Genomic DNA, 288,358 nt, shown 5'->3' with positions numbered 1-288,358 from the left:
ACTAAGTTAACCTAGAAGCTATTAATTTTGAAAACATGTTAACATCACAGTTCAAAAGAGAAATAGGTCTATCGTTCTCCAGTAACCCCAGGTATTTTCCTGGTTTCAAAAGAGTTATAATTTTAGCCTCAAGATTTTCTGGAGCTATAGATTCTGTGCTCTGCCAATAATTAAAAGTGCTAAGCAAATAGAGGGATAAATTCTCAATAAATTGATGATAGTATTCATTTGATTGCCCATCTGAACCAGGCTATGAATTATTTTTAGAAGTTTTTATAATATTTTGGATTTACTGTATGGAAAAAGGTGCATTAAGATACCCTAATTGTTCTGCAGAGATTTGAGGAATATTCAATTTCCCAAGATATGACTATATACTCTCCTTATTTGGTTGTATAGTAACAAGATCTTCTTTTGAATTGTAGCGTTTATAATAATAATCAGCAAATGTCTCCGCTATTTCAATCGGATTCTATATAACTAATTTATTTGGGCCTTCTAGAAACTCTATTTTAGTTTTAGCTTCTTTCTTTTTTATTCTTTTAGCCAATAAAGCTCCTGCCCTATCCCCCAAGTCATAAAATCTAGATTCAGATTTCCTTAAATCATTCTAATTTAAAAAGAATAACCTAGATCAAAGTTGGAATCTGAGTTTTGATAATCTATCCAGAATTAGTTTTGAAGGAGAGACTTTATTTTTTCCAGTTGTTGAATTTTGGAAATTAAACCCTTTAAAGCTTTTTCCAAACCTTTTTTTATGAAAGAGGCACGTTTGATAAAAATTCCCCTAATGACCGTCTTATGTGCCAACCATATACTTTCATCTAACACCATTCCATTATCATTATTAGCAAAATATTCCATCAAATTTTTCTTTACTTCTTTAATAAAATCTGCATCCATCAGTAAATGAGTATTTAAGCTCCATGTGGGGAATCTAGCTGCAGCATACTGATTTTGCACTGTTAGGGCTCATACTCATCTGCATGAATAACGGACGAGTGCAATCCGATAAAAAATTGAGGCTCATCTCATTTGCGATTTTTTTACTCAACTGAAATCGGACTGAGAGAAAAATTGCAGCATGCTGCGATTTGCCGCGTATATTGAACGAGATTCGACAATGCAAGTCAATGGGTGCGAGAAACATGCAAGTGCTGTCCATTTTTTTTCTTTAAAAAACGCACATAAGTATCCAAATTCAACCAATTTGTTAAGGACAACCCAGGAGAGTTCATTAATTCCCACAAGTGATGTAATAAATAGGAAGTTAAGAACAAGTCACGCCTCCATGGAAGCAGAAAGATGCCACACAGTATGAATGTGCAGAGTCTTATTTTGTTGCTGCAGCAGCGGCCACAGTTATGGGACAGTAGACATGTGGAATATCAGGATCTCACCAAGTGGCATGCATCATGGTGCTAGATCTGTGGGGACCTTTTCCCGAATGTTCCACATATGTCATAAAAAGAACAGGATGCCATAAGTAAGTATGCCACACATTTTTTGCTCTTTCTAACTTAGTTACCATAATTATCAATGACCTTAATATGTTATTTTATTTTAAGTGCTTACAGTGACAAAACGCTGGCGAAGCTGCCGGGACCAGATTCAGCGGGAGAGGCAGATGCGGTCCCAGAGTGGTGTTGGAGTATTTAAGAAGCGTGAATATATATATTTTGAGCTGCTTCAATTTTTGGTCCCAGTGATTGATTTGCAACCTTGTTTTGTGTTTTTTTTCTTTTTAAATCATGTTGCCTACCCTTTTTTTTAACATTTCATTTTTAAATGCAGATCAAAAAAGGGAAGTTCCTTGTCGTCTGAGGTTGGAGTCGCAGGTGACCCTTCCCACAAGAATGTGGAAAGTTGTCCGGAGGCTGTGGAAGAGGAACTTGGGCCTACCAGTCCAAGTGTTTCCCACTACAGTTCCCCCCAAGCACCCAACAGCCATCGGGATGCAAACCGGCGAAGGAGGGTCCCTAAGAACCCAAAACCAAGCAACCACGAGGATGTTGTGGCTGAGGTAGGTGAGGAGGAATTCTGTAGACGTCTGGTCCAATATTTGGAGAAGGTTCCCTTCAACTTGAGGCTGAGGACCAGGGCAGCTATGTAAATTGTGATTAGTGCTGCCTCTCCCTCCCTGCCCAAATAAAAAAAAACGTGCCAATGGTTGCATTTGATTTCCTGGAAAGGTGGCAGCTTTCTAGTGGAAATCAAATACAACCATTGGACACAACACAAGGGCAGTCAGCCCTGCAACCTACCCTACCTCAGCCTCTTGCTCCTAGATGCCAGACTTTATAGGCCCAGCCTTGTCACATGCACCTTCCTCATTCTGCTCCAGCCCAGTCTCCTTAAAGGCCGACACCATATTGTGCTCTGGCCCAGTCTCCTCCAAGTCCTGGACCATATTGTGCTCCGGCCCAGCCTCCTCCAAGTCCAGGACCATATTGTGCTCTGTACCCAGAATCCGAGGCCAATAGAAAAACAAATACATAATACCAACATCATCTCAAACACCTGTCCAAAATTTGATTCAGCAATGTTATAATAATGACATAACACCTCTCCCTTCCACTCCGGACCCTTCTTTATTACCACCTTTTACTCTCCCACCATCTGGAACCTCCCATGTCTCTACACGCATATGTGCTCCGCCACGTTTTCCAACCCCCAGTCCAGGTAAGCATCTTTTGTCACCCCCAAAATATCATAATTTATAATGTTTGAAAATTATATTTGTGTTATGTTCAATGTTTGGTTTTCCCCTTTGCCATATGTAAATATGTTTGTATTGTTGAAAAATACAATGACACATTAAATTGTATTTAATAAATGTTTCTTCTTTTCCAAATTTGTATTTTTTTGCCTGTTTTTTTTTTATATTGGGAATTCTTTGTTTTTTTAAAAAAAGGCATGGGGCCCCCTGTAATTTTACACACCAGCAGAGAGTAATCGGACAGCTGTGGGCAGATGTTTATAGCCTGGGTAGGTTTGAATACCGATGGAGCTTCCCAGGCTATTAGTATCAGCCCCCAGCTGTATACTCAGCCTTTACTGGCTGTATTGTTTGTATAAGTCTCCCCTAAAATTGTAAAGTGCTGCGGAATATATTGGCGCTATAAAAATAAAAATTATTATTATTATTATATATCATGCAGATAGTATTCCATAATTAATGGACCAAGCTCTTTCCTAGTAGCTCTTAATGAAGAGCAATCCATAGTCCTTGATACAGGAATATTAAAATCATTGCATATAATTTGAAAACCCTGTTCAAACTCTTTAAAATTTTGTAAAAATGTACGAAAAAATTATATTTGAGAGGTATTTGGGGCATATAAAGTAGCAATCGTGTATATTGCATTATCTATACAACATACTAAAATAATAAATGTATCCTCAGGGTCACTAAATACCTCAATTTGTTTAAACACCATGGAGTCTTTGATAAAAATACAAACTCTCGCCTTTCCCCCACCCTAGACGTATTTGCAAAAAGCATATAGGGAATTATTTTATGTTTCATCCTTGAGTTATCATTCTCTAATAACTGCGATTCCTGTATACATGCTATATCGCATTAATATCTCATAATTTCTTTCCAAGCCATAGATCTTTTAGCCGGTGAAATCAACCCCTTTACATTAATGGATAACAACTGCAAACTCGTGATTCAAATAGAGACATCTATACTCCCTGAAATTTATGCTGAGACTTATGACATAACAAACAGACATATAACATAAAAAACATCTAAAAAAAAGACCCAGCTAAAAACTTTGCAATTAGGCCAAGGCCCCACTATCAGTATTTGGTCAGTATTCGGTCTGTATTTTTTCTCAGGAGCGGGTGCCAAAACAAAGAGTGGGTGATAAATTGGTGACTTGTTTCTATTATACCTATATCTATTATTGTGCCTCACCTGGTTTTAGCTCCCACTGCTGAGAAAAATACTGACCGAACACTGACCAAATACTGATAGTGGGGCAATGGCCTCAGGCAGACAAACTGTCTCTTGGGGAAATGGAACAATACATGCTTAAAAATGCATGTGAAATGTACAATATTAACAGTCAGATCCATTATAGCCTGAAAGTCCAGCAGGACTCCTGTGTCTCCTTCCACTTAAAAAAAAATAGGTTAGTGCAACCACTTTAGTTCTTTCACCATTCTGAGTCTATTTTCTTCTGATTGCCATTAATTGAAGACAAGATTGCAAAGCTAGAGGCAAGCAAATTCCATTTTTGTAGCAAGTTTTCTGCTTGTAATGGTGTTTTGCAGACATATGTTGATCCTGAATAAAAAAAATCATAATTTTAACAGGAAATCCCCATCTACATATAATATTATTGTCTCTCAGGATTTTAGCCACTTTCATAAATTCTTTCCTTCTAGAGAGTGTTGAGATAGGAAAATCAGGAAAAATCAATATATTTTGAAAATTGTCTGGTAAAATTGTTTTTTTCCCCTTAAATTCTGCAGGAAAATGTCCTTCGTTTTATAAAAATGAAATCTAGCCAGAATGTTTTGTGGCAGCGCAAGATTAAGATTATTAGGTTTTGGGATTCTATGAATCCTATCTATCATCAAGTCCTGGAGTTCTAATTCAGGAAGAACCAACTGCAGCAATTTACAAAAGATTAGCCAGATCTGTATCCTAAATAGATTCAGAGATTCCCCTCACCCATACATTGTTCTGACTGGATCTATCTTCCAGATCACAAATCTTGCCTTTAAGATAATGAACTCCTTCTTCTAATGCTGCATTAACATCTATCAAATCATTATGTGATGAATACTGTTGAGCATTCCGATACTGAAATATCGGGTATCGGCCGATATTCACGGTATCGGAATTCCGATACTTAATTCCGATACTTTTACAATATCGAATACCGGAATCGGAAGTTCCCATAATGCCTGCGCTCTGCAGTGTCTCTGAAGGATGACAAGCTGGATGGCAGCGCTCAGCTGCGATCCAGCCTGTCATCAGAATGCCATCCCAGCGTGGGAGAATTCTCCTGATTGTTTAAAAGCCGGCGCGCGGTAAAAAGCCGCCGGCTTTTAAACAATCACACAGCCCCATACTGCTTCCCCGCAGCCTCCCACCCCGATCCTCCGCTCCCCTCGCCACCTCCCATCCCGATCGTAAGTTAGGACCGGGCGGGGAGCACAGCACCAAGGAGCGGGGAGCGAAGGACCCGGGCGGGGAAGCCGGCAGTGAAAAGACTTCACCGCCGGCTTTCCCGTTCTGTGCTGCGCTCTCCCGCCGGTTATTTCAAATGAACAGCTGAGGTATCAGGTGATGCTGATCAGCTGTTCATTTGAAGTCGCCGCGGTGCCCTCGGAGGGTTCATGTGAGTTCATGCTTGACTGCATTGCATGAACTCACATGAACTTTCCCACGGTCGCACAGGTCAGCCTCACCTCCCAGACCGGTCATGATTGGTGTGTGTGTGGGTGTCTGTGCGGGTGTGCGCGGTGTGTGGGGTGTCTGTGCGGTGTCTGCGGGTGTGTGCGATGTCTGTGGGTGTGTGCGGTGTCTGTGCGGTGTCTGCGGGTGTGTGCGATGTCTGCGGGTGTGCGCGGTGTCTGTGCGATGTCTGTGCGATGTCTGCGGGTGTGTGCGGTGTCTGCGCGATGTGTGCGGGTGTGTGCGTGCAGGCAGACATAGGCCGATGTGACACTACTACTCCCATCGGCCTATGTCTGTCCCCCGTCCACTCGTGTCAGCAGGATCAGCTCGATGGGAGCAGTAGTTCCCATCAGCCTGACCCTGCTATTTAAATTGCCCTACTGTGTCCCCAATAAATTTTAAATACATGTCATTGGTGGCCAGTGGTTACCTACAATAAATTAGTTCATACGTTACCTGTCCCCGCCGATCGCCACCTAAAATAAAGTAAAAAATAAAAAACTACACCTATACTCACCTAGACACTTAATTCCCCGAAGCCATCGATCTCCTGTAATAAAATATAAAATAATAAGCCACAACCTTATCCTTACCCCTCCGTAGTAGTCCACGAGTGTCCCACGATGATCTCCAGTTTAGAGCAGCCACATAGAATGTGACCGCTCTGAACCGCTGCCGCCGCTAGAATGATGGGGCCGTAAAGCAGCCCAGTCATTGCATAAGCGGGTTCGCCGGAGTTCAGGCAGCGCTGCTCCGGTCAGCTCCTTTACGGCCCTGCTGTATCGTGGGAAATTCCCACGGTACAGCAGTGCCGTAAAGGAGGTCTCCGGAGCTGCGCTGCCTGAATGCACTCCGGTGACCTCAGTCAGGGGCTCCAGCTGCCGGGAGCGGACGTGTTCCCGGCAGCGTGAGCTTACAGCAGCCATGCACAGCTGTCACCATCTCCAGATGTGACAGCTGTGCATGGGAGATCAGCGCAGGAACATGGACAGGTAACTATTTTTTTTTAGTAAACTAAGAATTAAATAAAATGGTGTGTTTTATTTCAAATAAATTATTTTTTTCTGGGTGTAGTGTGTTTTTTATTTTTAACACTTTGTAGGTTAGTAATGGGGGTGTCTTATAGACGCCCATCATTACTAACCTGGACTTCATGGCAGCTGGCGCTGACATGAACCCCAGCCCCATTATCCCCTGCCACCGCACCAGGGCAGCGTGGAAGAGCGAGGCTAAGTGCCAGAGTTGGCGCATCCTATGGATGCGCCATTTCTGGGGCGGCTGACGGCTGGTGTTTCTAGCCTGGGAGGGGGCCAATATTCATGGCACCCTTCCTGGGCTATTAATATCAGCCCCCAGCTGTCTGCCTAGCCTTTGCTAGCTATTAAAATAGGGGGGACCCCACGTCATTTTTTTGGGGGGGTCCCCCATTTTAATAGCTAGTAAAGGCTAGGTATTCAGCTGGGGGCTGATATTAGTAGTCTGGGAAGCTCCGTGGGTATTACCCCCTTCCCAGGCTTCAAACATCTGCCCCAGCCGTCTGCTTAACCTCCGCTAGAGACTAAAATTATGGGGCATCCCACGCCAATTTTTTTTTTAAATAAATCCTTTATTTTAACACTAAATGACATTTGAGGAGTTAATAAAGATGCAGTCCCTAAATTATTATTTATTTTTTAATTAATTTTTCCCAAAAATTTTGACGTGGGCTTTGCCATATTTTTGTATGCCAGCCAGGTACAGCATCCAGCTTCTATGAACGCGCCATTTTCTGGGGTGGCTACGGACTGCAATTTGCAGTGGGGGGGAGGCCCAGAAAGCTTGGGTCTCCCTGCGCTGCAGATTCCATCCACCAGCTGCCTAGTTGTACCTGGCTGGACACAAAAATAGGGAGAAGCCCCACGTATTTTTTTTTTAAATTATTTCATGAAATATTTTTTTTAAAAAAGGGCTTCCCGATATTGTTGTGTCCGGCCAGGTACAAATAGGCAGCTCGTGGTTGGGGGCAGCCCGTTCCTGCCTGCTGTACCTGGCTGGACACAAATATAGTGCGAAGCCCCACGTCAATTTTTTTTTAATTATTTCAGGAAATTCATGAAATAATTAAAAAAAAATTGACGTGGGGCTTCGCACTATATTTGTGTCCAGCCAGGTACAGCAGGCAGGAACGGACTGCCCCCAACCACCAGCTGCCTATTTGTACCTGGCCGGACACAACAATATAGGGAAGCCCTTTTTTGATTAATTATTTCATGAATTTCATGAAATAATTTAAAAAAAAAATACGTGGAGCTTCGCCCTATTTTTGTGTCCAGCCAGGTACAACTAGGCAGCTGGGGGCTGGAATCTGCAGCGCAGGGAGGCCCAAGCTTTCTGGGCCCCACCCACTGCAAATTGCAGTCCGCAGCCGCCCCGGAAAATGGCGCGTTCATAGAAGCGCCATCTTCTGGCACTGTACCCAACTCATCCAGGGCCCTGGTGCGGTGGCTCACTGGGTAATGAAGGGGTTAAGGCCAGCTTGGCATTATCAGCTGGCCCTAAGCCCGAAATTCATGGGGTCACGCCAATATTAGACATGACCACCATGAATTTCTAGTAAAGTATTTAAAAAAAACACAACACCCAGAATAAAGTCCTTTAATTGAAATAAACACACAATTCTTTATTGTTCTAAATTAAACCATACTTACCGTCACGCCCATTCCAGCTGAAGCCAACGATCTCCTGCAATAAAAGTAAAATAATAAAGTAACATCATCCTTACCTTTCCATGGTTCCCACGACAGCTTCAGCTCTGCTACATCGAGATGACAGGCTGGACCACAGCAGAACGCTGCCATCCAGCCTGTCATCCCGCAGACACTGAGAAGCGCAGGCATGCTTGCGCTCCTCAGTGTCTCTCTGTGACGTCATCCAGATGAGCCGAGTTCATGTCCAATGAACTCAGCTCACCTCATGCACGTCACTGACAGCGTGGGAAAATTCTCACGCTGAAGCGCTGAGTGCAGGAGAATTTTCCCACGCTGTCAGTGACGTGCATGAGGTGAGGTCATGTCCAATGAACTCGGCTCACCTCATGCACGTCACTGACAGCGTGGGAAAATTCTCCTGCACTCAGCGCTTCAGCGTGAGAATTTTCCCATGCTGTCAGTGACGTGCATGAGGTGAGCTGAGTTCATTGGACATGACCTCACCTCATGCACGTCATTGACAGCGTGGGAAAATTCTCACGCTGAAGCGCTGAGTGCAGGAGAATTCTCCCACGCTGTCAGTGACGTGCATGAGGTGAGCTGAGTTCATTGTCGGCTCATCTGGATGCCGTCACAGAGAGACACTGAAGAGCCCAAGCATGCCTGCACTTCTCAGTGTCTGCGGGATGACAGGCTGGATGGCAGCTTTCTCCTGCGGTCCAGCCTGTCATCTCGATGTAGCAGAGCTGAAGCTGTCGTGGGAACCATGGAAAGGTAAGGATGAGGTTGCTTTGTTATTTTTCTTTTATTGCAGGAGATCATTGGCTTCAGCTGGAATGGGCGTGACGGTAAGTATGGTTTAATTTAGAACAATAAAGAATTGTGTGTTTATTTCAATTAAAGGACTTTTTTCTGGGTGTTGTGTTTTTTTTTTTAACTTTGACTATGGGGTTAGTAATGGGGGTGTCTTATAGATGCCTCTCCATTACTAACCTGGGCTTGATGTCAGCTGGCATTATAAGCTGACATCAACCCCAACCCTATTACCCCACTGCCACCGCTACAGGGCAGTGGGAAGAGCGAGGCTAAGTGCCAGAATTGGCGCATCAAGATCTGTCTTTCCCACACATAAGCAGACGGAGGTCTCTTAGAGAGGTATTCACATTGGTAGGTCCTGACATCGAGAAACGCCTTACCGCGGCTGTCAGGTACACATGAATTGGCCAATTTATGCGCTAAGATTTCTCATTTATTTACAGCAGTAATGCTATTCATTTTCCATACTTCATATTTCATGCGCTAAAAAATTTTTTAAAAAAAAATTTCATTTATTTCTATTTTTTACAGCAGTTATGCTATTCATATTTCATATTTCACATCTATATACTCAGTGTTACAGTGTGCTACTTTATTTGTTCATTATATATGGAGGTAGCTGCTCTTAGTAAGCACCTGTTCACACCTAGTTTTTGTAGTGGAAGTGCCGTCATTCTCTTTGTTACTAGATTTAGCGTTGACTGAGCACTCCACCCCCACCCCCATGCCGCAGGTGGTTTTAAATGCATCAGGATCTGTCTTTCCCACACATAAGCAGACGGAGGTCTCTTAGAGAGGTATTCACATTGGTAGGTCCTGACATCGAGAAACGCCTTACCGCGGCTGTCAGGTACACATGAATTGGCCAATTTATGCGCTAAGATTTCTCATTTATTTACAGCAGTAATGCTATTCATTTTCCATACTTCATATTTCATGCGCTAAAAAAAATTTTCAAAAAATTTTTCATTTATTTCTATTTTTTACAGCAGTTATGCTATTCATATTTCACATCTATATACTCAGTGTTACAGTGTGCTACTTTATTTGTTCATTATATATGGAGGTAGCTGCTCTTAGTAAGCACCTGTTCACACCTAGTTTTTGTAGTGGAAGTGCCGTCATTCTCTTTGTTACTAGATTTAGCGTTGACTGAGCACTCCACCCCCACCCCCATGCCGCAGGTGGTTTTAAATGCATCAGGATCTCTCTTTCCCACACATAAGCAGACGGAGGTCTCTTAGAGAGGTATTCACATTGGTAGGTCCTGACATCGAGAAACGCCTTACCGCGGCTGTCAGGTACACATGAATTGGCCAATTTATGCGCTAAGATTTCTCATTTATTTACAGCAGTAATGCTATTCATTTTCCATACTTCATATTTCATGCGCTAAAAAAAAATTTCAAAAAATTTTTCATTTATTTCTATTTTTTACAGCAGTTATGCTATTCATATTTCATATTTCACATCTATATACTCAGTGTTACAGTGTGCTACTTTATTTGTTCATTATATATGGAGGTAGCTGCTCTTAGTAAGCACCTGTTCACACCTAGTTTTTGTAGTGGAAGTGCCGTCATTCTCTTTGTTACTAGATTTAGCGTTGACTGAGCACTCCACCCCCACCCCCATGCCGCAGGTGGTTTTAAATGCATCAGGATCTGTCTTTCCCACACATAAGCAGACGGAGGTCTCTTAGAGAGGTATTCACATTGGTAGGTCCTGACATCGAGAAACGCCTTACCGCGGCTGTCAGGTACACATGAATTGGCCAATTTATGCGCTAAGATTTCTCATTTATTTACAGCAGTAATGCTATTCATTTTCCATACTTCATATTTCATGCGCTAAAAAATTTTTCAAAAAATTTTTCATTTATTTCTATTTTTTACAGCAGTTATGCTATTCATATTTCATATTTCACATCTATATACTCAGTGTTACAGTGTGCTACTTTATTTGTTCATTATATATGGAGGTAGCTGCTCTTAGTAAGCACCTGTTCACACCTAGTTTTTGTAGTGGAAGTGCCGTCATTCTCTTTGCTACTAGATTTAGCGTTGACTGAGCACTCCACCCCCACCCCCATGCCGCAGGTGGTTTTAAATGCATCAGCATCTGTCTTTCCCACACATAAGCAGACGGAGGTCTCTTAGAGAGGTATTCACATTGGTAGGTCCTGACATCGAGAAACGCCTTACCGCGGCTGTCAGGTACACATGAATTGGCCAATTTATGCGCTAAGATTTCTCATTTATTTACAGCAGTAATGCTATTCATTTTCCATACTTCATATTTCATGCGCTAAAAAAATTTTTCAAAAAATTTTTCATTTATTTCTATTTTTTACAGCAGTTATGCTATTCATATATCATATTTCACATCTATATACTCAGTGTTACAGTGTGCTACTTTATTTGTTCATTATATATGGAGGTAGCTGCTCTTAGTAAGCACCTGTTCACACCTAGTTTTTGTAGTGGAAGTGCCGTCATTCTCTTTGTTACTAGATTTAGCGTTGACTGAGCACTCCACCCCCACCCCCATGCCGCAGGTGGTTTTAAATGCATCAGGATCTGTCTTTCCCACACATAAGCAGACGGAGGTCTCTTAGAGAGGTATTCACATTGGTAGGTCCTGACATCGAGAAACGCCTTACCGTGGCTGTCAGGTACACATGAATTGGCCAATTTATGCGCTAAGATTTCTCATTTATTTACAGCAGTAATGCTATTCATTTTCCATACTTCATATTTCATGCGCTAAAAAAATTTTTCAAAAATTTTTTCATTTATTTCTATTTTTTACAGCAGCTATGCTATTCATATTTCATATTTCACATCTATATACTCAGTGTTACAGTGTGCTACTTTATTTGTTCATTATATATGGAGGTAGCTGCTCTTAGTAAGCACCTGTTCACACCTAGTTTTTGTAGTGGAAGTGCCGTCATTCTCTTTGTTACTAGATTTAGCGTTGACTGAGCACTCCACCCCCACCCCCATGCCGCAGGTGGTTTTAAATGCATCAGGATCTGTCTTTCCCACACATAAGCAGACGGAGGTCTCTTAGAGAGGTATTCACATTGGTAGGTCCTGACATCGAGAAACGCCTTACCGCGGCTGTCAGGTACACATGAATTGGCCAATTTATGCGCTAAGATTTCTCATTTATTTACAGCAGTAATGCTATTCATTTTCCATACTTCATATTTCATGCGCTAAAAAAATTTTTCAAAAAATTTTTCATTTATTTCTATTTTTTACAGCAGTTATGCTATTCATATATCATATTTCACATCTATATACTCAGTGTTACAGTGTGCTACTTTATTTGCTCATTATATATGGAGGTAGCTGCTCTTAGTAAGCACCTGTTCACACCTAGTTTTTGTAGTGGAAGTGCCGTCATTCTCTTTGTTACTAGATTTAGCGTTGACTGAGCACTCCACCCCCACCCCCATGCCGCAGGTGGTTTTAAATACATCAGGATCTCTCTTTCCCACACATAAGCAGACGGAGGTCTCTTAGAGAGGTATTCACATTGGTAGGTCCTCACATCGAGAAACGCCTTACCGCGGCTGTCAGGTACACATGAATTGGCCAATTTATGCGCTAAGATTTCTCATTTATTTACAGCAGTAATGCTATTCATTTTCCATACTTCATATTTCATGCGCTAAAAAAAATTTTCAAAAAATTTTTCATTTATTTCTATTTTTTACAGCAGTTATGCTATTCATATTTCATATTTCACATCTATATACTCAGTGTTACAGTGTGCTACTTTATTTGTTCATTATATATGGAGGTAGCTGCTCTTAGTAAGCACCTGTTCACACCTAGTTTTTGTAGTGGAAGTGCCGTCATTCTCTTTGTTACTAGATTTAGCGTTGACTGAGCACTCCACCCCCACCCCCATGCCGCAGGTGGTTTTAAATGCATCAGGATCTGTCTTTCCCACACATAAGCAGACGGAGGTCTCTTAGAGAGGTATTCACATTGGTAGGTCCTGACATCGAGAAACGCCTTACCGCGGCTGTCAGGTACACATGAATTGGCCAATTTATGCGCTAAGATTTCTCATTTATTTACAGCAGTAATGCTATTCATTTTCCATACTTCATATTTCATGCGCTAAAAAAATTTTTCAAAAAATTTTTCATTTATTTCTATTTTTTACAGCAGTTATGCTATTCATATATCATATTTCACATCTATATACTCAGTGTTACAGTGTGCTACTTTATTTGTTCATTATATATGGAGGTAGCTGCTCTTAGTAAGCACCTGTTCACACCTAGTTTTTGTAGTGGAAGTGCCGTCATTCTCTTTGTTACTAGATTTAGCGTTGACTGAGCACTCCACCCCCACCCCCATGCCGCAGGTGGTTTTAAATGCATCAGGATCTGTCTTTCCCACACATAAGCAGACGGAGGTCTCTTAGAGAGGTATTCACATTGGTAGGTCCTGACATCGAGAAACGCCTTACCGCAGCTGTCAGGTACACATGAATTGGCCAATTTATGCGCTAAGATTTCTCATTTATTTACAGCAGTAATGCTATTCATTTTCCATACTTCATATTTCATGCGCTAAAAAAAATTTTCAAAAATTTTTTCATTTATTTCTATTTTTTACAGCAGTTATGCTATTCATATTTCATATTTCACATCTATATACTCAGTGTTACAGTGTGCTACTTTATTTGTTCATTATATATGGAGGTAGCTGCTCTTAGTAAGCACCTGTTCACACCTAGTTTTTGTAGTGGAAGTGCCGTCATTCTCTTTGTTACTAGATTTAGCGTTGACTGAGCACTCCACCCCCACCCCCATGCCGCAGGTGGTTTTAAATGCATCAGGATCTCTCTTTCCCACACATAAGCAGACGGAGGTCTCTTAGAGAGGTATTCACATTGGTAGGTCCTGACATCGAGAAACGCCTTACCGCGGCTGTCAGGTACACATGAATTGGCCAGTTTATGCGCTAAGATTTCTCATTTATTTACAGCAGTAATGCTATTCATTTTCCATACTTCATATTTCATGCGCTAAAAAAAAATTTCAAAAAATTTTTCATTTATTTCTATTTTTTACAGCAGTTATGCTATTCATATTTCATATTTCACATCTATATACTCAGTGTTACAGTGTGCTACTTTATTTGTTCATTATATATGGAGGTAGCTGCTCTTAGTAAGCACCTGTTCACACCTAGTTTTTGTAGTGGAAGTGCCGTCATTCTCTTTGTTACTAGATTTAGCGTTGACTGAGCACTCCACCCCCACCCCCATGCCGCAGGTGGTTTTAAATGCATCAGGATCTATCTTTACCACACATAAGCAGACGGAGGTCTCTTAGAGAGGTATTCACATTGGTAGGTCCTGACATCGAGAAACGCCTTACCGCAGCTGTCAGGTACACATGAATTGGCCAATTTATGCGCTAAGATTTCTCATTTATTTACAGCAGTAATGCTATTCATTTTCCATACTTCATATTTCATGCGCTAAAAAAAAATTTCAAAAATTTTTTCATTTATTTCTATTTTTTACAGCAGTTATGCTATTCATATTTCATATTTCACATCTATATACTCAGTGTTACAGTGTGCTACTTTATTTGTTCATTATATATGGAGGTAGCTGCTCTTAGTAAGCACCTGTTCACACCTAGTTTTTGTAGTGGAAGTGCCGTCATTCTCTTTGTTACTAGATTTAGCGTTGACTGAGCACTCCACCCCCACCCCCATGCCGCAGGTGGTTTTAAATGCATCAGGATCTGTCTTTCCCACACATAAGCAGACGGAGGTCTCTTAGAGAGGTATTCACATTGGTAGGTCCTGACATCGAGAAACGCCTTACCGTGGCTGTCAGGTACACATGAATTGGCCAATTTATGCGCTAAGATTTCTCATTTATTTACAGCAGTAATGCTATTCATTTTCCATACTTCATATTTCATGCGCTAAAAAAATTTTTCAAAAATTTTTTCATTTATTTCTATTTTTTACAGCAGCTATGCTATTCATATTTCATATTTCACATCTATATACTCAGTGTTACAGTGTGCTACTTTATTTGTTCATTATATATGGAGGTAGCTGCTCTTAGTAAGCACCTGTTCACACCTAGTTTTTGTAGTGGAAGTGCCGTCATTCTCTTTGTTACTAGATTTAGCGTTGACTGAGCACTCCACCCCCACCCCCATGCCGCAGGTGGTTTTAAATGCATCAGGATCTGTCTTTCCCACACATAAGCAGACGGAGGTCTCTTAGAGAGGTATTCACATTGGTAGGTCCTGACATCGAGAAACGCCTTACCGCGGCTGTCAGGTACACATGAATTGGCCAATTTATGCGCTAAGATTTCTCATTTATTTACAGCAGTAATGCTATTCATTTTCCATACTTCATATTTCATGCGCTAAAAAAATTTTTCAAAAAATTTTTCATTTATTTCTATTTTTTACAGCAGTTATGCTATTCATATATCATATTTCACATCTATATACTCAGTGTTACAGTGTGCTACTTTATTTGCTCATTATATATGGAGGTAGCTGCTCTTAGTAAGCACCTGTTCACACCTAGTTTTTGTAGTGGAAGTGCCGTCATTCTCTTTGTTACTAGATTTAGCGTTGACTGAGCACTCCACCCCCACCCCCATGCCGCAGGTGGTTTTAAATACATCAGGATCTCTCTTTCCCACACATAAGCAGACGGAGGTCTCTTAGAGAGGTATTCACATTGGTAGGTCCTGACATCGAGAAACGCCTTACCGCGGCTGTCAGGTACACATGAATTGGCCAATTTATGCGCTAAGATTTCTCATTTATTTACAGCAGTAATGCTATTCATTTTCCATACTTCATATTTCATGCGCTAAAAAAAATTTTCAAAAAATTTTTCATTTATTTCTATTTTTTACAGCAGTTATGCTATTCATATTTCATATTTCACATCTATATACTCAGTGTTACAGTGTGCTACTTTATTTGTTCATTATATATGGAGGTAGCTGCTCTTAGTAAGCACCTGTTCACACCTAGTTTTTGTAGTGGAAGTGCCGTCATTCTCTTTGTTACTAGATTTAGCGTTGACTGAGCACTCCACCCCCACCCCCATGCCGCAGGTGGTTTTAAATGCATCAGGATCTGTCTTTCCCACACATAAGCAGACGGAGGTCTCTTAGAGAGGTATTCACATTGGTAGGTCCTGACATCGAGAAACGCCTTACCGCGGCTGTCAGGTACACATGAATTGGCCAATTTATGCGCTAAGATTTCTCATTTATTTACAGCAGTAATGCTATTCATTTTCCATACTTCATATTTCATGCGCTAAAAAAATTTTTCAAAAATGTTTTCATTTATTTCTATTTTTTACAGCAGTTATGCTATTCATATTTCATATTTCACATCTATATACTCAGTGTTACAGTGTGCTACTTTATTTGTTCATTATATATGGAGGTAGCTGCTCTTAGTAAGCACCTGTTCACACCTAGTTTTTGTAGTGGAAGTGCCGTCATTCTCTTTGTTACTAGATTTAGCGTTGACTGAGCACTCCACCCCCACCCCCATGCCGCAGGTGGTTTTAAATGCATCAGGATCTGTCTTTCCCACACATAAGCAGACGGAGGTCTCTTAGAGAGGTATTCACATTGGTAGGTCCTGACATCGAGAAACGCCTTACCGCGGCTGTCAGGTACACATGAATTGGCCAATTTATGCGCTAAGATTTCTCATTTATTTACAGCAGTAATGCTATTCATTTTCCATACTTCATATTTCATGCGCTAAAAAAATTTTTCAAAAAATTTTTCATTTATTTCTATTTTTTACAGCAGTTATGCTATTCATATATCATATTTCACATCTATATACTCAGTGTTACAGTGTGCTACTTTATTTGTTCATTATATATGGAGGTAGCTGCTCTTAGTAAGCACCTGTTCACACCTAGTTTTTGTAGTGGAAGTGCCGTCATTCTCTTTGTTACTAGATTTAGCGTTGACTGAGCACTCCACCCCCACCCCCATGCCGCAGGTGGTTTTAAATGCATCAGGATCTGTCTTTCCCACACATAAGCAGACGGAGGTCTCTTAGAGAGGTATTCACATTGGTAGGTCCTGACATCGAGAAACGCCTTACCGCAGCTGTCAGGTACACATGAATTGGCCAATTTATGCGCTAAGATTTCTCATTTATTTACAGCAGTAATGCTATTCATTTTCCATACTTCATATTTCATGCGCTAAAAAAAATTTTCAAAAATTTTTTCATTTATTTCTATTTTTTACAGCAGTTATGCTATTCATATTTCATATTTCACATCTATATACTCAGTGTTACAGTGTGCTACTTTATTTGTTCATTATATATGGAGGTAGCTGCTCTTAGTAAGCACCTGTTCACACCTAGTTTTTGTAGTGGAAGTGCCGTCATTCTCTTTGTTACTAGATTTAGCGTTGACTGAGCACTCCACCCCCACCCCCATGCCGCAGGTGGTTTTAAATGCATCAGGATCTCTCTTTCCCACACATAAGCAGACGGAGGTCTCTTAGAGAGGTATTCACATTGGTAGGTCCTGACATCGAGAAACGCCTTACCGCGGCTGTCAGGTACACATGAATTGGCCAGTTTATGCGCTAAGATTTCTCATTTATTTACAGCAGTAATGCTATTCATTTTCCATACTTCATATTTCATGCGCTAAAAAAAAATTTCAAAAAATTTTTCATTTATTTCTATTTTTTACAGCAGTTATGCTATTCATATTTCATATTTCACATCTATATACTCAGTGTTACAGTGTGCTACTTTATTTGTTCATTATATATGGAGGTAGCTGCTCTTAGTAAGCACCTGTTCACACCTAGTTTTTGTAGTGGAAGTGCCGTCATTCTCTTTGTTACTAGATTTAGCGTTGACTGAGCACTCCACCCCCACCCCCATGCCGCAGGTGGTTTTAAATGCATCAGGATCTATCTTTACCACACATAAGCAGACGGAGGTCTCTTAGAGAGGTATTCACATTGGTAGGTCCTGACATCGAGAAACGCCTTACCGCAGCTGTCAGGTACACATGAATTGGCCAATTTATGCGCTAAGATTTCTCATTTATTTACAGCAGTAATGCTATTCATTTTCCATACTTCATATTTCATGCGCTAAAAAAAAATTTCAAAAATTTTTTCATTTATTTCTATTTTTTACAGCAGTTATGCTATTCATATTTCATATTTCACATCTATATACTCAGTGTTACAGTGTGCTACTTTATTTGTTCATTATATATGGAGGTAGCTGCTCTTAGTAAGCACCTGTTCACACCTAGTTTTTGTAGTGGAAGTGCCGTCATTCTCTTTGTTACTAGATTTAGCGTTGACTGAGCACTCCACCCCCACCCCCATGCCGCAGGTGGTTTTAAATGCATCAGGATCTGTCTTTCCCACACATAAGCAGACGGAGGTCTCTTAGAGAGGTATTCACATTGGTAGGTCCTGACATCGAGAAACGCCTTACCGCGGCTGTCAGGTACACATGAATTGGCCAATTTATGCGCTAAGATTTCTCATTTATTTGCAGCAGTAATGCTATTCATTTTCCATACTTCATATTTCATGCGCTAAAAAAATTTTTCAAAAAATTTTTCATTTATTTCTATTTTTTACAGCAGTTATGCTATTCATATATCATATTTCACATCTATATACTCAGTGTTACAGTGTGCTACTTTATTTGTTCATTATATATGGAGGTAGCTGCTCTTAGTAAGCACCTGTTCACACCTAGTTTTTGTAGTGGAAGTGCCGTCATTCTCTTTGTTACTAGATTTAGCGTTGACTGAGCACTCCACCCCCACCCCCATGCCGCAGGTGGTTTTAAATGCATCAGGATCTCTCTTTCCCACACATAAGCAGACGGAGGTCTCTTAGAGAGGTATTCACATTGGTAGGTCCTGACATCGAGAAACGCCTTACCGCGGCTGTCAGGTACACATGAATTGGCCAATTTATGCGCTAAGATTTCTCATTTATTTACAGCAGTAATGCTATTCATTTTCCATACTTCATATTTCATGCGCTAAAAAAAAATTTCAAAAATTTTTTCATTTATTTCTATTTTTTACAGCAGTTATGCTATTCATATTTCATATTTCACATCTATATACTCAGTGTTACAGTGTGCTACTTTATTTGTTCATTATATATGGAGGTAGCTGCTCTTAGTAAGCACCTGTTCACACCTAGTTTTTGTAGTGGAAGTGCCGTCATTCTCTTTGTTACTAGATTTAGCGTTGACTGAGCACTCCACCCCCACCCCCATGCCGCAGGTGGTTTTAAATGCATCAGGATCTGTCTTTCCCACACATAAGCAGACGGAGGTCTCTTAGAGAGGTATTCACATTGGTAGGTCCTGACATCGAGAAACGCCTTACCGCGGCTGTCAGGTACACATGAATTGGCCAATTTATGCGCTAAGATTTCTCATTTATTTACAGCAGTAATGCTATTCATTTTCCATACTTCATATTTCATGCGCTAAAAAAATTTTTCAAAAAATTTTTCATTTATTTCTATTTTTTACAGCAGTTATGCTATTCATATTTCATATTTCACATCTATATACTCAGTGTTACAGTGTGCTACTTTATTTGTTCATTATATATGGAGGTAGGTGCTCTTAGTAAGCACCTGTTCACACCTAGTTTTTGTAGTGGAAGTGCCGTCATTCTCTTTGTTACTAGATTTAGCGTTGACTGAGCACTCCACCCCCACCCCCATGCCGCAGGTGGTTTTAAATGCATCAGGATCTGTCTTTCCCACACATAAGCAGACGGAGGTCTCTTAGAGAGGTATTCACATTGGTAGGTCCTGACATCGAGAAACGCCTTACCGCGGCTGTCAGGTACACATGAATTGGCCAATTTATGCGCTAAGATTTCTCATTTATTTACAGCAGTAATGCTATTCATTTTCCATACTTCATATTTCATGCGCTAAAAAAATTTTTCAAAAAGATTTTCATTTATTTCTATTTTTTACAGCAGTTATGCTATTCATATTTCATATTTCACATCTATATACTCAGTGTTACAGTGTGCTACTTTATTTGTTCATTATATATGGAGGTAGCTGCTCTTAGTAAGCACCTGTTCACACCTAGTTTTTGTAGTGGAAGTGCCGTCATTCTCTTTGTTACTAGATTTAGCATTGACTGAGCACTCCACCCCCACCCCCTTGCCGCAGGTGGTTTTAAATGCATCAGGATCTGTCTCTCCCACACATAAGCAGACAGAGGTCTCTTAGAGAGGTATTCACATTGGTAGGTCCTGACATCGAGAAACGCCTTACCGCGGCTGTCAGGTACACATGAATTGGCCAATTTATGCGCTAAGATTTCTCATTTATTTACAGCAGTAATGCTATTCATTTTCCATACTTCATATTTCATGCGCTAAAAAAATTTTTCAAAAAATTTTTCATTTATTTCTATTTTTTACAGCAGTTATGCTATTCATATTTCATATTTCACATCTATATACTCAGTGTTACAGTGTGCTACTTTATTTGTTCATTATATATGGAGGTAGGTGCTCTTAGTAAGCACCTGTTCACACCTAGTTTTTGTAGTGGAAGTGCCGTCATTCTCTTTGTTACTAGATTTAGCGTTGACTGAGCACTCCACCCCCACCCCCATGCCGCAGGTGGTTTTAAATGCATCAGGATCTGTCTTTCCCACACATAAGCAGACGGAGGTCTCTTAGAGAGGTATTCACATTGGTAGGTCCTGACATCGAGAAACGCCTTACCGCAGCTGTCAGGTACACATGAATTGGCCAATTTATGCGCTAAGATTTCTCATTTATTTACAGCAGTAATGCTATTCATTTTCCATACTTCATATTTCATGCGCTAAAAAAAAATTTCAAAAATTTTTTCATTTATTTCTATTTTTTACAGCAGTTATGCTATTCATATTTCATATTTCACATCTATATACTCAGTGTTACAGTGTGCTACTTTATTTGTTCATTATATATGGAGGTAGCTGCTCTTAGTAAGCACCTGTTCACACCTAGTTTTTGTAGTGGAAGTGCCGTCATTCTCTTTGTTACTAGATTTAGCGTTGACTGAGCACTCCACCCCCACCCCCATGCCGCAGGTGGTTTTAAATGCATCAGGATCTGTCTTTCCCACACATAAGCAGACGGAGGTCTCTTAGAGAGGTATTCACATTGGTAGGTCCTGACATCGAGAAACGCCTTACCGCGGCTGTCAGGTACACATGAATTGGCCAATTTATGCGCTACGATTTCTCATTTATTTACAGCAGTAATGCTATTCATTTTCCATACTTCATATTTCATGCGCTAAAAAAATTTTTCAAAAAATTTTTCATTTATTTCTATTTTTTACAGCAGTTATGCTATTCATATATCATATTTCACATCTATATACTCAGTGTTACAGTGTGCTACTTTATTTGTTCATTATATATGGAGGTAGCTGCTCTTAGTAAGCACCTGTTCACACCTAGTTTTTGTAGTGGAAGTGCCGTCATTCTCTTTGTTACTAGATTTAGCGTTGACTGAGCACTCCACCCCCACCCCCATGCCGCAGGTGGTTTTAAATGCATCAGGATCTCTCTTTCCCACACATAAGCAGACGGAGGTCTCTTAGAGAGGTATTCACATTGGTAGGTCCTGACATCGAGAAACGCCTTACCGCGGCTGTCAGGTACACATGAATTGGCCAATTTATGCGCTAAGATTTCTCATTCATTTACAGCAGTAATGCTATTCATTTTCCATACTTCATATTTCATGCGCTAAAAAAAAATTTCAAAAAATTTTTCATTTATTTCTATTTTTTACAGCAGTTATGCTATTCATATTTCATATTTCACATCTATATACTCAGTGTTACAGTGTGCTACTTTATTTGTTCATTATATATGGAGGTAGCTGCTCTTAGTAAGCACCTGTTCACACCTAGTTTTTGTAGTGGAAGTGCCGTCATTCTCTTTGTTACTAGATTTAGCGTTGACTGAGCACTCCACCCCCACCCCCATGCCGCAGGTGGTTTTAAATGCATCAGGATCTCTCTTTCCCACACATAAGCAGACGGAGGTCTCTTAGAGAGGTATTCACATTGGTAGGTCCTGACATCGAGAAACGCCTTACCGCAGCTGTCAGGTACACATGAATTGGCCAATTTATGCGCTAAGATTTCTCATTTATTTACAGCAGTAATGCTATTCATTTTCCATACTTCATATTTCATGCGCTAAAAAAAATTTTCAAAAATTTTTTCATTTATTTCTATTTTTTACAGCAGTTATGCTATTCATATTTCATATTTCACATCTATATACTCAGTGTTACAGTGTGCTACTTTATTTGTTCATTATATATGGAGGTAGCTGCTCTTAGTAAGCACCTGTTCACACCTAGTTTTTGTAGTGGAAGTGCCGTCATTCTCTTTGTTACTAGATTTAGCGTTGACTGAGCACTCCACCCCCACCCCCATGCCGCAGGTGGTTTTAAATGCATCAGGATCTCTCTTTCCCACACATAAGCAGACGGAGGTCTCTTAGAGAGGTATTCACATTGGTAGGTCCTGACATCGAGAAACGCCTTACCGCGGCTGTCAGGTACACATGAATTGGCCAATTTATGCGCTAAGATTTCTCATTCATTTACAGCAGTAATGCTATTCATTTTCCATACTTCATATTTCATGCGCTAAAAAAAAATTTCAAAAAATTTTTCATTTATTTCTATTTTTTACAGCAGTTATGCTATTCATATTTCATATTTCACATCTATATACTCAGTGTTACAGTGTGCTACTTTATTTGTTCATTATATATGGAGGTAGCTGCTCTTAGTAAGCACCTGTTCACACCTAGTTTTTGTAGTGGAAGTGCCGTCATTCTCTTTGTTACTAGATTTAGCGTTGACTGAGCACTCCACCCCCACCCCCATGCCGCAGGTGGTTTTAAATGCATCAGGATCTCTCTTTCCCACACATAAGCAGACGGAGGTCTCTTAGAGAGGTATTCACATTGGTAGGTCCTGACATCGAGAAACGCCTTACCGCAGCTGTCAGGTACACATGAATTGGCCAATTTATGCGCTAAGATTTCTCATTTATTTACAGCAGTAATGCTATTCATTTTCCATACTTCATATTTCATGCGCTAAAAAAAATTTTCAAAAATTTTTTCATTTATTTCTATTTTTTACAGCAGTTATGCTATTCATATTTCATATTTCACATCTATATACTCAGTGTTACAGTGTGCTACTTTATTTGTTCATTATATATGGAGGTAGCTGCTCTTAGTAAGCACCTGTTCACACCTAGTTTTTGTAGTGGAAGTGCCGTCATTCTCTTTGTTACTAGATTTAGCGTTGACTGAGCACTCCACCCCCACCCCCATGCCGCAGGTGGTTTTAAATGCATCAGGATCTGTCTTTCCCACACATAAGCAGACGGAGGTCTCTTAGAGAGGTATTCACATTGGTAGGTCCTGACATCGAGAAACGCCTTACCGCGGCTGTCAGGTACACATGAATTGGCCAATTTATGCGCTAAGATTTCTCATTTATTTACAGCAGTAATGCTATTCATTTTCCATACTTCATATTTCATGCGCTAAAAAAATTTTTCAAAAAATTTTTCATTTATTTCTATTTTTTACAGCAGTTATGCTATTCATATTTCATATTTCACATCTATATACTCAGTGTTACAGTGTGCTACTTTATTTGTTCATTATATATGGAGGTAGGTGCTCTTAGTAAGCACCTGTTCACACCTAGTTTTTGTAGTGGAAGTGCCGTCATTCTCTTTGTTACTAGATTTAGCGTTGACTGAGCACTCCACCCCCACCCCCATGCCGCAGGTGGTTTTAAATGCATCAGGATCTGTCTTTCCCACACATAAGCAGACGGAGGTCTCTTAGAGAGGTATTCACATTGGTAGGTCCTGACATCGAGAAACGCCTTACCGCGGCTGTCAGGTACACATGAATTGGCCAATTTATGCGCTAAGATTTCTAATTTATTTACAGCAGTAATGCTATTCATTTTCCATACTTCATATTTCATGCGCTAAAAAAAATTTTCAAAAATTTTTTCATTTATTTCTATTTTTTACAGCAGTTATGCTATTCATATTTCATATTTCACATCTATATACTCAGTGTTACAGTGTGCTACTTTATTTGTTCATTATATATGGAGGTAGCTGCTCTTAGTAAGCACCTGTTCACACCTAGTTTTTGTAGTGGAAGTGCCGTCATTCTCTTTGTTACTAGATTTAGCGTTGACTGAGCACTCCACCCCCACCCCCATGCCGCAGGTGGTTTTAAATGCATCAGGATCTGTCTTTCCCACACATAAGCAGACGGAGGTCTCATAGAGAGGTATTCACATTGGTAGGTCCTGACATCGAGAAACGCCTTACCGCGGCTGTCAGGTACACATGAATTGGCCAATTTATGCGCTAAGATTTCTCATTTATTTACAGCAGTAATGCTATTCATTTTCCATACTTCATATTTCATGCGCTAAAAAATTTTTTCAAAAAGATTTTCATTTATTTCTATTTTTTACAGCAGTTATGCTATTCATATTTCATATTTCACATCTATATACTCAGTGTTACAGTGTGCTACTTTATTTGTTCATTATATATGGAGGTAGCTGCTCTTAGTAAGCACCTGTTCACACCTAGTTTTTGTAGTGGAAGTGCCGTCATTCTCTTTGTTACTAGATTTAGCATTGACTGAGCACTCCACCCCCACCCCCTTGCCGCAGGTGGTTTTAAATGCATCAGGATCTGTCTCTCCCACACATAAGCAGACAGAGGTCTCTTAGAGAGGTATTCACATTGGTAGGTCCTGACATCGAGAAACGCCTTACCGCGGCTGTCAGGTACACATGAATTGGCCAATTTATGCGCTAAGATTTCTCATTTATTTACAGCAGTAATGCTATTCATTTTCCATACTTCATATTTCATGCGCTTAAAAAATTTTTCAAAAAATTTTTCATTTATTTCTATTTTTTACAGCAGTTATGCTATTCATATTTCATATTTCACATCTATATACTCAGTGTTACAGTGTGCTACTTTATTTGTTCATTATATATGGAGGTAGCTGCTCTTAGTAAGCACCTGTTCACACCTAGTTTTTGTAGTGGAAGTGCCGTCATTCTCTTTGTTACTAGATTTAGCGTTGACTGAGCACTCCACCCCCACCCCCATGCCGCAGGTGGTTTTAAATGCATCAGGATCTGTCTTTCCCACACATAAGCAGACGGAGGTCTCTTAGAGAGTTATTCACATTGGTAGGTCCTGACATCGAGAAACGCCTTACCGCGGCTGTCAGGTACACATGAATTGGCCAATTTATGCGCTAAGATTTCTCATTTATTTACAGCAGTAATGCTATTCATTTTCCATACTTCATATTTCATGCGCTAAAAAAATTTTTCAAAAAAATTTTCATTTATTTCTATTTTTTACAGCAGTTATGCTATTCATATTTCATATTTCACATCTATATACTCAGTGTTACAGTGTGCTACTTTATTTGTTCATTATATATGGAGGTAGCTGCTCTTAGTAAGCACCTGTTCACACCTAGTTTTTGTAGTGGAAGTGCCGTCATTCTCTTTGTTACTAGATTTAGCGTTGACTGAGCACTCCACCCCCACCCCCATGCCGCAGGTGGTTTTAAATGCATCAGGATCTCTCTTTCCCACACATAAGCAGACGGAGGTCTCTTAGAGAGGTATTCACATTGGTAGGTCCTGACATCGAGAAACGCCTTACCGCAGCTGTCAGGTACACATGAATTGGCCAATTTGTGCGCTAAGATTTCTCATTTATTTACAGCAGTAATGCTATTCATTTTCCATACTTCATATTTCATGCGCTAAAAAAAATTTTCAAAAATTTTTTCATTTATTTCTATTTTTTACAGCAGTTATGCTATTCATATTTCATATTTCACATCTATATACTCAGTGTTACAGTGTGCTACTTTATTTGTTCATTATATATGGAGGTAGCTGCTCTTAGTAAGCACCTGTTCACACCTAGTTTTTGTAGTGGAAGTGCCGTCATTCTCTTTGTTACTAGATTTAGCGTTGACTGAGCACTCCACCCCCACCCCCATGCCGCAGGTGGTTTTAAATGCATCAGGATCTGTCTTTCCCACACATAAGCAGACGGAGGTCTCTTAGAGAGGTATTCACATTGGTAGGTCCTGACATCGAGAAACGCCTTACCGCGGCTGTCAGGTACACATGAATTGGCCAATTTATGCGCTAAGATTTCTAATTTATTTACAGCAGTAATGCTATTCATTTTCCATACTTCATATTTCATGCGCTAAAAAAAATTTTCAAAAATTTTTTCATTTATTTCTATTTTTTACAGCAGTTATGCTATTCATATTTCATATTTCACATCTATATACTCAGTGTTACAGTGTGCTACTTTATTTGTTCATTATATATGGAGGTAGCTGCTCTTAGTAAGCACCTGTTCACACCTAGTTTTTGTAGTGGAAGTGCCGTCATTCTCTTTGTTACTAGATTTAGCGTTGACTGAGCACTCCACCCCCACCCCCATGCCGCAGGTGGTTTTAAATGCATCAGGATCTGTCTTTCCCACACATAAGCAGACGGAGGTCTCATAGAGAGGTATTCACATTGGTAGGTCCTGACATCGAGAAACGCCTTACCGCGGCTGTCAGGTACACATGAATTGGCCAATTTATGCGCTAAGATTTCTCATTTATTTACAGCAGTAATGCTATTCATTTTCCATACTTCATATTTCATGCGCTAAAAAATTTTTTCAAAAAGATTTTCATTTATTTCTATTTTTTACAGCAGTTATGCTATTCATATTTCATATTTCACATCTATATACTCAGTGTTACAGTGTGCTACTTTATTTGTTCATTATATATGGAGGTAGCTGCTCTTAGTAAGCACCTGTTCACACCTAGTTTTTGTAGTGGAAGTGCCGTCATTCTCTTTGTTACTAGATTTAGCATTGACTGAGCACTCCACCCCCACCCCCTTGCCGCAGGTGGTTTTAAATGCATCAGGATCTGTCTCTCCCACACATAAGCAGACAGAGGTCTCTTAGAGAGGTATTCACATTGGTAGGTCCTGACATCGAGAAACGCCTTACCGCGGCTGTCAGGTACACATGAATTGGCCAATTTATGCGCTAAGATTTCTCATTTATTTACAGCAGTAATGCTATTCATTTTCCATACTTCATATTTCATGCGCTTAAAAAATTTTTCAAAAAATTTTTCATTTATTTCTATTTTTTACAGCAGTTATGCTATTCATATTTCATATTTCACATCTATATACTCAGTGTTACAGTGTGCTACTTTATTTGTTCATTATATATGGAGGTAGCTGCTCTTAGTAAGCACCTGTTCACACCTAGTTTTTGTAGTGGAAGTGCCGTCATTCTCTTTGTTACTAGATTTAGCGTTGACTGAGCACTCCACCCCCACCCCCATGCCGCAGGTGGTTTTAAATGCATCAGGATCTGTCTTTCCCACACATAAGCAGACGGAGGTCTCTTAGAGAGGTATTCACATTGGTAGGTCCTGACATCGAGAAACGCCTTACCGCGGCTGTCAGGTACACATGAATTGGCCAATTTATGCGCTAAGATTTCTCATTTATTTACAGCAGTAATGCTATTCATTTTCCATACTTCATATTTCATGCGCTAAAAAAATTTTTCAAAAAAATTTTCATTTATTTCTATTTTTTACAGCAGTTATGCTATTCATATTTCATATTTCACATCTATATACTCAGTGTTACAGTGTGCTACTTTATTTGTTCATTATATATGGAGGTAGCTGCTCTTAGTAAGCACCTGTTCACACCTAGTTTTTGTAGTGGAAGTGCCGTCATTCTCTTTGTTACTAGATTTAGCGTTGACTGAGCACTCCACCCCCACCCCCGTGCCGCAGGTGGTTTTAAATGCATCAGGATCTGTCTTTCCCACACATAAGCAGACGGAGGTCTCTTAGAGAGGTATTCACATTGGTAGGTCCTGACATCGAGAAACGCCTTACCGCGGCTGTCAGGTACACATGAATTGGCCAATTTATGCGCTAAGATTTCTCATTTATTTACAGCAGTAATGCTATTCATTTTCCATACTTCATATTTCATGCGCTAAAAAAATTTTTCAAAAATTTTTTAATTTATTTCTATTTTTTACAGCAGTTATGCTATTCATATTTCATATTTCACATCTATATACTCAGTGTTACAGTGTGCTACTTTATTTGTTCATTATATATGGAGGTAGCTGCTCTTAGTAAGCACCTGTTCACACCTAGTTTTTGTAGTGGAAGTGCCGTCATTCTCTTTGTTACTAGATTTAGCGTTGACTGAGCACTCCACCCCCACCCCCATGCCGCAGGTGGTTTTAAATGCATCAGGATCTGTCTTTCCCACACATAAGCAGACGGAGGTCTCTTAGAGAGGTATTCACATTGGTAGGTCCTGACATCGAGAAACGCCTTACCGCGGCTGTCAGGTACACATGAATTGGCCAATTTATGCGCTAAGATTTCTCATTTATTTACAGCAGTAATGCTATTCATTTTCCATACTTCATATTTCATGCGCTAAAAAAAATTTTCAAAAAATTTTTCATTTATTTCTATTTTTTACAGCAGTTATGCTATTCATATTTCATATTTCACATCTATATACTCAGTGTTACAGTGTGCTACTTTATTTGTTCATTATATATGGAGGTAGCTGCTCTTAGTAAGCACCTGTTCACACCTAGTTTTTGTAGTGGAAGTGCCGTCATTCTCTTTGTTACTAGATTTAGCGTTGACTGAGCACTCCACCCCCACCCCCATGCCGCAGGTGGTTTTAAATAGTGTTGAGCCACCCCCGTAGTGTTCGGGTTCGGTTCGGTTCGTCGAACACCGGGATGTTCGAGGAACTGTTCGTCGAACTGTTCGTCGAACACCTTAGAACACCGTCGAACACCGTTAAAACCAATGGCAGGCAAACAAAAACACATAGAAACACATAGAAAACACCTGCAAAGGTGTCCAAAAGCTGACAAACTGCTCAGAAGACACTCTCTTTAAAAAAGCCGGCCGGCAAATTCAACAGCGGCATACACAGGTACCCGACAATTTAGACAAGAAGGAATAGAGCATCACACATAGATTAGATAGATAGAAACATGTCAGTCACACATATAAGAAGCACAGTGACAGTGTTGGTTACTGCACTTGTCATTTAGTGTAAAGGATTTATTAAAAAAAATATTAGTGTTTTCATGCACCGTCTCTTTAAAAAAGCCGTCCGGCAATTCAGCATCTGTACCCGACAATTTAGAACAGAAAGAATAGAGCTTCACACATAGATTAGATAGATAGAAACATGTCAGTCACATATATAATAAGTACAGTGTGAGTGTTGCTTACTGTACTTGTCATTTAGTGTAAAGGATTTATTTAAAAAAATAATAGTGTTTTCATGCACTGTCTCTTTAAAAAAGCCGGCCGGCAATTCAGCAGCGGTACCCGACAATTTAGAACAGAAAGATAGAGCATCACACATAGATTAGATAGATAGAAACATGTCAGTCACATATATATGAAGTACAGTGATAGTGTTGGTTACTGTACTTGTCATTTAGTATTAAAATAAAGGATTTATTATTAAAAAAATTGGCGTGGGGTTCCCCTTAATTTTAGGCTCTAGCGGAGGTTAAGCAGACGGCTGGGGCAGATGTTTGAAGCCTGGGAAGGGGGTAATACCCACGGAGCTTCCCAGGCTACTAATATCAGCCCCCAGCTGAATACATAGCCTTTACTAGCTATTAAAATGGGGGACCCCCCAAAAAAAATGACGTGGGGTCCCCCCTAATTTAATAGCTAGCAAAGGCTAGGCAGACAGCTGGGGGCTGATATTAATAGCCCAGGAAGGGAGCCATGAATATTGGCCCCCTCCCAGGCTAGAAACACCAGCCGTCAGCCGCCCCAGAAATGGCGCATTCATAGGATGCGCCAATTCTGGCACTTAGCCTCGCTCTTCCACGCTGCCCTGGTGCGGTGGCAGGGGGTAATAGGGTTGGGGTTGATGTCAGCTTATAATGCCAGCTGACATCAAGCCCAGGTTAGTAATGGAGAGGCATCTATAAGACACCCCCATTACTAACCCCATAGTCAAAGTCAAAAAAAACACAAACACCCAGAATAAAGTCCTTTAATTGAAATAAAGACACAATCCTTTATTGTTCTAAATTAAACCATACTTACCATCACGCCCATTCCAGCTGAAGCCAACGATCTCCTGCAATAAAAGAAAAATAATAAAGCAACCTCATCCTTACCTTTCCATGGTTCCCACGACAGCTTCAGCTCTGCTACATCGAGATGACAGGCTGGACCGCAGCAGAACGCTGCCATCCAGCCTGTCATCCCGCAGACACTGAGAAGCGCAGGCTTGCTTGCGCTGCTCAGCGTCTCTCTGTGACGACATCCAGATGAGCCGAGTTCATGTCCAATGAACTCGGCTCACCTCATGCACGTCACTGACAGCGTGGGAAAATTCTCACGCTGAAGCGCTGATTGCAGGAGAATTTTCCCACGCTGTCAGTGACGTGCAGGAGGTGAGCTGAGTTCATTGGACATGAGCTCACGTCATGCACATCACTGACAGCGTGGGAGAATTCTCCTGCACTCAGCACTTCAGCGTGAGAATTTTCCCACGCTGTCAGTGACGTGCATGAGGTGAGCCGAGTTCATTGGACATGACCTCGGCTCATCTGGATGCCGTCACAGCGAGACAGTGAGGAGCGCAAGCATGCCTGCGCTTCTCAGTGTCTGCGGGATGACAGACTGGATGGCAACGTTCTGCTGCGGTCCAGCCTGTCATCTCGATGTAGCAGAGCTGAAGCTGTCGTGGGAACCATGGAAAGGTAAGGATGAGGTTGGTTTATTATTTTTCTTTTATTGCAGGAGATCGTTGGCTTCAGCTGGAATGGGTGTGATGGTAAGTATGGTTTAATTTAGAACAATAAAGAATTGTGTCTTTATTTCAATTAAAGGACTTTATTCTGGGTGTTGTGTTTTTTTTAAATACTTTACTAGAAATTCATGGCGGTCATGTCTAATACTGGCGTGACCCCATGAATTTTGGGCTTGGGGCCAGCTGATAATACCAAGCTGGCCCTAACCCCTTTATTACCCAGTGAGCCACCGCACCAGGGCCCTGGATGAGTTGGGTACAGCGCCAGAAGATGGCGCTTCTATGAACGCGCCATTTTCCGGGGTGGCTGCGGACTGCAATTTGTAGCGGGGGGGGGGGGCCAGAAAGCTTGGGCCTCCCTGCGCTGCAGATTCCAGCCCCCAGCTGCCTAGTTGTACCTGGCTGGACACAAAAATAGGGCGAAGCCCCACGTACTTTTTTTTTTAATTATTTCATGAAATTCATGAAATAATTAAGAAAAAAAGGCCTTCCCTATATTGTTGTGTCCGGCCAGGTACAAATAGGCAGCTGGTGGTTGGGGGCAGCCCGTTCCTGCCTGCTGTACCTGGCTGGACACAAATATAGTGCGAAGCCCCACTTCAATTTTTTTTAATTATTTCATGAAATTCATGAAATAATTAAGAAAAAAAGGGCTTCCCTATATTGTTGTGTCCGGCCAGGTACAAATAGGCAGCTGGTGGATGGGGGCAGCCCGTTCCTGCCTGCTGTACCTGGCTGGACACAAATATAGTGCGAAGCCCCACTTCAATTTTTTTTAATTATTTCATGAAATTCATGAAATAATTAAGAAAAAAAGGGCTTCCCTATATTGTTGTGTCCGGCCAGGTACAAATAGGCAGCTGGTGGATGGGGGCAGCCCGTTCCTGCCTGCTGTACATGGCTGGACACAAATATAGTGCGAAGCCCCACTTCAATTTTTTTAAATTATTTCAGGAAATTCATGAAATAATTAAAAAAAAAAAAATTGACGTGGGGCTTCGCACTATATTTGTGTCCAGCCAGGTACAGCAGGCAGGAACGGGCTGCCCCCAACCACCAGCTGCCTATTTGTACCTGGCCGGACACAACAATATAGGGAAGCCCTTTTTTTCTTAATTATTTCATGAAATAATTTAAAGAAAATTGACGTGGGGCTTCGCCCTGTTTTTGTGTCCAGCCAGGTACAACTAGGCAGCTGGGGGCTGGAATCCGCAGCGCAGGGAGGCCCAAGCTTTCTGGGCCACCCCCGCTGCAAATTGCAGTCCGCAGCCACCCCGGAAAATGGCGCGTTCATAGAAGCGCCATCTTCTGGCGCTGTACCCAACTCATCCAGGGCCCTGATGCGGTGGCTCACTGGGTAATAAAGGGGTTAGGGCCAGCTTGGCATTATCAGCTGGCCCTAAGCCCGAAATTCATGGGGTCACGCCAATATTAGACATGACCACCATGAATTTCTAGTAAAGTATTTAAAAAAAACACAACACCCAGAAAAAAGTCCTTTAATTGAAATAAACACACAATTCTTTATTGTTCTAAATTAAACCATACTTACCATCACGCCCATTCCAGCTGAAGCCAACGATCTCGTGAAATAAAAGAAAAATAATAAAGCAACATCATCCTTACCTTTCCATGGTTCCCAAGACAGCTTCAGCTCTGCTACATCGAGATGACAGGCTGGACCGCAGCAGAACGCTGCCATCCAGCCTGTCATCCCGCAGACACTGAGAAGCGCAGGCATGCTTGCGCTCCTCAGTGTCTCTCTGTGAGGGCATCCAGATGAGCCGAGTTCATGTCCAATGAACTCGGCTCACCTCATGCACGTCACTGACAGCGTGGGAAAATTCTCCTGCACTCAGCGCTTCAGCGTGGGAGAATTCTCACACTGAAGCGCTGAGTGCAGGAGAATTCTCCCACGCTGTCAGTGACGTGCAGGAGGTGAGCTGAGTTCATTGGACATGAGCTCACCTTATGCACGTCACTGACAGCGTGGGAGAATTCTCCTGCACTCACCGCTTCAGCGAGAGAATTTTCCCACGCTGTCAGTGACGTGCATGAGGTGAGCCGAGTTCATTGGACATGAACTCGGCTCATCTGGATGTCGTCACAGAGAGACGCTGAGCAGCGCAAGCAAGCCTGCGCTTCTCAGTGTCTGGGGGATGAGAGGCTGGATGGCAGCGTTCTGCTGCGGTCCAGCCTGTCATCTCGATGTAGCAGAGCTGAAGCTGTTGTGGGAACCATGGAAAGGTAAGGATGAGGTTGCTTTGTTATTTTTCTTTTATTGCAGGAGATCGTTGGCTTCAGCTGGAATGGGCGTGACGGTAAGTATGGTTTAATTTAGAACAATAAAGGATTGTGTCTTTATTTCAATTAAAGGACTTTATTCTGGGTGTTTGTGTTTTTTTTAACTTTGACTATGGGGTTAGTAATGGGGGTGTCTTATAGACGCCTCTCCATTACTAACCTGGGCTTGATGTCAGCTGGCATTATAAGCTGACATCAACCCCAACCCTATTACCCCCTGCCACCGCACCAGGGCAGCGTGGAAGAGCGAGGCTAAGTGCCAGAATTGGCGCATCCTATGAATGCGCCATTTCTGGGGCGGCTGACGGCTGGTGTTTCTAGCCTGGGAGGGGGCCAATATTCATGGCTCCCTTCCTGGGCTATTAATATCAGCCCCCAGCTGTCTGCCTAGCCTTTGCTAGCTATTAAATTAGGGGGGACCCCACGTCATTTTTTTTGGGGGGTCCCCCATTTTAATAGCTAGTAAAGGCTATGTATTCAGCTGGGGGCTGATATTAGTAGCCTGGGAAGCTCCGTGGGTATTACCCCCTTCCCAGGCTTCAAACATCTGCCCCAGCCGTCTGCTTAACCTCCGCTAGAGCCTAAAATTAAGGGGAACCCCACGCCAATTTTTTTAATAATAAATCCTTTATTTTAATACTAAATGACAAGTACAGTAACCAACACTATCACTGTACTTCATATATATGTGACTGACATGTTTCTATCTATCTAATCTATGTGTGAAGCTCTATTCTGTCTGTTATAAATTGTCGGGTACAGATGCTGAATTGCCGGCCGGCTTTTTTAAAGAGACAGTGCATGAAAACACTATTATATTTTTTAATAAATCCTTTACACTAAATGACAAGTACAGTAATCAACACTGTCACTGTACTTCATATATATGTGGCTGACATGTTTCTATCTATCTAATCTATGTGTGAAGCTCTATTCTGTCTGTTATAAATTGTCGGGTACCGCTGCTGAATTGCCGGCCGGCTTTTTTAAAGAGACGGTGCATGAAAACACTATTATTTTTTTTGATAAATCCTTTACGCTAAATGACAAGTACAGTAAGCAGCACTTTCACTGTACTTCGTATATATGTGGCTGACATGTTTATATCTATCTAATCTATGTGTGAAGCTCTATTCTTTCGGTTCTAAATTGTCGGGTACCGGTGTATGCCGCTGCTGAATTGCCGCTTTTCATGTTTCACTGTTGGCACTGTTCCCATCGATTTGGGCAATCACTGTAATGCCACAACCACCATGGCTGTGGCATTACAGTGAGTGGCAGACAATCCCTGCATGATTGGTGCTCTAAATAGCGCCAGACATGCAGGACACGCTTTTGGTGCACGAACAGTTATCGAACATAACCTCGAACAGCCGAATTTTTTGCAAATCGTTCGGGTTCGTCGAACAACTCGAACACCGCCCAAAACAGCTCGAATTTGAGATTGGCGAACAGTTCTAGTCGAACACCGCTCATCTCTAGTTTTAAATGCATCAGGATCTCTCTTTCCCACACATAAGCAGACGGAGGTCTCTTAGAGAGGTATTCACATTGGTAGGTCCTGACATCGAGAAACGCCTTACCGCGGCTGTCAGGTACACATGAATTGGCCAATTTATGCGCTAAGATTTCTCATTTATTTACAGCAGTAATGCTATTCATTTTCCATACTTCATATTTCATGCGCTAAAAAAATTTTTCAAAAAATTTTTCATTTATTTCTATTTTTTACAGCAGTTATGCTATTCATATTTCATATTTCACATCTATATACTCAGTGTTACAGTGTGCTACTTTATTTGTTCATTATATATGGAGGTAGCTGCTCTTAGTAAGCACCTCTTCACACCTAGTTTTTGTAGTGGAAGTGCCGTCATTCTCTTTGTTAATAGATTTAGCGTTGACTGAGCACTCCACCCCCACCCCCATGCCGCAGGTGGTTTTAAATGCATCAGGATCTGTCTTTCCCACACATAAGCAGACGGAGGTCTCTTAGAGAGGTATTCACATTGGTAGGTCCTGACATCGAGAAACGCCTTACTGCGGCTGTCAGGTACACATGAATTGGCCAATTTATGCGCTAAGATTTCTCATTTATTTACAGCAGTAATGCTATTCATTTTCCATACTTCATATTTCATGCGCTAAAAAAATTTTTCAAAAAATTTTTCATTTATTTCTATTTTTTACAGCAGTTATGCTATTCATATTTCATATTTCACATCTATATACTCAGTGTTACAGTGTGCTACTTTATTTGTTCATTATATATGGAGGTAGCTGCTCTTAGTAAGCACCTGTTCACACCTAGTTTTTGTAGTGGAAGTGCCGTCATTCTCTTTGTTAATAGATTTAGCGTTGACTGAGCACTCCACCCCCACCCCCATGCCGCAGGTGGTTTTAAATGCATCAGGATCTGTCTTTCCCACACATAAGCAGACGGAGGTCTCTTAGAGAGGTATTCACATTGGTAGGTCCTGACTAGAGATGAGCGGTGTTCGACTAGAACTGTTCGCCAATCTCAAATTCGAGCTGTTTTGGGCGTTGTTCGACGAACCCGAACGATTTGCAAAAAATTCGGCTGTTCGAGGTTATGTTCGATAACTGTTCGTGCACCAAAAGCGTGTCCTGCATGTCTGGCGCTATTTAGAGCACCAATCATGCAGGGATTGTCTGCCACTCACTGTAATGCCACAGCCATGGTGGTTGTGGCATTACAGTGATTGCCCAAATCGATGGGAACAGTGCCAACAGTGAAACATGAAAAGCCGGCAATTCAGCAGCGGCATACACCTGTACCCGACAATTTAGAACCGAAAGAATAGAGCTTCACACATAGATTAGATAGATATAAACATGTCAGCCACATATATATGAAGTACAGTGACAGTGCTGCTTACTGTACTTGTCATTTAGCGTAAAGGATTTATCAAAAAAAATAATAGTGTTTTCATGCACCGTCTCTTTAAAAAAGCCGGCCGGCAATTCAGCAGCGGTACCCGACAATTTAGAATAGAAAGAATAGAGAATCTCACATAGATTAGATAGATAGAAACATGTCAGTCACATATATATGAAGTACAGTGACAGTGCTGCTTACTGTACTTGTCATTTAGCGTAAAGGATTTATCAAAAAAAATAATAGTGTTTTCATGCACCGTCTCTTTAAAAAAGCCGGCCGGCAATTCAGCAGCGGTACCCGACAATTTAGAACAGACAGAATAGAGCTTCACACATAGATTAGATAGATAGAAACATGTCAGTCACATATATATGAAGTACAGTGATAGTGTTGGTTACTGTACTTGTCATTTAGTATTAAAATAAAGGATTTATTATTAAAAAAATTGGCGTGGGGTTCCCCTTAATTTTAGGCTCTAGCGGAGGTTAAGCAGACGGCTGGGGCAGATGTTTGAAGCCTGGGAAGGGGGTAATACCCACGGAGCTTCCCAGGCTACTAATATCAGCCCCCAGCTGAATACATAGCCTTTACTAGCTATTAAAATGGGGGACCCCCCAAAAAAAATGACGTGGGGTCCCCCCTAATTTAATAGCTAGCAAAGGCTAGGCAGACAGCTGGGGGCTGATATTAATAGCCCAGGAAGGGAGCCATGAATATTGGCCCCCTCCCAGGCTAGAAACACCAGCCGTCAGCCGCCCCAGAAATGGCGCATTCATAGGATGCGCCAATTCTGGCACTTAGCCTCGCTCTTCCACGCTGCCCTGGTGCGGTGGCAGGGGGTAATAGGGTTGGGGTTGATGTCAGCTTATAATGCCAGCTGACATCAAGCCCAGGTTAGTAATGGAGAGGCGTCTATAAGACACCCCCATTACTAACCCCATAGTCAAAGTTAAAAAAAACACAAACACCCAGAATAAAGTCCTTTAATTGAAATAGACACAATCCTTTATTGTTCTAAATTAAACCATACTTACCATCACGCCCATTCCAGCTGAAGCCAACGATCTCCTGCAATAAAAGAAAAATAATAAAGCAACCTCATCCTTACCTTTCCATGGTTCCCACGACAGCTTCAGCTCTGCTACATCGAGATGACAGGCTGGACCGCAGCAGAACGCTGCCATCCAGCCTCTCATCCCGCAGACACTGAGAAGCGCAGGCTTGCTTGCGCTGCTCAGCGTCTCTCTGTGACCATATCCAGATGAGCTGAGTTCATGTCCAATGAACTCGGCTCACCTCATGCACGTCACTGACAGCGTGGAAAAATTCTCACGCTGAAGCGGTGAGTGCAGGAGAATTCTCCCACGCTGTCAGTGACGTGCATAAGGTGAGCTCATGTCCAATGAACTCAGCGCACCTCCTGCACGTCACTGACAGCGTGGGAGAATTCTCCTGCACTCAGCGCTTCAGCGTGAGAATTCTCCCACGCTGAAGCGCTGAGTGCAGGAGAATTTTCCCACGCTGTCAGTGACGTGCATAAGGTGAGCTCATGTCCAATGAACTCAGCTCACCTCCTGCATGTCACTGACAGCGTGGGAGAATTCTCCTGCACTCAGCGCTTCAGTGTGAGAATTCTCCCACGCTGAAGCGCTGAGTGCAGGAGAATTTTCCCACGCTGTCAGTGACGTGCATGAGGTGAGCCGAGTTCATTGGACAATAACTCGGCTCATCTGGATGCCCTCACAGAGAGACACTGTGGAGCGCAAGCAAGCCTGCGCTTCTCAGTGTCTGCGGGATGACAGGCTGGATGGCAGCGTTCTGCTGCGGTCCAGCCTGTCATCTCGATGTAGCAGAGCTGAAGCTGTCATGGGAACCATGGAAAGGTAAGGATGATGTTGCTTTATTATTTTTCTTTTATTTCAGGAGATCGTTGGCTTCAGCTGGAATGGGCGTGATGGTAAGTATGGTTTAATTTAGAACAATAAAGAATTGTGTGTTTATTTCAATTAAAGGACTTTTTTCTGGGTGTTGTGTTTTTTTTAAATACTTTACTAGAAATTCATGGTGGTCATGTCTAATATTGGCGTGACCCCATGAATTTCGGGCTTAGGGCCAGCTGATAATGCCAAGCTGGCCCTAACCCCTTTATTACCCAGTGAGCCACCGCATCAGGGCCCTGGATGAGTTGGGTACAGCGCCAGAAGATGGCGCTTCTATGAACGCGCCATTTTCCGGGGTGGCTGCGGACTGCAATTTGCAGCGGGGGTGGCCCAGAAAGCTTGAGCCTCCCTGCGCTGCGGATTCCAGTCCCCAGCTGCCTAGTTGTACCTGGCTGGACACAAAAACAGGGCGAAGCCCCACGTCAATTTTCTTTAAATTATTTCATGAAATAATTAAGAAAAAAAGGGCTTCCCTATATTGTTGTGTCCGGCCAGGTACAAATAGGCAGCTGGTGGTTGGGGGCAGCCCGTTCCTGCCTGCTGTACCTGGCTGGACACAAACATAGTGCGAAGCCCCACGTCAATTTTTTTTAAATTATTTCATGAATTTCCTGAAATAATTTAAAAAAATTGAAGTGGGGCTTCGCACTATATTAGTGTCCAGCCAGGTACAGCAGGCAGGAACGGGCTGCCCCCAACCACCAGCTGCCTATTTGTACCTGGCCGGACACAACAATATAGGGAAGGCCTTTTTTTCTTAATTATTTCATGAATTTCATGAAATAATTTAAAAAAAAGTACGTGGGGCTTCGCCCTATTTTTGTGTCCAGCCAGGTACAACTAGGCAGCTGGGGGCTGGAATCTGCAGCGCAGGGAGGCCCAAGCTTTCTGGGCCCCCCCCCGCTACAAATTGCAGTCCGCAGCCACCCCGGAAAATGGCGCGTTCATAGAAGCGCCATCTTCTGGCGCTGTACCCAACTCATCCAGGGCCCTGGTGCGGTGGCTCACTGGGTAATAAAGGGGTTAGGGCCAGCTTGGTATTATCAGCTGGCCCCAAGCCCAAAATTCATGGGGTCACGCCAGTATTAGACATGACCGCCATGAATTTCTAGTAAAGTATTTAAAAAAAACACAACACCCAGAATAAAGTCCTTTAATTGAAATAAAGACACAATTCTTTATTGTTCTAAATTAAACCATACTTACCATCACACCCATTCCAGCTGAAGCCAACGATCTCCTGCAATAAAAGAAAAATAATAAACCAACCTCATCCTTACCTTTCCATGGTTCCCACGACAGCTTCAGCTTTGCTACATCGAGATGACTGGCTGGACCGCAGCAGAACGCTGCCATCCAGTCTGTCATCCCGCAGACACTGAGAAGCGCAGGCATGCTTGCGCTCCTCACTGTCTCGCTGTGACGGCATCCAGATGAGCCGAGGTCATGTCCAATGAACTCGGCTCACCTCATGCACGTCACTGACAGCGTGGGAAAATTCTCACGCTGAAGTGCTGAGTGCAGGAGAATTCTCCCACGCTGTCAGTGATGTGCATGAGGTGAGCTCATGTCCAATGAACTCAGCTCACCTCCTGCACGTCACTGACAGCGTGGGAAAATTCTCCTGCACTCAGCGCTTCAGCGTGGGAGAATTCTCACGCTGAAGCGCTGAGTGCAGGAGAATTCTCCCATGCTGTCAGTGACGTGCAGGAGGTGAGCTGAGTTCATTGGACATGAGCTCACCTTATGCACGTCACTGACAGCGTGGGAGAATTCTCCTGCACTCACCGCTTCAGCGTGAGAATTTTCCCACGCTGTCAGTGACATGCATGAGGTGAGCCGAGTTCATTGGACATGAACTCGGCTCATCTGGATGTCGTCACAGAGAGACGCTGAGCAGCGCAAGCAAGCCTGCGCTTCTCAGTGTCTGCGGGATGAGAGGCTGGATGGCAGCGTTCTGCTGCGGTCCAGCCTGTCATCTCGATGTAGCAGAGCTGAAGCTGTCGTGGGAACCATGGAAAGGTAAGGATGAGGTTGCTTTATTATTTTTCTTTTATTGCAGGAGATCGTTGGCTTCAGCTGGAATGGGCGTGATGGTAAGTATGGTTTAATTTAGAACAATAAAGGATTGTGTCTTTATTTCAATTAAAGGACTTTATTCTGGGTGTTTGTGTTTTTTTTAACTTTGACTATGGGGTTAGTAATGGGGGTGTCTTATAGACGCCTCTCCATTACTAACCTGGGCTTGATGTCAGCTGGCATTATAAGCTGACATCAACCCCAACCCTATTACCCCCTGCCACCACACCAGGGCAGCGTGGAAGAGCGAGGCTAAGTGCCAGAATTGGCGCATCCTATGAATGCGCCATTTCTGGGGCGGCTGACGGCTGGTGTTTCTAGCCTGGGAGGGGGCCAATATTCATGGCTCCCTTCCTGGGCTATTAATATCAGCCCCCAGCTGTCTGCCTAGCCTTTGCTAGCTATTAAATTAGGGGGGACCCCACGTCATTTTTTTTGGGGGGTCCCCCATTTTAATAGCTAGTAAAGGCTATGTATTCAGCTGGGGGCTGATATTAGTAGCCTGGGAAGCTCCGTGGGTATTACCCCCTTCCCAGGCTTCAAACATCTGCCCCAGCCGTCTGCTTAACCTCCGCTAGAGCCTAAAATTAAGGGGAACCCCACGCCAATTTTTTTAATAATAAATCCTTTATTTTAATACTAAATGACAAGTACAGTAACCAACACTATCACTGTACTTCATATATATGTGACTGACATGTTTCTATCTATCTAATCTATGTGTGAAGCTCTATTCTTTCTGTTCTAAATTGTCGGGTACAGATGCTGAATTGCCGGCCGGCTTTTTTAAAGAGACGGTGCATGAAAACACTAATATTTTTTTTAATAAATCCTTTACACTAAATGACAAGTGCAGTAACCAACACTGTCACTGTGCTTCTTATATGTGTGACTGACATGTTTCTATCTATCTAATCTATGTGTGATGCTCTATTCCTTCTTGTCTAAATTGTCGGGTACCGGTGTATGCCGCTGCTGAATTTGCCGGCCGGCTTTTTTAAAGAGAGTGTCTTCTGAGCAGTTTGTCAGCTTTTGGACACCTTTGCAGGTGTTTTCTATGTGTTTCTATGTGTTTTTGTTTGCCTGCCATTGGTTTTAACGGTGTTCGACGGTGTTCTAAGGTGTTCGACGAACAGTTCGACGAACAGTTCCTCGAACATCCCGGTGTTCGACGAACCGAACCGAACCCGAACACTACGGGGGTGGCTCAACACTAGTCCTGACATCGAGAAACGCCTTACCGCGGCTGTCAGGTACACATGAATTGGCCAATTTATGCGCTAAGATTTCTCATTTATTTACAGCAGTAATGCTATTCATTTTCCATACTTCATATTTCATGCGCTAAAAAAAATTTTCAAAAAATTTTTCATTTATTTCTATTTTTTACAGCAGTTATGCTATTCATATTTCATATTTCACATCTATATACTCAGTGTTACAGTGTGCTACTTTATTTGTTCATTATATATGGAGGTAGCTGCTCTTAGTAAGCACCTGTTCACACCTAGTTTTTGTAGTGGAAGTGCCGTCATTCTCTTTGTTACTAGATTTAGCGTTGACTGAGCACTCCACCCCCACCCCCATGCCGCAGGTGGTTTTAAATGCATCAGGATCTGTCTTTCCCACACATAAGCAGACGGAGGTCTCTTAGAGAGGTATTCACATTGGTAGGTCCTGACATCGAGAAACGCCTTACCACGGCTGTCAGGTACACATGAATTGGCCAATTTATGCGCTAAGATTTCTCATTTATTTACAGCAGTAATGCTATTCATTTTCCATACTTCATATTTCATGCGCTAAAAAAATTTTTCAAAAAATTTTTCATTTATTTCTATTTTTTACAGCAGTTATGCTATTCATATTTCATATTTCACATCTATATACTCAGTGTTACAGTGTGCTACTTTATTTGTTCATTATATATGGAGGTAGCTGCTCTTAGTAAGCACCTGTTCACACCTAGTTTTTTTAGTGGAAGTGCCGTCATTCTCTTTATTACTGGAGCGGCTGACGGCTGGTGTTTCTAGCCTGGGAGGGGGCCAATATTCATGGCACCCTTCCTGGGCTATTAATATCAGCCCCCAGCTGTCTGCCTAGCCTTTGCTAGCTATTAAATTAGGGGGGACCCCACGTCATTTTTTGGGGGGGGTCCCCCATTTTAATAGCTAATAAAGGCTAAGTATTCCGCTGGGGGCTGATATTAGCAGCCTGGGAAGCTCCGTGGGTATTACCCCCTTCCCAGGCTTCAAACATCTGCCCCAGCCGTCTGCTTAACCTCCGCTAGAGACTAAAATTAAGGGGAACCCCACGCCAATTTTTTTTTAAATAAATCCTTTATTTTAACACTAAATGACAAGTACAGTAAGCAACACTGTCACTGTACTTCATATATATGTGACTGACATGTTTCTATCTATCTAATCTATGTATGATTCTCTATTCCTTCTATTCTAAATTGTCGGGTACAGATGCTGAATTGCCGGCCGTCTTTCTTAAAGAGACGGTGCATTAAAACACTATTATTTTTTTAAATAAATCCTTTACACTAAATGACAAGTACAGTAAGCAACACTGTCACTGTACTTCATATATATGTGACTGACATGTTTCTATCTATCTAATCTATGTGTGAAGCTCTATTCTGTTATAATTTGTCGGGTACCGCTGCTGAATTGCCGGCCGGCTTTTTTAAAGAGACGGTGCATGAAAACACTAATATTTTTTTTAATAAATCCTTTGCACTAAATGACAAGTACATTGAGCAACACTGTCACTGTACTTCATATATATGTGACTGACATGTTTCTATCTATCTAATCTATGTGTGAAGCTCTATTCTTTCTGTTGTAAATTGTCGGGTACCGGTGTATGCGCTGATAAATTGCCGGATTTTCGCATAATACATTCTACATTATTCTTAGTTGTTTTACTTCATGTAGAATTAACCTACAAGGAAAGAAAGGGTTTATTTTCATTCCGATATTTCTGTCCCATTGACTTGCATTGGTTTCCGGTATCGGAATCGGCGATATCCGATACTTTTTGAGTATCGGTCCGATCCAATCCGATACGATATTTCCTGATATTGGAAGGTGTCGCTCAACACTAGTGATGAAGCATATTCTGCCAGTTTTGTTTCAATATGTGCCGAACGATCTCCTAAAGAATCTACCTTATCTCCCCCTTTCAATCTTTCAACATGCCGCGCATATCTTCCTGTAATGAGGCTCACAAGGAACCAAGGAAAGATTGCATCATTTTTTTTGTGAGTGGCAACTCAGAGTCACGACCACTCTCACCATCACCATCTCCCTCTCCTCCATCACCACCATCAGATGCCATCAAAGAAGTCCTCCTCTGTAAGCATGCTGAAAGGACAGGTGCTGTCACAGATGTTATCTGCGTGACAGCGTGGCAAATCAGGGATGTTCATGGGCGGAGCTGATTTTTTGGCACGAACAAGCCGGAACCCCGAACACGAACCCGAATTTGAAATGGCAAACAAATTCGCTCAACACTACTTATGACCATGTGATATTTCAGTTTTTTTTTTTTTTAATAAATTTGCAAAAATTTCTACATTTCTGTTTTTTTCAGTAAAGATGGGGTGTATAGTGTACTTTAATGAGAAAAAAATGAACTTTTTAGAATTTACCAAATGGCTGCAATGAAACAAAAAGTGAAAAATTTAAAGGGGTCTGAATACTTTCCGTACCCACTGTATATCTATATATACATATATATCTTTCTCTCTCTCTCGCACTCTAAATATAGATATAGCATATACAAAGCATTATATATTGTTCTATGCTATTGTTCTATTTTTGTACATAAAGTTATTGCAACATTGAGATTTACTGCAAAAGTTTCCTCATCTCTAGCTGTTTATCTGAGTAAAAAGCTTTTTTTTTATGATAGTGCATCGCTTTAGCCAGGAAAATTGATCAAAACTCTGATATTGATTTTCCAACACAAGTAATTTTGATATTACAGTTCTTTGGCAAAAAGTAATGATCAACAAAATTGCAATGTGGTTTAACTTTAGTAGAAGGGATTTTATTTTCACTGATATTAAATAAATAAGAAAAGCTGCATGGAAAGTTGTGATATGTTCCTGTGTACACAAGCAATTGAACCATTACATTAAATTGACCTGTTTTTATTCTCTTAAGTGACTAATTCTGGCCAAGGTTGCTGTTATCTGAGTGAGAATGGGAGATACTATGCCAAAACTAATGCCCAAATCACTAAGATATGTGTATAGAACAGTGGATGTAAATCAGACTTCTGCAATAACATTGTCCAAGTAATAATCTTTAAGAGGTGCTATAGTGTGTTAGCCGAGATGATGAAGAGTTGGAGTTTTGTCTTCTAATGATCTCAGACGGGCAATTATAGGTCATCAGCAGAAATGCTCTTCATGGTTTTAATGATGAGATAATCAAGGTGGAAATAACCTGTCAAGTAAATATGTTTGTGACTCTGGTGCAACAGAGATAAATAGTAATTTTAGAAATGTTGTGATGACCACTAGTGATGATCGAGCACTAAAATGCTTAAGTGCTCAGTATTCGAATTGAGCAAGTCTGATGCTTGGACGGGCTTGACTCGAGTACCTAGTATAATGGAAGTCAATGGAAAACTCAAGCATTTTTCCAGAAGACTATAACAGAAGAGCTGGGGAGGCAGAAAAGTTGCTAATGTGGATTGAAACAGTGCTCAAATGGAATGGGAACAGCATGGGAAAGATGCCTGGACGCATCTCTGACTCCCTGGTCGCTGCTGGGAACAATGTTGTCAGAGTATTACTCCACTTTTACAAACTGACAAGAAAACATAAAAAAAACAAAGAAAAAATGTATGTTACAGGAAAAAATGTTAGGAATCATTCTTTCCTGTATAATGACTTGTGTATAAGGTAAAATTAAAAAGAGAAGAAAAAACACCTCCTCCACCCATCTCTCACCGTATTTCCCCATCGCCTATGACTATAGTAGATGAAAAAGTAGAGAGGGAAATAAAATTACACTCACGGGTAGTCACCGATAAATGTAATTTTAACATTTTACTACCTTATCTGGGCATGTGGTGTGTGTGACATGGTCAGACCCATCCTGATTAATTTATGAAGGAGGGACGCAGAAACTCACAAAGCCTATGCGGACAATGCAAGAACAGCCAAATATTAGAAGGAAGAGGGACTCTGTATTAGGCTCACAGTGTTTCTAGTGCGTGTGGTGACAGTTTTCACACGCACTTGAGACACTTACACAGGCACACTCATTATAACCTACAGTGGCATGTAAAAGTTTGGGCACCCCTGGTCAAAATTACTGTTGTTGTTAACAGTTAAGCAAGTTGAAGATAAATGATCTCTAAAAGGCCGAAAGTTAAAGATGACACATTTCCTTTGTAAGGCAAAAGATATACAGTATATATATTGTCATTTTTTACATTTTAAAAATTACAAGAACGAAAATGGGCCTATGCAAAAGTTTGGGCACCCTTGGAGATTTATGTGCTCAGATAATTTTGACCAAGGTTTCAGGTCTTAATTAGCCTGTAATGAATATGGCTTGTTCACTATCATCATTAGGAAAGGCCAGGTGTTGTAAATTTCCTTGCTTTATAAAAACCCATCAGTGGACCAGGTGAATGGTAATGCAAAGGAAATAGAGCCACTCTCAGCCATCCAATCTAACACCTTTTCAACATATTGTGGTCTCACCATTAGTGCAGGGGTTTCCGGGCCTACGAAAGGACGCATAATGTCCTGTCTCTTGCGTGCATCAGAGGAAGGTATTGCATTTGGGCACACAGCAGGTACAGAATGACTACATCCTCTCCCTGCAGTAGCTACACCACCACCACCATCAGCAGCTACACCAGCACCACCACGGCCACATCCACATCCCCTATTTCATGCTCTCCTCATTGTTGTAAATTGTTTTTCTGCACATTACTCGCAAACAGATGGCGGAAGAGTAGATTTATATATTTCCCACACTACTAGAAAAGACTAGTGTTGAGCCACCCCCGTAGTGTTCGAGTTCGGTTCGTCGAACACCCGTGTGTTCGCCGAACTGTTCGTCGAACTGTTCGTCGAACACCTTCGAACACCGTTAAAACCAATGGCAGGCAAACAAAAACACATAGAAACACATAGAAAACACCTTCAAAGGTGTCCAAAAGCTGACAAACTGCTCAGAAGACACAACTAACACATGGAAAAGTGACAAGTACATATAGTCATGCGAAAAGAAAAGAGGTGGAGGAGTAAAAGGAGGGGGAGACACAGATATAGGCATGTCATGCCCTTCTAAAATCCAAAAAGTGAGAAGCCGAGACGGCCAGTCCGCTCCTGCCCGTGCCACCTCCGTGTCGCCGGGTTTGTGCCAGAGCCGCGGTGAACCCTGACGGCCAGCCCCCCTCTCCCAATACTGGTGCCTGTCCGCTGGTGGGTCGAGAGAGCCCCCCTGTGGTGGAGGCAGCTCTAAGCTTTTTAATTTAAATTGTCCCTCTAATTTGAATGAATACACTTTAAATCCATTTACAAGGATCTATTGGAGGGCAAGTCTCATGCCAGCAGCCGCGTAATTCCAGCTCCAGTAGCGTCCACTAAAGCTGCTGCAGTTAAAAAGCTTTTATAAGGATCGAGCTCGGCTGTCCACCGCAAGGCATCCTAGTGCCAGTCCCAGCCCCTATGCCTTGGGGTGCCTCCTGATGCTCTTCACTAAGTATCCCGTGGTCCCGAAGCATTTCCTTTGAAAAAATTAAGTGTCCAAACTACAGGTGGTGTAGCTTGCTTAACAGCCGGGATAATCCGCTGACTAGCAGACACTGCTACTAGGCACAAAGTATTTCCTGGGCTAGATGCAGTTAAAAATTTGTAAGTAGATACTCTCGTTGGATGCTGAGAAAGCATTCCATAGAGTCTCCTGGCACGCCATATATGATTCTCTTAAAAAGCTTGGGGTAGGGGTCTAGGGGACCCTTTTATAGCCAAAATCACGGCCCTGTATCACAATACGTCACCTAGGCTGAAGATAAATGGAACTGTAGCACCGAGGGCTCGGTTGCTACAGACGTATTGCACCTCACCCAGAGGTGTGATATCTCACTCTCAGATAAGGATGGAGTGTGGATCAGGACCCGACACCTGCATGCATTACACCACATTGCCGTGGGGCAGGGCGACCAATATGCCCCTGAGATGGGCACGACAGTCCCTGTCCCTGGCTGGAGTGGGGGGAGGGAACACTGAGGAAGGGGAACCCTGCAGTGCAGGAGCAGGGAGGAAGCAGTTCCTGGGTGCATTGAGAAGGGAGTATAAAAGGTGGGCACCATCTTAGTTCAGTGCAGAGAAGTCTGAGCAGAAGTGGCAGGGAGCAGGGGCTCTGCATGAGCTCTGCTCCGGAGGCGGGCCTAGTAACAGAGGCCCAGGCCTGCAAGAGGGAGAAGGAAGGAAGAGGAGCGGAGAAGGCTCCAGGAACGAGGAATGAAGGGATCCCAGGGGTGCGGACGGGCGAGTCGCCACCGCACGCCCGAATCCACCTGCGTGGAGGGGTCAGGCCAAAGGGGGAGACCGGTCCCCGAACTAGTGGAGGCAGGAAACGACCCTCAGCTAGAAACCGGAGGCTCTGACATTTTATGTGGCGCAGCCCCTTGCTCCACCCGCTAGGAAGGCACCACATAGGGTCAGGGAAACTGGCGCCAAGTTTACCAAGAGGAGGCCCGAGGCAACCGGACAGAAGTGTTGGTAAGAAAGGCCAGACAAAGGACACACAAAGGGGGTCCTGTGAAGCGCTCCAAAGTTATCTGGGAGTTGTCTGAGCCCCTCACCTGGTGAGCACAGTACGACGTGGGCAGCCGTTACCTGCAGACGTGGTCTGGATAATAAGAACTGTGAGTAAAGGCCCTGAACTGCATCACTGACTCCGTGTCGTTACTGCTGCTGCCCTGCACCATCACCCCCATCCTCCGCATACACTGCCCTGAGGCTATACTCCTCCCGTGGGGAGTTATGCTACGCTCTGCTGCACCCACAACACCAGCCTTAGCGGTCTGCCCTGTAGCGGCGGTTCACTCTGACCGCAATCCACGGGTGGCGTAGTCGGACATTTAAACATCAAAACCACATAAATAGTTCCGCCACTGGTTTGACCGCCCTGAGCCACGGAACCGGATCGCCGCCACGAAGACTACAACCACCAGCATCCACCAAAAAGGGTCCGGCTCCGGGTGTCCCAAGGCCCAGGGGGTGCGTCAGAACATTTTCATCACCTTTCACAATCACCAATGGGACAAGGCAGGGATGTCCTCTGTCCCCTCTCTTATACATCCTAGTGACGGAGCACCTGCTCTCATCAATTCGCCATAACCCCAATATTAGGTGGATTGAGGTGGGAGGCACCGAGTACAAGTGCTCTCTATTTGCTGATGATGTCCTAGTATATATCACTCAATCACATATATCCATCCCTGCTGTTATGGCTGAAATAGATCACTTTGTTACATGGTAAAATTTTAAAATCAATGCAGCGAAGTCTGAGGCCCTCGATGTCTCCCTCCCTAAATCCATATAGGATTCCATCCAGTCCAACTTTCCCTTTGCCTGGCCCTCACAGGGTATCAAATACTTAGGAATTCCTATTCATAGAGACCTCTCCCATCTATGTTATCTTAATTTTGGGCCCTTTATTGAACAATTCCATACAGACCACGGTTGGCAAGTTAGAACTGTAAGATTCACTACGTGAACCACTGGTGTTTTGTGGAAAAGCACATGTACACCGCGTTCCAAATTATTATGCAAAAAGTGTTTAGGAGTGATAAGGGAAGAATTTGTTTGTTTGTCAGTTAAACTCATTGATGGTGATGTGTGTCAGGGCTCTTTATATTACTGTAAGCAATTGCAGACACCTGTGCTAATTAGTTTGGCAGGTGTGTCCAATGAAAGGCAAGACTACTTAAGAAGGCTCTCTCACATTATTAAGCAGCCTACATTTTCTGCCAAAATGGGAAAGAAAAAGGATGTGTCGGCTGCTGAGAAGCAACAAATTGTGGAGTGTTTAGGTCAAGGCATGACTACAATCAACATTGTGCGATGATCAGGATGAAGTGTCTTGGCAATCAAGAAGTATGTAGCTGATTCACAGTACACACGTGTGCGTGCTGATAAGGGCAAATTGAGGACTCTTTCCTACAGGCAATTACGTCAGGTTGAAACAGCAGCGGCAAAAAAGCCTTGTCATAGCAACAGACAAGTTTTTGAAGCTGCTTGTGCCTCCAACGTCCCCCGAACAACAAGATGCAGGGTCCTTCAGAGGTTTGCAGCTGTGCATATGCCATCCTGTCGACCTCCTCTATCCACTTCACACAAGCAGAAACGGCTCCAGTGGGCCAAACATTACATGAAGACTGATTTCAAAACTGTTTTGTTCACGGATGAGTGCCGTGCAGCGCTCGATGGTCCAGATGAATGGAGTGGAGGATGGCTGGTTGATGGACACCCCACGCAAACACGGCTACAGCGCCAACAAGGAGGAGGTGGAGTAATGTTTTGGGCTGGAATCATGGGGAGAGAGATTGTCGGCCCCTTTAGGATCCCTGAAGGCGCTAAAGATGAACTCCATAATGTATGTGGATTTTCTCAAACAGCACTTCCTGCCATGGTTCAAGAAGAAGAACCGTGTATTTCACAGCAAGATCATTTTTCTGCATGATAATGCACCATCTCATGCTGCACATAAAACATCTGCATCTCTGGCTGATATGGGCATAAAAGGGGACAAACTTATGGTGTGACCCCCATGCTCCCCTGACCTCTACCCCATTCAGAACCTTTGGAACATCATTAAAAGGAGTGTCTATGATGGCGGGAGGCAGTTCACATCTAAGCAACAGCTCTGGGAGGGTATTCTGTCCTCATGCAAAACAATTGAAGCAGAAACCATCCAAAACCTGACAAATTCAATGGACGAGAGAGTTCAGAAGCTCCTTTCGAACAAGGGGTCCTATGTGAAAATGTAACATCACCTAGAATAAAGTTTTGAGTTGAAAACTGTTTGATTTCAGTTTCTAACAACCTGCTAATGCTTATAATTTCAAAAATGACCATTTTTTTGGTCTTTATTAAAATGAAAAGGTTGATCGAAAAGTTTGGGGGATCTAAGAGTGTGGCAACCCAGTAGTCATGATTACTTCGAATTCTGACAATATGAGGGTCATGCTGCAGGTAGTGCAGCAAGAAGGCACTTATGTGTCTTGCGCATCTCGGAGCCCCAAAATTATTTTCCGGGCTAGATGCAGCTAAAAATTATTTTTAATTTTAAATCTGGTGAAGCTTATTATAGATGGCATAATAGGATCAGTGCTGCACACTGCTACAAAGCCCAAATTATTTTCCAGTCAAGATACAGATAAACATGATTAGTAATTTGAAAGCTTAAAACGGTTGGTAGGGTGATTTTAACCAATCATCAAGCTTTTACTCTCCCCAGGATGACACAGGGGTAGAAAAGTCGTTTCGGATCCATGATTTGTTCATCTTTATGAACGTGAGTCTGTCTACATTATCAGTGGAGAGCCGCGTGCGCTTATCTGTCAGCACACCACCAGCAGCGCTGAACACACGTTCAGACAGAACGCTGGCTGCGGGGCATGACAAGATCTCCAAGGCGTAAGTGGCTAGCTCCGGCCATTTATCCAGATTGGAAGCCCAAAAAGAGCAAGGGTCCAGTGACACAGTCGTGGCTTCAATGTTTACTTGGAGATACTCCTGTACCATCGTCTCTAGGCGTTGACTATGTGTCAGACTTCTTGTCTCCTGTGGCCTTGCAAAGGATGGGCTAAAAAAGTGGTGAAATGATTCCGCAAAATTGATGTTACCAGCAGATACTGTGGTTCTGTTACGGTTTGAGTGCTGAACACTTGACGGTCCCACGGTTGGCAAGTTGGAACTGTGAGATTCACTACGTGCACCACTGGTATTTTGTGGAAAAGCACATGTAAGATTCTGCAACAGTCTCTGCTGATACTCCTGCATGCGTGCATCCCTTTCTATGGCAGGAATAATTTCTGCAAATTTACTTTTGTACCGGGGATCTAACAGTGTGGCAACCCAGTAGTCAGGATTATTTCTAATTCTCACAATTCGAGGGTCATGTTGCAGGTAGTGCAGCAAGAAGGCACTCATGTGTGTTGCGCATCCAGGAGCACCAAGTCCCTGTTGTGTTGGTGGCGAGGTAGCAATCATGCTTCCTTCCTCTGTCCTCTCCCCCCAACCTCGCACAACAGAAATGTGATCAAGGTCTCCCTCATCTGATGAGTCTTCCATCAGTTCGTCCTCCACTTCTTCCTGGGCTCCTGCACCTTCCTCACTAGTTTGGCTGCTACCATGCGCCCTGGTAAAATCATCTCCCCCACCCTCACATGCCTGCCGCCTTGGTGCTGCCGACCGTCTGGACCTTGCAGATGTTAGCCCTTCCGCATACAACTCCTCCTCCTCTACTTCCTCCACCTCCTCTTGTGCCACCACCTGACTCCGAATTCTGTTTAACATGTGCTCCAGCATGTAAATCACCGGAATAGTCATGCTGATAATGGCATCGTCAGCACTAAACATCTTCGTCGCCATTTCAAAACTGTGCAGAAGGGTGCATAGGTCCCTGATCTGAGACCACTCCTCCAGCGTGATTTGCCCCACCTCTGAATCTCGTTGGCCCAGGCTATACGTCAGAACGTATTGCACCAGGGCTTGTCGGTGCTGCCACAGTCGCTGCAACATGTGCAGAGTTGAATTCCACCGGGTAGGCACATCGCATTTTAGCCGGTGAAGTGGCAGGCCCAACGACTTCTGTAGAGATGTAAGTCGCTGAGCTGCGGGATGCGAACGGCGGAAGTGAGCACACAGCGACCGTGCCCTCTGCAGAAGGCCATCTAGTCTGGGATAGTGGGCTAAAAATTGCTGGACAACCAGGTTCAACACGTGAGCCATACAAGGCACGTGTGTGACATTGCCCCGGCGAAGGGCCGCACCCAGGTTTGCAGCATTGTCGCACACGGCCTTCCCTGGATTCAGGTCCAGTGGAGACAACCATTCATGAAATTGGTTCTCCAGAGCTGACCACAACTCCTCAGCTGTGTGACTCACATTTCCCAGACATTTCAATGTAAAAACCGCCTGATGACGTTGAGCCCTACTGCCAGCATAGTAAGGAGGTGTGCAGGATCCCTTCTGCGCAGTTAGAAAGCTTGTGGCATGACCAGACAGGCTTTGGGTGCAGGTGGAAGACCGAGAGGAGGTTGAGGAGGCAGAAGCAGTGGAGGAAAAATGACATAAAGAGGATTGACGCACAACTCGTGGGGACGGCAAGACTTGGACAGCAGCCCCTTGTCCTGCTATCACCATAGTTACCCAGTGCCCAGTCAGCGACATGTAACGCCCCTGTCCATGCCTACTCATCCAAGTGTCTGTGGTGAAATGCACCCTGTCACACACAGAGTTTCTCAAAGAAGCGGTGATGTTGTGTGCGACATGCTGGTGGAGCGCAGGCACACCTTTCTTTGAGAAGTAGTGCCGACTGGGCATCTGGTACTGGGGCACTGCGACGGACATAAGGTCTCGAAAATCCTCTGTGTCCACCAGGCGGAAAGGCAGCATTTCTGTAGCCAAGAGCTTGCAGATGGTGAAATTCAACCTCTTAGCTTTCTCATGGCTAGGAGGAAATGGTCTTTTACTTGTCCACATCTGAGGGACCGAGGGCTGGCTATTGTGCTTAGACGGGGTTGATAAGGGTGTCCCCGGCAAACTGCCGGTCTGTGAGGAAGATGCAGGCGGACATGTTAGGTTGCCTTGATCCAAAGGTGGTGCTATCGATGTCGGACAGCGCTCAAGACCAGCTGGTGTTACCACCTCCAAAGAAAATGATGACCTGCCAATCACGCTGGCTGTTGCGGGTAAAGAGGTGGCAGGTCTGCGCCCCAAAACAGGTGTGACTGCTGTCCCCCCAGTCACAGAGGATGAAGAGGCCGCGGATGCACAAGATATGGCAGACGGTGGTTGGCCCGGCCGGCTAGACCGCATTGTAGCACACTGAGCTTCCCACTGCAACTTATGCTTCATGTCCATGTGCCGGTTCATGCATGAAGTACTCAAACTATGTATTTTTTGGCCTCTACTTAGCTTTTGCTGACAAATGTTACAGATAACACGAGTTGGGTCATCTTTATCGATCTGAAAAAATGCCCAGGCTATGCAAGGCTTAGCACCCATGCGACCTAAAGAGCCACCACGACTTGTGGTGAGAGGCAGAGTTGTGTTTGAGGATGCAGTTGTTGACGTGCTTCCAGTACTACGTCTCTGTCCAGGAAGGCGCAACCTGACCTCGTCGTCACTAGCATCTTCCTCCACCTCCTCTGCTGACCTCATCTCTTGGCTGACTGTGGGTTGACAGTAAGTGGGATCTCCGACCTCATCATCATCACCCTGTGCGTTATCACACCCGTCGTCCTCAGAGCCAACCTGTTCCTGCCCTGACAAAAAACTAAAGTTGTCGCTCCAATCAGGTATTTGAGTCTTATCATCGTCTTCCTCATTGTCTCCACCAACAGGAGTTACAGTTTGGGAATGAGGGTCTACATTATGGTCAGAACCTTCTGCGTCTGGTCCTGGATCCGACTCATAAAGATTCTGGGCATCAGTGCAGATCATTTCCTCGTCTGGATTCACAGAAGCGCTGGAGTCGACCTCTGATTCCCAGGCTATAGTATGAGTAAACAGCTCTGCAGACTCAACCATCTGTTCTACCTCATACTCAGACGGGCAGCTGGAGATTTGGGAGCTGTGAGGAAGCAAGTGCGATTTGGGTGACACCTTTGAGGACTGGAGTATTTGTGATGTTGAAGTTGATGTGGAGGAGAGCCCACTTAAAGGAGCACTTGATATCCGTTGAAGCACCTGCTGTTTTTGTGCCTCATCTGGAATTTGTAGCGATTGGCGTGGCCGTAAGAAAGGGATCTTATCACATTGTCCGCTAAAAGAAGTAGACATTTTAGTTTGGCTGGAAGATGGTCTTTCTTCTGCACCTACCCCACGGACACAACCTTTTTTCCCCTTCCCAACACGCCTATTCCCCTTTCCACCAGCAGCAGGCCTTTTTCCACTCATTTTGGTGGTTAACTAATTCACAACTCTGGAGTTGTTTGCACAAAAAAACAATGGATGGTAACCGAGCAGAGCTGAGTGGCCAAACTGTGGTATTAGGCCAAAACTATTGGCTGGGTTAGATGCAGAAAAAAATTATTTTTAATTTGCAACCTGATGGAGGTCAGTATAGATGGACTAATAGACCAAGTCCCACACACCGCTAGAAGCCCAAATATTTTTTCAGAGCTAGATGCAGAAAATTTTTTTATTCAATTTGCAACCTGATGGAGGTCAGTATAGATGGACTAATAGACCAAGTCCCACACACTGCTAGAAGCCCAAATATTTTTTCAGAGCTAGATGCAGAAAAAAATTATTTTTAATTTGCAACCTGATGGAGGTCAGTATAGATGGACTAATAGACCAAGTCCCACACACCGCTAGAAGCCCAAATATTTTTTCAGAGCTAGATGCAGAAAAAAATTATTTTTAATTTGCAACCTGATGGAGGTCAGTATAGATGGACTAATAGACCAAGTCCCACACACCGCTAGAAGCCCAAATATTTTTTCAGAGCTAGATGCAGAAAAAAATTATATTCAATTTGCAACCTGCTGGAGGTCAGTATAGAAGGACTAATAGAACAAGTCCCACACACTGCTAGAAGCCCAAATATTTTTTCAGAGCTAAATGAAGAAAAAAATTATTTTTAATTTGCAACCTGATGGAGGTCAGTATAGATGGACTAATAGACCAAGTCCCACACACTGCTAGAAGCCCAAATATTTTTTCAGAGCTAGATGCAGAAAAAAATTATTTTTAATTTGCAACCTGATGGAGGTCAGTATAGATGGACTAATAGACCAAGTCCCACACACTGCTAGAAGCCCAAATATTTTTTCAGAGCTAGATGCAGAAAAAAATTATTTTTAATTTGCAACCTGATGGAGGTCAGTATAGATGGACTAATAGACCAAGTCCCACACACCGCTAGAAGCCCAAATATTTTTTCAGAGCTAGATGCAGAAAAAAATTATATTCAATTTGCAACCTGCTGGAGGTCAGTATAGAAGGACTAATAGAACAAGTCCCACACACTGCTAGAAGCCCAAATATTTTTTCAGAGCTAAATGAAGAAAAAAATTATTTTTAATTTGCAACCTGATGGAGGTCAGTATAGATGGACTAATAGACCAAGTCCCACACACTGCTAGAAGCCCAAATATTTTTTCAGAGCTAGATGCAGAAAAAAATTATATTCAGTTTGCAACCTGATGGAGGTCAGTATAGATGGACTAATAGAATGATGCTATGCCCAAAAGATTTTACTTCACTAGGTGCAGTAAAAAAATTGGTATTCTATACACAGGTGGTATATCTTGCAACACAGATAGGCTACTCCACTGACTAACACACTCTGCAATAGGCCAAAAAGGATTAGCTTTGCTAGATTCAGCCAAATGCTGTGAAAAAAACTTGCACAGCACTGGCACAGACCTGCCTGGCAAAAACTGATAGGAACTGATGTAACCTAGTCCTGAAAAGGACTCCAATTACAATTAGTCTTTACTCCCACAATCTATCTATTTAAGAGCACAGACCTGCCTGATAAAAGTCGTAGGAAATGCTGTAACCTAGTCCTTAAAAGGACTGCAATCACAACTATTCCCTACTCCCAAGCTATCTGTATATTTGTGCGAAAATTGGCTTGAAATTAACAAGGTATAGCGCACACAGCAACAGCGGTGCCGTCTAACACGCAGCTGCAGCAGTGAGAAAATGGTGGCGACGGGAAAAATGGCTTGGTCTTATAGGGCAAGGACATGTGACATACACTGCCAATCACACATGCCCTTGCTTGTGTGAAAAAAAGCACTTCGCTCCGTGTGTGCGCTGCTGATAGGCTGACAGATTGCACCTCCCCACTGCAAATGCGGGAAAGAGAAAAAAAAATGGAGATCTTCATTGTTCCTGCAGAGATCCATCCCCTGCCCCTCCCCCCGCCCCGCTGTACACTCAAACTGCGTATTAACATTAATTTTCATCATTACTGAGAAAAAATCCAGTTATGATTTTGGTGCACGAACAGTTATCGAACATAACCTCGAACAGCCGAATTTTTCTCAAATTGTTCGTGTTCGCCGACCGGCTCGAACACCGCCCAAAACAGCTCGAATTTGAGATTGGCGAACAGTTCGAGTAGAACAACGCTCATCTCTAGAAAAGACACAGAGGTCCAAAAAAATTATTTGTTTTGCCTTCGAATTTCAACGAGATGGCTGATGGCAATTATTTATTTGTAGCACTACTAGAAAACACACAACGGTCCAGAAAATGATTTGCTTGGCCTACAAATGGCAAAGTGACTGCTTATGTCAATTATTAATTTACCACACAACTAGAAAACACAAAGCAGTCCAAAAAAATGATTTGTTTGGCCTACAAATGGCAACGAGATGGCTGATGCCAATTATTTATTTGCCAGACTACTAGAAAACACATAGGAGCTTAAAAGAACAGCACTCCCACAGGCAGGGTTGCAGAGTACACACAGCGGCTTAAAGGCACAGTACTCTCACAGACGGGGGGTGCAGAGTACACACATTGGCTTAAAAGCACAGCACTCCCACAGGCGGGGGGCGTAGAGTACACATAGCACTTAAAGACACAGCACTCCAACAGACAGGGTTGCAGAGTACACACAGCGGCTTAAAGGCACAGTACTCCTACAGGTGAGGTTGTAGAGTACACACAGCCGCTTAAAGGCACAGTACTCTCACAGGCAAAGTTGGAAAGTACACACTGCAGTTTGAAGACACAGTACTCCCACAGGCAGGGTGTAGAGTACACACAGCAGCTTTTGGCACAGTACTCCCACAGGGGCAGATTCAGAGTACACACAGCGGCTTTTTTCACTGTTCTCCCCCATATATGGGTTGCAGAGTTCACACAGCGGCTTTTGGCACAGTATTCCCACATGCTAGGTTGTAGAGTACACACAACAAGTTTTTTGCAGTGTGCACAGTCAGATTCTGTCCCTCACTCCAGCTGCGTCCTGTCCCTAAGCTAATAAGAGCAAAATAATGACAGTACTCATGATCCGGCCTTTCTACATGCCAGGTCACGTTGGGCGCTGGCAAATCACAGTCATGCCAATATTTGGCATGGCTGTGATGGCTCTGGAAGTGCCCACAGTCTTTCAACAAGCTTTATTTGTATGGAAAACCCAAACAGGAAGCAAAACATACATTAAAAGTATGTTTGGGGTTTGGTACCAGATATTAGGTGTCTGTACGGACCCTGAACTTTACTGATCAAGTTCACTCATCCATATTCTTGACCTCCTGTGGAAGATTCACTATAATGATTCAGATGGAGACACTGTGGACACTGTCTGGCCAGTGATCTGCTGGCATGCATAATTTTAGGAGTGCATAAAAGTGCGGACAGGCAACAGTTTTGTGCACTTCTGAAAAGAAGGACAGAGCTGAACAGAGTCCAGACAGAGTCCATAGTAACTCATCTTCCTCATTATAGTGATTAGATCCATCTCGTGTTTCATCAGAATCACGTAATTTGGAGATTTAGATGGAAATCCCGATGTAAGTGCTCAGCGTAGAGCGCAGGATAAATGTTATGTAAAATGTTCCCAATAAAGCTTCACCTAAATCCACAGAAAAAGCAAATCCCCTCTCAGGTCCGTCATCTGTCAATGGGAATATAGGGGTTTCCATTTTGCTGGTAATACAAAGGTCCTAAAAAAAAGCGAAGGAGCCTTGCCCCCCCAAAGGAAATCCAGAGAATTTTGCACTCCAAAATACAAATGCCCCATTCTCTTCTGAGCCCCAGTGTGGCTAAACCGCATTTAGCATCCACATGTTTGGTATTTCTGTGGCGATGAGAGCTCACTTAATTTACAGGTGCATGTCTCCAGAAGCACGAGCTGGGCATAACGTACTGGGCACTACAACTACCTGGGTACTGCAATGTACAAGCACTACAATGGCAGGTTTGCAATTTTCACTTATCTACATCCATTGCTACTCCTACTCGTTTCTGGAAAACACCCATGGAGTCAAAATCATTACTATACCTGTAGATAAATTCCAAGAGGTCACTGGATGGGGTATTGTGCTCTTCTGGCACTTAGGGACTCTGTATATCGAGTCCGCAAACTATTCTAGGGAAATCTGTGCCCCAAGAGTCAAATAGCACTCCTTCCCTCCCAAGCCCTGCCGTGTGGCTAAGCAGTACTGTAAAGCCATATATGGGGTATTTTCATGGTCATCAGAAATTGTGTGACAAGATTTGGTTCCCCTTTTACCCATTTTCTGGTCTAAAATGTGAAATCTGGGGCTAAAATTTTTTTTTTAGGTAAAAATGTGATTTCTTTTTTTCTTCATTTTCCGGTAAAATTTAGTAAAACCCACAAAGCACTGTAATGGATTCAGGTTCTCGGGATGGTCCCAATCAAGTACAGCACGGATCTTTTCTGGATCCATCCGAAACTCCGATGATGACAGTAGGTACCCCAGAAACTGCACCCCCAGAATGGTGAAAACACATTTCTCTAGTTTGGCATATAGTTTGTTATCTCTTAGTATCTGTAGTACCTGTTTAATATGACCCTGATGTGTCTCAAAATCATGCAGTAAGTGTCTTTTTAATACTTTTTTTTCTAGAGATTTGGGTATTGTTTTCGTTATATTCAGTGTAACCTGTAAAAAGTAAAAAAATAAAATAAAATTAAAAACAAAAAATTGCCAATTGACACCAAAATAATAATAATCTTTTTATTTATATAGCGCCAACATATTCTGCAGCGCTTTACAATTCAGACAGTTTTACAGACATTATTGGTAAAATATTAATTTGAGTTCCCCATTTTTCCTTGATACATGCAGTGGGGAAAAAAGGCATTTAGTCAGCCACCAACTGTGCAAGTTCTCCCACTTAAAAAGATGAGAGAGCCTGTAATTGACATCATAGGTAGACCTCAACTATGAGAGACAAAATGAGAAAACAAATCCTGAAAATCACATTATCTGATTTGGAAAGAAATTAATTTCAAATGTTGGTGGAAAATAATTATTTAGTCAATTACAAACCAGCAAGATTTCTGGCTCTCACAGACCTGTAACTTCTTTAAGAGGCTCCTCTGTCCTCCAATCATTACCTGCAGTACTGGCACCTGTTTGAGCTTGTTATCAGTATAAAAGACACCTGTCCGCAACCTCAAACAGTCACACTCCAAACTCCACTATGGTAAAGACCAAAGAGCTGTCGAATGACACCAGAAAAAAAAATTGTAGCTCTGCACCAGGCTGGGAAGACTGAATGTGCAATAAGCAAGCAGCTTGGTGTGAAGAAATAAACCGTGGGAGCAATAATTTGAAAATGGAAGACATACAAGAACACTGATAATCTCCCTCGATCTGGGACTCCACACAAGATCTCACCCCATGGGGTCAAAATGATCTCAAGAACGCTGAGCAAAAATCCCAAAACCACACGGGGGGACCTAGTGAATGACCTGCAGAGAGCTGGGACCAACGTTACTCAGGCTACCATCAGTAACACACTACGCCGCCAGGGACTCAGATCCTGCAGTGCCAGGCATGTCCCCCTGCTTAAGCCATTACATGTCCGGGCCAGTCTGAAGTTTTCTAGAGGGCATTGGATGATCCAGAAGAGTATTGGGAGAATGTCATATGGTCAGATGAAACCAAAGTAGAACTGTTTGGTAGAAACACAACTCATCGTGTTTGGAGGAGAAAGAATGCTGAGTTGCATCCAAACAACACCATACCTACTGTGAAGCATGGGGGTGGAAACATCATGCTTTGGGGCTGTTTCTCTGCCAAGGGACCAGGATGACTGATCTATGTACATGAAAGAATGAATGGGGCCATGTATAGTGAGATTTTTAGTGCAAACCTCCTTTCATCAGCAAGGGAATTGAAGATGAAATGTGGCTGGGTCTTTCAGCATGACAATGATCCCAAGCACACCACCAGGGTAACGAAGGAGTGGCTTCGTAAGAAGCATTTCGAGGTCCTGGAGTGGTCTCGCCAGTCTCAAGATCTAAACCCTATAGAAAACCTTTGGAGTTAGTTGAAAGTCCGTGTTGCCCAGCGAAAGCCCCAAAACATCACTGCTCTAGAGGAGATCTGCATGGAGGAATGGGCCAATATACCAGCAACAGTGTGTGCCAACCTTGTGAAGACTTACAGAAAACGTTTGACCTCTGTGATTGCCAACAAAGGATATATAACAAAGTATTGAGATGAACTTTTGTAATTGACCAAATACTTATTTTCCACCAAAATTTGAAAAAAAATTCTTTCCAAATCAGACAATGTGATTTTCAGGATTTGTTTTCTCATTTTGTCTCTCATAGTTGAGGTCTACCTATGATGTCAATTACAGGCCCCTCTCATCTTTTTAAGTGGGAGATCTTGCACAATTGGTGGCTGACTAAATACTTTTTTCCTCACTGTATATATGATCTTGGGCTATGGCAACAGTTTTATTGTATTCTAAATTATTCATATATATATATAAATATATTTATATGCTTAGACCTAGCAGCTTTTCTATGCTGGGAAGCCACTCAATAATCAAGTGATTGCTAGGTCCAATAGAGGCAGCAGCATTAAGTAGACTTGACAATAACAGACACAAACCCTTATAAATTGCTTCTATTTTCTGCTCGGTAATCTGACCTGCTCCTTCTAGATTGAAAGTGCAGGAGCTTTATTGCAGCAAAGTCAAAAGACATCACTTTTTAGGCTGGAATCTGCACCATCCACAAGTTATGGGTGGTCATTAAGAGGTTAAAGAAAATCTGTCATTCTGTGTCTGTTTCGTCTTTGCCTTATGCCTCATGTGCGACCTGAAGTCATCCTGGGTCCATGCACCCAACATTGCAATGCACATGGGTCTTTATATGGAGCTGCGTACATTTTTGCTGTTTTTTAATTTTCAGCTAGCGTTAAGAAGTTATGAAATCACAAAACCTGATGACATGATAAATCATCTTAATTGTTAGTTCTGAACTTATTAACAGACATACATAGCTGAGAGAACTCGGGACCCATTGAAGTAAATCAATGCAAATAAATAAACAGACATCAGACTTTCTCTACAAGCAACAGAACAATAAATACAATATGTTGTCATAGAACAAACTTTTATTCCCTAATGCTGTGGTTTTGGTAATTGAAAGCATTCTTAAACCAGAGCAATTGTGTGTGCTTCACATCTGCAGAATTTCCCCCGCAGATCTGGTTCTAACATTAGTTATGGGTATAATTCTGAGAGCGTAGAAATAACGTATACATATTCTATGATACACATTAATCGTGTATCAAGCTTTACAATTCTTATACAATCTGATAGATGTTTAATTTTGCAACTGTTTCATTTTTTTATTCTGACATTAGGTAAGAATTAAGAATTTCTATTTGTAGTACTTTTTTTAGTGATCATTTGAGATATATTTTCTGAATTATTTATTTTCTCTCTATTTTGAAAGGATATGCTATGACTCATATAAATTTTTCTTAGAATTTCTCATAGGATTGTACTATTTGGGATGCATGCTATTATTAAAGGTCACTAATATATCAGAAAAAAATGCCAGATGCAGAGATGAAAAGATTTATTGTGCTTGATTGACTTTCTGTGCTGCTGACTCCTGCTAATCGTGTTGCAGTTTCTGAACGTTTTTGGAAGAAAAAAAACTAGATTTTCAATGTTGCTTTGCATGAAACAATTGTTCAAACCACCAATCAATATTCTGTATTTTGAAAATTTGTTATAAGCAGCTAAGATACAGTACAGACCAAAAGTTTAGACACACCTTCTCATTTAAAGATTTTTCTGTATTTTCATGACTATGAAAATTGTACATTCACACTGAAGGCATCAAAACTATGAATTAACACATGTGGAATTATATACTTAACAAAAAAGTGTGAAACAACTGAAAATATGTCTTATATTCTAGGTTCTTCAAAGTAGCCACCTTTTGCTTTGATGACTGCTTTGCACACTCTTGGCATTCTCTTGATGAGCTTCACGAGGTAGTCACCGGAAATGGTTTTCACTTCACAGGTGTGCCCTGTCAGGTTTAATAAGTGGGATTTCTTGCCTTATAAATGGGGTTGGGACCATCAGTTGTGTTGTGCAGAAGTCTGGTGTATACACAGCTGATAGTCTTACTGAATAGACTGTTAGAATTTGTATTATGGCAAGAAAAAAGCAGCTAAGTAAAGAAAAACGAGTGGCCATCATTACTTTAACCGGTTCCCAACCGCCCACTGTAGATAAACGTCGGCGCTTGCCGGGCTCTGTGCAGTGCCGACGTTTAAAAACGGTGGGTGGTCTCGCAGTGCTCAGGACCCCCAGGGTCCTGCAAGCACTGCGATTCCGGTGCAGAGCGTTAGCTCTGACAGGGTACATCATCGGGACCTGATTAGATCAGGTCCCAGTGATGTTAACCCTTTGCTGTCTTCTATATGCTGTGATCTATAGTGATCGCGGCATATAGGAGACAGCAGGAAGAGAGGGGGTCGTCTTACTTACCTCCGAAGACCTCCGTTTCGTTTGAGGACCTGGGGTTGCTATGGCAGCTGGAGGTCACATATATGGTGTCCTTCCTGTCTGACTTCAGCCTGTATGTAGCTGAAGTCAGACAGGAGACTCTGACTGAAAACAGTCAGTGAAGATCTCATATAATGTAATATATGTGTATTACATTACATGAGATCAGTGATCAGAAAAATAAAAATTAATGTCCCATACAGGGACTAAGTAAAAATGTAAAAAAAAGTAAAAAAAAAGTTTTTAAACTATTAAAAAAAAAAATCACAAAATAAATAAAAATAAATAAATAAAATATTAAACCAATAAATCCGTAAATTATTACAAAACCAAAAAAAGTACACATATTTGGTATCGCCGCGTCCGAAACAACCCGAGCTATAAAACTGTCACACTAATTAACTCCTTCTGTGCACACCGTAATAAAAATAAATAAAAAACGAAGCAAAAAAATATGCTTTTTCATCATATCGCCAAACAAAAAGTGGAAAAAAATGCGATCAAAAAGCAGAATAGAAATAAAAATGGTACCACTGAAAATGTCATCTTGTTCCGCAAAAAAAAGCCGCCATACAGCTCCATCAGCCAAAAAATAAAAAAGTTATAGCGCTCAGAATAAAGCAATGCAAAAAAAATATTTTTTTTTCTATAAAATTGTTTTATTGTGTAAAAGCACCAAAACATGAAAAAAATACAGTAAGTGTAGTATCTCTGTAAATGTACTGACCCGAAGAATAACGCTGCCTGATCACTTTTACCACACGCAGAACGGCATAAAAAAAAACTCAAAAAACAATTCCTGAAGTGTTTGTTTTTGTTAACTTTACCTCCCAAAAAACGGAATAGAAAGCGATCAAAAAATGTCACGTGCCCAAAAATGGTTCCAATAAAAATATCAACTCGTCCCGCAAAAACAAGCCGTCACATGACTCTATCGGCCGAAATACGGAAAAATTATAGCTCTCAAAATATGGTGATGCAAAAACTAGATTTTGCAAAAAAAGCGTATTTTAGTGTGTGACAGCTGTCAGTCATAAAAACCCGATATAAATCTGGTATCTCTGTAATCGCACCGACCCGAAGAATAAAGTAATCTAATCAGTTATATCACACTAGGAACGGCATAAAAAATAAATAAAACAAATATTATTCACCTGCTACTGATTTGTTTATTATGTCTCCCAAAGATCCCAGTAAGGCTCTGCTCACATTTATCCTGTGCTCTGCGCTGAGCACTTACACCAGAGTTTCCGTGTAAATCTCTGAAATGCGTGATTCAGCCAGAACCCATGATGGAAGATTCCCTGTAATGAGGCAGATATAGGCCACTGTGGATGCCGTCTAGCCTGGGATCCCACGGTGTCATTTGTTTTAGGCGTGCATAAAAGTGCGGTTGGCCACAGTTTTGTGCACTTCTGAAAAAAAGGACACCACTAAACAGAGGCCAGACGGAGTCCAGAGTAACTCTGCTGCCTCATTACAGTGAATGGATCCTGCAGGGGTTTCATCTGAATTACATCACTTGGAAAATTAGATGGAAACCCCGATGTAAGTGCTCAGCCTAGAGCGCCGGATAAATGTTACGTAAAATGTTCCCAATAAAAGCTTCAACTCAGTCCTCAAAAAAAGCTAGTCCCCACTCAGGTCCATCATCTGTTAAAAATATAAGGGACTTCCAAGTTACTGGTAGCAGAAAGGCTCTGGAAAAGCAAAATGGTCCTTGCCCCCCAAAAGAAATTCAGAAAATTTTGTGCTCCCAAATCCAAATGCCTATTCTACAATAATTTGTTCTCCAATTGTCAAATAGCGCTCCTTCCCCCTCAAATCTCACCGTATGGCTAAGTGGTACGATACAGCCACATATGGGGTATTGACACTTTTAGAAATTGTGACACATTTCGGCACCATTTTTACCCATTGCCCTGTGTGAAAATGTAAAATCTGAGGGTAAAACATTTTTTTGTGGTAAAAATATAATTATGCTTTTTTCACTGCCCAATGGTATAAATTTAAAAATTAAAAAATGCTCACTACTTCCCAAGATGAATTCCTTGAGAGGTGTAGTTTACAAAATGGGGTCACTTGTGGGGGTTTCTGCTGTTTTGGCATGTCAGCGACTCTTCAAATGTGACATGGTGTCTGCTGCCTATCCCAGCCAACATAGCGCTCCTTTCTCTTCCGAACCCTGCCGTACACCAAAGCAGTGGTTTTCCCCCACATATGGGGTATCGGCGTACTCAGGAGAAATTGTACAACAAATTTCATGGTGCAATTTATCCTGTTACCCTTATGATAATGCAAAATTAGGGAATGAAAAACATTTTTTATGGGAAAAATGTGAAAATTTTATTTTTACGGCTCAATATTATAAACTTCTGTGAAGCAGCTGGGGGTGCAAGGTGCTCACCACACATCTAGATAAGTTCCCTAAGGGGTCTAGTTTCCAAAATGGTGGCACTTGTGGGGGGTTTCCGCTGTTTAGGCACATTAGGGGCTCCCCAAATGTGACATGGCGTCCGCTAATTATTCAAACAAATTTTACATTCAAAAAGTCAAATGGCGTTCCTTCCCTTTCAAACCCTTCCATGTGCCCAAACAGTAATTTGCCTACACATATGGGGTATCGGCGTGTTCAGGAGAAATTGCACAACAAATTTCATGGTGCAATTTATCCTGTTACCCTTATGATAATACAAAATTAGGGAATGAAAAACATTTTTTGAGGGAAAAATGTGAAAATTTTATTTTTATGGCTCAATATTATAAACTTCTGTGAAGCAGCTGGGGGTGCAAGGTGCTCACCACACATCTAGATAAGTTCCCTAAGGGGTCTAGTTTCCAAAATGGTGGCACTTGTGGGGGGTTTCCACTGTTTAGGCACATTAGGGGCTCCCCAAATGTGACATGGCGTCCGCTAATTATTCAAACAAATTTTACATTCAAAAAGTCTAATGGCGCTCCTTCCCTTCCGAACCCTGCCGTGCGCCCAAACAGTGGTTTTCCCTCACATATGGGGTATCAGCACGCTCAAGAGGAATTGCACAAAAAAATTTGGGGTCCATTTTTTCATGTTACCCCTGTGAAAATAAAAAAATTGGGTCTAAAGTAACATTTTTGTGAAAAAAGTTAAATGTTAATTTTTTTCTTCCACATTCCAAAAATTCCTGTGAAGCACCTGAAGGGTTAATAAAGTTCTTGAATGTGGTTTTGAGCACCTTGAGGGGTGCAGTTTTTAGAATGGTGTCACTTTTGGGTATTTTCTGTCATAAAGACCCCTCAAAGTGACTTCAAATATGATGTGGTCCCTAAAAAAATGTTTTTGTAAATTTTGTTGGAAAAATGAGAAATCGCTGGTCAACTTTTAACCCTTATAGCTCCCTAACAAAAAAAAATTTGGGTTCCAAAATTGTGCTGATGTAAAGTAGACATGTGGGAAATGTTATTTATTAACTATTTTGTGTGACATATCTCTCTAATTTAAGGGCATGAAAATTCAAACTTTGAAAATTGCAAAATTTTCAAAATTTTCACCAAATTTCCGATTTTTTCACAAATAAACGCAAGTGATATCAAAGAAATTTTACCACTATCATGAAGTACAATATGTCACGAAAAAACAATCTCAGAATCAGGGGAATACGTTGAAGCGTTCCAGGGTAATTACTTCATAAACTGGCAGTGGTCAGAATTGAAAAAATTGGCCCGGTCACGAAGGCAAAAACAGGCTCTGGCACGAAGTGGTTAAGAAATGAAGGTCAGTCAGTGCGAAAAATTTGGAAAACTTTGAAAGTGTCCCCCAAGTGCAGTTGCAAAAACCATCAAGCGCTACAAAGAAACTGGCTCACATGAGGACCGCCCTAGGAAAGGAAGACCAAGAGTCATCTCTGCTTCTGAGGATAAGTTTAGCTGAGTCACCAGCCTCAGAAATCGCAGGTTAACAGCAGCTCCGATTAGAGACCAGGTCAATGCCACACAGAGTTCTAGCAGCAGACACATCTCTTCAACAACTGTTAAGAGGAGACATTGTGAAGCAGGCCTTCATGGTAAAATAGCTGCCAGGAAACCACTGCTAAGGACAGGCAAGAAGCAGAAGAGTCTTGTTTTGGCTAAAGAACACAAGGAATGGACATTAGACCAATGCAAATCTGTGCTTTGGTCTGATGAGTCCAAATTTGAGATCTTTGGTTCCAACCACCATGTCTTTGTGCAACGCAGAAAAGGTGAACGGATGGACTCTACATGTCTGGTTCCCACCATGAAGCATGGAGGAGGAGGTGTGATGGTGTGGGGGTGCTTTGTTGCTGACACTGTTGGGGATTTATTCAAAATTGAAGGCATACTGAACCAGCATGGCTACCACAGCATCTTGCAGCGGCATGCTATTCCATCCGGTTTGCGTTTAGTTGGACCATCATTTATTTTTCAACAGGACAATGACCCCAAACACACCTCCAGGCTGTGTAAGGGCTATTTGACCAAGAGGGAGAGTGATGGGGTGCTACATCAGATTACCTGACCTCCACAGTCACCAGACCTGAACCCAATCGAGACGATTTGGGGTGAGCTGAACCGCAGAGTGAAGGCAAAAGGGCCAACAAGTACTAAGCATCTCTGGGAACTCCTTCAAGATTGTTGGAAGACCATTTCTGGTGACTACCTCTTGAAGCTCATCAAGAGAATGCCTAGAGTGTGCAAAGCAGTCATCAAAGCAAAAGGTGGCTACTTTGAAGAACCTAGAATATAAGACATATTTTCAGTTGCTTCACACTTTGTTAAGTATATAATTCCACATGTGTTAATTCATAGTTTTGATGCCTTCAATGTCAATGTACAATTTTCATAGTCATGAAAATACAGAAAAATCTTTAAATGAGAAGGTGTGTCCAAACTTTTGGTCTGTACTGTACATATACATATTTCCTATATATTATTATATATATTATGTACCCAATATATGTACAGCACTGGACGGGAAGGGGTAAAATGGCAATGACTCTGTAGCGTCGGCGTCCCTGCCTCCTGCTAGGCAGGGACGCCGTTGCCCTCACCTCTCCGCTCCGTGCCCGGCGTCTTCCTCCCGCTCTGCTGGCAGCGCATGCTGCTTCCCGGCCTCTGTGCTTAGGGCGCGCGCGCGCTCCCCCTCTCTTAAAGGGGCCGCGCGCGCCATCCTAAGGAGTCCCCGGCCAATGGCCGGAGGACCTCACCATATATAAGGCACCTCCTCCAAAATGGAGGTGCCCAAGCAATGTTGTTGCAAAGCCTTTCAACTCTGCTTCAGCCCTCAGGTCCCGTTACCAGTTACCTGCCAGTCACCTGCCAGATTCCTGCTTGATACCTGCCTGATATCTGCTTACCTGCTTGCTATCCTGTGGTCCGACAGTCTGCCTACCAGCACCTGCCAGTCTGTCTATGGATCAGTCCACCTGCAGACCAGGAAGTACCTGCCAGATACCTGCCTGCCTGTCCAGAGACTCTTACTCGCTCACCTGGGAGCGCTCACCTGCTACCTGCCTGCTAGCCTACCTGGAGGCTTAGCCGTCACTTGCTGTGACCACATGCCTGTCCAGAGACTCTTGCCCGCTCACCTGGGAGCGCTCACCTGCTACCTGCCTGCTAGCCTACCTGGAGGCTCTGCCGTCACTTGCTGTGACCACCTGCCTGTCCAGAGACTCTTGCCTGCTCACCTGGGAGCGCTCACCTGCTACCTGCCTGCTAGCCTACCTGGAGGCTCTGCCATCACTTGCCGTGACCACCTGCCAGTCCAGAGACTCTTGCCCGCTCACCTGGGAGCGCTCACCTGCTACCTGCCTGCTAGCCTACCCGGAGGCTCTGCCGTCACTTGCCGTGACCACCTGCCTGTCCAGAGACTCTTGCCAGCTCACCTGGGAGCGCTCACCTGCTACCTGCCTGCTAGCCTGTCTAGAGACTCTTACCATGCTGTCACTTGCCGTGATCACCTGCCCGTCTAGAGACTCTTACCCTGCTGTCACTTGCCGTGACCACCCGCCTGTCAAGAGACTGCCCCCGTCACTTGCCGTGACTTCCTGCCCTTCTACCCAGAGACTGTCCCTGTCACTTGCCATGACTACCTGCCCGCCTTCCCTGGGAGCCACCCGCTTCCTTACAAAGACTGCCCCTTTGTATAGTTGCTCAGAGGTTCCACCTCCCAGACCCGTTACAGTTTGCTCGGGCCATGGAACCCGGCGGCACCCAAACTCCCTCGCTCTCGGACCTATGCCATGAACTGTCCCGTCAGAGGTCCCAACAGGAGTCCATCCTGAGCCACCTGCGTAGTGTTAACTCCCGCCTGAACACACTGACTACATCTTCGAGACCGGCTTCCAGTCGCACGACTCCTACCCCGGCAGCGCCACTGCCCATCAATTCCATTGCATCTCTTACCGCCCCGCCTCGTTTTGGCGGAGATCCCGGTCAGGCACGGGGCTTCATTAAACTGTGCACTCTGCACTTCGAACTGTTGGCACACCAGTTTTCCACCGACCGAGCCAAAGTAGCCTTCATCATGTCCCATCTCACAGGGGAGGCGCTGGCTTGGCTAAATCCTCTATGGGAGAGAGGAGACCCCCTGGTGTCCAATCTGCCAGCCTTTCTCTTGGCTTTCCTGAAGGTCTTCGACGAACCAGGACGGAGGACCTCATCCGCCTCATTTCTGCTACGCCTCCGCCAAGGAAGTCTCACCGTGGGCCAATATGCCATACGGTTCCGTACCCTTGCTTCGGAGCTTGCCTGGGATAACGACGCCCTGGTGTCCATCTTCTTGGAGGGTCTGTCCGGCCGTATTAAAGATGAACTCGCCGGTCGGGACATTCCTACCACTCTCGACGACTTGATTACACTTGCCACCCGGATTGACATCCGGTTCCAGGAGCGCACCAAGGAGGTCACCCGTGAGAGGAGGTTTCCACGCCTTGCCCCTACCTTTCAGAGATCCGTCACTTCCTCCGTTACTCCTCTGGCGCACTCACCCGAGCCTATGCAGGTTGACCAGACCAAGATGGTCAAGACCCGTCAAGAATTACGCCGTGCCGAGGGGAGCTGTTTCTACTGTGGCAGTAAGGAGCACAGGATCCGTTCCTGCCCGGAGAGGTCGGGAAACGCCTGTGTCTAGGATCGCTCAGAGAGGTCACCCTAGACAGAAATAAACCCTCTCCATCTCTAATGTTGTCGGTCTCTATCATCTGCGGGGAGAACCGTTATTTTGATCTGGCTCAACTTGACTCTGGAGCTGCCGGAAATCTAATTTCTCAGTCCCTGGTTGTCACGCTGTCTCTGTATACTGGAGGTAGGGGGCCTAAGCTGACCCTAAGCTGGGGCCCTGACTAGTCCCTCAACCTGGAGGTACTGTTAAAGGTACAGAGGTCCAGGCCGCCAGCGTAACCCCTACCTCCTGAGGATCCCTGCACCTAAGTAATCTAGTCCTGAGAAGGACCCCGATCACAACAAAAGGGGACAAGTAATAATATGCCCACACACAGTACTTAGACGAACGAGACAGTACAAGGGAAAAACCAAAACCACCTTGCATACAACAACTACACAACTACAACAGAGGGAACACCAACGGGAAAGGAGATAAATGATAAAGCGAGGAAGGGAAAAAACACTCCAAATACACTTATCTCAGAAACTCCAAACACCACGATCCGCTCTGTTAGTCTGAATGAAATGCTTTCACCGACACTTCCCAAACAGACCAGCAGGCATTTGAAGGAGTCTCACTACAGCAGTATTGATTGCAGCTGGGCGAGGCTGGACCTCGTCTAGCACAGAGAGAGAGAGAATTAACTCCCTCACTGCCGAAAAACACAAAGCACCAACAAGTCAGCTGCGAGAAGTCAGGCTGTGTACTCGTGACGATCTTCGTGGCGACACACCCGTGACAGTACCCCCCCTTCTACGAGGGGCCTCCGGACCCTCAGGGCCAGGTTTATCCGGGTGAGTCGTGTGGAAGGCCCGAACTAATCGGTCTGCGTTAATATCCGACGCAGGAACCCACATCCTCTCCTCAGGACCATACCCTTTCCAATGAACCAGGTACTGAAGGAACCGGCGATTAAAGCGTGAATCGATGACCCTCGATACCTGGAACTCCAAGTTACCATTGACCACCACTGGAGGGGGAGGTAAAGGTGACGGTACCACCGGCGCCACATACCTCTTAAGCAACGATCTGTGAAACACGTTGTGAATTTTAAACGTAGGGGGGAGGTCAAGACGGAATGCCACCGGATTAATAATAGAACTGATTCTGTACCGCCCGATGAACCTGGGACCCAGTTTCCAGGAGGGAACCTTAAGTTTAATATTCCTGGTAGACAACCATACCCGATCGTTCACACTTAGGTCCGGACCAGACACTCTCCTCCTATCAGCCATACGTTTGTATCGGTTCCCCATAGTATTCAGATTCTTCAGCACCCCTCTCCATACTGAAGCGAGTGATGAGGAAAATCGTTCCTCCTCAGGAACCCCCGAAGAGCCCCCCCTACTGAAAGTACAAAACTGGGGGTGAAAACCATATGCCCCAAAAAACGGGGACTTACCAGTGGACTCGCTCCGCCTATTATTAAGAGCAAACTCTGCCAGAGGTAAGAAAGAAGCCCAGTCCTCCTGGTTCTCTGACACAAAACACCGGAGATATGTCTCCAAGCTCTGGTTCATACGTTCCGTCTGACCATTGGTCTGAGGATGAAAAGCCGATGAGAATGACAAATGCATCCCCCGCCGTGCACAAAATGCCTTCCAGAACTTGGACACAAACTGAGACCCCCGATCAGACACCACCTCGGAGGGTACCCCGTGAAGCCTCACAATCTCCCCAATGAACACCTGCGCAAGAGTTTTAGCATTAGGGAGAGCCGGAAGAGCGATAAAATGTGCCATCTTGCTGAACCTGTCCACTACAACGAGTATGACCGTTTTACCCGAAGACGGAGGGAGGTCCGTAATAAAGTCCATAGACAGATGAGTCCAAGGACGCTCCGGGATCTTCAAAGGTAAGAGGGCCCCAGATGGACGGGTATGTGAGGTCTTAGAGCGCGCACAAACCCCACAGGACGCGACAAAAGTTACCACCTCCTTATGTAAGTTAGGCCACCAAAACCGACGCGAGAGGAGATCCACAGTTGCTTTACTCCCCGGGTGTCCTGCAAAAACTGAGTTATGGTGTGCCTCGATCACCTTTTGTCGCAACTGATCTGGAACAAACAGTCTCCCCGGAGGTCCAACAGGGGCGTCCCCCTGAGCCTCCAATACCTCCTCCTCCAGCTCAGAGCATACTGCCGAAACCACCACCCCCTCCTGAAGGATAGGAATCGGGTCGTCCGTATTCCCGGCCCCAGGGAAACTACGAGATAAGGCATCCGCCTCTCGGACTCCAGATATAGCAGGTTCTTGTGATCGGTGATGACGGTGACCGGATGGACTGCCCCCTCCAAAAAATGGCGCCACTCCTCAAAAGCTAACTTAATGGCCAAGAGCTCCCTATTGCCGACATCGTAATTCCTCTCAGCGGACGACAATTTTTTAGAGAAAAAGGCGCACGGATGCCACTTACCAGGGGACGAACCCTGTGACAATACTGCTCCCACCCCTACCTCGGAAGCGTCTACCTCTACAATGAATGGCTGTGACGCATCAGGTTGAATGAGTATGGGTGCCGATGCAAAACATTTTTTCAAGGAGGAGAATGCTTGACAAGCCTTGTCAGACCACCTAGAAAAATCCGTCCCCTTTTTAGTCATGTCTGTGAGAGGCTTAACCATGGACGAGAAATTACGAATGAACTTCCGGTAATAATTAGCAAACCCCAGGAAACGTTGTAGTGCCTTAAGATTCTCTGGCCGATCCCACTCAAGAACTGCCCGCACTTTCCCAGGGTCCATACGAAAACCGGACGCTGAAACCAGGAAGCCTAAAAACTGGAGTTCCTGTACGGCGAACACACACTTTTCCCATTTGGCATACAGTTTATTATCCCGCAAGATCTGTAACACCTGCCTAACGTGCTCCCGATGAGACACCAGATCCGGCGAGTAAATTAAGATATCATCCAGATATATGACAACAAACTGTCCCACCAGGCGGCGAAAAATGTCATTAACAAAGTGTTGGAACACCGCCGGGGCATTAGTCAGACCGAATGGCATGACAAGGTTCTCATAATGCCCCTCCGGAGTGTTAAACGCCGTCTTCCACTCATCCCCCTCCTTCATCCTAATCAGATTGTACGCCCCCCTGAGATCCAACTTAGAGAACCATTTGGCGCCCACGATCTGATTAAAGAGATCGGGAATAAGTGGGAGCGGATACGGATCTCGGACCGTAATCCGATTAAGTTCACGGAAATCCAGGCAAGGGCGTAGGCCTCCATCTTTCTTCTTAACAAAGAAGAACCCCGCAGCCACCGGTGAAGATGAAGGTCTAATATGCCCCTTAGCCAGACTTTCTGAAATATAATCCTTCATGGCCTGCCTCTCAGGACCAGAAAGGTTATACAACCTAGCTTTAGGTAACTTGGCCTCAGGGAGCAGTTTTACAGAACAGTCATACTCGCGATGAGGAGGTAGTTCCTGACACCCTTTCTCCGAGAATACATCCTCAAAGTCCGCCAGAAATGGAGGTAAGACCCAAGGAGTAACCGCACCGATGACCGTGTTCATGCAGTTTTTATTACAGAATTTACTCCATTGGCTTATCTCTCTGGTTTGCCAATTAATAACCGGGTTATGCTTAGCTAACCAAGGAAGGCCCAACAGTATAGGAGTGGGAAGACCCTCCAACACGTAGCAAGACAACAGTTCTTTATGTATCGCCCCCACTTGAAGTTTTACGTCATGCACAGCTTGCAAAAAACTTCCCTGACCGAGAGGCCTGGCATCGATCGAGAATATGGGGATGGGTTTAGCCAACTCACTCAATCGCATACCTTGAACCCGGGCAAACCGAGCATCAACCAGAATAGCCCCGGCCCCACTATCCAGAAGAACAGATATCCTCTCAGTTCTCGTACCCACCACCACCTCCGCCGGTACGAGAAACTGAGACGAACCTAGGGACGAAATACCTACTCCCAGATTGCCGTCCACCACACAACCTGGGATCAACAGTTTTCCGACGAATCTTCACTCTGCAAGGGACGGGATGGACACCCCCCAATAAAATGTCCCTTTCTCCCGCAGAAGAAACACCTTCCTGTCTTATGGCGCACCACCGGTCCCCTCCCCCGAAATGATGTCCCTCCTAATTGCATAGGCTCCTCTGGACTGACCAGGGGAACCACCATATGAGGGGACCTTGTAGGAGGTGGAGTCATCACAGGGGGTAGAGTTATCCCGCACCTCTCCCGAAGCCGTCTGTCAACGCGAATAGCAAGGGCCATAGCGGCTTCCAGTGACGCGGGAGAGTCATACTGTGCCAACACATCCTGTAATTTGTCGGATAAACCATGACAAAACTGGCTCCTAAGAGCCGGGTCATTCCACTGGGTGTCCGTGGCCCACCTACGGAACTCCGAACAGAATTCCTCCGCCGGACGATCTCCCTGCTGGATCCTACGTAACTTAGACTCAGCAAGGGAGATCCGATCTGGGTCATCATATACGAGTCCCAGAGCAGCGAAAAACCTATCCACTGACTGGAGAGCCGGGGAGCCCGGGGGAAGAGAGAACGCCCAAGATTGTGGGTCCCCTTGTAGGAGCGAGATGACAATTCCCACCCTTTGTTCTTCAATCCCCGATGACCGAGGCCGCAGCCGAAAGTACAACTTGCATGCCTCCCGGAAAACAAAAAACTTGTCCCGCCCCCCAGTGAACCTGTCAGGGAGAGCTACTTTAGGTTCTGGTCCGGCTTGCTCCTGAGGATGCAAAACCTTGGACCTAACGTCCGCCAGCTCCATGGACAAACTCTGCAACTGCCGAGCTAGACCGGCTACTGGATCCATGGTAGCTGGAGAAAAACTAAGTGGGTCGGTGAAAATGTCACGCTGTCTCTGTATACTGGAGGTAGGGGGCCTAAGCTGACCCTAAGCTGGGGCCCTGACTAGTCCCTCAACCTGGAGGTACTGTTAAAGGTACAGAGGTCCAGGCCGCCAGCGTAACCCCTACCTCCTGAGGATCCCTGCACCTAAGTAATCTAGTCCTGAGAAGGACCCCGATCACAACAAAAGGGGACAAGTAATAATATGCCCACACACAGTACTTAGACGAACGAGACAGTACAAGGGAAAAACCAAAACCACCTTGCATACAACAACTACACAACTACAACAGAGGGAACACCAACGGGAAAGGAGATAAATGATAAAGCGAGGAAGGGAAAAAACACTCCAAATACACTTATCTCAGAAACTCCAAACACCACGATCCGCTCTGTTAGTCTGAATGAAATGCTTTCACCGACACTTCCCAAACAGACCAGCAGGCATTTGAAGGAGTCTCACTACAGCAGTATTGATTGCAGCTGGGCGAGGCTGGACCTCGTCTAGCACAGAGAGAGAGAGAATTAACTCCCTCACTGCCGAAAAACACAAAGCACCAACAAGTCAGCTGCGAGAAGTCAGGCTGTGTACTCGTGACGATCTTCGTGGCGACACACCCGTGACACTGGTAGAGAAATACCGCATTCCCACCAAACCTCTGGCTGTACCCTTATCTGTCGCCGCCGTGGATGGGGGCCTCTTACCACATCCCATCCAACTCATCACCGAATCCATAACTCTGCAGGTGGGAATGCTGCACTCTGAGAGCATCTGCTTCCATGTTCTGCCTGGACTCTCTCACGCCCTCTTGCTAGGCCTACCTTGGCTCCAGAGACATGCACCTGTGCTTGATTGGCAGACCGGAGAAGTTCTTCGCTGGGGACAGGACTGCCATAAGACTTGTTTAGTTCCTGTTCACCCTGTTCGTCCTTCTCCTACCCCAGCCAATCTACCCGGCCTACCGGCTCCCTATTGGTCTTTTGTGGACGTCTTTAATAAAAGAGAAGCAGAGACATTACCCCCTCATAGACCTTACGACTGCCCAATTGACCTGATGCCCGGCGCTACTCCTCCCCGTGGGCGTATTTACCCTTTGTCCGCTGCTGAGACCCGGTCCATGTCTGAATATATTGAGGAGAATCTGGCCCGGGGATTTATCTGGAAATCTACCTCCCCGGCGGGATCAGGCTTCTTCTTCGTCAAAAAGAAGGACGGCTCACTCCGTCCCTGTATAGACTATAGAGGCCTTAACCAGATCACAGTGAAGAATAAATACCCCCTTCCGCTCATTCCTGAATTATTTGACCGTCTGAGGGGGGCTAGAATCTTCACCATGCTGGACCTCAGTGGGGCGTATAATCTTGTCCGTATCCGTCAGGGGGATGAATGGAAGACGGCATTCAACACCCGGGACGGCCACTATGAATATCTTATAATGCCCTTCGGTCTCTGTAACGCTCCCGCCGTCTTTCAAGAGTTGGTCAACGACATCTTCCGTGACCTTCTCTACTCCTGCGTGGTGGTGTACCTGGACGACATCATGGTCTTCTCTCCGGATCTTCTCACTCACCGGAGGGACGTTCGTCAGGTCCTGTTCAGGCTCAGGCAGAACCACCTCTACGCTAAATATGAGAAGTGCCTCTTTGAGCAGACCTCGCTTCCGTTTCTGGGCTACATAATCTCTCAGACTGGCCTACAAATGGACCCTGAGAAACTGTCTGCCATCCAGAAGTGGCCCCGACCAGAGGGGTTGAAGGCTATTCATCGGTTCCTGGGCTTCGCCAACTACTACCGCCTCTTCATTCCGCACTTCTCTTCCCGGACTGCCCCTATCTCGGCGCTCACCCGTAAGGGCGCTAATCCCAGAGAATGGCCGCCCGAAGCAGAGGAGGCCTTCCTTTCCTTAAAACGAGCTTTTTCCTCCGCCCCTGTGCTGCATCGTCCGGGCGGCAACAAACAATTCTTTCTAGAAGTCGACGCTTCCTCCTCCGGAGCCGGAGCAGTACTTACCCAAAAGTCGTCTTCCGGAAGAATGGTAACTTGCGGCTTCTTCTCCAAACTCTTCTCCTCTTCTGAGCGCAATTATTCTATAGGAGACTGAGAATTGTTGGCCATTAAGCTGGCACTGGAGGAGTGGCGTTACCTGCTCGAGGGGACTCTTCACCCGGTAATAATTTACACGGACCACAAGAACTTGGCTTACCTCCAGAGTGCCCAGAGACTTAACCCGCGCCAAGCCCAGTGGTCCTTGTTCTTCGCCCGCTTTAATTTCATTCTTCATTTTCGCCCGGCTGACAAAAACATCAAAGCTGATGCCTTATCCCGATCCTTTTTGGTCTCTGATCTTGAAGAGGAGCCTAAACACAACATCGACCCCGCCAAAGTAATGCAGGTGGCCCCCGTGAATCTTAATCGTCTTCCACCCGGTAAGACGTTCGTAACTGTTCCTGATCGTGAGAAGGTTCTACACTGGGGACACTCGTACAAGCTAGCTGGCCACGCTGGCCAGAAAAAGACCCTCCAGCTTATTACCCGGCATTACTGGTGGCCTACCCTGCACAAGGACATAATAGACTTTGTTTCAGCCTGTGTGTCCTGCACCCGCAACAAGGTTCCGAGACATCTGTCAGCCGGCCATCTCCTTCCACTTCCTGTACCTGCTGCCCCGTGGCAGCATATAGCTATGGACTTTATAACGGACCTCCCTGTCTCTGCCGGTTGTACGGTCATATGGGTGGTCGCTGACCGCTTTTCCAAAATGGCTCACTTTATTCCCCTGCCGGGTCTCCCGTCTGCATCAGAGTTAGCTAAACACTTTATCCATCATGTCTTCCGTCTTCATGGTCTTCCTCTCCACATCGTATCCGACCGAGGGGTTCAGATCACCTCTCGTTTTTGGCGAGCCATGTGTAAACTGCTGGGGGTCACCTTGGACTTTTAGTCCGCTTATCACCCACAGTCCAATGGCCAAGTAGAATGGATCAACCAAATTTTAACCAGTTACCTCCGGCACTTTGTTAATGCTCACCATTCTGACTGGGTGGATCTTTTACCGTGGGCCGAATTTTCTTACAATTATCACGAGAGCGAATCTTTCTCCAAATCCCCGTTTTTTGTAGTCTTCGGTCAGCATCCTCGGATCCCGTTTCCCGTCTCCGCCTCGGTGGACAATCCGGCTGCGGAATCTCTCGTTAACGAATTTTCCTCCATTTGGGAAAGTACCAGATCCGCACTTCTTCAGTCATCCGAGCGGATGAAAAAACAGGCTGACAAGAGACGTCTGGATCCACCACAATTCCGTCCTGGAGATAAAGTCTGGCACTCGTCCAAATATGTCCGGCTCAAGATTCCTTCCTACAAGTTAGGGCCTCGGTTCATCGGCCCAATGGAAGTTATCAAACAGATCAACCCGGTGGCCTATAAATTGAAACTCCCGGCCAATTTGCGGATTCCCAACTCCTTCCATGTATCTCTACTCAAACCCGTGATACTTAACTCTTTTTCCAAGTCTACAGGTACGCCTCCTGCTCCGGTTTCCGCTGAAAACGAGTTTGAGGTAGAGAACATTCTGCCCACCAAAAGGGTAGAGGAAGGACCTTTTTTCTAGTGGATTAGAAGGGGTTTGGTCCTGAGGAGAGAACATGGGAGCCCCGGGAGAACATCCATGCCCTGCTCATCCTAGATAAATTTCTGTATGGCCTAAAAAAGGGGGGGCCTAAAGGGGGGGTACTGTAGCGTCGGCGTCCCTGCCTCCTGCTAGGCAGGGACGTCGTTCCCCTCATCTCTCCGCTCCGTGCCCGGCGTCTTCCTCCCGCTCTGCTGGCAGCGCGCGCTGCTTCCCGGCCTCTGTGCTTAGGGCGCGCGCGCATGCTCCCCCTCTCTTAAGGGGGCCGCGCGCGCCATCCTAAGGAGTCCCCGGCCAATGGCCGGAGGACCTCACCATATATAAGGCACCTCCTCCAAAATGGAGGTGCCCGAGCAATGTTGTTGCAAAGCCTTTCAACTCTGCTTCAGCCCTCAGGTCCCGTTACCAGTTACCTGACAGTCACCTGCCAGATTCCTGCTTGATACCTGCCTGATATCTGCTTACCTGCTTGCTATCCTGTGGTCCGACAGTCTGCCTACCAGCACCTGCCAGTCTGTCTATGGATCAGTAAACCTGCGGACCAGGAAATACCTGCCAGATACCTGCCTGTCTGTCCAGAGACTCTAACTCGCTCACCTGGTAGCGCTCACCTGCTACCTGCCTGCTAGCCTACCTGGAGGCTTAGCCGTCACTTGCTGTGACCACCTGCCTGTCCAGAGACTCTTACTCGCTCACCTGGGAGCGCTCACCTGCTACCTGCCTGCTAGCCTACCTGGAGGCTCTGCCGTCACTTGCCGTGACCACCTGCCAGTCCAGAGACTCTTGCCCGCTCATCTGGGAGCGCTCACCTGCTACCTGCCTGCTAGCCTACCTGGAGGCTCTGCCGTCACTTGCCGTGACCACCTGTCTGTCCAGAGACTCTTGCCCGCTCACCTGGGAGCGCTCACCTGCTACCTGCCTGCTAGCCTGTCTAGAGACTCTTACCCTGCGGTCACTTGCCGCGATCACCTGCCCGTCTAGAGACTCTTACCCTGCTGTCATTTGCCGTGACCACCTGCCCATCTAGAGACTCTTACCCTGCTGTCACTTGCCGTGACCACCCGCCTGTCAAGAGACTGCCCCCGTCACTTGCCGTGACTTCCTGCCCTTCTACCTAGAGACTGTCCCTGTCACTTGCCGTGACTACCTGCCCGCCTTCCCTGGGAGCCACCCGCTTCCTTACAAAGACTGCCCCTTTGTATAGTTGCTCAGAGGTTCCACCTCCAAGACCCGTTACAGACTCCTTTACTCCTTTGTGGTAACAGATGTTTTATTGCTAAAATGGATCCAACTATACAAATAGATTTGATTACAAATACAATACAGTTTTGTGTCTTTAGCTCCAAGCTTTAGCGATATGTCTCCATGGTTACAGACTGCAAACAAACCCTGTGTAGTCTGATTCTATAATTGTGTGTTACTCTCTTACATCTCTCCCCTCTTCTACTAGCAGGGGTCCAATGATTTTTACCACCTGTCATCTTATATAAATTTTATCAGAAAAATGCAGTTAAGACTTTTTTCCTACATATTCTTTGCATTACACTTGTAAAAAGTTTCATATTATATTTCCTAAATACCGTATGTCCTCTTGTTGGTGACATTGTAGCTATTCTATTGCTGGGCTAATTTTGGTTCAATGAGTTACACAGTCTATAAATACCAAAAAAGTGAAGAATTTTGCAGTTTATTTTAAGAAGATTTATGTTACTGTTCTGAAAAAGTCAACTTTTTATTGTGCTGGAATACTGGAAAAAATTATGCTGTAGACTATCAGATGTGAGGTTAGAGAACATGTGCTTCTTGTTCCCATGCGTAAAGTTGAGTAAATCTAAACAATTATCACAAACAACTTCCCACATATGATTATAAATTGGTTTATATCTTAAATTACAATGATACCATGTGTTTAGCCGTAAAATGGAGAAATAATGCTTGAAAACAAACATTTTATGCTGTCTAATCTTAAGTAGCAGCACAAGTCTTTACCCTTATTCATGATGTTCTATGATATATAAATCGTATTTCGCTTTTTACTGTTCAGTGATGGGGAAAATATACACTGTGTTCCAAATTATTATGCAAATAATATTTTCTCAGATTTGCCCAAATTACCTATATGAATTGCAGTCATTGTAATTTTCCAGTGAAATAACTATTAGAGTACAATTGAAAGGTTTTTGTACAAACTGCCTATGATAACAGTATATTTTTAAAAAAATAAAAAACTCAAACTGCACTCAAAATGCATGTTCCAAATTATTATTCACAGCAGAGTTTTCAACCTTTTCATTTTAATAAAGAACAAAAAAATGGTCATTTTTGAAATTATAAGCATTAGCAGGTTATTAGAAACTGAAATCAAACAGTTTTCAACTCAAAACTTTATTCTAGGTGATGTTACATTTGCACATAGGACCACTTGTTCGAAAGGAGCTTCTGAGCTCTCTCGTCCATTGAATTTGTCAGGTTTTGGATGGTTTCTGCTTTAATTGTTTTGCATGAGGACAGAATACCCTCCCAGAGCTGTTGCTTAGATGTGAACTGCCTCCCGCCATCATAGACACTCCTTTTGATGATGCTCCAGAGGTTCTCAATGGGGTTGAGGTCAGGGGAGCATGGGTGCCACACCATAAGTTTGTCCCCTTTTATGCCCATAGCAGCCAGAGATGCAGATGTGTTATGTGCAGCATGAGACGGTGCATTATCATGCATGAAAATGATCTTGCTGCGGAATGCACGGTTCTGCTTCTTGAACCATGGAAGGAAGTGCTGTTTGAGAAACTCAACATACATTATGGAGTTCATCTTTACCCCTTCAGGGATCCTAAAGGGGCCGACAATCTCTCTCCCCATGATTCCAGCCCAAAACATTACTCCACCTCCTCCTTGTTAGCGCCGTAGCCGTGTTTGCATGGGGTGTCCATCAACCAGCCATTCTCCACTCCATCCATCTGGACCATCGAGATCATTTCATGCATGATAATGCCCCGTCTCATGCTGCACATAACACATGCTGCTATGGGCATAAAAGGGGGCAAACTTATTGTGTGGAACCCATGCTCCCCTGACCTCAACCCCATTGAGAACCTCTGGAGCATCATCAAAAGGAGTGTCTATGATGGCGGGAGGCAGTTCACATCTAAGCAACAGCTCTGGGAGGTTATTCTGTCCTCATGCAAAACAATTAAAGCAGAAACCATCCAAAACCTGACAAATTCAATGGATGAGAGAGTTCAGAAGCTCCTTTCGAACAAGGGGTCCTATGTGCAAATGTAACATCACTTAGAATAAAGTTTTGAGTTGAAAACTGTTTGATTTCAGTTTGTAATAACCTGCTAATGCTTATAATTTCAAAATGACCATTTTTTTGTTCTTTATTAAAATGAAAAGGTTGAAAACTCTGCTGTGCATAATAATTTGGAACATGCATTTTGAGTGCAGTTTGAGTTTTTTATTTTTTTAAAAATATACTGTTATCATAGGCAGTTTGTACAAAAACCTTTTAATTGTACTCTAATAGTTATTTGACTGGAAAATTACAATGACTGCAATTCATATAGGTAATTTGGGAAAATCTGAGAAAATATTATTTGCATAATAATTCGGAACACAGTGTAGTTAAATATCCTTACTATAGCCATACGTATGTGTCTATATGAATTTATTTGGTTATGCATATGCTAATAATATTACACGTGTCAATCAATAGGCAGTACACTCTTATGTAAGAATCTCCAAATCTCCTCTCTTTTTTATTGCTTCACTGTAGTATTCTGGGTTCTCAGAAACCAGAGGGAGCAGCATAAAGGATCTGACGAGTTTCCTAAAATAAATCCTTGTATAAATAGTTGGTGCCCTGCCAGGTCAGAAAAAGGGGATGGAGAATTTTCAAGTCAGAGGTAGAACAGATTTAATTAAGATCTGTGGCGCAGATATTGATGGTTTGGGTTGCTTTAACTGCTGTCCATACTAACTCCATATTTTTTTAACAGATTTGAAAGGTGGGGTTTATTTTTATCCAATGGCTGCATTTCATTACGTGCGTATTCTACATGATAAATACATAATAATTAAAAATGTAACATTCAATATAAAATTAAACTAATTGACCCATAATATACTGTATGTAAACTGTATGTAAATAAAGAATCTCTCCTTATTAATTCTATGAGGTACTGCGGTTGTTATTGACCACAGCATTTAATTGATTAATTAGCCAAGATTCGAGTTACGTTATGTTCTATTTTGACCATTAATATGGACTGTTAGTAGGGATGAGCGAGTATACTCGTTACTATTCGGTACTCGCCGAATAGTACGGTACTCGGGCTACTCGTTACTCCCCGAGATTCCTTGTGATTACTCACTAGGAGTAACGAGTACAATGTAAGTCAATGGGAAATTCGAGTAAGCCGAGTAAGTGTCTGCTGGAGCCTATACAGCGGTCTGGGGGCTGAGGAAAAGGGTGAAATGGGTGCATGATTGTTTAAAGGCTGGCGGTAAAAAGCCGCCGGCTTTTAAACAATCACTCAGCCCCATACTCGCTTCCCCGCAGCCTCCCATCCTGGTCTTCCGCTCCCCCCGCCGCCTCCCATCCCGATCCTGCTGCGCTCCTCGCTCCCTGATATATGCTCCCCGCTCCCTGGTGCTTCGCTCCCCGCCCGATGCCGCAGACACTGAGAAGCTTCTCAGTGTCTCGCTGTGACGGCATCCAGATGAGCCGAGTTCATGTCCAATGAACTCAGCTCACCTCATGCACGTCACTGACAGCGTGGGAGAATTGCCACGCTAAGTGCCAGAATTGGTGCATCCTTAAAGAGATTCTCTACCAGAAATGTAGCTGAGCTGTGCAGCCGTGGGAAAGTTGATGTGAGTTCATGCAGTCAAACATGAACTCACATGAACCCTCTGAGGGCACCGTGGCTACTTCAAATGAACAGTTGATCAGCATCAGCTGATACCTCAGCTGTTCATTTGAAATAACCGGTGGGAAAGCCGGCAGTGAAAAGACTTCACCGCCGGCTTTCTCGTTTGGTGCTGCGCTCCCCACTCCGTGATGTACGCTCCACGCTCCCCCGCCGCCTCCCATCCCGATCCTAAGTTAGGACTGGGCGGGGAGCGAAGCACCAGGGAGCGGGGAGCGTACATCAGGGAGTGGGGAGCGCAGCACCGAACGGGAAAGCCGGCGGTGAAGTCTTTTCACTGCCGGCTTCCACGCCCAGGTCCTTCGCTCCCCGCTCCCTGGTGCTGCGCTCCCCGCCCGGTCCTAACTTAGGATCGGGATGGGAGGCGGCGGGGGAGCGGAGGATCGGGATGGGAGGCTGCGGGAAAGCGAGTATTGGGCTTTTTACCGCCGGCTTTTAAACAATCATGCACCCATTTCAGCCTTTTCCTCAGCCTCCAGACCGCTTTATAGGCTCCAGCAGACAATTACTCGGCTTACTCGCTTTTCTCATTGACTTACATTGGACTCGCTACTCGTAACGAGTACCCAAGTATTGGGACCTACTCGTTACGAGTATAGCGAGTCCGATTATTTTGCTACTCGCTTATCCCTAACTGTTGGGTCTCAGCAACAGTTAACTCCCATGGGTGACGTGAAAGGTGCAGCTTCTGTGGCACAACATCATTAATCCGTACATATACTTATTGCTTATAGTCTTCATGTATGGTACTGTAAAAGAAGGGTTAAATAGGTAAGAGGCAAAGGAAAACCATTTTGGCTCTGTTAACATGTCCATTCATATTTTCTGCCTGTTCTTCTATCAAATGGAATGAATAAATGGAATTAGCCTCCTGTGCATTTTTGTTTCAAATGGAAGCATAGGGGTCCTATTGACATATATGGGGTCCATCTGGTTTCCGTTTGTTGTTCATTTTTAGAACGAATAAAAAAAACATTCTGCATGAAGAAATTTTTCTCCTGTTCTAAAAATAAACAACAAACAAAAACCAGAAGACCCCATATATGTCAATAAGACCCCTATGCTTCCATTTGAAACAAAAATGCACAGAATGCTAATTCCATTTATTCATTCCATTTGCTAAAAGTTAAACGGACATGTGAACAGCGTCATATCTACAACAGCCTTATTCCTTCTAGATGTAATATGGAAACAGCCTAGATTTCCAGTGACAGTTTGCCCCATGTCTGCATGAATCGCTAGCAGTAAGTGTTCTGAGACTGAGCTTTATACATGACCAAGAAGATGATGTCCGCAATCATATACTCATCATGGTAGTCAAATGCAATCAGCATGATATTAGCTATTGGCCAATATTGCTTTTAGATTGGTGGATAGCAATTTCAGCTTGATGAGATCTCCGTCAGAATAACTAATAAATCATGGATTTGGGTATTCTGAATGGTGCATATTTCTTCTTGGTGCAAATCCCAGTCAGTTATCTGAAACTTTCATTAGTTTCATTATAGTGACAACTTTGAAGCTCCTGTCCTCTTTCTGAATTTTAGATATGATGATAGTCATTATCTGTTCTAGTTATCTGCTTATTATTCTATAATCTTACTATTTTTCTTATTTTGGGCTGACATATCATGCCTTCAAGGAAATCTGCCAGCAGGTTTTTGCTATGTAGTTTGACAGCACCATGAGGTAGGGACAGAGACCCTGATTCCAATGATATTTAATTTAGATTACTGGGTGCAGCAGTTATGATAAAGTTACAGTTTTCTCTGTTACATATATAGCAGAGCTCAGTTATAACTCCACCCACACCACAGCTTTCTGTATACATTGTATAGTAACAGAGAGCTGCCAATCAGTGCTTAGGGCATGGTTGGGCCACTCTACACGTGCCAAATTGTCTGCTAATGATAATCTCCTGCTGATAAAACATTAATTGTATCGAAACAGCAACACACAGGCCAGTTGTAACGATTCCACCCCGCAGTGCTGAGCTGTCTGTGCAGTGATTGACAGCTCAGTTGTCCAGTCTGGTGCAGGGGCGTGCTGAGCTGCCTTTGTTTTGATTGACAGCTCGGCCATTCAATCTGAGACCGGGAGGTGCTGAGTTCTCATCAGGTGCTCTAACTTCCCATAATTGCTCAACTATGTAACTGAGCTGGTAGTCCCAGATAGCTGTCAGATGTAGCCTCAGCTAAGTGTGGTTGGTTTACTCTGTACCATGTATTTTTCTCATTGATCTATCGCTGCCTAACCTTTGACCTCGCTCTGATCATCCGTCTGTTTAACCCCTTTGCTCTGATCCAATATCCTCCTGGTATTTTGACCTTGGATGGACCTGACTTTAATTTTGTCTCTTCCCTCTGTTTATGACATACCATCCTGGCTATTAACTTCGGACTCCTCAACTATCCTGACTCACAGCTTGTCCGTGAGACTCAGCATTTCACCAGTAGTAAGTGACACATCTCTGTATTCAGGATTCTCAGCTCCTTCATCATGATGCCCTCGGATTACATAGCAACAATCTGCTGACGGATTCCCTTAAAAATCAATTAATTAAAAGTTTTCTATAGGATTGACAGAAATGAGAGAGATCCCAGGGGATCTTGGTTATTTTACTATATAGGGTCCACAAATGATTGTAGGTAAACTTTATCTTGCTACAGGGTATGTAAGTAAGAGCAGCACTAGATCTGGAGGAAGGTTAAACTTCTAGACTATTTCCATTCTGGATGACAATGCTGGCTCTTCACTGTCTTGTGCAGTTCCACTGTTGTAACTCGCAGTGTGATGAAGGAAGGAAGGAAGGAAGGTGTTTTGGGGGCACTTATCATAATTTGTGGGTTGTTGAAGGATAATCATTGTTTCTGTACTGTTGGTATTTGTTATATTATTTTATTCACTGAAGTCACTGTTGGGTGTATACAAATGAGTCCAGTGGGTGGTCCTCTTCAGTGACAGCTATCTCAACATGCACAGTCATACAGGCAAGGCTGTCAATCACTAGTAGGACCGCCCACTGGACTCATTTGTATACACAGACCAAAGATTTCAGTGAATAAAGTGTGAGGTTTACTGAGACTTTTTCCACAAAGAAGTACATCAATCTGCTCAGCTCCTCCTGCTCCATAACATCTTGCCTGCAGATCAGATACCAGTTTCACCATGACAGGATTCCTTTAAAAATCCTGTACAACCTTTGAGTTATTGTATTTGTGATACAACACACATAGGTCCTGATTCATTAAAGTTTTTCCATCAGAAACATTTTGCTAATTTTCAGGGTGTGCGGCTACATCTGCCCGTCAAATTCAGTCAGCCACGATCACCGCCGTTACATCCAGCAATGCATGGAACATTAGATGGTACATTATACAGTTTTTCTCCCCTAGAAATATTACTGCTGAGAAAATACGAGAGAATGTCTCTGTAATACAGTATAGTGCTATATGGTGTGACACAATCTTGGTACGCACAGCTTTATGTCTGAATGATTTAATTTAACATTTACAAGCTCTCTGGTTGCTGTCAGTAAAAAGGAACATTCCGAGGCTAAGAAAACTCTTACAGACCAAATATTTCTCATAGTAATTAATCCCCTGCGAGTTAAAAAGGAGATAGATGTGATATTACTTACCTATAGTGCGACATTTTAGAATGGATTCGCTGCAGTGCGATAGTCTAGACACAATTGTAGCAGACCCACAGCTGTGAAAAGTATTTGGTCTATATCACTTTTAAAGGGAATCTGTCAGCAGGTTTTTGCTACCTCATCTGAGAGCAGCCTGATGTAGAAAAAGAGACCCTGATTCCAACGATGTGTCACTTAGTTTACTAGGTGCTGCAGCTGTGACACAATCAGAGATCTTAGATATAGAATGCAATAGGACTGAGAACGCTAACCCCTCCCACACCAGGCTCTGAATGTACATTGTCTATTGACAATGAGATGCTTATCAGAGGAGGAGGCGTGGAGGAGGCGTGGTCGGACTATTTGGCAGAAGGCGGCTAGTCAGGGCAATGATAGTCTCTTGATGATAATACATTCATTGTAAGTAAACAACAGCACATCTTAATAGATAATACACCTCTGAAATTTGTGTCTCAGACACTATCTCCTGCTGTTTTCAGATTACATAGCAAAAACCTACTGAAGGATTCCCTTTAAGCTCCTCCCTGCAAACAAGAATTCTCACATTCACTGACCACAATATGTTATCTTGAAAAAAGTTTGAAATTGAAAATCAAATCATATTGAAAAGTTAATTTAACTTTTTCTTCAAACTTTTTCCAGCTATGCCTTTTGGCACGGTAATACACGGGAGGGTTGGTAGTAATTACAGCTCAGTGGGAAGAAGTTCTAATATTGCACAGCATATTACAGTCTGAGCACTCTGCAGTGAACATCCCTAACATTGTTGCCCAGAGGAAGCTGATCTGATTTAACATTTATCAACTGCTCATGTAAAACAGACTTGCATTACTTAGCGGGAATTCAGAAAATCAGAGAAAGCACATAAATGCCTGTATACCTGCTCCCAATTACCAATCTGTGGGAGCTGGGATCATGCCCATATGTTTATTGGAGCCTGGGTTTTGACTTGCTGTCCATATGGTGCAATATATTTACCATATCACTATTAGACATAATTCTCTATTAGAAACATACAAGCATCAAGCTCCAGTCATCCCATGTGGAATGCTTGTATATGAGGGATGTCTGACATTCAGAGCGACACAAAACGAAGGAAATATTTCCTGTGGAACAGCTGCACAGTAATTGTTTGTGGGGCAGGAAAGACAGAACAATAGGATGTGCCTGAGTGTAATGTGGATCTTCTAATGTCTTCCACATAGCAGGCAAGGAGTGAGAGGTGTGCGCTTAGCCTCTGCACTCCAGGATGCAGTGTTGTAGGAGGCATGGAGATAAACTTGCCAGGAGGGCATCTTTCCTTCTCTCTTCTTTCTCCCAAATGTTAGAAGTAGCTGGGGGATCAGTTTCATGCTTTGTCACTCCTGGATGTGGGCGGGGGAAAGAAACCCATTGTGGAAACCTATAAAAAGAAAGGAGCTGAGGTCATTAAAGACCAAAGAGAAAGGGGAAGCCAGAAAGAGTCAGAAATACATGGAATGTTTGCATGTGTTGTTACACAGTGATCAAGTTCTGTACATCCCTGCTAGCTCAGTGCAGGACTGGCAGCACTCACTGAATGGGACTGAAGAATTACTCCTGCAGCATCCTTGCCATACAGCTGCTCACCTGGATCCCCGTCTAAGGATGCTGCTGGACCCCACTAGGAGGACAATCAACATCTGACCTGGACTCTCTTTTCATGGACAATAAAAAGCTGATACAACTAAATACATAACCAGTGATAAACTCTTAATTCTTCAGATCTTAATTCCACTTTATCGTACTGGAGGTTATTGAATGCCAAGGACTTTCAGTGCATGCATTGCATTTTCCACTCCCATGTATTCAAACGACCAGATGTGCAGTTTCTCCAGTAACTGTTTAAAGTTATTGGGTGTGATTGTAAACTAGAGAGAACAGATCCTGTAGTGCCTTCTGTTTCAGACATTTGGAGAATTGTGTCATAGTTCTTTCCATCTCTTCCACTCAGTGCTGAAGGATGAACATGATTTTCCTGGGGTGGAATGGGGAATGCTGCTGTCTGTTACCTCTACTAGCTGTGGTTCTGATGGTGGAGAGTACCCAACTAGACATCTCCAGATCCAAGGTCAACTCTATCAAGTCCATCGTAGTGGTACAGACTCCTACTCTGGCCACCAACAGGTCTCTAAGCTTCCAGCCTGGAATTTCCCACAAGAAAGGGAAGAACCTTGGCCAGGTAATATTTCTTCCTAGTTTCTTTATTTTATTTGTATACAGCTTCACACATTTATGATCTAACGTGGAGTACACTTGCTTTGCTTTCAGAGAAGCCATTTTACTGTATAACCTATGGCCATTTAATTTTATAGTATAGGTGTTGAAAATATGGGCAATGCCTTTGTATCTGTTTTTGCACATTGTTGTATATAGTATTTTCCAGAATTGACTTGTTATATACTTTATTGAACTGTAATAAACCTGTAAAGTGGAGGATGAAGAAACCTGTATAGTGGTAAATGATTTCTTCAGAGACTGAGGGCTATTTTTGTAAACTTACTCCAGGTATACCAATAATTACTAAACCTGTGGAACATAGATTATGGCTGATTTAATATATATATGTTTTGTAATATGCATCTGTCCCCACTACACTCCTTTTTCATCTTTAAGGACCAAAATCTGTCACATTGATGATTGTTTCTGCATTCAGACCAAATCTTAACTTTTTCAGGTGTAAATTGTTATTTCTCGAATTTTGGGACACCAATATAAACGGTTACAGCTCAAGTAGCAAATACCATAAGATTCACCTCTGAGGGAGGTAAAATCCCAGTATCAATTGTCAGTAAAGGCTTACAAGAAGTTTTAGTTCTTAAGCAGTCACAGAACACATCCTTAATTGGTTGAAGTTGATGGCTGCAAATTTTTCTTGTTTAGCTGTTCCTATTACAACCCAGTGTGTATCACTATATATCATTGTGGTACATACAGGTTCTCCAAAGCTGTGCAATCCTACTAAGGTGCTGCAAATAAGTGACTTTTCTGGTTATTAGATGTTAGTGAAGGTTTATGTTGTGCTCACTAAAATTGAGGATTGCTCATATTGGGGTATGAGAAGTCACCAAATGTCAGTGGACAAGGAGCGCGTCTTCTACTTTCCAGAGCTGGAGCCTTAATGTGTTCTCATTATACTGTACTGAATGTTTGCCTTTACTCATTATAAGTATCAAGATTCTTGACGAGTCCACTCTTTATAACAAGTCCACGGATAGGATTTATTTTAGGAATGTACTTTATTATGTAATATGTAGCTGATTTTTTTTACAATCTGTGATGTGAAAGGGAGATGTAACACTGGAAAATTAAAGAGGATCTTAGGATTCATGAAGATATTATAGATATAATTTCATCTTATTATGCTACAACTCAATAACTATGTGCAGTAAAATAACTCCATAGGATAACCTGCAGTCCTATGTAAAACACTGGCACTGGATAACACATCTCGAAATCATATTGAGTAAAAAAAAAAACCACTTGCTACATCGGTGTGCACAGCAATTTTTGATAGTGATGTCATTCCAGTTAAGGCAATGATACCCGGAATGCTGCGGAGTGACATGAGTTACTGTTGTACTGCCCATTATAGTAAGGTATGGTTAGTTTATTGCAGAGTTTTAGTGCTACACATTAAAGCATGACTTAAAGTCCCATCTGGTGAACAGGTACATTGAGGTTTCAATAAAAAACAGCTTATTCTTTATTCTTCCTTTGTTCATGTATATTCCAGTATCATCAGGGAGGGATGCACTCAGAAAAAGTATCTGAAAAACTATATGACCCCTATATAATTACAGTTACAGCTGTAGCAGAGCTGAAGTTGTCATTTGTGGTGGTTTCTCTTTTTTGCAGAATGATAAACTGGAAGAACTATGGAAAAGTATTTAACAGCTGTCTTTAAATCTGTTGTTATGTTAAATGACAAACTGAGCTCTGCTGCTTCTCTAGAATGTTGCTGCATTTACTTGTGCCATTTCCTTACAAGCCGAGTGTTCCACAGCTGTGCTGGGACTGCGGTCACACTGACCCTAACGTGTGGTTGCTTTCTCTTACTGCACGTCCTATGTGTAGTCTTCTGGTCCTCAATAAGATGTTCAGACAGGGAATTCATCCCTTCAGCTCTGGCCATTCTAGACAGATATTCCCAGCACCCCATCTTATCACACCGGCCATCTGGCTTCTATTAACTTGCCTCTTACACTTTTTTTTTTTATCCTTCAAAATGAGCTAACATGAAGTACACATCATAAGATAAGTGACATATAATATGTCATAGAAAAGAGAACATTATAATTTCAACTGAAATAACACGTTGGACAGGTTACGTGATATGGCAGCCGAAGATAAACATATGTTATTTATCTAAATAAATCAACACTAATTACATGCATGTGTCTGCGAATGGGAAAAGATAGAGATCACAAGATGGCCAGAGTCTTCATCGTTCTATATGGGCACATTAGTGAAACATATGTATGTATACAGTTTGCTATGTGCATCATTAAATGCTAATTTGTAACTTTTACTACCTTTACCACCAGCATTAGATTACAGGACTTTCTCTTCTTCATCCCTAAGGCAAGGATTTCACAAGCAGTAACTCTTTATTTCTAAATAGCTCTGATTACATTTTATAAATTATTTTTGTATATGTAGGCATACATTTTCTATGTTGACTTGCTAGGAAACAGACATATACATATATGAGTGTTTATTTATATATAAATATACATATATTTATGTATGGTTATATACATACAGTATATATGTATACATATATAAATATATACACACACTTTTTATATGATGACATGCTAAGAAACAGGTCTATACATATTTATGTATTTATATATCTATATGTATAAATATATACACATATATGTCTGTGTATATATATATATATATATATATATATATATATATATATATATATACATATACTTGCCACTAAGAAACAGGTATATACATATATGAGTATATATATCTACATATATGTGTATGTATCCATTCCACATATAGATGTGTAGAGTTCATAGATTAATCAATAATTTGGCAAAGAGATTTAAAATGCATAGATTTCAGATCAAATTTATAGGTATTAGATTTATAGCTAGATGAAGCAACAAATGGTAGCTAGAACTAGATCAATGACATATAAAGAATGAAATTGCTAAATTAATAATTGGATAGATGGACGGTTTGCCTTAAACATCATGTAGATATGTGATCAACTGATAAAAAGATGGAGATAAATACATAAGCAATCTATGGACAGGAAAATATACAAATAAATATCTATGTGTCCATGCAATGGATACATAGACAGACAGACAGATAATCCAAACAATGAATTGTGGCAGCACTCCAAAATGGCAAAAAAATAAGGACTTTATTTGCCCATGGACTATTGAATTAGTTGGTTGTAGAGGCCTGTGCCCTCCAATTATCCAGAGTTCTGCTTCATCTAAGCATTATATTTATTGATACATAAATAGACATGTAATTTACACATAGATAATTTAAAAAGTGTCATTTTTAATATTAAATTCTAATCAATATTTGATATATATTTCCGTTTAGAATTATTTGTGTATTGGGCAACATCAGAAGTAATTGTATAAAACAAATCTAAAAATCTTCAGGACAACTTAATTCAAAAATGTCTCACAGATGGAGCCAGTTACATATGCAAAAAAACATCCTGCGTTAATCAGGATTGTGCAAGATTTTAAATGCCAAATTGTGATTTATTTATCTTAAATGTGCACCTCCTGGTTTACTAGTTTCTAGTCAAAGTAAGTATTCTCTAAAAAATCTGTTCCTTTTTATACTCTGGGTCTGTCCTTTTTAACAGAATTTTGTGTAGTTCCTGGAGTCATGCATGAGCTATGATTAAACCCTCACTGTTAATTAATCTAGAGGGTGACTGGTGCAATGTTGTAATGCTTGTAATTTGGAGGATTTTTTTTTTACTTCTGCGTATGTCATACTATATATATTATGTAGGAAGGAAGGCTTCCTTGGACTGGAGCCAAAATTATGGTACTTCAGCTCATTACTGAAAGACTTTAAAAGGAATCTGACAGCAGAATTGTGAGATTGAGTATAATCATATGTAAGCTTAAACAGGACCTTCTGCAACTTTGTTACGTATATATTGTATATGTATCATCCTTGTCAAAGGTAGATATTCATTTACATAACATACAAATCTACAGATGTAGAAGGACTTAATTTATCCTAAATCTGTTCCTTTTGTTCACTTATGTACCATAATATAGAGAGCTTACCTGCAGTCTTCAGGAAAACACATTAGTGTTTAAATGAACATTGTACCAAATTACATATTCAGCCTTGGTGCGCTGACCAACTATCCATCAATATCTCTCCGAAATTCATTTGTGTATGGTAGACTGGTGTTTTTCATTTTCATATACAGAGAGGAAATATCGGAAAAGCTCAGCGCTTTGGCAACATCGGAAACAAAGATGAAGTTTATTGTTACATAATGTCCTACATTTATTAATGAAATCTTATAGCTGGAAAGCGTAATCTTGGACCTGACAGTTATAAGATGCGACAAATTTATTACAGTGGCGCACGATGTGTTAGATTTAGCTCATCTTTTAGAATTCAGATACTTTCACAAATCCCAAATGTTAGTTTAGGTCATTGATTTGCACATTAAAACTGTTGCACATTAACAATAAGCTGGTTAATACTTTATATATTGTTCCTGTGTTTGTATGGGTTTCCTCCGGGTTCTCCGGTTTCCTCCCAAACTCCAAAGACATACTGATAGGGAATTTAGATTTTAAGCCCCAATGGAGACAGTGATTATGGTGTATGCGAAGCGCTGAGTAAATTAATGGCGCTATAAAAACAAGTAAAATAAATAAATACATTTTAATACTCTCCAAAGTTGTATCCCATTTCTACACGCTTCTTAAAAAGCATCTAATGAGCAGCACACATCATTTCTTTTTGGTGCAAATCAATATCAAAATTGTCTAAATTGATTATTGCCCCCCAACAAAGGTGTAATTTACACCAGTGGGTGTTAAAATCATTATGTAAATAGGTAGGTGTTGTCGCAATTATTAGATTAGTAGTGCTAATCAAGATAGCAGTTGAAAAACTATATTATTTAGGATCTGTACAGATCGACAAACTGAGCTTAAACATATGAATTTAACATAGTTATAAAAAAATCCATGTGCACGGACCCTGTATGCTGTTTGTGACTGCAGACTTGTGAATCCTCACGTCTTGCACACTGTGTGCTGTGAGGATTCTCCGGTGCCGGAAGCCGGCATGTGACTGCAAGTATGCGATTTGCATAGCCACATTCCGACTAGACTGTATTCGACCTCGCTCAATACACTTGCATTGAGTGAGCCCGGATACAGTCTAGTCGGTACATCACCGAATCTATACAAACCACATACTTGCTGTCACACCACCTCCTTTTTCAGCGAAGGCACCACAGAATCCTCTCAATGCCTGGTGAGCGCACTGTGAGGATTCACAAGTCTGCAGTCACATACAGTGACTGCAGACTTGTACTTTTAGATTGTACGATCCCTTTAAGTGACCAAAATATATATGTATATTTCAGGATCTTTGTTTGTAATATGATGTATAATAACTTGCTTTTATTAAATATAAACAAAGGAGAGAGGGGACTATATAGGCAAACTTTCTACTAATAGTTCACCTTACTAACATAACCATCATATCTTCCAACTACCCCTTATCTCTTATGGGAGAAAACAGAAAATGCCCCCATATGCATTAGATAAAAGTCACCTGAATCAGCCAATTTCGATCGGCGGACTATTAAATGTCTATGCAATCGAAACGTATATGGGGGCCTCTCTTCTGTCTCCTACAGATGATGTCAGGAGAGAAGTTTCCGACTGTCGGAATTTCAATGGCCTATCCTTTTGTTCTTCAGGGAGATAAGCTGCTGGTAGAGGAGCCTAGCAGCGGCCTTCTCATAGAGGACAAATGAACACTGTGCAGAGACGAGTGCACCTATGTATGGCCCAGTCAAGAGAGATAGCTGTCAGCTCAATGATGCTTCAGCCAACAGCTTTCAAATGTGCACGGAGCCTTTAGACCCATTTTAAACAATATGAACACCCACTTCAAACAGACCCACTGTAATAAGCTGATTGTTGGGGGCAGCCGTCTTTTAGAAAAAACACTCTAAGAAATATTACTCAAAAGAAGTTAAAACTCAAGAAAGATTTAAATAAAAATAGACTGATAAAAAATAACTTACATTGTTGAGGTAAAATTTCATATTTCATAGATGAAGGAAAAACTTCTATTATGAAGAAAAGAAATATAATAAAAAGTCAAATTACAAGTTCTGTCTCTTTCTCGGTATTAGAGCTGCTGCCTATTATGTAAAAAAGAAATACTATATTAACCATTTTACTTCTTGAAATGTCTCTTGAGTTCAGCACATTCCCAGGAGATGCTCCTCCAGTAAACAGTTCGCTGGCCTTCTCCTGGATATAAATATATCAGTGAGAACCAAGCAAAGTGACATTTAAGACTATCAGGATCAGGTACTTTGCTTCAGGGCTAATAGGAAAAAAGAAGGCTTTGGAAAAAAAGGAGGAAATCTAAGAGGTGTCCCAGGTCTAAAACATGATTTTGTCAATGATGAAAGGGCAGAAGGATAGATTACGTTCAGGCAGACATTATTAGCACCTTCAATGCATTCTTCTATTGAGAACTGTGAAAATTGCAAGTGTTTCAATAGGAGACCTTGATTAGCATCCAACAGGCACTGAGAAGGTGCCAGGCATGTTAATGTGCTCACGGGAAAGAAAACAATTAGAAAAAGATGCATCTGTAGCATATTATTATGTATTTTTATTAATACTCTACACATTGTTGTTTGTATGCATGTAAACTACTCTAAAGTATTTAAAATATAGATATAGTTATAGTATTTCATTATTGTTAAAGGTCCAATCTTAGAGTCCACCTGAACAGAAGGGGCGGAGGCATCATCCCAGCATAAAAACCCTCTTTTTGGCCCCCTGAGCAGGGTAAATTGATTAGAGACACATTCTGAAGGTCACTAAATCATTTATACTCAGTTAAAGCTTTACCCCCAATTTTAAAGGGAATCTGTCATGTGAAAAAATGTATTAACCTGCAGATATGGGGTTAATCTGCAAGTCAATAGTGTTCTGAACCTGCCCGGTGCCCACACTTAGAGCCCCGCTGCAGGGAGGAACTGTGTTTTATTCCTCCGGCAGTTTTCGGCTTTCAGTCACAGGGGTGCTGCCGACATGGTTTCATTGTATAGAGAGCGGTGGCTGTAACCGCACCCCTGACACTGACTGACAGCCGGCCCTAATTCTGATCCTGCTGTCAGTCAGTGTTGTGGGCGTGGTTACAGCCACCAATCTCTATACACAGAGAGCTGACTGGCACCATCCCTATGACTGAAAGCTTCCAGGAAGAATAAAGTTAATTTCCTCCCGGCAGCAGGACTCTAAGTGCTGGTGCCGGGCAGGTTCAGAACAATTATAACCTGCAGATTAAATTCATACTTGCAGTTTTTTTCACGTGACAGGTTCCCTTTAAGCTGCAATGACCTCAACTAAAGAAATAGAGATATCAATGGAGACCAATAGCAACACATTGAACGGAGCCCAAGCGTACGTTATCCAACCATAGCAACAAGTGAGTCCATGTCATCAAAAACATAATTTGCCACATCTAGTCCTATTCATTTTTTCCTACTTCTCTTGATCTTCCAATGATTTAAATTAAATTTTTTAGCTGCCCTTTCTTTTTTTACTTCACAATCAATAAATATAGATAATAATAAATGATCCAAAGCAATTTCTTATAGTCTTCACTTTAGCTGGAGGGCCCCCAATAGCTGCCATGTCTGCAATCGCAGCAGTGACGCCCATGCCTTAAAACCAACCCATTGAATGAACATATAGTTGTGAGATCATGTCTTTAAATGGACATGATGTGATATGTGAAGGAAAAAGTTACAAAAATCTTGGCAACTCAGGCCATTACTGGAGTGTCTGGTCAGTATGCAGCTGAACGGTTCCTATTGACCTGAATAGCAGCTGTATACAGCTGTATATGGGCTGGACCCATAGTGGTGCCAAGATTTTATATGTGATGTATAAAATCTTGGCACCACTAAGGGGTCTGACCCATATATAGCTGTGTGCATCTCCAATTAAGGTGACATAATTGTGTTAGGGAACTGAGGATAAGTCCATTGTACTAAAGAAAAGGCGCAGTGACTCCTGATGAAGTATTCTCGAGAATTGCTCCTTTCCCTAGATGTAGAAACAGACACTTTAATTACAAATTAAAAAGGATGTTCTTTCCAATAGATACATTTTTATATAGTGTAAATGTAGTTATTTTTTCTCTTTTCATAATTTGACATTATTCATTTTAGTTATATTAACTGAGTCCTCAACAAGAACTAATGGTGTCCGCCATTGAGGCATGTGCTGTAACAACTGGAGCAGTCTTCTATTGTTGACACACAGATTTTGGGGAAACTCTGAACACCTGTTTGACGTGTGCAGCTGAACTTATGTAAGATTTATTATCCCCTCAATTGCTCATAAGATCATAAAACCAAAATTGTGTAACAATCACACATCTGTTAGGAAGCAAAGGAGGGGACACAGCATCAGGGATTTTAGATACCACACCATAGTCAGAACTGATTCATTGCTTTAGAGAGTGGCTGAAGAAAGTATTTCACTAGTGGACATAGACAATTGGTAAAGTCTGTAGTGAAAACTAAGTCACTACCACCAGATGAGCCACAATTAAAAAGCAAAACTGTGGCGTATGCACCAGTATTAAGATGCAGGATGCATTCCTGTCCATGATATTCTAGTATTTATAAGAATAGAAAGTTAGGAAAGCACTGAAGCCATTTACCATAAAATATATAGCTGATATTCTGGTATTGATGTGAGGCTTTGCTATTTATGTTTCCTATAATCAACGCAAACCTTAATAATGTTTTAAGAAGGCAAATTAAATCTTTGCTTCAACTGGATTATTTAGAGGCTTTAATGTTATATCTGCCTTCATTTCTTTAGCACAATGTTGGACTTGTTCACCAGCTGACTAGTGGATCTTCTTGTGGGTCCAAGCACTGATAATGTTCCTCTGAGATCCAGTAACAGACAACTTGAAAGTGACAATACAGATGTGATCTGCCTTATTTTTTTCTTAGGCTCTACATACCTGAGATGTGTGACACAAGATTACTAGCATAAAAAACCCACATTATTACAAGAGAGTCACAAGATGTCTGTGCGACAGTCCAGGGGGTTGTGATGTGAGTTGCAGCCTTTTATGGGTTTTAGATAGCATGTTTTAATAATGTATTGAATTTGTTTTATCTGTGATTGTAGCCTTTAACCCCTTCACCCCTGGGCCATTTTCCATTTTTGTGTTTCGTTTTTTACTCCCCTTATTCCCAGAGCCACTTTTTTATTTTTCGGTCACTATGGCCACGTGAGGGCTTGTTTTTTGCAGGACGAGTTGTACTTTTGAACAAGACCATTGATTTTACCATATAATGTACTCGGAAAAAATTCCAAGTGCGGTGAAATTGCAAAAAAAAAGTGCAATTCCACAATAGTTTTTTTTTATTACCATGTTCACTAAATGCTAAAACTGACCTATCAGTATGATTCTCCAGGTCATTATGAATTCAGAGATACCAAACATGTGTAGGTTTTTTTTTACTTAAATGGGGAAAAAAAATCCAAAGTTTGTAAAAAAAAAATGGTGCCATTTTCCGAGACCCGTAGCGTCTCCATTTTTCTTGATCTGGGGCTAGGTTAGGGCTTATTTTTTGCATGCTAAGCTAATGTTTTTATTGATACCATGTTGGTGTGGATACAATATATTGATCGCTTGTTATTGCATTTTATTGCAATGTTGTGACGACCAAAAAACTGTAATTCTGTCATTTTGATTTTTTTTTCTCGTTACGCCATTTACCGATTGGATTCATTCTTTTTATATTTTGATAGATCTGGCATTTCGGAACTTGGCAATACCAAATATGTGTATTTTTTTATTTTGAATGAGGCAAAAGGGGGTAGTTTGAACTTTTATGCTTTTTAAAATAAATTGAAAGATTTTTAAAAACTTTTTTTTTACACTTTTTACCTGTTTCAATAGTCTCATTAGAAGACTTGAAGGTGCGATCATCTGATCGCTTGCGTTATACATAGCTTCAGCCCTGCTATGTGTTGCAGAAATGCTCATCTGCTATGAATGCCGACCGCTGGTCGGCGCTCATAGCAGATTGGCTATAAAAACCACAGGGGTCCTCTGCAGACCTCGGGTTTTCATGTCAACCCATTGGCGACCCACGCTCATGTGACGGGCGAGCCGATGGGTGGGTCTAATGACGCGCTTCCGGCGTGGCCATGTTTAATGCCACTGTCGGAGATTGACAGCGGCATTTAACAAGTTAACAGACGTGGGGGGATTGTGATTCCACCAGCGACTGCTAGGGGCACATGACAGCTGATCAGATCAGCTGTCATGTGCCTGAAACGATGTGGGCTCAGCTCCGGAGCCCGCATCAAAGGGAGGTAGGCTACATTTGACATATATATTTATATCATATGTCATGAAAGGGTTAACCAAACTCAAAGGGCAACTAAGCTTTCTTTAATTATTGATAAGTCTTTGCAAAGTTATGAACCTTTGTAATATACTCCATTACCTTTTCTTGCTCCTTTTTTTTCTTAAACTCCTTGCTGAAAAAGCTGTTACAACTGCCTGGTTCATGCACTTAGAATAGCTGTTTTGAAATGCTGGTCTCACAAATATTTGCACTCCTGTGTCAGCTTCTTTGCTCCCTTCCCCCCATGCTTAGACACTATTTATAAACACTGTTCCTAATTTTTTCTTTAAATTTGATGTTAAAATTGTGAAAACTACAAAGAATGTGAAATCTGCCTCTAAGCAGAATCTATCAGCAGGTTTTTGGTATGTAATCTGAGAGCAGCATAATGTAGAGGCAGAGCACCTTATTCTAGGGACGTATCACTTTTTCAGCAGCTTGCTGTAGTTTCAATATAATCAGTATTTTACCAGCAGGAAATTATCACTGCAGGACTAGGTGTTTGGTTCAGGCAGTCCAGCTAATCTGTGTAACCCCATCCCCACCTCTGATTGACAGCTTTCTGCCAATCCATGTCCAAAGGAAGTTGCCACTAAAGTATGTGGGTGGGGTTACACACAGCTCCAAATTTTGAGCACTGCTAGATCTGCAGCAGAGAAAACAGGGATTTTATCAAAGCTGCACAGAGCAGTTCAGTAAGTGATGCATCACTGGAATCAGAAATATATACATATATATATATATAAATATATATATATATACACTGTGTGCAGAATTATTAGGCAAGTTGTATTTTAGAGGATTATTTTTATTATTGATCAACAACTATGTTCTCAATCAACCCAAAAGACTCATAAATATCTAAGCTTAATATTTTTGGAAGTTGGAGTGTTTTTTTTTTAGATTTGGCTATCTTAGGAGGATATCTGTTTGTGCAGGTAACTATTACTGTGCAGAATTATTAGGCAACTTAATAAAAACCAAATATAATCCCATCTCACTTGTTTATTTTCACCAGGTAAACCAATATCAGTGCACAAAATTTATAAATAAACATTTCTGACATGCAAAAACTAAAACCCAAAAAATTAGTGATCAATATAGCCACCTTTCTTTATGATGACACTCAACAGCCTTCCATCCGTAGATTCTGTCAGTTGCTTGATCTATTTTCGATCAATATTGCGTGCAGCAGCCATCACAGCCTCCCAGACACTGCTCCGAGAGGTGTACTGTTTTCCCTCCCTGTAGATCTCACATTTTATGATGGACCACAGGTTCTCTATGGGGTTCAGATCAGGTGAACAAAGGGGCCATGTCATTATTTTTTCTTCTTTTAGACCTTTACTGGCCTGCCACGCTGTGAAGTAGTTGGATGCATGTGATGGAGCATTGTCCTGCATGAAAATCATATTTTTCTTGAAAGATACAGACTTCTTCCTGTACCACTGCTTGAAGAAGTTGTCTTCCAGAAACTGGCAGTAGGTCTGGGAGTTGAGCTTCACTCCATCCCCAACCCGAAAAGGTCCCACAAGTTCATCTTTGATGATACCAGCCCATACCAGTACCCCACCTCCACCTTGCTGGCATCTGAGTTGGAGTGGAGCTCTCTGCCCTTTACTGATCCAGCCTCTGGCCCATCCATCTGGCCCATCAAGAGTCACTCTCATTTCCTTAGTCCATAAACCCTTTGAAAAATCAGTCTTAAGATATTTCTTGGCCCATTCTTGACGTTTTATCTTATGTTTCTTGTTCAAAGGTGGTCGTTTTTCAGCCTTCCTTACCTTGGCCATGTCCCTGAGTATCGCACACCTTGAGCTTTTTGATACTCCAGTAACGTTGCAGCTCTGAAATATGGCAAAACTGGTGGCGAATGGCATCTTGGCAGCTTCACGCTTGATTTTCCTCAATTCATGGGCAGTTATTTTGCGCCTTTTTTGGCCAACATGCTTCTTGCGACCCTGTTGGCTATTTGCCATGAAACGCTTGATTGTTCAGTGATCACGCTTCAAAAGTTTGGAAATTTCAAGACTGCTGCATCCCTCTACAAGACATCTCACAAAGGAAGTTGCCTAATAATTAGGCACACCTTATATAGGGTGTTGATGTCATTAGTCAACACCCCTCCTCATTACAGAGATGCACATCACCAGATTTACTTAATTGGTAGTTGGCTCTCAAGCCTATGTATCTTGGAGTAGGACAACATGTATAGAGAGTATCATGTGATCAAAATTCTCATTTGCCTAATAATTCTGCACACAGTGTATATTTATATATATATATATTTGTATATATATATATATATATATATATACAGTACAGACCAAAAGTTTGGACACACCTTCTCATTTAAAGATTTTTCTGTATTTTCATGACTATGAAAATTGTACATTCACAGTGAAGGCATTAAAACTATGAATTAACACATGTGGAATTATATACTTAACAAAAAAGTGTGAAACAACTGAAAATATGTCTTATATTCTAGGTTCTTCAAAGTAGCCACCTTTTGCTTTGATGACTGCTTTGCACACTCTTGGCATTCTCTTGATGAGCTTTAAGAGGTAGTCACCGGAAATGGTCTTCCAACAATCTTGAAGGAGTTCCCAGAGATGCTTAGCACTTGTTGGCCCTTTTGCCTTCACTCTGTGGTCCAGCTCACCTCAAACCATCTCGATTGGGTTCAGGTCTGGTGACTGTGGAAGCCAGGTCATCTGGCGTAGCACCCCATCACTCTCCCTCTTGGTCAGATAGCCCTTACACAGCCTGGAGGTGTGTTTGGGGTCATTGTCCTGTTGAAAAATAAATGATGGTCCTACTAAACGCAAACCGGATGGAATAGCATGCCGCTGCAAGATGCTGTGGTAGCCATGCTGGTTCAGTATGCCTTCAATTTTGAATAAATCCCCAACAGTGTCACAAGCAAAGCACCCGCACACCATCACACCTCCTCCTCCATGCTTCACGGTGGGTACCAGGCATGTAGAGTCCATCCGTTCATCTTTTCTGCGTCGCACAAAGACATGGTGGTTGGAACCAAAGATCTCAAATTTGGACTCATCAGACCAAAGCACAGATTTCCACTGGTCTAATGTCCATTCCTTGTGTTCTTTAGCCCAAACAAGTCTCTTCTGTTTGTTGTCTGTCCTTAGCAGTGGTTTCCTAGCAGCTATTTTACCATGAAGGCCTGCTGCACAAAGTCTCCTCTTAGCAGTTGTTGAAGAGATGTGTCTGCTGCTAGAACTCTGTGTGGCATTGACCTGGTCACTAATCTGTGCTGCTGTTAACCTGCGATTTCTGAGGCTGGTGACTCGGATAAACTTATCCTCAGAAGCAGAGGTGACTCTTGGTCTTTCTTTCCTGGGGCGGTCCTCATGTGAGCCAGTTTCTTTGTAGCGCTTGATGGTTTTTACAACTGCACTTGGGGACACTTTCAAAGTTTTCCCAATTTTTTGCACTGACTGACCTTCATTTCTTAAAGTAATGATGGCCATTCGTTTTTCTTTACTTAGCTGCTTTTTTCTTGCCATAATACAAATTCTAACAGTCTATTCAGTAGGACTATCAGCTGTGTATCCACCTGACTTCTGCACAACACAACTGATGGTCCCAACCCCATTTATAAGGCAAGAAATCCCACTTATTAAACCTGACAGGGCACACCTGTGAAGTGAAAACCATTTCTGGTGACTACCTCTTGAAGCTCATCAAGAGAATGCCAAGAGTGTGCAAAGCAGTTATCAAAGCAAAAGGTGGCTACTTTGAAGAGCCTAGAATATAAGACATCTTTTCAGTTGTTTCACACTTTTTTGTTAAGTATATAATTCCACATGTGTTAATTCATAGTTTTGATGCCTTCAGTGTGAATGTACAATTTTCATAGTCATGAAAATACAGAAAAATCTTTAAATGAGAAGGTGTGTCCAAACTTTTGGTCTGTACTGTATATATATATATATATATATATGTATATATATATATACACACACATATTTATATTTATATATACTATGTATATAATACTATTTTTTAAAATGATGTATAATGTGGAATTGGCAATGAGAATTATGCTAAATGTGATATAAGGTCAGAGTAAAATGCATGCAGGCAGGGTGCTCATCATTGTGCTTTTCTATAGTTAAACAGTATTAGATACTTTTGTGTCAAAAAGATAAAAATGTTATATCAGTAATATAGTTTTTTGGTAAAATTGCGGTCCCATAATTACAAATCCTCACCTATCCCCAGGATGTCCCTAGCTTGAAGTTCCACCACTAGGAGCTCTACCAATTATGAGGGGTCCCGAGTTCCCCATCGAAATGAGGTGTTGGTCAAGCATGTGCACTTCAATTCAATTCAAAGCCTATGGGATTGTGAAGGAATTGGTAAACGTTTAGGGAGGTAGCTTTGTCATGTGGATTTGAAACAAATAAATAGCAGAAATTAGCTATTGTTCCCGCCTTATTAAGCCATGTACCACCATTTCTTTAACTCCATAACTAAAGGGGAACAACATATTTTTGTGAACATCACCACATCTACTAACCAATAGAATCCCCAAAAAAGGTAGAAAATAGATCTATATTCTGTTACAACAATACTGGTATAACAAGGTGGAATCGATTAAAGTGCTAAAAATAATTTAAACAATGTAATAATGTAAAGATGTAAAAGTTTACAGATAAAGTAGATTGCACCTAAGAATATGTGCTCTCTTGGATATGCCATAAACGTATTAATAGATAGGGATTTAACTCCTCCATAATGAAGTTATCATTAACTATACAGGAACAGCTCCCCCCTATGCCTGGAACTGCAGCTCAGTGCTATTCACTTGGTCACATCTCTTTTGATCCAACATTGATGCAAGGTATAGTTCATCAAAAGTTATGTCCCCATAAACCTTTAAAAAAATTCTCCATAGGACCACATATTTTACAATATTTTATAATATACCTCTGTGTGCCGCTGATTTTAAACCGTAGAATACAGGGGTTTTTCTTTTATAAATTGTGCTGTTTTTTTTTGGGCCATGTTCCTTCTTATTGCATATTATAGAGGAATTCTACCCCAGAAGTTGACAATTCATAGAGTAATTCAATTATATGTTTTATTCTTAGAAATATGATAGATATGCAGACAAAAAGACAAACAAACAGACAGACCGGTAGGTAGACAGATAGATGGAAGACAGATAGATAAACGGAAAGATGCTAACATACTGCCACACATATACTGTAGATAGACCAATACCGATTGTTTCAACTCCTTAATGACCGCCGGTACGCATTAAAACGATGATTGTTAAGGGCCTTTATTCCCTCAAAGCTGTTTTAAAACGGCGATCGGGAATAAGGAAATAGCGCTGCCCGGCGGCGGCAATTCTAACGTGTGTCAGCTGTATGTGACAGCTAACACCATGCAGTATCGGCCCCACTGGTTTTGATGCCAATTTGGGCCGACTAACCTCTTAAATACCGCTGCCAATTGTGGTTCCAAGGGGGTCACAAGATCAAACTTTTCGCCAAATTTCCATTTTTTTTCACAAATAAACACAAATCATATCGAAGAAATTTTACCATTATCATGAAGTACAATATGTCACGATAAAACAATCTCAGAATCAGGGGGATCCGTTGAAGCGTTCCAGAGTTATTACCTCATAAAGTTACAATGGACAGAATTGTAAAATTTGGCTTGGTCATTAATGTAAAAAATTGGGGTTAATTTAGCATCAACAAATGTAAACCTTTCACTTCATGCATTTCATCTAAGGCAAAAAGAATTTGTCTTGTCTGAATACTGCAGATGTGTTTCTTATAGAATACCCCATCAACGTCAAGTGTCAGTGGTAAATGTATATTAGCTGCAGGTGAGGTCACTTAGCTCTTAGATGCACTTGTGGTTGGACATCTTGGTTTATTGGAGGATACTCTATGCTCCTAGTGGTGCAGACCTACAGCGAATGTATACTGTTATTGGCATAATTAATAATGATAATAGAAAGGTGTATTTACACTTAAAGGGGTTTTATGGAACATTAAAAAGTTTGTCCACTACTAGGACAACCCCTTCTCAATCTGAATGTTTGCCCCCGTTAAAATAAAAACACATATACTCACCTCCCATTCTGGCGCACTTTCAGCAATGTTGGCACTTGCGTTCCTGGGGCTCACGTGAGTTTGTTACATCATGTGATCCCTGTGCCCAATCAGCACCGCCGTCACTGTCCCCACCTTCAGATGTATAAGTAATCTCCAGGAAGTGAGAGCTGTGGCTGGTCTCTCACTTTCTATTGATTACTTATATGTCTGGAGGTGGGGACAGTGACGCCAGCACTAATTAGGTGCAGGTCTCATGAGATGTAAAAACCACTCGTGAGCACTGGAAACGTAAGTGTCAACACTGCTGGAATGGCTCTGGCATGGAAGGTGACTAAGTGTTTTTATTTGAATGGGGGGAAACATTCAGATTGAGAAGGGGCTGTCCTGTCCTATCAATGGACAACCACTTTAATATTGATGACCTATCTAATAGATCAGAGCAGTGAGGATCCGACTACAATCTGTCCAGTCAATCAACTGTTTGAACAATCCATAGTGTACTGGAAGTGGCACAACTCCATACATTGCTTAGTGGCAGCAAATTGTATTGCAAGCTCTAACAGTTACTTGACAATGGGAATAGCTAACTGACTTATATGTATGGGGTCTCCGGACTCTCCACTGACAGATTAATCTTGCCGAAAAGAATAATCTTGAATTTCATGTGTAGGGAGAAAGGAGGGGGGACAAGAATAGATGCCAGCTGAATAAGCATTAAGCCAACGGCTATTAAAGGTGGATAGACACCAGTGAATAAACACATAAACACACCATAGAGAGCTAATTCATAGCCATGACTATAGGACTACTCATGATTTGTGCATTTGTGAGAATGAAAATATACTAAATGAACATGCATGTTTTTTCTATCTAGGAGCGCATCCAGGGCCGGCTCCAGGTTTTTCTGGGCCCCGGGCGAAAGAGTCTCAGTGGGCCCCTTTAACACATACCACGATTCATGATGCACAGATACGGCGGAGAAATATATATATATATATATATATAGTACAATGCAAAGATTTCACTTCTTACATTACATGAGTGATATCTATTGTAAATTCCACAATAGCTCAGAAACCGGTGAATCGCTCCACACAGAATACTGGCCTCCATATAAGGCTCCATACGGAATACTGGCCCCCATATAAGGCCCCATACGGAATACTGGCCCCCATGTAAGGCCCCATACGGAATACTGGCCCCCATGTAAGGCTCCATGCGGAATACTGGCCCCCATATAAGGCTCCATGCGGAATACTGACCCCCATATAAGGCTCCATACGGAATACTGGCCCCCATATAAGGCTCCATACGGAATACTGGCCCCCATATAAGGCTCCATACGGAATACTGACCCCCATATAACGCTCCATACAGGATACTGGTCCCCTTATAAAGCTCCATACAGGATACTGGCCCCCATATAACGCTCCATACAGGATACTGGTCCCCTTATAAAACTCCATACAGGATACTGGCCCCCATATAATGCTGCATGCAGGCTGTTACCCCCCACATAATGCCCCATACAGGCTGTCCCCCCCTTATAATGCTCCATGCAGGCTGTTACCCCCCACATAATGCCCCATACAGGCCCCCCCACTTTTAATGCTCCATGCAGGCTGTTACCCCCCACATAATGCTCCATGCAGGCTGTTCCCCCCCCACATAATGCACTATGCAGGCTGCCCCCCCCTTTATAATGGCCCATGCAGGCTGTTCCCCACCTTATAATGCCCCATGCAGGATGTCCCCCCCTCTCTTTATAATGCCCCATGCAGGATGCCCCCCCTCTCTTTATAATGCCCCATGCAGGATGTCACCCCCCCCTCTTTATAATGCCCCATGCAGGATGTCCCCCCCTCTCTTTATAATGCCCATGCAGGATGCCCCCCCTCTCTTTATAATGCCCCATGCAGGATGTCACCCCCCCTCTTTATAATGCCCCATGCAGGATGCCCCCCCCTTCTCTTTATACTGCCCCATGCCTCCATACATTAAAAAAAAAAATCAAATACTCACCTCCCTTCTCCTCACCTGCTACCTGCTGCCCGCTGCCAGCTGCTCGGGTCCGAACTCCAGCGTTGTCGGCGTCTTCCCGCTCAGCGCTCCCTGTGACGGCTCAGGGGAGGGCGCGGTGTAAAGACGTCACCGCGCCCACTGACCTGAGACGTCACAGGGAGCGCAGAGCAGGAAGACAGCTGATCTGCGGAGGCACGGGGAGAGGTAAGTATCCAGCTGCCGGCGCCCTGAGCAAGCGGCGGAGAAGGGCGGGCGCTGACACCGCTCTCCTCCGCCCATAGCCCAGCGGGGTGCGTGACTGCCAGTGGGCCCCTCTGCCAGCTCAGGGCAGACGCCGGCCCTGAGCGCATCCATACATTTACCAATCTCCAAAAGCTTGTTAAATGCTAGCTGTGAAAGGCTTCTGATTTATAATATCAGTTGTAGACATGTATCATCTATATTGACAAATATGATCTTCAAGAAAGTATATACCTGGTCTTATAGTTATAAAATACAGTTCATTATTCTGACTTTTAATTACAATCATAGCAAGGTCTTAGGCATTTTTGCCTGCTTTTTTTTACCCATTGAATGCACTGAAAAAATGCAGGCAAAAAATGCTGCAAAAATGCACCAAAATCGCATTTTTTCTGCAGCATTTTTGCTGCCAAGAGATGCAGAAATTTTCAGAAATTTCTGCTATCAAATACTCAACGTGCGCACATAGCCTTGGGTATGTGCGCATGTTGCAGATTTACTGCTTTTTGTCACGTTTTTTTCTGCGCAGATTTGTGACAAAACCTGAAGCAAAACCAGATCAGCAAAACCAGTCAGCAAAGTAAATGAGAAACCTTAAGTGTTATGCACATGTTGAGTATTTTTTCACTTGCAGATTTGGTGCAGAAAATAATCTTCAGCATGTCAATTCTCAGTGTGTTTTTGCATCGTTTTTACCGCGGTTTTTGCTGCCCGCATTTTTTCCACTGCATTCAATGAGTGAAAAACACAGGCAAAAGCGCAGGGGTTTTTTTCGCAGCATTTTTGCTGCCAAGAGATGCAGAAACCCTGCAGAAAATAATCTTCAGCATGTAAATTCTCAGTGCGTTTTTGCCTGCGTTTTTCACCCATGGAATGCACTGAAAAAACAAAGGCAAAAAATGTGACAAAAACATGGCAAAATTGCGGCAAAAACGCAACCTTTTTGAGGCTGCGTTTTCCTGCTAAGAGATGCAGAAATGGTGCAGAAATTTCTGCACCAAATACTCAATATGCATACATAACCTAAGTTATAACCTAAGTGCTTTTTTGTCGCGTTTTTTTCTGCGCAGATCTGTGACAAAACCTTAAGCAAAACCTGATGCTAGCTAAGTAAATGAGAAACCTGAAGTGTCATGAGCACGTTGAGTATTTTTTTGACTTGCAGATTTGGTGCAGAAAATAATCTTCTTCACGTCAATTGCCTCGTTTTTTGCCTGTGTTTTTTCAGTTTACTCAATTGGTGAAAAAGGCTCAAGACCAGATGGATTCTGAAAGAACTCAGTTTTGTCATTTAATAAAATTCAGAAATTATTTGGTGACTGGCATGTCACCAATGTACTGGTGCAGAAAAAATGTGATACACATTTTCAGAAAGGGCTCTAGGTTTTCCTCTTGCATTATAAGTAGAGATGAGCGGTGTTCGACTAGAACTGTTCGCCAATCTCAAATTCGAGCTGTTTTGGGCGGTGTTCGAGTTGTTCGACGAACCCGAACGATTTGCAAAAAATTCGGCTGTTCGAGGTTATGTTCGATAACTGTTCGTGCACCAAAAGCGTGTCCTGCATGTCTGGCGTTATTTAGAGCACCAATCATGCAGGGATTGTCTGCCACTCACTGTAATGCCACAGCCATGGTGGTTGTGGCATTACAGTGATTGCCCAAATCGATGGGAAAAGTGCTCACAGTGAAACATGAAAAGCCGGCAATTCAGCAGCGGCATACACCGGTACCCGACAATTTAGAACAGAAAGAATAGAGCATCACACATAGATTAGATAGATAGAAACATGTCAGTCACATATATAATAAGTACAGTGACAGTGTTGCTTAATGTACTTGTCATTTAGTGTAAAGGATTTATCAAAAAAAATAATAGTGTTTTCATGCACCGTCTCTTTAAAAAAGCCGGCCGGCAATTCAGCATCTGTACCCGACAATTTAGAATAGAAGGAATAGAGAATCACACATAGATTAGATAGATAGAAACATGTCAGCCACATATATACGAAGTACAGTGACAGTGTTGCTTACTGTACTTGTCATTTAGTGTAAAGGATTTATTAAAAAATATAATAGTGTTTTCGTGCACCGTCTCTTTAAAAAAGCCGGCCGGCAATTCAGCAGCGGTACCCGACAATTTATAACAGACAGAATAGAGCTTCACACATAGATTAGATAGATAGAAACATGTCAGTTACATATATATGAAGTACTGTGACAGTGTTGCTTACTGTACTTGTCATTTACTGCAAAGGATTTATTAAAAAAAATAATAGTGTTTTCATGCACCGTCTCTTTAAAAAAGCCGGCAGGCAATTCAGCATCTGTACCCGACAATTTATAACAGACAGAATAGAGCTTCACACATAGATTAGATAGATAGAAACATGTCAGTCACATATATAATAAGTACAGTGACAGTGTTGGTTACTGTACTTGTCATTTAGTATTAAAATAAAGGATTTATTATTAAAAAAAATTGGCGTGGGGTTCCCCGTAATTTTAGTCTCTAGCGGAGGTTAAGCAGACAGCTGGGGCAGATGTTTGAAGCCGGGGAAGGGGGTAATATCCACGGAGCTTCCCAGACTACTAATATCAGCCCCCAGCTGAATACCTAGCCTTTACTAGCTATTAAAATGGGGGACCCCCCAAAAAAATGACGTGGGGTCCCCCCTAATTTAATAGCTAGCAAAGGCTAGGCAGACAGCTGGGGGCTGATATTAATAGCCCAGGAAGGGAACCATGAATATTGGCCCCCTCCCAGGCTAGAAACACCAGCCGTCAGCCGCCCCAGAAATGGCACATCCATAGGATGCGCCAATTCTGGCACTTAGCCTCGCTCTTCCACGCTGCCCTGGTGCGGTGGCAGGGGGTAATAGGGTTGGGGTTGATGTCAGCTTATAATGCCAGCTGACATCAAGCCCAGGTTAGTAATGGAGAGGCGTCTATAAGACACTCCCATTACTAACCCCATAGTCAAAGTTAAAAGAAAACACAAACACCCAGAATAAAGTCCTTTAATTGAAATAAAGACACATTCCTTTATTGTTCTAAATTAAACCATACTTACCGTCACGCCCATTCCAGCTGAAGCCAACGATCTCCTGCAATAAAAGAAAAATAATAAAGCAACCTCATCCTTACCTTTCCATGGTTCCCACGATAGCTTCAGCTCTGCTACATCGAGATAACAGGCTGGACCGCAGCAGAACGCTGCCATCCAGCCTGTCATCCCGCAGACACTGAGAAGCGCAGGCATGCTTGCGCTCTGCAGTGTCTGGCTGTGACGGCATAAAGATGAGACGAGTTCATGTCCAATGAACTCGGCGCACCTCATGCACGTCACTGACAGCGTGGGAGAATTCTCCTGCACTCAGCACTTCAGCGTGAGAATTCTCCCACGCTGTCAGTGACGTGCATGAGGTCAGCTGAGTTCATTGGACATGAATGAGCTCACCTCATGCACGTCACTGACAGCGTGGGAGAATTCTCACGCTGTAGCGCTGAGTGCAGGAGAATTTTCCCACGCTGTCAGTGACGTGCATGAGGTGAGCTGAGATCATTGGACATGAATGAGCTCACCTCATGCACGTCACTGACAGCGTGGGAAAATTCTCCTGCACTCAGCGCTTCAGAGTGAGAATTTTCCCACGCTGTCAGTGACGTGCATGAGGTGAGCTCATTCATGTCCAATGAACTCAGCTGACCTCATGTACGTCACTGACAGCGTGGGAGAATTTTCACGCTGAAGTGCTGAGTGCAGGAGAATTCTCCCACGCTGTCAGTGACGTGCATGAGGTGCGCCGAGTTCATTGGACATGAGCTTGTCTCATCTTTATGCCGTCACAGCGAGACACTGAGGAGCGCAAGCATGCCTGCGCTTCTGAGTGTCCGCGGGATGACAGGCTGGATGGCAGCGTTCTGCTGCGGTCCAGCCTGTCATCTCGATGTAGCAGAGCTGAAGCTGTCGTGGGAACCATGGAAAGGTAAGGATGAGGTTGCTTTATTATTTTACTTTTATTGCAGAAGACATTGGCTTCAGCTGGAATGGGCGTGACGGTAAGTATGGTTTAATTTAGAACAATAAAGAATTGTGTGTTTATTTCAATTAAAGGACTTTATTCTGGGTGTTGTGTTTTTTTAAATACTTTACTAGAAATTCATGGTGGTCATGTCTAATATTGGCGTGACCCCATGAATTTCGGGCTTAGGGCCAGCTGATAATGCCAAGCTGGCCTTAACCCCTTTATTACCCAGTGAGCCACCGCACCAGGGCCCTGGATGAGTTGGGTACAGCGCCAGAAGATGGCGCTTCTATGAACGCGCCATTTTCCGGGGCGGCTGCGGACTGCAATATGCAGCGGGTGGGGTCCAGAAAGCTTGGGCCTCCCTGCGCTGCAGATTCCAGCCCCCAGCTGCCTAGTTGTACCTGGCTGGGCACAAAAATAGGGCGAAGCCCCACGCATTTTTTTTTTAAATTATTTCATGAAATTCATGGAATAATTAAGAAAAAAAGGGCTTCCCTATATTGTTGTGTCCAACCAGGTACAAATAGGCAGCTGGTGGTTGGGGGCAGCCCGTCCCTGCCTGCTGTACCTGGCTGGACACAAATATAGTGCGAAGCCCCACGTCAATTTTTTTTTAATTATTTCATGAAATAATTTTTTTAAAAAAGGGCTTCCCTATATTGTTGTGTCTGGCCAGGTACAAATAGGCAGCTGGTGGTTGGGGGCAGCCCGTTCCTGCCTGCTGTACCTGACTGGACACAAATATAGGGCGAAGCCCCACGTCAATTTTTTTTAAATTATTTCAGGAAATTCATGAAATTATGAAAAAAAAATTGATGTGGGGCTTCGCCCTATATTTGTGTCCAGTCAGGTACAGCAGGCAGGAACGGGCTGCTCCCAACCACCAGCTGCCTATTTGTACCTAGCCGGACACAACAATATAGGGAAGCCCTTTTTTTCTTAATTATTTCATGAATTTCATGAATTTAAAAAAAAAATACGTGGAGCTTCGCCCTATTTTTGTGTCCAGCCAGGTACAACTAGGCAGCTGGGGGCTGGAATCTGCAGCGCAGGGAGGCCCAAGCTTTCTGGGCCCCACCCGCTGCAAATTGCAGTCCGCAGCCGCCCCGGAAAATGGCGCGTTCATAGAAGCGCCATCTTCTGGCGCTGTACCCAACTCATCCAGGGCCCTGGTGCGGTGGCTCACTGGGTAATAAAGGGGTTAAGGCCAGCTTGGCATTATCAGCTGGCCCTAAGCCCGAAATTCATGGGGTCACGCCAATATTAGACATGACCACCATGAATTTCTAGTAAAGTATTTTAAAAAAACACAAACACCCAGAAAAAAGTCCTTTAATTGAAATAAACACACAATTCTTTATTGTTCTAAATTAAACCATACTTACCGCCACGCCCATTCCAGCTGAAGCCAATGATCTCCTGCAATAAAAGTAAAATAATAAAGCAACATCATCCTTACCTTTCCATGGCTCCCACGACAGCTTCAGCTCTGCTACATCGAGATGACAGGCTGGACCGCAGCAGAACGCTGCCATCCAGCCTGTCATCCCGCAGACACTGAGAAGCGCAGGCATGCTTGCGCTACTCAGTGTCTGGCTGTGACGGCATCCAGATGAGCCGAGGTCATGTCCAATGGACTCGGCTCACCTCATGCACGTCACTGACAGCGTGGGAAAATTCTCACGCTGAAGCGCTGAGTGCAGGAGAATTTTCCCACGCTGTCAGTGACGTACATGAGGTGAGCCGAGTTCATTGTCGGCTCATCTGGATGCCGTCACAGTCAGACACTGAGGAGCGCAAGCATGCCTGCGCTTCTCAGTGTGTGCGGCATGGCAAGCTGGATGGCAGCGTTCTGCTGCGGTCCAGCCTGTCATCTCGATGTAGCAGAGCTGGAGCTGTCCTGGGAACCATGGAAAGGTAAGGATGAGGTTGCTTTATTATTTTTCTTGTATTGCAGGAGATCGTTGGCTTCAGCTGGAATGGGCGTGATGGTACGTATGGTTTAATTTAGAACAATAAAGAATTGTGTCTTTATTTCAATTAAAGGACTTTATTCTGGGTGTTTGTGTTTTTTTTTTAACTTTGACTATGGGGTTAGTAATGGGGGTGTCTTATAGACGCCTCTCCATTACTAACCTGGGCTTGATGTCAGCTGGCATTATAAGCTGACATCAACCCCAACCCTATTACCCCCTGCCACCGCACCAGGGCAGCGTGGAAGAGCGAGGCTAAGTGCCAGAATTGGCGCATCCTATGGATGCGCCATTTCTGGGGTGGCTGAGGGCTGGTGTTTGTAGCCTGGGAGGGGGCCAATATTCATGGCTCCCTTCCTGGGCTATTAATATCAGCCCCCAGCTGTCTGCCTAGCCTTTGCTAGCTATTAAATTAGGGGGGACCCCACGTCATTTTTTTGGGGGGGTCCTCCATTTTAATAGCTAGTAAAGGCTAGGTATTCAGCTGGGGGCTGATATTAGTAGCCTGGGAAGCTCTGTGGGTATTACCCCCTTCCCAGGCTTCAAACATCTGCCCCAGCTGTCTGCTTAACCTCCGCTAGAGACTAAAATTACGGGGAACCCCACGCCAATTTTTTTTAATAATAAATCCTTTATTTTAATACTAAATGACAAGTACAGTAACCAACACTGTCACTGTACTTATTATATATGTGACTGACATGTTTCTATCTATCTAATCTATGTGTGAAGCTCTATTCTGTCTGTTCTAAATTGTCGGGTACAGATGCTGAAATGCCGGCCGGCTTTTTTAAAGAGACGGTGCATGAAAACACTATTATTTTTTTTAATAAATCCTTTGCAGTAAATGACAAGTACAGTAAGCAACACTGTCACAGTACTTCATATATATGTGACTGACATATTTCTATCTATCTAATCTATGTGTGAAGCTCTATTCTGTCTGTTATAAATTGTCGGGTACCGCTGCTGAATTGCCGGCCGGCTTTTTTAAACAGACGGTGCACGAAAACACTATTATATTTTTTAATAAATCCTTTACACTAAATGACAAGTACAGTAAGCAACACTGTCACTGTACTTCGTATATATGTGGCTGACATGTTTCTATCTAATCTATGTGTGATTCTCTATTCCTTCTATTCTAAATTGTCGGGTACAGATGCTGAATTGCCAGCCGGCTTTTTTAAAGAGACGGTGCATGAAAACACTATTATTTTTTTAAATAAATTCTTTGCAGTAAATGACAAGTACAGTAAGCAACACTGTCACAGTACTTCATATATATGTGACTGACATGTTTCTATCTATCTAATCTATGTGTGAAGCTCTATTCTGTCTGTTATAAATTGTCGGGTACCGCTGCTGAATTGCCGGCCGGCTTTTTTAAAGAGACGGTGCATGAAAACACTATTATATTTTTTAATAAATCCTTTACACTAAATGACAAGTACAGTAAGCAACACTGTCACTGTACTTCATATATATGTGACTGACATGTTTCTATCTATCTAATCTATGTGTGATGCTCTATTCCTTCATGTCTAAATTGTCGGGTACCGGTGTATGCCTCTGCTGAATTGCCGGCCGGCTTTTTTAAAGAAAGCGTCTTCTGAGCAGTTTGTCAGCTTTTGGACACCTTTGAAGGTGTTTTCTATGTGTTCCTATGTGTTTTTGTTTGCCTGCCATTGGTTTTAACGGTGTTCGACGGTGTTCTAAGGTGTTCGACGAACAGTTCGACGAACAGTTCCTCGAACATCCCAGTGTTCGACGAACCGAACCGAACCCGAACACTACGGGGGTGGCTCAACACTAATTATAAGTCGACTTGGACAAACTAAGTGTTTGGACATCCACTCTGTAATAATAATCTGAATGAACCATATAGTCATGGCCAAAATTGTTGGCACCCCTGAAACTGTTATAGAAAATGAAGTATTTCTCCCTGAAAATACTTGCAATTAAATGTTTTGTTATACACATGTTTATTTCCTTTGTGTGCATTGGAACAACACAAGACAACAGAGACAAAAAAGGCAAACTGGACACAATTTCACACAAAACCCCCAAAATGGGCCAGACAAAGTTGTTGGCACCCTCAATTAATATTTGGTTGTACACCCTTTGGAATATATAACTGCAGTCAATCGCCTCCTATAACCATCAACAAGTTTCTTACACCTCTCAACTGAAATTTTGGACATTGGACATTGTGACACAAAATCCTTTGGTAATCTTCAGATTCCATGATGCCTTGCACACAGTCAAGGCACCCAGTGCCAGAGGCAGCAAAACAACCACAAAACATCTTTAAACCTCCACTATATTTGATTGTAGGTACTGTGTTCTTTTCTTTGTAGGCCTCATTCCATTTTCAGTTAACAGTAGAATAATATGCTTTACAAAAAAGCTCTATCTTTGTCTCATCTTTTCCACAAGATGCTTTCCCAGAAGGATTTTGGCTTACTCATGTACATTTTGGCAAACTGCAGTCTAGCTTTTTTATGTCTCTGTGTCAGCAGTACAGTCCTCCTAGGTCTACTGCCATAGTGTTTCATTTCATTCATATGTCAACGGATAGTTTGCGCTGACACTGATGCACCCTGAAACTGCAGGACAACTTGAATTTCTTTGGAACTTGATTAGTGCTGCTTATCCACCATCAGGGCTATCCTATGTTGCAACCTTTTATCAATTTTTTTCTGCGTTCATGTCCATGGAGATTAGCTATAGTGCCATGGGTTGTAAATTTCTTGATTATTTTGCACACTGTGGACAAAAGAACATCAAGATCTCTGGAGACCTACTTGTAACCTTGAAATTGTTAATATTGTTCAACAATTTTGGTTCTCAAGTCCTCAGACAGTTCTCTTCTCCTCTTTCTGTTCTTTATGTTTAGTGTGGCCCACACAGACATACAATGCAAAGATTGAGTCAACTTCTCTTTTTATCTGGGTTCAGGTGTGATTTTCATATTGCACACACCCGTTACTTGCCACAGGTGAGTTTAAAAGAGTATTGTGTGCTTGAAACAAAGATGTTTACCCATAATTTTTGAAAGGTGTCAACAATTTTGGGGCAGTTGTAATAAATTATGTCCAATTTGTCTTTTTTCTTTGTTTTTTTGTGTTGTTCCAATACATACAAAGGAAATAAACATGTGTATAACAAATAATTTTATGGGAACAATTTCGATGATGCAAACATTTTCTACCATGACTATATGTATTATGGGGAGTAAAGCTGAGAGAGAAGTATGTGGTTGTATTTAGAGACTAAATAACAGCATGCAATGCTACCTCTAAGGACAATAGGATTCTGCAATGCATACTATTACCGCTTTACAATTGAATAAAGCAGCCTCACCTGGACTATAAAGTTCAGTTTTGGGCATTGGTCCATAAAAAGGATGCCCTGGAGTTCTAAAAGGAAGAAAAAGAGCAACTCTACTGATACAGTAAGTGTTATTTTCAGGAATGATGAAAAGAATTAAGGAGGAGCTGTCAACAGGTCAAAAGTGGCCAGATTTTATACTTATTCTATTCCTGCTACTCCTATGAGTGATATGTTTTTCTATAAATATGCACTTTATACTCAGGGGATAAGCGTGAATGAAATAAAAACAAAAACAGGCCTCTTTATACCCAGTGACAAGTCTTTTTCAAATTTCAAAATATCTAAGGTTGAGACATGATTACCGTGTATAAGGGCAGGTGCGGATGACCTTAGATTTCCACAACCTAGAGAAGCAAGCAGATTACGCGAATGACAATTTGATTAAACTCTGTTTAGTATCAGCATAATGTGATCCGATTCTCTTAGATGAGAGAATTGGAGCACACTGTGAAGAGAAGATGGAAAACAAAATTTCTCCATCTTCTCCATTGTGTTATTGCACTCAGATGTCATGTGAGAGCAGTTCGATGTTTTACACACACTCATTGATTTGCATGGCCAAGTGTGATCTGATTGCAGCGATTTTTTTCCTCAGACAGACTTTGTCCGAAGAAAAAATCAGACCTGTGCACAGTCCCATAGTCCCTTGGTCCAGGTGCGATCCTATGTTTTGTCCGATTGCACTCAGGCCGATAATACGGTTGTCTGCACCTGCCCTAGGTGCATAAATAGCTGGTTTGGTAAATATACTTAAAAACTGTTCCATGTAAAACCCCCTACAAAGACAAGAGAGGACTCTCCATCTGAAGCAATTGGTGGAAGCGGCAAGCACTTTTTACCATGAAAACTGTGAATAGTTGACAATCTTTTAGAAGAAAAAATAACATCACCAAGTAATTATATAGAATTCTTGTTTGAATATCGATCCTGTCTGATTGACAATTGGGATCTGGATATTTTTCCACCTTCGACTTTTTAATCTTTTGCAGGATACAAAACATGAATTATGTAATACACAATCTACTGTATGCTAAACACAGTTTATGGTAAATTCAGTTTATTTTATACTTTTATTGCAAATTAGCAATTTACAATTAAATTATTACAGAATATATTAGTGGGGTTAATTGTGTTTGGAACTAGGCTATTTCTATTGGGAGATATTCAATTTTTTACCACCAATTGTTATTTTTTAATTCCTCGAAATTAAAAAATTAAAAGGTTTATTGAAATCTCCTCTCTTTTAACAATATACTTCATGATCCCACAAGAGGGCGCACAATATTTGACACAAGCATGTGGATCATAATGTGCGTATGTGTGGATTTCTCTGATATATCAGATTTCTAAAGAAGCAATGAGCTGCACTTTGACTTTGGAATAACTGGCATCTAATCCAGAGTTATGCTCTTGTAATTTTCTAATTGATTTTGAATATGATATGAAATTGTTATACGCATATGACAACTTTTTAATGGTATCTCTATAAAAAGGACCATTCATTTATGTTACATAAAGAGAAGATGAAAATAAATAGTTCTGTTACGCTTAGCCTTTTTCTGACAAATTCAATTGATATAGATAAGGAAAAATAACAAAAGATGTTGTCTTGAAAACTAAAAGTAACTTTACACCAAATAGTTTATTTATATATTTGGTTTATGGATTTAAAGAGGACCTGTCACCAGGTCATAAGTGATCTTATTTTATTATTTTCTTAATCTGTCATGCAGTTTCAGAGATATGATCTCTTTTAATTCAGTACTATTTCTTTACCAAGGGCCTGTGCTCACAGGGTAATAATGCAGAGCAGCCTAACACGCCTACAGAGAATCATGTGAGTACTGTTCCCTTGGTAAAGACCATACAAATCAGCACAAAATAAAAAGTTCCATATTAGAGATGAGCAGATTGATTCGCAGGACTCTCTCTGGTCCAAGGTCCAGGTCAGAGTTACCTGGTTGCTAGACAGGAGGCCCACAAATCTTTTACTTTCTAGTGTCCCTGGCGTTTGATTTTTCTGGACTGGTGAAGCACAGATGATTGTTGTGTCACGGGTGTGTCAGAGGTGACAGACAGTCGCCCTACAGTTGGTTGCAGGAGATCTCTACGTTTGGCATTACAGACATCTTCTTAGAGGCTGGCTGTTAGAACCCTCCTGTTTGTTTTTTCCATCTTGTGTTTTGCGGTCACGTGACCATCTGCCTTTTTATTCCAGCTCCGCCCTTTTGGTTGTGCTGGACTTCAGTGTTTGACTGTTTCTCTAGCCAGGTGCTTCTGTGCCTTTCTCTGTCAGTTCGTTTGATCCTTCTGGAACCTCTAGTACTTTTTTGTCTGTTTGTCTTTTTGTGTTCTGCAACAACTTCTCTGTTTAGGAGGTGTCCCATTTTTGTCCCAGTCCTTAGTTCTTTTAGGGACCCCTCCCCTTATGCTATAGGTCTTCGTTCAGACGAGCCGAGGACTAAGGCAGGTCTGTTCGCTAGGAACAGGCAGCCCGCTACATCGTAGGGATTCAGCTTAGTTTTACTGTAGGGACAGTTTTCCCTTATCTTTCCTTAGTTCATGTTGCAGATCATAACACTGGCTGTCTCTAGGACCCAGCGGCTACCTCCCTCTGGCTAATTAGCTCCCTGGCCTGAGTGTATAAATACGTGGTGTTCCTGAGAGGGAGGTGCAGACGATATTCATTACTACTTGTGAGGCTTTAGCAAGAGCAGTACTTCGTCCTCTTGGGAGCTTGAGGCCGTCTGCGTATTTGACTAGAGTCGTCTAAAGCTAAGCAATCCCCCCTGTTTGTCTACCCTTGTTGTCTATAGAGTTTAGTGAAGATTGACTAGTGCTCATCTCATCCCTTCCCTAGCCTTAGCCATAAGCCAGAGAAAGTCAGGGCGAGGCATGCATGCGACAATTGGTGGAGAGCCAATATAGGGAATGTAGTTGAGACAGGGTGACACTAGACCAGACTAGGAGGTCTCTACTCCCCCTCTTGCCTAGTGTCTGGCCTCCTTTTCCCTCTTCCCTCTGTTTTGCACTAAGTCATTCCCACACCCTGTGTGACATTATCGCCGGTCGAGCTTGTTTTTAAAAGAAAAAAAAAACTGATATTTTTGGTTTGTTCTTTTTCTCTGTGTGTTTTTGGGCATGGACCTTTTTTTTCCATTCACCCTTGGTATGGGTTCAGTTGCAGAGCTCGCAGAGCAGCTGCACAGGCTGTCTCTGGAGGTGAATGACCTCCTCGGTGATGTATAGCAGCAGCATCAGAGGCTACAGGTCGCCAATGTGGGGGTCTCTGTAGGTACGCCTGTCCAGCCAGAACCCAAAGTTGACCTCCCAGACAGGTTTTCTGGAGGTATGAACAAATTTTTTGTATTCAAGCAGGCCTGCAAACTGTATTTTAAACTTCGTCCCTATTCCTCCGGAAAAAAAAAAGAGCAACGGGTTGGTATTGTGATCTCTCTATCGCAGGGAAATCCTCAGTCATGGGCATTTTCATTACCGCAGGACTCGGTTTGTCTGCAGTCTGTCGAGGGGTTTTTCGGGGCTCTGGCCCTCATCTATGATGACCCTGACCGAGTCGCCTTGGCTGAGTCTAGGCTATGTCACCTTCAGCAGGGAAATTGGTCAGTGGAAACGTACAGTTCGGAATTCCGTAGATGGGCAACGGATTCCAAATGGAATGACTCAGCCCTTAGAAGTCAATTTTGTGAGGGGCTTACTGAAAGGTTGAAAGATGCCTTGGCAGTATATGAAACCCCTCAGACCTTGGAGGCTGCTATGTCATTGGCCATACATCTTGATAGATGCCATCGGGATAGACGGGTGAGACCACCTTCTCCGGGGCCTTCTTGTTGGGGTTGTGTACCTCTGCCGGGGGAGCGGTCTGGGGTTGAGGCTGTACTGGGGGAGATGGAGGAACCTATGCAGTTAGGGGGTGTCTCTACATCATACATCTCCCCAGAGATTCGCAAGAAAAAAGGCATGTTTTTTTTGTGGGAAAAAGGGACATTTTGTTGGGACCTGTCCTTCAATTCCTAAACAAAAGGAGACACGATTAACTCTTGGTAGTCTGGAGTTGGATAAACAAGGGGTGCATTTTTGGCCAACCTGCAGTTCCCGCTTTGTCCTGACAGCAGAGGTAGTGCTAGAGAGCAAAACTAAGGAAATTTCTGTGTTTGTTGACAGTGGAGCCGGAGCCAGCATGGCTGACACTGAGTTTGTGAAAACTCATGGTCTTGCTTGCTGTGCTTTAGCTAAACCTATTTCCATCTTTGCCATTGACTCGGCGCCACCTTGCACAAAAAGCATTTCCTCAGATTGTACATAATGTAAAACTGAGGGTGGGGTCAGTTCATTGTGAAATAATCCCTTGCTATGTTCTGGACAATCTTCCCACACCGATTGTCTTGGGTATCCCTTGGCTTGTTAAACATAATCCGTTGGTGGATTGGCAAGCCGGGGAGATTATTGAATGGGGAAATTACTACCACGAGAACTGTTTAGAAATTTCCCTTGCTACTGTCTCTACGGAAATATTACCTGCTTTTCTGTATGGTTTTGAGGACGTTTTTTCTGAGAGGGGGTGTCAGGAGTTACCTCCTCTTCATGCTTATGACTGTCCTATTAACCTGACCCCCTGAGCTAAACTACCCAAGTCCAGACTGTATAATCTTTTTGGCCCTGAGAGACAAGCCATGAAGGATTTCATTTCGGAAAGTCTGGATAAGGGACATATCAGACCCTCATCTTCACTCGTTGCGGCAGGGTTCTTCTTTGTGAAGAAAAAAGATGGCGGTCTATGTCTCTGTTTAGATTTCCGGGAATTAAATCAAATTACCATTTGTGAGCCATACCCTCTTCCTCTGATTCCTGATTTGTTCAGCCAGGTTGTGGGAGCTAAGGTATTCTGCAAGTTAGATTTAAGGGGAGCCTACAACCTGGTTAGAATCAGAGACAGGTGACGAATGGAAAACAGCGTTCAATACCCCGGAAGGACATTTCGAGAGTCTGGTTATGCCTTTTGGTTTGACCAATGCACCTGCGATATTCCAGCATTTCATAAATGATATTTTCCATCATTTGGTGGGGAGGTTTGTGGTGGTCTATCTGGGCGATATTTTGGTTTACTCACCTGATTTTGTAACTCATCGGGGGCATGTTTAGCAGGTGCTCCAGATATTAAGAGATAACAAACTTTATGCCAAACTAGAAAAATGTGTTTTCGTTGTTCAGGAGGTGCAGTTTTTGGGGTACTTGTTGTCATCTTCGGTTTTCGGATGGATCCGGACAATATCCGTGCAGTCCTTGACTGGGAAAGTCCCGAGAACCTGAAGTATGTACAACGTTTTCTGGGCTTTACTAATTTTTACCAGAAATTCATCCAAAATTACTCTGTTATAGTGAAACCCCTTACTGACATGACTAAGAAGGATACAAAAACAGGAGGACACTTGAGTATAGTGGCAAACAATTGGTACAATTTTATTTAAATACATCATTCAAGATTCTTGTAGAAATTTTTTTTAAAATAGCAGAAGGGGGTAAGGTGCAAGGTGCTCAAATCTGGGGGGTACCCTGGGGGGATGGGCGGTATAGAATAGTCAATTAGTCCATATAATTAGAGAGTCAGCGGTGAGTACATATAACATAGAGCAAAATCATGTACAGTAGCAATCAAAGTTGATACAATGAAATGTACAAAGAGGTCAAGGCCTCATGCAACGGACGTGGTGCCTGTCATTTGATCTTGGCACCATGTTCTGTTCAGTATGTTATACTTGGCCTATGTTTTTCTCATGACTAAGAAGGAGTCTGATTTTTCCAAATGGTCAGATGCTTCCCTCCAGGCTTTTTCTTCCTTAAAGAATTATTTTGCCAATGCACCCATACTCAGTCAATCCGATGTTTCTCAACCCTTTATTGTGGAGGTTGATGCATCGGATGTCGGTGTTTGGTCTGTGTTGTCTCAGGGTTCGTCCCTTGGTAAATGGCGTCCATGCGCCTTCTTTTCTAAAATATTGTCTTCGGCTGAGAGAAATTATGACGTGGGTAATAGGGAACTTTTGGCGATCAAATTGGCATTCAAGGAATGGCGACATTGGTTGGAGGGTGCTGTCCATCCTATTACTGTTATTACTGACCATATGAACCTGTCATATCTCCAGTCAGCTAAAAGTCTCAACCCTAGAGAAGGCAGATGGTCCCTATTTTTTACCAGGTTCAATTTTGTTGTCACTTTTCGTCCAGGGGTCAATGTCAAGGCTGTTGCTTTGTCCCGGAGCTTCCCTGGTGGTGGTGACAATGAGAACCCTGCCCCGATATTACAGAAAGGGGTAGTCATTTCGGCTCTTTATCCAAAACTGGAGGGTGAGGTGTTGGAGGCACAGGGGGACACCCCTGCCTCCTGCCCTTCAGGAAAGTTATTTATACCATCTAATTTGGTAGCTGCTTGTAGTATTTGCACGCGTTCTAAGATTTTGCTTACCTGTCCGTCTGGTAGTCTTCTTCCGCTACCTATCCCTTGTAGGCCATGGACACACTTGTGAATGGATTTTATTACTGACCTGCCTGTTTCCGCAGGCAAAATGGTGGTTTTGGTGGTAGTAGATAGGTTCAGTAAAATGGTTCATTTTGTCGCATTGCCTGCACTTCCAAATGCCAAGCCACTTGCTCAGATGTTCATAAATGAGATCGTGAAGCTTCACGGGATTCTCTCTGATGTGGTGTCAGATCGGGGGACCCAGTTTGTTTCCAAACTCTGGAAGGAATTCTGTTCTCGACTGGGGGTGCAGCTGTCCTTTTCCTCTGCCTTCCACCCTCAGTCGAATTGGCAGACCGAGCGAATCAGAATTTGGAGACCTACCTCAGGGATTTCGTTTCTGAAAATCAGGAAGATTAGGCATCCTACCTACCGCTGGCAGAATATGCCATTAATAATCATTGTCAAGAATCCACTGGCAGGTCACCGTTCTTCGGTGCATACGGTTATCACCCACAGTTTGGTGGGGGAGGAGCTTCAGGAGTTCCTGAGGAGGAACGGTTTGCTTTGTCGCTCTCCTCGGTATGGCAGGGTGTGCTGAGTAATTTAAAGATCAAGGGAGACAGGTATAAATGTATTGCTGACAGAAAACGCTTGCCAGGACCGGACTTGAACGTGAATGACTTTGTGTGGTTGTTTACCAGGAATATAAGATTTAAAGTTCCTTCTTGGAAGCTGGGACCTAGGTTTATTGGTCCCTATAAAATAACCGCCGTCATTAACTCAGCTGCGTTTCGTCTTGAACTTCCTCAGGCCCTTAAAGTCCACAACGTGTTCTATAGGTCCTTACTTACAAAATATGCAGAACCTCTTGAGTCCTCACCTCTACCACCGCCCTTAGTAATGGTTGATGGTAATCTGGAGTTCCAGATTTTGAGGATTGTAGATTCTCTTCTCCAACATCGTTCTCTACAATACTTGGTGCACTGGAAAGGCTATGGTCCAGAGGAGAGGATGTGGGTTTCAGCGTAAGAGATGAACTCTCCCAGATTGTTTTGCTCATTTCACATGTCTTTCCTGAGAAACCCGGTCCTGAGTGTCTGTAGGCCACTCGCAGAGGGAGGGGGGTTACTGTCATGGGTGTGTCAGAGGTGACAGACAGTTGCCCTGCAGTTGGTTGCAGGAGATCTCTACGTTTTGCATTACAGACATCTTCTTAGAGGCTGGCTGTCTCTAGGACCCAGCGGCTACCTCCCTCTGGCTAATTAGCTCCCTGACCTGAGTGTATAAATACCAGGTGTGCCTGAGAGGGTGGTGCTGGCTATATTCATTACTACTTGTGAGGCTTTAGCAAGAGCAGTACTTCGTCCTCTCTGGAGATTGAGGCCGTGTGCACATTTGACTGGAGTCATCTAAAGCTAAGCAATCCTCCCCCTGTTTGTCTACCCTTGTTGTCTATAGAGTTTAGTGGAGATCGACTAGTTCTCATCTCCTCCCTTCCCTAGCCTTAGCCATATGCCAGGGAAAGTCAGGACGAGGCACGCATGCGGCGATTGGTGAAGAGCCAATATAGGGATGGTAGTTGAGACAGGGTAACACTAGACCAGACTAGGAGGTCTCCACTCCCCCCTTTCCCTAGTGTCTGAGCTCCCTTTCCCTCTTTCCTCTGTGTTGCACTTAGTCTGCAAATTGCACGTTGTGCCAGCCCTGCCAAATCAAAGCCACACTGTTGATTCGCAGGCCTCCTATCTAGCTTCCAGGTACCACTGACCTGGACTCTGGATTGGAGTCCTGCAAGTCAATGCCCATGTCTAGTCCATATCTCTGGAACTGCATGGTGGATTTTAATAAAAATTGAATACTTGGGATCATCAGGAATAAAGCAAGACTAATATCTGGCCACTTTTGACCTGGTCACAGTTCCTTTTTATGTATTTACCAGGCAGGCCATATCCTTGTAAATTTTTCTTGTTTGTGTGATTTCATCCAAGAAGCCAAAAAGATATTGATAAATTAATTGTTTTGCTAAGAAATTTGTTTGTGTGTACTTCCATTTGCAATACTACAAATGTGGTGTTTACTTGCTTATAGATTATGCAATATCATTTTTATTAATTTTTTGATTACCCAATAGTAGTAAGTGACCTTTGCCGTGACTTTCCCCTGGCTTTCTCTCAACAACCTTAATGAGGTGGCCACCATGGATTCCGTTTTGAACGAGTTCCTACGTAAGCAAAGGACTTACTAATTTAGACCACTTCCCTTTTGTACGGAGTAGCTCTTTGATGTTTGTTTTTGATCATTCTCCTGGAAAAAAAGCAAAAAAACAAAATGAAATAGAGACATAAATGTTAAACCAGAATTAAGACTGCTGTATTATTACAGAATGCTGTGGTAGCTATGCTAGTTGGCGTGCCATCAATTCTGTTTAAATGGCCAACATGATCAACAGCAGAGCACCCTCAAACCGTGACATCCTGTCATGAACTTCTTGGTGGGAACCATAGTTCTAAACATCATATGTTCACCTTCTTTCTGTATAATGAACACAAGGGGGTTATAGCTTACAATGAAATCTAAATCATTAGGAATTAACAGACAGTTGTGTGTTTGTACTTTTCGACCAGTACGTTTTATACTAGAAATGTCAAAATGTAGGGCATACTGAGAAAAAAACTCCTTACAAATTTCGAGAACTCACAGTAGTGCTTGGATGCTTAGTGCCTTTGCAAGTCTCTTTAGTGCAACTGTATAGAGCAATAAAGCCTCTGCTCTGCTTGCAGAATCTGAGGGACTCTGTACGGAGTTAGTCTCCCCCTGTTAATATACAAATTTTAACATTTTACACAGAGACAAAAGGTCATAAAAGAGTGAATGTTTGTGAGTAAGTAAATAAATAAAGGAAATATTCTACTTTACCCATTTATTAATTGTAATTATTTGTTATTTTTGGCTTAAGGCCAAAGGTAAAAGGGTAATGGAGAAAGAAGGTTGATAAATCGAACACCTGCTAGATCCCAAATTCCACTATGAAAATATCAACTTCCTCAATAATGCTAATCAAAGTCAGCTGGAAACTTATTATGTTCTTGGGATACCATCTTTCAAGTCCACCTGCTAAAAATGTGAAGGAAGCTATTTAGTAACTGGATATGGGAATTTCCTACAAAGCTTGGGAAGGGTGTTGCTCTAATGTGACCAAACTTCTTTCCTGTAATATTTCCCTGGCCTTCTACAGTCTTTACAACAGTCAGGACACTACAATATAGTAGAATTGGAGCAACCCTATGCTATATTTTTTCTATTTTTCCAAGTTTATTATCTGCCATTCTCTATCGAATACAATTTTAAAAATACAAAAAAAGAGCGCTAACTAATGAAAGTAGATTTCTTTTCACCCCTAGGCTTAAAAGATAAATGTAACAGTTGATATCTGCATATGACTAAATAAACACAAGGAGCTACAACAATGGAGAGAATGATGAATCAAACACCCCAGAGTTTACAGAAACTAGAAAAGTGTCTCAAATGAGAGAAATAAACTACATAAGGGAGTAGAAGTGAGAAAAGTATAAGAAGATAGAAACATGTAACCCGAAAGTTCGTTATGTTAGAGAATTCTCAAAAATGAGCCAAATCACCTCACCTAAGGGAGGAAAGAATAGGTATACTACCCCATAGACCCCTTACTCTAAGATCATTTCTTAGTTAACAGAGAGGCAATGATCAAAGATATGATCTGTTCTTTATTGAAGATATATGAAAGGAGTTGACTTCGGCAGTTTGTTGCTATATTCCTCTTAAAAATTAGCACTGTAAGTAGCACTGCTTCTCTTTATGTCTAGTGAAGGAACTAAGGGTGCTTCTCAGGTGTGTACTAAATATGAAATTGCTAAACTTTTTTTTAAGGAAATTGGCCACTTTCCAGCCAAATTTGTAAAATGCCCTTAACTGTTCTTTTGGGGCATTTTCAGCTGGGGTTTAGTTTACGTGGATAAATTACTAGACCTCAGTCACCTTGCGAACTATAGATGGGACTACTGCCTAAATCCAAGGGCTGCAATAGCCATTGTAATGAAAAACAGAGGTAAACAATAGCGATACTCCATGGTTCTGTGTCAACACAGCAGATGAAGGAACTTTACAAATTTTACTGGAAAGTTGTTATTGCTTTAAAGATAAAGCGCATGTAATTTACTATAGTTTATAATATACACCATCACACTGCCCCCATAGCATTGACAGCCATAGTTGTCAATTAATACTTTTCTATCCCTTTTTTCTCACTGGGTAAAGATGATCGAATAAATTTGAGTAGAATTGAACTGTACTGGAATTTTCCAAAGATCTACATTTGGCAAAATCTGAATTTTTGGTAATTCACTTCCGTACAAATTTAGTAAAATAGTGTCCACTGGCCACCGTTTTTCTGAGCCATTAAGGACAATTGAAAGGTTAAAAAAAAAATCCTTATACTTACCTTACTGCTCACTTCTCCAGCTCCTCCGCTACTCATTGTCACCTGTCTGGTCCTCGCCACATCTTCTGATTCCCATCACTTGTGCTGGAATCTCCGGGCCTCTAACACTTATCTGGCACTTCATGAGAGCCAGAAGGGTTCTGTGCATGAGCGTGGAAGGTTCATATCATGATGTTATGATTCTGTAACCTACTGTGCGCTTGCACAGAATCTTCCCGGGCCTCATCAGAGTCAGAAGTACCAGCTCACAGTGAGAGACCCAGGGATGTTAGCGCGAGCGTTGGGGTTCAGAAGATGCATCGAGGACCAGACTGGTGGCGGTGAGTAACAGAGGGGCCAGAGAGGCAAGGGGTAAGGTGAGTATAAGGATTTTTTAATTTTTTTACGTATTACATTTATCAATTGTCTGGGGTCTGTAGAGACCCCAGAGCATAGCAGGGAACATAAAATTTGTGGGAATAAGTTCTTCACTAATTGCATTTCCCAGGAAAAGAGACAAATTCTAATTTTGCCTGATCTGCTCGTCTCTATCTCAAGGTGATATTCTTTATTTAACCTAACAAAGAATCTCCACTTGAGTAGCCATAAAAAGGACAGGGCAGATAAGAGAGAACAGATCTTCTGCCAAATTATGGTAATCCATTCTATTTTGACTGCAATATTTGCTGTGCTATCAGAACTCAGACAAGCATGTCTCCTTTGTCTCCATAGTTATTGCTCTCACCGAATGGCATTAATTGAGTTGGGCATCCTTAGTAGCTGTAGTCACAGATGTGAGAATGGTTAAAAAGATCATGTAACACAAAAAAGTGTTACATGATCTTTTTAACCGTTCTCACATCTGTGACTACAGCTTCTAAGGATGCTCAACTCAATTCATTGATAAGGATGCCCAATTCATTGATAAGGATGTCACATCTGTGACTACAGCTACTAAGGATGCCCAACTTAATTCATTGATAAGGATGCCCAACTCAATTCATAGATTGCATTTAACATCTATCACTAGTAATAAAGAGGATTCATTTGAAAATCCATGTCCGCTTCAGATTGAATGCTTTGATGCTGAAGGGTGATAATAAACAGTTAAAGCCAGTAATAGAAGTAAATTTAGACTACCTTTTATTTTAATTTTTTTTTAGTTTTAAGCACTAAAATTGTATATAGGTAAGTAATTTTGCAGTCAATCAAATAGCACAATCAACATATATTAGAAGGCATCACACAGACTAGCTCCAAATGCTATGCACTAATATTAGACTTTGATAAAGATCTCATTGATTTAATCTTTCACACTGGTCATCTTCTTTTCCATGATCAAATACATTTTATTTTCATTTGCCAACATTTCCTTACAATGAAGGCGTAGCAAGGAAATTAAAAGTAGTCTTTTCCTTTAGTCACAAACTATACAATTCAAATGGGAGAGGCAGGAAAAGGCAACTTCAATAAGCATGGTTCATGGTCACACATTCATTAGCTTAATATAGTGTAGACTTCAGGATTACATGCCTAATTTAAAATATTAGTTCATCCTAATATGTTTTCAAAGAAATAATATCACCACACCCTTTTATCCTTTGGGAAATGACTGGGGAGAGGGTAAGGAAAACAATTCATGACTTTCCAGCTGGATTTGCTGAGGTGACGGCCTTAGCACTCAACGCCCAATTAAAAAATTAAAAAAACACTCTGATGGAGCAACAAATATATTAAGTTATTCCTTGTTTCTTTCAAGCACCTGCTTATTGTCATTTTATAAGCATTTCCAAGGGTTTTCTTTTTCTTACACCTTGTCAAATATCCCAGAGAACAGCACAGGACCTACTTATTATAAATAAACAAAAAAGCAGCCTCACCGTGTCCTATTTACATGACTCAGTCCGTCTTACAATGTTATGGGTCTCCAACCAGTAGCCGTGACTTACGGCTTCACATAAGAAAATAATTTTGGTGAGTCCCAAAAATAATGAAAATCCTCAGTTTATTACAAAATAATTTAAAAGATCATACAGGTTGGGAATACATCTCAACGCGTTTCTGGCAAAACGCCCTTGTTCACTTGGGACTCACCAAAATTATTGACCTAGTTATTATGTCTTTTCCAGGATTGACAAAAATTTTAACTGAAATGGCCTGAAATAACCAAAAAAAAACAATATCTACCAAATAAATCTCTTGTCACTCCCATGCCACCACTCTCCTAACTGGAATTCCTGCAGTAATCTACCCATGTGATAGCATGATGCCACTGAGGTCAATGATGACTGCAGTGGTCACAAAACTAGTAGTCAAGTGACCACAGCGGAAAAGTAAAAAAAAAGGCAGAGTGGCACTGGAACGGTGATGCTAGATCAATAGGGAATTTGTCAGGTAAGTAATGGCTTTTTTGCTATTTTATGCCATTTATTGTCTTTAGCCATATGTTCATAACTCTCAGAAATTCCTTTTCATAAAGCTCCATGTAATAGGGTATTTGAGTTGCCAATCCAGAAGTTTATTTCACTTCAGTGCTTCATTTACAGCTTAGAATTTGTAGAGTGGATGAGGCAAAAGCATTAACAATGTATAAGACAATATGAAACTCATTGTTAGGCTCACCAGGTGAAGTGGCTCCTCTAAGCCCCAGATCTGGGTGGGCACACAGACCCTGGGCGTTCATGCAGCAAGCTGGAAGGCATGTGGGCAACGAAGACTTGGCACACTCAGGGATCTCAGGAACAACAGGATGGATGAAGTGGAGCTCAGCAGGGTGGAAGCAAGTAAAACACAGTATGCACAGAAGGTGGAGCACACCAAACATGGAGGTTTAGACATTCAATCTCAAGGCACAGGTGTGTGTTTCAATGAACCTTAATTAGCTCTAGGGAGATAAAGTCATTGATTCATGCTGGACAACCTACAAAACCCGACATGGAGCACAACAGAGGGCAGCGAACCCAGGAGAAGGGAGAGAAGCCCAGGATACCCAGGACTGATGTGTAACAGTCATATTGGGATGCAAGTTATATTGTGATATAACAAAATCCTTTATATTTGGGGTAGTTACACCACAATTACTTAAGGGAATGCTATATAGTAATATCTACTTCACATTTTTGCATTAGAACACATGGATTTTAGCAGTAAATATTTATACTAGAAATTACGAGAATATAACTTGACTTATTAGAGCAATTTTTCATATTAATGATCGTCAACTAGCCTGTAAATAATTTACTACATGGCAAAGGATGCCAAATATAGTCAAAGGCAGACGGATCTTCTAATTCAGTATTTAAATGTAGTGAGTAATTAGCATAATTGATGCTTAATGCGTTTTATTGTACTTTCATGGTAACATTTTGAAACGTGAATGACCGCCAGCTTATTTTAATGCCTTGATGACAATGGATTACTCAGCTTTGACTTACACAACACTGTCATTAAGACCTATGTAAAAGAAAACTAACAAGAAATGTCTCTACAGGAGTCAGTAAGTCCTAATATGGAATTTGTGGCTTGGGGAAGCGAAGACATTATATTTGTGTTATTAAAAGTCTACCTACTATTCACTTTACCCCATGTTTTCCATACAGATAACAGTATACATCTAAAACTAAAAAAAAGTATTGGCAGAAATACAGTACAGCATAACTTCTCAATTATTTTTCTTATTGGAGCCTCCCATGCCAAGAGCATGATGACTAGACTTCACTATTGGTCATATTCCAGGTTGAAGTTTTGTAAAATTACCTCAATTTATCTGAAATGAGTAATCCTGCCTGAAAAAATTATGGCTTATTCACAAGATAAGGGGTCTATATAAACACAGTGTTTAGTGTTTAAAGTGGTAAAAAAATCCTTAGGCATAAGTCTGGCAGGTTTATGTCTACATACTGTACTTTTATTGAAAAATAAAACTGCCTGCTTGTTCTGCCTGCCTCCGATCTCAGCCTGCTCAGTGCAGTCACAGACCACTCCTGCCGGTGATTCTGATGATGTCATGTTGACAGAGCAGCTGCTTCTCTTTCGCTCTGCTCTATTGATAGGGCGTGTCTTCCGATGTCATGCTGTCAATCAGTATTACGCCGGCAGTCACGCCGTATTGAAAAGCAGCCTGGAAGAGGTATAGCTGCTCTATTGATGTGAAGCAGCAGAATTAATGGCAGGGGCGGTTTGTGAGCTGGGTGATGGTTAGAAGAGGCAGGTGTAACGTCAATGCCGGCGTCTCTGCATAGTCCCTCTCCCTCCTCCTGTCAGGGACGCTGACATGCTCACCGCCCCGGCAGCGTGGCAATGTCCCCGTTCCCTGCTGTGGCTTCCTGCTTCTCTGAGCCTGCGCACATTGCACAGGTCTCCCGTTGGCGCTCCTAGTGCACACATGTGCTCCCCAATTCTTAAAGGGGCAGCACGCACTTTGGAAATGCCCCCAGTCAATAGCTGGGAGGCATCAGGTATATCAGGCACCCTCCCCACTACAGAGGTGCCTGATATATCCCTGTAGATTCCCTACTTAGTGTGCATGCAACGAGTATGTTGTCATGTCCCTGTCCTTGAGTCCCATGTTGTCTGAATCAGAACCTGTTCCTGAAACATGTGTTGTCTGAACAAGAACCTGTTCTTGAAACCCATGTTGTCTAAACAGGGACCAATGTCCATCCTGTCTGGTGATCCAGAATCCGTACCATCTGTACCAGCTCCTATGTCTGTTATACCAGTATCTGAATCCTGTCCTGCCAATGACTCTGAGTCAGTGTCCATGACTGCGATCCTGACTCTTGGGGTCAGCTGCTACAGTACCGAGGACTGCCCAGGAGTGATACCTGGTGGCTACATGCAGTGCAAGCCTAACTCCATCATCAGGAGCTCTAGCAAAAACCAGGTAGGCGCTTAGTCATGCCCTCTTGGGTAAGCCCGGCTAGTGGTACAGTGGGTCCGCGATCCACATGTGTGACAGCAGATAGTTATTGACTACCTATCTGACAGTTCTTAGGCCCATTGTAAAAAAAAATAAAATTGTCCTGGGAATCCTCTTTTTGAAAAATCAACCATATTGCCATTAAGGGATTTAACATTATTATTAAGTACATATGTTTAAAAGTAAATTTTCATCTTCACAAGTTATCACCTATTCACTGGATTATAACTTGTTAATGGATGCGGGTCTGACTTTTGGGAGTCCCTCTGATCCCAAGAACTGAACTAAAAATGGAGCAATAGATAGAGGTAGCTGAATATAGTGCTTAACTTTCCCCTGCAGTTTCATAGACAATGAGTGAAGGGTGAGGCTCACTTCATGTTACTTCAAGTTACTGCATTTTCCCCGCACTCTGAGCCAATCATAGAATCATAGAATGGTAGAGTTGGAAGGGACCTCCTGGGTCATCTGGTCCAACCCCCTGCTCAAAGCAGGATTCACTAGATCATCTCAGACAGATGTCTGTCCAGCCTCTGTTTGAAGACGTCCATTGAGGGGGAACTCACCACCTCTCGTGGCAGCCTGTTCCACTCATTAATCACCCTAACTGTCAAAAAGTTTTTTCTAATATCTAATCTGTGTCTCCTCCCATTTAGTTTCATCCCATTGCTTCTAGTCTTTCCTTGTGCAAATGAGAATAAAGATGATCCTTCTACAATGTGACAGCCCTTGACATATTTGTAGACAGCTATTAAGTCTCCTCTCAGTCTTCTTTTTTGCAAGCTAAACATTCCCAAATCCTGCAACCGTTCCTCATAGGACATGGTTTGCAGACCAGTCACCATTCTGGTCGCTCTTCTCTGAACTTGCTCCAGTTTGTCTATGTCTTTTTTAAAATGTGGTGCCCAAAACTGTACACAGTATTCCAGATGAGGTCTGACCAAAGAGGAGTAAAGACCGATAATGACTTCACGTGATCTAGACTGTATGCTTCTGTTAATACATCCCAGAATTGTATTTGCCTTTTTTGCTGCTGCATCACACTGTTGACTCATGTTCAGTCTATGATCTATTAGTATACCTAAGTCTTTTTCACATGTACTGTTGCTTAGCTCTATTCCTCCCATTCTGTATATGCTTTTTTCATTTTTATTGCCCAGATGTAGTACTTTGCATTTTTCCCTGTTAAAAACCATTCTGTTGGTTGCTGCCCACTGCTCCAGTTTATTTAGGTCTTTTTGAATCCTCTCTCTCTCTTCTCTAGTATTAGCTATCCCTCCTAGCTTTGTGTCATCAGCAAATTTAATCAGTTTACCCTCAATTCCTTCATCTAAATCATTGATAAAGATGTTGAACAATACAGGTCCCAGGACGGAGCCCTGTGGTACCCCACTTGAGACATTCATCCAGCTGGATGTGAAGCCATTTACAACCACCCTTTGAGTCCGATCACTAAGCCAGTTATGAATCCACCTAACAGTTGCCTGGTCCATTGCATACTTGGTCATTTTTTCAATAAGGATGGTGTGAGATACTTTGTCAAATGCTTTGCTGAAGTCAAGATATACTATATCTACAGCATTTCCCTGATCCACCCAGTCAGTGATTCTGTCATAGAAGGAAATTAAGTTAGTCTGACATGACTTGTTAGTTACAAACCCATGCTGACTCTGCTTAATCACTTCATTCTTATCCATGTACTTACATACATGTTGTTTAATAATTTGTTCAAAGATCTTTCCTGGTATAGAAGTCAGACTCACCGGCCTATAGTTCCCTGGGTCCACCTTCTTCCCCTTTTTGAAGATAGGAACAACATTTGCTCTTCTTCAGTCTTCTGGGACTTCTCCTGTTCTCCAAGAATTTTCAAAGATTATGGAGAGTGGTTCTAAAATTTCTTCTACGATCTCCTTCAGTACTCTGGGGTGTAATTCATCTGGACCTGGAGACTTGAACTCATTTATGTTAGCTAAATATTCCCTCACAATCTTTCTGTTTACAGATAACTTGGATTCCTCTATTCCTTTAAAAGGACAGTGAAGATCAGTTGATGTTACATTTTCTTTCTGAGAGAAAACAGATGCAAAATAGGAATTAAAAAGTTCGGCCTTCTCAACATCCTCTCTTACCATTTCTCCATTTTCATCCTGTAAAAATCCTATAGCATCTTTGACTTTTCTTTTACTTTTGACATACCCCCAAAATCCTTTTTTATTGCTTTTGACATCTCTTGCAAGCCTTAATTCATTGTCAGCTTTAGCTAACCTGATACGTGCCCTGCAGGATCTGCAGACTGCATTATAATCTTCTTTAGATATGCCTCCCTCTTTCCATTTAATAAACATTTCTTTCTTTCTTTTTAGCATGTGTTTAAGTTCTGTGTTCATCCATCCTGGTTTCCTTAAATGCTTCCCATTCTTCCTACTTTTCGGGATTGTTAACGATTGTGCTTTGAGAATCTCATTTTTAAAAATTTCCCATCCTTCCTGGACATTTTTGTCCTTAAGGACATCCAGCCATTGGATCCCTCCTATTCTCTTTCTGAGTCTCTTAAAATCTGCCTTTCTAAAATCTAACCTTGAAGTCTGAGTCTTCACATGTCTTCCTCCTCTAGTTATCCAAAATTCTATAATAGCATGATCGCTGCCTCCTAGGGTCCCGATCATGCTATTATAGAATTTTGGATAACTAGAGGAGGAAGACATGTGAAGACTCAGACTTCAAGGTTAGATTTTAGAAAGGCAGATTTTAAGAGACAATCAAATGCCATTATCCAGCTGCTCCCATTCTTGCCCATGATGTTTCCTGGCAAATCCCTGGGAAAAAAAGAAAATGCAGCTGCAAGTCCCATCTCCCCACTTCTTCTTATTTACTGCTGATGACTTTTTGTGAGATGAAATTGTGAACATGTTCGGAGAACCTGCAGATATAGAAAAGGGAACCATTGTGAGGTCAAAAATATGTCACTTTCCTTTTTTATGCATTTACCGTGGCAACATGTACTATACGTCCAGCAAAGATAAAATGGCAGTAAAAATAAATTGATATAATTGATTACACATACAGTTGATCACTGCTGAGTGAATTTTGGATATTTTTATCAGCTTATATGAAAAAGTTATATTTAACATCTGCTCATTAATCAGCATCATTAGCAGTAGGTTTATCTCTAATTGGTAGAGATGTTCCAAATCAATTCGCAGTATCCAGTTCAGCATAGTCTATGGTCAAAGGATGGAAGTCCTGTGATCTGCCTTCTACCTACAGGCATCCGCGGCTTTTCTTTTGATTAGCTGTCCTGGCGAAACATTATCGCAAAATATTAATGACGTGGCTGCCGAATTGAGTCCTGCAAATCGATTTGTCCAAAGAAATTTGTGAAAAGGAAATATTGTTTGCGTTTGGGAACAACATAAGTGAATTTAATTATAAAGCCATTTATCTCCCCTTTTATAAACTGTCAGTAATGTCTTCATCCAAGACACATTGCAAATGCATTGCTCTCCGTGGGTGTTAATATTTTCTTGTACAAGTTGTCATCGCTGATAATGAGCTTCAGAGATGATCACAATGCCTTGTAAACACGTGTATTCCAGGTGTTATCTGATGAGCGCCATATCTATGACACTAATTTCTTGGCCTAGTAAATTGAGAGCTGAAAAGAAGTTTGTAATTCCATTAACGATAGCTATCCTGCCTCAAATTCCAGGATTTTCCCAGATCGGTTCACCAGTTATTATTTCATTTTGGCTCATTTTATTTCATTTCACATTACCATTTTTATAAAATAATATTACGTAAAGCAGGGTCTATAGAATAAGTGGGAAATTAAAGAGCCCTTTAAAGTCTAACATCTGGTTCTCTTCTTTTCTTTCTCTGGCTGATTCTAATTGCGATTGACAAAAATATATGCATAGTTATAAATTATCCATGAGCAGGTCATGTTTTGTCATTTCTTCTGTATTTTCTTATACATTGTATATCTTATGGAAGAGTTACGATTTTTTTCTTGCTCTCGTCAGGATGAGTGCCACAGGTAAGACGGACTCCACAGCTGACTTGTAAATTGTAGAATGTAACATTAATAAGCGCCTATTACTAAAGATCATACCATATTAGTGTGATGAAATATAGGAGTTGTCCATCAGGAAAAAAGATGGCTGTTTTTCCAGAAATGCAGACCAATACCTGTCTACAGGTTGTGGGTACTATCGTAACTCATCTGGAACAATGACAATAATACTGAGCTACAATACTAGTTACAACACTTGGACTGTTATGGTGCTCTTTCTGGAGAAAAAGACTTGTTATTTTTAGTTTTGGACAACCCTTTTAATAGACAATAATCTTGACATTTGCACCTGTTGTTGGTACATAGTTGCGGATGAGAGCAGAACCAACTGCAACAAGTCAGATCACCAGAGTGTTAAAAGTAGCACAGAGCATTTCATATGAAAAGCTAATCATGTTAAAGGTAGTGACCAGTTTACATATGGATTAGATATAGAATTATTTCCATTGTAAAAATACAATGAAAATAATATTATTATTGGTAGTGTTGCTATTTTTATTACTACAATTTTAATTTTCATCATAATGGAATTGATACTGTTCTTCTGGTGTTCATAACATTTGCTGTTTCGGTGGTTTCATATCCTGATGTTTCTATGGTTACTGAAGAACAATTGTCAATATTTCAGAGGTTTTTATATCTTTATTAACAAATACATCAGGTTTATGCAAAGACTCAATATTTATAGTGTTGACTCTTATTTTTCAAAACTTTTGCAATTTGGCCAGGCAGATGGACATCAGCTTCTGGGCCTGGTACATGACAACCCATTCTTGTCTAGTCACTGCTTGGGGTTTATCACAATTTCTGTGTTTTTGTTTGTCCACCACTTTTGAGGATTGACAGCAGGTTCTTAATGGGATTGACACCTTGGGAGCTTTTTGGCCATGGACCTAAAATGTCAATGTTTTGTTCATGGAGCTACTTAGTTATCACTTTTGCTTTGAGATACAACACACCATCATGCTGGAAAAGCATTGTTCATCACAAATTTGTTCCTGGATTGTTGGGAGAAGTTGCTCTTGGAGGATGTTTAGATGTCATTCTTTATTCATGCTGGTGTTTTCAGGCAAAATTGTAAGAGACCCCACTCCCTTGGATGAAAAGCAACCCCACAAATTAATGGTCTCAGGATGCTTTATTGTTTGTATGACACAGGACTCATGGTCGAACTCACCTTTTCTTCTACAATCATTCTTCCAAATTTGCTAAATAGTCTGAAAGGGTCTTCATCAGAGAAAATAACTTTATCCCAGCTCTCTGCAGTTCAATCCTGTATTTCCTGAAAAAGTTTTTTCTCTGATGAAGCTCCTTCAGTTCCCCTGTGCCACCATATAATAATAGTGCTCCATATGTCTTCATATAATAACAGTGCCCCGCTTATGCCATCATATAACAATATTCCTACCTTATCTCCGGCCACAAAATTGCCAAATAAATGGATTCATTGCCCACTTCACCTCTGTCTGGCCCCAAAATGGCAATATTTACTTTTCTCTTTATCAGCATTTCAGCTGATGACAAGTGTGAATTCAGTTCTGCACAAACTGATTGTAGGATGAAAGGTTCTTGGGGGTAGCAGTAGGCTCTGAGCTAATTGGCACCAGCGGCTTGCATCACTGACAGGAGTACTGGCCAGCACTAGCAGAAAGAGGAGCTACACTGACCACTACCCCATTCTCGGCTGTGTGTGTAAAGCAGCATATGCATTCATGCACTTTGTAGTCTAAGAGTGCTGGCATGGCTGCACTGCTGAGTGGTGCAGTGCAACAGTGGTGTAGCTAAATAATATAAACTTTATTTAAAATTGCAAGGTAAGTATGATTCGGGGCACTGGACTTATGATTAGGGGTGTTGGCCCCGAATCCAAATGTCTAGCAACACCACTTTACATCACTATGGGTGACTTTAAACTGTGTTTCATGCATAATCTAATGTTTTCAATTATAGGTTTGCAAATAGCCTCTTCAAACAAGCAGAGAACAGGGTAACTCAATGAACCCCAAACTATGACCCAAGTATTCATACAAACTTCCCACCACTGATCTATGTTTAATCAGTTGATAAAACACAACTCATTTCTGTTTTAAAGATGTTTTATATTACATTTATTGCAGTGAAAATGTTTTATAAAGAGCTCAACATTACTGAAGGCAATTTTTATGGGGATCAATAAAAATATGAGAATTATGATGAACATTATCATCAGAATATAATATTTCTTCTAAACACTTTCCTTTTAAATTCTGTTCCATTCCTGTGCCAGCTAGTCTTCATGGGTTAGGGAATAACTTTCCAATCACTGGGGGTCTGACCACTATGACCCCCACCTGATCCCAAGAACCAGGGCTCAGTGCCCTGTGTGAATGGAGCTGTGATGGATCATGTGCACAGATGCTACATTCTTTCTTAACCGGTTCAGGACCGCCCACTGTACATAAACGTCAGCGCTGCCTGGGCTCTGTGCAGCGCCGACGTTTAAAAACGGTGGGTGGTCCCGCAGCGCTCAGGACCCCCAGGGTCCTGCTAGCGCTGCGGTACCGGTTCAGAGCGATAGCTCTGACATGTGGCATCATGGGGACCTGATTGGATCAGGTCCCCATGATGTTAACCTGTTCCTATCTTCTAGATGCCGCGATCCATAGCGATCGCGGCATTTAAAAGATAGGGACAGCCGGTGGTCGGCGATCGGGACCCCCCACATACCTGTCAGCGGCGGGGATCCCGGTGCTGTGACCTCTGACATCATCGAGACCTGATTGGCTCAGGTCTCGATGATGTCAGCGTCACACCAGCCAATCAGAGAGATCACCAGGGAAGTTTGTTTTAGCAACAAACTTTCCCGGGCGATCTGCCTGATAAATGCAGTTTCTCCTCCGATCTCAGTGAGAGAGCAGAGGAGAAACAGTGTGACAAGAGCTGTCAGCCTTGCCACTGTGAAAGTAAAAAAAAAATAAAATAAAAAAGAAAGTAAGAGTTAGGGTTAGTGAGTCTGTCAGATCAGTCAGTCCTGTCAGATCAGTCCAGTCAGATCTGTCAGTCAGATCTGTCAGTCAGTCAGTCCTGTCAGATCAGTCCAGTCAGATCTGTCAGTCCTGTCAGATCTGTCAGTCAGTCAGTCCTGTCAGATCTGTCAGTCAGTCAGTCCTGTCAGATCTGTCAGTCAGTCAGTCCTGTCAGATCTGTCAGTCAGTCAGTCCTGTCAGATCTGTCAGTCCTGTCAGATCTGTCAGTCAGTCAGTCCTGTCAGATCTGTCAGTCAGTCAGACCTGTCAGATCTGTCAGTCCTGTCAGATCTGTCAGTCAGTCAGATCTGTCAGTCAGTCAGTCCTGTCAGATCAGTCAGTCAGTCCTGTCAGATCTGTCAGTCAGTCAGTCCTGTCAGATCTGTCAGTCAGTCCTGTCACATCAGTCCAGTCAGTCCTGTCACATCAGTAAGTCAGTCCTGTCACATCAGTAAGTCAGTCCTGTCAGATCAGTCAGTCAGTCCTGTCAGATCAGTCCGGTCAGTCCAGTCCGGTCCCGTCCTTTCAGTCCGGTCCGTTCAGTCCAGTCAAAAAATATAAAAATAAAATGGCCCGTCAGACTTATATCGCAGAGGAGGTGTATGCCCTGCTGTGTTCTGACACTGATGACAGCGCAATGTCAGATGGAGATATGGATTTTGAGGGCTTTAGTAGCGGCGACACTGAGAGCCCAGAAATGAGCAGTGATTCTGTTCCATCCTCAAGCCCAATGACCAGTACAGCAATAGGGGCAAATAGCGCTACTGGAGAAACGTCTCCAAATCAGGGAACACTGTCCCTGCTACTAGTGAATTGGCGCACGCCAGTGTACAAGGGGCGTTGCCACATGATCTAGCATTTCCCAGATGGGAGGCTTCAGATTCGGCTGCTCCATTCAGCCCTGATTTCAACGCCATTCCTGGTATAAATGTGGAGGTGGAAGATTTTGGACCAATTCATTTTTTTAATTTGTTTTTCACAGACAGCTTGCTAGAGCATATTGTCGTGCAAACAAATTTATATGCGTCCCAATTCATAAGCCAGAATCCCCGATCTTACTATGCTAGGGCAAATTTATGGACACCAACTAATGTCCCGGAAATAAAAAAATTTTTAGGACTTACATTTGCCATGGGGCTTGTTAAAAAACCGAGCATTCGATCCTACTGGTCCAACCACCCTGTTCAAGCCACCCCTATGTTTTCAGTCATTCTGCCTAGGACCCGTTATGAAATGCTCATGCGGTTTTGGCATTTTAACGACAATAGTCAATGCCTGCCCAGAAATGCCCCAGAACATGACAGGTTATATAAAATTAGACCCATCATTGAAAATTTGTCAGAAAAATTCTTAAGCCTCTACACCCCAACACAAAATATTTCTATAGACGAGTCCCTTGTAAAATTCAAAGGAAGACTGCACCTCAAGCAATTTATCCCATCTAAAAGGGCAAGGTTTGGAATAAAGCTCTATAAAATGTGCGAAAGTTCAACCGGATACACATCCGCTTTTCGCATATATGAGGGGAAAGATAGCCAACTAAACCCACCAGGATGCCCTACTTATCTGGGGACATCTGGAAAAATTGTTTGGGAGCTGATAAGTCCATTTTTTCAAAAAGGCTACAATCTATATGTGGACAATTATTACACCAGCATACCCCTATTTAAAAGTCTGGTTGAACACAACATCGGGGCTTGTGGGACCATCCGTAAAAACCGTCAGGGGTTTCCACAACCATTGGTCAACCAAAAGTTTCAAAAGGGGCAGTCAGGGGCTGTACGCAACGGAGAGCTGCTTGCCCTGAAATATAGGGATAAGAGGGATATTTTTGTCCTCAGCTCAATCCACACAGATGCCACAAGGGCCACTGTAGAACTAGGATCCACCACTCCGAAGCAAAAACCTGTGTCAGTCATTGACTACAACAAACACATGGGGGGTGTGGACCTTGCAGACCAGGTTCTACAGCCATACCAGGTATCAAGAAAGTCCTATACCTGGTATAAAAAGTTGGTTATTTATTTGTTTCAGGTGGCCACATACAATTCTTTTGTGTTGTACAAAAAAGCAGGAAATTCAGATCCTTTTCTTGATTATCAAGAAAAGGTAATTGAAAATCTTGTCTTTCAAAGTGTTAGCCCCGCTCATCCATTAGAATCTGAGGATGTCAAAAGACTCACTGAGCGACATTTTATTGCACTTATTCCAGCAACGGAAACAAGAAGGAACCCCCAGAAAAGATGTCGTGTATGTACTAAGAGAGGAATGAGGCGTGATACCCGCTACTATTGCCCACAATGCCCATCATTGCCAGCCTTATGCGTCACTGACTGCTTTAAAATCTTCCACACAGAACCACGTTTTTAAACTGTAAAAATGTATCCCAATTTGTCATTCAAACATTTGGTTCATTTAGTGAATGACACATTCGAGTAGAGCTCACTTAATTTCCAGGGGGGGTTCTCCAGAATCTAAACCTTCCATTGCGTGCTTGTTTCTGGAAATCATCCATTGAGTTAAAATGGTCACTAAACCCATAGATGAATTCCCAGAGGGGTTTCATTTCCAAAATGGGGTCACTTCAGGCGGGATTCTTTAGCTCTGGTACTCTGAAAAGTGCCAGAACAGCATAATCCCCCCTGAAGTGACCCCATTATAGAAATGACACCTCTGTGGGAATTCATCTATGGGTTTAGTGACCATTTACCTATCTACTTATTTTCCCACCACTAGATTAATTTATACAGAGGAGTAGATTGTAAAATTCGGTCACTTGTTGTGGGTTTCCTCTGTTTAGGCACCTCAGGGGCTCTCCAAATGCAACATGGCATCCGCTATCCATTCCAGTCAAATTTCCATTCCAAAAGTCAAATGGCGCTCCTTACCTTCCAAGCCATGCCGTGCGCCCAAACAGTGGCTTTGCACCACATATGGGGTATCAGCGTGCTCAGGAGAAATTGCACAACACATTTTGGGGTCCATTTTTTCTGGCTGCCCTTGTGAAAATTAAAAATTTGAGGCTAAAGTAGCAGTTTTGTGTTAAAAATGTGTTTTTTTATTTTCACACTTCAACATTATAAAATTCTGTGAAGCCCCTGGGGGTTCAAGGTGCTCACCACACATCTAGATAAGTTCCTTGAGGGGTCTAGTTTCCAAAATGGGGTCACTTGTTGGGGGTTTCCTCTGTTTAGGCTCCTCAGGGGCTCTCCAAATGCAACATGGCGTCCGCTATCCATTCCAGTCAAATTTCTATTCCAAAAGTCAAATGGCGCTCCTTACCTTCCAAGCCAATGCCGTGCGCCCAAACAGTGGCTTTGCACCACATATGGGGTATCAGCGTGCTCAGGAGAAATTGCACAACACATTTTGGAGTCCATTTTTTCTGGCTGCCCTTGTGAAAATTAAAAATTTGAGGCTAAAGTAGCAGTTTTGTGTTAAAAATGTGTTTTTTTATTTTCACACTTCAACATTATAAAATTCTGTGAAGCCCCTGGGTGTTCAAGGTGCTCACCACACATCTAGATAAGTTCCTTGAGGGGTCTAGTTTCCAAAATGGGGTCACTTGTTGGGGGTTTCCTCTGTTTAGGCACCTCAGGGGCTCTCCAAATGCAACATGGCGTCCGCTATCCATTCCAGTCAAATTTCCATTCCAAAAGTCAAATGGCGCTCCTTACCTTCCAAGCCATGCCGTGCGCCCAAACAGTGGCTTTGCACCACATATGGGGTATCAGCGTGCTCAGGAGAAATTGCACAACACATTTTGGGGTCCATTTTTTCTGGCTGCCCTTGTGAAAATTAAAAATTTGAGGCTAAAGTAGCAGTTTTGTGTTAAAAATTTGTTTTTTTATTTTCACACTTCAACATTATAAAATTTTGTGAAGCCCCTGGGGGTTCAAGGTGCTCACCACACATCTAGATAAGTTCCTTAAGGGGTCTAGTTTCCAAAATGGGGTCACTTGTTGGGGGTTTCCTCTGTTTAGGCACCTCTGGGGCTCTCCAAATGCAACATGGCGTCCGCTATCCATTCCAGTCAAATTTCCATTCCTAAAGTCAAATGGCGCTCCTTACCTTCCAAGCCATGCCGTGCACCCAAACAGTGGCTTTGCACCACATATGGGGTATCAGCGTGCTCAGGATAAATTACACAACACATTTTGGGGTCCATTTTTTCTGGCTGCCCTTGTGAAAATTAAAAATTTGAGGTTAAAGTAGCAGTTTTGTGAAAAAAGTTAAATGTTCATTGTTTTCTTCCACATTCCAAAAATTCCTGTGAAGCACCTGAAGGGTTAATAAACTTCTTGAATGTGGTTTTGAGCACCTTGAGGGGTGCTGTTTTTAGAATGGTATCACTTTTGGGTATTTTCTGTCATAAAGGCTCCTCAAAGTCACTTCAAATAAGATGTGGTCCCTAAAAAAATGTTTTTGTAAATTTTGTTGTAAAAATGAGAAATCGCTGGTCAACTTTTAACCCTTATAGCTTCCTAACAAAAAAAAATTTTGGTTCCAAAATTGTGCTGATGTGAAGTAGACATGTGGGCAATGTTATTTATTAACTATTTTGTGTGATATATCTCTCTGATTAAAGGGCATGAAAATTCAAAGTTTGAAAATTGCAAAATTTTCAAAATTTTCGCCAAATTTCTGATTTTTTCACAATCAAACGCAAGTGATATCAAAGAAATTTTACCACTATCATGAAGTACAATATGTCACAAAAAAACAATCTCAGAATCAGGGGGATCCGTTAAAGCGTTCCAGAGTAATTACCTCATAAAATGACAGTGGTCAGAATTGAAAAAATTGGCCCGGTCACGAAGGCAAAAACAGGCTCTGGCGCGAAGTGGTTAATGGGACCACCAGAGATAGCTGAGTGCTGCGCTCGGCTGGTCTCCAGCACTTCCATAAGAATAAATGAAATGGCAGCTGGCAGCTCACAAGATCGACCGTTTCTGCATTCACATGGGGCTCATGAGAGCCCCAGTTTTCAGGACTGTGGGTGTCCCAGCAGTCAGACCGCAGTGATAGGGAAGTTATCTCCAGTCACATTGATATGGGATAACTTCCAGTCTTGAAAATACCCCTTTAATTAAGCATTTCACTTTCTATTTTTACTACAAAAATTTTCCATTTATTGTGTTACTAGCAGGTGGTATTACAATTATCTGGCAACATTTTGCATCCATGTAGAATACTGTAAATGCAAGAAACCTGATAGACCCCAAAAATATTAATGGGATATGTCATAATTCATTGACATCTATTCAAATCAAATCCATGATTTTGCTGTTATGAATCAAAGCCATGACACTAGTGTGAACAAAGCCTAAATGATTCATTGAGAAAAACTTTGATATTGAGTATGTAGAAAGGATTTGGAAAAGCCAGTTTCTGTTTCAAATAAATTCTTATTATGTTTGACTTAAAAAGACTTGGAAATTTAGCCATTCTTCCAAAAATATGGATTTAAACGTGTGAGAGTGTGAGATTCATTTTTCTTTGAAGAAACATGGGAAAGTCATTAAACTGTGTGAAGAAGAAATTGTACTTGTTGTAACTATCCAAAAAAATTTGAAGTTTCCGAAATCTATAAAACCACTATTGCAGCCTCATACTGCGATATGTCTGGGTAGTAAGCTTTAGAGCAAATGATGTGTTCTTTAATTTTCTCAAAAAAATAATAATAAAAAACTGAGCTTTACATCAATGTAATCATAATTGGAGCACTGTACTTTGGGCTCACTAAAAAAATAATTCTAAGGGTCCACCCATACAGAACATATACTTATTATTATTTCACAGAGAGGATGAGTCATCAATAAGATCTTATAAGTTATTTGTGGTTCAAAACAAGCATTGGCAATACATTATGGGCTTTAAAATCAGCTTCCACTGGGGCTGATTGGCTCTGGTACTATGGGGGGAGGCCGCAAACCTTGTCTGTAACAGATATGCTATATTCAAAGAATAATGTAAAACAATGCTAATCAATTATACAATAAATATTTTAGTAAGTGATTTGTTTGCTATTCAGCAGGAAACTGGAGTATCGATTATTCCTTTCGTAATCCCACACAGAAGAGAAAGGGAATGAAGACAACTTTCCTTACAGGTCTGTCCATTTGTCCAATTTAATTGGTTGGCAGACATATTGTAAATCCCCAAATTCTAATTTTAGCACTAACTTTTTGGGCTATCTCATTGATGCCTCCATTTTACGCTTACCTGTGTCATCCTACTACAGAACATTTAGCGTTATACATATTAGTGTACTGGTGTTATTGGCTGCTTTTCCTGTAGTTATAAGTTTTGCAACTAGTCTCTTGAATCTTTGAACTTTTTACATGAAAATTCTATGTTGAATTATACAAAAACCTACATACAGATGTGTCCACTGTTGTAAACAGTAAACAAGAACTAAAGCTGTCTAGTTATGAAGCAAACTTATTTTATTGCATAATTGGCTTTTGCAGATCAAGTTAAACTGATTTCAATAGGCTGTTTTAGTCTTATCCCTACTTTTGGTCACAGCCTCCTTGTACATTTACAACATGGGGAATTTGAGCTGATATGTCAAGGGAAAAAACATGGCTTTTTCAGGACAAATTCAATACAATATTGTTAAATGCTAGTAAAACCTTCCTTAGTTCGCAGATGTCAATCATTGGATGTCCACACAGACTCAAATAGCATAGACATCTCAGGTTATTACCACCGTTTCTGTATTACACTAGACTCAAATAAGGTAGCGTTCAAGACCTGTCAAGGCTGTTATAATTACTGTTTACTATTAGGTAAAATAAACGAAGAAATGAGGAGAGGTAACACTTCAGTTTGACTTGTAGAAGAGGCTTAAAGAGTAGAGTAACTGATATTTTTATTTTTATTTCATAAATCAATAGTACACATAAAATAAGAAACATTGTACTATGTCTTATGAGAGAAATCTGCTTCTTTCTCTGCTAGGACTGATTATTCATTCTCGAAACTTTCAATTCATTGGTAAAATCTGTATTCAGCAAAGACAGATTTTCCCATTACTGAGATAGGAAATGGCAGTTACTACTGGTAAGATTCTGTGAAGAGGGGAGGATGAAGGCAAAGAGAAGAGCTCTGCCTCTAGCTCCTTTCCTCTTCCCCCTACATAGAATCTTATCAGTAGAAGCTGCCATCTCCTATCTCAGTAATGGGAAAGTCTGTCTTCACTGAATACAGATTTTATCATGGAATTGATAATTTTGAGAATGAATTAGTCCTGGAGAAGAAAGAAGCAGATGCCTCTAATAAGATATACAGTTGTGCTCAAAAGTTTACATACCCCGACAGAATTTTTCCTTTCTTGGCCTTGTTTCAGAGAATATGAATGATAACAAAAAAACTTTTTCTCCACTCATGGTTATTGGTTGGTTGAAGCCATTTATTATCAAACTACTGTGTTTTCTCATTTTAAATCTTAAAGGGGTTGTCCACTACTTTATATTACCCCCCCAATGTATCCCCCCGGGGCCCCTAAGACTTTTTCTAAATACCTTCTGTTGCAGATAATGCCTGTGAGCGGGGCTATCACTGGCCGCTCACAGGCATCACGTGACCTCCGGCTGCAGCCGGCTCTGATATCCGCTGATGTCACAACAAGTGCTGGCAGCAGCCGGGGATCTTTGTCTTCCTGGTTCCATGGTGGATGCCAGGCTGTGGGCGGGGTTACCCCCTCGCGTCAGACCCGGCATCCACTGCGCACTCTGCCTCTCCCCATTCATTGGGAAAGCACGCGGTGGATGCTGGTTGTGACGCGGGGGGTAACCCCACCCACAATCCAGCAGCCATCGCGGGGACCCCAGCGCTGAGTCACGCCTCACTTGTGGTGACGTCAGCGCGGGGTCCCGTGATGCCTGTGAGCGGCCACCGATAGCGCCGCTCACAGGCAGAAACAGCATCGTAAGGTAATTACAAAAAGTCTTAGGGGCTCCAGGGGGGATACATTGGGGGGTATTATAAAGTAGTGTACAACTTCTTTAATGACAACCAAAAACATCCAAATGACCCTGACCAAAAGTTCATATACCCTGGTGATTTTGGCCTGATAACATGCACAGAATTTGACACAAATGGGTTTGTATTGCAAAGTTTCTTATTTTCATGTATATTATTGATTCATGAAATAAACTTAGAATGACAGTTACTCTGCAAGGTCGATTTCTCAGCTGATGGCTGTATCCTTGAGATCTGGCAATGATAGATAATGTGATAGATGTTAATGTCATTAGGTGGGAAGTCAAATTGCAGTGACTGTGGAGGTAGTGGACTAGAAGTCAGAAGACAGAGCTGAGAAGTGGGGTCATCAATTCTAGAGTGCATTTAGATGGGCCGAGAAATGCTGAATGAGTGTTAATAAGAGCTTTAGAGTAAATGTGTTCCTGATTATCAGCCCTTATAAACACACAGGCGATCTCCTGACAAATTTGCAAAATGCTCTTTATTTGGGTTACTGGATTGATTATTTAGAAACAAAGATCACTGTTGTGAGAAGTACACTTCCCATTATAAAAAGGAAATATGTTGACAATAACATGATACTGTATGGGGACAGATTGGCACATCTCAATACACCTTAAGAGTGAGTGGACATAAAACTAGATAGCAGTATGGCTGTTTTTTCTAGAAAATGTGTCATAGACTTAGCAAACTTAGTCATCAGTGGTCGTGTAGGAGTTTGGCCTGCTAGTTTTCTGTTTGGGCTGCAACCTCCCCGATGATGGATAAGGTTTATTGTCAGGCTGCATGGTTTGCTCTGTAGAGTCTAATAAGGCTATGGAAAAATAAGCTTGTGAGGGGCCCAGTGGTGGTTTGGGCTGGTGTGCCAAACCTGGAGAGACTGTAGCTTGGTTTTGCAGAGAGGATCTGCAGGAGGATCTTTGTGGGCTATTAGAATTCAAAGTGAAATCAGTGAGATTGTGATCCTGAAATAGTAGTTCAGACCTGTGCTAAACTGGACTGAATGAAGTAGACGCTGTAACAGTTGGCATAGTGACAGCTCTTGAGATTTAGGTCTACGGCAAGGCTGCATTAGGCAAGATGGCAAGGCTGCTGGTATTTCCCAGTGTGGAGTGGGCTTGAAGTGAGACCTAACTGTTGTATTATGAGATTGCCTGCTGGATGGAATCTAGTAGTGAAAGTATATGTTTGGACAGCACCCTAGTGAGCAGCAATTGGTACAGAGAAACAGTGCCTTTAAGGGTATGTGCCCACGATGCAGATTTGATGCAGAGTGTTTTTACCTCTCCATGGCAGAAACTACGCATGCAGATTTACATATGTTTTTTTCTGCCAGGGAGAAGCGTTTTTTTCAGCGTTTTTTTTTTCAAGCGCTTTTCCAAGCGATTTTGAGTGTCACTTGGAAAAGTGCTTGACAAGTTGGTCACACAATATAGATCCATGCAACTGGCATGGATTTATATTGTGTTATCAACTTAAATGCTTTAAATGCTGCATCTATAGTTAAAAAAAAAGAATTAAAAGGTTAAAAATAAAAAAACCTGTATACTCACCTCTTCGGTCTCCTCCCGGCGGCAGCGATCCTCTCTCCTCAGCTGATGTTCACGCGACCATCACTTGACCACTGACGTCAGTGGTCGCGTGACGATCAGCCGATTAAATAACGTCACCGCAGGTCCTGCCAGTACACCGCGGGACGCCGAGGAGAGACAATCGCTGCCGCCGGGAGGAGACCAGAGAGGTGAGTATACAGGTTTTTTTTATTTTTAACTTTTCTATTTCTTTTATTCACCGCGTGGTAGCCGGGATGAAGAGGAGTTGTAGTCTCCTCTTCATACTGGGTACCACACACACCGCAATTACGCCGCAAATTCGCTGCCATTGAATTTAATTGAAATGCAGCAAATCCATATATACCTGCGGGTTTGCTGCATTTGAAATGTTCCTCAATGGCCGCAAATTTGCGGCGTAATCGCGGTAGAAATGGTCATGCTGCGTTTTGCAATGCAATGCGAATTCGGCACGCTAATTAGTGCATCATGTGCACAGCACATCCGAATTCACATTGCTTTGCATGGCAGATGGTTTTACAAGCGTTTTCGCGGCCGTAAAAACACCGCAAAAACGCTACAAGAACGCTATGTGGGCACATAGGTTGAGACGTAGGCTACTGAGTTAAAGAGACAGAGCCCTTGTGAGTAGGGTCTGTGTGTCACATTGTTGCCTGATATATGGCAGAGTCTGAGAGATTTCAGTAAGATTGGCAACACATTGTTGAGAAGAACCAAGACCTTAACTGGGAGATTATATGATTTGTTCTGTATTCTGTCAGTTTGGTTTGTTGTGTCACATTCAAGAATTATCCGATATAAGATTGTCAAAACCACTAAATGATGATCTCCTAAATGTCAAAAGTTCCACTGTATCTGCACTTGTGTGCAGTCTAGTTATAATGTTCTACTTTAACTGGTCTGCTATATTCTTATGTACTTTAGTGGAACCACTCAAGAACCTGACCCTACAGACTGTAAATCTAAATTCGCTAGATGTTTAGGGTATCTAAGCTTGAAGGAATGCTTAGGAAAGATAGAAACTACAACCATATGCAGTAGTTACTACTAAAAAAAAATCTATAGTTTATGAACGTAGGCTATTCTTCATCTGGGGAAAAGATTCAATTCAATATCTTAGCCCTGTACCTTAATATGCTTGCTAAATCAAAGTGGCTTGTTGGTGACCTCCCTGGTATCAACAACCCAAAACACATGGGCCCACCAGCTACCCCTATGATTTGAAGAAACTATGGGGAATGTACATTTATAATGGTGTCTGATAAAAATAAGCGAAAACATTTGAGTATGATTGAATTATTTTAGAATATTATAAACATCCGCAAATGTCATTATGTCAAAAAGGGAAATTTTGTCATTTGCTTTCATGCACTGTTGGCCACCATTTTTCTGAACTGTATAGGCTTTTTTCTGTCACTAAATTATCTATATCCAAGGGGTAACATTTCTCCTTGCGGAAAGTGACATGTTAAGCATGTCACGGTGAGGAGATTTTTAAAGCCGCAATGCTCCTCTGGGAAATATGCAAATTGTCTCTTCAGAGAGGAAGAGGACTAGAACTCTAGTACCACCTACAGGAAGTAGCACTGGAAATTATCTATAACACAATGTTATGTGTACTGAGGAAATCATCCAGCCCTGCTTAAAAGGAATATGTCAGCAGGTTTTTGCTATGTAATCTGAACACTGTATGACGTAGGGGTTAAAACATAGATTTCAGTGATGCCAGTACTTTGTATTGAACACACATATATTTATACATATAAATGAGATCTTCTCTGAAATGTCTTTTTTCTAAGCTAAACAAACCCAACTTTTCCAGCCTCTCATCGTATGGCCTTTCATCCCTTGTAATAATCTAGTTGCCCGCCATTGAACTGACTAACTTCTGAATATCCTTTTTAAAATGTGGAACCCAAAACTGGATCCAATATTCTTGATGTGGCCTTAAAAGTGATTTATAAAGGGGTAGCTATACATTGGGATTATGACATTTTATCTCTCTTTTTCTACATCCAAAAATCTTGTTTGCTTTTGCAGCTGCTGCTTGACATTGAGTATTGGTGCTCAATTTTATTGTAACCAGAATACCACAGTCCTTCTCCTTTTCTGTAGTCCCGAGTATTTTCCCATTTAATAAACTGTATATGCAGCAATAGGATTACTTTGTCACAGGTGCATTACTCTACATTTATCTACATTAAACCTCATTTGGCAAGTGTTTGCCCATTCAGACATCTTATCCAGATCGTTTTGTAATATTGTACTGTCAAGGTCAGTTTTTAATATTTTACATAGTTTGGTGTCATCAGCAAAGACTGACACTTTACTCTTAATCCTATCCACATGGTCATTAATAAAGAAATTAAAAAGAATAGATCCTAGCACAGAGCTTTGCGGTACCCTACTGCTAAGTATATCCAAATAGGTCCTAGCACAGAGCCTTGCGGTACCCTACTGCTGAGTATTTCCCATTTAGAGAATGTACCATTTAAGATGACTCTTTGTTTCCTGTCTTTTACCAATTCCTTACCCATCTGCATATAGTTTCCCTTAGTCCCTGCTACTTGAGCTTCAGTATAAGGCTGTTATGTGGTACAGTGTCAAATTACTTTGCAAAGTCCAGATAAATCACATCAGCTGCATTACCAACATCCAGATTTGCACTTACTTCATCATAGGAACCCAACATGTTGGTTAGACATGATTTATCTTTCATGAATCCATGCTGGTTGTCAGTTATTGTATTATTCTCTGTAATATATTTCTGCAAGTCATCTCTTATAATGACCTCAAAAACTTTGCACACCACTGATGTCAGACTTTTGTTAGTTCTTACCTTTCTTAAATATTGGTACCACATTAGCCATCCTCCAATCTGGTGGTACAAACCCTGTTGCAAGAGAGTCTAAGACGATGAGATACAATGGTCTGTTAATTACTGAGCTCAATTCCCTCAATATCCGTGGATGAATGGCAAGTGGCCCGGGGGATTTTTCTATGTTTAATTTGCTCAGGCGTACTTCTTCTTGTGTTAAACTAGTTATATCAAGTGGTGAACTTTGATTTTTGCCTTGTTGAATGATCCTTGGAACAGTCAGTTCATTGGTGAACATGGATGAAAGTGCCAGTTTAATAGCTCAGCCTTTGCTTTGTCCTCTATAATTATCTTGTTATCAGCTTTTAAGGGGCCGACACCATCCGTTTTTTTCTTATTGACATTGATGTATTTATAAAATTTATTGGGATTTATTTTAATGTTGCTGGTGATTTGTTTTCTGTAGATAACTTTGCTAGCTTGATTTCTTTTTTACATTTCTTATTGAGCTTTAGAGACTCCTAAAACGCTATTTCTGTATTCTCGGCCTTTAAGACTTTGAATGCTCTTTGTTTTTGTCTTATTTAACTTTGTATTGTCTTATTTATCCATAATGGTTTCTTTTTATTCCTGTGCTTTTTATTACCAGAGGGTATAAGTTTTCTACATGATTCTAGCAGTATATCCATAACCATGCCCCATTTATGTTCGGTATCCCTAGATATTACGACATGATCCCAGTCTACACGATTAAGCTCTTCCCTTAATTTGTTGAAATCAGCTTTCCTAAAGTTACAGTTTTTTTTCATTTCCTCTTTGAAATGTTTTATTAAATATTACATTCAAACTTACCATAGTATGGACATTGCATCCCAAATTCTCCTGAACCTGATCTGAAATTGTATCTGGTCTATTTGAGCCGTAGATAAGAACTTGCAGCTTTTAGCACAACCAGAAGATTTTATGTTCCATTGAATGTCTGGATAGCTAAAATCCCCCATAATAAGGACCCTATTATTATTTGCTGCCTTTTTAATTTGTTGCAGCATTTCATCCTCTACCTATTAAGCTATATTAGGAGGCTTGCAGCAAACTCCAATTAGCAGCATTCCGTTATTTCCATCCCCATATACATTTATGCATACTGACTCTACATTGTCGTAGCTCCCCCTAATTTCATCATTGAGCAGAGGTCTTAAGTTGTATTTAATGAAAATATACACCCCTCCACCTTTTTTGCATTTCCTATCCTTTCTGAATGTAGTGCAACCCTCTACATTTGTCATCCAGTCATGGCTTTTGTTGAGCCAGGTTTCTGTAATGCCCACCATATTGTAATCTGTGACTAACATAAGAGTCTCCAATTCATTCATTCATTTTGTTTGCAAGACTTTTAATACCATTAGCATATTTATTTCTCATATTTAGCTACCTACTTTCCTTGCATGTCCCAGCTCCCCAAATCCACTTTGACCCCTACTGTCTCACTCGTTCTGTCTACTGTATCTATCCCCTTATTTACACAACTACCCTCCCGCCCACCAGATCCTAGTTTAAAAGCTCCTCTGTTCATGTGACCATTTTTCCCCCAGCACAGCTGCAACCTCTTATTGAGGTGTAGCTTGTCCTTACAGTAGAGCATGTAGCAGACAGAGAAGTCAGTCCAATTCTCCATGAACCCAAACCTTTCCTTCCTACACCAATTTCTAAGCCACTTATTTATCTCCCTAAGATCCCGATGTCTTTCTAGTGATTCTTGTGGCACCAGCAGTATTTCTGAAAACATCACCTTGGAGGTCCTGGCCTTCAGCTTCTCTCTTAGCTCCCAGTAATCAATTTTAAGGACCTTCCACCTCCTCCTAAATTTGCCATTGGTGCCAATGTGTACCATGACCACTGGGTTTTACCCAGCCCCACCCAGCAATTTTTCTATCTGATCTGCAATATGCCGAACTCGAGCCCCTGGCAGACAAACAAAGTGTTTGGCTTTCATGGTTAGTGTTGAGCGAATTTGTTCGGTATTTCAAATTCGGGTTCGTGTTCGGGGTTCTGGCTTGTTTGCGCCAAAAAATAGGCTCCGCCCATGAACATCCCTGATTTGCCACGTCTCAGCGGCAGATGACCCTGTCTGTCTAATTATAGAGTCCTCTACCACCAACATCTGTATGGCCTTTGATGCACTCCTATTTCCCTCTTTCCTACAGCAGTTGTTTTCCTGGTTGCTAGGAGCAATGTCCTGCTGTAGTAATCCTAGTCCTGGGCCTGCATTCCTAATATCAGCCAAACAGGCATATTTACTAAGTAGTGCCAGATCAGTACTGGGCTCCCTGATACTTTTCCATCTACCCCTACCTAACTGTTACCCTGCTATCTACTACTGGGTCCTAATCTTCCCCACATCCTCCCTCCTCCATATCACTGGCCCAAGTCGGAGCATGCTCAGTGCGCTCTAAACTCTTCTCCAGGTTTGCAATACAGGCTAAAAATTAAAAAAAATACTTACACTTTACCGCTCACCGTCCCTCTTGACCTTCACATCTTCTTATCACCGCCTGAGCGCTGAAATCTCTAGGCCTCTCAGACAGTGGACCAGAGAAGTGAGCAGTAAGCTGAGTCTAAGTATTATTCTTATTGTTTACCTCTTAAGTTTATTATGCTCTAGGATTTGGAAAGACCACAGACCATAATAAGTGACATTCAATTTGAGGAGAACAACTGTTCAGCAAATTGAATTTCTCAGGAAAATCCATGCAAACAGGCAAATTCGAATTTTGCCTGATCCGTTCATCTTTCATGTATGAACCAGTAAGTGTATAGAGTATAATTTTCATAATAACATTGAGTTATGGATTCCAGCAGTATAAAATAATTCTCAGCACTCACCTTTTTGTTTTTAATCTATAAAAGACCTCTTTATTGTGTGCATGTATAAGAATGGAATAACAAACAGCACAGACAGCCTATGATCACATCTCACCATGGGGTGCTTTCCCAAAGCATTATATCATGGAACTGTTTTTTGAGTAATTGCTGAATAACTGTTTGAATCAATATGCAAATGTAGATCTTTGCTTTATCTTAGGTTATATAATTTATGTGAACTTGGGAAGGTTTCTAAACTAATCTTTCCACAAATCTGCAATTAATTTGCTGAAAGGGAACCTGTAAGCTACCCTGGTCCCCTAAACCAAGACCATATATGTTTAGCAACCTTTTCCTATATTCCAATAAGTCTCTGTTTGTGTCTTAGTGATTGGTGAATAACTATAAAATTAACTTTAAATCTGCGTTTGTACTATGCAAATCAGTGGTTGACTAGTCAACGCGACGTTTATGTCCCCAAACTAAACTTTCCTGTAATCATTTAAGCACACTCCTGTGGACGTGAGGGATATTATTTACAAGTGCAATGTCACTGCTGGCTCTCTGCAAATGTTGCATGCACTGCTTCCCTAGACATATACAGGGATCCGAAGGAGCCGATGAAGCCGGGGGCGGGGGGCATGCAACTGGCTTCATTGCGCAGTCCCAGGGAGGCATATGCAAGATTTTCAGAGAGCTAGTGGAGAAGTTGAACTTGCAAATTATGTCACTTATGCCCATGATTAGAGGGAGGATTAATCTGGGGAATTCAGTGCTGCCATGAGTAGTCACCCACTGATTTGCATAATGTGAGAGGAGGTATGAAGTTAATTTTACTGTTATTCACCAATCTTTATGCCACAGAAAGGGGCTTATTAGAATGTTTGAAAAGGTTAGCAAAGAAGAAATTAAGGATTATCCATCTTTACGGACATAAAATCTTCATTTATTAGTGACTGTATAACATCTTACATGGAAAGCTTCATGTTAGAAACATCAACGTGTTTCTGGTGCATAAAACATCCTTGATCATGATTCAAGATTTTACAAAGTCACCAATAAATGAAGATTTCATGTCTGTGAAGCTGGAAAATCCTTCATTTCTTACTGTGGCATCCTGGCAGAGACGCCTTCTATGCTATGGCCTGGATTGGAGCTAAACGTGGTGAGCGGGATTTCCTTTCTCCTCCTCTCCCTTCCTCCCTTCTACATAGAATCTAATCAGTTGCAACTGTCATGTCCTTTGGAGTGGGGATAGAAGTGGAGGGAGAAGCTAAATGCAAAGTTCCTCCACCGTCCTTCTCAATCCCCTCTATATAGACTCTTATCAGTTGCAACTGTCATCTCATGTCTCAGTAATGTAATATTTTGTCTTCATTGAATACAAATTTTAACCTGCCAGAGGAAAAAGAGGATTTCACTTATAAGAAATATTACAAAATTTCTTATTTTAATGTGTACTATTGATTAATGAAATAAAAATTAAAATGATGGTTACTCTTTAAATCTCCAAATTAAATTAAAATGGCAAATTTTCCTTGAAAAAATGAAATAAACTCTTGATCCATGTTTCATTCCATTAAGCCAGAAAAACATTGTACTTATTTAGTTTCCATTTTTGCAGAATATTTTGAGTCAAGAGTGTAAAGACAAATGGAATCTTCTGTTTCAAGTGATAAGAAGCAATCATTTAACAGAGGCCTGTTGTTTGCATTGGAAGAGCAAGAGTATATTGGTTTTCTGAGATCTGTCCAAGTAGGATGCTTTGAAGTGGTTTGATAGCTACAGTCTTTTGTGATGATGGGTTAAAGTGCATTCTGATCAGCAGTAGACCATTTCCTGTAAGAAGTTTAGCACAATCAAGATTCCAAGCCCGTTTCAATGGAAAAGCTTAAGTTTGAAGTGATATTTATTAGGAAATATCATACTGCTTGGTCACAGCCATTATTAACACCTACTCACATGTTAAAGAGTGTTTTATATTGTATGCCTTTAATGGATTCTGAATGCTGTGCATCACACCTACTCTTTCACACTTCTAAAACCATCAGAACATTTCTTCTGTTTCCCAGATGACTAGTATTCAGTAGATAGATTGCTGGCACTGCACATGGTCTATGTTATCTGAAAGGTTTTGGACTATATTATTAATCCATAAAATACATTTTCCACCAGGTTGCCAATAGGGCAAGTATGTTGTAGATTATAGTCGCTTTAACCTGTTAAAGTAGTGGTTATACACATGAAAGGTGATAGAGACGCTGATAGGTTTATATAAAGTTTAATACATTTTGGTAACTTGGTACTAATGCACATTGCAGTGCTATGATTAGAAATGTTGTCTGAAATGTGTTAGCTAGCCTTGTTTTGCTATCTTTGATGCCAAATATATGAATATGGTAGAAAAGTAAAGGTCAAGTTTTACTGTATATATCAAGTGGGTTCTTTTTGCTGGATCAATCACCAATCTTTTAAAGCAAATACACAGTGGTTTGCTCATGTAGTCCTGCATAGTGCCTATGCAGTATAAAAATCAATGTAGCGTTATGGAATCCAAGGCAACAGTAGCACACACTCATGGCACACATCAGTAATGGGTCATAGGTCATACATACAGGGGCTTCTCACAAAATTAGAATATCATCAAAAAGTTAATTTATTTCAGTTCTTCAATACAAAAAGTGAAACTCATATATTATATAGAGTCATTAAGTCATTACAAACAGAGTGATCTATTTCAAGTGTTTATGTTAATGTTGATAATTAAGGCTTGCAGCCAATGATTGTGGAGCCTACTGAAACAGACTAAGGGACCTTTCTAAACACTTCAGAAGCCTTTGCATGTGTTTTTGTTAATTATTCTAATTTACTGAGATAATGACTTTTGTGTTTTCATTGTCTGTAAGCCATAATCATCAACATTAACAGAAATAAACACTTGAAATAGATCTCTCTTTTGTAATGACTCTATATAATACAAGAGTTTCACTTTTTGAATTGAAGAACTGAAATAAATTAACTTTTTGATGATATTCTAATTTTGTGAGAAGCACCTGTATACGCCCCTGTCTTCAAGAGTACAGTTGATTAAAGGCTTATTTCCCCAAAAACGTATCCTCTGTCCTTAAAATAGGGGACACCTGGCTAATTGCTAGGGTTCCAACTGCTGGGAACCACAATGATCCAGAGATTGAGGCTCTGGAACCATGATAATGGGGCTCTGTAGCCCTGTCCTGAATTAAGCAGAGGAGCACATGCTTGTGCTCCACTGCATTCATTGTTAGTGGAATGGCTGGAGAAAGCTAAGTTCAGTATTCGGTTTTCTCTAGTAGTCCCATAGACAATGAGTGGAGCAGAGATCAAGCATGCACACCTCCACTCCATTCAAGATGAACTGCAGAGTCCTGATCTTGGGGTTCCAGAGCCGTGAACTTGGGATTGCTGAGGGTCCCAGCGGATGGACCCCAAACAATCAGTAGGTTATCCCTTATCCTAGAGCTTTTTGCGAACTGTTTAAGTAAAGCATAAAACATGTTAACACTGCCTTACTCATGCACTAGAGAGAGAGACAATCTTGCCAATCACCATATGGAAATGACCTACGAATAGCCCAGCAGGGTTTTGCTTCTCCAAACTAGCCTGACCTCAGTGCCTGCAATCAAGCGGCTCCAAGTCATTGATGTCCTTCCTTGCTACTCAAGTAATTTCCGCACAGTTGCAAATCTTGCACATCCTTGCAGTATCCTCTCTGAGCATCCTTTCCTGAGCATCACTAAGATTTCCTGAGCATGAAGTCAGGGAGAGTACACCCTGCTCCATTATGAAAGTTCAGTAAGAGACACTCATAGGGGATGTCACACTCATTTGTGGGATATGCAGTGGTGCTACAATGAGGCTGGACTAGTCTGGGGAAAGCGACGTTCCACTGGCACTGGACTAATCTATGGACATTTGCATATGGTGAATAGTGAGATAAAAGTTGTTTTGACACACATAATTGGTTGACCAAGGACAAGAACATTATTAAAATGCAGGAAGAATGTTATGTGGGGTTAAGGTGGTAGTTCTGAAGGAATAGGGTTTGGCTGCTATTTATAAGTCATAAAAATGGATGCATATACTTTAAGAACTTGCTGCGGCAAATTTATGGAATACACGGGGTTGGCACCCTTGAAATTTTTCCAGAAAATTAAGTATTTCTCCTAGAAAATTATTGCAATTACACATGTTTTCGTATACACATGTTTATTTCCTTTGTGTGTACTGGAACAACATAAAAGCAGAGAAAAAAAGGCAAATTGCATGTAATTTCACACAAAAATCCAAAAAATGGGTCGGATAAAATTGTTGGCACCCTCAACTTAATATTTGGTTAATACATATATATATATATATATATGTATATATATATATATATATATATATATATATATATATATATATATATATATTGGTTGCACACATTTTGGACTAGCGCCACCCTGGTCCTTTTCTCACTTACGTGACTGAAATTCTGACTTACTGTATCACACTGGGATTTATGTGTGAGCCAGAAGTCACTTTTACAAGGTAAGTCTATTGAGCCTTGTTCTAGTATATTTAAACAAGTTTAGCTAATAAAAATGTGTTATTGGGAGTGCTTCTTTAGTGCAGAGATGTGAGCATTTCCATCTTTTGGCCTTGCCTTCAGAATGCTTGCAGGAGTGAATCACAAAAAAAACAGGCTTCATTTTCTTATTATTGCTGCTGATAAGACAGTAGAGTAAGGTCTCATTTGATTTTTACATCCATATTCAATGTTTTTCGTGGATAGAACATGAAATCATTATAGTCAATGGTGCCTTTTACACATCCAATTTTTTTGCCAGTAGTCAACAAAAAAAAAAGACAGGCATCCATTTTACATGCGTGTCCCGGATCAAACTCACCAACACTTATGGTAAAAACGCAATCACTGACCAAACGCTGATTAAAATTTGCTCCAAAACACTGATGAAAATTGGGCATTTTTTGCGTATGAGAAAAATCACTGATGTCTGAATGGGTCCTGAATACATCTATATAAATTTAGCACTGTCAGTAGTATTATTCGCTCATATCTGATGGTAGACTTCCTTTAAGAGGTTGACGCCATAAATTGAACATTCCCTTTCAATATATGGAAATTCCACTTGAAGACCCAGTAAAACTTAATCCTTTTGCACATATCTGTTGATATTCATGGTACATTTATGTAGAATGTCCAGAGAAAGCCGAGCAATTAGAAGTTTCTTATTCTGTTTAGTCTGTATTTAAAATAAGTCAACATGAAACTGCTGAGCGAGCCACTAAAAGCCTTGATTACAGCACTTACAGCCAGACACAAGATTTATGAGCAGAAATTTGGGAGAATCAGCATGAAAATCTGATATGGCTGTACATGAAAGAAGTAGATGATTTTGTGGAAGAGTAAAAAAGTTAAACTAGATGAGAAAGAGAACTAGAAGAATATATTGCATGATATATAAAACATGTATTCATGAATTACTACAATTTCATTTTTTTTATCCCAGAAGATAACACCATGTTCCTTTTCAAATTTTGAAGATTTTATTAACATCAGAAAAAACAGAAAGGGGTTGCCCTTCCTCAGGATGGGGGATAACTTGTTGATCATGAGTGTCCAATGAGTGTCCAACCTGACGCTCTGTTTGTTAACACATTTTTATAATATCTTTTTTAAACAATTTTTTGTAACATATAATTTCTCTATTCTGCTGATCAGTGCAGGTCCCAATGGAGGGACACCACCAATCAGCAAGTTCTCACCTATCCTGCAGATAAATGATAATTTTTTTTCACTGGACAACCCTTTTAATTTCACAGAATTGCAATGCTTAATAGTATATTATTTTATTTTGAAATGCATGCACTTTCCATACATTGAATAATTCCTCTTGATTCCTTTTTAACAAGATTTAGAGGGCGGTGGTGTGTGGGTGAGGCGAGTTAAAAGATATTAAAGCATGTCTGTTTGATGGCATTTATTTACATCATGCTCAATAGGGAAAAGTCCTGGCATATACATCAAACTTATTCATATGACTTTATTTACCTGTAAAGGTCAAAAGAGTATGATCTTGGCCTCTATCAGGCAGGTATATGCTGACATACCTTTTTTACTATGTGGAAAAGCCAAAGGTATTTTTGTCTCATTTGAGTAAATGGAATCCTTTGGACATTTTTGTGATCTTTCTCAGTGTATTCAATAGACATAAAGGGTCCAATTAATTAAGACTGACATAAAGCACCCCAGTCTTAATAAAGGAATCGCTTAAATAATCTGCGCAGAATTCACTATGAGGCACACCCACCTAATGAATTAGGTGCATCTTACACTTGTTGTGAGTCTCCACCAGAAATGTTGCTCTAGTCAGTGACTGGAGTACATTCCTGGCATAATTTACACCACTAAAGTAGCATAAACTATGATGAATTTGCATAAACACCTTGATAAATCGGGCCCAAAGTGAATTCATTAAAAGACAGCTTATGATTGCACTACCTCACTGCATAGATACCAGATACATATGGACAACTGGCACAAAATGCATCACTCTGATCTTGGTCTACCATTTCTCTATTAGGCTTCAATAATGATTATTAGACTCGTTCTAGTGATAATACCTGCAAAATTTGTAGTTAAATTTGTTAAATCTCTCTATGAAATTATTTCTGTAATTTCCAATTTTAAAGTTCCCGATTTTGGAGATCTACAATGTACAGAATGAAACAATTCCAACGACAGTGACCCCTTAGAATTTGTGGGACCAAAATACACTACACTACAAAGTCTAAAGTCAATCTGTGAACAACATGGTATAGAACAGAAGGAACTGAGAAGAATAATAAAAGGTTTTGTGGGAAAATAATTTGTATATTTGTTCTATTCACTTAATCAGAGATAACTTAAAAGGAAACAGTCACCAGGTTTTTGTTATTTAATCTGAGCACAGCATAATATAGAGCACTAGGTCCTGATTTCAAGGATGTGTCACTTATTAGGCTGTGTAATGGAGTTTCAATGCAATCAGTATTCAGCAGGAGATTATCACTAGAGGACTAGGTCTCAAGTGCACAGCAGTCCAGATAATCTGTGTAACCCCACCCCACCACTGATTGGCAGCTTGCTGACAATGTACAGTATACACAAGAAGCGGCCAATCAGGGTGTGGGTGGGGTTATACACAGCTCAGTATTCTAACCACTGCTGATCTACAATAGATAAAACAGGGTTTGTATCAAAGCTATACCAGGTAGCCCAATAAGTGGCACATCCCTGGAATCAGGGATGCATAGCAAAAACCTTCTGAGAGATTCCCTTTAATCAGTGACTGGCAGCATAACATGTATAGATGTGCATGTAGAATATCAAGTACTGATTAGAACCACTCTTGACTCCTAAGGACAGAATAAGCAGGAATTTCTATGATAAAAATACAAATTATACTGAATCTTTTCCCACAAAACTGTGTAGTAATCTGCTCAGTGTCTCCTACTCTATGCCATGCTTATCACATGTTGTTGAATATTTTTTAAATCACTACATTTGGAGGAATGGTCACAGTCAATGTGTCGTTGCTGTTGTATTAAAGAGGTTAAGAGGGTCACGAGAAGTCACAAATATATAAGACAAAGGTGAGCTCTATTTTCAGTAAAAAAAAAATACCAAAGCATATATTGCTCTTTAGCTTAAACCTAGACGAAATAATTGTGCAAATGGCAGCTGGGCCACCCACAATTGCGTGTGGTGACCGTTATAAAATCCATGGCTTTCATGTGTTAAATATTTACTTCAATGGCTACGAGGAAAGTGTACCCAGACTGAAGTTGTGCCAAGCATGCAGGATTAAGCCTTTAGAGGAGGTTGCTAAACATATCGAGAATATTGCTTTCAGCTGAGGGGGATCCAGAAGTCGATCAAAAGAATCTTTAATAAGCAGGGGAAAAGTGACTAACTGAATCCAAAAGGAAAATGCAAATTGTATTTCATCATTAGGGAGATATTTTATTTGCAAAGTAATGGAAAATCAAGTTCTTGGCAGACAAGTTGTCATGTAACCTTCTCTGTTGAGTGACAACATATTCCATTTTACATTACATTTCATCACAACATTACTGAACAAGTAGCTGGTCACGAGCTATGTCCAAAAAAAGTGCTGTTTGTCCTATGCTCATTATGATGTGTATGTCCTTGTGAATCATAAGCGCGTAATATCATGTAAGTAGATCTTATGCATTGATGCAAGACAATCAGTTTCACAAACTGACTTATACAACTTATTTCATATATCTCACGAATATCCACTATCTTATGCTTTCTGTAAAGGAGATTAACTCAAAACATACTGGGCTGTAACATCCAAAAAGGTCATTTGGCTCAATGTGGGGGTATTGTTCTTTACATTGTAATTATATTATATTTTTTTGCAGAGTGAATTTTGTTTCAGAAGTTAAAGTCAACGACAATCACAAAATATTTCATAGCCTAGAAGTGTTCTCAACGTTAATGGTTATAATTCTAACATTTCTCCAGAAAACATTTCTGTCCCCTACAGATTATAAAATGACTGAGGGGATGAATGATATTTTTTCATTATTCTCCAGTCAAAGAGTAACTCGGAAAAATTATACAGCATGCAACACCTCTAAAACGGCTATTAATATGCTATTAATATCCGTTACTAGAAATTAATAAAATAATAAATCGAATGTGTAAAGGGTTCTGCTATTGAAATATTGTTATGGTCGTACGGCTCCATACTAATCTTGAATTCATGTCATTTGGCACTAATCATCACAAAGTGTTGGCAACTCTTTGTTCTTCAGCTATTGACATATCATGGATGGTTTAGGATCAGTAACACAGCATGAAAATGTAAATGCTGACCATTTAAGTCCTGGATGAAAGTCAATTTGCATATTAATAACCACAGTATCATTGTTTTTACCTAATTTTTCCTAAATTTCTCATGTAACCACAACAATCTTTCACCATAAAGGGCTTGATGACTTAGGATCAACCTCGTTTTGTTAAAACAATCCCCTACTTTTATAATTTTATTATATGGTGTTCTGCAAGGACCAGAGTGATCAGAAAACCTGACAGGTCAAATCTCCTATAGTGCCACCATAGGGGAAATGAGGCATAATATAGTGCGCCTTGAAATCAGTGGGATCTTTGTACAATGTTGGCTCCCCAGGAGTTGCAAAGAACCTCTTGGTAGCATCTTAGCGCCTTTCCATTATGGCTAAAGGATGAGAGTACACAATGGGGGTAGTGAGGATTTTCTCTGTTATTTTAGGACTTCCTATTTGAAAATTAAACCAGACGTATATGTACTGTATTAGCATTGGATATAATTAGTTTAGCTTAAAAAAAATCAGAAGGTCAAAGCTTTTTAATCAGCGATTCAGACTTTTCTTCTGAAAACGTTTTATACCAGTTGCAGTTGTGCTATCTACAAATACGCTATGAGATCTGATAGTGGATGTTCTCTACAGCAACTACATCAGCTGAATTCAATTGCCCATGTCATAACTAAGAAGTAACTAAACTGAAGAAACCACTCTTGTGGTTCAGCATGTCTCGGAGGTTATAATTATGGCTAGAGAGCATTGGGCAAGTTACCACACCACAGATTTCACATGAAAGTTTTGCCAGGGAGAAAGTGAATCGACAGAAAACACAAGACTTAACTTAACTATTGTCACCTAAAGAGGACACTGTTTTTTTTCTGCTAAGGTTATCTTAGTTAATAATATAATAATAATTTTATTTATATAATGTCAACATATTCCGCAGCACTTTATGAATTAATCTGGATCTTAGTAGACTTTTATCAACTCAGATCAGTGAGTTTACCTGAAAACTTGGGACTACCAGATTTTATGAGATGAGCACTTTTTACGTGCAGTTAATAGCAATTCAATTTAAGAGCCTTTGTTTCTGAAAAGTAATAAGATATCGGAGCTGAATAGATGCCCAATTTCTTCCCATGTTAAGTTCACCATGCACATTTTATAGAAATTGTCTAAACCAACTTATCTAGATGAGTAATCCAATGCTTGTGTGGAAGATAATGGTGGGAAAATAGGATTGGCCATTTTAAATTTAGACATGTCTCTGTCCTTTGGTCTCGCAGGAGACAAGCCACTGCAATACTACTGTTGGTATTTTGAATGTAACCAAACTTTTGATAATATTTTTATATACTGTAGCTGTGTGAAATATCTGTAGATTGGTAGGGGTCAGATCATGAGACCCTCGCCAACTGCTGGTACCACAGGGTAGAAGCACTCATGCATGAACACATACACAGCGGTGTATAAGCTCAATAGAAAGTCTATGGTTCCATACACCTCTGTGCTTGTACTTATGCATGAGCAGAATGCTTCTACCCTGTGGTTCCAGCAGTTGACGGGGGTCTCATAACCTGACTACTACCGATTTACAGATCTTTTACACAGCTACAATCTATAAAATGATTATCAAAAGTTAAGTTATACTGTAATCCTCTAGAGGATTTAGCATTCTTTGAATTGATGTGTACAAGTTTTAGGATTTCCTAGTAGACTTTGCGGGTGTTTGTTTGCTTACAATAGCTAATGCAATATTGGATACATATTTGTCAAGGAAGGCTACTCTTGATAGCAGGTCCCAGAGATACTCAATGTAGGATTGAATAAACCATATTTCAATCTGAAACCAGGGCTGTAGGCTGAAGTGACTAAAGGGTTCTCGGAAGAGATTACATGGAGATATGCTACACATGGCCACATTTTTGTGATTTGTGATCACATGTGACCATTCAGTCACCCACATGAATAGCAACAGACATCTTTTTAGAAAATATTTCACCCTCAAATCGTATTTTTCTTGTCGTCCAATTTCCTCTCTCTTTCAATTTCACAGCATGAGAAATATTGGTTTTCTTTTCATTTCCTTTGAGGTTAAAACCTGTGCCTTGTTTTTACTTTGAAGATTGCCCTTAACCAGTGCCATTTTATGTAGCAAGAGCAATGACGTTTGGTTGATCTCGATTTGTCATAAATAATTCCGCTAGAGAATTTCGAGGTAAAATGGTAAATTCTGTACCACATGTGCAGCTGTATATAATATGCCGGTTTTGCCATGTTTCGGATTCCTATATCCTGAAATAATATATTTTAGAGTTAGAATAATGATAAACTATTTTATATTGTGTCAACATCAAAATTTATATATTGAATAATTTGCCACAAAGACTTGCATTAAAAGGATATAAGAATCATAAAAGTCAGTTTACTTGGGGGTAAGACTGATACAGCAGTGCTGCGAGCGTTCTCATGTCTCGTTTCCACTTCTTCTCTGAGACAGGTATGTTCTTTATGCGGTCTGTCCTAGTCTTTTTGATGTTATAATTTTCATATATTGCTTTCTTTGACCCTATTTTCTTTCATATATTTTATTTCTGTATTACTATCTAATACCTTGGGGCCTTTTTGCTACCATCATAGTTGTACTTTTTTCTTTTATATAGAAGCTAGTTTCTTTTTTTTATGTCTATTTTTTTTTCTTTTCTTTTTGTCTTATCAATTCAAATAACTTGTTAATGGCATGATTATACCTTATATATATAAAACTGCCATTTTGTGTCCTGCCTTGGAGTATGTTCTATGTAGACATGCTTTACACATTTGTATAACTTTATTTCTCCTATGATGTTTTGGTTCCCTATTATCTGCTTTTATGTGCATGTATCATACAAACTACAGTAAATAAAGCTGAAAAAATGGGCCAACACATTTTACAGTAAATAGCCACCATTTTTGATGTACGATTGCATTATCAACAAATATAATTATCTACATTTTATGTTAAAACACAGCTCACATATTTTAGTCTCCTCTAATATCTCAAATGACTGGCAATTATTATTTTTGGCACTTGATATTTATGTACTATATGTTATGTATTTAGGACCAAAACATTAATAGTAATAATTGTTTTTTTCCAGCATTCTGTCCATTTGATAATTGTTATAATTCATTATACTGTAGTTATGTTTCTACAAGTTATGTGGATAAAACTATTGATCTATAATTAAAGAAATTTGATGAGCTTCATACATGCGTGGTTCTTCTAGAAAATGATTTTATTTCGCTATTTTGCACTGGGAAAATTGTCAAAAACAAAACCCTATTTAACAGAAATATTGTGGCAAGGACTTGTATGAAACAGATATTAGACATCCCATACCAATCACTTTGCTGGGGGCCTGGCAATTTGGTTTTGCTCCATCTTAGAATTGGTTACCCATCAAAAGTTGAAATTTCAACATATCTTATGTTTTTATATCTAATTGACATTATTAACCCCTTTCCGACCTGGTCAGTAATAGTACGCACCAGGTCGGAAAGGCCGGATCAGCGGGGGCTCCGGCGCTGAGCCCACACTGAACTGAGCACATGTCAGCTGATTATTACAGCTGACATGTGCCCGCAATAGCCGCGGGTGGACTCGCGATCCACTCGCGGCTGTTAACCAGTTAAATGCCGCTGTCAATCTCTGACAGCGGCATTTAACTCGCGCTTTCAGGAAGCTCGTCCTAAGCCCCGCCCATTGGTGACCCCGTCACGTGATCGCGGGTCACCAATGAGTGGGCATGACAACCCAGGGTCTGCAGCAGACGCCTGTGGATGTCATGTCTCAATTGCTATGAGCGCCACCTAGTGGTCAGCGCTCATAGCAAGTGAGCATTTCTGCTGCATACAAGCGATCTGATCATCGCCTGTATGCAGTAGAAGCAATCAGACAACTGATGCTTCTAGTCTCCTATGGAGACTATTGAAGCAAACAGAAAGTGTTAAAAAAAAATTAAAAAATATTAAAAAAGTAAAAAAAATATAAAAGTTTAAATCACCCCCCTTTCGCCCCATTCAAAATAAAATAATTAAAAAAAAACCCACATACACATATTTGGTATCGCCACGTTCAGAATCGCCTGATCTATCAAAATAAAAGAAGAATTAATCCGATTGGTAAACGGCGTAATGAGAAAAAAATTCGAAATGCCAGAATTACGTTTTTTTGGTCGCTGCAACATTGCAATAAAATGCAATAACGGGCGATCAAAACATCAGATCTACCCCAAAATGGTATCAATAAAAACGAAAACCCGGAGAGTAAAATATAAGCCCTCACCCAGCCCCAGATCCCAAAAAATGGAGACGCTACGGGTCTCGGAAAATGGCATAATTTTTTTTTTTTTAGCAAACTTTGGATTTTTTTTTCACCACTTAAATAAAAAAGAAACTATACATGTTTGATGGCTATGAACTCATAATGACCTGGAGAATAATGATGGCAGGTCAGTTTTAACAATCAGTGAATGTGGTAAAAAAAGGATCCAAAAAACAACTGTGGAATTGCATTTTTTTTTGCAATTTCACCGCACTTGGAATTTTTTTCCCGTTTTCCAGCACATGATATGGTAAAACCAGTGATGGCGTTTAAAAGTGCAACTCGTCCCGCAAAAAAATAAGCCCTCACATGTCCATATTGACCGAAAATTAAAAAAGTTCTGGCTCTGGGAAGAAGGGGAGCAAAAAATGAAAACACAAAAACAGAAAGACCCAAGGTCGTTAAGGGGTTAAACAAATTCTATGTGAAAATTGCATAATAAATAATCTGATTTGCTACATGAGCTGTATAAAATAGTTCAGTTTGTTTGCATACAGTATATTTATTTTTATATGTTGCCTAATAAAATGGAAAGTATTATATGATAGTAGATAATAAAATAGTTAAAGTGATATTCTCATGTTATTAAATTGCTTTTGTTAGTTGGAAATAAGCAATTGATTTTTCTATCTGCTGTCATTCGCCTTCTATGACAGCTTTTATCTACATAGTGTACAGCTTGTTTCAATGGAGCTTGGCCATTAGTGCCTGGCTGAGTGTGCACAATAGTTACAATCCAGGAGAGCAGTTAAAGGAGTATTCTTAAATTTGAAAGTTATTCTCTTTAGGACAGAGGTTACTTACTGATCACTGGGGTTGGATCACTGTGGACCCTAACGATCCAAAAGAAGAGCTCTGAGGAACCCTGGGTAAATGGAACTGTGGTAGATCATGAACACTACCGCTTTATTGACTTTTAATGGGAGCGCCGGAGATTGCCAAGTACATTGCTTGGCTGAACTTGGGCACTCCTACAAGAATAAATGGAGCAGAAGTGCACATAATAGACCTTGACAATAGTTAGGAAGAGCTTCTTGTTATTAATAATATAATTAAAATTAATTTTTATTCACAGTCCTTTAGATAAGGCTTGTTTGCCCTTTGCCAAATATGGTTTCATAATAGACCTTTGCTCCATTCAGCAGGGGCTTTTCAGAGCCCCAGTTCTCAGGATCACTGGGGGCCATGGCAGTTGATCCCCCAGTGATTGGAAAGTTATCCCCTAACTGAGTATATCCTTTAACCCCTTGTGGTAGATCGACTCACTCGGCTTCTTAAAGAGGCAGACACAGGAAGCGTTTTTATTTAAAGTGTGGCTGGTTTATTGCAGTCTTCATAAATCACGTCGCCAGAAAACGTAAATACAGCCTTTGTCCGGCAGAAGGGTAAACATAAAATAACAACTCCATACAATAGTGCTGGTTAGCCCACCTGGCTTAAAGTACAACTTCCATGTCTTTTAACAAAGGGATTCAAACCAGGAAATCTGCAATCTCCAATATATCCAGCATGTGTGCCACAACCAGCTCAGAGCTTTCACCTCCAGGTCCGCCCCACACCAAATGCTCTGAAAGGCTGTGAATTTTATCCTCTAAGTTCCTCCCTTTCTACAGGTGTTCAATCATCCCAGCACCAAGATGGCTGCTTAACCCACTTGTGTGCTGGAACCTTTTTCTTATGCACAATTATTGCAGTTATCAATCTCAGTGCTATATATCTCCCCTCCAGTATTTTGCCAGTGATTGTCACACCTTTTATGACCTATGACGTATAGGTACATCATAGGTCGTGTCTCCTCCTTTGATTCAGGTTCCGGCGCTGAGCCCTCATCTCTTGAGGCACAGGACAGCTGATCTGATCAGCTGTCATGTGCCCCTAACAGCTCTGGGTGGAATCGCGATCCACCCGCGGCTGTTAACACTAGAAGTCCCAGAGAGGGGTCATTTAACATTTCTACCTTTAGAACCCAGAGACGGGTCGAATGACCTGAAGGATTTTAGCTAACATCCTATAATCACCGTCTTTTGTTCTGTAATTAAGGCCATTACTGACGCACCACATTAGGTTGTTGTTTTCCATTGAGTTTAGCCATTTAGTTTCTAGTTAGTTCTATTCAGTTTATTGTATTTGATAATATAAAGACTATACATATTGTATTTAGTTTAGTTTTATTTGAGTAAAAAAGCACTGAAACAATGAATCATTTTTTATATATTTTAAATAGAGAATTAGAAATTTTAGAGCAAGGTACAGCTGTGAGTAATGACCAGAAGCATTTGTATCAAAGGCCTCAAGCACACTAGCGAAAAAAAATCGCGCGAAAATCGCATCGCAATGTGATTTTTTTTCTGTGATTTGCCAATGTATTTCAATGGCACCAAGCACACCTGTGATTTTTTTCATAGCTGCGATTTTTTTTGTGCGATTTTTTTTTGTGCAAAAAAATCACAGAGGAGTGATCTATATGACCAATGGGACAGATCGCAAAAAAAACGCAAGTAGCTGCGATTTTTTTGAGATTTTTTTTCGCACCCATTGACTTGAATGGGCTGTGATTTTTTTCGTGCGATTTTTTTTCGCGCAAAATTCACACAAGAGGACTGAAATTTCAGTGTGAAAAATATACAAAAGAACAACTGTTATTTGTTTCCATGCGTTTTATTTTTTTTTTATTTTTATTTTCAATAAAGGGTTATTTCACACCAACATCAAACAATAGTCACATTTTCAAGATGAGCAGTGTATAAGCGGCATGGCCAAACAAATGTGACAAGACAGTGAACAAGAAAACAATATCATCAAATTATACAACAGGGAGGGATGTTGGGGGAGGAGAAGTGGGAAGAGGGGAGGGGGGGAAAGGGTAAAGACAAATACATGGGGGTATAGGGAGTAAAGGAGCACGCATCAAAGGATGCTTTTTATTTTTGTTATAAAAATAATAAAAAAAATACAAGGAATAAAACAATTCCACACATATTTACAATAGGCTGCAGTGGGGGGCTGCGTGTGTGTGTGTGTGTGTGTGTGTGAGTGGCATGTCCTTCTTGTGTGACTAGCATTTCAGCACTCACTCAGCAGTCTGTCTGCACTGTCGGAACATACCTGGCAGTGCCTTGGTATGTCCCTGGTACATTTGCCACACGTGTATTTGTAGCAGTCAACACATCTCTCAGTTGCACAATTGTTCGTGCATCGATGGTTGACCTGACACTTCGCCCTTTTGCCAGGGCTGGGTGTGGAAGGTTGTTGCCGAAGGAGTTTCTCCTTGCGTGCCTTCTTTTCAGTCACATGAGAGCCACCTAACTCTTTTGCAAGCTCAACCAGGAAGTCCACCCGTCTCTCCTGCACCCCAGTGCATGCCTGATAAAGAACATGAGCATTCAGTGCTGCCATGTCAATCATGTTGTAGAACACAGCGACTGGCCATCTCCGTGTTCCTGCACGCATGCTGTACTCCCGCACCATTTGGTCCATTACATCCACACCGCACTTTGTGTGGTTGTATTGTGTGACCGTGTTTGGCTTCCTTTTGTTAGTATCCTCAGTCTCAACCACGCTGTGCATGCTGCTGAGAATGTAGGCGGCCTTCTTTCGTTTGGGTGCATACACTGTCAGTGTAGCACCAGTGGTTGAAAACACCTGAGTGGTGAATTCAGTGCGGTCCATCTGTCTAGCGGATTGAGGAATTTCCCGGAGACTCTTGTTGACTGTGCCGAGGATAGTGGTTTTCCGGCTAAGCAGTCGTTGTGCAAGTGACAATGATGTAAAGAAATTGTCAGTGGTTACAGTTCTGCCCTTGTCCATGAATGATTCCATCAGCCTCATCACAACAGTTTCGGACAGTCTCTCCCCGCTGGGACGACTGGGGTCCTTGCCAAGATATGGGAGGACATTACAGATGTACTTTGATTTCAAGTCGCAAGCCACCCAAAACTTGATGCCAAACTTGTCTGGTTTTGTTGCAATGTATTGCAGAAAACAGCAGCGAGTCTTTGACGGGAAAAGCTGTTCATCAATAGTGATGTGTCGACCAGGGTTGTAGGATGCGATGCAGTTGGTGACAAACGATCTCCACACATCGGAGATTGCAGCAAACTTATCGGTCTCTACTCGCTCATTGCGTGTGAACATGTCATCAAAGCGTAGGTGTTGCATGATGTCTTGGAAGCGGTTTCGGGTCATAGTTGCAATGATCCTTGGGTTTGCCAGGTTTGCTGACCAGCTGTCACGTAGTGATGGAACCTTGGTCACCCCCCTCAAGATAATGACTGAAATAAATGCCATTAGTTCCGGGAGACCCATGAACCAATCCACCTGCTCTGTGTGACGTGCATGTTGAGTAGTCCATTCTTGAATGCTACGAAGCATGTCAAGAGTGATAAAACAGAGGAAGCTCTGAAGGAGACTCCGGACACTTCGTCTGGCCTTAGACACCCCCCAGTTGCCTTATTTTATTTACACTCTCTTACAAGACCTTTGTTGAGGTGGATCAACACAACACAATTGCCCGCTGCAGATTCCTCAGGCAATGGCCACATTTACAAATGAAAGGATGCTAATTGGAGCCATCAGAGTTGTCAGTTTGGACTAAGGGTCATTTGACTTCAGGGGGAGCTCGAAATTTCTGGGACTTCTAGTGTTAATATGTTAAATGCCGCTTTCAATCTCTGACAGTGGCATTTAACATGATCGCACTGAAAGCATGTCACTAACTCCGCCCATTGGCGCCCCTGTCACGTGATCGCGGGGTGCCTATGGATTGGCATGACAACCTGGGGTCTGCAGGAGACCCCCATGTTTGGCATTGCCGATCTACTATTAACGCCGGCCCGATCTGCTATAAGCGCCAGCAGAAGCCCTGAGATGTGTAGCACAAGCGGTCAGAACATCACAGCTTCAAGTCTCCTAAGGAGACTATTGAAGCAAGTAAAAAGTGTGAAAAAAAAGTTTTAAAAATATTTTAAAAAATATAAAAGTTCAAATCACCCCCTTTTGCCCCATTCAAAATTAAACAACAATAAAAAAAATACGTTCAGAAATGCCCGATCTATCAAAATAATATGACAATAATATGATTGGTAAATGGAGTAATGAGAAAAAAAATCAAAACGCTAGAATTACGTTTTTTTGATCCCCACAAAATTGCAATAAAATGCAATAACAGGCGATCAAAACATTGGATCTTCCCCAAAATGGTATCAATAAAAACAACAGCTCAGGGATTAAAAATTCGCCCTCACCCAGCCCCAAATCACAAAAAATAGAAACACTACGGTTCTCGGGAAAATGGCTTCTTTTTTTTTTCAAACTTAAATAAAAAAGAACCTATGCATGTTTGGTACTGTGTCTATGAACTCATAATGACCTGGAGAATCATAATGACAGGTCAGTTTTACCATATAGTGAACATGGTGAAAAATAAACAAAAAAAATTGTGGAATTGCACTTTTTTTTCAATTTCATCGCACTTGGAATTTTTTTCCCGTTTTCCAGTTCACTATATGGTAAAATCAATGATGTTATTCAAAAGTGCAACTCGTCCCGGAAAAAAAGAAGCCCTCCCATGGCCATATTGACAGAAAAATAGAATTGTTATGGCTCTGAGAAGAAGGGGAGCAAAAAACGAAAACGCAAAAATGGAAAATCCCAAGGTGGTGAAGGGGTTAACTCCTAACATCCCAGTCAGCTCTCTCCTGCCCAATGATTCCTATACAGAGTTAGCTGCTCAACTCCCTTCCCTGTCAGCTCTTGATAGTGATCTTATCAGTCCTGTAAAATCACAATCACCCAGCATCAGCAGTTTCAAAAGCAGTCACAGCTGTCACTTTCCTAGGCTTGTTCAAAGATCCTTTTATCTCAATATCTCAATAGGTAAATATAGTGATAACAGTGTAGACTCATAACAAATACTGCTCAGTTAATGAGTAGTAGCAGAATTAAACTACTCACTAGAACTGTCACTCAAGGAGGAGCACCCGCCCTACAAAGCAACTAGGAAGTCAGGAGACTGCATATATATTAGCTGCATAATATATAGGCATAGCTAGATTTTTTATCAAAACTCTCATGTCGGGCAGCTATTGCTCAGGTTCTGTGCAATAATATATTGCTGTTGGCTAGTTGATTCAGTAGTCACTACAGATGGGTCAATCTTTACAAATTCAAGTTTGCCAACTTTTATGAATTTTTCCTAAAAATCTGAATTGTAGTGAATTGTAAGCACTTCAGTTGCCCTTAAAAGACAAGTATCACACTCTGAGGTTTCCTATGACTGCATCTAATTAATTTCAAGATTTCTAATGTAAACGTGGACATGAGTAAACAGACTGCAAATATTCTTTACTGATTTTTTGTCACACCCTACTTGTAACATTTATTCACTGTTTTAAGGCTTCCTATTTCAATCATTTTTGCTAAGCTGTGAAATGTGATATCCTCTCACTACAAATTTTTCACAAAATGGCTGATTCATTTCCTGCCTCTGCTTTTAAGCAAACTATAATAGTCTCTCTTAACTGACTGTGCTATGCCATGTGATGTGACAGTTGTAAGGCATTATGGAGAAACACACCGGGCTTTGACCACATTTTTCCACATTTTGTGAAATTATAGTGGCCAATTTTGACAAGAATTGATTCGCAAACTGTTCAAATTCGCAGATTCCTGCAAATGTCCAACTATTCAATACGAATTCAATTCACATTGAATTGATTTACTCATCTCTAGTAGTCACCCTTCAATATTGTAAACATGCAGCGTAAAGTACAAATCATTGAGATAGACCAGTTTGCTCTTGTGGGGCCCATAGAAATAGTAGTCCAATATCTAACTTGGTCTCTTGACTATCACTCCTACATTTTTGGGAGGGAGGTGAGGTAACCAAAAAAATTATAATTACTGTGGGAGTTCATTAATTTAAAATTGTATTTTGACAGACCTGAGTTTTATGTTCATTTTTTTATTTCTTTATCTTTAGCATGAGAAAAGGGAAATGATTTTAAGTTTTATATTTTGCTTGTTTTTTTTAAAACATTTTTTTAGTTTATTTTTTAGTTCCTTAGGGAACCTTTGATCATCTGATTGCTTATAATATATATTGCATTACCACAGTCAAACAAATTTCAATCTTCTATGAAGCTCAGCCTGTGGCTGTGCTTCACAGGAGAGCTAATATGACAGTCACAAAGGCCTCCAGCAACCCCCCAGATACCATGGTAATATATTGTTACCCTGAAATAACATTTTTACACCAGCTTCATCAAATGAACAGTGAGCAGAGTTTAGCAACCTTAGCAAGGATTTACCTATCAAAGCCCGGAAAATACATTATAATAGAGGCTACAGAAGTCAAATAGAGAAAAAAATGTACTTCAGGCAGTCTTTGGATGTCTTAAACAGTGTAAGAAAGACTTGGCACTTGCTTCTTCAAACAAACTGATTTATTTTATTGTTCATAGAAATTCAAAAAGAAAGAAGAAACAAAAAAGAAAGCAAAGGGCGCAAAAGAAGGGGGTATGAGAATGAGAGTAATCAGGAAGGGAAAAAGAAAGGAGAAAGGAAAAGGGAAAGAAAAGGAGGGAGAAGAAGAGAAAAGAAACTGAGAAAAAGGAGAGAAACAGAGGGAGGAAGGCAGACGGGAGGACAGGAAAGGAAAAAGATGGAAAGGAACAGTCAGGAAAAACAGGAATACTTCCCTGGCGTCTGTCTGAAAGTTATTACTATTTTCCCTTCAGATTTCATGCCTCTACCTGTTAGGGTTCTTCTTTCATTCTCTTTTTATTTTATTTTCCCTCTTTCCTCCTTGATTTCTTTTTTCTTCTTCTCCTCTCCTCTCATCTCCCCTTTCTTTCCCCCTTCTTGTTTTCCCATTTCTTTCCTGTTTTTCTGACTGTTCCTTTCCATCTTTTTCCATTTTTTCCTTTCCTATCCTCCCCTCTGCCTTCCTTCCTCTGTTTCTCCCCTTTTTCTCAGTGGCTTTCCCCTTCCTCTCCCTCCTTTTCTTTCCCTTTTCCTTTCTCCTTTCTTTTTCCTCTCCTGATTACCCTCATTCTCTTACCCCCTTTTTTGCACCCTTTGCTTTCGTTTTTGTTTCTTCTTCCTCCTTCCTCAGATTTCCTATTTCGATTTGCTATTATGAGGATGAACTCCTCCTGGTCAGATCTTGGCAACGCAAGATTTCTCCTCTTACAATGGTTCTATATGACGACTTCCAATTTTTATTCTTGTCTGTGTAATTTTGTTTTTACATATATGTTGATTTTGTATTAAATTTTTGTATATATCTTTTTTTGCTGGATAGACCGATGAAGGTCTTACTGACCGAAATGTCTTTATTAAATCTGGAATTTCTATGAACAATAAAATAATTCAGTCTGTTTGAAGAAGCGAGTGCCAAGTCTTTCTTACACTGTTTAAAGGATCAGGGTCCTACTTGCACACCGAAGTATACCCGGAAGTGTAGTGTTTATTATCAGAATTGTCTTTGGAGCTCAGCAGCTGAAAAAGTTGCCAAATTCATCAACAGGCACACACCTCTTAAATTTGAAAAGAATTTGGTGCACCTTACTCCACCAAACACTGCATGAAGACTGACATGATGAATCAACCCCTATGTGTTTTGACTAAAAATATTTGAATTATAGTTACTAAATAAGTTCTCCCTATTATTAAAAAAAATAGGTTAATTAAAAGATGTGCCTATTATTATTTTGGTTACTACTGCTTAAGGTGAAAGAACAGAGTACAAATACATTTGTGGTCTTTTTTAAACAACATTTTTTCGATAAGACCAATCGAAGCGGTCATAGTGTAGTTGTTGAGGTTTCGCCTCTTGGCCGGCTTGTAAAGTAGACTATACAATACATGTGATATTGTGGTGGAATCCAATAAGTGAGGGAAAGTCAGATTATGCCACTATTGGAGCAAGACATGCTTCATCTGTAAGTTGTATTTATTTGATTATCTTGTGTATTTTGTTTTATTTATCTATTTCAAGTATAAAGGACTTTGGGAAAGTCACATTGCCAACCACAATATTCTTTTTACTCAATGCTCACCATCAGTGTTGCCCTTTGATCAAAAGTAAAGCGAACTGGGAAACTTACCAGGATTGTGGTTGTTTATACATTGAGTGGATAGGTGGCAAAAAATACAGCAGAAAAGGTCAAAGCATTTTCATTTAGTAAAAGTTAGAAAAATAGTATTATTTCTGCTAAAGAGTTAAAGGACTTGACCTTTAAAAGTATACAGTCACACCCAGGACCAGTGCAGAGAAATTCGTCATAAAATTCTGGACTCTCTCAGGCAATAAATGAATACAGTTAAATATTATTTAATATTCTACTTGGTAGAATAGATGCTTCCAATCCACTCCACTGATATTTCAGGAATGTTGTTTTTTCTATGGGGTTTGAACACTTTCCATGTAAGACTATCTATGTAACATGATATTTCTCAGATTTACATATATTTCTCATTTAATTGGTCTGGGCCAAGACCATAAGCCTCTTTTCAATCTCGACAACTAGCAGATAAATTGTTCTCTTCCTTTCAGTGTTGAACTTGGGTGCCTAAGGCCCAAAGGTAGAATTGACACTAGGGATCCATACTACAGCTACATGTAAATAGGTATTATCCCTTTTAGAGAGACGTGTCAACTATAAAATATAGATGGCTCTTGAGCATCTACTATGGCCACACCATAACTGTGATGTGCAATTATAGTGGTTTCCATTAAATGGGTTCTCTGCTGAAAACAAATTATCCTGTTATAATACCTTACTTACCACTAGGGGTCCGACCAGTGGGACCTGCACCGATCCGTAGTACAGGAAAGTTTACCAACAAGGCACCTTTATCCCTATTACAAAAATGGATTAGCAGTCTGGATGCCTGACCACAGCTTTAATTCATTCTCTATGGGGCTGCTGTAAAAAGCTGAGCACAGGTCTTGGCAGCCCCATAAGGATTGAATGGACTGGCGGTTGATCATGCTGCTCCATTCTCATGAGGATAAAAGTTCCCCATTTTGCTGATGGATGCCAGCAGTTGGACCCCACTGATCAATAAGTTATAATTTTTCCTGTGAATAGATATAGTGCTGCCCTGGTGCCCTGCACAGTAATAGTACCTCCCTTATGTCCCCTCCATAGTAACTGTATTCCTAAAAAATAAAATACAGTAGTGATGTCCCCCTAATGTATCAAGCCACAATGTGGACATTGTTACTCTATGGGGTTACAATTTGTGACATTAATAATGTCCCCCTTAGTTGCCCCATGCAAATATAATGTCTCTCAATTGTTACTGTACAGTAATAATGCCTCCTGTTCTGGCTCCATTATAGTAAAAAAAATATAATATATATAATATCTGCGTGACAACGTGGCAAATCAGGGATGTTGGTGGGCGGAGCCGATTTTTTGGCGCAAACAAGCCGGAAACTCGAACACGAATTTGAAATGCCGAACAAATTCGCTCAACACTAGTAATAATGTCCCCCTTTCTGACCACCATATAGATATAATGTCCCATATTTTGACCCCATATAGTAATGATATCCCATATTCTGGCCCCATACAATAATAAGGTCCTGTATTATGGCCCCCATATAGTAATATTGTCTCCCATTTTGGCAGCCATATAGTAATAATGCCCTATATTCTGGCCCTATACAGTAATAATGTCCTTCTTTCTGGCCCCACACAATAATAATGTCCCTTATTCTGTCCCCCATCCAGTATTAGTGTTCATCATTCTGGCCTCCATATAGTAATAATGTCCTATATTCATGCCCCATACAGTAATAATGCTCCTCATTCTGGCCCCATAAAGTAATAATGTCCCTTATTCTGTCCCCATATAGTATTAATGTCCCTCATTCTGGCCTCCATATAGTAATAATGTCCCCCATTCTTGCCCAATACAGTATTAATGTCCCATATTGTGACTACATAAGGTAATAATGTCCCCCATACAGTAAAAATCCAATATTATGTTCCCAATACAGTAATATCCCCCATTCTGCCACCAATATAGCGATAATGTCACCCAGTCTGACCCCCATACAGTATAATGTCTCCATTCTTACCCCAAAATAGAAATATTATCACTAGTGTTGAGCGAGTATGTTCTGTCCGAGCATGCTCGGGCCGAGTTCCGAGTATTTACAGCTGCTCGGTGATATGTTTGAATCTCTCCCATGTGCATGATTTGCAACTGTTTGACGGTTTTATTACATGTGAGGAATGTGTAAGAAATAGACATTCCTCACAGGTAATAAAACTGTCAAACAGTTGCAAATCATGCACACAGGAGCGATTCAACCATATCACCGAGCAGCTATAAATACTCGGAGCTCGGCCCGAGCATACTCGGCGAAAGGGTTAATAGAATATACTCGCTCAACACTAATTATCACTCATCCTGGCCCTCAAATAATATAATGTCTTTATTCTGGCCCCTATATAGTAATAATGTCCTCCCTTCTGGCCTCCATATAATATTATTGCCACCCATTCTATCCCCATGTAGTAATATTGTACCTATTCTGACCACAATGTACTAATATTGCCCCTTATCTGGCCCCCAAAAGTAATAATGTCCACATACTGACGCCCATATAGTAATTATGTCCTATATTCTAGCCATGGCTTTATTGCACCGCCTGTGAGGGGACGGCATCATCAGCTGCTGGCATCTGATTGGTCAATGGCAGGCTATTGTTTTGTAATGCAAGGAGCCAGTGGCTCTCTGCACCGCAATTGTTTTCAACTGGATGTGTGTCTGAGTACACACAATCAGGTCTAAAATAGCGTTGACACTGGCGGGCATCTGTCTGCAGTGGGCTTGGCTGTACTTTTGGCAATTATGATCTTGTCAAAAATTTTCTCTTCATTTCATTTCTTACTCCCACACACAATCTTGTAATTTTCCTTAACTGTAACTAATGCGACTCAAGAACGTGTAAGAAAATGTTGCTATCAACACTGAAGAACTTCTTTTGACCTAAATCAAATCTAACTCTCTCTCTTCATTGCTGTTCTTGAATTCATCTATTCTCATTGTTTCATTCTTAATTTCCTACTTCAACAATAACTTTTTCTCCATTTTCTCCTTTCTTTTTATGATATCCAACCTGTTTGTAATTGAAAAAAAAATCATGTTTGACTTTTTATTCTTTTTATGCCTCGATGTGCTCTAAAATTTAATATAAGCAATTCCTGGAAAGACACTGGGTAGAAGGGAAAACATTCTGAAATGATATTATCTTTGCAGGGTTCAGCTCTCTTTAAATACATGACTGAGCCGAATGGTTCAGAGGTTATGGCCTGAGACCAACTATGTAAAACCACATTCTAGCTCATTCTTGGTTAAGGAGACATACATATTTATACTTGTATCCAATGGTCACAAAATCTTCTCATCTTGATGACAACATGTTTATCTTTTTTAATAAGCGGCTTTACTGATACTTAGCTAAAGTAAGCAAATCTAGATGCCAAACAATTTCTTTTTTATATTTGTTAACTCAGCCTAACAAATTAGTATTTTAGATTTTCTATACTTTTTCTATACTTTTACCCACTGGAATTGGATCTTGTCTGTGATGCCATGAAAGATTTAACAAACTTGCCGGACTTGTGCCATAATTCACATTTAGAACAGGGAACAACAGCCATACCACTTAAAACACCTGCAAAAACAAAAAGATCTTGATCTATTTCCAAATACATTGTGTTAATGAACAAAATCCAGACCTCACACATACTGTGATCTGTGCTAGAAGGTATTAAATGTTCTTCAACTATTCAATCTGATACTTTAACTGCATTATTTACACAATGCAGTATATACACTCCTCAACATTGAAATTGAAAGACAAAGAAGGAAAAGTTGTGTAATTATGGAAACCACAGGAAGAATACATATGTTAATAATATGCAAATGTTAAAACGAAATTTTCAAAACATCTTGATTCATTTAGTGCCATGCGCACAAATAAACAAACTTGCACGGCTTGACATGGTATCAATGAGGTTAATAACTGTTGTTTGGGGAATGTTCTGCCATGCTGAATGCACTTGGGCACACAAATCATCAAGAACCATTGCTTGCAGCAACATTTGCAATTGCTGACCAATGACATTCCAGATGTGCTCGATAGCAGACAAGCCTGGAAACGTTGTAGTCTATGGCAGAACGTTTAGGCTTTGCGGCTGCTCTCAATAGTATAAGTAGCATGCGGCCTGGCATTGTTATATTGAAAAATGGCTCGCGGTACACTATGGAGAAATGGCTATACCACTGGTTCCACAATCAAATTAATGTAACACAGAACTGATATTTTACCTGGAATTAAGAATAGATAAGTCTGGCTATCATACATTATGCCACCGCACACCAGAATAATGGGAGTAGAGCTGGTATAACATTTCTACATTAAGGCCTTCTAATGGCATTGGCCATGTGGTCTCCAGACCAATTTCCAGCTATCATTGCATCGAAGACAAAAGCAGAACTCATTGCTGAAGATGATAGACCTCCATTCCAGCCTTCATTGAAGTCTTGCACCATGACAGCCTTTGAGAAAGGAAAGGAACATCTTCTGTTGCTGGATTTCTGGTTCGTAACTCAATTCTGCACAAATGCCTTGCTATGGTTTGTGTAGACACTGTTTGATGCCTTTGATTTGGCTTGTGATGTCCAATTTCACTTGCAGAACAGAAGTGATAACTATGAGCTATTCTTCTAATCTGACGCCTCTGTGCACTTCTTGCTTTCATTCCAGTTTGTCGTTGTTCTCCAAAACATGAGGACATGCAGTACTGGACAGCTCTGACATCTCGGACCTACATGCATAGCAATCTGCGGCATGATAAATCAAGATCTTTCATTTCAAGAGTTTCTGTCCTTCTCAGATTGAGACAAGAGGTGAAAACCATGACGTCGACAAACAGGGATGTCGACAAACAGGGGACATCATACAATCATCCCACAAGACTTGATCTGATAGTTGAGGTTTCATGAGGCTAAAAAAGTTTGCTTCCAATCTAGCTTTTATGCCCCTCTCACATGCCAGAGATTATACAATGTTGCTGGAAAATGTTATCATTTGCAGATCTTAGCGAGACATGCTATTTCCTCAATTTGCTTAACCTTATGACTTGTCATTCTTGATGTTGCAGTTTAAATGTTGAGTGTTGTACAGGTTCAAGTTCCCTATGGAGACAGAAAAAAAGTGAAATATAAAAAAAAAGTTTTAAAAAATATAAAAATTTGAATCACCCCTTTTTCCCAGTTACAAAAAAAATGTAAAAAATAAAATACATATTTGGTATCATCGTGTCCATAACAGTCCAGTCTATCACAATATAGAATTGTTCAACCCATACGGTGTCATAAACGAAAAAGTGAAACGCAAAAATAGTATTTTCTTAGTTGCACCTTACACAAAATATGTGAATAAAAAGCTCTCAAAATGTTTACTAAACAAATGGAAAACAGTTTGTAGAAAAATAAAAAATAAAGAAGCTCGCCACATCAAAATTGTTAGGGATACACTGGAAAGTTGATGAATGAGTGCCAATTCCTGCTGGTGAAGCTGAGCTATTGCAAATCTGAAGAAAAAAAGGATTTTTCGGCACTTCCATTCATAAAATTCATTTTATGTACAGTATGCCAGAAACACGTAAGGTTTTATCCTCATGATGGATCTTCCTGTATTAATTTCTAATAAAAAGATGAACTTTATGGATGGAAGTGCCAGAAAATCCTTTTTTTTTCTTTCTTCGGTTCTACAAATTAAAAACAATAAAAATGCTAGCTCACTATGCAAAAAAATTAAAAAAAGTTACAAGTTTCGGAAATGACAACAAAATTTTTAAGCCACTAAAATAGTTTAACCCCTTTCCAACCCTTGCCGTATTAGTACGCACATTTGCGTACCCCCCGTTCAGTGAGGGCTGCTGCGCTGAGCCCTCACTGAACCGAGCACATGTCAGCTGATTCTTACAGCTGACATGTGCCCGCAACAGCCGCGGGTGGAATCGCGATACACCCGCGGCTGTTAACATGTTAAATGCCGCTGTCAATCTCCGACAGCGGCATTTAACGCGAACTTCCGGGTTGCGCGTCATAAGCCCCGCCCATCGGCGACCCCGTCATGTGATCGCGGGTCACCGATGGGTGGGCATGACAACCCAGGGTCTGCAGCAGACGCCTGTGGTTGTCATCATCTGGTCGCTATGAGCGCCACCTAGTGGTCGGCGCTCATAGCACAGGACCATTTCTGCTGCATGCAGGGGATCTGCTCGTCCCCTGTATGTAGCAGAGACGATCAGACAACTGCTGCTTCTAGTCTCCTATGTAGACTATTGAAGCATGCAGTAAGTGAAAAAAAAATGTTTTTAAAAATATAAAAAAAATATAAAAGTTTAAATCACCCCCCTTTCGCCCCATTCAAAATAAAATATAAAAAAAAAAAAAAACACATACACATATTTGGCATCACCGCGTTCAGAATCGCCCCATCTATCAATATAAAAAAAAAATTTATCTGATCGGTAAACGGTGTAACGAGAAAAAAATTCTAAATGTCATAATTACGTTTTTTGGTCTCCGCAAAATTGCAATAAAATGCAATAACGGGCGATCAAAACATTGGATCTACCCCAAAATGTTATCAATAAAAACGTCAGCCCGGCGCGCAAAAAATAAGCCCTCACACAGCCCCGGATAACAAAAAATGGAGACGCTACAGGTCTCGGAAAATGGCGCTATTCTTTTAAAGTTTTTTTTACCAAATTTTGGAATTTTTTTTCACCACTTAAATATAAAATAACCTATACATGTTTGATGTCTACGAACTCGTAATGACCTGGAAAATAAGAATGGCAGGTCAGTTTTAGCATTCAGTGAACGTGGTAAAAAAAATAAATAAAAAACCACTGTGGTATTGCACTTTTTTTTCAATTTTACCGCACTTGGAATTTTTTTCCCGTTTTCCCGTACACGATATAGTAAAACTACTATTGGCGTTGAAAAGTACAACTTGTCCCGCAAAAAATAAGCCCTCACACGGCCATATTGTCCAAAAAATAAAAACGCTATGGCTCTGGGAACAAGGGGAGCAAAAAACGAAAAGGCAAAAACGACAAAACCAAAGGTTGCGAAGGGGTTAAAAAAATGACATGCTTGATCGCTCCCTAATTACAATAACCTGAGAAATCATGTTGTGAGGTAATTTTTACTACACAATTGACAATGTAAAAATTAAAAAAAAAATCAATGCGGAATTGCATTTTTTTTGCCTTTTCGCTGCACTTGGGATTATTTTTAAAGGGAATCTGTCACCCTCTGGGAGTTATCTGACCTCTAATATGGGCATGCAGGTGATAGAAATGTAAATCTATAAATACCTGTATGGCCCATTTTAGTGGTCTGGTTGCAAAGAAATGTCTTTTTATAAAATAATTTTTCATATGCTTCACTCCCGGGGGACGCCAAGAAATCCCCGGCGATCTGCCTAGGATGCCAAGAAATCCCCGCCTATGTGCCTAATTTCCATATATCCCGCGCATGCTCAAAGTGCCTCTACAAAGAGGCACGCTTTTTCTTGCTTCCGGCTCCATTTACCCTGCAGTGGTCTATTGCGCAGGCGTCGGGAGTCACTGTGACTTCCGCTCCAGTGACTTCCGGCGTGTGCAACAAGAAGGTTTGGTCCCACTTCCTCTCGGCATCCTATATACAGTATGGTTCCTAATTATCAGGATGCTGAGAGGAAGTGGGGACCAAACCTTCTTGTTGCGCACACCGGAGGTCACTGGAGCGGAAGTCACAGTGACTCCGTGGTGCCTGCGCAATAGACCACTGCAGGGTAAATGGAGCCTGAAGCAAAAAAAAGCGCTCCTGATGTTAGCAGCGCTTTGCGCTTGCGCGGGATGTGAACAAGAAAAGTGCACCTCAGAGGGCCCTGTGATGTGCAGAGGAGGGGAGGAATATAGAAATTAGGCACATAGGCGGGGATTTCTTGGCGTTCTAAGCAGATAGGCGGGGATTTCTTGGCGTCCCCAGGCATGAAGCATATGAAAAAGGATTTTATGTAAAGACATTATGCCCATATTAGAGGTCTGATAACTCCCAGGGGGTGACAGATACCCTTTAACCATTTTCCAATACACTATATAGTAAAAGAAATTATGTTTTCCAAAGCTACAACTCGTCTTACAAAAAAGCCCTTATAAGTGTATGTCATCAGAAAAATAAAACAGTTATGGTTCTTTGAAAAGGTGAGGAAAAAATGAAAATGTAAAATTGAAATGACTGCATCCCTAAGAGGTTAAAATTGGGGTTGTGCAGTGTGTTGAATCTTACATTGGATATTGAGAGACACTGCTACACTCTGGCTGGGATAGCTGACAATGTAGCCACTAAGTATTATGCACATGTCTTATTCTAAATATTAATTGATGCACAAGAAAACTGCAAAAAGTCAGATGGTTCCTGGACAGATGTCCCCCCTGAAATGCTGAAACACCCTAAGCAGGATGAGTAGCACAACCCTTTGACATACCAGTAAAGGGTAATCGTTGTTATATTTTTTATTTCATAAATCAATAATACACATAAAAATAAGCAACTTTGATATATTTTTATCAGAAAAATTATCTTTTTTCTCTGCCAAAATTGATCAGTCATTATCTAAATTCTAAGGTAAAATTTGTATTCAGTGAAGACAGACTATTCCCATTACTGAGATAGGAGATGGCAGCTGCTACTGTCAATATTCTATGTAGATAGGAGGAGGAGGAGAGAGGAGCTCTGCCTCTAGCTCCTCCTTCCTCCCATCTATCTAGAATTATATCTATAGCAGCTGCCTTCTCAGTAATAGAAAAATCTGTCTTTCACTGAATGCAAATTTTACCTCAGAATTTAGAATTTTGAAAATATTTTTTCTACAAAGTATTAGTAGAATATTAGTATTAATATTAGTAGTAATATTGTGGAGATGAGCAAACTGATTCAATGGAAATCTAATTTTGCCAAATTTTATTTTTATTATTGAAATTCACAGGTCCCACCAAATTTCAACCAACTTGCAATTCAATTTGCATGAATCACCTAAAAAATGGCAGCTGCCTTTTTACACATTGATACGAATTCAATCAGTCACATAAGGCTAACATAACATAATCCTTTGCAGCTATTATACCACATATACAAAAGGTGCAGCTTGCTAACGATGCAAAAAAAAAACTAGAATTAATGGAAGTACGATTAAAAAATTAGGCAATAATAGTAAATAAATATTGTACCTAAATGAAGCATATAGAAGTGGAATGGCTATGCATGCCTAATAAATCAAGTACCTATAAAAATGGTTTGTAGCCAAAATTGAAAATTTAAATGATCATTTATTGATACATAGTTCAAGACAGGTTGCAAACTATAGAACAGCATAGTGGCTCAGTGGTTAGCACTACAGCCTTGCAGCGCTTGGGTCCTGGGTTAAAATCCCACCAAGGACAACATCTGTAAGGAGTTTGTATGTTCTCCCTGTGTTTGCGTGGGTTTCCTCCCACACTCCAAAGACATACAGATATGGAATGTAGATTTTGAGCCCCAATGGGGACAGTGCTGATAATGTCTGTGAATTGTAAAGCACTGCGAAATATGTTTGCACTATATAAATAAAATGATTATTATTATAGAGCTCACAGTGAAGTGTACCATTTATACCCCTATCAACCAATACCCCTGGAGTATTTGGCTGCAAAATGGCAATTGAAACGAAAACGAAAACATAAAAATGGAAAATCCCAAGGTGGTGAAGGGGTTAATCTCATTGGTTGTAATGTTTTTAGGTCCAGATCCAGTGACTTTCACATTGTGCAAGGCGGCAGGTGAGATTGCCATCGCGTATGCCTGTATGGAATCCGTCAATGTCACGTATATGTAATAATGATGGTCAGCTGTCATGTGCCCCTAACAGCCGTGGGTGGAATAGCAATCCACAGTGGCTATTAACATGTTAAATGTTGCTGTCAATCTCTGACAGGGGCATTTAACATGCCTGCACCAGAAGCTCGTCACTAACTCCACCCCTGACAAATTATCGCGGGCACTGATGGGTTGGCATTACAACTGACAGCTGGGGATCTGCAAGAAGTCTCTCATGATTGTCAATGCCGATCTTCTACGTGTGCCACCCAGTGGCCGGTGTTCATAGCAGATGAACGCCGGCCACTCTGGAGACTATTGAAGCATGAAATGTAAAAAAAAAAATGAAAATGCAAAAATGGAAAATCCCAAGGTGGTGAAGGGGTTAATCCCATTGCTTGTAATGTTTTTAGGTCTATATCCAACAGCTTTCACATTGTGCAAGCCGTCAAGTGACGTTGCCACCGCGGATACCTGTATGTATGCTGTCAATGCCCTGTATACGTACATAATAATGATAGCTCACAATAATGATGGATTTTAAAATGCCTAAGAATAGGTTTCAGAAGATCAATATTGGTTTTGTAACACAGGTGCCGGAATGCAACGCACAGAGACCACGAGGCGGAAACAGTCAGTGATTGATATAACCACTTTATATATAACAGTTATTTTAAAGGGGTTAGTAACAATGGAAATCAACAGTAACTTAAATTAACAAAAAGGAATCTTTCAGTAAGTAACAGTAAAGTTCTTTTTAAAAATGTGATGCACCCAGTCGTGGGAGTCACCACGTATGTTCTCTTTCTCTCTATATGGCCCTAGTAGGGGTCACCGGTTCTTCCCACTAGGCCGCAAGTCTCTTTAGAATATAATCAATCAAGTCCCGTTGAGCCTCCCATGCACCAGCCGGCCCCCTCTGAACCTGAAGCCCTAATCCCAACTGTCCCCGGTACTGTAGTTTAATTCTGGAAGTGATGGCCCTGCTCACTCGCGCTGTTTCTACGCTATCACTGGCACGCCTCTCCTGTCGCAGTCTTCTCTCAGCTCTTCTCGGCTTGACCATCGACGGTAGTCTCTCAGGCTTGGGGCAGGGGGGTCTTGACAGGTGAAGTCGGATTCTGGAAGTTTAATCAGCGCAGAACGCCCTGACCAGCATATGCAGAACTCGGGGCACTTCTTAGAGGGGTCCGGACCTTGTCAGGCAGTGTCCGACACTTAGGTGACATGGGCCTCCTGCTGAGGCCTGTCACGCTGGGCTCTGCAGCACCTCTAGAGCACGTTTGCTTTGCTCTCTGGCTTGGCGCCAAATCTGCCAGCGGTTTGGTGCGCAGGGCTTTTATATCCTGGAAATCCCTCCTGTGGGTCACCTGATCAGGTCCAGGTCTGGCATCTGAATTTACACCCCCTTCAAATCTTCTAGCACAACTTGGTTCTGCTTGATTTTGACTGGCCAGCAGATGGCAGTCTTTCCTTAACAATGGCACTTCCTGCAAGAGTTCTTCTGAGATTTTACTGCCTCCTATTACATTTTCATCTGTTGCAGCGGAGATGTTCCTAATATGTTCTCTGACTCTTACTTGCCCTTGTAGAGAGACCAATATAATTGTTAGGACAAGGATACAGCACAATAGACAACAGCACAAATAGAGCAGTTGATAGTTTGCATGCTAGTATTTGCGATAATGCCCATGGAGTTAGTAAAACTGGTTGTGCATTCAATGTAAGGACATGCGACATATTTGACACATGTAGTGCATCCCCATCATGGTCCACGACACGAAAAATTTGCTATGTTATGGTAATTTGAGGATAGTAAGAGTAATTCAGACCTAACAGCTCAGCAATAGAGATAGGAAGAGAAAGCCAAAAAACAATGTAAAATAATTCAGACCGTAAAGTGTTGTACAGCTGTTGCAGTAAAGAGACGTAATCTGTGAATAATATAGAGATTCAATTGATAGGGTGAAATAGAGGTAGCAGAGGTGCTAGAATCTGCAGTGTCTGACTCAGCGTGATACGTGATGTAGTATACCTGGCATCTCCTACCGCATTTGAATTACAATTAATTACACATTTTTTTCTTCATTCATAATGCACTGGAATGCAGAAACAAGGCACTACAATAGTTTTTACAGAAAAATAGATCTGAAATCAGTTTCAGTCAGAGATGGTATGCTTTCTTGTCACAAGAGATTATACTAAGCTTTTGCAGTATTTGCTCAATCATTTTTGTAAGGGGTGGAATGATTGTTTTTTTTTATATGCAAAAGAAAATTCCCTTAAATTTAGTTGTTTAACTGCAATTGTCTACCTCACAAATTGCATGTGTTGGAAAAAAAATTATTTTGCATATCTGATTTACTAGTCAAAATTTAAAACAATACTTACCAATTTCAGCACCCTATTGCAAGTGCTGGCTTTTTTGTAATGTAGCTACCTAACATTGTGTATTGTGTCATTTTTGGAAAGAGTGTTAAGTTTTATTGAAAAAAAATAAAACAAATAATAAAAATGTAGACATTTAACTGTGCTTGTTTGTTTTTGCACTTCAGCTTTAGGTTATGTTCCCACATAAGTACAGTGAGTTTTTGACAACACATATTTTTGCTATGCAAAAAAAACGCAGCATCTTACAGTTCCAGCAAAGAAGACGAGTTGTATAGAAACCTCATGCCCACTGTGCTTTTTTTATGCTGCGTAAACTGACCTGCGATGCAATGCATATATAAATCCACAACATGTAAATTTTTCATCCGCAGGTAAAAATGCATATGTATTTTTTGTGTTTCTGCTGCTGAAATGTACTAAAAACACACATATAATCCAAATATAAATATATCAATGAAGTTTTGTCAAAGACAAAATCCCGAGAAGCATCACAATCAAAGCAGCTAAATTAAAACATAACATTCCAAAAGGGACAAAATGGCAGCATCAAAAATGCAATAAAATTCATGTAAAAAAACACTCAAAAATGCATTGATAAACGCAAGAAACCTAATTTAGTTGATAGGTACAGAAATGCAGTAGAAAATCTGCAATATCAAAAACTCACCAAATACTTATCATTGAAAGGCAGCCTTACTGGTCCAATTTGATAACCGTACATGCTACACCTATGCTGCAGCTTGCTGCCACAGTTTTCTGCTGTATATATATAACTACCTAGCATTGCTAATTCATTTTTGGTAAGGGTTGAATAATTGGGGTTGAAAAGATTGTCAAAAATTAATTATAGTGTTGTATGATAAGAGAAAAGGTGACAATTGCAATGGACAGTACCGTCCAAAAGCAATTGGACTCTTTTATCATCAGAAAGAGTGTTAGTTGGGAGGAAGCAGAGTGCATTAGGAAATATATGGTATATCACTCATATCAGTCACAGTAAGATGTTACTTCTAACAGTGACACTGTCAGTTTGAGTAAGTGTTCTGCACATAATGGTCTATCTGATCACAAATAACTAAGAGAAATAATTTTTGGGCTGTTTTTAAATTTTTTAAAACAGGAAAAGTCTGTGAATGCTCTGTGTTATTAAATGGTTTGTTAAATACTAGCGAGTTACCATCCATTTTTATAGTGAAGGCACTTTGACATTACTAAGGCTGTGCTTGCATTAAGGAGACTAAGAAGGGTTGGATACAGTGCTAGGAAATATCAAAGTGTTGTAAAAATATTTTCAGGCCAATTGGAGTACCTTAAATTTGTGGCAAATTTATTTGCCACAAATCTAATTTTTGAGGGCAAAAATTCTCTAAACCTTGTGATTTGATCATCACAACTGTAAAAGATTTGATCATCACAACTGTACTAAATTGTCATTTATAAGTCCAATCACAAAATGCATACGAATAAGAATGAAAATACATTATTTATCTTGTACTGATTCTGATTAGCAGCCCATATTATCGTCTGTGTAGTTAATGAACATAATGTAAAATGGATCACAGCATTTCTCTTGTAAAATAAAGAGGTACTTTCTAACCTTTTTTTTAATGTCAGTAATTCCTGAATATGAATACAAATAAAAATAGGCACTTTCATAAATCTCCATGACTGCAATAATGACAGTTCCATATTCCATTGCCAGTCTTTATTTACAAAGAAAAAGTAACATTTTTAAAGCTTCTCCTAATCAATAACCAGTAAAAAATGACCAGTACTCAGATGAGGCACAGATGACATACGATTGCTATCAATTTTCATCATGGATTCATTCACTTTAATGGGCGATTTTTGCTGCAAATCAGATCACGAATAAAAATGTCTTAGTTTTTTTTATTTTGCAGAGGATTGGTCACAGAAACAAGACATAGGAACATGTCCATAAACTACAGTGTGTAGATGTTCTATCCATGAAAAACACTAATACAATGTGAAACATGGATGTCTGAATGATGCCTTAGTGTGCTTCTTTATAAAATTATAGATCATATGAAATCCTGTTTAACTACTTCTGGACTTACATTAGCCGATTAAATGTGCAAGCAGTCTGCGTTCTTCTCTGCAGTGACGTTCTAAACATCACTACTGAGTAGAGAAGCTGCATGCACTTGTGCAGCTGTGGGAGTGGCGATCCAGTTGTCAGACACATATGGATTATTACTGCCTCTGCCTTCTCCATCGCTGTATACAGAGCACTTAACGAGAGCTGTTTATAAAGGAAAAGGAAGCGCTGTTGGCACTTCCTCCTCTGGACCCAGTGGTCATTTGAGCACTGTGTCTGGGGAAGGAGCAGGAGCTGATGGATACTAGGGGATCCAACCAGTTCCGCTATGTTGCCAGGAGACTGCATTTCCACTGTAACTGGCTCATAAACCAGCACTAGTTACAGGGGAAATCAGAATTTTTAAAAAAAAAAAAAAAGGATTTAAATATTGAAATGCGGGGACAAAGGTCTTTTATGATCTTATGTGGGGCACAATATGTAAAATAAATGAAAAATAAATAAAAAGCATATACAAAATAAGTAAATGAATAAAAAAAGCTACTACCAATCCAACTTGTTGTTACTAGCCCCACACCTATCAAATAAAAAAAATATATCCAAAAAGGTGAACACATTTCTAAATGTGTTTCAGTGGTCCTTTGTAGTCATAAAAAATAAAAAATATGTGAAAAAGAGACATGCATTTCACTTATTTTTCCTACTGATATTGCTCGATATCGGCCAAAAAAAAGAGAGTATCACAATGACAGAAAAATGAAGCCCCATGGGTCACGAAAATTTTTTTTTTAAATTATTTGAATATCCAAACTAGAATTTTTTCTTACAGCTCTTTAAACCGCATGTACAAAAAAAACATCTGCCTAGTCAGGAATGGGGTTAAATAGCCTAGTCTTGAATTGGTTAACATATATGCAGTCAATAGCATAGTTATCAAGGGTTTATAGAAAGAGTTGTAAGTGGAGATTCCTGCAGTAAATAATTGGATACAGGTCAAGGTCGTCTCTTCATATATAGCTCTTTTGTTAGTAAAGCTGATGCATTATAGCTTAGTTAAGGTTTTACTTCATATATTGTTATAGATTACTATGTTATAGTTTCCATATGTTGCAGGCACATTTTCCCATTGCTAAATGCCTATATCCAAACAATGTTTAGTCAATCTGACATTATTTCACTGCCATCAAGTGAATCTTCTTACTATACTAATCAATAATGTGTCCAGCAAATAAGATGAATAAAAGAAGACATGAAAAATCAAAGTTATTCCTTAACACTTTCCTTGACACCTATATTCCTTTACTGCATTACCACATCACTCCGTAACTATTTACAGCTGTAAAGAGATTAATCCCGGCCCAGCTGCAAGTAATGTGTGAAGCAACAGGTATATATTTGAAGAATAAGAACACAAAGCAAAGTCTCGGCTATATAAACCCTGGCAGATGTGGGAGAAGTGAAAAGTGAAAAGCAACATAATCAATAAACGTCAAAATTGATATGTAAAAGAACATTTCAAAAAAGGGAAAAAAAAACAAAACATGTAAAAATGTGCGCGTGAGTGTCTATATGTGTGTATTTATGTGTGTATGTGTGAATAAATTATGTAACGTTTTTATTTTTATTAATTATATTATTAATGCAAAGTAAATAAACAAAACGAGATACACTTGCACACAATCTTTTAAGGAACTAAGTAGGTAGGTTGTTCCAAACATCTTGGAGAACTAATCACAGATCTTTTGTGGATGTAGGTCAGTATAAATCTTTCTGTCTCTTCAATTAATTCCAGATAGACTTAATGCTGAGATCAGAGCTGTGTGGGGCCATTTTATGACTTCCAGGACTCCTTGTTCGTTCTTATTTATACTGAAAATAGTTTTTAATTTCATAATCTCTATGTTTGGGGTCCTTGTCCTGCCTGCAGACAATCTTAGCTGATGACACTGCTGTACATCTTCTAATTTTGAAAGGAAGTGAGCATGATTTGTCTTTCATCTGTTTTTTGGCTGACCACTGCATCTATGGTTCTTAATTTTCCTCATTTCTCGGTGCTCCTTCAAAAGACCTTGAACAACACATCTTGAAACACCATTTTGCTTTGAAATCTTTATCTGGGAGAGATCTTGCGGATAAGGTATAACTATCTTGTGTCTTGTTGCTGTACTCAGTCTCTCAGTCTTGACCTGTAACATGAAACTGTCTTTCACAACTTCACCTTTGTAGTTTGTCTGTTCCTCACCCAGCTTTGAGCCTCCTACACAAATGTTCTTGTTTCAGTTGATGGTGTCCTTAGTGGTGGTTTTCTAGCAGCTGTTTTACCATGAAGGCTTGCTGCACAAAGTCTCCTCTTAACAGTTGTTGAAGAGATGTGTCTGCTGCTAGAACTCTGTGTGGCATTGACCTGGTCTCTAATCTGAGCTGCTGTTAACCTGCGATTTCTGAGGCTGGTGACTCGGTTAAACTTATCCTCAGAAGCAGAGGTGACTCTTGATCTTCCTTTTCAGGGGCGGTGCTCATGTGAGCCAGTTTCTTTGTAGCGCTTGATGGTTTTTGCAACTGCACTTGGGGACACTTTCAAAGTCTTCCCAATTTTTCGGACTGACTGACCTTCATTTCTTAAAGTAATGATGGGCACTCCTTTTTCTTTACTTAGCTGCTTTTTTCTTGCCATAATACAAATTCTAACAGTCTATTCAGTAGGACCATCAGCTGTGTATCCACCAGATTTCTGCACAACACAACTGATGGTCCCAATCCTATTTATAAGGCAAGAAATCCCACTTATTAAACCTGACAGGGCACATCTGTGAAGTGAAAACCATTTCCGGTGACTACCACTTGAAGCTCATCAAGAGAATGCCAAGAGTGTGCAAAGCAGTCAGCAAAGCAAAAGGTGCCTACTTTGAAGAACCTCAAATATAAGACATATTTTCAGTTGTTTCACACTTTTTTGTTAAGTATGTAATTCCACATGTGTTAATTCATAGTTTTGATGCCTTCAGTGTGAATGTACAATTTTCATAGTCATGAAAATACAGAAAAATCTTTAAATGAGAAGGTGTGTCCAAACTTTTGGTCTGTACTGTATATATTAATATTATTTATTTGTATAGCACCATTGATTCAGTGGTGCTGTACATGCGAAGGGGTTTCACACAAAATACAGATATCACTTACAGTAAACAAACTAACAATGATAGACTGGTACAGAGGGAAGAGGACCCTGCCCTTGCGGGCTTACATTCTAACTTTTGCACTAAACTGAATATATATATATATATTTATCTACATGTAGATATACATATCTACTATATAATCGGCTTATCCCGTCTGTCCATCCAGGAAATCCCGTGTCGCTGGTTGGTCCGGCCGCGGCCAGTCAGCGACGCGGGATTTCAGAACAAGATGGTGGCCGTTAGCGGCTCATCTGCTGCACAGAGGTCAGCGGCGATGCAGCCGGGAGATGACCGGCGCCAGCCGGTCATTTCCCGGCTGCTCGCAGCAGAAGTACCCCGATCGGCATCCTAGGCGGTGCCGCTCCCCGGTCCTCCCTTCACACTTGCCGTCGGGAGATCAGCGGCCCTAGTCGCTGATCTGCCGACGGTAGCCGCGTGGAGGTCAGCAGCGATGCAGCAGGGAGATGACAGGCGCTAGGCAGCACCGCTCCCCAGTCCTCACTAACACGGTTCACTGATTGGTCGTGGCCGCGACCAATCAGCGATATTGGCAAGAAATTTAAAACACCGCTGTCCTGATTGGTCCTGGCTGGCGGCCGCCACCAATCAGCAGCTAGCACAGTCCGACCGCGAATTGGCGCCGGATTTGAAACACGCTTCGCTGATTGGTCGCACCCGCCCGGCCGCGACCAATCAGCGATATTGGCGTGAAATTTAAAACACCGCTTCTCTGATAGGTCATACATATTCTAGAATACCCGATGCGTTAGAATCGGGCCACCATCTAGTGTATATATATGTATATGTATATATTTAAAAAAATACAATGCATTGTGAAAGTATTTGGCCCCTTGAACTTTTCTACCTTTTGCCACATTTCTAGCTTCAAACATAAAGATATAAAATTCCAATTTTTTGGGGAAGAATCAACAACAAGTGGGACACAATCGTGAAGTGGAACGAAATTTATTGGATATTTTAAACTTTTTTAACAAATGAAAAACTGAAAAGTGGGGCGTGCAATATTATTCGGCCCCTTTACTTTCAGTGCAGCAAACTCACTCCAGAAGTTCAGTGAGGATCTCTGAATGATTCAATGTTGTCCTAAATGACTGGTAATGATAAATATAATCCACCTGTGTGTAATCAAGTCTCCGTATAAATGCAACTGCTCTGTGATAGTCTCAGGGTTCTGTTTCAAGTGCAGAGAGCATTATGAAGACCAAGTAACACACCTGGCAGGTCCGAGATACTGTTGTGGCAAAGTTTAAAGCCAGATTTGGATACAAAAAGATTTCCCAAGTTTTAAACATCTCAAGGAGCACTGTGCAAGCGATCATATTGAAATGGAAGGAGTATCAAACCACTGGAAATCTACCAAGACCCCGCCGTCCCTCTAAATTTTCATCTCGAACAAGAAGAAGACTGATCGGAGATGCAGCCAAAAGGCCCATGATCACTCTGGATGAACTGCAGAGATCTACAGCTGAGGAGGGAGAGTCTGTCCATAGGACAACAATCAGTCATACACTGCACAAATCTGTCCTTTATGGAAGAGTGGCAAGAAGAAAGCCATTTCTCAAAGATATCCATAAAAAGTCTCGTTTGAAGTTTGCCACAAGCCACCTGGGAGACACACCAAACATGTGGAATAAGGTGCTCTGGTCAGATGAAACAAAAATCAAACTTTTTGGCCACAATGCAAAACGATATGTTTGGCGTAAAAGCTCAAGGGGGCCAAATACTTTCACAATGCACTGTACATACAGTATATACAAATACACATATATTGTAAGTGCATCCAAATAAAATCTGAATCATAAGCTCATGTGTAAAGTAATTTTTAGGACCATATTTATCAATATAGTCTTATTCCTAGAGCAACCTTAGACTATACAGTTTTAAATGTGTTTGATAAATCTGGTGAATATTTAGACCATCCTGTCTTCAGTTTACACCACTTATTAGTTGACTCACTTTATACCAGAAATGTGCTTTACAACTTTAGTACAGTCTTTGGTTCATGGTGTTGCACTTTAGGCCATGGCCATGTTACAGCCCCCTTGTCAGGCAAAGTTCAGAAAGTATCTAAAACACATTATAAATATGGTGCATGTTAGGAAAGAGTTTGTTGTTGTTTTTTTTAATAAAATGCTCCTAAGTTTTGGTGCATTTAGCTTCATAAATCTCTTCCACGATATTTTGGAAAGTCTATAAACTTTCTTCTGCTTCCTTTTCAGGGTGAGTATAATTGAAGTAATACATGCGGATATTGTAGCATTTTGCCATAGTTTACTTTTTGCATGGACTAGCCATTTTCCAACATAATAATCATATTTAACTACAGATTTGAGAATCAACACCTTGTACATTGCTTTTAATTTTCATAAATGTTTCCAAATGCTCCCATGATACAGTAAATTAGGATGTATAACCATAGCAGTGTCAGAAAGAAGAAAACCAGGTAACACTAACACATTTGTACAGACCTACAGTATAATGAGGTGAAATCAATCTTACAAATCTAATGTAGACAAGCAGAGGAACTAATGAATGTCTGCTTTTGCGGTGCCCAACTGGCACTTTTCTCTGCTTTACAGCCCAATATACTTAAGTGTCAGTGCTGAAACTTCCTAGCCAAACTGGCATAGAAGTTGGGTTCCTTGGCAAACAAAGACACTTTACTAATGTAATGTACAACCTTCAGGAGCCAACAAAAGCTGCAGGAAATTATTCTACTGTGTAAAAAGTTAAAGAAACTGGAGGAGAAAGCTGCAGAGCAATTGATTTAGAGCACTTGTTCACGGCTGTAGCAATAAATACCTGCTGTTACAGTTAGCTCAGTGAAATCGCTCCTTAACTAGCAGTAACAATAGCAAGCTGAATAAATTATACATATAATTGGACAGTTTTCATGGAATCAATGTGACATAATACTTTTTGGTACGTAATTATAAATATTCAGCACAGAGCACATTAAATATTTTGGTGTTCTGAGTTAACTTGAGCACAAGTTGTGTGTCTAAGGGTATCTGCACATGTTAAATGCTTCTGCATCAGGAAAGAAGCTGCGTAAAGAATGCACATTTTTGCCTGGTGCTTACATGCATGTTTGACGTTTTTTTTCTTGCTCATTTGAATGAGAGAAAAATTCTGCAAAAACGTTGAAAGAATTGACATGCTGCAGATTTCAAACTGCTTCAAGTCTGAAAGGAAAAAATAAGCAGTGTGTGCATGAGTTTTCAGAAATCTGATTAATTTTGCTGGCAAAAATGTGTGGAAAAAAAAAAAAAAAAAAATGGAAAAATGCGCCAAAACCACAATGTGTGAACAAACCCTAAATCTTACTATGACTTTTGTATGAGAAAATTAGGTTTCAACAAATCACATCTATTGCATTTAATGCATTGCAGATACGGTGCATAAATATGGACCTAGAGTGCAGATCCTGGAGACCCTGGGGGTTATCTGAATTGATTGCTCATACAGACATCTCTCTACAGCTGTATAGCTATATATACAGATGATTCTCACTAAATTAGAATATCAACAAAAAGTTAATTTATTTCAGTTCTTGAATACAAAAAGTGAAACTCATATATTATACAAAGTCATTACAAACAAAGTGATCTATTTCAAGTGTTTATTTCTGTTAATGTTGATGATTAGGGCTTACAGCCAATGGAAACACAGAAGTCATGATCTCAGTAAATTAGAATACTTTATAACAACAGCTTGAAAAATGATTTTAAAATCCAAAATGTTGGCCTACTGAAATGTATGTTCAGCAAATGCTCTCAATACTTGGTCGGGGCTCCTTTTGCATCAATTACTGCATCAATGCGGCATGGCATGGAGGCGATCAGCCTGTGGCACGGCTGAGGTGTTATGGAAGCCCAGGTTGCTTTGATAGCAGCCTTCAGCTGGTCTGCATTGTTGGGTCTGGTGTATCTCATCTTCCTCTTGACAATACCTCATAGATTCTCTATGGGGTTAAGGTCAGGCGAGTTTGCTGGCCAATCAAGAACAGTGATACTGTTGTTTTTAAACCAGGTATTGGTACTTTTGGCAGTGTGGACAGGTGCTATGTCCTGCTGGAGAATGATATTTCCATCTCCAAAAAGCTTGTCGGCAGAGGGATGCATGAAGTGCTCTAAAATTTCCTGGTAGATGGCTGCGCTGACTTTGGTCTTGATAAAACAGAGTGGACCTATACCAGCAGATGACATGGCTCCCCAAACTATCACTGATTGTGGAAGCTTCACACTAGACCTCAAGCAGCTTGGATTGTGTGCCTCTCCATTCTTCCTCCAGACTCTGGGACCTTGATTTCCAAATGAAAATTGGAACTCTGGAACCTTGTGGAGTGTGTCAATGACTGCCTTCTGTCAAGTCAGCAGCCTTCCCCATGATTGTGGAGCCTACTGAAACAGACTAAGGGACCTTTTTAAAAGCTTAGGAAGCCTTTGCATGTGTTTCTTGTTAATTATTTGAATTTACTGAGATAATGACTTTTGTGTTTTCATCGGCTGTAAGTCATAATCATGAACATTAACAGAAATAAACACTTGAAATAGATCACTCTGTAATGACTCTATATAATATATGAGTTTCACTTTTTATATTGAAGAACTGAAATAAATTAAATTTGTGATGATATTCTAATTTAGTGAGATGCACCTGCATATATATGCAACATTTAAAAAATCTCTTTGTAGATGTGATACCTAAATAAAAATATTAAGGCTCAGATTTATTAAAACTGTATTCATTTATGCCATCTTTCTTGCAGTAGTTCATGCTGTTTGTTACATGTGATGCATCTTTAGACTGTTTATTCTACGTTTATACCACCTGCTAGTTAGTTTACCCTGTGGCCAAAATTGGTCCATAAATTTTGTCATAATTTTGATAAACATTATCACATCCTAAAATGGGCACTTTCCCTATGAAGCTACTCCCCTTCCCACAAAGTCACACCTTCTTGTTGTGCAATACTGTTTTTTTGATATGCATTGTGCAATTTCCCTCCAACTCCTAATGTATTTAAAGATATAAAGTTGGAGTACGACATATACTTTTGGTGTCATAGCCCCATTTAATTTTGCCTGACTACTAATCATTTTCTTTGTGGATTTTTCAGGCTTATCCCTGTGTTAGTGATAAAGAATGTGAGGTTGGAAGATATTGCTACAGTCCTCACCAGGCTCCTTCCTCATGCATGGTATGCCGCAGAAAGAAGAAACGTTGTCATAGAGATGGCATGTGCTGTTCCGGGAATCGCTGCAACAATGGTAAGTAGTAGGATGGTTTGGTAGTGGATAACTGCTGACCTATGTGAACCATTTTATGTTCATTTTCATCACAAAGGTGACCAGAAGAATTGGGTAGATTCATTCTTGGGACTTCTGCTTATTGGCAAGGTTATTCGTTTATGTAGGCTGGATGGGAGGCTTGAAATCTTTTTATGGCATCTCTTGGCACCAGGGATCCTGGAAGGCAAGGGATTCCCGAGCCTCCCATCCAGCAGCCAGAGACTATTGACCTGGCTGATGGACCAGAGTTGTGTGAATCAATCCACCCAACTCTAGTTACCAGATATTGGAAAGCCTGTAATTACTATGTCAAAATATAATCTTTATTATTTATAGTGATGTTGTAACAAATGGTTTCATAGTTTATGTAGCTGACAAGAAAAAAAAAATTTCCACTCATTCATTTGCAAAAAAATATATAGACATAACAGATTGCAAGTTATAACAGACATAAAAATAAGCATAACATATAAAATGACACCCAATCCAACTATGTAACTTACTCTTTGGTGTAAAAAAAGAAACTATGAGAAACTACAAAGACCGTAGACAGGACAAAGGAAATGAAGAATGGGAATAATATTGTCTTTCGGATAAAATCTTAAGAATTCATGAATGTAAATAAGTCCTGTATAACTTTATACTGAACTTGATGGTACGATGATAACATTTTACTACCTACTTCAATCACTTTTCAAGGTAATAAGATTGGCATATATAAGAGAATAAAAGAAAACACAATATTTATTGTTGGGTGAACTAGCAATGTGGTAACATAAAGCTTCAAAGTGATGGGCCGTGACTTACATATAAAATTTGGTTTACTTTTTGCTTCTTCTTGACATCATTATACTCCTAAAAATCAGGGACTGGAGATCTTATTGCTCCCCTGCTATGTTCAAGAATTAAATAAGTTTTCCGAGACTAAATAATTAAAGGATTATCTGTGGGATAGGTATCAATAATCAGCATGAGATCAATGGAGGCCCGACACCCCAAAACCTCACCAATCAGCTGTTACTTATTCCGGAAGTGGACAGATTTAGGCAAAGTATGGAAAAGAACACCGCAGTTAGGAGCAATGTACAGAACTGCCACTGCTGACTGCTGCAGTTTATCTTACAATCACTTGAATTGGAGATAGGCTGCGTGCACACGATGCATTTTTCATGCGTTTATGCTGCAGAATTTCCGCAGCGGAAACGCATCAAAAACGCATGGTAATCCGCACCCCATGGTCCCCAATGGCATTCCGCAATGTCAATGCACATGCTGTGGATTTTTCCACAGCGTTTCTGCAGCGCTCATAAATCCGCAGCATGTTCATTAATTTTGCAGAAGCGCAGCGGAAGCGCCGCCATTGACTTGCATTGAGACGCATAGAATGCGCGTCTGTACATTTGTACAAGCGGATTCTATGCATCTCTATGTGCGGATGGTACCCAGTTCTGGAGGAGAGGAGACTCTCATCCAGACCTGGGTACCATTGTACCTGTAGAAAAAAGAATAAAATAATAAATAAAGTTATATTCACCTTTCCGACGGCTCTCTCTGCATGCCGGCAGCGCTGAAGGACCTTCGGTGACGTCACAGTCATGTGACCGCAGGCCCTTCACCGCTGTGTCTCGCGATATGCCGGCAGCCGGGAACCAGACAGGAAGGAGCGCTGCAGCACACGCCGGGGAATCGGGGGTGAGTATAGCTTTATTTTTTTTATTTTTACGGTCACACTATATAAATCCATGCTGTTTGCATGGATTTATATAGTGTAACCTAGTTGTCAAGTACTTTCCAAGTGATGCTAAAATCGCCTGGAAAGCTCTTGTCAATCTGCATGCGGAAACGCATGTGAATAGAGATGAGCGTTGTTCTACTCGAACTGTTCGCCAATCTCAAATTCGAGCTGTTTTGGGCGGTGTTCGAGCCGTTCGGCGAACACGAACAATTTGAGAAAAATTCGGCTGTTCGAGGTTATGTTCGATAACTGTTCGTGCACCAAAATCATAACTGGATTTTTTCTCAGTAATGATGAAAATTAATGTTAATACGCAGTTTGAGTGTACAGCGGGGTGGGGGGAGGGGCAGGGGATGGATCTCTGCAGGAACAATGAAGATCTCCATTTTTTTTTCTCTTTCCCGCATTTGCAGTGGGGAGGTGCAATCTGTCAGCCTATCAGCAGCGCACACACGGAGCGAAGTGCTTTTTTTCACACAAGCAAGGGCATGTGTCATTGGCAGTGTATGTCACATGTCCTTGCCCTATAAGACCAAGCCATTTTCCCCGTCGCCACCATTTTCTCACTGCTGCAGCTGCGTGTTAGACGGCACCGCTGTTGCTGTGTGCGCTATACCTTGTTAATTTCAAGCCAATTTTCGCACAAATATACAGATAGCTTGGGAGTAGGGAATAGTTGTGATTGCAGTCCTTTTAAGGACTAGGTTACAGCATTTCCTACGACTTTTATCGGGGAGGTCTGTGCTCTTAAATAGATAGGTTGTGGGAGTAAAGACTAATTGTAATTGGAGTCCTTTTCAGGACTAGGTTACATGAGTTCCTATCAGTTTTTGCCAGGCAGGTCTGTGCCAGTGCTGTGCAAGTTTTTTTCACAGCATTTGGCTGAATCTAGCAAAGCTAATCCTTTTTGGCCTATTGCAGAGTGTGTTAGTCAGTGGAGTAGCCTATCTGTGTTGCAAGATATAACACCTGTGTATAGAATACCAATTTTTTTACTGCACCTAGTGAAGTAAAATCTTTTGGGCATAGCATCATTCTATTAGTCCATCTATACTGACCTCCATCAGGTTGCAAATTAAAAATAATTTTTTTCTGCATCTAGCTCTGAAAAAATATTTGGGCTTCTAGCAGTGTGTGGGACTTGGTCTATTAGTCCATCTATACTGACCTCCATCAGGTTGCAAATTAAAAATAATTTTTTTCTGCATCTAGCTCTGAAAAAATATTTGGGCTTCTAGCAGTGTGTGGGACTTGGTCTATTAGTCCATCTATACTGACCTCCATCAGGTTGCAAATTAAAAATAATTTTTTTCTGCATCTAGCTCTGAAAAAATATTTGGGCTTCTAGCAGTGTGTGGGACTTGGTCTATTAGTCCATCTATACTGACCTCCATCAGGTTGCAAATTAAAAATAATTTTTTTCTGCATCTAGCTCTGAAAAAATATTTGGGCTTCTAGCGGTGTGTGGGACTTGGTCTATTAGTCCATCTATACTGACCTCCATCAGGTTGCAAATTAAAAATAATTTTTTTCTGCATCTAGCTCTGAAAAAATATTTGGGCTTCTAGCAGTGTGTGGGACTTGGTCTATTAGTCCATCTATACTGACCTCCATCAGGTTGCAAATTAAAAATAATTTTTTTCTTCATTTAGCTCTGAAAAAATATTTGGGCTTCTAGCAGTGTGTGGGACTTGTTCTATTAGTCCTTCTATACTGACCTCCAGCAGGTTGCAAATTGAATATAATTTTTTTCTGCATCTAGCTCTGAAAAAATAGTTGGGCTTCTAGCGGTGTGTGGGACTTGGTCTATTAGTCCATCTATACTGACCTCCATCAGGTTGCAAATTAAAAATAATTTTTTTCTGCATCTAGCTCTGAAAAAATATTTGGGCTTCTAGCAGTGTGTGGGACTTGGTCTATTAGTCCATCTATACTGACCTCCATCAGGTTGCAAATTAAAAATAATTTTTATCTGCATCTACAGTACCTCTGAAAAAATATTTGGGCTTCTAGCAGTGTGTGGGACTATTTGTATTAGTCCATCTATACTGACCTCCATCAGGTTGCAAATTCAAAATAATTTTTTTCTGCATCTAACCCAGCCAATAGTTTTGGCCTAATACCACAGTTTGGCCACTCAGCTCTGCTCGGTTACCATCCATTGTTTTTTTGTGCAAACAACTCCAGAGTTGTGAATTAGTTAACCACCAAAATGAGTGGAAAAAGGCCTGCTGCTGGTGGAAAGGGGAATAGGCGTGTTGGGAAGGGGAAAAAAGGTTGTGTCCGTGGGGTAGGTGTTAAAGCAACAGTAACATCTGCAGAAGAAAGACCATCTTCCAGCCAAACTAAAATGTCTACTTCTTTTAGCGGACAATGTGATAAGATCCCTTTCTTACGGCCACGCCAATCGCTACAAATTCCAGATGAGGCACAAAAACAGCAGGTGCTTCAACGGATATCAAGTGCTCCTTTAAGTGGGCTCTCCTCCACATCAACTTCAACATCACAAATACTCCAGTCCTCAAAGGTGTCACCCAAATCGCACTTGCTTCCTCACAGCTCCCAAATCTCCAGCTGCCCGTCTGAGTATGAGGTAGAACAGATGGTTGAGTCTGCAGAGCTGTTTACTCATACTATAGCCTGGGAATCAGAGGTCGACTCCAGCGCTTCTGTGAATCCAGACGAGGAAATGATCTGCACTGATGCCCAGAATCTTTATGAGTCGGATCCAGGACCAGACGCAGAAGGTTCTGACCATAATGTAGACCCTCATTCCCAAACTGTAACTCCTGTTGGTGGAGACAATGAGGAAGACGATGATAAGACTCAAATACCTGATTGGAGCGACAACTTTAGTTTTTTGTCAGGGCAGGAACAGGTTGGCTCTGAGGACGACGGGTTTGATAACGCACAGGGTGATGATGATGAGGTCGGAGATCCCACTTACTGTCAACCCACAGTCAGCCAAGAGATGAGGTCAGCAGAGGAGGTGGAGGAAGATGCTAGTGACGACGAGGTCAGGTTGCGCCTTCCTGGACAGAGACGTAGTACTGGAAGCACGTCAACAACTGCATCCTCAAACACAACTCTGCCTCTCACCACAAGTCGTGGTGGCTCTTCAGGTCGCATGGGTGCTAAGCCTTGCATAGCCTGGGCATTTTTTCAGATCGATAAAGATGACCCAACTCGTGTTATCTGTAACATTTGTCAGCAAAAGCTAAGTAGAGGCCAAAAAATACATAGTTTGAGTACTTCATGCATGAACCGGCACATGGACATGAAGCATAAGTTGCAGTGGGAAGCTCAGTGTGCTACAATGCGGCCTAGCCGGCCGGGCCAATCACCGTCTGCCATATCTTGTGCATCCGCGGCCTCTTCATCCTCTGTGACTGGGGGGACAGCAGTCACACCTGTTTTGGGGCGCAGACCTGCCACCTCTTTACCCGCAACAGCCAGCGTGATTGGCAGGTCATCATTTTCTTTGGAGGTGGTAACACCAGCTGGTGTTGAGCGCTGTCCGACATCGATAGCACCACCTTTGGATCAAGGCAACCTAACATGTCCGCCTGCATCTTCCTCACAGACCGGCAGTTTGCCGGGGACACCCTTATCAACCCCGTCTAAGCACAATAGCCAGCCCTCGGTCCCTCAGATGTGGACAAGTAAAAGACCATTTCCTCCTAGCCATGAGAAAGCTAAGAGGTTGAATTTCACCATCTGCAAGCTCTTGGCTACAGAAATGCTGCCTTTCCGCCTGGTGGACACAGAGGATTTTCGAGACCTTATGTCCGTCGCAGTGCCCCAGTACCAGATGCCCAGTCGGCACTACTTCTCAAAGAAAGGTGTGCCTGCGCTCCACCAGCATGTCGCACACAACATCACCGCTTCTTTGAGAAACTCTGTGTGTGACAGGGTGCATTTCACCACAGACACTTGGACGAGTAGGCATGGACAGGGGCGTTACATGTCGCTGACTGGGCACTGGGTAACTATGGTGACAGCAGGACAAGGGGCTGCTGTCCAAGTCTTGCCGTCCCCACGAGTTGTGCGTCAATCCTCTTTATGTCAAAGTTCCTCCACTGCTTCTGCCTCCTCAACCTCCTCTCGGTCTTCCACCTGCACCCAAAGACTGTCTGGTCATGCCACAAGCTTTCTAACTGCGCAGAAGGGATCCTGCACACCTCCTTACTATGCTGGCAGTAGGGCTCAACGTCATCAGGCGGTTTTTACATTGAAATGTCTGGGAAATGTAAGTCACACAGCTGAGGAGTTGTGGTCAGCTCTGGAGAACCAATTTCATGAATGGTTGTCTCCACTGGACCTGAAACCAGGGAAGGCCGTGTGCGACAATGCTGCAAACCTGGGTGCGGCCCTTCGCCGGGGCAATGTCACACACGTGCCTTGTATGGCTCACGTGTTGAACCTGGTTGTCCAGCAATTTTTAGCCCACTATCCCAGACTAGATGGCCTTCTGCAGAGGGCACGGTCGCTGTGTGCTCACTTCCGCTGTTCGCATCCCGCAGCTCAGCGACTTACATCTCTACAGAAGTCGTTGGGCCTGCCACTTCACCGGCTTAAATGCGATGTGCCTACCCGGTGGAATTCAACTCTGCACATGTTGCAGCGACTGTGGCAGCACCGACAAGCCCTGGTGCAATACGTTCTGACGTATAGCCTGGGCCAACGAGATTCAGAGGTGGGGCAAATCACGCTGGAGGAGTGGTCTCAGATCAGGGACCTATGCACCCTTCTGCACAGTTTTGAAATGGCGACGAAGATGTTTAGTGCTGACGATGCCATTATCAGCATGACTATTCCGGTGATTTACATGCTGGAGCACATGTTAAACAGAATTCGGAGTCAGGTGGTGGCACAAGAGGAGGTGGAGGAAGTAGAGGAGGAGGAGTTGTATGCGGAAGGGCTAACATCTGCAAGGTCCAGACGGTCGGCAGCACCAAGGCGGCAGGCATGTGAGGGTGGGGGAGATGGTTTTACCAGGGCGCATGGTAGCAGCCAAACTAGTGAGGAAGGTGCAGGAGCCCAGGAAGAAGTGGAGGACGAACTGATGGAAGACTCATCAGATGAGGGAGACCTTGATCACATTTCTGTTGTGCGAGGTTGGGGGGAGAGGACAGAGGAAGGAAGCATGATTGTTACCTCGCCACCAACACAACAGGGACTTGGTGCTCCTGGATGCGCAACACACATGAGTGCCTTCTTGCTGCACTACCTGCAACATGACCCTCGAATTGTGAGAATTAGAAATAATCCTGACTACTGGGTTGCCACACTGTTAGATCCCCGGTACAAAAGTAAATTTGCAGAAATTATTCCTGCCATAGAAAGGGATGCACGCATGCAGGAGTATCAGCAGAGACTGTTGCAGAATCTTACATGTGCTTTTCCACAAAATACCAGTGGTGCACGTAGTGAATCTCACAGTTCCAACTTGCCAACCGTGGGACCGTCAAGTGTTCAGCACTCAAACCGTAACAGAACCACAGTATCTGCTGGTAACATCAATTTTGCGGAATCATTTCACCACTTTTTTAGCCCATCCTTTGCAAGGCCACAGGAGACAAGAAGTCTGACACATAGTCAACGCCTAGAGACGATGGTACAGGAGTATCTCCAAGTAAACATTGAAGCCACGACTGTGTCACTGGACCCTTGCTCTTTTTGGGCTTCCAATCTGGATAAATGGCCGGAGCTAGCCACTTACGCCTTGGAGATCTTGTCATGCCCCGCAGCCAGCGTTCTGTCTGAACGTGTGTTCAGCGCTGCTGGTGGTGTGCTGACAGATAAGCGCACGCGGCTCTCCACTGATAATGTAGACAGACTCACGTTCATAAAGATGAACAAATCATGGATCCGAAATGACTTTTCTACCCCTGTGTCATCCTGGGGAGAGTAAAAGCTTGATGATTGGTTAAAATCACCCTACCAACCGTTTTAAGCTTTCAAATTACTAATCATGTTTATCTGTATCTTGACTGGAAAATAATTTGGGCTTTGTAGCAGTGTGCAGCACTGATCCTATTAGGCCATCTATACTAAAGCTTCACCAGATTTAAAATTAAAAATAATTTTTAGCTGCATCTAGCCCGGAAAATAATTTTGGGGCTCCGAGATGCGCAAGGCACATAAGTGCCTTCTTGCTGCACTACCTGCAGCATGACCCTCATATTGTCAGAATTTGAAGTAATCACGACTACTGGGTTGCCACACTCTTAGATCCCCCAAACTTTTCGATCAACCTTTTCATTTTAATAAAGACCAAAAAAATGGTCATTTTTGAAATTATAAGCATTAGCAGGTTGTTAGAAACTGAAATCAAACAGTTTTCAACTCAAAACTTTATTCTAGGTGATGTTACATTTTCACATAGGACCCCTTGTTCGAAAGGAGCTTCTGAACTCTCTCGTCCATTGAATTTGTCAGGTTTTGGATGGTTTCTGCTTCAATTGTTTTGCATGAGGACAGAATACCCTCCCAGAGCTGTTGCTTAGATGTGAACTGCCTCCCGCCATCATAGACACTCCTTAATGATGCTCCAAAGGTTCTGAATGGGGTAGAGGTCAGGGGAGCATGGGGGTCACACCATAAGTTTGTCCCCTTTTATGCCCATATCAGCCAGAGATGCAGATGTTTTATGTGCAGCATGAGATGGTGCATTATCATGCAGAAAAATGATCTTGCTGTGAAATACACGGTTCTTCTTCTTGAACCATGGCAGGAAGTGCTGTTTGAGAAAATCCACATACATTATGGAGTTCATCTTTAGCGCCTTCAGGGATCCTAAAGGGGCCGACAATCTCTCTCCCCATGATTCCAGCCCAAAACATTACTCCACCTCCTCCTTGTTGGCGCTGTAGCCGTGTTTGCGTGGGGTGTCCATCAACCAGCCATCCTCCACTCCATCCATCTGGACCATCGAGCGCTGCACGGCACTCATCCGTGAACAAAACAGTTTTGAAATCAGTCTTCATGTAATGTTTGGCCCACTGGAGCCGTTTCTGCTTGTGTGAAGTGGATAGAGGAGGTCGACAGGATGGCGCATGCACAGCTGCAAACCTCTGAAGGACCCTGCATCTTGTTGTTCGGGGGACGTTGGAGGCACAAACAGCTTCAAAAACTTGTCTGCTGCTATGACAAGGCTTTTTTGCCGCTGCTCTTTCAACCTGACGTAATTGCCTGTAGGAAAGAGTCCTCAATTTGCCCTTATCAGCACGCACACGTGTGTACTGTGAATCAGCTACATACTTCTTGATTGCCAAGACACTTCATCCCGATCATCGCACAATGTTGATTGTAGTCATGCCTTGACCTAAACACTCAACAATTTGTTGCTTCTCAGCAGCCGACACATCCTTTTTCTTTCCCATTTTGGCAGAAAATGTAGGCTGCTTAATAATGTGAGAGAGCCTTCTTAAGTAGTCTTGCCTTTCATTGGACACACCTGCCAAACTAATTAGCACAGGTGTCTGCAATTGCTTACAGTGATATAAAGAGCCCTGACACACATCACCATCAATGAGTTTAACTGACAAACAAACAAATTCTTCCCTTATCACTCCTAAACACTTTTTGTATAATAATTTGGAACGCAGTGTACATGTGCTTTTCCACAAAACACCAGTGGTTCACGTAGTGAATCTTACAGTTCTAACTTGCCAACCGTGGTCTGTATGGAGTTGTTCAATAAAGGGCCCAAAATTAAGATAACATAGATGGGAGAGGTCTCTATGAATAGGAATTCCTAAGTATTTGATACCCTGTGAGGGCCAGGCAAAGGGAAAGTTGGACTGGATGGAATCCTATATGGATTTGGGGAGGGAGACATCGAGGGCCTCAGACTTCGCTGCATTGATTTTAAAATTTTACCATGTAACAAAGTGATCTATTTCAGCCATAACAGCATGGATGGATATATGTGATTGAGTGATATATACTAGGACATCATCAGCAAATAGAGAGCACTTGTACTCGGTGCCTCCCACCTCAATCCACCTAATATTGGGGTTATGGCGAATTGATGAGAGCAGGTGCTCCGTCACTAGGATGTATAAGAGAGGGGACAGAGGACATCACTGCCTTGTCCCATTGGTGATTGTGAAAGGTGATGAAAATGTTCTGACGCACCCCCTGGGCCTTGGGACACCCGGAGCCGGACCCTTTTTGGTGGATGCTGGTGGTTGTAGTCTTCGTGGCGGCGACCCAGTTCCGTGGCTCAGGGCGGTCAAACCAGTGGCGGAACTATTTATGTGGTTTTCATGTTTAAATGTCCGACTACGCCACCCGTGGATTGCGGTCAGAGTGAACCGCCGCTACAGGGCAGACCACTGAGGCTGGTGTTGTGGGTGCAGCAGAGCGTAGCATAACTCCCCACGGGAGGAGTATAGCCTCAGGGCAGTGTATGCGGAGGATGGGGGTGATGGTGCAGGGCAGCAGCAGTAACGACACGGAGTCAGTGATGCAGTTCAGGGCCTTTACTCACAGTTCTTATTATCCAGACCACGTCTGCAGGTAACGGCTGCCCACGTCGTACTGTGCTCACCAGGTGAGGGGCTCAGACAACTCCCAGATAACTTTGGAGCACTTCACAGGACCCCCTTTGTGTGTCCTTTGTCTGGCCTTTCTTACCAACACTTCTGTCCGGCTGCCTCGGGCCTCCTCTTGGTAAACTTGGCGCCAGTTTCCCTGACCCTATGTGGTGCCTTACTAGCGGGTGTAGCGAGGGGCTGCGCCACATAAAATGTCAGAGCCTCCGGTTTCTAGCTGAGGGTCGTTTCCTGCCTCCACTAGTTCGGGGATCGGTCTCCCCCTTTGGCCTGACCCCTCCACGCAGGTGGATTCGGGCGTGCGGTGGTGACTCGCCCGTCCGCACCCCTGGGATCCCTTTATTCCTCGTTCCTGGAGCCTTCTCCGCTCCTCTTCCTTCCTTCTCCCTCTTCCAGGCCTGGGCCTCTGTTACTAGGCCCGCCTCCGGAGCAGAGCTCATGCAGAGCCCCTGCTCCCTGCCACTTCTGCTCAGACTTCTCTGCACTGAACTAAGATGGTGCCCACCTTTTATACTCCCTTCTCAATGCACCCAGGAACTGCTTCCTCCCTGCTCCTGCACTACAGGGTTCCCCTTCCTCATTGTTCCCTCCCCCCACTCCAGCCAGGGACAGGGACTGTCGTGCCCATCTCAGGGGCATATTGGTCGCCCTGCCCCACGGCAATGTGGTGTAATGCATGCAGGTGTCGGGTCCTGATCCACACTCCATCCTTACCTGAGAGTGAGATATCACACCTCTGGGTGAGGTGCAATACGTCTGTAGCAACCGAGCCCTCAGGGTGCTACAGTTCCATTTATCTTCAGCCTAGGTGACGTATTGCGATACAGGGCCGTGATTTTGGCTATAAAAGGGTCCCCTAGACCCCTACCCCAAGCTTTTTAAGAGAATCATATATGGCGTGCCAGGAGACTCTATGGAATGCTTTCTCAGCATCCAACGAGAGTATCTAATTACAAATTTTTAACTGCATCTAGCCCAGGAAATACTTTGTGCCTAGTAGCAGTGTCTGCTAGTGAGCGGATTATCCCGGCTGTTAAGCAAGCTGCACCACCTGTAGTTTAGACACTTAATTTTTTCAAAGGAAATGCTTCGTGACCATGGGATACTTAGTGAAGAGCATTAGGAGGCACCCCAAGGCATAGGGGCTGGGACTGGCAGTAGGATGCCTTGCGGTGGACAGCCGAGCTCGATCCTTATAAAAGCTTTTTAACTGCAGCAGCTTTAGTGGACGCTACTGGAGCTGGAATTACCGCGGCTGCTGGCATGAGACTTGCCCTCCAATAGATCCTTGTAAATGGATTTAAAGTGTATTCATTCAAATTAGAGAGACAATTTAAATTAAAAAGCTTAGAGCTGCCTCCACCACAGGGGGGCTCGCTCGACCCACCAGCGGACAGGCACCAGTATTGGGAGAGGGGGGCTGGCCGTCAGGGTTCACCGCGGCTCTGGCACAAACCCGGCGACACGGAGGTGGCACGGGCAGGAGCGGACTGGCCGTGTCGGCTTCTCACTTTTTGGATTTTAGAAGGGCATGACATGCCTATATCTGTGTCTCCCCCTCCTTTTACTCCTCCACCTCTTTTATTTTCGCATGACTATATGTACTTGTCACTTTTCCATGTGTTAGTTATGTCTTCTGAGCAGTTTGTCAGCTTTTGGACACCTTTGAAGGTGTTTTCTATGTGTTTCTATGTGTTTTTGTTTGCCTGCCATTGGTTTTAACGGTGTTCGAAGGTGTTCGACGAACAGTTCGACGAACAGTTCGGCGAACACACGGGTGTTCGACGAACCGAACCGAACTCGAACACTACGGGGGTGGCTCAACACTACATGTGAATCCGCATGTGAATCCGCATGTATTCCGCATGTATTCTGCAGGAAAAACGCATGCACAATCTGCATGCGTTTTTTCTGCCAGGGAGATGCAGAAATGCTGCAGAAATTTTCTGCATCGTGGGCACATAGCCATAAACATCAGTATTTGGCAGCAGCCCGTAAACAATGTGTGGTGCTGTGGTTATCCACTTTGTACGTTGCTTGCATCTGATTGCTGCCGAAAGAAGTAACAGCTGATTGATGGAAGACCATCACCAATCTCATATTATTGAAATACTGTATGGACATATTATCAATATTTCAGTTCCAGACAATCCCTTTAAGTACATGTTCTACCATTGATTGCAAGTATTACAGTATAAATGCCCATATGTAGACCAAATAATGATTTTACCAAAAGAAAACATATGAAAAGATTTGTAGGCAAAAATCTGGTATGGCATTCTCAATAGACTGAGCTTTAATTCCCTTAATTTCTACAAAACACAACTTGAAAGGACTAGTGATGTTAATGGAATAACAGTGGAAAACGATTTATTATAGCTCAGAGGGCATTAGCGCCCTGCTATAGCTTTCCATCCAAGTGTTCATATTTCATATAATGAATTGACTTTAAGTGTTCCAAAGAGCCAAAACCCCAAGATAACAAAATGAAACTTAAGTACACGATGCCATAGATTATGTCTTTTTATACACTTCTATAAAATCTTGAATTATTTTGGCATTATAATGTAAGAACATTTCCAAAGGATATCCCTTTTGGTGGTACAGTCTAACCGATACTGTTTCCATTCAAAAAGTAATGCCAATGGTTTATTGTTGAACACTAGAATGAAAGCGCTGCGTATATATTTCAGTGGAAATTGTGCTGGTCTTCGTAATATGTGTTTTGCCAATGTCAAGTCTGATTTGGCTGATAACAGATTTTCACAACTTTTAAAATGCTCGTATTCCCTATAATATATAGAGGATTTTGTACTTTTGTAGTTCAAACTACATATGATGTATAAAAGTCTTAGGCTGAAATCATACATTTTTTTGTACACATACGTCTCTGTGCTTTCCTTCTTTTTTGTCGCTAACTGATCCATAGAACTTTTATGATGCATACTGTACATACATTCATTTAAAAAAATATCCATGTATCTGATCTGTGAGACTCAGAGCATTTTCTATTCTTATCCATTTTGCAGGATTAGACTAGGACATTAAAATCTGAAGGGATCCATTAAACATAGATAAAAAACTGTACATCCTTTGTACTTCAGTGCTTCATTCGCGCTTCTTCTGATCAGTTGCTAAGTCAAATAAAAGTTCAGATGCCACACAAAGACAAAAGACAAAAGCAAAGACATTTTCATTTGATGAACTGTAAATAAGTGAAACTGTGGAGCAAAAAAAGCTAGTTCACTCTGATTTGTTATAATATGCAGCTGTGCATTTATAGTTTGTAAAAGTGATAGGAGTTATGCTCAAATGCCTGGACGAACCGCAGACTAGCCTGCAATGTGAGATCTGCAGTCACAAGCAAGGCAGGGCACAGATATGTTGATGTCACTGAATAGTTGAAAATACATAATTATTTGGTCTGCACTAGTTGCAAGATGAGGGTCTAAGGCCCAGATTCGTCAAGACTGGTGATATGTAAAGACTCGCCGGTCTTTATGAGGGGGCATGGTGAGTTAGATACTCCTGATTCATGAAAAGGTGCAGGCCTCTTAATGAATGTAGAGCATCTGAAGAGTGGAGTGTGCCTCTGTGCACCACACCCGATATCTTTCTCCAGTCCCTGACTGGAGTAAGATTTCTGGTCTAGGGATTACCACAGCTTGTCGTGAATTAGATAAATTCTGGTGTCACACCCCCAACCCATTTTGGTGGAGCTGGGAGTAACTGGCATAACAACACCAAAAGTCACAAAATTTTAGAATAACTCTAAGTTGTGTCCAAATTTTGCAACTTTTCAAAGCAATTTACTTAAGAATTGTGGCAAACTGCTTTGAAGAATCGGGGCCTCAGTCTTTTTTGTCCACCATCATTTAAACAATGTGTTAGTTTTTCACATATTAACCCTTGGGTTGTATAGTGGGTATGGAAAGTATTCAGACCCGTTTAAAATTTTCACCCTTTGTTTCATTGCAGCCATTTCATAAATTCTAAAAAGTTTTTTTTTTTTTCTCATTAAAGTACACTCTGCACCCCATCTTGACTGAAAAAAACAGAAATGTAGAACTTTTTGCAAATTTATTAAAAAAGAAAAACTATAATATCACATGGTAATAAGTATTCAGACCCTTTGCTCAGTATTGAGTAGAAGAAACCTTTTGAGCTAGTACAGCCATGAGTCTTCTTGGGAGTGATGCAACAAGTTTTTCACACCTGGATTTGAGGATCCACTGCCATTCCTCCTTGCAGATCCTCTCCAGTTCAGTCAGGTTGGATGGTGAACGTTGGTGGACAGCCATTTTCAGGTCTCTCCAGAGATGCTCAATTGGGTTTAGTTCAGGGCTCTAGCTGGGCCAGTCAAGAATGGTCACAGAGTTGTTCTGAAGCCACTCCAAGTCTGAGGTCCAGAGCACTCTGAAAGAGGTTTTCATCCAGGATATCTCTGTACTTGGCCGCATTTATGTTTCCTTCAATTACAACCAGTCGTCCTGTTCGTGCTTCTGAAAAACATAGCATGATGCTGTCACCACCATGTTTCACTGTTGGGATTGTATTGGGCAGGTGATGAGCAGTGCCTGGTTTTCTCCACACATACCGCTTAGAATTATCACCAAAAAGTTCTATCTTCGTCTCATCAGACCAGAGAATCTTATCTCTCATAGTCTGGGAGTCCTTCATGTGTTTTTGAGCAAACTCTATGCTGGCTTTCATATGTCTTGCACTGAGGAGAGGCTTCCGTCGGGCCACTCTGCCATAAAGACCTGACTGGTGGAGGGCTGCAGTGATAGTTGACTTTGTGGAACTTTCTCCCATCTCCCTACTGCATCTCTGGAGCTCACAGTGATCTTGGGGTTCTTCTTTACCTTTCTCACCAAGGCTCTTCTCCCACGATTGCTCTGTTTGGCTAGTCGGCAAGGTCTAGGAAGACTTCTGGTATTCCCAAACTTCTTCCATTTAAGGATTATGGAGGCCACTGTGCTCTTAGGAACCTTGAGTAGTGCAGAAATTGTTTTATAACCTTGGCCAGATCTGTGTCTTGCCACAATTCTGTCTTTGAGCTCCTTGGGCAGTTCTTTTGAGCTCATGATTCTCATTTGGTCTGACATGCACTGTGAGCTGTGAGGTCTCATATAGACAGGTGTGTGCCTTTCCAAATCATGTCCTATCAGTTTAATTAAACACAGCTGGACTCAAATGAAGGAGTACAACCATCTCAAGGAGGATCACAAGGAAATGGACAGCATGTGACTTAAATATGAGTGTCTGAGCAAAGGGTCTGAATACTTATGACCATGTTATATTTCAGTTTTTCTTTTTTAATAAATTTGTAAAAATTTCTACATTTTTGGGTTTTTTCAATCAAGATGGGGTGCAGAGTGTACTTTATGAGAAAAAAATGAACTTTTTAGAATTTACCATATGGCTGCAATGAAACAAAGAGTGAAAAATTTAAAGGTGTCTGAATACTTTCCGTACCCACTATATATATATCTATATCTATATCTATATATCTATAATATAATCGGCTAAGCGTGTCTCTGTCTGAAGCCTTTATAGACTGCGCATGCGTGATGCGCAGTCTGGCGCCAGACAGAAGACCGCATCCAGCCGTTACAGGTAAGAGGAGTGTATGGCGCTGGAGATCGCGGTATGTGTAGACACTGAACGCATACCGCGATCTCTGGCGCCATACTTACACACTTACCTGACTAGGAGGAGCGTTGTCGCGGCGCCTCTCTCTTCGCAGGAGACCGGGGCAGGAGTGAGGCGTCAGATCGGCACATGCGCATAGAGCTATCCGGTGCCATTTTACTGAAGACACAGCACAGAGAAGAAAGGTGAGTATAACTGTTTATTTTTTTGTATATGTGTACAGCGTGAAAAGAATGAGGGGGCCACACATACCAGGATTGTGGGGTGAGGGGACCATGCATACCAGGATTGGAGGGTGAGGGGAGCACACATACCAGGATTGTGGGATGAGTGGACCATGCATACCAGGATTGGGGGGTGAGAGGACCATGCATACCAGGATTGTGGGGTGAGGGGATCATGCATACCAGGATTGGGGGTGAGGGGACCATGCATACCAGGATTGGGGGATGAGGGGTACCACACATACCATTATTGGGGGGTGAGGGGACCATGCATACCAGGATTGGGGGGTGAGGGGTGCCATGCATACCAGAATAGGGATGAGGGGTACCATGCATACCAGGATAGGAATGCGGGGTACCATGCATACCAGGATGAGGGATGGGGTGCTATGCCTACCAGGATGAGGGATTGAGTGCCATACATTCCAGGATGAGGGGTACCATACATACTAGAATAGAGATGAGGGGTACCATACATACCAGGATAGGGATGAGGGGTACAGTACATACCAGGATAGGAATGCGGGTTACCATACATACCAGGATAGGGGTGAGGAGTACCATGTATACCAGGATTGGGGATGAGGGGTACCATGTATACCAGGATTGGGGATGAGGGGCTCATGCATACCAGGATAGGGATGAGGAGTGTCATGCATACCAGGATGGGGGTGAGGGAGCCATGCATACCAGGATTGGGGATGATGGAGCCATGCATACCAGGATTGGGGATGAGGGGTACCATTCATACCAGGATTGGGGATGAGGGAGCCATGCATACCAGGATTGGGGATGAGGAGTGCCATGCATACCAGGATTGGGGATGAGGGGCCCATGCATACCAGGATGGGGGTGAGGGGTGCCATGCATACCAGGATTGGAGATGAGGGAGCCATGCATACCAGGATTGGGGATGAGGGGTGCCATGCATATCAGGATTGCGGATGAGGGAGCCATGCATACCAGGATTGGGGATGAGGGGTGCCATGCATATCAGAATTGGGGATGAGGGAGCCATGCATACCAGGATTGGGGATGAGGGGTGCCATGTATACTAGGATTGGGGATGAGGGAGCCATGCATACCAGGATTCGGGATGAGGGGTGCCATGCATACCAGGATTGGGGATGAGGGGTGCCATGCATACCAGGATTGGGGATAAGGGATACCATGCATACCAGGATTGGGGATGAGGGGTGCCATACATACCAGGATTGGGGATGAGGGATCCATGCATAACAGGATTTGGGATGAGGGAGCCATGCATACCAGGATTGGGGATGAGGGGTGCCATGCATACCAGGATTGAGAATGAGGGGTGCCATGCATACCGGGATTGGGGATGAAGGGTGCCATGCATACAGGGATTGGGGATGAGGGGTGCCATGCATACCGGGATTGGGGATGAGGGGTGCCATGCATACCAGGATTGGGGATGAGGGGTGCCATGCATACTGGGATAGGGGTGCCATGCATACTGGAATAGGGATGAGGGGTGCCATGCATACCAGGATGGGGGTGAGGGGTGCCATGCATACCAGGATGTGGGTGAGGGGCCCATGCATACCAGGATGAGGGATACCATGCATACAAGGATTGGGGATGAGGAGTGCCACGCATACCAGGATTGGGAGTGAGGGGTGCCATGCATACCAGGATTGGGGATGTGGGGTGCCATAGCTTCCAGGATTGGGGTTGAGGGGTGCCATGCATACCAGGATTGGGGGTGAGGGGTGCCATGCATACCAGGATTGTGGGTAAGGGGAGCCATGCATACCAGGAGGGGGTGAGGGGTGCCATGCATACCAGGATTGGGGATGAGGGGTGCCATGCATACTAGGATTGGGGGTGAGGGGTGCCATGCATACCAGGATTGGGAATGAGGGGTGCCATGCATACCAGGATAGGGATGAGGGGTGCCATGCATACCAGGATGGCGATGAGGGGTGCCATGCATACCAGGATAGGATGGTGGGGACAGGAGGGGGGCAGCACAAATACCAGGATAGGGGCAGCAGATACCAGCATGGGGGACCATATACCAATAAAAATGCTCACCACCCGGGCGTAGAACGGGTTCAATAGCTAGTATATATATTTATATATACACAGAGTGGGCAATTTATATTTATACACCTAAATAAAATGGGAATGGTTGGTGATATCTAGTGTTGAGCCACCCCCGTAGTGTTCGGGTTCGGTTCGTCGAACACCGGGATGTTCGAGGAACTGTTCGTCGAACTGTTCGTCGAACACCTTAGAACACCGTCGAACACCGTTAAAACCAATGGCAGGCAAACAAAAACACATAGAAACACATAGAAAACACCTTCAAAGGTGTCCAAAAGCTGACAAACTGCTCAGAAGACGCTCTCTTTAAAAAAGCCGGCCGGCAATTCAGCAGCGGCATACACCGGTACCCGACAATTTAGACAAGAAGGAATAGAGCTTCACACATAGATTAGATAGATAGAAACATGTCAGTCACACATATAAGAAGCACAGTGACAGTGTTGCTTACTGTACTTGTCATTTAGTGTAAAGGATTTATTTAAAAAAATAATAGTGTTTTCATGCACCGTCTCTTTAAAAAAGCCGGCCGGCAATTCAGCAGCGGTACCCGACAATATATAACAGAAAGAATAGAGAATCACACATAGATAGATATAAACATGCCAATCACATATATAATAAGTACAGTGATAGTGTTGGTTACTGTACTTGTCATTTAGTGTAAAGGATTTATTTAAAAAAATAATAGTGTTTTCATGCACCGTCTCTTTAAAAAAGCCGGCCGGCAATTCAGCAGCGGTACCCGACAATTTAGAATAGAAAGAATAGAGAATCATACATAGATTAGATAGATAGAAACATGTCAGTCACATATATATGAAGTACAGTGATAGTGTTGAATACTGTACTTGTCATTTAGTGTTAAAATAAAGGATTTATTAAAAAAAAAATTGGCGTGGGGGTCCCCGTAATTTTAGTCTCTAGCGGAGGTTAAGCAGACGGCTGGGGCAGATGTTTGAAGCCTGGGAAGGGGGTAATACTCATGGAGCTTCCTAGGCTACTAATATCAGCCCCCAGCTGAATACCTAGCCTTTACTAGCTATTAAAATGGGGGACCCCCCAAAAAAATGACGTGGGGTCCCCCCTATTTTAATAGCTAGCAAAGGCTAGGCAGACAGCTGGGGGCTGATATTAATAGCCCAGGAAGGGTGCCATGAATATTGGCCCCCTCCCAGGCTAGAAACACCAGCCGTCAGCCGCCCCAGAAATGGCGCATCCATAGGATGCGCCAATTCTGGCACTTAGCCTCGCTCTTCCCACTGCCCTGTAGCGGTGGCAGTGGGGTAATAGGGCTGGGGTTGATGTCAGCTTATAATGCCAGCTGACATCAAGCCCAGGTTAGTAATGGAGAGGCGTCTATAAGACACCCCCATTACTAACCCCATAGTCAAAGTTAAAAAAAAAAACACAAACACCCAGAATAAAGTCCTTTAATTGAAATAAACACACAATTCTTTATTGTTCTAAATTAAACCCTACTTACCGTATCGCCCATTCCAGCTGAAGCCAACGATCTCCTGCAATAAAAGAAAAATAATAAAGCAACCTCATCCTTACCTTTCCATGGCTCCCACGACAGCTTCAGCTCTGCTACATCGAGATGACAGGCTGGACCGCAGCAGAACGCTGCCATCCAGCCTGTCATCCCGCGGACACTGAGAAGCGCAGGCATGCTTACGCTCCTCAGTGTCTCTCTGTGACGGCATAAAGATGAGCCGACAATGAACTCAGCTCACCTCATGCACGTCACTGACAGCGTGGGAGAATTCTCACGCTGAAGCGCTGAGTGCAGGAGAATTTTCCCACGCTGTCAGTGACGTGCATGAGGCTGATATTTAAATTTGGCGCACAAATCTGTGATTGGTCGCGGGCAGCGTCCGCGACCAATCAGCACAGTAGTGTTTAACTTTGGCGGCAAGATCAGTGATTGGTCGCGGTCAAGACGGCGACCAATCACCGATTTGTGCCGCACATTTAAATAACGGCCGCGACCAATTGGATGTCAGCGCCGCTCCCCGGTCCTCCCTTCACACCCTAGCCGCATGGATGTCAGCGGCGCTGCCTGTGCGGATACTTCCGCTGCGAGAACCCAGGACATGAGCGGGCGCTCGCAGCAGAAGTATCCCGACCCGCAGCGCCGCTCCCCGGTCCTCCCTTCACACCCTAGCCACTGATGTCCCCACAGTATCCGCATGGTGTTACAAAGGTCCGGACATTTGTGTTAAAAATCGCTGATTGGTCGCTGGCGCTGCCCGCGACCAATCACCGATTTGGGCGCCAAATTTAAATATCAGCCGCGACCAATCACCGATTTGGGCGCCAAATTTAAATATCCTCCGCGACCAATCACCTATCTTGGCTCCACATTTAAACACCGCTGTACTGATTGGTCGCGGACGCTATTTAAATGTGGCGCCAAAATCGGTGATTGGTAGCGCCCAGCGTCGGCGACCAATCAGCACAGCGGTGTTTAAATGTGGAGCCAAGATTGGTGATTGGTTGCGGCCGATATTTAAATTTGGCGCCCAAATCGGTGATTGGTCGCGGGCAGCGCCAGCGACCAATCAGCGATTTTTAACACAAATGTCCGGATCTTTGTAACACCATGCGGATACTGTGGGGACATCAGCGGCTAGGGTGTGAAGGGAGGACCGGGGAGCGGCGCTGCGGGTCGGGATACATCTGCTGCGAGCAGTCGCTCATCTCCCGGCTTCTCGCAACGGAAGTATCCGACCAGGCAGCGGCGCTCCCCGGTCCTCACCAATACGATTAGCTGATTGGTCGCGCTCTCCGCACACGACCAATCAGTGATCTTGGCGCTAAAGTTAAACACCGCTCTGCTGATTGGTCGCGGACGCTGCCCGCGACCAATCACCGATTTGGGCGCCACATTTAAATAGCGGCCGCGACCAATCAGCGAGCTTGGCGCCAAATTTAAACAACGCTCTGCTGATTGGTCGCGGACTCCAGCCGCGACCAATCAGCAAGATTGGCGCCAAATTTAAACCCCGCTCTGCTAATTGGTCGCGGATGCCGGCCGCGACTAATCAGCATTATTGGCGCCAAATTTAAACACCGCTCTGCTGATTGATCGCGGTCGCCGTCCGCGACCAATCAGTAGTATTGGCGCCAAATTTAAACCCTGCTCGGCTGATTGGTCACGGTTGCCGGCCGTGACCAATCAGCAGTATTGGCGCCAAATTTAAACCCCGCTCTGCTGATTGGTCACAGTTGCCTTCCGCGACCAATCAGCGATTTTGACGCCAAATTTAAACACCGCTCTGCTGATTGGTCGCGGCCGGCGATTGCGACCAATCAGCATTATTGGCGCCAAATTTAAACCCCGCTCTGCTGATTGGTCGTGACCGCCGGCCGCGACTAATCAACATTGTTGCCGCCAAATTTAAACACCGCTCTGCTGAATGGTCGAGGTCGTGACCAATCACCATTATTGGCGCCAAATTTAAACACCGCTTTGCTGATTGGTCGCGACCACAACCTATCAGCATTATTGGCGCAAAATTTAAACCCCGCTCTGCGGATTAGTCGCGACCGCCGGCCGCGACTAATCAACATTGTTGCCGCCAAATTTAAACACCGCTCTGCTGAATGGTCGAGGTCGTGACCAATCACCATTATTGGCGCCAAATTTAAACACCGCTTTGCTGATTGGTCGCGACCACAACCTATCAGCATTATTGGCGCAAAATTTAAACCCCGCTCTGCTGATTAGTCGCGACCGCCGGCCGTGACCAATCAGTGATATAGTCGCCAAATTTCAACACCGCTTTGCTGATTAGTCGCGGTTGCTGGCCGCGACCAGTCAGCGATTTTGGCGCCAAATTTAAACACCGCTCTGCTGATTGCGCCGGGTCTGCCGCATACATATTCTAGAATGCCCGATGCGATAGAATTGGGCCACCATCTAGTTTCATGAAATAATTTAAAAAAAAATTGACGTGGGGCTTCGCACTATATTTGTGTCCAGCCAGGTACAGCAGGCAGGAACGGGCTGCCCCCAACCACCAGCTGCCTATTTGTACCTGGCCGGACACAACAATATAGGGAAGCCCTTTTTTTCTTAATTATTTCATGAATTTCATGAAATAATTAAAAAAAAAAATACGTGGGGCTTCGCCCTATTTTTGTGTCCAGCCAGGTACAACTAGGCAGCTGGGGGCTGGAATCTGCAGCGCAGGGAGACCCAAGCTTTCTGGGTCACCCCAGCTGCAAATTGCAGTCCGCAGCCACCCCGGAAAATGGCGCGTTCATAGAAGCGCCATCTTCTGGCGCTGTACCCAACTCATCCAGGGCCCTGGTGCGGTGGCTCACTGGGTAATAAAGGGGTTAGGGCCAGCTTGGCATTATCAGCTGGCCCTAAGCGCGAAATTCATGGGGTCACGCCAATATTAGACATGACCACTATGAATTTCTAGTAAAGTATTTAAAAAAAACACAACACCCAGAAAAAAGTCCTTTAACTGAAATAAACACACAATTCTTTATTGTTCTAAATTAAACCATACTTACCATCACGCCCATTCCAGCTGAAGCCAACGATCTCCTGCAATAAAAGTAAAATAATAAAGCAACCTCATCCTTACCTTTCCATGGTTCCCAGACAGCTTCAGCTCTGCTACATCGAGATGACAGGCTGGACCGCAGCAGAACGCTGCCATCCAGCCTGTCATCCCGCAGACACTGAGAAGCACAGGCATGCTTGCGCTCCTCAGTGTCTCGCTGTGACGGCATCCAGATGAGCCGAGGTCATGTCCAATGAACTCAGCTCACCTCATGTACGTCACTGACAGCGTGGAAGAATTCTCCTGCACTCAGCGCTTCAGCGTGAGAATTCTCCCACGCTGTCAGTGACGTACATGAGGTCAGCTGAGTTCAATGGACATGAATGAGCTCACCTCATGCACGTCACTGACAGCGTGGGAAAATTCTCCTGCACTCAGCGCTTCAGCGTGAGAATTTTCCCACGCTGTCAGTGACGTGCATGAGGTGAGCTCATTCATGTCCAATGAACTCGGCTCACCTCATGCACGTCACTGACAGCGTGGGAAAATTCTCACGCTGAAGCGCTGAGTGCAGGAGAATTCTCCCACGCTGTCAGTGACGTGCATGAGGTGAGCCGAGTTCATTGTCGGCTCATCTTTATGCCGTCACAGCGAGACACTGAGGAGCGCAAGCATGCCTGCGCTTCTCAGTGTCTGCGGGATGACAGGCTGGATGGCAGCGTTCTGCTGCGGTCCAGCCTGTCATCTCAATGTAGCAGAGCTGAAGCTGTCCTGGGAACCATGGAAAGGTAAGGATGAGGTTGCTTTATTATTTTACTTTTATTGCAGGAGATCGTTGGCTTCAGCTGGAATGGGCGTGGTGGTAAGTATGGTTTAATTTAGAACAATAAAGGATTGTGTCTTTATTTCAATTAAAGGACTTTATTCTGGGTGTTTGTGTTTTCTTTTAACTTTGACTATGGGGTTAGTAATGGGGGTGTCTTATAGACGCCTCTCCATTACTAACCTGGGCTTGATGTCAGCTGGCATTATAAGCTGACATCAACTCCAGCCCTATTACCCCACTGCCACCGCTACAGGGCAGTGGGAAGAGCGAGGCTAAGTGCCAGAATTGGCGCATCCTATGGATGCGCCATTTCTGGGGCGGCTGACGGCTGGTGTTTCTAGCCTGGGAGGGGGCCAATATTCATGGCACCCTTCCTGGGCTATTAATATCAGCCCCCAGCTGTCTGCCTAGCCTTTGCTAGCTATTAAAATAGGGGGGACCCCCACGTCATTTTTTGGGGGGGGTCCCCCATTTTAATAGCTAGTAAAGGCTAGGTATTCCGCTGGGGGCTGATATTAGTAGCCTGGGAAGCTCCGTGGGTATTACCCCCTTCCCAGGCTTCAAACATCTGCCCCAGCCGTCTGCTTAACCTCCGCTAGAGACTAAAATTACGGGGAACCCCACGCCAATTTTTTTTTAAATAAATCCTTTATTTTAACACTAAATGACAAGTACAGTAATCAACACTATCACTGTACTTCTTTTATATGTGACTGACATGTTTCTATCTATCTAATCTATGTGTGATGCTCTATTCCTTCTATTCTAAATTGTCTGGTACAGATGCTGAAATGCCGACCGGCTTTTTTAAAGAGACAGTGCATGAAAACACTATTATTTTTTTTAATAAATCCTTTACACTAGATGACAAGTACAGTAAGCAACACTGTCACTGTACTTCATATATATGTGACTGACATGTTTCTATCTATCTAATCTATGTGTGATGCTCTATTCTTTCTGTTATAAATTGTCGGGTACAGATGCTGAATTGCCGGCCGGCTTTTTTAAAGAGACAGTGCATGAAAACACTATTATTTTTTTTAATAAATCCTTTATACTAAATGACAACTACAGTAAGCAACACTGTCACTGTACTTCATATATATGTGACTGACATGTTTCTATCTATCTAATCTATGTGTGATTCTCTATTCTTTCTATTCCAAATTGTCGGGTACCGCTGCTGAAATGCCGGCCGGCTTTTTTAAAGAGACGGTGCATGAAAACACTATTATTTTTTTTGATAAATCCTTTACACTAAATGACAAGTACAGTAACCAACACTGTCACTGTACTTCATATATATGTGACTGACATGTTTCTATCTATCTAATCTATGTGTGAAGCTCTATTCTTTCGGTTCTAAATTGTCGGGTACCGGTGTATGCCGCTGCTGAATTGCCGGCTTTTCGTGTTTCACTGTTGGCACTGTTCCCATCGATTTGGGCAATCACTGTAATGCCACAACCACCATGGCTGTGGCATTACAGTGAGTGGCAGACAATCCCTGCATGATTGGTGCTCTAAATAGCAAATCGTTCGGGTTCGTCGAGCAACTCGAACACCGCCCAAAACAGCTCGAATTTGAGATTGGCGAACAGTTCTAGTCGAACACCGCTCATCTCTAGTGATATCAACTTCCTGTTTGTGGCACATTAGTATATCGGAGAGGGAAAACTTTTTCAGATGGGTGGTGACTAGTGTTGAGCGAGCACTAAAATGCTCGGGTGCTCGAAGCTCGGGCCGAGCTCCCCGTGATACTCGGTAGTAGTATCACGGGGAGCTCGATAGTGACAGTGCTCAAATGACATGGGGACAGCATGGGGATCGCCCCAGGAAGCATTTCTGATCCCCAGGTCACTGCTGTCAACAATGTGGTCAGAGGTATTAAGCCACTTTTACGGGATCACAAGAAAACGTTCAAAAACGAAACTGAAACTGTTTTCCTGTGAAATATGTTAAGGAACATCCTTTCCAGGGTAAAGACTTGTGTATAAGGTAAAATAAATAACCAAAAACAAAAATACTCCTCCACACCTTGGGCTATGTTCACAAGTAGCATTTTTATGCGTTTTTGCACTTTTGTATTGCTTTCAACCGTGACAAATGCATTCACCGGGAAATGTCATTTTAACATTTTACAGCCTTATCTGCCCATGTGCTGTGTGACACATGCATACAGTGCTGAAAAGACATGGGAACAGCATGGGGAAGACCCCTGGAAGAATCTCTGACACCCAGGTCACTGCCTAAAAGCGTGCCCATCAGAAGTGATTCTTGCCGCATCAGACTTGCAAGTCCTTGTCCCAGGGCAGTGTTCAATTGTACCTCCCCCATTCCTTGCAATGCAAGCGCAAGTATGCAGCCTGCCACCCACCCACTCCCAGGCTGCAATACCATACTGCTTGCTTGCTTGTACTTGAAATTGGGCCTATTAGGCATGTGGAGGCGGAATCTGGCCACCACGTCATGGCTGCATCGGCGGCCTGGTATCCATACTCAGTCCCCAGCCACCCGGCGGCCGGGTGTCCATGCTTGGTCCCCAGCCGCCAGGGGGCGGCCGGGTGTCCATACTCGGTCTCCAGCCACCCCACGGCCGGGTGCCCACACACGGTCCCCAGCCGCCTGGGGGCGGCCGCGTGTCCATAAACGGTTCCCAGCCGCCCCTATTTGAAGGACAGCCTAACCACAAACACGTGGACAAGTGAATGTGGCCAGGGATGGTCCATCTGACTGACGCCGTCACATTGGGTTAATATTGTGGAAGCCGGGACACAGTTGGACACTGGGATGCAGCACGTCCTCCAGACATAGAGGATTGCGGGTCCTGGGTCAATCAGGCTTCAACACAAAGTTCAGAAGGTAGAGAGCAGCAGTGGTCGGCCTCCTACACAGCGAGTAAATTATTCATGATCATGAGGCCATCCATCTCCTTAGCTTTCTGTTACTTGGAATGCAAGCGTATGTATGTAGTAGCGGCTAGGCCTGAGGTGGTCAGCGTTTTGGTGCATATCCTACCTCCTCCGAGGATTGCTGGATGTTTTCCTGCTACTATCCCAGTTCTATGACTCCCGTTAAAACAAAGCTTCAGGTGATGAATGATGGATGAGGTGGTGGCAAAGGAGAAAGAGCAGGAGGAACAGGGACCATTCACATCAATATCAGGCCAGTCAACCACACATGTCTTGTAGGATATGTTTCTGTACCAAAAGGAACAGTTCGGCTACACAGTTATAGGGCATGCAGTGAGTGCAATGCCTACCAAAAATTTCGAGGCACTCCAATGCCCCTTGAAAGTGACATGGAGGTCAGAGGGCATTAACTAAATCGTTTTTTCCATTTATAGCAACTCGGTCTCCTGTACACTGTTGGCCTAAGCAGTGAATGGAAGGCTTTCCAAAAATTATGAGGAACTGCAATGCCCCTTGAAACAGACGTGGATTAAAGCGTACTTTAAAACCTTCTACCCATTACTGGGGAGTGGGTCTCCCTTAGTGTTCGCCTATGCATTGAAAAGCAAAAGCTCACTAAAATTAGGAGGAAATACAATGCCCGTTGGAAGAGTCATGGAGGTTAGAGTTAATTAAAGACAACATTTCAATGCCCCTTGGAAGAGCTGTGGAGTTCAAAGTGGTTTAAGCAGACGGTTTTAATGCCCCGTGGAAGAGACATGAAGGTCACAGTAGCTTAGCAAGACGGTTTTAATGCCCCTTGGAAGAGACTTGGAGTTCAGAGTGGTTTAACAAGACAGTTTTAATGCCCCTTGGAAGAGACGTGGAGTTCAGAGTGGTTTAACAAGATGGTTTTAATGCCCCTTGGAAGAGACGTGGAGCTCAGAGTGGTTTAACAAGACGGTTTTAATGCCCCTTGGAAGAGACGTGGAGGTCACAGTGGAATAAAAAGACAATATCAATGCCCCTTGGAAGAGTGGTGGAGGTCGTAGTATCTTAACAAGACGGTTTTAATGCCCCTTGCAAGAGTGGTGGAGGTCGCTGTAGCTTAACAAGACGGTTTTAATGCCCCTTGGAAGAGTGGTGGAGGTCACAGTAGCTTAACAAGATGGTTTTAATGCCCCTTGGAAGAGACGTGGAGGTCACAGTAGCTTAACAAGACGGTTTTAATGCCCCTTGGAAGAGACGTGGAGGTCAGAGTGGTTTAACAACACAGTTTTAATGCCCCATGGAAGAGACGTGGAGGTCACAGTAGCTTAACAAGACGGTTTTAATGCCCCTTGGAAGAGACGTGGAGGTCAGAGTGGTTTAACAAGACAGTTCTAATGACCCTTCGAAGAGACGTGGAGTTCAGAGTGGTTTAACAAGACGGTTTTAATGCCCTTGGAAGAGACGTGGAGGTCAGAGTGGTTTAACAAGACGGTTTTAATGCCCCTTGGAAGAGACGTAGAGTTCAGAGTGGTTTAACAAGACGGTTTTAATGCACCTTGGAAGAGATGTGGAGGTCAGAGTGGTTTAAGAAGACGGTTTTAATGCACCTTGGAAGAGACGTGGAGGTCAGAGTGGTTTAACAAGATGGTTTTAATGCCCCTTGGAAGAGACGTGGAGGTCAGGGTGGTTTAACAAGATGGTTTTAATGCCCCTTGGAAGAGACGTGGAGGTCACAGTGGAATAAAAAGACAATATCAATGCCCCATGGAAGAGTGGTGGAGGTCACAGTACCTTAACAAGATGGTTTTAATGCACCTTGGAAGAGAGTGGTGGAGGTCGCAGTAGCTTAACAAGACGGTTTTAATGCCCCTTCGAAGAGACGTGGAGTTCAGAGTGGTTTAACAAGACGGTTTTAATGCCCCTTGGAAAAGACGTGGAAGTCAGAGTGGTTTAACAAGACGGTTTTAATGCCCCTTGGAAGAGACTTAGAGTTCAGAGTGGTTTAACAAGACGGTTTTAATGCACCTTGGAAGAGACGTGGAGGTCAGAGTGGTTTAACAAGACAGTTTTAATGCACCTTGGAAGAGACGTGGAGGTCAGAGTGGTTTAACAAGACAGTTTTAATGCCCCTTGGAAGAGACATGGAGGTCAGAGTGGTTTAACAAGACGGTTTTAATGCCCCTTGGAAGAGACGTGGAGGTCACAGTGGCTTAACAAGACAGTTTTAATGCCCCTTGGATGAGACGTGGAGGTCAGAGTGGTTTAACAAGACGGTTTTAAAGCCCTTTGGAAGAGTGGTGGAGGTCGCAGTAGCTTAACAAGACGGTTTTAATGCCCCTTGGAAGAGACGTGGAGGTCACAGTGGAATAAAAAGACAATATCAATGCCCTTGGAAGAGTGGTGGAGGTCGCAGTAGCTTAACAAGACTATTTTAATGCCCCTTACAAGAGCCATGCAGTGCAGCATATTCAAAACATTATTCCCATTATTGGGGAGTGGGTCTCCCATAGTCTTTGCCTATGCCTTCCAAGCAAAAGCTGCCAAAAATTATGACGGAGGAACTTGCAATGCTGGCAACACGGACCACGGTCACCCTGGTGGTATAGTGGTGGTGGAGGCTGAGGATAAGGAGAAGAGCAAAATACAGCCGAAATGAGGAAGCGTATACCCATGTGTGGGTGTGAAGCGGTGCATGGGAATACACCTCCCGAAATAACACAGTGGATTTGACTAAATGTTACTCTGCTGTCATTTGGTGGTGATGAGAAGTCTGGCCCAATCCAGCCCTTGTTCATTTTGATAAGGGTCAGCTTGTTAGCATTGTCAGTTGACAGGCGAGTGCGCTTATCAGTTATAATTCCCCCAGCGGCACTAAAAACACGCTCCGATAACACCCTAGCGGCAGGGCAGGCCAGGACCTCCAAGGCGTACAGAGCGAGTTCATTCCAAGTGTCCAGCTTGGATACCCAATAATTAAAAGGCACAGAGGAATCACGGAGGATGCTGGTACTGTCGGCAAGGTACTCCCTCACCATCTTTTGAAACTTTCCTCTCCTTGTGAGAGTACCCCGCGCCTCAGGGCCTGTAAGCTGGGTGGGTCTCAGAAAACTGTCCCAGAACGTTGACAGTGTTCCCCTGCCTCTGCTGGATTGGAGTTGCATCTCTCTCGCCCGTACGCCTTGGTTGGTCAACGAACTGTGACCTCTGCTGCTAGCGTGTTCAGATGGGAATTTTTTTTAACAGTTCTGCAGCAAGGGCCTTCTGGTACTGCCCCATTTTTGTAGACCTCTCCACCTCAGGAATAAGAGAGTGAAAGTTCTCCTTGTAGCGGCGGTCTAAAAGTGTCACCAACCAGTAATGACTGTCACCCAACATTTTGACAGCACGAGGGTCACGGTTAAGGCAGTGTAACATAAAGTCAGCCATGGGTGCCAGACTGGTAACGGGCAAGACTTCCGTGTCCTCACCAAGATGACGACTGACCATGCTCTCCTCCTCCTCCTCCTCCCCTCTGTCCTCAGGCCACCCACGCTGAACCGACGGTATGACAGTTGTACAGGTACTGCCGTCTACAGCGCATGATACCAGCTCCTGTTCTTCCTCCTCCTCCTCCTCCTCCTCTCCCTCATTGTCCCCCCCAATACACGTTGGGATGAGATGAGGCTGGGCTGTGTGTAATCGCCCGCTACGGCTTCTTGATCCATCTCATCATACTCTGGCTGCAATGCCTCCTCTTTAATTCTCTTCAGAGAGCGTTGCAAAAGACAGACAAGTGGGATGCTGACGCTAATTATGGCGTCATCACCACTCACCATCTTGGTGGACTCCTCAAAGTTTGTCAAGATGGTACATATGTCAGACATCCAGGTCCACTCCTGAGGTCTTATGTGTGGAGTCTGACCTGAATATCGACGGCCTTGTTGCAGCTGGTACTCCACAACTGCTCTCTTCTGCTCACAAATCCTTTGCAACATGTGGAGGGTAGAGTTCCAATGTGTGAGGACATCACACACCGTCGGTGTGCTGGAAGCTGCAAACGCTGCTGCAACACAGCAAGGGCGGCGGAAGCTGTAGCCAACTTCTGAAAATGAGCTGACAGGCGGCGTACTTTGACGAGCAGATCTGGCAACTCGGGGTACGATTTAAGAAACCGCTGAACCACGAGGTTAAGCACATGAGCCAGGCATGGTACGTGTGTGATCTCACCTCGCCTCAGAGCCGCCACCAGGTTACGGCCATTGTCACACACGACCATGCCTGGATGTAGGTTCAGCGGTCTCAGCCACAGATCTGCCTGCTCTTTCACAGCTGTCCACAACTCACAAGCAGTGTGAGGTTTATCACCTAAGCTTATGAGTTTCAGCACAGCCTGTTGCCGCTTGGCTGAGGCAGTACTGCAGTGCTTCCAGCTTGTAACTGATGTGGTGATATCTGAGATGGAGGCTGAACATGAGGAGGAGGAGGAGGATGTGCAGGAGCTGTACACTGACTGACATAGGGCTCGCAATCCTCGGTGTGGGGAGGATGTGTTCCATCCCAAGGTCTGACTGGGTCCCGGCTTCCACTATGTTTACCCAGTGTGCCGTCAGGGAGATGTACCGTCCCTGGCCACAAGCACTTGTCCACGTGTCCGTTTTCAGGTGGACTCTCCCAGTAACTGCGTTGTTGAGGGCACGGCAGATGTTTTGGGACACGTGCTTGTGTAGTGCAAGGATGGCACACTGGGCAAAATAGTGTCGGCTGGGGACCGAGTACCAAGGGATGGCCACCGCCATAAGGTTGTGGAAGGAATCCGTCTACTCCAGCCTAAAAGGCAGCATTTCCAATGCAAGCAGTTGTGAAATGTGCGAATTTAGGACTATGGCCTGTGGGGCGTTGGCTGCGAATTTGCGCTTTCATTCAAAGCTCTGGGATATGGACAATTGAACGCTGTGGTGGGACGTGGACGTGGATGTTGATGCTGTTTCTTGAGAAACTGCCATAACAAGTGAAGACTGAGAGGAGGGGGCATCTTTGCATGCAGTATGGACAGGGGATATCCTTGCACGCACAAAAGGGGGTTCTATTACACGCACAACAGCGGAAGAAGCTGTGGTGACATCCGCTGGCACTGGTCGTGGACCCTGGGGTTCGCCCCACAAAGTCGGGTGCTTTGCTGACATGTGCCTGATCATGCTGGTGGTGGTCAGGCTGATAGTTTTGTCACCCCTGCTGATGCTGGCATGGCAGGTGGTACAAATGGCCTTTTTGGAGTTATCAGCAGAGTCTTTAAAAAAATTCCAGACTCTGGAAGACCTACGGGTTGTACTGGCAACGTCCCTCATGTTGGTGTTACGGGGAACGGTTGCCCGCCTTCTGTGTGCGGCCACCACACTGCTTCTTCCTGCCTGTTGGGGTACTCTGCCTCCCTCCCCCTGTGTGCTGCTGGCCTCGCTCTGCGTGTCCTCCTGCCACGTTGGGTCAGTTATTAGATCATCCACCACCTCCTCCTCTTCCACTTGCGCACCACAATACTCCGCCTCACTTCGTGGCAATTGTGTCTCGTCATCGTCCACCTCTTGTGACAAATTGCCAGTGTCGGCTTCCTCTGGCCGTGGCTGTTCAAATATTTGGGCATCGCTACATGGGATCTCCTCTTCCACCACTTCAAGTGGAGAGGCGAGGGGCACAAATATGGAAATGGACCAGTGAACAGCTCTTCAGAGTGTCCAAGTGTGGGATCAATTGCTGTCTGACGACACTTGGCATGGTGGGAGGAAGGAGCATCAGGGTGAGGAGGATTATGCGGTCGAGACTCACGGCTACTAAAACTTGACCGTGTGGAAGACAGACCGGAGGTGGTGGTGCCCTGGTAACTGGAAGTATTATCTGCTATCCAATTAATAACCTGTTCACATTGATCAGTTCGCAATACTGGTGTTATAGTGTGCTTCCCTAGTAATTCGGTCAAGAAGTGGAAGCGAGAAGATGCGGCTGTTGGTTGTGGCACATTTTCACCTTGGCCACGGCCCCGTCCTCTACACGCACCATCACCAGAACGTCCAGTTCCACGTCCCTTGCCACGCGCCTTGCCCATTGTAAATGAAGTAAAATAGCTTACACTCGCACTATCAATGGAAAAAGGGTAAGAGAAAGGGGATTAGAACCGTGGAAGAGGAAAACCACAGTTCTAGTTATCTGGCCTACACCAGAGTCTTTTTAACAGATATATTTGTGTCTGAACACTGAGCGAGACAGTCAATTTTTTTATTTTTTACGGAAAAAAGGTGGATAATACAGAGATTTGAACCGTGGAACTGCAAAACCACAGTTCTAGTTATCTGGCCTACACAAGACTCTTTTAAACAGATATATTTGTGTCTCAACAGTCAGGGAGACACTATTACTGTTTTTTTTTATGGAAAAAATACCAAAAGCAGGATAATACAGAGATTTGAACCGTGGAACTGCAAAACCACAGTTCTAATTATCTGGCCTACACAAGACTCTTTTAAACAGATATATTTGTGTCTCAACAGTCAGGGAGACACTATTACTGTTTTTTTTTATGGAAAAATACCAAAAGCAGGATAATACAGAGATTTGAACCGTGGAACTGCAAAACCACAGTTCTAGTTATCTGGCCTACACCAGAATCTTTTTAACAGATATATTTGTGTCTGAACACTGAGTGAGACACTCAATTTTTTTATTTTTTATGGAAAAAAGGTGGATAATACAGAGATTTGAACCGTGGAACTGCAAAACCACAGTTCTAGTTATCTGGCCTACACAAGACTCTTTTAAACAGATATATTTGTGTCTGAACAGTCAGGGAGACACTATTACAGTTTTTTTTACGGGAAAAATGCCAAAAGCAGGATAATACAGAGATTTGAACCGTGGAACTGCAAAACCACAGTTCTAGTTATGTGGCCTACATCAGACTCTTTTAAAAAGATATATTTGTGTCTGAACAGTCAGGGAGACACTATTATTGTTTTTTTTACGGAAAAAATACCAAAAGCAGGATAATACAGAGATTTGAACCGTGGAACTGCAAAACCACAGTTCTAGTTATCTGGCCTACACCAGACTCTTTTAAACAGATATATTTGTATCTGAACAGTCAGGGAGACACTATTACTGTTTTTTTTTACGGAAAAAATGACAAAAGCAGGATAATACAGAGATTTGAACCGTGGAACTGCAAAACCACAGTTCTAGTTATCTGGCCTACACAAGAATCTTTTAAACAGATATATTTGTGTCTGAACAGTCAGGGAGACACTATTACTGTTTTTTTTAGGGAAAAAATGCCAAAAGCAGGATAATACAGAGATTTGAACCGTGGAACTGCAAAACCACAGTTCTAGTTATCTGGCCTACACCAGACTCTTTTAAACAGATATATTTGTGTCTGAGCATCCAGGGAGACACTATTACTGTTTTTTTTTACAGAAAATATGCCAAAAGCAGGAGAATACAGAGATTTGAACTGTGGAACTGCAAAACCACATTTCTAGTTATCTGGCCTACACCAGACTCTTTTAAATAGATATAGTGGAGTCTGAACAGTCACAGACACACTCAATTTTTTTTTTTGGGGGGGGGGGGAATACCAAAAGGTTAATAAGACGCATATTTGTACAGTCTGACTGAGGAAAAATAAATAAATACAGGATTTAGATGAAAAAAAAAAAGGATTTTTCCTGGCCCCTGAGACGGGGAATAAGTGTAGAAATTTGACCAGCAGGAGCACACAGGACTGTAATGCAGCGTTTGTTGGTATAACCACTGCGTCTCCTATACAGCGTGCCTGCCTGATATCTGGGATGGATATTAGTCCTGAGAAGGAATGTTTGTTTGATTTGGCAGGCTTTAGAGACCCTACACTAACTATTTCGGAGTATAAATCTCTCCCTAGCTCAGCAGCACTGACCCTACACTGGCTGATCCGGAGCGACTGTGTCCAAGATGGCGGCGCACAGTGTTAAATACTCGAGGTGACGCTGTGCGGCCAGCCAATCACTGTAATGCCCACAAACTACATGGCTGCAGCATTACAGTGACTGGCTGGCAATCCCTGCATGTTCATTGGCTCTGTAAAGAGCTCCAAACGTGCAGGGCAGAGACCCGAGCTCCCGCCCGAGTAACCCGGAAATGCTCGGTGCTCACCGAAAATCCCAAGTAGTGAGATGCTCGGGCGAGTACCGAGCAGTGTCGAGCATGCTCGCTCAACACTAGTGGTGACCATGGTGGCCATTTTGAAGTTGGCCATTTTGGATCCAACTTTATTTTTTTCAATGGGAAGAGGGTCATGTGACACATCAAACTTATTGAGAATTTCATAAGAAATACAATGGTGTGCTTGGTTTTAACGTAACTTTATTCTTTCATGACTTATTTACAAATTTATGACCACTTATAAAATGTGTTCAAAGTGCTGTCCATTGTGCTGGATTGTCAATGCAACCCTCTTCTCCCACTCTTGACACACTGATAGCAACACCGCAGAAGAAATGCTAGCACAGGCTTCCAGTATTCATTGTTTGAGATGCTACACATCTCGTATCTTCACAGCATAGACAATTGCCTTCAGATGACCACAAAGATAAAAGTCTAAGGGGGTCAGATCGGGAGACCTTGGTGGCCATTCAACTGGCCCACGACAACCAATCCACTTTCCAGGAAACTGTTCATATAGGAATGCTCGGACCTGACACCCATAATGTGGTGGTGCAACATCTTGTTAGAAAGAGAGAAAAAGAAAAAATCAGCTCATCCACCTAGAAGATCGCAGCACGGAACCAGCAGTGCAACCGGACATACATATGAAAAAGCAAAAACTCCAGCTGAGCAAATCTTCTAAAACCAATGTTATATTGGGTCATGGAAAAATATATAAAAAGTCCTTCCCAAGGTGGACTTTTTATATATTTTTCCATGACCCAATATAACATTGGTTTTAGAAGATTTGCTCAGCTGGAGTTTTTGCTTTTTCATCTTGTTAGAAAAACTCAGGGAAAGTGCCATCTTCAGTGCATAATGAGGTCAACAGATTATGATGTAGCAATTTCAGATATCCAGGGGCATTGAGGTTTCCATTAATGAAAAATGGCCCCAATATCTTAGTACCCCATATACCACACCATATCATCAATTTTTGTGTTCCAACAGTCTTGATGGGATCTATCCACTGTGGGTTAGTGTCAGACCAATAGCGGTGGTTTTGTTTGTTAACTTCACCATTCACAAAAAAGTTTGCCTCATCACTGAACATAATGTTCTGTGTAAACTGAGGGTTCTGTTCCAATTTTTGTTTTGCCCATTCTGCAAATTCAGTGCGCCGATCTCGGTCATTCTCATTGAGATGCTGCCTCAGCTGGATTTTGTAAGGGTGCCATTTGTGAGTAGCTAATATCCGCCGAAGGAATGTTCGACTGATGCCACTCTCCAGTGACATGCGGCGAGTGCTACGCTGTGGGCTCTTGCTCAATGAAGCTAGGACAGCCACTGATGTTTCTTCATTAGTGACAGTTTTCTTGCATCCACATTTTGGCAAATCCAACACTGAACCTGTTTCACGAAATTTGGCAAGTAGTTTGCTAACTGTAGCATGGGAGATGGGTGGTCTCGTAGGGTGTCTTGCATTGAAATCTGCTGCAATGACCCGGGTAGTGCGTTGATCAAGCATCAACACAATTTCTATCCGCTCCTCAAGTGTTAACCTATGTGACATGTCAATAGCTGTAAACAAAGAGAAACTTGTAAATAACTCATGAAAGAATAAAGTTACGGTAAAACCAAACACACCATTGTTTTTCTTAGGAAATTCTCAATACGTTTGATGTGTCACATTACCCTCTTCCCATTGAAAAAAATAAAGTTGGATCCAATCCAAAATGTCCGACTTCAAAATGGCCGCCATGGTCACCACCCATCTGGAAAAGTTTTCCCCCTTCCATATACTAATGTACCACAAACAGGAAGTTGATATCACCAAACATTCCGATTTTATTTAGGTGTATCCATATAAATGGCCCACCCTGCATATATATATAAATATATATATATATATATATATATATATATATATATATATGTATATATAGTACAGACCAAAAGTTTGGACACACCTTCTCATTTAAAAATTTTTCTGTATTTTAATGACTTTGAAAATTGTACATTCACACTGAAGGCATCAAAACTGTGAATTAACACATGTGGAATTATATACTTAACAAAAAAGTGTGAAACAACTGAAAATATGTCTTATATTCTAGGTTCTTCAAAGTAGCCACCTTTTGCTTTGATGACTGCTTTGCACACTCTTGGCATTCTCTTGATGAGCTTCAAGAGATAGTCACCGGAAATGGTTATCACTTCACTGGTGTGCCCTGTCAGGTTTAATAAGTGGGATTTCTTGCCTTAGAAATGAGGTTGGGACCATCAGTTGTGTTGTGCAGAAGTCATGTGGATACACAGCTGATAGTCCTACTGAATAGACTGTTAGAATTTGTATTATGGCAAGAAAAAAGCAGCTAAGTAAAGAAAAACGAGTGGCCATCATTACTTTAAGAAATGAAGGTCAGTCAGTCCGAAAAATTGGGCAAACTTTGAAAGTGTCCCCAAGTGCAGTTGCAAAAACCATCAAGCGCTACAAAGAAACTGGCTCACATGAGGACTGGCTCACATGAGGACCGCCCCAGGAAAGGAAGACCAAGAGTCACCTCTGCTTCTGAGGATAAGTTTATCCGAATCACCAGCCTCAGAAATTGCAGGTTAACAGCAGCTCAGATTAGAGACCAGGTCAATGCCACACAGAGTTCTATCAGCAGACACATCTGTAACATACCTGGCAGCGTGCTTGAATAGTGCACCATCTCCCACTATGCAAGATCGCATCTTAACCTTCAGTCCAGTTTGTAAGCCGTGCTCCTGTTCATACTGTGTGCATGCTCTGGTCTGACTGCTTAGGGCGGCGGCCCGGTTACTTCCTGTTTCTTATAGCTGCTGTGAGCACACTCCTAATGCATCCCCAGCCTATTGCTGTGAGTCACTGGATATTTAAACCCACTCCACCCTGTAGGAGATGCCTGAGCAACTCTTACCTTCAGAGGTCTCCTTGCCTCTGATGTGCCAGGTCCCGTTCTGTTTCTTGCCTGTCCGCCAACCTGGGGGCTGTATTCCCAGGCCTGTCTGAACTATCTCTTAGCCTGTTTGTCCACCTCTCTGGGGGCCGTATACCCAGACTTGCTCCTGTATCTTGTCGCAGTGTCAGTTCCTGTCTGAGCACTCTCCTAGCCTCTTTGTCCGCCTCTCTGGGGGCCGTATACCCAGACTCGCTCCTGTATCTTGTTGCAGTGTCAGTTCCTGTCTGAACACTCTCGTAGCCTGTTTGTCTATGTGTCCGTACCTTCCTTTTTCCTGCAGTCTCTGAACCTGCACCTAACTCATCCTCATTGTCTCTGTACTTCTGTTGTGAGTTTAGAGTCTACTCGGTATTTCATTGCAAGTACCCTGTGTGTATCTGGTTCTGCTTGTCCCTTCCTGTCTGTTCAGTGTGAACAGAGCCCTGTCCTCTCTGCTCTGCCTTGTTCACCGCTCTGGCAATTTCGATCTGCTCTGCCTTGCTCACCGCTCCGGAGGTACCTTCCTGCTCTGCCTTGTTCACCGCTCCGGCGGTTTCGCTCTGCTCTGCCTTGCTCACCGCTCCGGTGGTTCCTTCCTGCTCTGCCTTGTTCACCGCTCCGGCGGTTTCGCTCTGCTCTGCCTTGCTCACCGCTCCGGCGGTTCCTTCCTGCTCTGCCTTGTTCACCGCTCCGGCGGTTTCGCTCTGCTCTGCCTTGCTCACCGCTCCGGCGGTTCCTTCCTGCTCTGCCTTGCTCACCACTCCGGTGGCCCCTCTCTGCTCTGCCTTGCTCACCGCTCCGGTGGTTCCTCTCTGCTCTGCTTGTCTACCACATCTGCGGTTCTGTTCCTGAATCCCAGTCTGTACTGGACCCTATCCAGCCTGCGCTCCAACCTGCTAGTGCCTCCCTGTCGGCACTCCAGCCGTGCTAGCCAGTATCCCCCTGTCTACATACCAGCCATGCTCGCCAGTATCCTCCTGTCTGCACTCCAGCCGTGCCTGCCAATACCCACCTGTCTGTGTGCCAGCCTAACCTGCCTGTTCCTGTATTCCCTGGTGTGGGTCAACAGCCGTGTCCGGGGTCTGACCTGGAGTAGCACCTGATCCCTCTGCCCGGTTCCACCTTGGTGCACGGAGTCGTTTGAGCCGCCGTGCGACCTTGGTCGGATCGGGTTGATACTTAGTTACGCCCCTCCAGGCACTCCTCGGTTCATGGTACAGTGGGATCACTAATCACGCACACTCCAGCCAGTCCGGGCGTGTGCATAACAACATCTCTACAACAACTGTTAAGAGGAGACTTTGTGTAGCAGGCCTTCATGGTAAAATAGCTGCTAGGAAACCACTGCAAAGGACAGGCAACAAGCAGAAGAGACTTGTTTGGGCTAAAGAACACAAGGAATGGACATTAGACCAGTGGAAATCTGTGCTTTGGTCTGATGAGTCCAAATTTGAGATCTTTGGTTCCAACCACCGTGTCTTTGTGCAACGCAGAAAAGGTGAACGGATGGACTCTACATGCCTGGTTCCCATCGTGAAGCATGGAGGAGGAGGTGTGGGGGTGCTTTGCTGGTGACACTGTTGGGGATTTATTCAAAATTGAAGGCATACTGAGCCAGCATGGCTACCACAGCATCTTGCAGCGGCATGCTATTCCATCCGGTTTGCATTTAGTTGGATCAACTTTTATTTTTCAACAGGACAATGACCCCAAACACACCTCCAGGCTGTGTAAGGGCTATTTGACCATGAAGGAGAGTGATGGGGTGCTACGCCAGATGACCTGGCCTCCACAGTCACCAGACCTGAACCCAATCGAGATGGTTTGGGGTGAGCTGGACCGCAGAGTGAAGGCAAAAGGGCCAACAAGTGCTAAGTGTTAGAACCCTCCTGTTAGTTTTTTCTATTTTGCTGGTCACATGACTTTTTGCCTATATAATCCAGCTCCGCCCTCCTGGCCTTGCTGGACTTCAGTGTTACTTTTACTCTTTAGCTAGCCAGGTGCCTTGTACCTTACTCTGTAGTTTGCTTGGTCTTTTGACCACTAGTACTTTGTTTGTTTGTCTTTACTCTGCTACAATTTCTGCTAGGAGGTGTCCAGTTATATCCCAGTCCTTAGTTCTTGTAGGGACCCCTCCCTTATATCTATAGGTCTGCGTTCAGACTAGCCGAGGACTTAGGCGGGTCTGTTCACAACGAACAGGTCCCCCGCTGCATCGTAGGGAATCAGCTTAGTCCTATTGTAGGGACAGTTCTCCTATCTTTCCTTAGTGTTTGTAGCAGTTCATAACACTAAGCATCTCTGGGAACTCCTTCAAGATTGTTGGAAGACCATTTCCGGTGACTACCTCTTGAAGCTCATCAAGAGAATGCCAAGAGTGTGCAAAGCAGTCATCAAAGCAAAAGGTGGCTACTTTGAAGAACCTAGAATATAAGACATATTTTCAGTTGTTCCACACTTTTTTGTTAAGTATATAATTCCACATGTGTTAATTCATAGTTTTGATGCCTTCAGTGTGAATGTACAATTTTCATAGTCAAGAAAGTACAGAAAAATCTTTAAGTGAGAAGGTGTGTCCAAACTTTTGGTCTGTACTGTATATATATATATATATATATATATATATATATATATATATACACAGTATATGTATATATATATATATTTATCCAGAAAAACAGCAGCACCTAAATGGGTGCAAATCTCTCCCAAGGAAGCAACCAAAGCTTTCTATCAAAGACTTAAAAATCCAAAAAAAGAGGCAACACATTCAACATAGTGAAAAAGTGATGATCCTCCATTGACCAACACCAGTCTTACTACTTGAGAAAGGCTCCATAGAGAGAGCTGAAATGTAGCTGGTGTTGGTGAATAAAGGATGTGCTCCCTCCTTTCCTGATATATACACAATATTTGTTTTTCTTAAGCACTCTTTAGGTTACTTCTCTTACACAGAAAAACACTTCACAAAAATTATTCTGTTTTGTTGGTTGCCATATTCTTAGACTCATACCTTTTTTATTTTTCTGCAGGCAGAGCTGTTTTAGGGCTTGTTTTTTATGGGACAAACTGTTATTTTCACTGGTATAATTTTGGGGTACTACATATTCATCACCTTTAATTCCATCTTTTTGTTCCAAGGATGAATAAAAAACAATAAATGTGGAATTATTTTTCATTGATACTTTTTTTTACCGGGTTCACCTTGCAATATAAAGAAATATACAGTATATACTCTATATACACTTATACATACAGTATATATTTAAATATATGGAAATGTGTATAATATATATTAATATATATATTGTCCTAGAAATTTTCATAGATTTTATAATTTCCATGGAAATGTATTTTATTTTCATAGTTTATCAGATGACTTTATTTTCCATTACCTTCTGATTTGATTGGAATTTTTTAAAGGTTATAATTTTTTTAAAGGTATAATCAGTGGATGAAAAATTGCGGTAAACTGATGTTGATTTGTGATTAGCTATTCAATCAGTTTAGTAGCAAGAATGCTTTAATAATGAAATTTCTAAGTGACCCACCGCAGTCTCCACTCTTCCTACGTGTCTAAATGCAGTAGGTTCGCTCCTTTATGTTTCACAAACTACACTAATGATTTCTAATAAAACAAAATGTTTGGTGTGAAAATCTGGGTCTATTTGTACAATCATATTTTACAGTGAGAGAAAGAAATGTGGTAAATTGTAACAATGTAATAGAAAATAACAACAAGCATACAGTGAAAGTAATGAAAAACTGATGCGATGTCTGAAATATTCTAAAATATATCCATATGTTTTTTCAAATGAAGGAACATTTGAAGACATCTTAGTGTTTCATGAGTAAAAGAAGTGCCTATTAATTTTAACTATTTGCCTGGGTGGTCACCGTTCTCTTGCCATTAAGCATGTAACAATGCAGCTTTCTATACATCTTTTGCAAAGAATTGAGCTTTTGAATTGGGATGATTGTAGGGAAATTGTGGGTTTTTATTAAACGTAAAAGCTTTGAAAAAGAAAATCTGTGCGTAATTCTTTTACCTCTTCTGGAAACAGATACCTCTCTTGTTACGCTGTTCGTCCAATTTACTCCACACATTTCTTCTCTTCTTTCAAAGTATTTATTTTTACTAACTTTTAGTTTTATCAGATGTATACTTTGAGCTTACCCAAAATTTTATAAAATCCTGTCTTCTTCTTGTGTGTTACCTCTCTTTTATTTTATGATTTTCTATCATATCTCCTTATTTTATTGAAAAAAAACAAGACTAAACAAAATGAGCATATACGCTCTAGTAAGTAAATAGTAATAGTGCATGTAAATAGCATTGGGTATTTCCTTATTTTATTGCCATAAAGCCTTTTACCTTGTCTTGCTTTTTAACTAAAGATCACCAAAAATCTTATCACTAAATTTTTGCATAAATGCTTAGTAAATGTCTGTTCAAAGGAAACAAAACTATAAAATTATGTAAAAATATTAAGATTTGAGAGTCCTCAGTGGTTGATACCTTTCAATGGCTGACTGAAAAGATGGTAACAGGTTGCAAGGTTTCGAGGCTACTCAGGCCTCTTCATCAGGCTTGTATAACACAAAATCTGAAGAGTCACATATTTATACACAATAGCACACAGAAATAATGCAATAGATGAGACTAATGCAACCGAATTGATAGAAAAATCTTAATATTTTTCTATCTACTGGCTAACACGGAACAGAAATATATATTTTCCATGTAGAAATTAAGGACAATCGATGTAAACAGCTAAACTTGCAAAAGTATTCAACCTGAAAGGTCCACAGCAGAAAAGACTGTAGTAGTATGTCCTGTTTAGGGCATATCTGTAGAATTTCACCAGGTATACTATATGTGATACCTTATCTGCTTCTGCCCATTCTCTTTAGGTATCCCAAACTACAAAATTAAAGGTAGTAAGACCAGTATAGGAACAGAAATGATGCAGATTGTGCAGATTATCACATATGGATGGTCATTTTTACTATTTTATTGATATAGCTGAGCACAGACATTACTTTTATTGATATACTGATTGTATATTGACAACTTAAAATCTAGATAATTATATTTTTCAACAGGTATATGTATCCCCGTGGCTGAAACTATCCTAACACCTCATATTCCTGAACTTGAAGGACGCCCAAAGAAGAACAGTCACATGTCTAACAAGGATTTGGGTTGGCAGAATATTGGAAGACATCATTCCAAAATGCCGCATATAAAAGGTGAGTCTAGATAAATTCAAATTTCTGTGCTTAAATGGAGTCATCTTGTGAACAAAGTACATTTTAATTAATACATCTTAGAATAAAAATAAGTTCCACAATTGAATGTGTTAAAGCACAACTCCTGCATTTTTTTTTATTTCACCGCTGGAGTGGTGCTTTGAATGTAATTCCCCTGTCTTGTACTCACCTGCCGCCACCTTCATCCTTTTCCAGCATTGTTCCCGTCGGTCTCCTGCGAAATGTGACCAATCGGTAGCTCCATGGTTTCATGGAGCGGGCCGGATGTCTCTTTTCAATACATCACTATGAGAGCCTTGTTCTGGCTCTCATAGACTTGCATGATGATGTAACTTCTGATTTCCTGCCAGTCAGAAGTTTCGGGCACAAGATGATGCCACGGGACCGGAGAAGTGTCTGGAAAAGGAGAAGCCGCCGGACGGTGAGTATAAGAATGGGGCAGGGGGCTTACATTTAAAGTTTCACTCCAGCGCTGAAAAAGAAAACCACTGGAGTGGTGCTTTAAAAAAATGTTCCTGTCCCAAGATAATCTTATAAATGTAACCCTGTGTAATAGCTGTGTCTGACCGTGCATGAATGTGGCTGGGTGTATCACAGCTCCTGGGCAGGAGAGGAAGAAATAGAGTATACAGAGGTTTCAGCAGGGAATCACAGTTGATTCTTTCTGTGAGGTAAAACAAGTTTTTAAACAGGCAGTGAAATGTTTCCCTCACAGAAAGCAGCATCTGTGATCTCATGCTGTGCTATCTGTATAGTCTTTTGTTTCCGCTCCTTCCCGGGAGCTGTGGTATGATCAGACCGTGTTCCTGCACCATCAGACACAGTCATTACGCAGTAAATAATAGGGGCACATTTATACGATTATCTCAGAACAGGAATATTATCCAATTATTAAACTTATTTTGTATCCCAAGATCTATTGATTAAAGTGTACTTTAAAGTTAAAACAGAACTGTACTTTAAACAAACTTTGCATAAACAATTATTACAGGTGATTATAAGAAACTTTGTGATGTATCTTATCAGTGAAATTAGCTTCCTTCCCTACTTATCAGACACTTCTCCCCCCCTCCAAGCCAAATTCCTGAAGTCATTATCCATTGTGTTATTGTAAAAAAAAGCAGCTCAAATCCATCTTGCTCAGAGGAGTTATGTGACAAAGTCCATTATCCTCTTTGGAGGGAAGGGAACAGATGAGGCAAACAGAAAAATATCATGCAGAGCTCTGTAACAAGTGTTTTACCTCACATTTCTGTTAATTCAGATCAAGACAGTTGAGTTCTGCTCTATAATGTCCCCCATGTTGCTGCAACTTGTCTCTTTGAGCTCAAAAGTGAATAAAGATCGAGCTTTTCCCTCTCTGTGCTGCCTATAGGAGAAATCACTACAGCTCATCTTCCCTCAGCTCCCAGAGTTACAGATAGAGCATGCAGAGAGGAAAACTGGTGAGAATGCAAGATATAAGTGACATAAAGGCCAGAAATTGTATTATTCCTCATGTCTTATAAGACAGATTATTTTGAAAAGTTACTTGACAGCACAGTTACCCTTTAATTTAAAACAATGTGATTAAAGGGAATCTGTCAGTAGGATCAACCCCCCTAAGCCGTCTATATGGGCATGCAGATTATAGAAAGCTGAATAACATGCTATCTTGATATCTGGTATCCAATGTTTTATTCCAGAGAAATCCACATTTTTTTTACATGTAAATGAGTTTTTAAGAGCTATGGGATGGACATTGATCTGCATGAGAATCTGCCTCCAGAGCTTATTTTTCATGAAGAGGGTGTTACCAGTGTAATATGTAATGGCCGCTCTCTGCTCTCCTGATCCCACTGCAGAGCTGTGTTTCAGTTTCCATCTCACGAACAGACAGTGGTGTAATACAGCACAGTTGTGAGACCTGCTGCATATGTGTTTGTAGACAGAGCTCAGTTCTACAGTTCTGTGTTATTAACATGTCTCACACTGGTAACTCTCCCTTTCGTTTATAATAAGCTCTGGATGCAGATTCTCATGCAGATCAGTGTCTGGCCCATAGTCCTGAACAACTCATTTACACCATTGGCATCACAGAAAAAGTGAATGTGTCATATGAACAATACTATTATTAAATTTCTTTATTTTTAGATCTGATTTGGAGATCTAGACCTACAAATAATGTTCTTTGTGGCACTGAAATAAGAGTTGATAATACTACTACTCTTTGAATCTTTACTCCTGTTATTTGGAACTTTACATTTGTGTCACTAAGTTCCACCTTTGTATAACCTTTCCCCACACTGTAAAAAAACTGATGACAGAAGGGATCCAATATTGCATGGTCTATCGACATCCATTCTTGCCTGGTGTTATGGTTAAGGTAGAAGGAGAGGCGCACACTTGCTGGGTTGTATCTGCAGCTCCCATAGAAGATAGTGAAGAGATTTGTGTATAGAAAAAAGGACTTCTGTTGTATGAATAGGTGTGATTTCCTTCCAGAAGGAAACATGCAGTTATCATGAGGATAGGCCAGAAATGTCTAAGAAAAGACTCTTTAATGTTTACTTTATTCCGGCTGTTAATGAAGGAATAACTGCGTAATGTTACTGGGCACTTTAAATGGATCTATAATAAAATTGTAATTAACTTCTTTCTTAAATCTTGGCAGGACATGAAGGAGATCCTTGTCTGCGGTCAACTGATTGTATTGAAGGCTTTTGCTGTGCTCGACATTTCTGGACCAAAATTTGTAAACCCGTATTACGTCAAGGGGAAGTTTGCACAAAACTAAGAAAAAAGGGCTCTCATGGCTTGGAGATATTTCAGAGATGTGACTGTGCTAAAGGCCTGTCTTGTAAAGTATGGAAAGACGCCACATATTCTTCCAAATCGAGACTACACATTTGCCAAAAAATATAAGTATTCAGCAAAGAGCTGCTGTTCGAAAAGACTGTGAGTTTACCGGTGGTACAAGAGGGGGGCGTTCTTTAGAATCATCGGTACTGGAGAACAGAAAACTCTGACCTGAAAGGAAATCTATATATTTGAACTGAAGCTATCGGAGCTTATCTGTGTAAATAAACCTTTAGAGACAGTGACATTGCTTTTAAAAAAAAATGACATTTACTATTGTAACAGTGCATGCCCACTGATTTTACAAAATGTATGAAATTTATTTACGTAGGAATAATCGTTATTTGTGTATCCTGTCAAAATGCTATAACAGAATCCAAACATATTTCTTGAGTTTCCTGTGCTTTGGCATAGAGTTTTTTTCCATAAAAAGCAATGCAGAGCATATCCAGGGAATACAGCTATAGCAATTTCTTATGATGATCAATCACGCCAGGTCAGAATTACACCATATCCTGTTCTTTGTCAGAATGTTTTTCAGAACACAGAAATTTGGCTCGACCAATTACTGGCAACTTCCATATACATCTGAGAGCTCAATTATGAATACCAGATCTATGAAGTTTAGAGATTGCTCCAACTTTGCAGAGGAGATCAGTATTATTAAATTAGAGCAATTAGGAAGGACACATGCCTGCTTAACACAAAAGTCCATTGCAATGGTTAGTGTCCATGTGTCTGCTGTCCGATATAAAATACTACAGTGATTCCTTGCGGCTTACATAAATTAACATTATGAGAACATGGAATTAAAATGTCTATAAGGCAACACATTATAATTTAAAAGCAATGATGATTCCGCTATAGTGTGAAGGTTGTTACTGAATGATAGGAAAAGCAGAAATTCAATTTATCACCAAATTCTCTTCCTGTATAATAAATGACTTTGCTACGTTTTGCAATTATTTATACCTCTCTTCAGTTTTTGATCATTGGCTTTAAATCAGAATAAAATATTCATGTGTTTATTGCATTCCATTGTGTCCCATTGTATTAAGCAACTAGAAGAACATTCATTATCAAAAACCATGCATGATTGAGGTGTTAGGATCTCTCAACAGGAGATATCATTTAATGTCAGATATTGTGTGATACATGACAGCTCTTCTGAGTTCTGTTTTAGCAAATACTTGAGTACCCCATAAAACAGTTATTTTGGATAGAAAAAAATAGAAATAAGTCCGCTCACCTTAAGACGTGTGGAGTGTGTGCAATCCCGCAAGGATCCAGTCAGAACAGCTGTGATGAGGACTAGGAAAAAATACAAAACGATCCAGTGGGAACTGCTAAAAAGTTAGCAAAACTTGGCATTAGTGCACAAAAAGAGTTACGACCTACGCGTTTCGACATTAGTCTTAATCATGGTCTAAGACTAACGTCAAAACGCGTAGGTCGTAACTCTTATTGTGCACTACTGCCAACATATGGTGGAGTATTATGTTTTAAAGGCTAAATAAAACTTAAGTTTGACTAACTTTTTAGCAGTTCCCGCTGGATCGTTTTGTATTTTTTCCTAGTTATTTTGGATAATCTTTTCTATGATCTCTACATTTCTCCTATCCTCTGTTATTTCGCCTGGAAATGTATAAATAAATTGACCACTGAGTTTTTACCTTTTCTCTTATGAATAGTCCATTCCCTAAATGGTTTGGCATTGTCCTATCAGAGCTGAAAGTGTCGGTCTCTGTAGGAACAATAAATACTCCATAAAATATAACATAATTATATACTACAAAATTTCAATTGATTGCCAATCTAATTCAGATTATAAAGACTTGGGAGTGATGTTGAAAATGGTATAATCTATAACTGGTGCACAGACTACAGATTTATAAATTATGAAGAGTAGCATTTAAATGGTCACTGTCGTTTCAACAAACTTTGCATAAATCAATAGTACATGCGAATATAAAAAATATATTTGTAATATATTGTATAATATATTGTAATATACTTTATTAGAGACATGTTATTCTTTCACTTTTGAGTCACTTTTTACCCATCCCCTGCATCCTAAACCATTCATCTTTGCTATCCACCCCATATCTGTCTTGGTCAAAACAAAGTGGCGTGGTAGCGAAGTGTGGTGTCAGACAACAGAGGTAGATAGAGAGGGGGAGGAGGAGTGAGAAGCACACAGCACAGTGAAAGAGGTTCAAAAACAGGCAGCTCCTGCTTGAAACAACTGTTTAGCTTGCTCCAGAGCTGGATTCACAGTCACACAGGCTAGTACTGCAGTAAAATGTCTTCCATCCTGCTATTTCTGCTTCTGTCTTGTGTGCTACAAAAAAAGAAATTATCTGCTTCTGTGTGCTGTGTATGAAAGACATCAGAGCAGCTAGTCTCCACCTATCAGCCCAGATAACTGAATACTACAGTCATGGCCAAAAGTATTGAGAATGAGACAAATAGTAATTTTTCCAAAGTTTACTGCTTCATTTTTTTGTAATGGCAATTTGCATATACTCCTGAATGTCAAAGAGTGATCAGCTTAACAGCAATTACTGTACTTGCAAAGTCAATATTTGCCCAGAAAATGAACTTTAACCCCCAAAACATATTTCAACATCATTGCAGGGCCTGCCTTAAAAGGAGCAGCTAACATTGTTTTAGTGATTGATCCATTAACACAGGTGTGGGTGTTGGTGAGGACAGGGCTGGCGATCAATCAGTCATGATTAAGTAAGAATGACATCACTGGACACTTTAAAAGGAGGCTGGTTCTTGGTATCATTGTTTCTCTTCAGTTAACCATGGTTATCTCTAAAGAAACACGTGCAGCCATCATTGCACTGCACAAAAATGGCCTAAAAGGGAAGAGTATCGCAGCTACAAAGATTGCACCTCAGTCAACAATCTATCGCATCATCAAGAACTTCAAGGAGAGAGCTTCCATTGTTGTCAAAAAGGCTCCAGGGCGCCCAAGAAAGACCAGCAAGCGCCAGGACCGTATCTTAAAACTGTTTCAGCTGCGGGATATGACTACCAGCAGTGCCGAGCTTGCTCAGGAATGGCAGCAGGCTGGTGTGAGTGCTTCTGCACGCACTGTGAGGCGGAGACTCTTTGAGCAAGGGCTGGTTTCAAGGAGGGCAGCAAAGAAGCCACTCTCCAGAAAAAACATCAGGGACCGACTGATATTCTGCAAAAGGTACAGGGAGTGGACTGCTGAGGACTGGGGCAAAGTCATTTTCTCTGATGAATCCCCTTTTCGATTGTTTGGGACATCTGGAAAACAGCTTATTCGGAGAAGAAGAGGTGAGCGCTACCACCAGTCTTGTCTCATGCCAACTGTAAAGCATCCTGAAACCATTCATGTGTGGGGTTGCTTCTCAGCCAAGGGAATCGGCTCACTCACAGTCTTGCCTAAAAACACAGCCATGAATAAAGAATGGTACCAAAATGTCCTCCAAGAGCAACTTCTCCCAACAGTCCAAGAGCAGTTTGGCGCCCAACAATGCCTTTTCCAGCATGATGGAGCACCTTGCCATAAAGCAAAGGTGATAACTAAATGGCTCATGGAACAAAACATAGAGATTTTGGGTCCATGGCCTGGAAACTCCCCAGATCTTAATCCCATTGAGAACTTGTTGTCAATCATCAAGAGACGGGTGGACAAACAAAAACCAACAAATTCTGGCAAAATGCAAGCATTGATTATGCAAGAATGGACTGCTATCAGTCAGGATTTGGTCCAAAAGTTGATTGAGAGCATGCCAGGGAGAATTACAGAGGTCTTGAAGAAGAAGGGGCAACACTGCAAATATTGACTTGCTGCATTAACTCATTCTAACTGTCAATATAACCTATTGGTACTCATAATATGATTGCAATTATATTTCTGTATGTGATATAAACATCAGACAAACACTAATAAAAACCAGAGGCCAGCAGATCATGTGAAAATATAATTTTGGTGTCATTCTCAAAACTTTTGGCCATGACTGTAGAGATAATGGCCTCAGAGGGGAAAATTGGTGAATGTTCACACATGATTGCTCATTCTGAAAATTACTTAAAATGACAGAAATGCTTTAACTTAGGAGACTGGGGCATATAATGGTGTATCTTTTTTGCGTGTTTTTTAGGCAGTTGTATTGTTTTTTTTTTATTTACAGAAACAAAATTACAAACAAATTGTAATTGACAACTAACTATTGTTAGTTCTCTAATATACTCTACAAAGAACCTCCGAACTGGAGTTATGTGCTTATTAAACTGTATATATTTTTTCCACAGTCAAGATTAAATTTACATTATATATCTGTGGCGTACAGTGATTTATTTAACATTACATTTTTAAGTGTCTTATTTATATTTCTTGTAACAGATTTTTTACTATATTTTTAATTAGGTATTGATTTGATAACCTGGTCCTATAAGTCTTATGGATGTGGTGGTGCTTCTGTCCTGTGTTTACAACATTTATTCCTGGACAGCAGTACGCCCCTACAATTGAGGTTTTTATGGTTGCTTACATTATGCAGAAGTATAGATATCTCTTTTATATTTTCCTTCTGAATTCATTTCTGACATTGACTCAAAATCCTACTATAAAAACAACCTCTCTTTGTGTGGAATCACCCTTAATGACCGTCGATACGCATTAAAATGGCTGCCATTAAAGGGCCTTATTCCCCCATAGCCATTTTAAAATGGAGACCTGGAATAAGTGAGTACCGCCCCATGCACAAAATTCCCATGGGTGACAGCTGCGTATTACAACAAACACCCTGGGTCCTCGGCCTGGGCCAATTTTAGAACTGATCTGGTTCGATTAACCTCTTAAATAACGCTGTCAATTGTGACAGCGGCATCTAAGTGGTTAATTGGGGGTTAAAAGACCCCCTTTTACAGGATCAACCACCCACTATAAGCGTGAGTCAGTGAGACTTACAGGTCTCCTATAGAGATGAGCGGTGTTCGAATCTTACTGTTCGCCAATCTCAAATTTGAGCTGTTTTGGGCGGTGTTCGAGCCATTCGACGAACCCAAACGATTTGAAAAAAATCCGGCTGTTCGAGGTTATGTTCGATAACTGTTCATGCACCAAAATCGTAACTGGATTTTTTCACAGTAATGCTGATATTCAATGTTAATACACAGTTTGAGTGTACAGCGGGGCGGGGGGAGGGGCAGGGAATGGATCTCTGCAGAAATAATGAAGATCTCCATTTTTTTTTCTCTTTCCCGCATTTACAGTGGGGAGGTGCAGTCTGTCAGCCTATCAGCAGTGCACACATGGAGCGAAGTGCTTTTTTTCACACAAGCAAGGGCATGTGTCATTGGCTGTGTATGTCACATGTCCTTGCCCTATAAGACCCAGCCATTTTCCCCATCGCCACCATTTTCTCACTGCTGCAGCTGAGTGTTAGACGGCACTGCTGCTGCTTTTAGCGCTATATTGTGTAACTGAATTGCAAGCGAATTTTCTCTTAAATAGACAGAAAGGTTTAGGGAGTAAGGACTAGTTTGTAATTGCAGCCCTTTTGAGGGCTAGGTTACAGCAGTTCCTAGCACTTTTAGCAGGCAGGTCTGTGCTCTTAAATAGACAGATAGGTTGGGAGTAGTGACTAGTAGTGTTGAGCCACCCCCGTAGTGTTCGGGTTCGGTTCGGTTCGTCGAACACCGGGATGTTCGAGGAACTGTTCGTCGAACTGTTCGTCGAACACCTTAGAACACCGTCGAACACCGTTAAAACCAATGGCAGGCAAACAAAAACACATAGAAACACATAGAAAACACCTGCAAAGGTGTCCAAAAGCTGACAAACTGCTCAGAAGACACTCTCTTTAAAAAAGCCGGCCGGCAAATTCAGCAGCGGCATACACCGGTACCCGACAATTTAGACAAGAAGGAATAGAGCATCACACATAGATTAGATAGATAGAAACATGTCAGTCACACATATAAGAAGAACAGTGACAGTGTTGGTTACTGCACTTGTCATTTAGTGTAAAGGATTTATTAAAAAAAATATTAGTGTTTTCATGCACCGTCTCTTTAAAAAAGCCGGCCGGCAATTCAGCATCTGTACCCGACAATTTAGAACAGAAAGAATAGAGCTTCACACATAGATTAGATAGATAGAAACATGTCAGTCACATATATAATAAGTACAGTGATAGTGTTGCTTACTGTACTTGTCATTTAGTGTAAAGGATTTATTTAAAAAAATAATAGTGTTTTCATGCACTGTCTCTTTAAAAAAGCCGGCCGGCAATTCAGCAGCGGTACCCGACAATTTAGAACAGAAAGATAGAGCATCACACATAGATTAGATAGATAGAAACATGTCAGTCACATATATATGAAGTACAGTGATAGTGTTGGTTACTGTACTTGTCATTTAGTATTAAAATAAAGGATTTATTATTAAAAAAATTGGCGTGGGGTTCCCCTTAATTTTAGGCTCTAGCGGAGGTTAAGCAGACGGCTGGGGCAGATGTTTGAAGCCTGGGAAGGGGGTAATACCCACGGAGCTTCCCAGGCTACTAATATCAGCCCCCAGCTGAATACATAGCCTTTACTAGCTATTAAAATGGGGGACCCCCCAAAAAAAATGACGTGGGGTCCCCCCTAATTTAATAGCTAGCAAAGGCTAGGCAGACAGCTGGGGGCTGATATTAATAGCCCAGGAAGGGAGCCATGAATATTGGCCCCCTCCCAGGCTAGAAACACCAGCCGTCAGCCGCCCCAGAAATGGCGCATTCATAGGATGCGCCAATTCTGGCACTTAGCCTCGCTCTTCCACGCTGCCCTGGTGCGGTGGCAGGGGGTAATAGGGTTGGGGTTGATGTCAGCTTATAATGCCAGCTGACATCAAGCCCAGGTTAGTAATGGAGAGGCGTCTATAAGACACCCCCATTACTAACCCCATAGTCAAAGTTAAAAAAAACACAAACACCCAGAATAAAGTCCTTTAATTGAAATAAAGACACAATCCTTTATTGTTCTAAATTAAACCATACTTACCATCACGCCCATTCCAGCTGAAGCCAACGATCTCCTGCAATAAAAGAAAAATAATAAAGCAACCTCATCCTTACCTTTCCATGGTTCCCACGACAGCTTCAGCTCTGCTACATCGAGATGACAGGCTGGACCGCAGCAGAACGCTGCCATCCAGCCTGTCATCCCGCAGACACTGAGAAGCGCAGGCTTGCTTGCGCTGCTCAGCGTCTCTCTGTGACGACATCCAGATGAGCCGAGTTCATGTCCAATGAACTCGGCTCACCTCATGCACGCTACTGACAGCGTGGGAAAATTCTCACGCTGAAGCGCTGATTGCAGGAGAATTTTCCCACGCTGTCAGTGACGTGCATGAGGTGAGCCGAGTTCATTGGACATGACCTCGGCTCATCTGGATGCCGTCACAGCGAGACAGTGAGGAGCGCAAGCATGCGTGCGCTTCTCAGTGTCTGTGGGATGACAGACTGGATGGCAGCGTTCTGCTGCGGTCCAGCCAGTCATCTCGATGTAGCAGAGCTGAAGCTGTCGTGGGAACTATGGAAAGGTAAGGATGAGGTTGGTTTATTATTTTTCTTTTATTGCAGGAGATCGTTGGCTTCAGCTGGAATGGGTGTGATGGTAAGTATGGTTTAATTTAGAACAATAAAGAATTGTGTCTTTATTTCAATTAAAGGACTTTATTCTGGGTGTTGTGTTTTTTTTAAATACTTTACTAGAAATTCATGGCGGTCATGTCTAATACTGGCGTGACCCCATGAATTTTGGGCTTGGGGCCAGCTGATAATACCAAGCTGGCCCTAACCCCTTTATTACCCAGTGAGCCACCGCACCAGGGCCCTGGATGAGTTGGGTACAGCGCCAGAAGATGGCGCTTCTATGAACGCGCCATTTTCCGGGGTGGCTGCGGACTGCAATTTGTAGCGGGGGGGGGGGCCCAGAAAGCTTGGGCCTCCCTGCGCTGCAGATTCCGGCCCCCAGCTGCCTAGTTGTACCTGGCTGGACACAAAAATAGGGCGAAGCCCCACGTACTTTTTTTTTAATTATTTCATGAAATTCATGAAATAATTAAGAAAAAAAGGCCTTCCCTATATTGTTGTGTCCGGCCAGGTACAAATAGGCAGCTGGTGGTTGGGGGCAGCCCGTTCCTGCCTGCTGTACCTGGCTGGACACAAATATAGTGCGAAGCCCCACTTCAATTTTTTTTAATTATTTCATGAAATTCATGAAATAATTAAGAAAAAAAGGGCTTCCCTATATTGTTGTGTCCGGCCAGGTACAAATAGGCAGCTGGTGGATGGGGGCAGCCCGTTCCTGCCTGCTGTACCTGGCTGGACACAAATATAGTGCGAAGCCCCACTTCAATTTTTTTTAATTATTTCATGAAATTCATGAAATAATTAAGAAAAAAAGGGCTTCCCTATATTGTTGTGTCCGGCCAGGTACAAATAGGCAGCTGGTGGATGGGGGCAGCCCGTTCCTGCCTGCTGTACCTGGCTGGACACAAATATAGTGCGAAGCCCCACTTCAATTTTTTTAAATTATTTCAGGAAATTTATGAAATAATTTAAAAAAAATTGACGTGGGGCTTCGCACTATATTTGTGTCCAGCCAGGTACAGCAGGCAGGAACGGGCTGCCCCCAACCACCAGCTGCCTATTTGTACCTGGCCGGACACAACAATATAGGGAAGCCCTTTTTTTCTTAATTATTTCATGAAATAATTTAAAGAAAATTGACGTGGGGCTTCGCCCTGTTTTTGTGTCCAGCCAGGTACAACTAGGCAGCTGGGGGCTGGAATCCGCAGCGCAGGGAGGCCCAAGCTTTCTGGGCCACCCCCGCTGCAAATTGCAGTCCGCAGCCACCCCGGAAAATGGCGCGTTCATAGAAGCGCCATCTTCTGGCGCTGTACCCAACTCATCCAGGGCCCTGATGCGGTGGCTCACTGGGTAATAAAGGGGTTAGGGCCAGCTTGGCATTATCAGCTGGCCCTAAGCCCGAAATTCATGGGGTCACGCCAATATTAGACATGACCACCATGAATTTCTAGTAAAGTATTTAAAAAAAACACAACACCCAGAAAAAAGTCCTTTAATTGAAATAAACACACAATTCTTTATTGTTCTAAATTAAACCATACTTACCATCACGCCCATTCCAGCTGAAGCCAACGATCTCCTGAAATAAAAGAAAAATAATAAAGCAACCTCATCCTTACCTTTCCATGGTTCCCACGACAGCTTCAGCTCTGCTACATCGAGATGACAGGCTGGACCGCAGCAGAACGCTGCCATCCAGCCTCTCATCCCGCAGACACTGTATTCAGCTGGGGGCTGATATTAGTAGCCTGGGAAGCTCCGTGGGTATTACCCCCTTCCCAGGCTTCAAACATCTGCCCCAGCCGTCTGCTTAACCTCCGCTAGAGCCTAAAATTAAGGGGAACCCCACGCCAATTTTTTTAATAATAAATCCTTTATTTTAATACTAAATGACAAGTACAGTAACCAACACTATCACTGTACTTCATATATATGTGACTGACATGTTTCTATCTATCTAATCTATGTGTGAAGCTCTATTCTGTCTGTTATAAATTGTCGGGTACCGCTGCTGAATTGCCAGCCGGCTTTTTTAAAGAGACGGTGCATGAAAACACTATTATTTTTTTTGATAAATCCTTTACGCTAAATGACAAGTACAGTAAGCAACACTGTCACTGTACTTCGTATATATGTGGCTGACATGTTTCTATCTATCTAATCTATGTATGATGCTCTATTCTGTCTGTTATAAATTGTCGGGTACCGCTGCTGAATTGCCGGCCGGCTTTTTTAAAGAGACAGTGCATGAAAACACTATTATTTTTTTAAATAAATCCTTTACACTAAATGACAAGTACAGTAATCAACACTGTCACTGCACTTCTTATATATGTGACTGACATGTTTCTATCTATCTAATCTATGTGTGATGCTCTATTCCTTCTATTCTAAATTGTCGGGTACCGCTGCTGAATTGCCGGCCGGCTTTTTTAAAGAGACGGTGCATGAAAACACTATTATTTTTTTTGATAAATCCTTTACGCTAAATGACAAGTACAGTAAGCAGCACTTTCACTGTACTTCGTATATATGTGACTGACATGTTTATATCTATCTAATCTATGTGTGAAGCTCTATTCTTTCGGTTCTAAATTGTCGGGTACAGGTGTATGCCGCTGCTGAATTGCCGGCTTTTCATGTTTCACTGTTGGCACTGTTCCCATCGATTTGGGCAATCACTGTAATGCCACAACCACCATGGCTGTGGCATTACAGTGAGTGGCAGACAATCCCTGCATGATTGGTGCTCTAAATAGCGCCAGACATGCAGGACACGCTTTTGGTGCACGAACAGTTATCGAACATAACCTCGAACAGCCGAATTTTTTGCAAATCGTTCGGGTTCGTCGAACAACTCGAACACCGCCCAAAACAGCTCGAATTTGAGATTGGCGAACAGTTCAAGTCGAACACCGCTCATCTCTAGTGACTAGTTCTAATTCCAGCCCTTTTGAGGGCTAGGTTACATCAGTTCCTATCACTTTTTGCCAGGCAGGTCTGTGCCAGTGCTGTGCAAGTGTTTTTCACAGCATTTGGCTAAATCTAGCTAAGCAAATCCTTTTGGGCCTCTTGCAGTGAGTTTTAGTCAGTGGAGTAGCCTATCTGTGTTGCAAGCTACACCACCTGTGTATGTAATACAAATTTTTTACTGCACCTAGCCAAGTAAAACCTTTTGGGCCTGTAGCAGTGTGTGGTACTCAATCTATTAGGCCATCTATACCAAGCTCCACCAGCTTTGAAATTAATAATAATTTTTATCTGCATCTTGCATGTAAAATAATTTTGGGCATATTAGCAGTGTGTGGTACTCATTCAATTAGGCCATCTATACTAGCTCCACCAGCTTTCAATTTACTAATAATTTTTAGCTGCATCTTGCCTGGAAAATAATTTTGGGCATAGTAGTAGTGTGTGGTACTCATTCTATTAGGCCATCCATACTAAGCTCCACCAGCTTTGAAATTAATAATAATTTTTAGCTGCATCTTGCCTGTAAAATAATTTTGGGCATATTAGCAGTGTGTGGTACTCATTCTATTAGGCCATCTATACTAAGCTCCACCAACTTTCAAATTACTAATAATTTTTAGCTGCATCTTGCCTGGAAAATAATTTTGGGCATAGTAGTAGTGTGTGGTACTCATTGTATTAGGCCATCTATACCAAGCTCCACCAGCTTTGAAATTAATAATAATTTTTAGCTGCATCTTGCCTGTAAAATAATTTTGGGCATATTAGCAGTGTGTGGTACTCATTCTATTAGGCCATCTATACCAAGCTCCACCAGCTTTGAAATTAATAATAATTTTTAGCTGCATCTTGCCTGTAAAATAATTTTGGGCATCTTAGCAGTGTGTGGTACTCATTCTATTAGGCCGTCTATACTAAGCTACACCAACTTTCAAATTACTAATAATTTTTAGCTGCATCGTGCCTGGAAATTAATTTTGGGCATAGTAGTAGTGTGTGGTACTCATTATATTAGGCCATCTATACTAAGCTCCACCAGCTTTTAAATTAATAATAATTTTTAGCTGCATCTTGCCTGTAAAATAATTTTGGGCATATAAGCAGTGTGTGTTACTCATTCTATTAGGCCATCTATACCAAGCTCCACCAGCTTTGAAATTAATAATACTTTTTAGCTGCATCTTCCTGTAAAATAATTTTGGGCATATTAGCAGTGTGTGGTACTCATTCTATTAGGCCATCTACACTAAGCTCCACCAGCTTTGAAATTCATAACAATTTATAGCTGCATATTGCCTGGAAAATAATTTTGGGCATAGTAGTAGTGTGTGGTACTCATTGTATTAGGCCATCTATACCAAGCTCCACCAACTTTAAAATTAATAATAATTTTTAGCTGCATCTTGCCTGGAAAATAATTTTGGGCATAGTAGTAGTGTGTGGTACTCATTGTATTAGGCCATCTATACCAAGCTCCACCAGCTTTGAAATTAATAATAATTTTTAGCTGCATCTTGCCTGTAAAATAATTTTGGGCATATTAGCAGTGTGTGGTACTCATTCTATTAGGCCATCTATACTAAGCTCGACCAGCTTTCAAATTACTAATAATTTTTAGCTGCATCTTGCCTGAAAAACAATTTTGGGCATAGTAGTAGTGTGTGGTACTCATTCTATTAGGCCATCTATACCAAGCTCCACCAGCTTTGAAATTAATAATAATTTTTAGCTGCATCTTGCCTGTAAAATAATTTTGGGCATATTAGCAGTGTGTGGTACTCATTCTATTAGGCCATCTATACCAAGCTCCACCAGCTTTGAAATTAATAATAATTTTTAGCTGCATCTTGCCTGTAAAATAATTTTGGGCATATTAGCAGTGTGTTGTACTCATTCTATTAGGCCATCTATACTAAGCTCCACCAGCTTTCAAATTATTAATAATTTTAGCTGCATCTTGCCTGGAAAATAATTTTGGGCATAGTAGTAGTGTGGGGTACTCATTGTATTAGGCCATCTATACCAAGCTCCACCAGCTTTGAAATTAATAATATTTTTTAGCTGCATCTTGCCTGTAAAATAATTTTGGGCATATTAGCAGTGTGTGGTACTCATTCTATTAGGCCATCTATACTAAGCTCCACCAGCTTTGAAATTAATAATAATTTTTAGCTGCATCTTGCCTGGAAAATAATTTTGGGCATAGTAGTAGTGTGTGGTACTTATTCTATTAGGCCATCTATACCAAGCTCTACCAGCTGTGAAATTAATAATAATTTTTAGCTGCATCTTGCCTGTAAAATAATGTTGGGCATATTAGCAGTGTGTGGTGCTCATTCTATTAGACCATCTATACAAAGCTCCACCAGCTTTGAAATTAATAATAATTTTTAGCTGCATCTTGCCTGGAAATTATTTTAGGCATAGTAGTAGTGTGTGGTACTCATTGTATTAGGCCATCTATACCAAGCTCCACCAGCTTTGAAATTAATAATAATTTTTAGCTGCATCTTGCCTGGAAAATAATTTTGGGCATATTAGCAGTGTGTGGTACTCATTCTATTAGGCCATCTATACTAAGCTCCACCAGCTTTCAAATTACTAATAATTTTTAGCTGCATCTTGCCTGGAAAATAATTTTGGGCATAGTAGTAGTATGTAGTACTCATTGTATTAGGTCATCTATACCAAGCTCCACCAGCTTTGAAATTAATAATAATTTTTAGCTGCATCTTGCCTGTAAAATAATTTTGGGCATATTAGCAGTGTGTGGTACTCATTCTATTAGGCCATCTATACCAAGCTCCACCAGCTTTGAAATTAATAATAATTTTTAGCTGCATCTAGCCCGGAAAATAATTTTTCTTCCCCATAGTGGTAGCAATAGAAATATGGGGCGCGTGCCTGGCTAACAAAAATATACGCTTCCTAACAAAAAACACCAGCCCAGCGCTGCATTAATAAGATAGTATCATCGTCTCTCCCAGTGCTAGGCCTACTACGCCGGCTAGCATTCCTGTGCCTAAAACACAATGTATAGGTCCGCGCTAGCCACGATGCTGAGGGGTCTAAAGCTGCTGCTAACACTTTATCACAATTCAATTGGCAGATTTTCACAGAGCTCCTCCCCAACGCCCACCCATCGGGCAACAGTTGCCCACCCTCCCTATGGGATCTAGTGGCGAATAGTTGATGCCTTTAATCAGAGCGTCAGTTGCCCCATCGAAGTGGCAAGCATACGGTAAGGCTTGGGAAGAGTGGACACGACTGATAGCAGGCAGACGGGGTGACCAATGTGAACAAGCCAGATTACAAGTCACCATAGAATTTCTCCACCAGCTAATGATGAGGGGCATATCAGGGGCGTCAGCGCAGCGGTGTCTGACCGGAGTAGCATTTCACTTCCAACTACTGAATTGGGGAGATGTGACAAAGAGATTCATTATCAGACAATCCATAAAAGGGTGGAAAAGGGGTCAGCCAAGTCAGGAGTGTAGATGTCCCATCCTGTGTCACTAAAACTGATTTCTCACATCATATCCCTAACACCATTAACATGACACTCAAAATTTGAAGCAACACTACTGTCTACTGCATTTGCGATCGCCTTCTTCGGGGCGCTATGCATAAGCGAATTAGTCCCTCAATCCAAAATTACCACCAGTGAAGGCTTACTACACCAGGACGTAGTCATAGCCAATAAAGCAATACGTCTATGCATACGCCAATCGAAAACAGTTCCAGCGGTCAGGGGCACTTGGGTACTTCTACAACCCACAAACGGTACACTGAGTCGGGTAACAATAGTAAAAACATATATAACCATCAGACCACAAAGTAATTTCTTCCTATCACACATTGATGGAATGCCATTATCAAGATACCAGTTCCAAGCTATATTTAATAAATGCATAACATGGCAGGGAACCACCCCAAAGATTATGGGACACACTCATAGGCGCGGCCACGGAAGCAGCTAGAGCAGGACTGTCAGAAACGGAAGTTCAGAGGATAGGGAGATGGCGATCCACGTGTTTGGCGAGATACATAAGACCCGACTTGTTATCCTGACGTGGTTTGTTTCTTTTACAGGTGACGCTAAGCTAACAGTGTGGGTGATAGGCCACTCGTATATATATTGGGCAGAAAAAAGGGCGAAAGTCCGCCCAGGCGGGAGGAAATTAGAGTTACATAACACATATTTCAACTGGAGAGGTATTAGAGGCCTGCTATGGCCACAGGTAATAATGGAGGTAATCAAGGTAGGGAGAGAGGCAAGAGGTCTGGTCATCTTAGTTATACAGGCCGGGGGAAACAACCTAGGTCATCACAAGAGCGCATAACTAATGGCAATAATGAAATTAGACACTGAGCGCTTCAGAGAATTTTTCACAAAACTAACTATAGTATGGTCAGAGATTGTGCCGATAGCGGTATGGCAAGGTGCGCGCGACATCACGGCCATCGAACGGACAAGGCGGGTAATAAATATTCGGATGGCAAAATTTAGAAGAGACAGAGGCTGTGTAGTGATACAACACCGACAACTGGAAGGAGATAAAGCAGGTCTCATACGGCCCGACGGTGTTCACTTAATGGATATTGGACTGGACATATTCCTGTCAGGACTCCAGGACGGAGTGGAACAAGCGTTAAGAGTGATGGATGAGGGTCAAAGTCCTGCATAAGAGTATGCAGGATCCTCCGTGGCCTGGAAATAGAAAGGACATGTTGGAGAGTTACACTTGTTGGCCAACTTGCCGGTGTGGAGACCCAGGGCAAGCTGCAACAAGCTGAATTGTTTTAGAAATAAAATGCCTTTCTAATGGAATGAGTATAAAGAGTTAATAAAGCTGTGACCGATCCTCACCCATCCAGTTGTAAGAGTTACATTATTGTATTGTCAAGGAAAGGGGGACGGTAGGGGGGCTGAGCGTCCTGGTTTGGATGGGGGTCCCCACAGTCTGCCTAGGCTAGATGCATTTAAAAATTCACAGGCGGTGCAGCTTGCTTCGCAGCTGAGCTACTACACCCAAAGTATTGCCTAGGCTAGATGCGGATAAAAATTCTACGCTGACTAGCAGACACTGAAGCTTTGGAGCAGACCTCTGAGTAAACAGCTCTTCAGACTCAACCATCTGTGTTACCCCAAGCCATAGTGTATGTAGTTTCTTACAGTTAAAAGGGAGGGGGAGACACCCAACCCACCTGGAATTGACGATGCCAATGTCACGTAAAACACAGCAAGGGGACTCCAAAAAGAGTCTCCATTTTTTCCAAAAATTGTGGCACAGACACCACTTAAGTGGTATCAATTGCCCCAGAGTTGCTTAAAACGTTTGGTGAGGTGATTTAACCAAATCCTTAAGCTTTTAGTCTCCCCAGGATGACACAGGGGTAGAAAAGTCCTTGCGGATCCATGATTTATTCATCTTTATGAACGTGAGTCTGTCTACATTCTCAGTGGACAACCGCGTGTGCTTATCTGTCAGCACACCACCAGCAGCGTTGAACACACGTTCAGAGAGAACGCTGGCTGCATTGCATGACAAAATCTCCAAGGCGTAAGCGGCGAGCTCCGGACATTTTTCCAGATTGGAATCCCAAAATGAGCAAGGGTCCAGTGACACAGTCATGGCTTCGATGTTCACTTGGAGATACTCCTGTACCATCCTCTCTAGGTGTTGACTATGTGTCAGACTTCTTGTCTCCTGTGGCCTTGCAAAGGATGGTCTAAAAAAGTGGTGAAACGATTCCACAAAATTGCTGTTACCAGCAGATACTGTGTTACTGTTACGGTTTGAGTGATGAAGACTCGACAGTCCCACAGTTGGCAAGTTAGAACTGTGAGATTCACTACGTGCACCACTGGTGTTTTGTGGAAATGCACATGTAAGATTCTGCAACAGCCTCTGCTGATACTCCTGCATGCGTGAATCCCTTTCTATGGCAGGAATTATTTCGGCAAATTTACTTTTGTACCGGGGATCTAAGAGTGTGGCAACCCAGTAGTTGGGAGTACTTTGAATTCTGACAATCCGAGGGTCATGTTGCAGGTAGTGCAGCAAGAAGGCACTCATGTGTCTTGCGCATCCAGGAGGACCAAGTCCTTGTTGTGTTGGTAGCGAGGTAAGAATCATGCTTCCTTCCTCTGCCCTCTCCCCCCAACCTTGCACAACAGAAATGTGATCAAGGTCTCCCTCATCTGATGAGTCTTCCATGCCCATCGCCAGTTCGTCCTCCACTTCTTCCTCGGCTCCTGCACCTTCCTCAACAGTTTGGCTGCTACCATGCGCCCTGGTTAATCCCTCTCCCCCTCCCTCCCATGCCTGCCGCCTTGGTGCTGCCGACCGTCTGGACCTTGGAGATGTTATCCCTTCCGCATATGACTCCTCCTCTACTTGCTCCACCTCCTCTTGTCCCACCACCTGACTCTGAATTCTGTTTAACGTGTGCTCCAGCATGTAAATCACCGGAATAGTCATGCTGATAATGGCATCGTCGTCAGCACTAAACATCTTCGTCGCCATTTCAAAACTGTGCAGAAGGGTGTGTGGTGCCCCTGAGGGTTCAGTCGCTACAGAGGTACTGCATCTCACCCAGAGGTGTGGTATCTCACCCTCAGGTAAGGAAGGAGTATGGCTCGGGACTCTAACACCTGCATACAACACATACCCGCAGTGGGGGTAGGGCGAGATTGCTCCTAAGGGAGAGCACAGTCCCAGGTCCCTAGCTGGCGGGAGGGTCCTATGTAGTGGGTGTGGGTGGAGAAAGCAGCTTAGGGAAGCACATGACAGGGAGAGTATAAATAGGAAGCCATCTTAGAAAGAGCAAGCCAGTCAGAGGAGGAGAAGTGACAGGAGCAGAGGCTCTGCATAAGCTCTGCTCCGGAGGCGGGCCTAGCCTGGGAGGCCCAGGACTGAAGGAGAGAAGAGAGGAGTGGGAGAAGGAAGGCTCCAGGAATCGAAGGGACCCTAGGGGTACGGGCCGTGCAGAAGGCCACCGGTACGCACGCTGCTACCAGGAGGTAGAGGGGTCAGGCCAGATAAGGGGAACCGGTCCCTCAACTAGCGGAGAAACAGCAAGGCTCAACTAGAAACCGGAGGCTGCAGCATTTCATGTACTGCAGGCCAAAGTCCACACCAGTCTCACTAAGAAGGTAGCCACATAGGACCCAGGGGACGGAACACACGTCGCCCGCCAAGGCCCAAGGATACCGGATAGAAGTGTCACTGGGTGTGAGGTGCAGGGAGAAGGCCAGAGAAAGGACACACAGAAGGGGGTCCTGCTAAGTACTCCAGAGCTATCTGGGGATGGACTGAGCCCCTCACTGAGTACGCACAGCACGACGGGGGAGATTGCTCTGGTACCTGTAATCTGGACTGCAACAACTGTGAGTAAAGATCTTGGGACTGCATCACACGGACTCTGTGTTCATTACTGACTCCCTGCACTACAACCACCATCATCCACCCACACTGCCCTGAAGCTACACTCTTCTTGTGTGGAGTAATAATACCATTGCTGCAAAACCACCAGCTTCAGAGGACTGTTCCGCAGCGGTGGCCCCTTTGGCCGCACTCCACAGGTGGCGTAGTCGGACATTATAAAACCCATATATACAAATTACCCTTGGATTGACCGCCCTAGCTCACGGACCGGGTCACCGCCACAGTGACTACAACCCCCAGCGTCTACCGGCCCAGCTCCGGGTACCCCACGGCCCAGGGGGCGCGTCAACTTCATAGGTCCCTGATCTGAGACCACTCCTGCAGCGTGATTTGCCCCACCTCTGGATCTCGTTTGCCCAGGCTATATTTATTGCACCAGGGCTTGTCGGTGCTGCCACAGTCGCTGCAACATGTGCAGAGTTGAATTCCACCGTGTCGGCACACCCGGTGAACTGGCAGGCCCAACGACTTCTGTAGAGATGTAAGTCGTTGAGCTGCGGGATGCGAACGGCAGAAGTGAGCACACAGCGGGATAGTGGGCTAAAAATTGCTGGACAACCAGGTTCAACACGTGAGCCATACAAGGCACGTGTGTGACATTGCCCCGGCGAAGGGCCGAACCCAGGTTTGCAGCATTGTCGCACATGGCCTTCCCTGGTTGCAGGTCCAGTGGAGACAACCATTCATGAAACTGGGACTCCAGAGCTGACCACAACTCCTCAGCTGTGTGACTCACATTTCCCAGACATTTCAAAGTTAACACCGCCTGATGCCATTGAGCCCTGCTGCCAGCATAGTAAGGAGGTGTGCAGACCCGCCTTAGTCCTCAGCTAGTCTGAACGCAGAACTATAGAATAAAGGGAGGGGTCCCTAAAAGAACTAAGGACTGGGACAAAATTGGACACCTCCTAGCAGATGTTGTAGCGGAGCAAAAAGACAAACAGACAAAAAGTACTTAGAGGTCCAAAGGACCAAACGAACTAGAGAGATAGGTACAAAAGCACCTGGCTAGATAGAGAGTCAAATAACACTGAAGTCCAGTAAAGCCAGAAGGGCGGAGCTGGAATAAATAGGCAGCAGGTCACGTGACCAAAATAGAAAAAAACTAACAGGAGAGTTCTAACAGATTCCTTCTGCGCAGTTAGAAAGCGGGTGGCATTACCAGACAGGCTTTGGGTGCAGGTGGAGAACCGAGAGGAGGTTGAGGAGGCAGAAGCAGTGGAGGAGCTTCTAGATAAAGAGGATTGACGCACAACTCGTGGGGACGACAAGTCTTGGACAGCAGCCCCTTGTCCTGCTGTCACCATAGTTACCCAGTGCCCAGTCAGCGACATGTAATGCCCCTGTCCATGCCTACTCGTCCAAGTGTCTGTGGTGAAATGCACCCTGTCACACACAGAGTTTCTCAAAGAAGCGGCGATGTTGTGTGCGACATGCTGGTGTAGCGCAGGCACACCTTTCTTTGAGAAGTAGTGCCGACTGGGCATCTGGTTCTGGGGCACTGCGACGGACATAAGGTCTCGAAAATCCTCTGTGTCCACCAGGCAGAAAGGCAGCATTTCTGTAGCCAACAGCTTGCAGATGGTGAAATTCAACCTCTTAGCTTTGTCATGGCTAGGAGGAAATGGTCTTTTACTTGTCCACATGTGAGGGACCGTGGGCTGGCTGTTGTGCTTAGACGGGGTTGAGTAGGGTGTCCCCGGCAAACTGCCGGTCTGTGAGGAAGATGCAGGCGGAAAAGTTAGGTTGCCTTGATACAAAGGTGTTGCTCTCGATGTCGGAGAGCGCTCAACACCAGCTGGTGTTTCCACTTCCAAATGAAATGATGACCTGCCAATCACACTGGCTGTTGCAGGTAAAGAGGTGGCAGGTCTGCGTCCAAAAACATGTGTGACTGCTGTCCCCCCAGTCACAGAGGATGAAGAGGCCGCGGATGAACAAGATGGGGCAGACGGTGGTTGGCCCGGCCCTCTAGACCACATTGTAGCACAGTGAGCTTCGCACTGCAACTTATGCTTCATATCCATGTGACGGTTCATGCATGAAGTACTCAAACTATGGATTTTTTGGCCTCTACTTAGCTTTTGGTGACAAATATTACAGATAACACGAGTTGGGTCATCCTTATCGATCTGAAAAAATGCCCAGGCTATGCACGGCTTAGAGCCCATGCGACCTGAAGAGCCACCACGACTTGTGATCAGAGGCAGAGTTGTGGTTGAGGATGCAGTTGTTGACGTGCTTTCAGTACTCTCTCTCTGTCCAGGAAGGCGCAACCTAACCTCGTCGTCAATAGCATCTGTGACGCCCAGCTGCGCTTGGTATCACAGATCCTAGAAGAGTGCATTGATGGAATCCTCCACAAGAGGCCCCCCATAAACATTCACACATCTCCACCTTCCACCTCAGACCAGCAGAGGTAGCCCGTTAGGGATATAAATAGGGAAGGTGGAGCTAGGCAGTTCAGTTCCTCTGAAGAGTTCCTGCAGTAGAGAAGCCTAAGAGAGGCCAGTCTGCAGTGGAGCTCAGTCTAGTCTAGAGAACTCAGTTAATAGTTCAGCAGTGGAGCACGAAGCTCCTGCTAACTAGATTCAGGGAGCCCAGTTAGAGCTTAAGGTGTGCCGGCGCCATAAGATCGGTGAAGCGGGGCAAGCTGCCATTAGTGTGTATAGTCTAGTGAGGGCCCGAGTAGGCCAAAGGCGAGTGGAGAGTTAGTACATAGGGGGCAGAGGAGCTTAACCAGCTCACCCCGAAGCATTTACCGGACACCGGATCCGAGCTTACCGGGATCTCTATGACCCAGTAAGGCATAACCGGAATCCCTGGAGAACTAGAAGTCCCAGGATCGCTTAGGTGCTGATACGTAACAGAGCCAGGAGACGCTTAGGGCCCGCATACTGGGAGCGTGAACTCCAAGACAAGGCCCTACCACAAGGTCAGCCAGCGCAGGACAGAGACAAAGTAAGGCCTAGCTCCAGGCAGGTCAGAAACTTACTACGCAGAGGCAAGAAACAGGAGGCCATACACCCGCTCATTGGGGAGGATCCTGATATGCACCCTTCACCCTACAGTGCTCCGGGATGTGCCTGAATTTCTACCAGTAAACGGTACTGAAGTGACTACAGTGTTCGTTCCTGTTCTTGCTCTGACCCAGCTGGGTCTCGCCTGTCCTGCATTCCCCCTGCATACGCTTTTCTGAGGCCTAGCTCCACCTGTGGGGAGCTATACCATCGAGCTGCCTTATCACCGGCCTCAGTGGATTGCTGCAGCGCTGGTGCTTCTCACCAGATACCACAGGTGGCGTCACGAGCTCTTATAAAATTAACAATTATCCACCCTTTTAAAGAGTGACCCCAGGGTAAGGGCCCGGGAGCCGACCACCGCGACATCCCAAAGTCCAGGCAATGGCCCGGGTACCGAGTCATCCCCATCCCCTTGGCTAGTCACATCCTCCTCCACCTCCTCTGCTGACCTCATCAACTGGCTGACTGTAGGTTGACAGTAAGTGGGATCTCCAACCTCGTCATCATCACCTTGTGTGTTCTCACACCCGTCGTCCTCAGAGCCAACCTCTTCCTGCCCTGACCGAAAAGTCAAGTTGTCGCTCCAATCAGGTATTTGAGTCTCACCATCGTCTTCATCATTGTCTCCACCAACAGGAGTTACAGTTTGGGAACGAGGGTCTACATTATGCTCAGAACCTTCTTCATCTGGTCCTGGATCTGACTCATAAAGATTCTGGGCATCAGTGCAGATCATTTCCTCGTCTGGATTAGCAGAAGCTCTGGAGCAGACCTCTGTTTCCCAGGCTATAGTATGAGTAAACAGCGTGCAGACTCAACCATCTGTGCTACCCCATGCTCAGATGGGCAGCTGGAGACTTGGGAGCTGTGAGGAAGCAAGTGCGATTGGGGTGACACCTCTGAGTACTGGAGTATTTGTGATGTTGAAGTTGAGGTGGAGGAGAGCCCACTTGAAGGAGCACTTGATATCCGTTGAAGCACCTGCTGTTTTTGTGCCTCATCTGGAATTTGTAGCGATGGGCGTGTCCGTAAGAAAGGGATCATATCACATTGTCCACGAAAAGAAGTAGACATCTTAGTTTGGCTGGAAGATGGTCTTTCTTCTGCAGATGTTACTCTCCCCCACCACGGGGTGGCTCGACCCACCAGCGGACAGGCACCAGTATTGGGAGAGAGGGGCTGGCCGTCAGGGTCCACCGCGGCTCTGGCACAAACCCGGCGACACGGAGGTCGCACGGGCAGGAGCGGACTGGCCGTGTCGGCTTTGCACTCCAGCGTAGTCCCTCTGCCCGCTCGCGCCGGTAACCTCAAAGGGATGCGCAAGCGGCTTTTCTTCCCAAGGCTGTTCCCCACCCAGCAGGAATGTGAGGGAGCTCAGGTCGGCCTTCCACTGTACTCCCTTACCTCCCTCACCCTCTTTCCTTCTTCCGTTCTCCATCTAACCCCTCGGCTCTGTGGTGTCCGCTCTCCCTCCAGCTCTCTCCTTCTCACAGGTGGACTACCGAGTGTATTCACACTGTGGCAAATCTTTTGGGCCCAGGCATAAGAAGTTATCGAGGTAATGGATAATATGTGCCCCCTTAGAAACGTCCATTATAACCCATTCGAGGAAGCAACTAAATGCCTCAAATAGTGAGCAGGATCTGGACCACCCCATGGGCAAACAGCGATCTATATAATATGCTCCTTCCCAGAAGCAGCCCAATAGGTGGACACTATTCGGAGGCACAGGTAGTAAGTAACCGGAACGCCGCATCAATGTCTGTTTTGGCCATTAGGGTGACCCTTCCCAACTTCTTGATCCGCCTGATTGCCTTGTCAAAGGATGTACAGTATATACTACTGTACTTGGTTCCGCGTCGATGTTGTCGTTTACTGACCTGCACCTTGGATATGACAAATGGTGGATTAGTCCGAATGTATTGGGTTCCGTTTTTGGCACAACTCACAATGGGGATACCACTACGTCTTGTAAGGAAAGTGTTCTGAATGGAACCGCCATTCTACCTAAAGATATTTCTTTTTTTAATTTTCTTGTCACGACGTCTGGGTGTTGGTAGGCTGATTTTAGATTTTTACTCCAGCCTTTCTTGATTTTAGAAGGGCATGACATGCCTATATCTGTGTCTCCCCCTCCTTTTACTCCTCTACCTCTTTTCTTTTCGCATGACTATACTGTATGTACTTGTCACTTTTCCATGTGTTAGTTGTGTCTTCTGAGCAGTTTGTCAGCTTTTGGACACTTTTGAAGTGTTTTCTATGTGTTTTCTATGTGTTTCTATGTGTTTTTGTTTGCCTGCCATTGGTTTTAACGGTGTTTGAAGGTGTTCGACGAACAGTTCGACGAACATACGGGTGTTCGACGAACCAAACCGAACTCGAACACTACGGGGGTGGCTCAACACTAGTCTCCTACACTGCTGTACACAAGTACTGCAATGCATGAGACCATCGATCAAGGTACAAAATATTCACGTCCCACAGTGGGACTAAGTGAAAAAGTAAAAAAAGTTAAATACAATTTGTAAGAAAGTAAAAAAACACAAAGCAAAGTGCACAAAAATCATGAAAAACCGATTCGCCATTGAAAACGCAGTCTTTGTGATAAAACAAAAATAAAAGAAAAAAAGTACTCATGTTTGTTATCTCAGCATCTGGAACGTCCAGATCTGTAAAAGGGCGAACACGGTAAAAAAGTAATAAAAAAGCACCCTAAAAACGTTCGCTTTTTCATCATATTGACACACAAAAAAATTGAATAAAAAGCGATCAAAAAGCCATATGTAAAAAAAAATTGTATAAATGAAAACACTAAACTTTAAAAAAAACAAACCCTAATATGGCTCATTCGGCAAAAAAAACAAAAGTTACAGTTCTCACAATACGGCTATGCAAAAGTAAAATAATTTTTGTAAAATATTGTTTTTAGTGTGTAAAAGTAGCAAAGCATAAAGAAAACTATATAAATTCTTATCACTTTGGCCATACGGTGAGCCACTCAAAAAATAAAAGTAATAACTAAATTAATTGTTTTTGTTCATTCTGTATCTAAAAAATCAGAATAAAAAGCAATCAAAAAACATTATGTGCCCCAAAATAGTACCAAAAAAAAACTCCAACTTGTCATGCAAAAAATTAAACCTTTATACAATTCTGTTTGCCAAAAAATAGAAAAAGTTATATTTCTCAGACTATGCTGACGAAATAACTATTTTTTTCTAAAAAAAAGTATTTTTACTGTGTGATAGTAGCAAAACATGAAAAAAACTAAAGTATATAAATCTGGTATTGCTGTAATCGTATGGACCTGAAGAATAAATCTGTCTTATCATTAATACCGCACGGTGAACCATTCCAAAATAGAATTAAGAACCTCTTCTTGTACTGTTGTCTATTGGTTCATTCTGCCTCCAAAAAATTGGAATAAAGCTCAGGTCACATTTATCCTGCGCTCTCCACTGAGCTCTTACAACGGGTTTTTTTGTGTAAATACCAAAAATCGCAAATCAGGCAAACACCAAAGTAACCACTTACTTATAAGGCAGATGGAGTCATTTTTGACTCCGTCTAGTCTCTGTTCTAGTGGTATCTCCATCTACCTCATTATAGTGAGTGTCTCTGTTAGTGGTTTTGTCTGAATCGCATTTAAGTGGGATTTACATGGAAACCATGTTGTAAGTGCTCAGCGTAGCATACAATAATGTGATCCAGCCTTGTACTGGAAGTGAACAAAAAATGTTATGCACCCCAAAATGTTACCAATAAAAACCCAAACTTATCCCACACTAAACCAGCCCACACTCAGGTCCGTCATCTGTCACTGTAAATATAGGAGGTTCCCAGGTTACTGGTAGAACAAATACTCTGGAAAAGCGACACGGCTCTTACCCCCTCAAATTTAATCAAGTGAAAACTCTGCTCCCAAATCCAAATGCCCCTTCTTTCTCACCCCCACTGTTCCTAAACCACAGTAAGTGGCCACATGTTTGCCTTTACTTTTAGTGGGGAGAGAGCACTTAACAATCTACGGAGTACGTGTCTCCAAATGCACAAGCAGGGCACAATGTATGGGCACTAAACTGGCATATTTGCAATTCTCCAGAGTAAAGCATGGTGTGGATGTTACAAAATAGTCACTGCAGCCGTAGATGAATTCATTGAGAGGTGTAATTACTACAATGGGGTCACAATTTGGATTTATCTGCTGTTCTGACACCTTCAGGTCTCCGCAAATGTCGCCCGCAAACTATTATTGCAAAATCTGTGCTCCAAAAGCCAAATAGTGCTCCTTTCTTCTCAGGCCTGACGTGTGGCCTAACAGTATTTTCTGATGACATATGGCGCATTACCGCGTTCAGGAGAAATTGCAATACATTTTGGCTCAACTTTCACCTATTAACCCTTACGTGACTGACAAATTTACAGAAAATAAAAAAATTACATTTATACAACTAACATGCTATATTTCAATGTTATAAAATTCTGTGAGGCACCTGTGCATTCAAAATACTCACTACACCGACAGATGAAATCCTTAAGCAGTGAAGTTTACAATATGGGGTCACCTGGGGGGGTTTCTGCTGATCTGCAACTCAGGGGCTCGGCTAATGGAACCCATAATCTATTCAAACAGAATCTGAGTTCTAAAAGCCAAGTAGCACTTCTTGCATCTGATCCTTGCCATGTGCTCAAACAGTAGTGTACAACCACATATGAGGCATCACTGTGTTCAGTATAAAATCTGCATAACAAATTATGGGGTCCATTTTCTCCTATTACCCCTTGTGGAAACTATAAATTTGCTGCTAAAAAAGTGTTTTAGTGGACAAAATGTATTTTTTGTTTTAAATGTAATAAAGTTTTGTGAATCACCTGTAGATGAATGCCTTGAGGGGTCTTGTTCCAAAATGGGGTCAATTATGGGGAGTTTCTGCTATTTTGGCATGTCGGGGTCTCTGCAAATGCAACATGGCATTCACGATCTATTGCAGACAAATTTACGCTCAAAAAATTAAAACGTGCTTTTTCCTTTCCACGCCCTGCCATGTGCCCAAACAGTAGTTTTTGACCACAAATGGAGTATTTTCGCACTTGGGAGAAATTGCGTAGCAAAGTCCATTTTCTGTTATCGATTGTAAAAATTACAAATTTGGGGCTAAAACAACATTTTACCGGAAAAATCGTAAGTTTAGTTTTCACATAGTTCATAGTTGCATAGGTTGAAAATAGACCTAGGTCCATCAACTTCAACTTTTCTCCATCAATTGTACATTGTTGTCACTAAATTATCTATACTGAAGAAATCATCCAACCCTTTTTTAAAAGCTGTTATAGTCTCTGCCATTACTACCTCTTGTGGTAGGGCATTCCACAGTCTGACTGCTATGACTGTAAAGAACCCTTTCCTATTTATCTGCTGGAATCGTCTTTCTTCCACCCATAGTAAGTCCCCCCTGGTCCTTAGTATAGTCTTTGGAAGGAATAAGTCATGTGCCAGTCAGGGGCATGCATTGAAATCATGGGGCCCCCATAGCAGAAGTTTTATTTGTGCCCTCCCCCCAAAAAATAAATAAATGTTGGGGTCACAGAAGAGCATATCTCACAACTTTCCACACTTTACATAGTAAGTTTCCTCCTTCTGAAGTCCTAGATTCCTCTTTCATTGCCCCCATAAGGTATGATGCCAACAAAAGTGCCCCCCAAACACAGTATGATACACCCATGGTGAATTCCTCCACATTAGCCTCCACATGCACATGCAAAGTATAATGACCCTACTGTTCCCCCTATGGTCCTCCACAAAATATAATGCACCCTCATGGTCCTCCACACAATATAATGCACCCCCATGATACTCCACACAATATAATGAACTCCCATGGTTCTCCACACAATATAATGGACCCGCCATGGTCCTCCACACAATATAATGCACCCCCTTGGTCCTCCACACAATATAATCCACATCCATGTTCCTTCACACAATATAATGCACTCCCATTGTCCTCCATACAATACAATGCACCCCCCATGGTCCTCCATACAATAAAATGTACCCCCATGGTCCTCCACACAATATAATGCACCCCCCATGGTCCTCCACACAATATAATGCACCTCCATGGTCCTCCATACAATACAATGCACACCCATGGTCCCCTATACAATATAATGGCCACCAGTTGCTGATTTAAAAAAAAAAATACAATACTCTTAGTTCCACCCGATGCTACCGTCTCCTTAGTCCTGAGCTTGTGGTGTGAAGCGCTGCACATCTCAAAACAGCGGGCGCACTGTAGTGACGTCAATGCACCCGCTGCTCTGACATGTCAGACGTCGAGGCAGAATGATGGGGGAGGAAGCGTCTGCTGACTCTCCCTCTACCATTATTATTGCTCGCACTGATGGCTGGAGGGGATGCCCAGTGCGGGTGCAGATGGGCAGAGTGTGGGCACTGATGGGCGAAGGGGGGTCTTGGTGCAGGCGCTTACACCGGGCCCCCCCCCCCGGCTCACGGGCCCCATAGCACAGTATCTATGGGATAGATAGATTGACAGTACAGACCAAAAGTTTGGACACACCTCATTTAAAGATTTTTCTGCATTTTCATGACTATGAAAATTATACATTCACACTGAAGGCATTAAAACTATGAATTAACACATATGGAATTATATACTTAACAAAAACGTGTGAAACAACTGAAAATATGTCTTATATTCTAGGTTCTTCAAAGTAGCCACCTTTTGCTTTGATGACTGCTTTGCACACTCTTGGCATTCTCTTGATGAGCTTCAAAAGGTAGTCACTGGAAATGGTCTTCCAACAATCTTGAAGGAGTTCCCAGAGATGCTTAGCACTTGTTGGCCCTTTTGCCTTCACTCTGCGGTCCAGCTCACCCCAAACCATCTCGATTGGGTTCAGGTCTGGTAACTGTGGAGGCCAGGTCATCTGGCGTAGCACCCCATCACTCTCCTTCTTGGCCAAATAGCCCTTACACAGCCTGGAGGTGTGTTTGTGGTCATTGTCCTGTTGAAAAATAAATGATGGTCCAACTAAACGCAAACCAGGTGGAATAGCATGCCGTTGCAAGATGCTGTGGTAGCCATGGTGGTTCAATATGCCTTCAATTTTGAATAAATCCCCAACAGTGTCACCAGCAAAGCACCCCCACACCATCACACCACCTCGTCCATGCTTCACGGTGGGAACCAGGCATGTAGAGTCCATCCGTTCACATTTTCTGCGCCGCACAAAGACACGGTGGTTGGAACCAAAGATCTCAAATTTGGACTCCTCAGACCAAAGCACAGATTTCCACTGGTCTAATGTCCATTCCTTGTGTTCTTTAGCCCAAACAAGTCTCTTCTGCTAGTTGCCTGTCCTTAGCAGTGGTTTCCTAGCAGCTATTTTACCATGAAGGCCTGCTGCACAAAGTCTCCTCTTAACAGTTGTTGTAGAGATGTGTCTGCTGCTAGAACTCTGTGTGGCATTGACCTGGTCTCTAATCTGAGCTGCTGTTAACCTGCAATTTCTGAGGCTGGTGACTCGGATAAACTTATCCTCAGACGCAGAGGTGACTCTTGGTCTTCCTTTCCTTGGGCGGTCCTCATGTGAGCCAGTTTCTTTGTAGCGCTTGATGGTTTTTGCAACTGCACTTGGGGACACTTTCAAAGTTTGCCCAATTTTTCGGACTGACTGACCTTCATTTCTTAAAGTAATGATGGCCACTCGTTTTTCTTTACTTAGCTGCTTTTTTCTTGCCATAATACAAATTCTAACAGTCTATTCAGTAGGACTATCAGCTGTGCATCCTCCAGACTTCTGCACAACACAACTGATGGTCCCAACCCCATTTATAAGGCAAGAAATCCCACTTATTAAACCTGGCAGGGCACACCTGTGAAGTGAAAACCATTTCCGGTGACTACCTCTTGAAGCTCATCAAGAGAATGCCAAGAGTGTGCAAAGCAGTCATCAAAGCAAAAGGTGGCTACTTTAAAGAACCTAGAATATAAGACATATTTTCAGATGTTTCTCACTTTTTTGTTAAGTATATAATTCCACGTGTTAATTCATAGTTTTGATGCCTTCAGTGCGAATGTACAATTTTCATAGTCATGAAAATACAGAAAAATCTTTAAATGAGAAGGTGTGTCCAAAAGTACTGTAGTGCATATATATATATATATATATATACATATATATATATACATAAATATAAATATATAAAATAATTATATATATATATATATATATATATATATATATATATACCCTTGTGATATGCCACGAGATTCGGTGGCGGTGTGTCTTTAGGCCGCACTACAAATTTACCCTGTGAGCAGCGCCCATTGCAATGATCATAAAAATAGGTACTGAATAAAATTGCTCATTTAAAAAGGCTCAGGAACCAAATAAAAGCAAAAGCTGGCCACTTTTTACCTGGTGACAAGTCCTCTTCAAAAATTCAGCTTTATCCTAATACAATACCCTGTAGGAGACATAAAGCATTAAGTAGCCAAAGGTTATTATGTGCAGGTTAAATATATATTATAAAGCAGTGTAAAATATTTTTGACAGATGGTTTTTAACAATAGAAATATAATGCCAAAATATGGTGAGGAGGAACCCAATGGTTGGACTGTGCTTTCACACATTTTGTCAAGATGCCTATAGCGAGACTAACATTATAGTGCCCTATTTACACTATCCATGTAAATGACTACTAGAGATTAGTGTCTGTCACATATTCCTTACTAGCGGGATACTAATTTATTACTTGCTGAAAGATGATTATACTATGGTTTAAACTGCCTTCTACTTCCTCAATCCACATGAAATACTACTGATTAATTTACTGTTCCCATCATTTGGAGAGGCTACCATGCACTGAGGGAAACATAATTCTTTATAGCCTATTATACATTTTGGACTGTTGACTAAAGCAAGGACTGCCAGTTGGACCCAGCATAAGGCACTTTTGTTCTGGGAACTTTATATCTCTGGAATTCAAGCCAAGACCACCAGATTCAAATCGCTTAGAACTTTCTAACATCATCTCATCAGACTGATTTCCATTCCCACAGATTGTGACTGGCTTAAAAACAGGCTGCTTCAGGTTAAAGGTTGATGCATTTACAATGAATTTGACATTAAACTATTTTCTTCTCTTACACTCACAGTATTAACAGGGAAACTAACATCGGAAAATGACATATTGTTTTAATCGGGTTTTTGTGTTACATGTAATATTTAAAAAATGTTGTAAATGTTTTTTTCATCATTTCACGATTTTATTTTTAATTTTTTTAAAGTAATCTTGCAGTTTTTACACTGGCCACTGGAGCTTTTTTGGACTCATTATTGGGGTTCGTTCACACTGCCGATGTTTTATTGGATAGCACTCGGCCCAATATTATTCTATGAGGCAGAAGCCCTAAAATATAACCTTTAATAATATTAGATAAAAAACTACAGACAAAAATATAGTGCTAATTAGTGTTGAGCGAATTTTTTAGATGTTATCTGAGTGACAGCGTGACAAATGAGGGATGTTGGTGGGTGGAGCCAATTTTTTGGCGCGAACAAGCAGGAACCCAGAACATGAACCCGAATTTGAATTGGCGAACAAATTCGCTCAACACTAGTGCTAATCACATAAAGTGCAGCGCTAAAGTGATGACGTGCAAAGGACTAGAAAAGGCACAACTTCAAAATTCCTGCCATTTGTAGTCATAAAACTAAGCGGCCAGAGAGCGGTCACATCGGATCAAATTCTTAACTTTTATATAACCCGTACAATCTCATAATAGGAACAACAGATAAATTGAAAAAAACACTATAGCACAATAATTAAGTAGTAACCAGTTGTCTCCTGAGTGTATTGTATACCTATTGTGGCTCAATATACAGACAGTTAAATCCAATATTAGAACGAAGGGGTTAGCCAGATTCAATGCAACTGGTATAATCAAATGCTGATATAATAAAAGCCTCTCTCCATCAAAGTGTGCAGTCAAACAATTTTCCCACACACAAGTATGAAGCAAATTGGACCAGTAATAATTCACACTCTAAGAGTGTACACATATACCAACTCACATGGCCCCCACTTCAGTATGTAGCATCAATAAGAAAGAGTGTGTCCATGAAGGAATACACACTCATACACAATAGTCTATCTGATGCCATCGGCCCTTAATAACAAAAGGCAAAACCACTCAGTGAGAGATAAATCATGATAAACAGAAAAAAAAAAACAAGCTGGGGTATGCGAGTGCGTTGTCACTAGCGATGAGCGAATATGTTCAAAAAAAAACTACTTTGTTCTGTTAGCAACGTTATACAGCAAGCCATATCTTACCTTGTCATTTAGTGCTGCTGAAATTCAGGTGTGTGCAGAGCTGTTGCAAAGGAAAAAAATCTAATTTTGTTTTGCTAATAGCGTGCTGCTACTACAGTATCTGAGCAGCATGAGTGGGAAAAAGAGAGGTTGTTGTGGAATGGGGAATTGGCTTGGTGTTCAAGGTATACGTGGGGTAGGTGGTAATGTCAGTGAAAGTACTAGTGAACAAACACCGTCATGTCCTATCCAGACAACTGACAAATTCTGTTACTGGACGGGCTACTCCACTCCCTTTCTTTGGCAGCCGCAGCCACACAGCGATACAGCTTGTTGATTATGGCCAGAAAGAGCAGGTGCTCCAGTGGATGGCAAGCGCTGCTTCAACTGGCCTCTCCTCTTCTTCCTCCACCTCAACATCACACACAGTACAGTCCACAGAGGTGGTATCCCAATTACCCTTGCTTCCCCCCGTGTCACAACTGTCCAAGCGCCCATCTGACTGTAGCGAACCATAGATGGTTGAATCTGTACCATGGGCATCAGAAGTGCACTGCAAACAATCACAGAGTCAAGAAGAGGAGGAAAGCATCTGCACTGATGTCAAAAAAATTTTTTACGTTGGATTCGGGGCAGGGCGGAGTAGGATCCGAGCAGGTTCCTGACCCACATCACCAGACATTAACCACCGGGGAGGGAGGTGATCCTGATGAGCCTCAGATACTTGAGACTCATGCGGACTGTACTGTGCTGTCAGGGCAACAAGAGGAGATGGATCACTCTGAGAGTGAGGAATAGGATAACATATTGGATGATGACGAGGTTGAAGATCCTACTTGGTGTGAACCCAGAGTAACGCAGCTGAGTAGCTCATCTCAGGAGGTGGAGGAGGAAGATGAGAAGGTTACCTTCTGCCCTACCGTGCAGACACGGAGTAATGCAAGCACAAAGAGTACTGCATCCTTAGCCACAACTGTGGCTGTGGCATGCAGTGGTTGTGGGTCTGCAGCTCACAGGGGTGGCAAGGATTGCCTAGCCTGGGCCTTTTTTGAGACCGCAAAGGATGAGGCAACTCACGTTATCTGCACACTTTGCAAGAAAAAACTCAGTAGAGGGAAAAAGTGCAATAATTTGACTACTACATGCATGAACCTTCACATGCGTGCACAACATGCATAAGGCTGGGAATCTCACTGTGCTAAAATGCAGACCAGTGGACCTCAACAACCATCAGCTGCCCCATCAACAACATCCACTGTTTCTTCCTCCTCCTCTCTTACCGTGCCAAGTATTGGCATGCAGGTCTCCCACCGCAAAACTTCTGGTTCTCTACTTGCTCCAGTCAGGCTGAGTGACAGCCCATCAGCTGTAAAGGAAGCGGACATGCCCGATGTATTTGTTTCATCGAGCACACGTTTCTCAATCCACCGAAACATCTGCCCCTGCACCTCACTCACAGTCCAGCAGTTTGTCCGTTTCACCGTACTCCGCCCTCTCTCAGCACCGCAGCCATCCCTCGGTCCCGCAGTTGTTGTCATGTAAAAGATTGTTTCATCGTACACATGACAAACCACCATCTCAAATCTGTTGGCCACAGAAAAGCTGCCTTTCTGCCTGGTAGATAGAGAGTTTCCGAAAGCTGATGGCCGTCGCAGTCCCCCAGTACCAGTTGCCCAGTAGCCATTACTTCTCTAAGAAAGCTGTGCCTGTGCTAAACCAGCATGTCACAGACAACATCACCCGTTCCTTGACTAAATCTATATCTGCCAGGGTGCATTTCACCACAGACACCTGGACGAGTAAGCATGACTAAGGGCGTTACATCTTGCTGACTGGGCACTGGGTGATTCTGGTGGCTGTGGGGACAGGCGGGGAAGGGGCTGCTCCACAAATCTTGGAATCCCCAAGGCTTGCAGAACAAACCTCTGTATTTTACACTTCCTCCACTGCTTCTGCATCCTCCACCTCCTCTAGGGCCTCCACCTGCGCAATCAACCTCTGCCTTAACGAGACATGCATTCCAACAGTGCAGAGCAAATCCACACCGCCTCCGTACTGCGCAGCCAGGGCTCACCGCAATAAGGCAGTCTTCAAATTAATATGCCTTGGAGATCGCAGTCATATAGCTTAAGAGATGTGGACAGCTCTCCAGGCTCAGTTTCAGCAATGACTGTCTCCGCTGAACCTGGAGCCAGGGAAGGCCATGTGTGTTAACGGTGCGAACCTGTTGGCGGCCCTATGCTGAGGCGAACTCACACATGTGCCTTGCATAGCTCACATCCTCAATCTGATGGTACAGTGATTTCTCTGCCACTATCCCGGCCTGGATGAGCTGCTTCAGAAAGTACAGAAGCTGTGTGCTCACTTCCGCCGTTCGCATCCCTCATGTCTTTGACTTGCATCGATACAGAGGTCTTTCTCCATGCCAGTTAACAGGTTGATATGCGATGTGCCAACGCGGTGGAATTCCACTCTGCACATGTTGCAGCGACTGTGTCAGCAGCAACGAGCCCTGACGCAGTATGTCATATCGTATAGCCTAAGCTAACGCAGTACGGACGTGGGGTATATCATGTTTACGGAGTGGGACCAGATTAAGCACCTCTGCACCCTTCTGCACAGTTTTGAAATCTCTACTAAACTAGTTAGTGCTGACAATGCTGTCATCAACATCACTATTCTGGTCATCTACATGCTGGAGAAGACTTTGAATAGCGTGTGGCAGTAGGTGGTTGTCCCAGAAGAAGAGGAGGATGTGGAAGGGATTAGAATGTCTTAAAGTTCCAGACTGTCGTCACACAGGTGGATGCCAAGTGACGGTGGCTTCCTGCAATCGAGGGGGTTTGGTGATACCAGACATACTGTTAGTGAAGGTGCAAGAGCCAAGGAACAAATGGAGGAGGAATAGATGATGGGCAAGAAACAGTCAGAAGATGAAGAGGATAATTATCCCCTCTCTGTTGAACGTGGTTGGCAGGAGGGGATGAAGGAAACATGCATCAGTGTTACGCAGTCAACAATAGAGTCTGGCTTTGGACCACCTGGAAGAAACCGACGTATGAGTGCCTTCTTGCTGGACTTTCTGCAACATGATCCCCGTATAGTTAGGATTCAAAATAATGCTGACTACTGGGCTGCCACTCTGTTAGATCCACGTTATAAGAGTCAATTTTGCCAGATGCTTCCAGCCCTGGAAAGGGACACGCTAATGTTGGATTATCAAAACAAGCTTTTTTTACCAACCTTAATAGAGCTTTTCCCCAAGATAGAAGTGAGGCACACAGTGTGCATTGCAGCTGTAGACTTTCAACCTCCAGCACGTCAGTTCGTCAACGCCAAAATATTAGCAGCAGCAGCAGCAGAATAAGTGGCAGAAGCAATTTCAGAGTCCTTTCACACATTTTTTAGACCAGCTCGCACACCAGCACAACAGAGCACAAGTCTGACACGTGGAGAACGACTGGAGAGGATGGTGGAGGACAATCTAGAGCTCAATATGAATACCATTAGTGACCCTTTTACATTTTGGTCTTCAAAAATGCTTGAATGGCCTGAGCTCGCCTGTCATGCCTTGGAAGTTTTATCATGCCCGGCAGCCAGCATTCTCTCAGAACGTGTGTTCAGTGCTGCTGGTGGTGTCCTGATGGATAAGCGCACCCGGCTGTCCCATAAAAGTGTTGACCACCTAACTTTCATCAAGATGAACAAGTCATGGATCTCAAAGGACTTTTGCACCCCAATTGCAGACTGTACAGAGTAGGCGATGTTGTCGTTTTTAGTGTGCTGCATTGATCTTGCGGAATTGCAGTCTGGGATATAGCTTGTGTGCCTGCTCTTGCTGTGGCTGCAGGTTTTAGGCCCTAATTTTTGGAAATGTGGAGAATACAGATTTGGTCTCTCAATCCATTGGGTTGGCTGTAGTGGAAGAGGTGTCGGTCCCCGTTATACTACTTATACTCTAGTGAAATTGTTGCCACTTTGGTGATTTTAGGCCCAAATGTTTTCAAATGGGAACAGTCCTGATTGGGTCTCCATCTACTGGGTTCGCTGTAGTGGAAGAGGTGTCGTTCCTAATTGTACAATTTCTACTGTACTGAAATTGATGCCACTTTGGTGTTGTCTGCCAGTAATTTTTGGAAATGTGGAGAATCCTGATTGGGTCTCCATCTATTGGGTTGGCTGTAGTGGAAGAGGTGTCGGTCCCCATTATACTACTTATACTCTAGTGAAATTGATGCCACTTTGGCGGTTTTAGGCCCAAATGTTTTCAAATGTGAACACTCCTGATTGGGTCTCCATCAACTGGGTTGGCTGTGGGGGAAGAAGTGTCGGTCCTAATTATACTATTTCTACTGTGCTGAAATTTATGCCACTTCAGTGGTATTAGGCTCTAATTTAGGGAAATGTGAACACTCTTGATTGGGTCTCCATGTGCTGGGTTGGCTGCAGTGGAAGAGGTTTTGGTCTCCTTTACAATAGTTATACTCCAGTGAAAATAATTTTTTGGTGCAGATATTGTTCTCCACACAGGGGTACACAGACCTGATAAACTCAAAATGGGTATATAAAGCAGACTGCATTTCAGCTTAGAATTGTTTGGGTCAGATATTCTTCTCCACACAGGGGGAAAAAAAAAAGCTTCCTGACCCTCAACTGTACTGTACTGTCACAGAAAGAAGAAGAGGAGGGTGACTCTGAGGGCGAGGAATGGGATAACACATTGGATGATGATGAAGTTGCACATACAACTTGGTGTGAACCCAGAGGCACGCAGCTGAGCAGCTCATCTGAGGAGGTGAATGAGGAAGACGAGGAGGTTACGTTGCGTACTATGGTGCAGACACAGAGTGATGCAAGCACGAGGAGCACTGCATCCTTAGCTACAACTGTGGCAGTGACCAGCAGCAGTCGTGAGTCTGCAGCTCGCAGGGGCAGCAAGGGTTGCCTAGCCTGGGCCTTTTTTGAGATCGCAAAAGATGAGCCAGCTCACGTTATCTGCAAACTTTGTGATAAAAAACTCAGTAGAGGGAAAAAGTGCAATAATTTGACTACTACATGCATGAACCTTCACATGCGCAATCAACATGCGTTACTCTGGCAAACTCACTGTGATAAAATGCAGACCAGCAGACCTCAACAACGTACTCCACCCTCTCTCAGCACTGCAGCCAGCTCTTGGTCCCCCATTTGTGGTATCGTAAAATATTGTTTCCTCCCACACATGACAAAGCTAAGAGGTGGAAATCCACCATCTCCAATCTATTGGCCACGGAAATGGTGGTGTCAGGCCCTAATCTTTTTAACTTTGAACTCTTCTGTATGGCTGCTTTTTTACTCAGGAGGTAATTGGAGAACCTGGAAGAAACCCTGCAAACACAGGGAGAACATACAAACTACTTGCAGATGCTGTCCTCTATCATCATAAAGGAGTTAGCTCGTTGTCTAGGAGACCGTCCACCACTGCTGTCTACCTTGTGAACAATGTGTTGAAGCTAGCAAGGTGTCACGGGTTTACCGTAACAGAGAGGAGCCAGAAGACCGCAGCGTCTGATTCCTCCCACTCCTGCAGCCATTAGAAAGAAGCCTTTCGTCTTCATATTAATTGGTGCAGGGGTTAATCTGCTCAGTTGTGAACTCCTGGAAGCTTAACATGATTTAGGCTCTCGACAGATTTGTCCCGTGCATCTCTCCTACTGTGATAATGCTGTACCCAAACATATCAGACTGTCGCCTACCGTGGAAATCTTGAAAAGGAAACTGAAGACGCACTTCATGTGACAAGTGTGCAATCTGCAGTAAGCCTCGCCCCAGCATATCGCTGCACGACTAGCTGTGCCCTGACCTACTGTATTCTCACCCATCCCTTGTAGATTGTTTGTGCGCCCTCGCGGGCAGAGTCCTCTCTCATCTAGCACCAGTGGATGAGTCACCGACGGTGACTCCTTTTCACATGTAAAGCGCCACGGAATAAATGTCACTGTAATAGTAATAATAATTATAGTACTTGTACTCTTGGTCAATTGATGGCACTTTCCAGGTGTCTACCCATAATTTGATGTGTTTCGGCAGCTTTTGGGCCTGTTTTAAGGTGTTGTGCATGCTTTTTTTTTGCCCCGCCATAGAATCCTATGGTGTTCAGTAACGTTCGGCGAACATTCGACGAATAAATCGGCGAATATTGCAAATTCGGCAATCATAATCTGAATCGAATATTGAAACATTTCTAGTTGTCACCACACAATAATGCAAGCGGCATATATCAATGTTAAGGCATCATGATACAGCCTAATAAGAAAGACAACTTATCTTAGTCTAGAGCTATCTCGCCTCCCCCAATATTTTTCTACACGTTTCCCCACTTGGTGAAGGTTCATCAGGAGAAAAATTGGTAATAACTAGTGTTGAGCCACCCCCGTAGTGTTCGAGTTCGGTTCGGTTCGTCGAACACCCGTGTGTTCGCCGAACTGTTCGTCGAACTGTTCGTCGAAGACCTTCGAACACCGTTAAAACCAATGGCAGGCAAACAAAAACACATAGAAACACATAGAAAACACCTTCAAAGGTGTCCAAAAGCTGACAAACTGCTCAGAAGACATAACTAACACATGGAAAAGTGACAAGTACATATAGTCATGCGAAAATAAAAGAGGTGGAGGAGTAAAAGGAGGGGGAGACACAGATATAGGCATGTCATGCCCTTCTAAAATCCAAAAAGTGAGAAGCCGACACGACCAGTCCGCTCCTGCCCGTGCCACCTCCGTGTCGCCGGGTTTGTGCCAGAGCCGCGGTGAACCCTGATGGCTAGCCCCCCTCTCCCAATACTGGTGCCTGTCCGCTGGTGGGTCGAGCGAGCCCCCCTGTGGTGGAGGCAGCTCTAAGCTTTTTAATTTAAATTGTCTCTCTAATTTGAATGAATACACTTTAAATCCATTTACAAGGATCTATTGGAGGGCAAGTCTCATGCCAGCAGCCGCGTAATTCCAGCTCCAGTAGCGTCCACTAAAGCTGCTGCAGTTAAAAAGCTTTTATAAGGATCGAGCTCGGCTGTCCACCGCAAGGCATCCTACTGCCAGTCCCAGCCCCTATGCCTTGGGGTGCCTCCTGATGCTCTTCACTGAGTATCCCATGGTCCCGAAGCATTTCCTTTGAAAAAATTAAGTGTCTAAACTACAGGTGGTGTAGCTTGCTTAACAGCCGGGATAATCCGCTGACTAGCAGACACTGCTACTAGGCACAAAGTATTTCCTGGGCTAGATGCAGTTAAAAATTTGTAATTAGATACTCTCGTTGGATGCTGAGAAAGCATTCCATAGAGTCTCCTGGCACGGCATATATGATTCTCTTAAAAAGCTTGGGGTAGGGGTCTAGGGGACCCTTTTATAGCCAAAATCACGGCCCTGTATCACAATACGTCACCTAGGCTGAAGATAAATGGAACTGTAGCACCCTGAGGGCTCGGTTGCTACGGAGGTATTGCACCTCACCCAGAGGTGTGATATCTCACTCTCAGGTAAGGATGGAGTGTGGATCAGGACCCAACACCTGCATGCATTACACCACATTGCCGTGGGGCAGGGCGACCAATATGCCTCTGAGATGGGCACGACAGTCCCTGTCCCTGGCTGGAGTGGGGGGAGGGAACACTGAGGAAGGGGAACCCTGTAGTGCAGGAGCAGGGAGGAAGCAGTTCCTGGGTGCATTGAGAAGGGAGTATATAAGGTGGGCACCATCTTAGTTCAGTGCAGAGAAGTCTGAGCAGAAGTGGCAGGGAGCAGGGGCTCTGCATGAGCTCTGCTCCGGAGGCGGGCCTAGTAACAGAGGCCCAGGCCTGGAAGAGGGAGAATGAAGGAAGAGGAGCGGAGAAGGCTCCAGAAACGAGGAATGAAGGGATCCCAGGGGTGCGGACGGGCGAGTCGCCACCGCACGCCCGAATCCACCTGCGTGGAGGGGTCAGGCCAAAGGGGGAGACCGGTCCCCGAAACTAGTGGAGGCAGGAAACGACCCTCAGCTAGAAACCGGAGGCTGTGACATTTTATGTGGCGCAGCCCCTCGCTACACCCGCTAGGAAGGCACCACATAGGGTCAGGGAAACTGGCGCCAAGTTTACCAAGAGGAGGCCCGAGGCAGCCGAACAGAAGGGTTAGTAAGAAAGGCCAGACAAAGGACACACAAAGGGGGTCCTGTGAAGCGCTCCAAAGTTATCTGGGAGTTGTCTGAGCCCCTCACCTGGTGAGCACAGTACGACGTGGGCAGCCGTTACCTGCAGACGTGGTCTGGATAATAAGAACTGTGAGTAAAGGCCCTGGACTGCATCACTGACTCCGTGTCGTTACTGCTGCTGCCCTGCACCATCACCCCCATCCTCCGCATACACTGCCCTGAGGCTATACTCCTCCCGTGGGGAGTTATGCTACGCTCTGCTGCACCCACAACACCAGCCTCAGCGGTCTGCCCTGCAGCGGCGGTTCACTCTGACCGCAATCCACGGGTGGCGTAGTCGGACATTTAAACATCAAAACCACATAAATAGTTCCGCCACTGGTTTGACCACCCTGAGCCACGGAACCGGGTCGCCGCCACGAAGACTACAACCACCAGCATCCACCAAAAAGGGTCCGGCTCCGGGTGTCCCAAGGCCCAGGGGGTGCATCAGAACATTTTCATCACCTTTCACAATCACCAATGGGACAAGGCAGGGATGTCCTCTGTCCCCTCTCTTATACATCCTAGTGACGGAGCACCTGCTCTCATCAATTCGCCATAACCCCAATATTAGGTGGATTGAGGTGGGAGGCACCGAGTACAAGTGCTCTCTATTTGCTGATGATGTCCTAGTATATATCACTCAATCACATATATCCATCCCTGCTGTTATGGCTGAAATAGATCACTTTGTTACATGGTCAAATTTTAAAATCAATGCAGCGAAGTCTGAGGCCCTTGATGTCTCCCTCCCCAAATCCATATAGGATTCCATCCAGTCCAACTTTCCCTTTGCCTGGCCCTCACAGGGTATCAAATACTTAGGAATTCCTATTCATAGAGACCTCTCCCATCTATGTTATCTTAATTTTGGGCCCTTTATTGAACAACTCCATACAGACCACGGTTGGCAAGTTAGAACTGTAAGATTCACTACGTGAACCACTGGTGTTTTGTGGAAAAGCACATGTACACTGCGTTCCAAATTATTATGCAAAAAGTGTTTAGGAGTGATAAGGGAAGAATTTGTTTGTTTGTCAGTTAAACTCATTGATGGTGATGTGTGTCAGGGCTCTTTATATCACTGTAAGCAATTGCAGACACCTGTGCTAATTAGTTTGGCAGGTGTGTCCAATGAAAGGCAAGACTACTTAAGAAGTTTGTCTCACATTATTAAGCAGCCTACATTTTCTGCCAAAATGGGAAAGAAAAAGGATGTGTCGGCTGCTGAGAAGCAACAAATTGTGGAGTGTTTAGGTCAAGGCATGACTACAATCAACATTGTGCGATGATCAGGATGAAGTGTCTTGGCAATCAAGAAGTATGTAGCTGATTCACAGTACACATGTGTGCGTGCTGATAAGGGCAAATTGAGGACTCTTTCCTACAGGCAATTACGTCAGGTTGAAAGAGCAGCGGCAAAAAAGCCTTGTCATAGCAGCAGACAAGTTTTTGAAGCTGCTTGTGCCTCCAACGTCCCCCGAACAACAAGATGCAGGGTCCTTCAGAGGTTTGCAGCTGTGCATACGCCATCCTGTCGACCTCCTCTATCCACTTCACACAAGCAGAAACGGCTCCAGTGGGCCAAACATTACATGAAGACTGATTTCAAAACTGTTTTGTTCACGGATGAGTGCCGTGCAGCGCTCGATGGTCCAGATGGATGGAGTGGAGGATGGCTGGTTGGTGGACACCCCACGCAAACACGGCTACAGCGCCAACAAGGAGGAGGTGGAGTAATGTTTTGGGCTGGAATCATGGGGAGAGAGATTGTCGGCCCCTTTAGGATCCCTGAAGGCGCTAAAGATGAACTCCATAATGTATGTGGATTTTCTCAAACAGCACTTCCTGCCATGGTTCAAGAAGAAGAACCGTGTATTTCACAGCAAGATCATTTTTCTGCATGATAATGCACCATCTCATGCTGCACATAAAACATCTGCATCTCTGGCTGATATGGGCATAAAAGGGGACAAACTTATGGTGTGACCCCCATGCTCCCCTGACCTGTACCCCATTCAGAACCTTTGGAGCATCATTAAAAGGAGT

At 42.5% G+C, this 288,358-nt stretch overlaps 1 protein-coding gene across 1 annotated transcript; it reads left to right on the top strand.

Moving 5' to 3' along the window:
* Window positions 1-88,237: 88,237 nt before the first annotated feature.
* DKK2 (dickkopf WNT signaling pathway inhibitor 2) lies at window positions 88,238-248,055 on the top strand. The gene is made up of 4 exons (XM_073639664.1): window positions 88,238-89,397; window positions 200,811-200,961; window positions 243,685-243,831; window positions 246,506-248,055. The coding sequence occupies exons 1-4, from the start codon at window positions 89,179-89,181 to the stop codon at window positions 246,754-246,756; spliced, it is 768 nt and encodes a 255-aa protein (XP_073495765.1). The 5' UTR covers window positions 88,238-89,178; the 3' UTR covers window positions 246,757-248,055.
* The last annotated feature ends 40,303 nt before the right edge of the window (window positions 248,056-288,358 follow it).

This window comes from Phyllobates terribilis, unplaced genomic scaffold, assembly GCF_046119375.1.
Source record: "Phyllobates terribilis strain yellow unplaced genomic scaffold, ASM4611937v1 Scaffold_1__5_contigs__length_1240528914, whole genome shotgun sequence".
Taxonomy (NCBI): Eukaryota; Metazoa; Chordata; class Amphibia; order Anura; family Dendrobatidae; genus Phyllobates; species Phyllobates terribilis.
The sequence above is the reverse complement of the archived record's forward strand: the minus strand, read 5'-3'. Positions and strand labels throughout refer to the sequence as shown.

Bases quoted from the DNA above. Each gene is read 5' to 3' on its own strand.
- DKK2 (XM_073639664.1), top strand. From the start codon at position 89,179: ATGAACATGATTTTCCTGGGGTGGAATGGGGAATGCTGCTGTCTGTTA. The intron at 89,398-200,810 runs GTAATATTTCTT...TGGATTTTTCAG, and splicing joins AAGGGAAGAACCTTGGCCAG to GCTTATCCCTGTGTTAGTGA. The intron at 200,962-243,684 runs GTAAGTAGTAGG...ATTTTTCAACAG, and splicing joins CGGGAATCGCTGCAACAATG to GTATATGTATCCCCGTGGCT.